Source organism: Silurus aristotelis (genome assembly GCF_946808225.1).
Source record: "Silurus aristotelis genome assembly, chromosome: 5".
NCBI lineage: Eukaryota > Metazoa > Chordata > Actinopteri > Siluriformes > Siluridae > Silurus > Silurus aristotelis.
In genome coordinates, this window is record NC_139578.1 from 23966726 (window position 1) to 24189841 (window position 223116).

At 39.0% G+C, this 223116-nt stretch overlaps 18 protein-coding genes, 5 long non-coding RNA genes and 1 pseudogene across 31 annotated transcripts; 13 read left to right on the forward strand and 11 right to left on the reverse strand.

The window, feature by feature from the left end:
• The first annotated feature begins 2721 nt into the window (after positions 1–2721).
• LOC310726193 (E3 ubiquitin-protein ligase TRIM39-like) lies at positions 2722–5317 on the forward strand. The gene is made up of 5 exons (XM_083541541.1): positions 2722–2837; positions 2972–3205; positions 3302–3464; positions 3574–3609; positions 4045–5317. Exons 1-5 carry the CDS (start codon positions 2778–2780, stop codon positions 4581–4583), a joined length of 1032 nt encoding a protein of 343 aa, XP_083397667.1. The 5' UTR covers positions 2722–2777; the 3' UTR covers positions 4584–5317.
• Positions 5318–8026: 2709 nt separating this feature from the next.
• On the reverse strand, positions 8027–9516 carry LOC310726225. The gene is made up of 4 exons (XR_014533653.1): positions 9410–9516; positions 9168–9273; positions 8252–8307; positions 8027–8143 (listed from the first exon to the last, which is right to left on the reverse strand). It is a non-coding gene; the product is annotated as an uncharacterized lncRNA (long non-coding RNA).
• Positions 9517–11925: 2409 nt separating this feature from the next.
• LOC310726231 lies at positions 11926–12939 on the reverse strand. Its single transcript, XR_014533660.1, has 3 exons — positions 12587–12939; positions 12301–12407; positions 11926–12106 (listed from the first exon to the last, which is right to left on the reverse strand). It is a non-coding gene; the product is annotated as an uncharacterized lncRNA (long non-coding RNA).
• An 11162-nt stretch (positions 12940–24101) lies between these two features.
• On the forward strand, positions 24102–36076 carry LOC310726639 (annotated as a pseudogene). Its single transcript, XR_014538357.1, has 12 exons — positions 24102–24245; positions 24669–25225; positions 25313–25408; positions 25543–25776; positions 25872–26034; positions 26460–27032; positions 32419–32987; positions 33875–33937; positions 34072–34305; positions 34404–34566; positions 34676–34711; positions 35141–36076. The product of XR_014538357.1 is annotated as an uncharacterized misc_RNA (transcript).
• A 1507-nt stretch (positions 36077–37583) lies between these two features.
• Positions 37584–38876, reverse strand: LOC310726640 (putative nuclease HARBI1; the record flags this gene model as incomplete). Its single annotated transcript, XM_083542384.1, has 3 exons — positions 37584–38017; positions 38070–38203; positions 38856–38876. Coding segments are annotated over 3 exons (525 nt in total), but the record flags the coding sequence as incomplete, so codon positions are not given.
• A 1035-nt stretch (positions 38877–39911) lies between these two features.
• On the reverse strand, positions 39912–41439 carry LOC310726229. The gene is made up of 3 exons (XR_014533658.1): positions 41351–41439; positions 40385–40440; positions 39912–40274 (listed from the first exon to the last, which is right to left on the reverse strand). It is a non-coding gene; the product is annotated as an uncharacterized lncRNA (long non-coding RNA).
• A 2442-nt stretch (positions 41440–43881) lies between these two features.
• LOC310726233 lies at positions 43882–44542 on the reverse strand. Its single transcript, XR_014533661.1, has 2 exons — positions 44447–44542; positions 43882–43954 (listed from the first exon to the last, which is right to left on the reverse strand). It is a non-coding gene; the product is annotated as an uncharacterized lncRNA (long non-coding RNA).
• A 264-nt stretch (positions 44543–44806) lies between these two features.
• On the reverse strand, positions 44807–45908 carry LOC310726226. 2 transcript variants are annotated; one of them, XR_014533654.1, is made up of 4 exons: positions 45821–45908; positions 45667–45737; positions 45269–45502; positions 44807–44876 (listed from the first exon to the last, which is right to left on the reverse strand). It is a non-coding gene; the product is annotated as an uncharacterized lncRNA (long non-coding RNA). The 2 variants fall into 2 exon arrangements; XR_014533655.1 differs by having other exon boundaries at positions 44807–44914.
• A 19390-nt stretch (positions 45909–65298) lies between these two features.
• LOC310726166 (E3 ubiquitin-protein ligase TRIM39-like) lies at positions 65299–69694 on the forward strand. The gene is made up of 7 exons (XM_083541485.1): positions 65299–65335; positions 65687–66243; positions 67487–67549; positions 67684–67917; positions 68014–68176; positions 68286–68321; positions 68757–69694. The coding sequence occupies exons 1-7, from the start codon at positions 65314–65316 to the stop codon at positions 69293–69295; spliced, it is 1614 nt and encodes a 537-aa protein (XP_083397611.1). The 5' UTR covers positions 65299–65313; the 3' UTR covers positions 69296–69694.
• Positions 69695–74084: 4390 nt separating this feature from the next.
• On the forward strand, positions 74085–77061 carry LOC310726641 (E3 ubiquitin-protein ligase TRIM39-like; the record flags this gene model as incomplete). The annotated part of the gene is made up of 4 exons (XM_083542385.1): positions 74085–74312; positions 75394–75556; positions 75666–75701; positions 76137–77061. 4 exons carry the CDS (start codon positions 74085–74087, stop codon positions 76673–76675), a joined length of 966 nt encoding a protein of 321 aa, XP_083398511.1. The 3' UTR covers positions 76676–77061.
• A 4421-nt stretch (positions 77062–81482) lies between these two features.
• LOC310726642 (pyrin-like) lies at positions 81483–84804 on the forward strand (the record flags this gene model as incomplete). Its single annotated transcript, XM_083542386.1, has 4 exons — positions 81483–81710; positions 82792–82954; positions 83064–83099; positions 83535–84804. The coding sequence occupies 4 exons, from the start codon at positions 81483–81485 to the stop codon at positions 84071–84073; spliced, it is 966 nt and encodes a 321-aa protein (XP_083398512.1). The 3' UTR covers positions 84074–84804.
• A 438-nt stretch (positions 84805–85242) lies between these two features.
• Positions 85243–89797, forward strand: homezb (homeobox and leucine zipper encoding b). Of its 4 annotated transcripts, none has more exons than XM_083541455.1 (3): positions 85243–85738; positions 86601–86876; positions 87110–89797. In XM_083541455.1, exons 2-3 carry the CDS (start codon positions 86607–86609, stop codon positions 88958–88960), a joined length of 2121 nt encoding a protein of 706 aa, XP_083397581.1. In that variant the 5' UTR covers positions 85243–85738; positions 86601–86606; the 3' UTR covers positions 88961–89797. The 4 variants fall into 4 exon arrangements, with proteins under 4 accessions (XP_083397581.1, XP_083397582.1, XP_083397579.1 ...); XM_083541456.1 differs by having other exon boundaries at positions 85244–85623; XM_083541453.1 differs by having other exon boundaries at positions 85655–86081.
• Positions 89781–92447, reverse strand: cideb (cell death inducing DFFA like effector b). The gene is made up of 5 exons (XM_083541555.1): positions 92264–92447; positions 91783–91897; positions 91377–91526; positions 90944–91140; positions 89781–90428 (listed from the first exon to the last, which is right to left on the reverse strand). The coding sequence occupies exons 1-5, from the start codon at positions 92287–92289 to the stop codon at positions 90281–90283; spliced, it is 636 nt and encodes a 211-aa protein (XP_083397681.1). The 5' UTR covers positions 92290–92447; the 3' UTR covers positions 89781–90280.
• Positions 92448–94453: 2006 nt separating this feature from the next.
• tinf2 (TERF1 (TRF1)-interacting nuclear factor 2) lies at positions 94454–102731 on the forward strand. 2 transcript variants are annotated; one of them, XM_083541478.1, is made up of 10 exons: positions 94454–94898; positions 95372–95574; positions 96619–96717; positions 97059–97160; positions 97343–97453; positions 98738–98861; positions 99004–99850; positions 100019–100077; positions 102103–102179; positions 102282–102731. In XM_083541478.1, exons 1-10 carry the CDS (start codon positions 94838–94840, stop codon positions 102399–102401), a joined length of 1803 nt encoding a protein of 600 aa, XP_083397604.1. In that variant the 5' UTR covers positions 94454–94837; the 3' UTR covers positions 102402–102731. The 2 variants fall into 2 exon arrangements, with proteins under 2 accessions (XP_083397604.1, XP_083397603.1); XM_083541477.1 differs by having other exon boundaries at positions 94535–94898; positions 95369–95574.
• A 147-nt stretch (positions 102732–102878) lies between these two features.
• dhrs4 (dehydrogenase/reductase (SDR family) member 4) lies at positions 102879–106732 on the reverse strand. Its single transcript, XM_083541548.1, has 9 exons — positions 106520–106732; positions 105508–105620; positions 105141–105318; positions 104960–105061; positions 104192–104262; positions 104055–104106; positions 103813–103947; positions 103622–103677; positions 102879–103039 (listed from the first exon to the last, which is right to left on the reverse strand). Exons 2-9 carry the CDS (start codon positions 105615–105617, stop codon positions 102925–102927), a joined length of 819 nt encoding a protein of 272 aa, XP_083397674.1. The 5' UTR covers positions 105618–105620; positions 106520–106732; the 3' UTR covers positions 102879–102924.
• LOC310726196 (butyrophilin-like protein 9) lies at positions 106660–113867 on the forward strand. The gene is made up of 9 exons (XM_083541545.1): positions 106660–106782; positions 109694–109741; positions 109830–109886; positions 109986–110084; positions 110290–110328; positions 111716–111754; positions 111877–111903; positions 112085–112111; positions 112450–113867. Exons 1-9 carry the CDS (start codon positions 106722–106724, stop codon positions 112968–112970), a joined length of 918 nt encoding a protein of 305 aa, XP_083397671.1. The 5' UTR covers positions 106660–106721; the 3' UTR covers positions 112971–113867.
• A 591-nt stretch (positions 113868–114458) lies between these two features.
• efs (embryonal Fyn-associated substrate) lies at positions 114459–127786 on the forward strand. 2 transcript variants are annotated; one of them, XM_083541440.1, is made up of 9 exons: positions 114459–114486; positions 114749–115003; positions 115721–116007; positions 117647–118921; positions 119924–120046; positions 120869–121789; positions 123366–123434; positions 123885–124100; positions 124966–127786. In XM_083541440.1, exons 3-9 carry the CDS (start codon positions 115996–115998, stop codon positions 125146–125148), a joined length of 2799 nt encoding a protein of 932 aa, XP_083397566.1. In that variant the 5' UTR covers positions 114459–114486; positions 114749–115003; positions 115721–115995; the 3' UTR covers positions 125149–127786. The 2 variants fall into 2 exon arrangements, with proteins under 2 accessions (XP_083397566.1, XP_083397565.1); XM_083541439.1 differs by lacking the exon at positions 114459–114486 and having other exon boundaries at positions 114794–115003; positions 123843–124100.
• Positions 127787–128256: 470 nt separating this feature from the next.
• On the forward strand, positions 128257–152920 carry acin1b (apoptotic chromatin condensation inducer 1b). Of its 2 annotated transcripts, none has more exons than XM_083541407.1 (17): positions 128257–128446; positions 130818–130883; positions 132825–132936; positions 134255–134331; positions 134943–137261; positions 137577–137638; positions 142898–143036; positions 146580–146625; positions 147034–147164; positions 147530–147676; positions 147794–147959; positions 148193–148338; positions 149048–149155; positions 149745–149852; positions 149976–150324; positions 151249–151346; positions 151503–152920. In XM_083541407.1, the coding sequence occupies exons 1-17, from the start codon at positions 128309–128311 to the stop codon at positions 151869–151871; spliced, it is 4581 nt and encodes a 1526-aa protein (XP_083397533.1). In that variant the 5' UTR covers positions 128257–128308; the 3' UTR covers positions 151872–152920. The 2 variants fall into 2 exon arrangements, with proteins under 2 accessions (XP_083397533.1, XP_083397534.1); XM_083541408.1 differs by having other exon boundaries at positions 149976–150318.
• Positions 152294–163471, reverse strand: ajuba (ajuba LIM protein). The gene is made up of 8 exons (XM_083541460.1): positions 159657–163471; positions 158485–158586; positions 158231–158298; positions 158048–158110; positions 157700–157830; positions 157512–157563; positions 157202–157270; positions 152294–154032 (listed from the first exon to the last, which is right to left on the reverse strand). The coding sequence occupies exons 1-8, from the start codon at positions 161158–161160 to the stop codon at positions 153901–153903; spliced, it is 2121 nt and encodes a 706-aa protein (XP_083397586.1). The 5' UTR covers positions 161161–163471; the 3' UTR covers positions 152294–153900.
• A 425-nt stretch (positions 163472–163896) lies between these two features.
• mrpl52 (mitochondrial ribosomal protein L52) lies at positions 163897–170218 on the forward strand. The gene is made up of 5 exons (XM_083541568.1): positions 163897–163986; positions 166281–166350; positions 166479–166546; positions 166975–167039; positions 170059–170218. Exons 1-5 carry the CDS (start codon positions 163953–163955, stop codon positions 170206–170208), a joined length of 387 nt encoding a protein of 128 aa, XP_083397694.1. The 5' UTR covers positions 163897–163952; the 3' UTR covers positions 170209–170218.
• An 8373-nt stretch (positions 170219–178591) lies between these two features.
• On the reverse strand, positions 178592–190174 carry mmp14a (matrix metallopeptidase 14a (membrane-inserted)). Its single transcript, XM_083541481.1, has 10 exons — positions 189691–190174; positions 183454–183602; positions 183152–183274; positions 182684–182991; positions 182419–182580; positions 181910–182049; positions 181586–181724; positions 181321–181471; positions 180993–181108; positions 178592–180407 (listed from the first exon to the last, which is right to left on the reverse strand). Exons 1-10 carry the CDS (start codon positions 189763–189765, stop codon positions 180082–180084), a joined length of 1689 nt encoding a protein of 562 aa, XP_083397607.1. The 5' UTR covers positions 189766–190174; the 3' UTR covers positions 178592–180081.
• Positions 190175–193755: 3581 nt separating this feature from the next.
• On the forward strand, positions 193756–202559 carry lrp10 (low density lipoprotein receptor-related protein 10). The gene is made up of 10 exons (XM_083541450.1): positions 193756–193865; positions 194428–194628; positions 195551–195583; positions 195962–196097; positions 196602–196792; positions 196875–197353; positions 198798–199222; positions 199581–199775; positions 199913–200042; positions 200485–202559. The coding sequence occupies exons 2-10, from the start codon at positions 194568–194570 to the stop codon at positions 201130–201132; spliced, it is 2298 nt and encodes a 765-aa protein (XP_083397576.1). The 5' UTR covers positions 193756–193865; positions 194428–194567; the 3' UTR covers positions 201133–202559.
• Positions 202560–203439: 880 nt separating this feature from the next.
• Positions 203440–209743, forward strand: cirop (ciliated left-right organizer metallopeptidase; the record flags this gene model as incomplete). Its single annotated transcript, XM_083542387.1, has 14 exons — positions 203440–203596; positions 204734–204827; positions 205106–205157; positions 205722–205871; positions 206336–206461; positions 206570–206654; positions 206793–206935; positions 207033–207216; positions 207465–207531; positions 207687–207783; positions 207902–208009; positions 208159–208287; positions 208472–208584; positions 208693–209743. 14 exons carry the CDS (start codon positions 203440–203442, stop codon positions 208892–208894), a joined length of 1707 nt encoding a protein of 568 aa, XP_083398513.1. The 3' UTR covers positions 208895–209743.
• On the reverse strand, positions 208619–221247 carry LOC310726162 (E3 ubiquitin-protein ligase TRIM39-like). Its single transcript, XM_083541479.1, has 8 exons — positions 221125–221247; positions 213971–214557; positions 213428–213523; positions 213095–213328; positions 212865–213015; positions 211338–211364; positions 211149–211256; positions 208619–211023 (listed from the first exon to the last, which is right to left on the reverse strand). Exons 2-8 carry the CDS (start codon positions 214553–214555, stop codon positions 210425–210427), a joined length of 1800 nt encoding a protein of 599 aa, XP_083397605.1. The 5' UTR covers positions 214556–214557; positions 221125–221247; the 3' UTR covers positions 208619–210424.
• Between the last annotated feature and the right edge of the window lie 1869 nt (positions 221248–223116).

A 223116-nucleotide genomic window follows, 5' to 3' on the forward strand; every position in this document is an offset into this window, starting at 1 on the left:
AAGAGTACACTGGCTTGTGCCCCCCTAATGGCTGGGTTGCCTGCTTGTTAACTCTAAAACTGTTTATTTCATTTAAGACTGTCATGCATAATCAATGATCTAATCAACCTAAAGTCCTGTTTGTCCCAGTGTCTGTCTAGTACAATAAAAGACCATCCACCTGACTCGCAGTGTCAATTAACCAACCATCACCAACACAGACACACATACACTATATTGCCAAAAGTATTGGGTCAGGTGGTTATACGTATGGTATGAGATTTCTGAGCATTGCAATCCACATTTAGTCCCAATCTGCTCTCATAATTCCATTCACTCTTCTGGGAAGCTATTCCACTAGATTTTGGAGTGATCTTATAAATATTTGTGTTCATCAGCCACAAGAATGTTACAAAAGGCAGGTACTAATGTAGGTGAGGAGACCTGGGGTGCAGTCAGCATTCAGGTTCATCCCATAAGTGTTCAGTACTGTTCAGATCAGAGCTCTATAGCAGGCCACTTAAGATCTTCCTCTCTAAAGCATGTAAAGCATGTCTTCAAGGAGCTCACTTTGTGCACAGGGGCATTGCCATAGTGGGACAGGTTTCCAAGTTTAAGTGAATGCAGAATTTTGTGCCTTGAGCTTTGTGGTAACAGCAATTACAATTCTGAATTTCCATATATTTAAAGGTATTTACTTTTATAGAAACTGAGTTTGACAAGGTGTGTAAGAAAGCATCCCCATTCAGCTGTAATTCCACGCTTCCCCACTAGAGGCAGACATACAGCTTACCAAGCATAAGTTACCTCTGACATCACAGTGCACCGTTCTTAATCAAGAGCATAAAAGGCTAAAACTCTGAGCAGCAGTCATCTTTTAGCAGTGGGCATTCGACATCACGTAACCTACCGAATAGCGGCTAGCAATTGACAGCAAGAACACACACAATCAATTCTAAACCCAGTAAAGCTTGAATTTTCTGAATCATGTACCGCGTTTTTACTTACACGATGGGGCGAGGACAATCTAAGTGTAAGTGAAAGTGTTATTTACGATTGTGTTGATCCAGTTAAATCAGATTGCTGAATAAATAATTGAGCACTTATGTGTAAAGAGTGTTAACAATGGCTAATACATTCTGAACTAAATTTGCCTGATAGACACAGTTTCTCCACAACTTTGACCATGAGAATTAATTTATTGCAGGATCAGTCCAGTGTTAACAACTTAAATATTTAATAGTAGTAGTTGTAGTAATAGTAGTGTGATGAAGATAAAGAAGGACAAAGAGCGGATTTCATAAAAGTGATCATTTGGATTTCAGTGCCACTAAATGTGTTAAAAAAAAAAAAAAGATATATTTGTTTTATCGTTTTATCAAATCTAGTTGCTCGTGACTCCAGAAGTCTTCTGTCTAAAGAGCAGCTACTTTGTCCGATCTGTCTGGATGTGTTCACTGATCCGTTCACCACTCCATGTGGACACAACTTCTGCAAAAGCTGCCTTACACAGTGCTGGGAGAAGAGTCAAGACGGTTACTGTCCATTATGTAAAGAGAAAATCACCAAGAAACCTGAACTGAAGATTAATACAACACTGAGAAAGGTTGCAGATCACTTCAAGAAGAAAAGTGTTCCAGACAAACCTGACGTTCTTTGTGATGTCTGTACTGGAGAGAAGGTGAAGGCCGTGAAATCCTGTCTGGATTGTGGACTGACTTTCTGTAAGTCTCATTTAGATCCTCATACTCGTGTTCTAAAACTTACTATACACAAACTAATAAATCCTGTGGAGAACCTGAAGGACTACATATGCCAGAAACATGAAAGACCTCTGGAGCTGTTCTGTAGAGATGATCAGACATGTGTGTGTCAGTTCTGCACTGAAGGAGACCACAAGAATCACAACACTGTTCCTATAGAGGAGGAGAGCAGAGAGAGGAAGGTGAGAAACATTGTTCGACTTCAACTTTGGGCATTCTTATGAATTATACAGTTTCATTTATCTGTCATTAATCTGTAGGTTATCTAAAATTGATTAGATAGATAGATAGATAGATAGATAGATAGATAGATAGATAGATAGATAGATAGATAGATAGATAGATAGATAGATAGATAGATACATACATACATACATACATACATACATACATAGATACATACATACATAGATACATACATACATACATACATACATAACTGACTCCCTCTGTCTCATCCACGTTAGCTTTACTTCTTCTTGCTTTCTGCCTCCTGATTCTTAGCTTCGTAAACTAGTCTACATGTGGTAAATGAGAGACAGGACTTTATACACCAGTGGATTGAAAAAGACACGCAATGACAGGAAATCGGCTCGCAGTGAAAAAAGAAAAATATTAACATTTCACCAAATCAATGGATTAATACTAAAGTAACGATCCGGTTTTGAAAATGTAAGAAGTAGAAAGTACAGATATTTGTTTAAAAATGTAAGGAGTAAAATTAAAAAGTTGTCTGAAAAATAAATAGTGGAGTAAAGCACTGATACCAAAAAAATTTACTTAAGTACAGTAACGAAGTATTTGTACCTCATTACTTCCACCTCTGCCCTTCTCTCCAGCATGTACCTCAACCTCTTCAGGCTCTTCTCAACCTGCTCTCTACTCTCACCACAAAAATAATTTATTCTTTGTATTTTTTATATGTATAAAACACATTTAAATGACTAATTTGAAACAAAAAGAAATGTATAACTTTATATTATATTTATATTATATTATATATTATATTATATTATTATTATATTATTACAGAAGATGATTCCGAGTCGACTGGAGAAGATCCAACAGATCAAACACTCAGTAGAGCTCAGCAAAGTGTGTAAAACATGACATGAAGTTTTATCTACAACATATCTGCATATTGTGATGTTCTTTGTATGTATATATCTGTATATAAATATTTCTATATCTGTATATAAATCTGTAGTTAAAATGTGTTCCTCTTTTAGAGAAACACAGAGAAAGAGAAAGCAGACAGTGTTGAAGTCTTCACTGCTCTGATTAGCTCCATTGAGAGAAGTCAGGCTGGGCTGATGGAGCTGATGGAGGAGAAGCAGAAAGCAGCAGTTATGCAGGCTGAAGGACTCATTAAAGAGCTGGAGCAGGAAGTCACTGTGCTACAGAGGAGAGACACTGAGCAGGAGAAGCTCTCACAAACTGAGGATCATCTCCACCGCCTACAGGTCAGTGTTCCTCTCTCTGCCTACTGACAATGCAGAACATCACAGAACAACACTCACCATGCTGAGGAATTTCTCCTCTCTCCTGATCTGCTGCAGGTTTACTCGTCCATGCTCAGCCTTCCATACACCAAGAACTGGACTGAGATCAGTATTAACACTGATCTGAATGAAGACACTGTGAGGACATCTCTGTCTCAGCTTCAGCAGAGTCTGAATGAGAAACTCACTAAAACAATCAATGACAAGTTAAAGGAAGCAGGTGAGAATATTTCATATTATATTGATAGTAATATGTTTTTACCTTTAATTGAGTCAAATATTGCATTAAATGTAAACAATAAAATTACAGTGATGTTTTTTGTGATTAGTTTCCACAGAACTGAAGAGAATGCAGCAGTATGCAGGTACAGATTTCAAAATCTACTTTACCCAGTAGACAAAATATATAACAGATTTAAATAAATATTTTAGCTAATAAAAATATTAATGTAATTACTGTAGTAAATTTAAATGATAATTTGGAAGTAAAACATCTTTTTTAGTGCATTTGTTTTTGCTTATAGACTTAACTGATGTTTAGCTGTCACTAGCTTCTTCAGTGAAATTGAGCTAGCTAGTTAGCAGCTTAGCTTGCCAACAACTTTTTGGCAACATATTTGGCTGCTGATGATTTTATTTTTTATAAAGAAAGACTGAGTTTAACAGATCAAACAGACAAATCATATATACAGTATAAAACATATAAAATGGAATAAACATTCAGGACTACTCTAATATGTCATAATGTATTTGATCAACTGAATGGTGATTTCACATCACACTCTGTGTGTTTCTCGCAGTGGATGTGATTCTGGATCCTGATACAGCTCATCCCAACCTCATTCTTTCTGCTGATGGAAAACAAGTGTCACATGGAAACAAACGACAAAATCTCCCTGATACACCAGAGAGGTTTAATCAGTGTGTCTGTGTTCTGGGGAAGCAGAGTTTCTCTTCAGGGAGATTTTATTATGAGGTGCAGGTCAGAGGGAAAACTGCCTGGGATTTAGGAGTTGTGAGAGAAAACATTAACAGGAAGGGGAAGATTACAGCAAACCCTCAAATTGGATTCTGGTCTGTGGTACTGAGGAATGAGAATCAGTATATAGCTGGTGCTAATCCCTCTGTCCCCCTCACACTGAGAGAGAAGGTGGAGAAGGTGGGTGTGTTTGTGGATTATGAGGAGGGTCTGGTCTCCTTTTATGATGTGAACTCCAGATCTCTTATCTACTCTTTTACTGGTCAGACTTTCACTGAGAAACTCTATCCATTCTTTAGTCCTTCTCCAAATCATGGAGGTAAAAAGTCTGCACCACTGATCATCTCTCCTCTACTTTAGACTAAAGGATTTATATATAAAAAAAAAAAAATTGGATGTTTAAAAAAGGATTAAAACCTTTTTTCTTTGTAATAAAATTATGAAACTCACAGAACAATGTGATACAATCAGAAATGTTTAAAAAATCTTATACTATTTTAAACTATTAGAAATGTTAAAATAAATAAAAAATCTGAACTTTACTTTTACTCTTTTTGCTTTAAAGATATATATACATAATCTTTAAATACGTAAATACATACATTTATGTGGCAAAGAACATTTGTATTTTCACTTTTTTTTACATTTTCAGATGTAAAAATGTGTACTTTAAACTCTGTATCCTTACAATACATACAAATATCTGATTATTGTCTTTGGATAATTTTTTTTGACTAAACATTAAGATTTTGGTTATATAAAAATGAAATTAACAACTTACTTTTTATCCAGCATTTATTATTGAACTCATTTGTGAAAATTATTCACACTTAGATTTAGAATATTCTTCACAGTATGATGTATTATTTTTTTTTTTTTTGAGTGCTGTAAACCTCCCGATACTACATTAAGTGAAGAGATTTTGTTGCGATCTTTGTTATTCTTGTCTAGTTAAAGGGCATTAAATCTGAAATTGTATGAGAGAAATTGATTCCTAAATGGGTAAAATACTTTCTGAAGCCCTTTCATACATTGTTCTTATTGTTTGTTTTCCATCTGCATGGTATTAAAATAAAGCCTTTTCATCATTATCACCTTTACATGCATCTTATTTTAATGCGGCTAAAAAAACTAAAGCCAGGTTTATTGGGATGCTTATCTTTGCTGCCACTGTTATATCTTTATTTCAAAGTTTATATATATTCATAACAGCTCTCTGCTAAAAACAGTACTCTGCTTAATTACAATTATTTTTGCCTCATTCTCTGTTTTTATGAGGTGGTTTAATCAGTAGCCTATTGTTCAGAATATGCTTATAAGCATGAGCCCCATCAGACTGGTCATGGGGGTGGTGTAGCTACCATTTATGGTGCCCTTCTTAATGTTAGTCAGAGATTAGGATTCAGGTTTAAATCAATCGAAGTGCTCGTTCTTAAAGTTGTACTTTCAGACATACATAGAAAACCCCTACTATCTCTCGCTCTGGCCACTGTGTACAGACCCCCAGGGTGATTTTCTTCAAGAGTTTGCTCATTATCTTTCAGACCTCTTGATCAATTTTGATAAAGTGCTGATGGTAGGAGATTTTAATATTCATGTAGATGATGTAAATGATGCTGAAGGACTATCATTTGTGTACTTATTGAACTCTTTTGAGGTAAAACAAAACATCACCACACATCACCATCGTTTTAATCACACACTAGATTTAATAATATCCCATGAAACAGATGTCACTGATATAGATATTTTACCTCAGTGTTATGAAATCACAGACCATTACCTCATATTGTACACACTACCGGTAGAGCAGATTAGCTGTGTTTCATCACGTTATTGACCTGGTAGGACTATTGTTCTGACCACTAAGGATAGATTCACAAATAACCTGCCTGATTTATCTCAATTTCTCACTAAACCCATAAATCCTAACAACCTTGATGAAATGGCTAACAACATAGACAATGTTGCCCCCATCTTGTTAAAAAAAAGGACAAAAAACACCTGCAGACAGGCGCTAAATGCTGCTAGAGCTGAGCACCTGAGCAATAGAAAACAACGAAAACAATCTCAGGATCCTTTTCAGTACAGTAACTAAATTACCAACAAATCAGGTATCCGAAAAACGTCTTCCATCACAGTTTAGTAGTGAGGACTTAATTTCCCCACATTACGATACCTAATTTGGATCCAAACACACTATCAAATTATGGAGGTAAAAAGTCTGCACCACTGATCATCTTTCCTTTACTTTAGACTAAAGGATTTATATATAAAAAAAAATTGGATGTTTAAAAAAGGATTAAAACCTTTTTTCTGTTTAATAAAATTATGAAACTCACAGAACAATGTGATACAATCAGAAATGTTTAAAAAATGTGATACTATTTTAAACTATTAGAAATGTTAAAATAAATAAAAAATTTGAACTTTACTTTTACTCTTTTTGCTTTAAAGATATATATACATAATCTTTAAACACGTAAATACATACATTTATGTGGCAAAAAACATTTGTATTTTCACTTTTTTTTACATTTTCAGATGTAAAAATGTGTACTTAACTCTGTATCCTTACAATACATACAAATATCTGATTATTGTCTTTGGATAACATTTTAGACTAAGTTTTAAGATTTTGACTTAATTTTATTCAGCATTTATTATTGCACTCACTTGTGAAAATTATTCACACTTAGATGTAGAATATTCTCCACAGTTTAACTTTTTTCTGTTTGTTTGTTTGTTTGTTTTTTAAGTGCTGTAAACCTCCTGATACTACATTACGTGCAGAGATTTTGTTGCGTCCTTTTTATTCTTGTCTAGTTAAACAGCACTCAAACTGAAATTGTATAAGAGAAATTGATGATCCCTTTCATACTGTCAGGGATCCACCTGCCACGCCCCCTTTGGTGGCTCTCTATGCCTCCGCTCTCCCTAGAGCACCAGGTTTAAACACGCACACCTGGAGCTCATCATCACTCATGCCTCCACTCTCTCTGGAGCTCCAGGCACCCCGCTTCCATAAAAGCGCCTCATTCACTCCCCGTTCGTTATTGTTTATGTTGGACTTTCCGTGCTGCATGTTTTGGTGTTCCGGGTTTTAGACAGGACTCCACAATCCCGTACCCGCTACGCTTCTCCTTAAAGCGCACCTCGGACTTACTCAATCAAAGGACTGTCGTGTGTGTGCGCGTGTGCGCGCGCGTATCTCTCTCCCTCACTCTCCCGAACGAGCTGTACTTCCGCCTCCTGTTTCGCTCGCACCCTGACCGAACAACGAACCTCCTGAAAAGGATGTAACAAAAAAAAAAAAATAAACCATTACACGAGACATGATCGGATTATCGCCGTGGTCCCGGTGCGAGCCGTCCTCAGAGGTGGGATTTGCTCTGCCGCGATGAAGCAGCAGCCAAGTTCCGCCTCCGGGAAAACCAGGTGTTGTGCCTAATTCAAACCCCCGGTCCGAAATCAACCCCCAACGCGTGCACGCGCACAGTACCGTCGTATTTCCTGTAGATGGCACTAAAAACACGGAAGATTGGGTCAAATGTTTTCCTGGTCCTAACGCCAAAAGATCAATTTGAAGAAAACGTATAAAGCTTCCTGTAGATGGCAGAATAAACTCAGGAATGTAATCATTTGCTTTTAAAACCACCTGCGTGAATTCTAACCGCGTATTTATTTTGCGTTAATACCTAGACTTACTTAAATTACGCCGATACACAATTAAAAAATATATAAATAGTTAATTTCCTTTTATTAACATGGACATACCCTAACACCCTAATACCATTAGTTGCATAAAAAGTGTTACTCATTTAATTCTACTTTTGACAGGCATGACACAAAAAGTGCACTTGTGATGTCGCCTGGATACATGATTGGTGGGACCACCGATTGCAGCAGTCACAGGCAATCTGAAATATAGAGAAGACATCATTTTCTTCAAGGCACTAGACAGACACTAAACAATTATTACATTGTGATAGATAGTGAATAATCTTGCCCATAGAAAACAGTAATACCCAGTTATTATCACCACTTTTCTTCCCACAGACATGGCACAGCTGGCTCAGGTCATCTAAAATAACCAATTCAAGTGAGAAGATTATATGATTTGCATTGAATGTACAGTCAGTGAATGTACATTTAAAATGTACATTGCAAAAGAAAATATATCCTATTTCAACGTTTGGTACAGGTCAATTTCTGCTAAACAAGCAGGTAGTCAAATGAGTTGGTGAGGATGGTGGCAGATAGGTGTGGTGATTAAGAAGGATGTGCAGTTAATGACTAGGGAGGAAAAATAGAGAAGAGGCAGGCATTCTTACTGCTGAATCGTGATCATGAACAGTTGTGCTCCTTTTATTTTTAGAGGCTGCTATGATTTGTTCAGGATTAATTTAAGAATGTAAAAAAAAAAACCAGCATTTATCTAAAATGGAAATCTTTTCTAAAATTATAAGCCTTCACAATCACTTTTTATTTATTTTACATGTCCTTGCTGAAAAAAAGTATTGTATATTTTCAAAACAAAAAAAGAAAAATTCAACACTGACCCAAACTTGTAGTGTATTTTCTTAAAAAATAAATAAATAAATAAATAAAATTATATGTATACATATATAATCAGCACTACTGTTTCCAGCATTAATAATAAATCAGAATATTAGAATGAATTCTAAATGCTTGTCTGACACTTCAATCTGCAGTAACAGCTGAAGAAAATTCAGCTTTGCATCATAGAAATAAATTATATTTTATAATATATTAAAATAGAAAACCATTATTTTACATTTGTATAGCATCTCACAACACATTATTTTTTTATATTTCAGTTTATTTTTTATCAAATAAATGCAGGCTTAATGAAAATAAGATTCTTCTTTTAACAATATTTAAAATAGTAATGTTACGACTGATACTGTACATTACACATACCACTGTTTTGGAGAAGAGTGACAGCTATTTCTTTTCTCAAGTCTTCCACTCCTTCTTTTGTGTTAATTAAAACAATTGGCTCCTCTCTAAGTACAAATTCAGCAAACTAAAAGAGGAAAATAATAAAAGAAGCAATTTCATTCTAAAGGGAAATAAAACACTATAATTACCAACTTAATTGTCTTTCTCCAAGATCATAAATTCAGGTTAATTAAATAATTTATCTATTTCAAATCACTTACTTTCAAAGCAAAGATGCCACATGATGTGCCATTTTGCTGTTTTGGGTGAGGCAGTGTATCGCAGGACCACCTTGAAAAATTGCATCTCTTTTGTCGCATAAAAGCCCTTAACATATCAAATCATCATGATTGTGATACTGGAATAAGTCATTTTCCTGTAGAGATTAATTTTGTACAGAAGCACATTTTTGGGATGAACAACTTCAATACCTCGTTACATCCTGGCATTGTCTCAGTTTTGCTGAACTTTTCCCCCAGAGGATCTAGGAACAAAGCCCTCCTTTGAGATGGCAGCATAACCTTTTAAGATTTTGAATAGTAATGAATTTAGATTTTAAATAATGAAGAGACTGACTTGCATTTAATATTAACAATTTATGTTTAAATGAAGTTTCTTGTAAGTAAAATGGCTTCATAAACATTATAATAAAAAGTTAAACAACCTCTTTTTAAAGGAATCTACTTTGTTTTGTATATTCTCCAGACACCTTGTTTTGCACTTGCTGGGACAGCTACATCCTTTACTTATCTGCCCCATTTACTCTGGTAATTTGTTGTTTCTTTTAATATTAATTGTTAATGTTATTTTGGTAAATCTACCTTAATAAAGAAGCTTAAAAGTTTACCACCTAACATTTAATCAAATGGCATACAGTATGCAGAACACAATATTGGAAGTTATTTACAAGGTTTAAAATATCATGTCTAAGAACACTTCATTTGTTTACCACAACTGTCCAGTGGTGGTGGTCATTCACAATGCCAATGAGATACTTGTACATTGTGGGATCAACCTGAAATTTAAAAAGAGGACTAAAATATGTTCAAATTTGATGTTTCATAATTGGTACATAAATAAACAAGAGCAAACCAACCTTTAATTTAGATTTGTTTCCATTTCAAATTTTCGTCATTTCATATGAGCCAATTTGGAATGCCTGCTCTGCATTGAAACGCCTCACAAGAAGAAATATGTATGCATTAATAACCTTAAACAAGGAAACAAAACAGTGTGGGGTTAGCAGTGGATGTCGACAGTTTCAACCACAAATCATTTTAAAATGCTAAAAAAAAATCTTACCTCACTTTCAAGCTCATTACTTGGAGCGGTTGTGTTAATGTCTGCAAAAAATATTTTAGACGGCCCAATTCTGGAGAGCAACACATAGGCATTTTTTCCTGCCCATGCCTCTTGAACAACTGTATTGATAAATGTCATAAGAAAATAATAGGTATGAGAAAACATGACTGTTCACTTTCATTAGTTTATAGCTCTTCTTCTGCTGACTTACTGCTGATGAGGTGGTGCTGTACTGCTTTTGCTCTAGTGGTAGGTGATGATGACACAGATACAGAGACAGGTGATGCAGCTCTTTTGGGGATTGCAGGTGATGGTGAAACCCTTGGGGAGACAGGTGATGCAGTTCTTTTGGGGATTGCAGGTGATGGTGAAACCCTTGGGGAGACAGGTGATGCAGTTCTTTTGGGGATTGCAGGTGATGGTGAAACCCTTGGGGAGACAGGTGATGCAGCTCTTTTGGAGATGACAGGTGATGGTGAAACCCTTGGTGAGACAGGTGATGCAGCTCTTTTGGAGATGACAGGTGATGGTGAAACCCTTGGTGAGACAGGTGATGGTGAAACCCTTGGTGAGACTCTGTCACTTTTGAGATTGCAGGTGATTCAGCAGTTGGACAGGTTTTTTGTGATAGATTTGCATCTGTTGATCTGGATACAATCTTGTGTGGAATGCGTGGCATCTTCAATATATAATCTTAAGTGGTCAATATTGATTTGTGGCAAAATAACCCCTCTCTCATCTATCAGATCAGCATTCTTGCCTTTAATGTCTTTAATTGTGTATGGACCTAAAAAAATTTGGATCTAATTTTCCACCTTTTCTCTGCTGGCTCCGAACATTACATCTCCACACCTTGTCAGCCACAGAGAATTTCACTTTCTTTGCTTTATATTCTTTATTTGTCTTTTTTTGTTGGACCTAAGCAGTGTGGGTAAGTGCAGTTTGAAAAACTTCATTGAGTTTCAGGACGTCCTCAGTCATTTGTTCAATTCCCACCACAGCTTTAACAGAGCTGTCACTCTGAAAATGGAACATTTGCTTCTAGTTAAAAATACCTGATCATCTCAAATTCATGCAGGCAAGTTCAAGTTCAAATTTTATTTGTCACATACACATATGACATAGTGAAATCCTTTATACCTCTGTCCAACATAGAAGTAAAAACATAATAAAATAAAAAGAAAGTATAAAAGGGTTTATTAAAGTATAACTATAAAATGTAATACACATATATATTAGAAAAAAATGTATACACATAAATTAGACAGAAGGGATGGAATTATTATCAGACAGACATTGATAGAATTACAGATAAAAATGACCCAGTGTGAACTGTCCATGTGCTGCTATTAAAGTATTTAAAGTGACTCTGTGCTGTGCTAGTCAAAGTTCATACTGAATGCGATACATACAATTAAAAATGAAACAAAACATAAAAGACAACCCACCTGATAATCTTCTGGGACCTGGGAAGGGTATCGAGCCTCACGACCAAACATCATATAAAAAGGAGATAACTTTGTTGTCATCTGTTTTTTGGTCCTTAGTCCAAACATAACAGCATCAAGGTGTTCATCCCACTGCTTCGGTTTTTAGAGACCAATTTGCTGAGAGCCCTTAAACAAATAATTAACATTAAAATAGTTTTAGCAGAAGATATATATAAATACCTGTGTATTCTTTACTTGGTTTCTAACAATCCTTACAAACGCCATTATAGTTCTGCAATAAACACATTACATTTTTATATAGGTGGATGTAAAAACAAATTAAAGATCTTTGTGTTAAAATTGATGTATAAATTTAGTACCTCTGTATGGTTCCATTCATCCTTTCGACTAGACCGTTGGTCTGGGTATGATAGGGTGAGCACAAACTCCTTTTGATGGCAAGAATTTTGGACATATTTTGGTTGATCTGATTATAAAACAAAATTATTATTTAATTATTGTTAATATAGGTAAATATTTTTCAAAGTACATTTGAGCACTGTAAGGTACAGTGAGGAAAATAAGTATTTGAGGGTCAGAATTCTAGCTGATAGACAGGTGTTCAAATACTTATTTTCCTCACTGTATGTTACAGCTTGGATTTACCTGATTAACAAACTCCCTCCCTTGGTCTGTGAGTATGCGTTTTGGTGCCACAAACTGATTAAAAAACTTGATAATACAGTTTGTGACCTCATCTGCAGACTTACTCCTGAGTGGATAAGCCTGTGGCCATTTGGTCAAGTAATCCATTATTACGCATATATATTGATTGCCACTGTCTGTGCAAGCGAGTTTCCCGTTCAGCTCCATCCCTAAAAGTTCGAAGAGTTGTGTGACCTTGCAAAAAATATGATAAAAATTACAATTTGATAAAAATATTTAGTAAATTATGTAAGTATTCTATTAAATACATGTGCAATTAAATATAACGTGTTCTGGGTGTCAGGGAGGGATGGATGAATGGATGAATAGATGGATAGACAGACAGATAGATAGATTACCTGCTTTAGTGGCCTGACATGCCACACATTCAGCCACTTGTTTATAAATAAATTATCAGTAAGCATCAAAAGAAAAGAAAGATTTTATTCAATTTGTTAACTTTGATCAGTGTCATTACCCATTTGTCAAGATCCTCGGACATCCCTGGCCAGTAAAACCTTTTGGATTTTGGGGTTTTTTGTCCACAATGTGCACCAATGCTGCTAGCTTGAAACTCTATAAAGCATTTATTTGCATCCTCTGCACCACAGACAACCTTTAATCCCAGTTCACGGGCAGTTCCTTTGTATCTTCTGTAGTAGAGCTGACTATCTAAATGATATAATAACAATACAATACCTATTAATTAAAGCATCAACAATTACAATTATACAGTACAAATAGAGAAAACTAGACATCTGTACATCGGGTCCGTTGTCAAACAATGCAAAACAAATTGTGTAAAAAATAAAGCTTAGCATAACATTAAATTATAAAAATAACAGGCCTCTCTTAAATGATCCTAATGGAATATAATAATAAATAGCTACATTTTACGTTGAAAAATTTTTTTACATCCAAATGTAACAAAAGTGTAACAATTAAATGTTTTCCCTCTTGATGTAGACTAACACAGAAAGGACCTTTAAACATTACAAACTAATAATGTGATTTATTCATTATTCATTATTCAACCCAGCCATTGCACTCTTAGTGCCGGTCCCAAGCCAGGGTAAACGGGAGGGTTGCGTTAGGAAGGGCATCCAGCATAAAAACATGTGCCAAATCAAATATGCGGATCACAAATGAGAATTTCATACCGGATCGGTCGAGGCCCGGGTTAACAACGACCGCCACAGGTATCGTTAGCCGACAGGGTACCGGTGGAAATTGGGCTAATGTTGGCCGAAGGAGGAGAAGGAGAGGAGGAAGACGTCTACAGAGACGGCAGGGAAAGGAGCAGTGTAGGAGAGTGGAGGTTGGTACTTTAAATGTTGGTACTATGACGGGTAAAGGGAGAGAGATAGTTGATATGATGGAGAGGAGAAAGGTAGATATGCTGTGTGTTCAGGAGACCAAGTGGAAAGGAATTAAGGCCAGGAACATTGGAGGTGGATTTAAACTGTTTTATCCTGGTGTGGATGGAAAGAGAAATGGTGTAGGGGTGATTTTGAAGGGAATTAAGGCCAGGAACATTGGAGGTGGATTTAAACTGTTTTTATCCTGGTGTGGATGGAAAGAGAAATGGTGTAGGGGTGATTCTGAAGGAAGAGTACAGTAAGAGTGTAGTGGAGGTGAAGAGAGTTTCTGATAGGGTGATGATTGTGAAGGTGGAAGTTGAAGAGATGATGATAAATGTCATTAGTGCCTATGCTCCACAAGTTGGCTGTGAGATGGAGGAGAAGGAAAAATTCTGGAGTGAGTTAGATGAAGTGGTAGATGGTGTACCTAGGAAAGAACGATTGGTGATTGGGGCAGACATATATATATATGTGTATATATATATATATGTGATATAGGTGAAGGGAACTTAGGTGATGAGGAGGTGATGGGTAGGTATGGTTTTAAGGAGAGGAATGTGGAAGGGCAGATGGTGGTAGATTTTGCTAAAAGGATGGAAATGGCAGTGGTGAACACTTGTTTTAAGAAGAAGGAGGACCATAGGGTGATGTATAAGAGTGGAGGAAGGTGCACAAAGGTGGACTATGTGCTATGCAGGAGATGCAACCTGAAGGAGATTGGAGACTGTAAGGTGTTGGCAGGGGACAGTGTAGCTAGACAGCATCGGATGGTGGTCTGTAGGATGGTTTTGGAGGCGAAGAAGAAGAGAAGGAGAGTGAGGACTGAAAGAAGAATAAGATGGTGGAAACTGAAGGAGGAAGAGTGTAGTGTGAGGTTCAGGGAAGAGGTCAGACAGAGCTTGTTGTGTTGTTGTTTGCTTTTATTTTGAGGTGGAAAGAGTAATGAAATATTCTACTCAGAGGTGTTTACTTTAACAGTGAGGGTATGGAGGGGGATTCTAGTGTAGTTTGAAAGTGAAACTTTGTTTATTTTTATTTGACAGAGATTTGTTTATGGAAGAAAAATAAATAGAACTGGGGGGTTGAAGAATTAAGGCAGGTGGATAACATTCGGCTTGCCTAAATAATACCCCCTTAAATAATACAGCTGTCCATGTTGTTAGATTTAATGTAGTATTTTAAACATACATTATTACTTGTGTAGGTGTATCACAGCAAGTTTGGCAACTCTTCATATGGGGAAAAAATAAATAGAAAGGGAGTAGAATTCAGGCAGGGGGTTTACATTCAGCTTGCCTAAATAATACCCCCCTAAATAATACAGCTGTCCATGTTGTTGGATTAAATGTAGTATTTTACACATACATTATTACTTGTGTAGGTGTATCACAGCAAGTTTGGCAACTCTTCATATGGGGGAAAAAGAAATAGAGGGGGGGGGGGTAGAATTCAGGCAAGGGGTTTACATTCAGCTTGCCTAAATAATACCCACCTAAATAATACAGCTGTTCATGTTGTTAGATTAAATGTAGTATTTTACACATACATTATTACTTGTGTAGGTGTATCACAGCAAGTGTCGGAACTCAGAGCCCGTCTCTGAGGCGACACATCGAGGGTGGATTCTTTGTTCAGAGGATTCCCAATAATGCTCAGCCAACTCTAGAAAAACTTAAATATAATAGACACAAACTGCCAATGAAGGATCCTCAGTCTCGGATGAGTAAAAGCAAACTTCTTTATTCCATACACGTTCCAATGAGCTCAATAGAAGATGGGTACCTCACATCAAAATGAACAGCACATCAAAAATGATAGCGCACGCCAAAGTGAGGAAGTACATCTACTGTCTGTTTCACGCTCGTATTTATACCCTGTAGCCACCGTATCTTTCTATTTTTTTTTTTCTAATTTCTTCACCTTGAGTAATTCCCCTTATTTTCCGATCTTGCCCTCTTTTTTCAATTCCCCTTATCTTTGGCCTTGGTGTTCATTCCTCCAAACAACACCATATTTGGAGTTTCTGTTTTTCCAATTCCCCTTATATTCTGCCTTTTTCTGATTTTATACTAAAAAAAATGAGTGAGTATAAAGCCCTTATTTTCTCTGGATCCAACCATACGTTGCTTCAGTCTTTCAAGTGTGAACACTATTTTTGCGGCCTATTTTGTCTTCCTGCTCCTGCAATACGTAAGTGTTATGCTTTACTCTTTTTTTTATAATGCTGTTTGCTATTCTTCTTTTATTGAATTGAGTTATATCAGTGTATTAGATTGCCTGTATACATGTGCTTGATTATATTACTTTATTCGATAGCTGCAAGTGCCCAGGTTATATTTTAATTGTGCATTCTGAACTGATTGTTACATAGTGTATAGAATCTTCTCTTGAATGTGTGTTATCTTTAGCCTGCGCCTAGCAGTCACCGTGATTTTACCCTGTTTAACATCTTATCTCTGTTGGTCTCTTTTGCTCAGGTCCACCACGCAAACGTTCTGGAATGTCTCCGATGGGTATTCTTCGCAGACAATACCGCCGGTTCCAGCTCTCCTCACTTGCTGCTGAGCTTGCTCATTTTCTTGAACAACTCTCTGGCCTAACTGTTCCACCGAATCCCTATCTGCCTCCTCGCATAGAGCAGAGCACCTCTACGCGTGACATGGGCACACAGACCTCTACTGATCTCTCTGCTGCTCGCCATCGACAGTCCCGAGCTTATGATGACAACTGCAGTGAAGGCTCCTGTCCCCCACCGTTTTCTCCCTATCCCTCACACAGGTCTCCCACTGATTATTCCCCTACAGCTCCTGCTCCAAGCCACCGTGCTCCTGCGCCTTCGCCTGGCCTTGGGCCTAGTTACTCCTTTATGTCTCCTGCTTCCATGAACCAACCTGCAGTAGCCCACCCGCCTTGCTATCCCAATAAAAATGCTTAAACTCCCTCAAGGTCGTTTTCTGTCCTTCTTTGTCTATTCCACACACTTATAACATTCAGTCAGACTCTATCCTACTCACACATTTAAATACCTTATTATTACTATTTTACTTATACTTGGTGTAAATAAAGGCTTGATTAACATATAGATTAAATAGGTTTTATCAAACTACTTCTATTGTATCTAATAAGTTCTATATTTAATTTAGGTAAATTTTTTTGTTGGATTAATGTTAGTTTGATTATAACACACGCTAGATAAGGTTGATTAAAATTATTTTCTCAACACAAGTTTGGTAACTCTGAGTATAAAGGAAAAAGAAATGGGGGGGGGGGGAATTCAGGCAGGGGGTTTACATTCAGCTTGCCTAAATAATACCCCCCTAAATAATACAGCTGTCCATGTTGTTAGATTAAATGTAGTATTTTACACATTCATTATTACTTGTGTATGTGTATCACAGCAAGTTTGGTAACTCTGAGTATGAAGGAAAAAGAAATAGGGGGGGGGGTATGTCCATGTTAATAAAAGGAAATTAACTATTTAAATATTTTTTTTTTACTTGTGTATCCGAGTAATTTAAGTAAGTCTAGGTATTAACGCAAAATAAATAGGCGGATAGAATTCACGCAGGTGGTTTTAAAAGCAAATGATTACATTCCTGAGTTTATTCTGCCATCTACAGGAAGCTGTATACGTGTTCTTCAAATTGATCTTTTGGCATTAGGACCAGGAAAACATTTGACCCAATCTTCCGTGTTTTTAGTGCCATCTACAGAAAATACGTCGGTACTGTGCACGTGCACGTGCACGCGTAGGGGGGTTGATTACAGACCGGGGATTTGAATTAGGCACAACACCGAAAACTCGCTGCCGTGTCGCGCGGATCGTGCTCGGCAGAGCCACGCTCCCCCGTTGACATCACGGATTTCCCCGCTCGCTTCTCCGGTGACAGGGCTGAGTGTTCCTAAGGAGCGTCGGCAGGTACGTGGAGGCGAATCCATTCCGGTTCCCCACGCAGAGACCTAAGATCGGATTCCACATCTCTCTCATGTCGGGTGATGCTCTTTTTCTCACCAGTAAGATGTGGAGCGTGGCGGAAAATGAATTCAGCACATGCACCAGTTAATGGAGCTTCTCACGGGGATGTTGGGGATGACTGTGGTGGGCTCCACACTGCAGCCACCTCGGTACTGATTCCGCTCCGTTCCTGGTTTCCCATGAGCGCGTGGCTCCGTTCCAGTGCTTCCAAAAGTGCGCATCTCCGTCACTAAGCTTCGACGAGCGCCACCCCAGGGGTCTACAAGCGCGCTGCTCTGTTACGGAGCTCCCGTGGGCGCACCACTCCATCTCAGAGCATCTACAAGCGCGCCACGCTGTCTGAGGATTCCTACAAGCAGGCCGCGCCATCTCAGAACATCTACAAGCATGGCACGTTCCGCACCAAAGTTTCCCGGAAGGTGCCGTTCCACACCAGGACCTCCGGGGGATCTCCACCCTGCTTCAGACCCTGCTCCAGGCCCTCTAAGACGGCTCCGCTCCACCCCAGGACCTCCAGAAAAGCGCAGCTCTGCCCCAGGACCTCCACGAGAGCTCCTTTCCACTCCAGGACCTCCAGAAGAGCTCCTTTCCGCTCCAGGACCTCCAGAAGAGCTCCTTTCCGCTCCAGGACCTCCAGAAGAGCTCCTTTCCGCTCCAGGACCTCCAGAAGAGCTCCTTTCCGCTCCAGGACCTCCAAAAGAGCTCCTTTCCGCTCCAGGACCTCCTGGAGAACTTCTTTCCGCTTGAGGACTTCCAGGAGTGCTCAGCTCTGCTTCAGGTCTCCACAGAAAGCTTCTTTCTGTCACAGAGCGTCCCCGAGAGCTCCTCTCAGCTCCAGCATGTCCCCGAGAGCTCCTCTCAGCTCCAGCATGTCCCCGAGAGCTCCTCTCAGCTCCAGCATGTCCCCGAGAGCTCCTCTCAGCTCCAGCATGCCCCCGAGAGCTCCTCTCAGCTCCAGCATGCCCCCGAGAGCTCCTCTCAGTTTCAAGGTCTCCAGGCGAGCTCAGTTCCGTTCCAGGACCTCCAGGACAACTCCGTTCCACCCCGGAGCTTCCCAGAACACTCAGCTCAGCCCCAAGGCTGCAAAGGGGACATCATGCCGCCGCCTGGCCGCAAAAGGGACATCGTGCAGCCGCCTGGCCGCGAAAGGGACGTCGTACTGCTGCCTGGCCGGGAAAGGGACGTCGTACCGCCGCCGGGCCGCAAAAGGGACGCCATACCGGCGCCGGGCCGCGAAAGGGACGCCGGACCGCCGCCGGGCCGCGAAAGGGACGCCGAACCGCCGCCTAGTCGAAAAAGGGTTGTCGCACCGCTGCCTGGCCGCAAGAAGGTCAAACCATCTCCAACCGCCTATGACTGTGACATGACAACCCACAGATCCTCTGGCAGCCCCAGGTTGCTTCCAGAGCCATCCGGCAGGGGTGTCGCGGTCCCAGACTCTTCTGAGGGCGACACCATAGCCCCAAGCTCCTCCAATGGCAACGTTTAGCCTCCGAGCTCCTCCGATGGCGACGTCACGCTTCCGAGCTATTTGCTTCAGGCCTCCACAGCCCACCCTGGTGCTTTATTTTGAATTTCATATTTTGTTGTTACTTCCAGTTCCACACCAGTTTTGTTTGACTCATTTGCAACATTCTTTAAACTTCTTGTTTTCTGTGTTAAGTAATTATCTCTTACATAACCAGTCCTTAAAGTACATATGTAACGGAGTTAAAATAATAATAGCTAAATTCAGAGAAATTGGGAGAACTTGCCATTGGTTGTTGCACAGCTTGCAGTTGCATTCATTATACTTGGGGCGATGCAACGTAATCGGCAACAGTCTCATATACAGTCTTAACATTTTCATTATATTTAATCCTTAGCTAAATATAAAACAAATGGGCATGAGCACATCAGTATACCGTAATTTTTGTCACACTTTATAATAATAGTAATGGTGAAATAGTGGAACGCTTATTTTGGTCATGTCATTACACTCAGGAATTTTGGTATGATATTGGTGTTTTTGTTAAATTGAAGATTTTGCCCGAATTTTCATTACAAATGAGAAATGTTATATTTGGGTATTTTGACTCAGACCCCACAAAAGAAAATTTGTTTTATTATAAATGTAATTATTTTCTTAAGCAAAGTTTACCTGTCTTTGTGGTCTTTTTAAGAGATATAGAACATTATATTAATTTGATTTCAATATCTACTGATAAAGCTATGGAGACTGTTAAAATGTCTACTGTACTAAAAGTTTTTGTGTAAGGAATTTTATGTAAAACAATGGCCCTTTTTTGATTTATATTATTTTTTTATTTATTTTGTATTTTTTTTTTTTTTTTTACTGTTGTATGTTTGTTGTTGTCTTTCAAGTATCACTACTGTTGATATTTTGTATTTTGTACTGATTTGTATGTTCTTTTCAGCAAAAAAAGAAAAGAAAATAAACTGTGAAGGGTTGGGGTAGGTGAAGACTTTCATAAAATAAAAAATAGGTCGATTTTTCTTTTATATAAGTTTTACCCAGCGTGCACCAATCATGATTTAAAAAACCTGGAAATGCGAAATTGGCCTATCAAAGCAAAGTTGGCCAAAAGGCGCAATTATAATTTGCGATGCTTCATGGGATTGTAGTTTTATTTACCCAGTTAGCCGTGACACACACACACACACACAGTCTCGTATTGCCTTTATGACAATTTTTTTAATATTTGTATTTCAGATTGAATATTTTACATATTGTAATTCAAGTTGTAGCTGGTTGTTATGATTCAAGGCTTATAACGCTTTAAGCAACAAATCTTCAACGAGGAAAAGTGAATGAAAATACTCCAGGAAGTGTCTGTTGAAAAAGTGGGCGGACGCGGTGTTGCTCGGAAACAGCCGCTCGCGCTGAACCCGGGAAAACCAGAAGAGTTGGTAAGTGAGAACATACATATACAGTGGAACCTCGGAGCTCGAGAGGGTTAGGGACCAAGACCGGTCGCGACCTTTTGATACGCCCCTTCCAACACAGTAAAAACCCAAAGAACACTATATGAAATCGATTTAAATGAGTAAATAACACTATTTCACTCCAAAACAATTATTAATTGTCTTAATTATTAGACAATTTTAATGAGATAAACCTTGATTAGAAATGTTAAAACTAGCGTTTTGGGCAGCTCGCGGTTGCTCACGAGCCGATCTGAATGAGAGTCTATTAAAACTTTTTAATAATCTGTATTTTTTTTTTTTAGGAGGAAGAACAAAAGGCTTCAGTAAAGACACAGTGTGGAAAAGGTTTGGAAGTACAATGATAGAAGCAATTCCAGAAGGAGCAGAAACATGGACATTTAAGCGTCATAGTTCAAATAAATCTTGTTCCTGACCAGAAACATGGACGTTCAAGTGTTATACATAGTGTGAAACTTGTTAATGACCAGAAACATGGATATTCAAGTGTTATAGGTACAGTAACTCTTGTTCCTGACCAGAAACAGGGATGATCAAGCATTACATTTAACTTCATGAACAAAAACATAGCGGAGAACTTCTACTTGTTTAATTTTTGCTTTTATTTTAATTGCTGAACTGACAGGGTGGTATTTTATTGAGTTGTTTGTACAAGTGTATGTCAGGTTTCAATGTTTTGATGTTAAATATAATAAAATATTTGTTCAGAATACTGTCGTTGTTGTGACTATTCATTTGGGAGGGGTGTGTATCAAGTGGCCTGGTTATGGTTTTGTTAAGGCTTACATGTGGAACCTATCTGGTCCAATGTATAGGACCACAATCGGGCCAGCTATGGTCATACAGGTGGGTGAGCTATGGATCTGTCATGTCCCTTTTATGGCCCATATTTTGGCTGCCAGGTTTAGTTAACCTATGGATTATGCTCAGGTGTGGCTAAGTTTTGGGCTTTCTGCTGTTGATATGGTTTAATTATGGTCATATTTTGACCTGGCCCAATTCAGGACCAGTTATGGGTATTTAACTTGGCTGAGACTTGGGCCAGTTATGGCCCATGTGTGGCCCTTGCCTGGAATACAGATCTGGTCCACACTAGTACCTTTATTCATTGCGGTATGTGGGCCAAGCAAAAGCTGGTTTTGTGGGACGGCGCTGGGCCAGAGAAAAATTGCTGTGTGGGTGCTACCTGTAAGCTGCATTGATGATTGCTTTGTCTTATTAACTGTGTTTGGATTGTTTTTGAGCGCAAAGCTAAACTTTTGTTATACACACACAAGTTTACTGTAGGCTCCTAGATGTGTTAGCAAATATGTGCTATGTGTGTATACGCCTTCTTGTAAACTCTTAAACTGTTTATTTTATTTAAGACTGTCATGGATAATCAATGATCTAATCAACCTATATTCCTGTTTGTCCCAGTGTCTGTCTAGTACAATAAAAGACCATACACCCGACTCGCAGTGTCAATTAACCAACCATCACCCACACAGACACACATACACTATATTGCCAAAAGTATTGGGTCAGGTGGTTATACGTATGGTATGAGATTTTTGAGCATTGCATTAAACATTTAGTCAAAATTTGCTCTTATAATTCCATCCACTCTTCTGGGAAGCTGTTCCACTAGATTTTAGAGTGAGCTTATAAATATTTGTGTTCATCAGCCACAAGAATGATACAAAAGCCAGGTACTGATGTAGGTGAGGAGACCTGGGGTGCAGTCAGCATTTAGATTCATCCCATAAGTGTTCAGTAGTGTTCAGATTAGAGCTCTATAGCAGGCCACTCAAGATCTTTCTCTCTAAAGCATGTAAATGTAGCGGCTGTTCCTCTGCGTTGTGTTAATTTTTGATGGTAAATAAATAAGGATCTTCCACACAAAAGCTGGTTTGACGGGAAGATTCATTTTCTGTGCCTCTCTCCTCTGTGTAGCAAAACATGTAACCAGACAGGCACTGTTATCCGCAATTCTCATTTAGTCTGCCTCTCTCCTCTAGTGCCATTGCGGGAAAGAGAGCGCAGAGTAACACAAACACTCACACTTTACAAAACACATTATATAAAAATAATTCACAACCTTATAATTATCATAAAGAAATATGCAACAGCATTATAATTATTATGTAGAAATATACAACAGTATTATTGTCTCATAAATACCAATTGACATACCTGTGTAGCAAAACATATAACCAGACAGGCACTGTTATCCGCAATTCTCATTTAGTCTGCCGGTTAACCACAAAATATATATTAAGTACACCAGATAATTACCAACAGAACTCAAAATAAATGCAGAGTATAATAAATATCAATAGACTAGGATTTATCGTTAGTGTGCCCTGAAAATACACGTAAACTGTACTTATTTGAGATGTTAGCCGCTTAGCTGCAACGCACACACCTCATTGCAATCTCACACAATGCTCCGTTCACTTGTTAACAATACTCAAATATACTACATTTACCACATTAATAACTTGAACTAATGGTCAAACATAGATATCACATAGAATATTCTCTCACATTTAATCATTTAAACATGACATGAACACTTATAACAATGTTTAACACCAGATAAACAAGGCTCATGAAATCGTACCTCTCTCTTCTCGTGCCATTGCGGGAAAGAGGACGAACTTCTAATTGCGCTGCAAGTTGAACCGCTCACTACGTATGACATGAGCTGGCGTACATACTATAATTAATAAAAGCCCGTAACGTTTTCAAAATAAAATACCCCAAAACAGATGGTAATAAAAACAAATAATATAATAACAAAAATAACAAAAAAAAATTATAATCTGGTGTAACAACATATCCATACTACATCAAGCATGTCTTCAAGGAGCTCACTTTGTGCACAGGGGCATTGCCATAGTGGGACAGGTTTCCAAGTTCAAGTGAATGCAGAATTTTGTGCCTTGATCTTTGTGGTAACAGCATTACCATATTCAATTCTGAATTTCCATATATTTAAAGGTATTTACTTTTATAGAAACTATTAAAGAAGTTTTGCAGGGTATGTAAGAAGGGATCCCCATTCAGCTGTAATTCCACGCTTACCCACTAGAGGCAGACATACAGTTTACCAAGCATATGTTACTTATGACGTCACAGTGCACCGTTCTCCATCAAGAGCATAAAAGGCTAGAACTCTGTGCAGCAGTCATCTTTCAGCAGTGGGCATTTGACATCACACAACTTACCGAACAGCAACTAGCAATTGACAGCAAGAACACACACACAATCAATTCTAAATCCAGTAAAGCTTGAGTTTTCTGAATCCTGTACCGCGTTTTTACTGAAACGATGGGGCGAGGACAATCTAAGTGTAAGTAAAAGTGAAAGTGTTATTTACGATGAAGTTGATCCAGTTAAAACAGATTGCTGAATAAATAATCGAGCACTTCAGTGTGAAGAGTGTTAACAATGGCTAATATATTCTGAACTAAATTTGCCTGATAGACACAGTTTCTCCACAACTTTGACCATGAGAATTAATTTATTGCAGGATCAGTCCAGTGTTAACAACTTAATTATTTAATAGTAGTAGTTGTAGTAATAGTAGTGTGATGAAGATAAAGAAGGACAAAGAGCAGATTTCATGAAAGTGATCATTTGGATTTCAGTGCCACTAAATGTGTGTAAAAAAAAATATATATATATATATATATATATATATATATATATATATATATATATATATATATATATATATATATATATATTTGTTTCATCATTTTATTAAATCTAGTTGCTCGTGACTCCAGCAGTCTCCTGTCTGAAGAGCAGCTGCTGTGTTCGATCTGTCTGGATGTGTTCACTGATCCAGTCACCACTCCATGTGGACACAACTTCTGCAAAACCTGCCTTACACGGTGCTGGGAGAAGAGTCAAGACAGTTACTGTCCATTATGTAAAGAGAAGTTCGTCAAGAAACCTGAACTGAAAATTAATACAACACTGAGAGAGGTTGCAGATCACTTTAAGAAGAAAAGTGTTCCAGACAAACCTGACGTTCTTTGTGATGTCTGTACTGAAGAGAAGGTGAAGGCCGTGAAATCCTGTTTGGATTGTGGACTGACTTTCTGTAAGTCTCATTTAAAACCTCATACTCATGTTCCAAAACTTACTAAACACAAACTAATAAACCCTGTGGAGAACCTGAAGGACTACATATGCCAGAAACATGAGAGACCTCTGGAGCTGTTCTGTAGAGATGATCAGACATGTGTGTGTCAGTTGTGCATTGAAGGAGACCACAAGAATCACAACACTGTTCCTATAGAGGAGGAGAGCAAAGAGTGGCAGGTAGGAGGGATTTTTGATAAGCTGATTAATTTGAAACAAAAAGAAATGTATAACTTTATAATATATTATCCGTTGTATTGTGTTTAGACTCAGCTGGGGAAAACTAAAACAGATGTACAGCAGATGATTCTGAGTCGACTGGAGAAGATCCAACAGATCAAACACTCAGTAGATCTCAGAAAAGTGTGTAAAACATTACATGAAGTTTTATCTACAACCTATCTGCATATTTTGATGTTCTTTGTATGTATATATCTGTATATAAATATTTCTATATCTGTATATAAATCTGTAGTTAAAATGTGTTCCTCTTTTAGAGAAACACAGAGAAAGAGAAAGCAGAGAGTATTGAAGTCTTCACTGCTCTGATTCGATCCATTGAGAGAAGTCAGGCTGAGCTGATGAAGCTGATGGAGGAGAAGCAGAAAGCAGCAAAGATGCAGACTGAAGAACTTATTAAAGAGCTGGAGCAGAAAATTACTGTGCTACAGAGGAGAGACACTGAGCAGGAGAAGCTGTCACACACTGAGGATCATCTCCACCTCCTACAGGTCAGTGTTCCTCTCTCTGCCTACTGACAATGCAGAACATCACAGAACAGAACTCACCATGCTGAGGATTTCTCCTCTCTCCTGATCTACTGTAGGTTAACTCGTCCATGTTCAGCCTTCCACACACCAAGAACTGGACTGAGATCAGTATTAACACTGATCTGAGTGGAGACACTGTGAGGACATCTCTGTCTCAGCTTCAGCAGAGTCTGAATGAGAAACTCACTAAAACAATTAATGACAAGTTAAAGGAGGCAGGTAAGAAGATTTCAAAATCTACTTTACCCAGTAGCCAAATCCATAACAGATTCAAATAAATATTATAGCTTATAAATGTGTTAATGTAATTAATACATTTAAATAATAATTTGCAAGAATAACATTATTTATTTTTTAGTGCATTTGTTTTGAACTGATGTTTAGCTGTCACTAGCTTCTTCGGTGAAATTGAGCTAGCTAGTTAGCAGCTTAGCTTGCCAACAATTCTTTGCCAACATATTTGGCTGCTGCTGATTTTATTTTTTTATGAAGAAAGACTGAGTTTAACAGATCAAACAGACAAATCATATATACAGTATAAAACATATAAAATGGAATAAACATTCAGGACTACTCTAATATGTCATAATGTATTTGATTAACTGAATGGTGATTTCACATCACACTCTGTGTGTTTCTCGCAGTGGATGTGATTCTGGATCCTGATACAGCTCATCCCAACCTCATTCTTTCTGCTGATGGAAAACAAGCGTCACTTGGAAACAAACGACAAAATCTCCCTGATACACCAGAGAGGTTTAATCAGTGTGTCTGTGTTCTGGGGAAGCAGAGTTTCTCTTCAGGGAGATTTTATTATGAGGTGCAGGTCAGAGGTAAAACTGCCTGGGATTTAGGAGTTGTGAGAGAAAACATTAACAGGAAGGGGAAGATTATAGCAAACCCTCAGAATGGATTCTGGTCTGTGATATTGAGGAATAAGAATCAGTATTGGGCTTGTGCTGGTCCCCCTGTCCCCCTCACACTGAGAGAGAAGGTGGAGAAGGTGGGTGTGTTTGTGGATTATGAGGAGGGTCTGGTCTCCTTTTATGATGTGAACTCCGGATCTCTTATCTACTCTTTTAGTGGTCAGACTTTCACTGAGAAACTCTATCCATACTTCTGCCCTTGATTAAATTATGGAGGTAAAAATTCAGCACCCCTGATCATCTCTCCTCCACTTTATACTAAAGGATTTTTATCTCATAAAATTGGATGTTAAAAAAGGAATTAAAACCTTTTTTCTTTTTAATGAAATTATGAAATTCACAGAACAATTTGATACAATCAGAAATGTTTAAAAAATCTGATAATATTTTAAACTATTCGAAATTTTGAAATAAATAAAAACTATGAACTTTACTTTTACTCTTTTTACTTTAACAATATATACATAATGTTTAAATACTTAAATACATACATTTATGTGGCAAAGAATATTTGATTTTTTTTTATACATTTTCGGAAGGAAAAAATTTATACTTTAAACTCTGTATCCTTACAATACATAAAATTATCTGATTATTGTCTTTGGATAACTTTTTTTGACTAAATATTAAGATTTTGATTATATAAAAATGAAATTAACGACTTAATTTTTATCCAGCATTTATTATTGACCTCATTTGTGAAAATTATTCACACTTAGATTTAGAATATTCTTCACAGTATGATGTATTTTATTTATTTTTATTTTTTTTTGAGTGCTGTAAACCTCCTGATACTACATTAAGTGAAGAGATTTTGTTGCGATCTTTGTTATTCTTGTCTAGTTAAAGGGCATTAAATCTGAAATTGTATAAGAGAAATATAAAATACTTTCTGAAGCCCTTTCATACATTGTTCTTATTGTTTGTTTTCCATCTGCATGGTATTAAAATAAAGCCTTTTCATCATTATCACCTTTACATGCATCTTATTTTAATGCGGCTAAAAAAAACTAAAGCCAGTTTTATTGGGATGCTTATCTTTGCTGCCACTGTTATATCTTTATTTCAAAGTTTATATATGTTCATAACAGCTCTCTGCTAAAAACAGTACTCTGCTTAATTACAATTATTTTTGCCTCATTCTCTGTTTTTATGAGGTGGTTTAATCAGTAGCCTATTGTTCAGAATATGCTTATAAGCATGAGCCCTGTCAGACTGGTCATGGGGGTGGTGTAGCTACCATTTATGGTGCCCTTCTGAATGTTAGTCAGAGATTAGGATTCAGGTTTAAATCATTTGAAGTGCTCGTTCTTAAAGTTGTACTTTCAGACATACATAGAAAACCCCTACTATCTCTCGCTCTGGCCACTGTGTACAGACCCCCAGGGTGATTTTCTTCAAGAGTTTGCTCATTATCTTTCAGACCTCTTGATCAATTTTGATAAAGTGCTGATGGTAGGAGATTTTAATATTCATGTAGATGATGTAAATGATGCTGAAGGACTATCATTTGTGTACTTATTGAACTCTTTTGAGGTAAAACAAAACATCACCACACATCACCATCGTTTTAATCACACACTAGATTTAATAATATCCCATGAAACAGATGTCACTGATATAGATATTTTACCTCAGTGTTATGAAATCACAGACCATTACCTCATATTGTACACACTACCGGTAGAGCAGATTAGCTGTGTTTCATCATGTTATCGACCTGGTAGGACTATTGTTCTGACCACTAAGGATAGATTCACAAATAACCTGCCTGATTTATCTCAATTTCTCACTAAACCCATAAATCCTAACAACCTTGATGAAATGGCTAACAACATAGGCAATGTTGCCCCCATCTTGTTAAAAAAAGGACAAAAAGCTGCTAGAGCTGAGCACCTGAGCAAACTCATAGAAAACAACAAAAACAATCTCAGGATCCTTTTCAGTACAGTAACTAAATTACCAACAAATCTGGTATCCGAAAAACGTCTTCCATCACAGTTTAGTAGTGAGGACTTAATTAATTTCTTCACTGAAAAGATTGATAGTATTAGAAAACAATTGTGGCGGTCCAACTTCTGACAGCATCTCCTGATCCAATCGTACCTAAAACTCCACAACTACACTGCTTTACACATATAGGACAGGAAGAACTGTATGATGTTATTACCAAAGCCTAATCAACAACATGTCTATTAGATCCCATTCCAACTATACAACTAAAAGAAGTGTTACATTTAGCTGGTGAGCCTTTTCTGAATATTATTAAATCCTCACTATCTTAAGGTCACATCCCTAAACCCCTCAAGTTAGCAGTTATTAAGCCCCACATTACGATACCTAATATGGATCCAAACACACTATCAAATTACAGACCAATTGCAGAATTTCCCATTTAGGTCTAACATTTTATAAAAGATTGTCTCTGCCCAGTTATGTTCCTACTTACAAGAGAACAATATCTTTAAAGAGTTTCAATCAGGTTATAGTAACCATCATAGCACAGAAACTGCTATAGGTAAAATCAGTAATGACCTGTTTTTAGCTTCAGACCAAGGCTACATCTCTCTGTTTGTTTTACTAGATCTTAGTGCTGCATTCGACACTATAGATCATGATCTTCTCCTAGATCGCTTACAAAATTACATCGGCATTCAGGGACAGGTATTAAGCTGGTTTAAATCCTGCCTGTCTGATCGTTACCATTTTGTAGACTTAAATGGAGAGCTATCCAGGTTAATGCAAGTAAATTAAGGGGTGCCATAATTAAATAAATATAAAATAAATCTTTATTTTGAATTTCATCTTTTGTTGTTACTTCCAGTTCCTGAGTTAATTTTGCACACCAGTCTTGTTTTATTCATTTGCGACATTCTTAATTTTTTTTTCTTGTTAATCAGAAACAGAATCAGACTCAGAATCAGGTTTATTGGCCAAGTGTGTTGACACACACAAGGAATTTGGTTCCAGCTGTTTGTTAAGTAATTATCTATATTACGTGAACATTTTTGGAGTGTGCTTATGGATATTTGTGTTCATCAGCCACAAGGGTGTTATGAAAGGCAGGTACTGATGTAGGTGAGAGACCTGGGGTGCAGTCACTGTTCCAATCTATCCCATAGTTGATTAATAGGGATCAGATCAGAGCTCTATAGCAGGCCCCTCAAGATCTTCCTCTCCAGAGCATGTAAACCAGATCTTTAAGGAGCTCACTTTGTGAATATAGGCATTGCCATAGTGGGACAGGTTTGGGTTTCCAAGTTCAAGTGAATACAAAATCTTATTAAAGACGTCCTGTTCAATTGAGTGCCTTGAGCTTTGTGGTAACAGTTTGGAAAAGAACCACATAAAGCAGGAAAGGTCAGGTGACCCAATACTTTTGGCAATATAGTGTATATGAACTAGCCAACTAGTAGGAGGTGAACAAAGAGTTAACACTTCAGTAAGAAAATGAAAGCAGATAGAACAAGAAAATGTCTTGTTTTGTCCAATAAAAGCAAAAAAACATAATAGTTATTAAAGTATCAATCAACTTAACTAAATGGAAAAAAAAAACAGATTTTGTTGAATCAGAAACAGTAGACAGTCAGGCCCAGTTGAGGTCACCCACTAAAAGAACTTCCTTAAGAATTTTTCTTGATAGTTGTTGAGTTATTGAAATTCAAGTTTTAGAAGAGACCAAAGGGGGTCTGTTACAACCAACAACGGTCAAATTTTGAGATTTAGATGTTCAAGGATAAGGATTTAAACTGTTTACTGAGTGATGGTGTAGCTATCAGTCTGGTATTAAATCTATTCCTTATATAAATTGCAATGCCACCTATCATCAGTATCTCAAATATTTTCCGTTTAGACCACCAGAGGGCACCCCTTGTGGTACCTGTCTCTGACTATTTACTTCAGGTCTCCACAGCCCACCCTGGTGCTTTATTTTGAATTTCATATTTTGTTGTTACTTCCAGTTCCACACCAGTTTTGTTTGACTCATTTGCAACATTCTTTAAACTTCTTGTTTTCTGTGTTAAGTAATTATCTATCTTACCTAACCAGTCCTTAAATACATATGTAACGGAGTAAAAATAATAATAGCTAAATTCAGAGAAATTGGGAGAACTCGCCAATGGTTGTTGCACAGCTTGCAGTTGCGTTCATTATAACGGGGGCAGTGCAACGTAATCGGCAACAGTCTCATGAAGCCGTGCTGCTTGTAAGCTGCATTGATGATCGCTATGTCTTATTAACTGTGTTTGGATTGTTTTTGAGCGCAAAGCTGAACTTTTGTTATACACACACGTTTACTGTAGGCTCCTAGATGTGTTAGCAAATATGTGCAATGTGTGTATACGCCTGCTTGTAAACTCTGAAACTGTTTATTTTATTTAAGACTGTCATGCATAACCAATGATCTAATCAACCTATATTCCTGTTTGTCCCAGTGTCTGTCTAGTACAATAAAAGACCATCCACCTGACTCGCAGTGTCAATTAACCAACCATCACCCACACAGACACACATACACTATATTGCCAAAAGTATTGGGTCAGGTGGTTATACGTATGGTATGAGATTTTTGAGCATTGCATTCCACATTTAGTCCCAATCTGCTCTCATAATTCCATTCACTCTTCTGGGAAGCTATTTCACTAGATTTTGGAGTGAGCTTATAAATATTTGTGTTCATCAGCCACAAGAATGTTACAAAAGGCAGGTACTGATGTAGGTGAGGAGACCTGGGGTGCAGTCAGCATTCAGGTTCATCCCATAAGTGTTCAGTACTGTTCAGATCAGAGCTCTATAGCAGGCCACTTAAGATCTTCCTCTCTAAAGCATGTAAAGCATGTCTTCAAGGAGCTCACTTTGTGCACAGGGGCATTGCCATAGTGGGACAGGTTTCCAAGTTTAAGTGAATGCAGAATTTTGTGCCTTGAGCTTTGTGGTAACAGCAATTACAATATTCAATTCTGAATTTCCATATATTTAAAGGTATTTACTTTTATAGAAACTGAGTTTGACAAGGTGTGTAAGAAAGCATCCCCATTCAGCTGTAATTCCACGCTTCCCCACTAGAGGCAGACATACAGCTTACCAAGCATAAGTTACCTCTGACATCACAGTGCACCGTTCTCCATCAAGAGCATAAAAGGCTAGAACTCTGAGCAGCAGTCATCTTTTAGCAGTGGGCATTCGACATCACGTAACCTACCGAACAGCGGCTAGCAATTGACAGCAAGAATCACACACAATCAAATCTAAACCCAGTAAGGCTTGAATTTTCTGAATCCTGTACCGCGTTTTTACTTACACGATGGGGCGAGGACAATCTAAGCGTAAGTGAAAGTGTTATTTACGATGGTGTTGATCCAGTTAAATCATATTGCTGAATAAATAATCGAGCACTTATGTGTAAAGAGTGTTAACAATGGCTAATACATTCTGAACTAAATTTGCCTGATAGACACAGTTTCTCCACAACTTTGACCATGAGAATTAATTTATTGCAGGATCAGTCCAGTGTTAACAACTAAATTATTTAATAGTAGTAGTTGTAGTAATAGTAGTGTGATGAAGATAAAGAAGGACAAAGAGTGGATTTCATGAAAGTGATCGTTTGGATTTCAGTGCCACTAAATGTGTTAAAAAAAAAGATATATTTGTTTTATCGTTTTATCAAATCTAGTTTCTCGTGACTCCAGAAGTCTCCTGTCTGAAAAACAGCTACTTTGTCCGATCTGTCTGGATGTGTTCACTGATCCATTCACCACTCCATGTGGACACAACTTCTGCAAAAGTTGCCTTACACAGTGCTGGGAGAAGAGTCAAGACGGTTACTGTCCATTATGTAAAGAGAAAATCACCAAGAAACCTGAACTGAAGATTAATACAACACTGAGAAAGGTTGCAGATCACTTCAAGAAGAAAAGTGTTCCAGACAAACCTGACGTTCTTTGTGATGTCTGTACTGGAGAGAAGGTGAAGGCCATGAAATCCTGTCTGGATTGTGGACTGACTTTCTGTAAGTCTCATTTAGATCCTCATACTCGTGTTCTAAAACTTACTAAACACAAACTAATAAATCCTGTGGAGAACCTGAAGGACTACATATGCCAGAAACATGAGAGACCTCTGGAGCTGTTCTGTAGAGATGATCAGACATGTGTGTGTCAGTTCTGCACTGAAGGAGACCACAAGAATCACAACACTGTTCCGATAGAGGAGGAGAGCAGAGAGAGGAAGGTGAGAAACATTGTTCGACTTCAACTTTGGGCATTCTTATGAATTATACAGTTTCATTTATCTGTCATTAATCTGTAGGTTATCAGTTTAAATTCTAAAATTGATTAGATAGATAGATAGATAGATAGATAGATAGATAGATAGATAGATAGATAGATAGATAGACAGACAGACAGACAGACAGACAGACAGACAGACAGACAGACAGACAGACAGACAGACAGACAGACAGACAGACAGACACACACACACACACACACACACACACACACATACATACATACATACATACATACATACATAACTGACTCCCTCTGTCTCATCCACGTTAGCTTTACTTCTTGTTGCTTTCTGCCTGCTGATTGTTAGCTTCGTAAACTAGTCTACATCTGTGGTGAGTGAGAGACAGGACTTTACAGACCAGTGGATTGAAAAAGACACGCAATGACAGGAAATCGGCTAGCAGTGAAAAAAGAAAAATATTAACATTTCACCAAATCAATGGATTAATACTAAAGTAACGAGCGGGTTTTGAAAATGTAAGAAGTAGAAAGTACAGATATTTGTTTAAAAATGTAATGAGTAAAATAAAAAGTTGTCTGAAAAATAAATAGTGGAGTAAAGCACTGATACCAAAAAAATCTACTTAAGTACAGTAACGAAGTATTTGTACCTCATTACTTCCACCTCTGCCCTTCTCTCCAGCATGTACCTCAACCTCTTCAGGCTCTTCTCAACCTGCTCTCTACTCTCACCAACAAAAATAATTTATTCTTTGTATTTTTTATATGTATAAAACACATTTGAATGACTAATTTGAAACAAAAAGAAATGTATAACTTTATATTATATTTATATTATATTATATATTATATTATATTATTATTATATTATTACAGCAGATGATTCCGAGTCGACTGGAGAAGATCCAACAGTTCAAACACTCAGTAGAGCTCAGCAAAGTGTGTAAAACATGACATGAAGTTTTATCTACAACATATCTGCATATTGTGATGTTCTTTGTATGTATATATCTGTATATAAATATTTCTATATCTGTATATAAATCTGTAGTTAAAATGTGTTCCTCTTTTAGAGAAACACAGAGAAAGAGAAAGCAGACAGTGTTGAAGTCTTCACTGCTCTGATTAGCTCCATTGAGAGAAGTCAGGCTGAGCTGATGGAGCTGATGGAGGAGAAGCAGAAAGCAGCAGTGATGCAGGCTGAAGGACTCATAAAAGAGCTGGAGCAGGAAGTCACTGTGCTACAGAGGAGAGACACTGAGCAGGAGAAGCTCTCACAAACTGAGGATCATCTCCACCTCCTACAGGTCAGTGTTCCTCTCTCTGCCTACTGACAATGCAGAACATCACAGAACAGAACTCACCATGCTGAGGGATTTCTCGACTCTCTCCTGATCTACTGCAGGTTTACTCGTCCATGCTCAGCCTTCCATACACCAAGAATTGGACTGAGATCAGTATTAACACTGATCTGAGTGGAGACACTGTGAGGACATCTCTGTCTCAGCTTCAGCAGAGTCTGAATGAGAAACTCACTAAAACAATAAATGACAAGTTAAAGGAAGCAGGTGAGAATATTTCATATTATATTGATAGTAATATGTTTTTACCTTTAATTGAGTCAAATATTGCATTAAATGTAAACAATAAAATTACAGTGATGTTTTTTGTGATTAGTTTCCACAGAACTGAAGAGAATGCAGCAGTATGCAGGTACAGATTTCAAAATCTACTTTACCCAGTAGACAAAATATATAACAGATTTAAATAAATATTTTAGCTAATAAAAATATTAATGTAATTACTGTAGTAAATTTAAATAATAATTTGGAAGTAAAACAATTTTTTTAGTGAATTTGTTTTTGCTTATAGACTTAACTGATGTTTAGCTGTCACTAGCTTCTTCAGTGAAATTGAGCTAGCTAGTTAGCAGCTTAGCTTGCCAACAACTTTTTGCCAACATATTTGGCTGCTGATGATTTTATTTTTTATGAAGAAAGACTGAGTTTAACAGATCAAACAGACAAATCATATATACAGTATAAAACATAAAAATGGAATAAACATTCAGGACTACTCTGTCATAATGAGTTTAATCAACTGAATGGTGATTTCACATCACACTCTGTGTGTTTCTCGCAGTGGATGTGATTCTGGATCCTGATACAGCTCATCCCAACCTCATTCTTTCTGCTGATGGAAAACAAGTGTCACATGGAAACAAACGACAAAATCTCCCTGATACACCAGAGAGGTTTAATCAGTGTGTCTGTGTTCTGGGGAAGCAGAGTTTCTCTTCAGGGAGATTTTATTATGAGGTGCAGGTCAGAGGGAAAACTGCCTGGGATTTAGGAGTTGTGAGAGAAAACATTAACAGGAAGGGGAAGATTATAGCAAACCCTCAGGATGGAGTCTGGTCTGTGGTACTGAGGAATGAGAATCAGTATATAGCTGGTGCTAATCCCTCTGTCCCCCTCACACTGAGAGAGAAGGTGGAGAAGGTGGGTGTGTTTGTGGATTATGAGGAGGGTCTGGTCTCCTTTTATGATGTGAACTCCAGATCTCTTATCTATTCTTTTAGTGGTCAGACTTTCACTGAGAAACTCTATCCATTCTTCAGTCCTTCTCCAAATTATGGAGGTAAAAAGTCTGCACCACTGATCATCTCTCCTCTACTTTAGACTAAAGGATTTATATATATAAAAAAAAAATTGGATGTTTAAAAAAGGATTAAAACCTTTTTTTCTTTGTAATAAAATTATGAAACTCACAGAACAATGTGATACAATCAGAAATCTTTAAAAAATGTGATACTATTTTAAACTATTAGAAATGTTAAAATGAATAAAAAATCTGAACTTTACTTTTACTCTTTTTGCTCTAAAGATACATATACATAATCTTTAAATACGAAAATACATACATTTATGTGGCAAAGAACATTTGTATTTTCACTTTCTTTTACATTTTCAGATGTAAAAATGTGTACTTTAAACTCTGTATCCTTACAATACATACAAATATCTGATTATTGTCTTTGGATAACATTTTAGACTAAGTTTTAAGATTTTGACTTAATTTTATTCAGCATTTATTATTGCACTCACTTGTGAAAATTAGAATTTAGAATATTCTCCACAGTTTAACTTTTTATTGTTTGTCTTTTTGTTTGTTTGTTTGTTTGTTTGTTTGTTTGTTTGTTTTTTAAGTGCTGTAAACCTCCTGATACTACATTACGTGCAGAGATTTTGTTGCGTCCTTTTTATTCTTGTCTAGTTAAACAGCACTCAAACTGAAATTGTATAAGAGAAATTGATGATCCCTTTCATACTGTCAGGGATCCACCTGCCACGCCCCCTTTGGTGGCTCTCTATGCCTCCGCTCTCCCTAGAGCACCAGGTTTAAACACGCACACCTGGGGGGTATTCCAGAAAGCTTGGTTAACTTACCATTTGATAAATCATAGCCTCTGGGTTGATTTACCCCAAACAGGCATACCATGAGTATGTCGGTTCCAAAACACCTGAGAAGAGTTAGTTTAATCAACCTCCAACTGGTTACCCAGAGGTAATGCGCGTGCACGGTGCATGTATAAAGACATTTTCAATGGATCGCCGATTTCACGAGTCACCATGGAAACTCAAAGCGGAAAAAAGAGAGTGGCGTAGTTCACAGAGGCGGAGTTGGAGGTTTTAATGCACTCTCATGAGGAGTTTAAGCCAATAATATTAAAAAGAAGCAATACAGCTGCATCGGCTAAAGCAAGAAAGTTGGCTTGGCAAAAAATAACGGACAGAGTAAATGCGTGAGTGTATTAAATTACAAATTTGGTATTGGCTCCCGTTTTATTATAATGCAAAATAATGAAGTATGACTTATACATACTTTTGATATCACTATGAAAGCGTTTACTTTTCCTGCCATTTATTTCTTTAGTTTAAAATAATGTATATTCCTTATTTAATAAGGTGTAATCCTTCTGGAGCCTATATATATATATATATATATATATATATATATATATATATATATATATATATATATATATATATATATATATATATAGATAGATAGATAGATAGATAGATAGATAGATAGATAGATAGATAGATAGATAGATAGATAGAGGGCAAACTACTTTGAAAATCATTTTTATCGTGCATGTAACATCTAATAAGAAACAATGTACTAAGTTTTATTAGGATCCGTACTGTTATTTCTAAGAGTTTACAATGCGTGAGAAATCGCGTTTTTCGCGAGTTAGCCGCGATCCAGGGATAATTTTTAAAAACCCTTTCTTATTGAGCACCTAAGACCCAAGAGGAAGGTATGTTCCAAATTTCATTGCAATCCGTTCAGTGATTTTTTAGATTTCGTGATGAGTGAGTCAGTCAGTGGTATTTGAGTTTTATATATATATATATATATATATATATATATATATATATATATATATATATATATATATATATATATATATATATATATATATATATATATTGTGTGTGTGTGTGTGTGTGTGTGTGTGTGTGTGTGTGTGTGTGTGTGTGTGTGTATAAAGCAATTTTAAAAACATTTTATTGAATTTTACTTTTATTGTTTTTCAGGAAATAAAGAAATAAACTGCCTGGCAGGCCAGTGCAAAAAAATTAATAAAAGTAATTTTGACAGATCCTGTCTCTCAAAAGTCTTCCGTCTCTGTTGGCCTCTAAAATCTGTAGGTGTTCCTCTGGGCCATCTTCCTCAATACAAGGAGGGTGGCTCTCTCCTCTTATAGTGGCAATATTGTGAAGCACAACACAAGCCACTATAATCTCGCATGCCCTCTCTGGACTAACCCGGAGCCCACGCAGACACTGAAACCGAGATTTGAGGATCCCTATAATCATCTCCACCTTGGCCCGTGTTCGGCTGTGAGCAAGGTTAAACCGTGTCTGTGGTCCAGGTTCAGGGTAGGGTGTCATTAAATAGGGCAGACAAGGGTATCCTCTGTCCCCCAGCAAGTAACCATTGTACTGTCTTGTAATGATTGAAGTGTACACACAAATATAGTAAAAAGGGGGAAAAAAACAATTGTATAAAGTAAAACATACCCTGCTGAAATGTCTGGCATAATGATGACTCGCGGAAAATTCTGGCATCATGCACAGATCCTGGCCATTTTGCCTCGACATTGGTAATGATTTGGGTTGCCTCACATATTACCTAGTTAGTGGAAAAAGTAATGACTTGAATGATTTTAAGAAGGGAAAAAATTAAGTTGTTACCTGCACATTGATACTATTAATTGATTTCCTATTAACATAGTCTCCCTCATTTATTGGTGGAGCTTTAATAGGAATGTGAGTGCCATCAATGCACCCAATTACATTTGGAAACCCTGAAACAGAAAGCTATGGAAGTATAAAGTGTGTGTGCGCGTAATGAATAAATGTATAGATATAAATAATGACTAAATATTATATATATATATATATATATATATATATATATATATATATATAATGTGTGTGTATGTGCCAGACATACTGTACGAACGGCTCTACACGGCTCTACACACAGTTGCCTTTCCCACATGCTCTGAATCGCCCACACGGTTTGTCACATTTGCGATATGCGGTTTTAAAAGACGTGATAAATAAACTAACGAATCTTTTGAAAAACGATAACGCTTTTTTAAATATTCATTAGGGTATGCAAACACATCAATACGCAGTCTTATAACCCTCTCCCGACGAACAAAACCTCGTATAATTTGTGCTTCTACGTCCACAGGATCCTCATCAAAAGGGCACGCCGAAGTTACACTGAAACATAACCTGCTCCCGAGCGTCAGTTGCTATGGTTACATACATACCCAGAAAGTTACCTCCGTTTTTGGAACCGAAAGTTGAGGTTATCCACGAACTTACCCTTAAACATACCCAGGTATGTCACATAACCTGCTTTCTGGAATACCCCCCTGGAGCTCATCATCACTCATGCCTCCACTCTCTCTGGAGCTCCAGGCACCCCGCTTCCATAAAAGCGCCTCATTCACTCCCCGTTCGTTATTGTTTATGTTGGACTTTCCGTGCTGCATGTTTTGGTGTTCCGGGTTTTAGACAGGACTCCACAATCCCGTACCCGCTACGCTTCTCCTCAAAGCGCACCTCGGACTTACTAAATCAAAGGACTGTCGTGTGTGTGCGCGTGTGCGCGCGCGTATCTCTCTCCCTCACTCTCCCGAACGAGCTGTACTTCCGCCTCCTGTTTCGCTCGCACCCTGACCGAACAACGAACCTGCTGAAAAGGATGTAACAAAAAAAAAAAAAACATTACAAGAGACATGATCGGATTATCGCCGTGGTCCCGGTGCGAGCCGTACCTCGGAGGTGGGATTTGCTCTGCCGCGATGAAGCAGCAGCCAAGTTCCGCCTCCGGGAAAACCAGGTGTTGTGCCTAATTCAAATCCCCGGTCCGAAATCAACCCCCAACGCGTGCACGCGCACAGTACCGTCGTATTTCCTGTAGATGGCACTAAAAACACGGAAGATTGGGTCAAATGTTTTTCTGGTCCTAACGCCAAAAGATCAATTTGAAGAAAACGTATAAAGCTTCCTGTAGATGGCAGAATAAACTCAGGAATGTAATCATTTGCTTTTAAAACCACCTGCGTAAATTCTAACCGCGTATTTATTTTGCGTTAATACCTAGACTTACTTAAATTACGCGGATACACAATTAAAAAAATATATTTTAATTTCCTTTTATTAACATGGACATACCCTAACACCCCCCCCCCCCCATTTCTTTTTCCTTCATACTTAGAGTTACCAAACTTGCTGTGATACACCTACACAAGTAATAATGTATGTTTAAAATACTACATTTTAATCTAACAACACGGACAGCTGTATTATTTAAGGGGGTATTATTTAGGCAAGCCGAATGTAAACCCCCTGCCTGAATACTACCCCCCCCCCATTTATTTTTCCCCCATATGAAGAGTTGCCAAACTTGCTGTGATACACTTACACAATTAATAATATTTAATGCACAAAGTTTTGTTCGATTTATACAGACAGCTCTATTTTTCAAAATGTACAAAAATCCCAAGCTCGTGCATGTAAAACTTACAAAACCATGCAAAATAAAAATCCACAAATAGAAGAGGTGTATAAAAAGTGTTACTCATTTAATTCTACTTTTGACAGGCATGACACAAAAAGAGCACTTGTGGTGTCGCCTGGATACATGATTGGTGGTACCACCGATTGAAGCAGTCACAGGCAATCTGAAATATAGAGAAGACATCATTTTCTTCAAGGCACTAGACAGACACTGTAACCAATTATTACATTGTGATAGATAGTGAATAATCTTGCCCATAGAAAACAGTAATACCCAGTTATTATCACCACTTTTCTTCCCACAGACATGGCACAGCTGGCTCAGGTCATCTAAAATAACCAATTCAAGTGAGAAGATTATATGATTTGCATTGAATGTACAGTCAGTGAATGTACATTTAAAATGTACATTGCAAAAGAAAATATATCCTATTTCAACGTTTGGTACAGGTCAATTTCTGCTAAACAAGCAGGTAGTCAAATGAGTTGGTGAGGATGGTGGCAGATAGGTGTGGTGATTAAGAAGGATGTGCAGTTAATGACTAGGGAGGAAATGTAGAGAAGAGGCAGGCATTCTTACTGCTGAATCGTGATCATGAACAGTTGTGCTCCTTTTTTTTTTAGAGGCTGCTATGATTTGTTCAGGATTAATTTAAGAATGTAAAAAAAAAACCCAGCATTTATCTAAAATGGAAATCTTTTCTAAAATTATAAGCCTTCACAATCACTTTTTATTTATTTTACATGTCCTTGCTGAAAAAAAGTATTGTATATTTTCAAAACAAAAAAAGAAAAATTCAACACTGACCCAAACTTGTAGTGTATTTTCTTAAAAAAAAATAAAAAAAAATAAATAATAAATGAAAATAAATAAATAAATAAATAAATAAATAAAATTATATATATATATATATATATATACATATATAATCAGCACTACTGTTTCCACCATTGATAATAAATCAGAATATTAGAATGAATTCTAAATGCTTGTCTGACACTTCAATCTGCAGTAACAGCTGAAGAAAATTCAGCTTTGCATCATAGAAATAAATTATATTTTATAATATATTAAAATAGAAAACCATTATTTTACATTTGTATAGCATCTCAACACATTATTTTTTTATATTTCAGTTTATTTTTGATCAGATAAATGCAGGCTTAATGAAAATAAGATTCTTCTTTTAACAATATTTAAAATAGTAATGTTACGACTGATACTGTACATTACACATACCACTGTTTTGGAGAAGAGTGACAGCTATTTCTTTTCTCAAGTCTTCCACTCCTTCTTTTGTGTTAATTAAAACAATTGGCTCCTCTCTAAGTACAAATTCAGCAAACTAAAAGAGGAAAATAATAAAATAAGCAAATTTTATTATAAAGGGAAATAAAACACTATAATTACCAACTTAATTGTCTTTCTCCAAGATCATAAATTCAGGTTAATTAAATAATTTATCTGTTTTAAATCACTTACTTTTAAAGCAAAGATGCCACATGATGTGCCATTTTGCTGTTTTGGGTGAGGCAGTGTATCGCAGGACCACCTTGAAAAATTGCATCTCTTTTGTCGCATAAAAGCCCTTAACATATCAAATCATCATGATTGTGATACTGGAATAAGTCATTTTCCTGTAGAGATGAATTTTGTACAGAAGCACATTTTTGGGATAAACAACTTCAATACCTCGTTACATCCTGGCATTGTCTCAGTTTTATTGAACTTTTCCCCCAGAGGATCTAGGAACAAAGCCCTCCTTTGAGATGGCAGCATAACCTTTTAAGATTTTAAACAGTAATGAATTTAGATTTTAAATAATGAAGAGACTGACTTGCATTTAATATTAACAATTTATGTTTAAATGAAGTTTCTTGTAGGTAAAATGGCTTCATAAACATTATAATAAAAAGTTAAACAACCTCTTTTTGAAGGAATTTACTTTGTTTTGTATATTCTCCAGATACCTTGTTTTGCACTTGCTGGGACAGCTACATCCTTTACTTATCTGCCCCATTTACTCTGGTAATTTGTTGTTTCTTTTAATATTAATTGTTAATGTTATTTTGGTAAATCTACCTTTAAAAAGAAGCTTAAAAGTTTACCACCTAACATTTAATCAAATGGCATACAGTATGCAGAACACAATATTGGAAGTTATTTACAAGGTTTAAAATATAATGTCTAAGAACACTTCATTTGTTTACCACAACTGTCCAGTGGTGGTGGTCATTCACAATGCCAATGAGATACTTGTACATTGTGGGATCAACCTGAAATTTAAAAAGAGGACTAAAATATGTTCAAATTTGATGTTTCATAATTGGTACATAAATAAACCAGAGCAAACCAACCTTTAATTTAGATTTGTTTCCATTTCAAATTTTCGTCATTTCATATGAGCCAATTTGGAATGCCTGCTCTGCATTGAAACGCCTCACAAGAAGAAATATGTATGCATTAATAACCTTAAACAAGGAAACAAAACAGTGTGGGGTTAGCAGTGGATGTTAACATTTGATATCTACAGTTTCAACCACAAAACATTTTAAAATGCTAAAAAAAAATCTTACCTCACTTTCAAGCTCATTACTTGGAGCGGTTTTGTTAATGTCTGCAAAAAATATTTTAGACGGCCCAATTCTGGAGAGCAACACATAGGCATTTTTTCCTGCCCATGCCTCTTGAACAACTGTATTGATAAATGTCATAAGAAAATGATAAGTATGAGAAAACATGACTGTTAGCTTTCATTAGTTTATAGCTCTTCTTCTGCTGACTTACTGCTGATGAGGTGGTGCTGTACTGCTTTTGCTTTAGTGGTAGGTGATGATGACACAGATACAGAGACAGGTGATGCAGCTCTTTTGGGGATTGCAGGTGATGGTGAAACCCTTGGGGAGACAGGTGATGCAGTTCCTTTGGGGATTGCAGGTGATGGTGAAACCCTTGGGGAGACAGGTGATGCAGTTCTTTTGGGGATTGCAGGTGATGGTGAAACCCTTGGGGAGACAGGTGATGCAGCTCTTTTGGAGATGGCAGGTGATGGTGAAACCTTTGGGGAGACAGGTGATGTAGCTGTTCTGGAGATGGCTGGTGATGGTGAAACCCTTGGTGAGACAGGTGATGCAGCTCTTTTGGACATGACAGTTGATGGTGAAACCCTTGGTGAGACAAGTGATGCAGCTCTTTTGGAGATAGCAGGTGATGGTGAAACCCTTGGTGAGACAGGTGATGCAGCTCTTTTGGAGATGGCAGGTGATGGTGAAACCCTTGGTGAGACAGGTGATGCAGCTCTTTTGGAGATGGCAGGTGATGGTGAAACCCTTGGGGAGACAGGTGATGTAGCTTTTCTGGAGATGGCTGGTGATGGTGGAACAGATACAGCGGTGGTGACATATGACTGTCACTTTTGAGATTGCAGGTGATTCAGCAGTTGGACAGGTTTTTTGTGATGGATTTGCATCTGTTGATCTGGATACAATCTTGTGTGGAATGCGTGGCATCTCCTTAATATATAATCTTAAGTGGTCAATATTGATTTGTGGCAAAATAACCCCTCTCAGATCAGCATTCTTGCCTTTAATGTCTTTAATTGTGTATGGACCTAAAAAAAATTGGATCTAATTTTCCACCTTTTCTCTGGTGGCTCCGAACATTACATCTCCACACCTTGTCACCCACAGAGAATTTCACTTTCTTTGCTTTATATTCTTTATTTGTATTTTTTTGTTGGACCTGAGCAGTGTGGGTAAGTGCAGTTTGAAGAACTTCATTGAGTTTCAGGACGTCCTCAGTCATTTGTTCAATTCCCACCACAGCTTCAACAGAGCTGTCGATCTGAAAATGGAACATTTGCTTTCAGTTAAAAATACCTGATAATCTCAAATTCATGCAGGCAAGTTTAAGTTCAAATTTTATTTGTCACATACACATATGACATAGTGAAATCCTTTATACCTCTGTCCAACATAGAAGTAAAAACATAATAAAATAAAAAGAAAGTATAAAAGGGTTTATTAAAGTATAACTATAAAATGTAATACATATATATATATATATATATATATATATATATATATATATATATATATATATATATATATATATATATATATACTAGAAAAAAATTTATACACATAAATTAGACAGAAGGGATGGAATTATTATCAGACAGACATTGATAGAATTACAGATAAAAATGACCCAGTGTGAACTGTCCATGTGCTGCTATTAAAGTATTTAAAGTGACTCTGTGCTGTGCTAGTCAAAGTTCATACTGAATGCGATACATACAATTAAAAATGAAACAAAACATAGAAGACAACCCACCTGATAATCTTCTGGGACCTGGGAAGGGTATCGAGCCTCACGACCAAACATCATATAAAAAGGAGATAACTTTGTTGTCATCTGTTTTTTGGTCCTTAGTCCAAGCATAACAGCATCAAGGTGTTCATCCCACTGCTTCGGTTTTTAGAGACCAATTTGCTGAGAGCCCTTAAACAAATAATTAACATTAAAATAGTTTTAGCAGAAGATATATATAAATACCTGTGTATTCTTTACTTGGTTTCTAACAATCCTTACAAACGCCATTATAGTTCTGCAATAAACACATTACATTATTATATAGGTGGATGTAAAACAAATTAAGGATCTTTGTGTTAAAATTGATGTATAAATTTAGTACCTCTGTATGGTTCCATTCATCCTTTCGACTAGACCGTTGGTCTGGGTATGATAGGGTGAGCACAAACTCCTTTTGATGGCAAGAATTTTGGACATATTTTGGTTGATCTGATTATAAAACAAAATTATTATTTAATTATTGTTAATATAGGTAAATATTTTTCAAAGTACATTTGAGCACTGTAAGGTACAGTGAGGAAAATAAGTATTTGAGGGTCAAAATTCTAGCTGATAGACAGGTGTTCAAATACTTATTTGCAGCTGTATCATACAAATAAATAGTTAAAAATCATATATTGTGATTTCTGGATTTTTTTTTTTAAGGATTATGTCTCTCACAGTGGACATGCACCTACGATGACAATTTCAGACCCCTCCATGATTTCTAAGTGGGAGAACTTGCAAAATAGCAGGGTGTTCAAATACTTATTTTCCTCACTGTATGTTACAGCTTGGATTTACCTGATTAACAAACTCCCTCCCTTGGTCTGTGAGTATGCGTTTTGGTGCCACAAACTGATTAAAAAACTTGATAATACAGTTTGTGACCTCGTCTGCAGACTTACTCCTGAGTGGATAAGCCTGTGGCCATTGGGTCAAGTAATCAATTATTACGCATATATATTGATTGCCAATGTCTGTGCAAGCGAGTTTCCCATTCAGATCCATCCCCAAAAGTTCAAAGGGTTGTGTGACCTTGCAAAAAATATGATAAAAATTACAATTTGATAAAAATATTTAGTAAATTATGTAAGTATTTTATTACATACATGTGCAATTAAATATAACGTGTTCTGGGTGTCAGGGAGGGATGGATGAATGGATGAATAGATGGATAGACAGACAGATAGATAGATTACCTGTATAGGTGTAATTTTGACCTCTTCTTTAATTGATGCTTTAGTGGCCTGACATGCCACACATTCAGCCACTTGTTTATAAATAAATTATCAGTAAGCATCAAAAGAAAAGAAAGATTTTATTCAATTTGTTAACTTTGATCAGTGTCATTACCCATTTGTCAAGATCCTCGGACATCCCTGACCAGTAAAACCTTTTGGATTTTGGGTTTTTTTGTCCACAATGTGCACCAATGCTGCTAGCTTCACTGGCAGTTCCTTTGTATCTTCTGTAGTAGAGCTGACTATCTAAATGATATAATAACAATACAATACCTATTAATTAAAGCATCAACAATTACAATTATACAGTACAAATAGAGAAAACTAGACATCTGTACATCGGGTCCGTTGTCAAACAATGCAAAACAAATTGTGTAAAAAATAAAGCTTAGCATAACATTAAATTATAAAAATAACAGGCCTCTCTTAAATGATCCTAATGGAATATAATAATAAATAGCTACATTTTACGTTGAAATTTTTTTTTACATCCAAATGTAACAAAAGTGTAACAATTAAATGTTTTCCCTCTTGATGTAGACTAACACAGAAAGGACCTTTAAACATTACAAACTAATAATGTGATTTATTCATTATTCATTATTCAACCCAGCCATTATGGATGCACAAGCCAGTGCACTCTTAGTGCCGGTCCCAAGCCAGGGTAAACGGGAGGGTTGCGTTAGGAAGGGCATCCAGCATAAAAACATGTGCCAAATCAAATATGCGGATCACAAATGAGAATTTCATACCGGATCGGTCGAGGCCCGGGTTAACAACGACCGCCACAGGTATCGTTAGCCGACAGGGTACCGGTGGAAATTGGGCTAATGTTGGCCGAAGGAGGAGAAGGAGAGGAGGAAGACGTCTACAGAGACGGCAGGGAAAGGAGCAGTGTAGGAGAGTGGAGGTTGGTACTTTAAATGTTGGTACTATGACGGGTAAAGGGAGAGAGATAGTTGATATGATGGAGAGGAGAAAGGTAGATATGCTGTGTGTTCAGGAGACCAAGTGGAAAGGAATTAAGGCCAGGAACATTGGAGGTGGATTTAAACTGTTTTATCCTGGTGTGGATGGAAAGAGAAATGGTGTAGGGGTGATTCTGAAGGGAATTAAGGCCAGGAACATTGGAGGTGGATTTAAACTGTTTTTATCCTGGTGTGGATGGAAAGAGAAATGGTGTAGGGGTGATTCTGAAGGAAGAGTACAGTAAGAGTGTAGTGGAGGTGAAGAGAGTTTCTGATAGGGTGATGATTGTGAAGGTGGAAGTTGAAGAGATGATGATAAATGTCATTAGTGCCTATGCTCCACAAGTTGGCTGTGAGATGGAGGAGAAGGAAAAATTCTGGAGTGAGTTAGATGAAGTGGTAGATGGTGTACCTAGGAAAGAACGATTGGTGATTGGGGCAGACTTTAATGGGCATATAGGTGAAGGGAACTTAGGTGATGAGGAGGTGATGGGTAGGTATGGTTTTAAGGAGAGGAATGTGGAAGGGCAGATGGTGGTAAATTTTGCTAAAAGGATGGAAATGGCAGTGGTGAACACTTGTTTTAAGAAGAAGGAGGACCATAGGGTGATGTATAAGAGTGGAGGAAGGTGCACACAGGTGGACTATGTGCTATGCAGGAGATGCAACCTGAAGGAGATTGGAGACTGTAAGGTGTTGGCAGGGGACACTGTAGCTAGACAGCATCGAATGGTGGTCTGTAGGATGGTTTTGGAGGCGAAGAAGAAGAGAAGGAGAGTGAGGACTGAAAGAAGAATAAAATGGTGAAAACTGAAGGAGGAAGAGTGTAGTGTGAGGTTCAGGGAAGAGGTCAGACAGGGGCTCGGTGGTGTTGAAGAGGTGTTGGATGATTGGGCAACTACTGTGGGATTGATGAGGGAGGCAGCTAGAAATGGACTTGGTGTGACATCTGGAAATAGAAAGCAAGACAAGGAGACATGGTGGTGGAATGAAGAAGTGCAGGAGAGCATAAGGAGAAAGAGGTTGGCAAAACAGAAGTGGGATAGACAGAGTGATGAGAAAAGTAGGCAGGAGTACAAGAAGATGCGGCAGCAGGTAAAGAGGGATGTGGCGAAAGCCAAGGAAAAGGCATATGAGGAGCTGTATGAGAAGTTGGACACTAGGAGAGGAGAAGAGCTGAAGAAGGTGGAGGATTTCAGGTACCTGTGGTCAACAGTGCAAAGTAATGGAGAGTGTGTTAGAGAAGTAAAGAAAAGAGTGCAGGCAGGGTGGAGTGGGTGAAGAAGAGTGACAGGAGTGATTTGTGATAGTAGGGTATCTGCAAGAATGAAAGGGAAAGTTTATAGGACTGTGGTGAGACCTGCCATGTTGTATGGTTTAGAGACAGTGGCATTGAGTAAAAGACAGGAGGTGGAGCTGGAGGTAGCAGAGCTGAAGATGTTATGGTTTTCGTTGGGAGTGACAAGGATGGACAAGATTAGAAATGAGTTTATTAGAGGGACAGCGCATGTAGGATGTCCCTGCCCTAAGGAAGGGCAGGGAGGCTAGATTGAGATGGTTTGGACATGTGCAAAGGAGGGACATGAATTTTATTGGTAGAAGAATGCTAAGGATGGAGCCACCAGGTAGGAGGAAAAGAGGAAGGCCAAGTAGGAGGTTCATGGAAGTGGTGAGGGAAGACTTGCAGGTAGTTGGTGTGAAAGAGGCAGATGTAGAGGACAGGGTGGTATAGAGACGGATGATCCGCTGTGGCGACCCCTAATGGGAGCAGCCGAAAGAAGAAGAAGAAGAGGAGGAAGAAGAAGAAGAAGAGGAAGAAGAAGAAGAAGAAGAAGAAGAAGAAGAAGAAGAAGAAGAAGAAGAGGAAGAAGAAGATTCATTATTCATTATTCAACTAAATTCAAGATAGGCAGACACATCTTAATATAAATAAATAAATATACAAATATACAAATAAATAAATAAATAAATAAATAAATAAATAAATAAATAAATAAATAAATAAATAAAATAATAAATAAAATAATGTAAATAATCGAAAAAAACGGAAATACTATCACTTTTGTTTTTTACGTAAGATTTGCAAAGCTGTGATAAGCTACCATAGATGACAAAACAAAAAATGCGAATAGTGTTTAGGAGCACAATACCGTCTAGCATACACAACACATACACAAATCTCTCAAAGTGATTCCTATACTTGTTGTGTTGTTGTTTGCTTTTATTTTGAGGTGGAAAGAGTAATGAAATATTGTACTCAGAGGTGTTTACTTTAACAGTGAGGGTATGGAGGGGGATTCTAGTGTAGTTTGAAAGTGAAACTTTGTTTATTTTTATTTGACAGAGATTTGTTTATGGAAGAAAAATAAATAGAACTGGGGGGTTGAAGAATTAAGGCAGGTGGTTAACATTCGGCTTGCCTAAATAATTGCCTTTTAAATAATACAGCTGTCCATGTTGTTAGATTTAATGCAGTATTTTAAACATACATTATTACTTGTGTAGGTGTATCACAGCAAGTTTGGCAACGCTTCATATGGGGGAAAAAGAAATAGAAAGGGAGTAGAATTCAGGCAGGGGGTTTACATTCAGCTTGCCTAAATAATACCCCCTTAAATAATACAGCTGTCCATGTTGTGAGATTAAATGTAATATTTTACACATATATTATTACTTGTGTATGTGTATCAAAGCAAGTTTTGTAACTCTTTATATGGGGGAAAAAGAAATAGGGGGGGGGGGTAGAATTCAGACAGAGGGTTTACATTCAGCTTGCCTAAATAATACCCCCCTAAATAATACAGCTGTCCATGTTGTTGGATTAAATGTAGTATTTTACACATACATTATTACTTGTGTAGGTGTATCACAGCAAGTTTGGCAACTCTTCATATGGGGGAAAAAGAAATAGAGGGGGGGGGTAGAATTCAGGCAAGGGGTTTACATTCAGCTTGCCTAAATAATACCCACCTAAATAATACAGCTGTCCATGTTGTTAGATTAAATGTAGTATTTTACACATACATTATTACTTGTGTAGGTGTATCACAACAAGTGTCGGAACTCAGAGCCCGTGTCTAAGTACATCTACTGTCTGTTGCACGCTCGTATTTATACCCTGTAGCCACCGTATCTTTCTATTTTTTTTTCTTTTCTAATTTCTTCACCTTGAGTAATTCCCCTTATTTTCCGATCTTGCCCTCTTTTTTCAATTCCCCTTATCTTTGTCCTTGGTGTTCATTCCTCCAAACACCATATTTGTAGTTCCAGTTTTTTCAATTCCCCTTATATTCTGCCTTTTTCTGATTTTATATAAAAAAAAAATGAGTGAGTATAAAGCCCTTATTTTCTCTGGATCCAACCATACGTTGCTTCAGTCTTTCAAGTGTGAACACTATTTTTGTGGCCTATTTTGTCTTCCTGCTCCTGCAATGCGTAAGTGTTATGCTTTACTCTTTTTTTTATAATGCTGTTTGCTATTCTTCTTTTATTGAATTGAGTTATATCAGTATATTAGATTGCCTGTATACATGTGCTTGATTATATTACTTTATTCGATAGCTGCAAGTGCCCAGGTTATATTTTAATTGTGCATTCTGAACTGATTGTTACATAGTGTATAGAATCTTCTCTTGAATGTGTGTTATCTTTAGCCTGCGCCTAGCAGTCACCGTGATTTTACCCTGTTTAACATCTTATCTCTGTTGGTCTCTTTTGCTCAGCTCCACCACGCAAACGTTCTGGAATTTCTCCGATGGGTATTCTTCGCAGACAATACCACCAGTTCCAGCTCTCCTCACTTGCTGCTGAGCTTGCTCATTTTCTTGAACAACTCTCTGGCCTAACTGTTCCACCGAATCCCTATCTGCCTCCTCGCATAGTGCAGAGCACCTCTACGCGTGACATGGGCACACAGACCTCTACTGATCTCTCTGCTGCTCGCCATCGACAGTCCCGAGCTTATGATGACAACTGCAGTAAAGGCTCCTGTCCCCCACCGTTTTCTCCCTATCCCTCACACAGGTCTCCCACTGATTATTCCCCTACATCTCCTGCTCCAAGCCACCGTGCTCCTGCGCCTTCGCCTGGCCTTGGGCCTAGCTACTCCTTCATGTCTCCTGCTTCCATGAACCAACCTGCAGTAGCCCACCCGCCTTGCTATCCCAATAAAAATGCTTAAACTCCCTTAAGGTCGTTTTCTGTCCTTCTTTGTCTATTTCACACACTTATAACATTCAGTCAGACTCTATCCTACTCACACATTTAAATACCTTATTATTACTATTTTACTTATACTTGGTGTAAATAAAGGCTTGATTAACATATAGATTAAATAGGTTTTATCAAACTACTTCAATTGTATCTAATAAGTTCTATATTTAATTATTGTTAGTTTGATTATAACACATGCTCGATAAGGTTGATTAAAATTATTTTCTCGAAACAAGTTTGGTAACTCTGAGTGTAAAGGAAAAAGAAATAGAGGGGGGGGTAGAATTCAGGCAGGGGGTTTACATTCAGCTTGCCTAAATAATACCCCCCTAAATAATACAGCTGTCCATGTTGTTGGATTAAATGTAGTATTTTACACATACATTATTACTTGTGTAGGTGTATCACAGCAAGTTTGGTAACTCTGAGTATGAAGGAAAAAGAAATAGGGGGGGGGGTGTTAGGGGTATGTCCATGTTAATAAAAGGAAATTAACTATTTAAATATATTTTTTTACTTGTGTATCCGAGTAATTTAAGTAAATCTAGGTCTTCTTCTTCTTCTTCTTTCGGCTGCTCCCATTAGGGGTCGCCACAGCGGATCATCCGTCTCCATACCACCCTGTCCTCTACATCTGCCTCTTTCACACCAACTACCTGCATGTCTTCCCTTTACCACATCCATGAACCTCCTCCTTGGCCATCCTCTTTTCCTCCTACCTGGTGGCTCCATCTTCAGCATTTTTCTACCAATATAATTCATGTCCCTTCTCTGCACATGTCCAAACCATCTCAATCTCGCCTCCCTCACCTTGTCACCAAAACATCCTACATGTGCTGTCCCTCTAATAAACTCATTTCTAATCTTGTCCATCCTCGTCACTCCCAACGAAAACCTTAACATTTTCAGCTCTGCTACCTCCAGCTCCACCTCCTGTCTTTTACTCAATGCCACTGTCTCTAATCCATACAACATCGCAGGTCTCACCACAGTTGTATAAACTTTCCCTTTCATTCTTGCAGATACCCTACTATCACAAATCACTCCTGTCACTCTTCTCCACCCACTCCACCCTGCCTGCACTCTTTTCTTTACTTCTCTAACACACTCTCCATTACTTTGCACTGTTGACCCCAGGTACCTGAACTCCTCCACCTTTTCCACCTCTTCTCCCTGCAACCGCATCACTCCACTGCCCTCCCTCTTATTCACACACATGTACTCTGTCTTACTCCTACTGACTTTCATTCCCCTTCTCTCAAGCGCATATCTCCACCTCTCCAGGCTCTTCTCAACCTGCTCTCTACTCTCACCACAAATCACAATATCATCTGCAAACATCATAGTCCAGGGAGACTCCTGTCTGACCTCGTCCGTCAACCTGTCCATCACCACTGCAAACAGGAAAGGGCTCAGGGCCGATCCTTGATGCAGTCCAACCTTCACCCTGAACCAGTCTGTCGTACCTACTGCACACTTCACTGCCGTCACACTGTCCTCATACATGTCCTGCACCACCCTCACATACTTCTCTGACACACCTGACTTCCTCATACAATACCACAACTCCTCTCTCGGCACCCTGTCGTATGCTTTCTCTAAATCCACAAATACACAATGCAGCTCCTTCTGTCCTTCTCTATACTTCTCCATCAACATCCTTAAAGCAAATAAGGCATCTGTGGTGCTCTTCCTCGGCATGAAACCATACTGTTGCTCACAGATGGTCACCTCTTCTCTTAGCCTGGCTTCCACTATTATTTCCCATAACTTCATGGTGTGACTGATCAACTTAATTCCCCTGTAGTTACTGCAGGTCTGCACATCTCCCTTATGCTTAAAGATCGGTACCAGAACACTCCTTCTCCATTCCTCAGGCATCCTCTCCCCTTCCAGAATCCTGTTAAACAATCTGGTTAAAAACTCCACTGCCATCTCTCCTAAACATCTCCACGCTTCTACCAGTATGTCATCTGGTCCAACCGACTTTCCATTCTTCATCCTCTTAATCGCTGCTCTCACTTCCTCCTTACTAATCCTATCTACATCCTGCTTCACCAACTCCACATCCTCCAATCTTCTCTCTCTCTGATTTTCCTCATTCATCAGCTGCTCAAAATACTCCCTCCATCTTCTCAACACACTCTCCTCATTAGTCAACACATTTCCCTCTCCATCCTTTATTGCTCTAACTTGCAGTACATCCTTCCCAGCTCGGTCCCTCTGCCTGGCCAATCGGTATAAATCCTTTTCTCCTTCCTTAGTGTCCAACCTCTTATACAGCTCCTCATATGCCTTTTCCTTGGCTTTTGCCACATCCCTTTTTACCTGCTGCCGCATCTCCTTGTACTCCTGCCTATTTTTCTCATCACTCTGTCGATCCCACTTCTGTTTTGCCAACCTCTTTCCCCTAATGCTCTCCTGCACTTCCTCATTCCACCACCACGTCTCCTTGTCTTGCTTTCTATTTCCAGATGTCACACTAAGTACTTTTCTAGCTGCCTCCCTCATCGCTCCTGCAGTAGTTGCCCAATCATCCGGCACCTCTTCACCACCACCAAGCCCCTGTCTGACCTCTTCCCTGAACCTCACACTACACTCTTCCTCCTTCAGTTTCCACCATCTTATTCTTCTTTCAATCCTTACTTTCCTCCTCTTCTTCTTCAGCTCCAAAACCATCCTACAGACCACCATCCGATGCTGTCTAGCTACACTGTCCCCCGCCAACACCTTACAGTCTCCAATCTCCTTCAGGTTGCATCTCCTACACAGAACATAATCCACCTGTGTGCACCTTCCTCCACTCTTATACGTCACCCTATGATCCTCCTTCTTCTTAAAATACGTGTTCACCACTGCCATTTCCATCCTTTTAGCAAAATCTACCACCATCTGCTCTTCCTCATTCCTCTCCTTAAAACCATACCTACCCATCACCTCCTCATCACCTCTGTTCCCTTCACCTACATGCCCATTAAAGTCTGCCCCAATCACCAATCGTTCTTTCCTAGGTACACTATCTACCACTTCATCTAATTCACTCCAGAATCTTTCCTTCTCCTCCATCTCACAGCCAACTTGTGGAGCATAGGCACTGATGACATTTATCATCATCCCTTCAACCTCCACCTTCACGATCATCACCCTTTTAGAAACTCTTTTCACCTCCACTACACTCTTACTGTACTCTTCCTTCAGAATCACCCCTACACCATTTCTCTTTCCATCCACACCATGATAAAACAGTTTAAACCCACCTCCAATGTTCCTGGCCTTACTCCCTTTCCACTTGGTCTCCTGAACACACAGCATATCTACCTTTCTCCTCTCCATCATATCAGCTACCTCTCTCCCTTTACCCGTCATAGTACCAACATTTAAAGTACCAACCCGAACCTCTACTCTCCTACACTGCTCCTTTCCCTGCCGTCTCTGTAGACGTCTTCCTCCTCTCCTTCTCCTCCTTCGGCCAACAGTAGCCCAATTTCCACCGGTACCCTGTCGGCTAACGATACCTGTGGCGGTCGTTGTTAACCCGGGCCTCGACCGATCCGGTATGAAATTCTCATTTGTGATCCGCATATTTGATTTGGCACATGTTTTACGCTGGATGCCCTTCCTAACGCAACCCTCCCCATTTACCCGGGCTTGGGACCGGCACTAAGAGTGCACTGGCTTGTGCCCCCCTAATGGCTGGGTTTAAGTAAGTCTAGGTATTAACGCAAAATAAATTGGCGGATAGAATTCACGCTGGTGGTTTTAAAAGCAAATGATTACATTCCTGAGTTTATTTTGCCATCTACAGGAAGCTGTATACGTTTTCTTCAAATTGATCTTTTGGCATTAGGACCAGGAAAACATTTGACCCAATCTTCCGTGTTTTTAGTGCCATCTACAGGAAACACGACGGTACTGTGCACGTGTAGGGGGGTTGATTACAGACCGGGGGTTTGAATTAGGCACAACACCGAAAACTCGCTGCAGTGTCGCGCGGATCGTGCTCGGCAGAGCCAGGCCCCCCCGTTAACATCACGGATTTACCCGCTTGCTTCTCCGGTGACAGGGCTGAGTGGGGCGTACTCCTAAGGAGCGTCGGCAGGTACGTGGAGGCGAATTCATTCTGGTTCCCCACGGAGAGAGCTAAGATCGGATTCCACATCTCTCTTGTCGGGTGATGCTCTTTTTCTCACCAGTAAGATGTGGAGCGTGGCAGAAAATGAATTCAGCACATGCACCAGCTTCATGGAGCTTCTCACGGGGATGTTGGGGATGACTGTGCCACACTGCAGCCACCTCGGTACTGATTCCGCTCCGTTCCCGGTTTTCCATGAGCACGTGGCTCCGTTCCAGTGCTTCCAAAAGTGCGCATCTCAGTCACTAAGCTTCGACAAGTGCGCGGCTCCACCCCAGGGGGTCTACAAGCGCGCTGCTCTGTTACGGAGCTCCAGTGGGCGCACCGCTCCATCTCAGAGCATCTGTTTCGTGGTTCCCACGGGCGCGCCGCACCGCCACAGAGTCGCCATGAGCACGCTGTTCTGCTCCAGGACCTCTACGAGAGCTCAGCTACGCTCCAGGACCTCCACGAGAGCTCAGTTCCGCACCAAAGTTTCCCGGAAGGTGCCGTTTCACACCAGGACCTCCGGGGGATCTCCACCCTGCTTCAGACCCTGCTCCAGGCCCTCTAAGACGGCTCCGCTCTGCCCCAGGACCTCCAGAAAAGTGCAGCTCTGCCCCAGGACCTCCACGAGAGCTCCTTTCCATTTCAGGACCTCCAGAAGAGCTCCTTTCCTCTCCAGGACCTCCGGGAGAGCTTCTTTCCGCTCGAGGACTTCCAGGAGTGCTCAACTCTGCTTCAGGTCTCCACAGAAAGCTTCTTTCTGTCACAGAGCATCCCCGAGAGCTCCTCTCAGCTCCAGCATGTCCCCGAGAGCTTCTCTCAGCTCCAGCATGCCCCCGAGAGCTCCTCTCAGCTCCAGCATGCCCCCGAGAGCTCCTCTCAGCTCCAGCATGCCCCCGAGAGCTCCTCTCAGCTACAGCATGCCCCGAAAGCTCCTCTCAGCTCCAGCATGTTCTCGAGAGCTCATCTCAGCGCCAAGGTCTCCAGGCGAGCTCAGTTCTATTCCAGGACCTCCAGGACAACTCCGTTCCGCCCCGGAGCTTTCCAGAACACTCAGCTCAGCCCCAAGGCCGCAAAGGGGACGTCTCCTCTCTCCTGATCTACTGTAGGTTAACTCGTCCAGGTTCAGCCTTCCACACACCAAGAACTAGACTGAGATCAGTATTAACACTGATCTGAGTGGAGACACTGTGAGGACATCTCTGTCTCGGCTTCAGCAAAAAATTCTGAATGAGAAACTCACTAAAACAATCAATGACAAGTTAAAGGAGGCAGGTAAGAAGATTTCAAAATCTACTTTACCCAGTAGCCAAATCCATAACAGATTCAAATAAATATTATAGCTTATAAATGTGTTAATGTAATTAATACATATAAATAATAATTTGGAAGAATAACATTATTTATTTTTTAGTGCATTTGTTTTGAACTGATGTTTAGCTGTCACTAGCTTCTTCAGTGAAATTGAGCTATCTAGTTAGCAGCTTAGCTTGCCAACAATTTTTTTCTCACACTGAGAGAGAAGGTGGAGAAGGTGGGTGTGTTTGTGGATCATGAGGAGGGTCTGGTCTCCTTTTATGATGTGAACTCCAGATCTCTTATCTACTCTTTTAGTGGTCAGACTTTCACTGAGAAACTCTATCCATACTTCTGCCCTTGATTAAATTATGGAGGTAAAAATTCAGCACCCTGATCATCTCTCCTCCACTTTATACTAAAGGATTTTTATCTCATAAAATTGGATGTTAAAAAAGGAATTAAAACCTTTTTTCTGTTAAAAAAGGAATTAAAACCTTTTTTCTTTTTAATTAAATTATGAAATTCACAGAACAATTTGATACAATCAGAAATGTTAAAAAAAATCTGATAATATTTTAAACTATTAGAAATATTAAAATAAAAACCCAGCCATTAGGGGGGCACAAGCCAGTGTACTCTTAGTGCCGGTCCCAAGCCCGGGTAAATGGGGAGGGTTGCGTTAGGAAGGGCATCCAGCGTAAAACATGTGCCAAATCAAATATGCGGATCACAAATGAGAATTTCATACCGGATCGGTCGAGGCCCGGGTTAACAACGACCGCCACAGGTATCGTTAGCCGACAGGGTACCGGTGGAAATTGGGCTACTGTTGGCCGAAGGAGGAGAAGGAGAGGAGGAAGACGTCTACAGAGACGGCAGGAAAAGGAGCAGTGTAGGAGAGTAGAGGTTCGGGTTGGTACTTTAAATGTTGGTACTATGACGGGTAAAGGGAGAGAGATAGCTGATATGATGGAGAGGAGAAAGGTAGATGTGTTGTGTGTTCAGGAGACCAAGTGGAACAGGAGTAAGGCCAGGAACATTGGAGGTGGGTTTAAACTGTTTTATCATGGTGTGGATGGGAAGAGAAATGGTGTAGGGGTGATTCTGAAGGAAGCGTACAGTAAGAGTGTAGTGGAGGTGAAGAGAGTTTCTGATAGGGTGATGATCGTGAAGGTGGAAGTTGAAGGGATGATGATAAATGTCATCAGTGCCTATGCTCCACAAGTTGGCTGTGAGATGGAGGAGAAAGAAAGATTCTGGAGTGAATTAGATGAAGTGGTAGATGGTGTACCTAGGAAAGAACGATTGGTGATTGGGGCAGACTTTAATGGGCATGTAGGTGAAGGGAACAGAGGTGATGAGGAGGTGATGGGTAGGTATGGTTTTAAGGAGAGGAATGTGGAAGGGCAGATGGTGGTAGATTTTGCTAAAAGGATGGAAATGGCAGTGGTGAACACGTATTTTAAGAAGAAGGAGGATCATAGGGTGACGTATAAGAGTGGAGGAAGGTGCACACAGGTGGATTATCTTCTGTGTAGGAGATGCAACCTGAAGGAGATTGGAGACTGTAAGGTGTTGGCGGGGGACAGTGTAGCTAGACAGCATCGGATGGTGGTCTGTAGGATGGTTTTGGAGGCGAAGAAGAAGAGGAGGAAAGTAAGGTTTGAAAGAAGAATAAGATGGTGGAAACTGAAGGAGGAAGAGTGTAGTGTGAGGTTCAGGGAAGAGGTCAGACAGGGGCTCGGTGGTGGTGAAGAGGTGCCGGAGGATTGGGCAACTACTGCAGGAGTGATGAGGGAGGCAGCTAGAAAAGTACTTGGTGTAACATCTGGAAATAGAAAGCAAGACAAGGAGACGTGGTGGTGGAATGAGGAAGTGCAGGAGAGCATTAGGGGAAAGAGGTTGGCAAAACAGAAGTGGGATCGACAGAGTGATGAGAAAAGTAGGCAGGAGTACAAGGAGATGCGGCAGCAGGTTAAAAGGGATGTGGCGAAAGCCAAGGAAAAGGCATATGAGGAACTGTATAAGAGGTTGGACACTAAGGAAGGAGAAAAGGATTTATACCGATTGGCCAAGCAGAGGGACCGAGCTGGGAAGGATGTACTGCAAGTTAGAGCAATAAAGGATGGAGAGGGAAATGTGTTGACTAGTGAGGAGAGTGTGTTGAGAAGATGGAGGGAGTATTTTGAGCAGCTGATGAATGAGGAAAATCAGAGAGAGAGAAGGTTGGAGGATGTGGAGTTGGTGAAGCAGGATGTAGATAGGATTAGTAAGGAGGAAGTGAGAGCAGCGATTAAGAGGATGAAGAATGGAAAGTCGGTTGGACCAGATGACATACCGGTAGAAGCGTTGAGATGTTTAGGAGAGATGGCAGTGGAGTTTTTAACCAGATTGTTTAACAGGATTCTGGAAGGGGAGAGGATGCCTGAGGAATGGAGAAGGAGTGTGCTGGTACCGATCTTTAAGCATAAGGGAGATGTGCAGACCTGCAGTAACTACAGGGGAATTAAGTTGATCAGTCACACCATGAAGTTATGGGAAAGAGTAGTGGAAGCCAGGTTGAGAGAAGAGGTGACCATCTGTGAGCAACAGTATGGTTTCATGCCGAGGAAGAGCACCACAGATGCCTTATTTGCTTTAAGGATGTTGATGGAGAAGTATAGAGAAGGACAGAAGGAGCTGCATTGTGTATTTGTGGATTTAGAGAAAGCGTACGACAGGGTGCCGAGAGAGGAGTTGTGGAATTGTATGAGGAAGTCAGGTGTGTCAGAGAAGTATGTGAGGGTGGTGCAGGACATGTATGAGGACAGTGTGACGGCAGTAAAGTGTGCAGTAGGTACGACAGACTGGTTCAGGGTGAAGGTTGGACTGCATCAAGGATCGGCCCTGAGCCCTTTCCTGTTTGCAGTGGTGATGGACAGGTTGACGGATGAGGTCAGACAGGAGTCTCCCTGGACTATGATGTTTGCAGATGATATTGTGATTTGTGGTGAGAGTAGAGAGCAGGTTGAGAAGAGCCTGGAGAGGTGGAGATATGCGCTGGAGAGAAGGGGAATGAAAGTCAGTAGGAGTAAGACAGAGTACATGTGTGTGAATGAGAGGGAGGGCAGTGGAGTGATGCGGTTGCAGGGTGAAGAGGTGAAGAAGGTGGAGGAGTTCAGGTACCTGGGGTCAACAGTGCAAAGTAATGGAGAGTGTGTTAGGGAAGTAAAGAAAAGAGTGCAGGCAGGGTGGAGTGGGTGGAGAAGAGTGACAGGAGTGATTTGTGATAGAAGAGTATCTGCAAGAATGAAAGGGAAAGTTTATAGGACTGTGGTGAGACCTGCGATGTTGTATGGATTAGAGACAGTGGCATTGAGTAAAAGACAGGAGGTGGAGCTGGAGGTAGCAGAGCTGAAGATGTTAAGGTTTTCATTGGGAGTGACGAGGATGGACAAGATTAGAAATGAGTTTATTAGAGGGACAGCACATGTAGGATGTTTTGGTGACAAGGTGAGGGAGGCGAGATTGAGATGGTTTGGACATGTGCAGAGAAGGGACATGAATTATATTGGTAGAAAAATGCTGAAGATGGAGCCACCAGGTAGGAGGAAAAGAGGAAGGCCAAGGAGGAGGTTCATGGATGTGGTGAGGGAAGACATGCAGGTAGTTGGTGTAAAAGAGGCAGATATAGAGGACAGGGTGGTATGGAGACGGATGATCCGCTGTGGCGACCCCTAATGGGAGCAGCCGAAAGAAGAAGAAGAAGAAATATTAAAATAAATAATAACTATGAACTTTACTTTTACTCTTTTTACTTTAACGATATATACATAATGTTTAAATACTTAAATACATACATTTATGTGGCAAAGAATATTTGAATTTTTTTACTTTTTTGTTCATTTTTGGAAGGAAAGAATTTATACTTTAAACTCTGTATCCTTACAATACATACAAATATCCGATTATTGTCTTTGGATAACTTTTTTTGACTAAATATTAAGATTTTGATTATATAAAAATGAAATTAACGACTTACTTTTTATCCAGCATTTATTATTGAACTCATTTGTAAAAATTATTCACACTTAGGTTTAGAATATTCTTCACAGTATGATGTATTTAATTTTTATTTTTTTTTTATTTTTTTTCTTGAGTGCTGTAAACCTCCTTTTACTACATTAGGTGAAGAGATTTTGTTGCGATCTTTGTTATTCTTGTCTAGTTAAAGGGCATTAAATCTGAAATTGTATAAGAGAAATTGATTCCTAAATGGGTAAAATACTTTCTGAAGCCCTTTCATACATTGTTCATATTGTTTGTTTTCCATCTGCATTATATTAAAATAAAGCCTTTTCATCATTATCACCTTTACATGCATCTTATTTTAATGCGGCTAAAAAAACTAAAGCCAGGTTTATTGGGATGCTTATCTTTGCTGCCACTGTTATATCTTTATTTCAAAGTTTATATATGTTCATAACAGCTCTTTGCTAAAAACAGTACTCTGCTTACTTACAATTATTTTTGCCTCATTCTCTGTTTTTATGAGGTGGTTTAATCAGTAGCCTATTGTTCAGAATATGCTTATAAGCATGAGCCCCATCAGACTGGTCATGGGGGTGGTGTAGCTACCATTTATGGTGCCCTTCTTAATGTTAGTCAGAGATTAGGATTCAGGTTTAAATCATTGGAAGTGCTCGTTCTTAAAGTTGTACTTTCAGACATACATAGAAAACCCCTACTATCTCTCGCTCTGGCCACTGTGTACAGACCCCCAGGGTGATTTTCTTCAAGAGTTTGCTCGTTATCTTTCAGATCTCTTGATCAATTTTGATAAAGTGCTGATGGTAGGAGATTTTAATATTCATGTAGATGATGTAAACGATGCTGAAGGACTATCATTTGTGTACTTATTGAACTCTTTTGAGGTAAAACAAAACATCACCACACATCACCATCGTTTTAATCACACACTAGATTTAATAATATCCCACAAAACAGATGTCACTGATATACAGTGAGGAAAATAAGTATTTGAACACCCTGCTATTTTGCAAGTTCTCCCACTTAGAAATCATGGCGGGGTCTGAAATTGTCATGGTAGGTGCATGTCCACTGTGAGAGACATGATCTAAAAAAAAAATAAATCCAGAAATCACAATGTATGATTTTTTAACTATTTATTTGTATGATACAGCTGCAAATAAGTATTTAAACACCTGAGAAAGTAAATGTAATATTTGGGACAGTAGCCTTTGTTTGCAATTACAGAGGTCAAACGTTTCCTGTAGTTTTTCACCAGGTTTGCACACACTGCACGTGGGATTTTGGCCCACTCCTCCACATAGATCTCAAGATCAGTCAGGTTTCTGGCCTGTCGCTGAGAAACACGGAGTTTGAGCTCTTTCCAAAGATTCTCTATTGGGTTTAGGTCTGGAGACTGGCTAGGCCACGCCAGAACCTTGATATGCTTCTTACAGAGCCACTCCTTGGTTATCCTGGATGTGTGATTCAGGTCATTGTCATGTTGGAAGACCCAGCCTCGACCCATCTTCAATGCTCTAACTGAGGGAAGGAGGTTGTTCCCCAAAATCTCGCAATACATGGCCCCGGTCATCCTCTCCTTAATACAGTGCAGTCGCCCTGTCCCATGTGCAGAAAAACACCCTCAAAGCATGATGCTACCACCCCCATGCTTCACAGTAGGGATGGTGTTCTTGGGATGGTACTCATCAATCTTCTTCCTCCAAACACATTTAGTGGAATTATGAACCAAAAGTTCTATTTTGGTCTTATCTGACCACATGACTTTCTCCCATGACTCCTCTGGATCATCCAAATGGTCATTGGCAAACTTAAGACGTGCCTGGACATGTGTTGGTTTAAGCAGGGGAACCTTCCGTGCCATGCATGATTTCAAACCATGACGTCTTAGTGTATTACCAACAGTAACCTTGGAGACGGTGGTCCCAGCTCTTTTCAGGTCATTGACCAGCTCCTCCCGTGTAGTTCTGGGCTGATTTCTCACCTTCCTTAGGATCATTGAGACCCCACAAGGTGAGATCTTGCATGGAGCCCCAGACCGAGGGAGATTGACAGTCATGTTTAGCTTCTTCCATTTTCTAATGATTGCTCCAACAGTGGACCTTTTTTCACCAAGCTGCTTGGCAATTTCCCCGTAGCCCTTTCCAGCCTTGTAGAGGTGTACAATTTTGTCTCTAGTGTCTTTGGACAGCTCTTTGGTCTTGGCCATGTTAGTAGTTGGATTCTTACTGATTGTATGGGGTGGACAGGTGTCTTTATGCAGCTAACGACCTCAAACAGGTGCATCTAATTTAGGATAATAAATGTAGTGGAGGTGGACATTTTAAAAGCAGACTAACAGGTCTTTGAGGGTCAGAATTCTAGCTGATAGACAGGTGTTCAAATACTTATTTGCAGCTGTATCATACAAATAAATAGTTTAAAAATCATACATTGTGATTTATGGATTTTTATTTTTTTTTAGATCATGTCTCTCACAGTGGACATGCACCTACAATGACAATTTCAGACCAAAGGATTTTTTTTTTCAAAATTAAATGCAGTAATGTTGACATTTCATAGAATTTTAAGTTTAAATGAGTAAAACTATCAATCAACTTAACTGAATGGAAAAAATCTCTTTTATAAAATCAGAAACAGTAGACAGTCAGGCCCAGTTGAGGTCACCCACTAAAAGAACTTCCTTAAGATTTAGTCTTAATAGTTGTTGACTTATTGAAATTAAAGTTTTAGAAGAGACCGAAGGGGGTCTGTTACAAGCAACCACGGTCACATTTCGAGATCTTGATGTTCAAGGATAAGAATTTGAACAGTTTAATGAGTGATGATGTATCTATCAATCTGGTATCAAATCTATTGCATATATAAATTGCAATGCCACCACCTATCATCAGTATCTTGAATCCACAAAGCACACAGCATTGTGGACGATCACACACACTTTTCACACTCCTACCATCAGGAAAACGGTTCCGAAGCATTCGGGCCGTCACAACAAGACTGTGCAACAGTTTCTTTCCACAAGCCATCAGGCTTCTCAATACCCAGAACTGAAACAGAACTCGCACACACTCACTCACTCACACACACTCACTCAAATGTGTGTTACCGAACTGTACAACCTGGACTATACACAATCATCACTCATCTCGATCCACTCCACCACCATTTATCTATTTATTATTATTTATACTCGCACCTTGTACTACAGTATAATGTTTACATGCTGTCTTTGCACCTTTGTATTCAGTATAATGTTTACATGCTGTCTTTGCACCTTTGTATTCAGTATAATGTTTACATGCTGTCTTTGCACCTACTTTGCTGCTGTTTTTTTTGCACTACATTGTTCTGTTCTGTTCTGTTTGTATTCTCTCCTGGGTATAGTTTGTTACATTTCTCCTTCACAGTACTGTATAATCAAGTATACAGTAGGTTTACTAGTCGGCGCTATATTTGGTTTTTTGTCTTGTCTTGTGTTGTCTGTCTGCACTGTCTGTCTGTACTGTTTTTTGTTTGCACTGTTTGCACCAGGTTGCACTCGATGCACTTTATGTTTGTGTTGTAGCTCTATGCTGTTCTTGTTTAATGTAGCACCAGGGTTCCGGATTAACGTTGTTTCGTTTTTACTGTGTACTGTGTACCACTGTGTATAGTAAAAATGACAATAAAAGCCTCTTGACTTGACTTGAATATTTTCCGTTTAGACCACCAGAGGGCACCCCTTGTTGTACCTGTCTCTGACTATTTGCTTCAGGCCTCCACAGAACACCCTGGTGCTTAATTATGAATTTCATATTTTGTTGCACAGCTTGCAGTTGCGTTCATTATACTGGGGGCAATGCAACGTAATCGGCAACAATCTCATGAAGCCGTGCTGCTTGTAAGCTGCATTGATGATTGCTTTGTCTTATTAACTGAGTTTGGATTGTTTTTGAGCGCAAAGCTGAACTTTGTTTTACACACAAGTTTACTGTAGGCTCCTAGATGTGTTAGCAAATATGTGCTATGTGTGTATATGCCTGCTTGTAAACTCTGAAACTGTTAATTTTATTTAAGACTGTCATGCATAACCAATGATCTAATCAACCTAAAGTCCTGTTTGTCCCAGTGTCTGTCTAGTACAATAAAAGACCATCCACCTGACTCGCAGTGTCAATTAACCAACCATCACCCACACAGCCACACATACACTATATTGCCAAAACTATTGGGTCAGGTGGTTATGCGTATGGTATGAGATTTTTGAGCATTGCATTCCACATTTAGTCCCAATCTGCTCTTATAATTCCATCCACTCTTCTGGAAAGCTGTTCCACTAGATTTTAGAGTGAGCTTATGAATATTTGTGTTCATCAGCCACAAGAATGTTACAAAAGGCAGGTACTGATGTAGGTGAGGAGACCTGGGGTGCAGTCAGCATTCAGATTCATCCCATAAGTGTTCAGTAGTGTTCAGATCAGAGCTCTATGGCAGGCCACTCAAGATCTTCCTCTCTAAAGCATGTAAAGCATGTCTTCAAGGAGCTCACTTTGTGCACAGGGGCATTGCCATAGTGGGACAGGTTTCCAAGTTCAAGTAAATGCAGAATTTTGTGCCTTGAGCTTTGCGGTAACAGCAATTACCATATTCAATTCTGAATTTCCATATATTTAAAGGTATTTACTTTTATAGAAACTGAGTTTGACAGGGTGTGTAAGAAAGCATCCCCATTCAGCTGTAATTCCACGCTTCCCCACTAGAGGCAGACATACAGTTTACCAAGCATAAGTTACCTATGACGTCACAGTGCACCGTTCTCCATCAAGAGCATAAAAGGCTAGAACTCTGAGCAGCAGTCATCTTTCAGCAGTGGGCATTCGACGTCACGTAACCTACCGAACAGCGGCTAGCAATTGACAGCAAGAATCACACACAATCAATTCTAAACCCAGTAAAGCTTGAGTTTTCTGAATCCGATACCGCGTTTTTACCTAAACGATGGGGCGAGGACAATCTAAGTGTAAGTGAAAGTGTTATTTACGATGGTGTTGATCCAGTTAAATCAGATTGCTGAATAAATAATCGAGCACTTCAGTGTAAAGAGTGTTAACAATGGCTAATATATTCTGAACTAAATTTGCCTGATAGACACATTTTCTCCACAACTATGACCATGAGAATTAATTTATTGCAGGATCAGTCCAGTGTTAACAACTAAATTATATAATAGTAGTAGTTGTAGTAATAGTATAGTGATGAAGATGAAGAAGGACAAAGAGCGGATTTCATGAAAGTGATCATTTGGATTTCAGTGCCACTAAATGTGTGTTAAAAAAAAGATATATTTGTTTCATCGTCTTATCACATTTAGTTGCTTGTGACTCCAGAAGTCTCCTGTCTGAAGAGCAGCTGCTTTGTCCGATCTGTCTGGATGTGTTCACTGATCCCGTCACCACTCCATGTGGACACAACTTCTGCAAAAGCTGCCTTACACGATGCTGGGAGAAGAGTCAAGACGGTTACTGTCCATTATGTAAAGAGAAATTCACCAAGAAACCTAAACTGAAGATTAATACAACACTGAGAGAGGTTGCAGATCACTTCAAGAAGAAAAGTGTTCCAGACAAACCTGAGGTTCTTTGTGATGTCTGTACTGGAGAGAAGGTGAAGGCCGTGAAATCCTGTCTGGATTGTGGACTAACTTTCTGTAAGTCTCATTTAGAACCTCATAACCATGTTCTAAAACTTACTAAACACAAACTAATTAACCCTGTGGAGAACCTGAAGGACTACATATGCCAGAAACATAATAGAGCTCTGGAGCTGTTCTGTAGAGATGATCAGACATGTGTGTGTCAGTTCTGCACTGAAGGAGACCACAAGAATCACAACACTGTTCCTATAGAGAAGGAGATCAGAGAGAGGAAGGTGAGAAACATTGTTTGACTTCAACTTTGGGCATTCTTATGGATTATACAGTTTCATTTATCTGTCATTAATCTGTAGGTTATCAGTTTAAATTCTAAAATAGATTAGGTTAAAGTTAATGTTCAATCAAACCCAATTAATTCTCTTCGTTTTCTTCTTCTTTTCACTGCCCTCCCTCTCATTCACACGCATGTACTGTGTCTTACTCCTACTGACTTTCATTTCCCTTCTCCAGAGGTGGCAAAAGTACACACATCCTTTACTTAAGTAAAAGTACAGATAGTCATGTTTTAAAATACTCAGGTTAAAGTTAAAGTACTGATTATACTTTTTAACTCAAGTGAAAGTAAAGAAGTCTTGGCTCTGACATGTACTTAAGTAAAAAGTAGTTATAACTTCTACCTGTTTTAGTGTCACACTGGTAACTGAACCTCACATCATATCAATGATGGATGGATGGATGGATGGATGGATGGATGGATGGATGGATGGATGGATGGATGGATGGATGGATGGATGGATGGATAGATAGATAGATAGATAGATAGATAGATAGATAGATAGATAGATAGATAGATAGATAGATAGATAGATAGATAGATAGATAGATAGATAGATAGATAGATAGATAGATAGATAGATAGATAGATAACTGACTCCCTCTGTCTCATCCACGTTAGCTTTACTTCTTGTTGCTTTCTGCCTGCTGATTGTTAGCTTCGTAAACTAGTCTACATCTGTGGTGAGTGAGAGACAGGACTTACAGACCAGTGGATTGAAAAAGACACGCAATGACAGGAAATCGGCTCGCAGTGAAAAAAGAAAAATATTAACATTTCACCAAATCAATGGATTAATACTAAAGTAACGAGCGGGTTTTGAAAATGTAAGAAGTAGAAAGTACAGATATTTGTTTAAATATGTAATGAGTAAAATAAAAAAGTTGTCTGAAAAATAAATAGTGGAGTAAAGCACTGATACCAAAAAAAATCTACTTAAGTACAGTAACGAAGTATTTGTACCTCATTACTTCCACCTCTGCCCTTCTCTCCAGCATGTACCTCAACCTCTTCAGGCTCTTCTCAACCTGCTCTCTACTCTCACCAACAAAAATAATTTATTCTTTGTATTTTTTATATGTATAAAACACATTTAAATGACTAATTTAAAACAAAAAGAAATGTATAACTTTATATTATATTTATATTATATATTATATTATATTATTATTATATTATTACAGAAGATGATTCCGAGTCGACTGGAGAAGATCCAACAGTTCAAACACTCAGTAGAGCTCAGCAAAGTGTGTAAAACATGACATGAAGTTTTATCTACAACATATCTGCATATTGTGATGTTCTTTGTATGTATATATCTGTATATAAATATTTCTATATCTGTATATAAATCTGTAGTTAAAATGTGTTCCTCTTTTAGAGAAACACAGAGAAAGAGAAAGCAGACAGTGTTGAAGTCTTCACTGCTCTGATTAGCTCCATTGAGAGAAGTCAGGCTGAGCTGATGGAGCTGATGGAGGAGAAGCAGAAAGCAGCAGTGATGCAGGCTGAAGGACTCATTAAAGAGCTGGAGCAGGAAGTCACTGTGCTACAGAGGAGAGACACTGAGCAGGAGAAGCTCTCACAAACTGAGGATCATCTCCACCTCCTACAGGTCAGTGTTCCTCTCTCTGCCTACTGACAATGCAGAACATCACAGAACAGAACTCACCATGCTGAGGGATTTCTCCTCTCTCCTGATCTACTGCAGGTTTACTCGTCCATGTTCAGCCTTCCATACACCAAGAACTGGACTGAGATCAGTATTAACACTGATCTGAGTGGAGACACTGTGAGGACATCTCTGTCTCAGCTTCAGCAGAGTCTGAATGAGAAACTCACTAAAACAATCAATGGCAAGTTAAAGGAAGCAGGTGAGAATATTTCATATTATATTGATAGTAATATGTTTTTACCTTTAATTGAGTCAAATATTGCATTAAATGTAAACAATAAAATTACAGTGATGTTTTTTGTGATTAGTTTCCACAGAACTGAAGAGAATGCAGCAGTATGCAGGTACAGATTTCAAAATCTACTTTACCCAGTAGACAAAATATATAACAGATTTAAATAAATATTATAGTTTATAAATATATTAATATAATTACTGTAGTCAATTTAGATAATAATTTGTAAGTATAACATTATTTTTTGGTGCATTTGTTTTGCTTATAGACTAAACTGATGTTTAGCTGTCACTAGCTTCTTCAGTGAAATTGAGCTAGCTAGTTAGCAGCTTAGCTTGCAAACAAATTTTTGGCAACATATTTGGCTGCTGATGATTTTATTTTTTATGAAGAAAGACTGAGTTTACCAGATCAAACAGACAAATCATATATACAGTATAAAACATATAAAATGGAATAAACATTCAGGACTACTCTAATATGTCATAATGAGTTTGATCAACTGAATGGTGATTTCACATCACACTCTGTGTGTTTCTCGCAGTGGATGTGATTCTGGATCCTGATACAGCTCATCCCAACCTCATTCTTTCTGCTGATGGAAAACAAGTGTCACTTGGAGACAAACGACAAAATCTCCCTGATACACCAGAGAGGTTTAATCAGTGTGTCTGTGTTCTGGGGAAGCAGAGTTTCTCTTCAGGGAGATTTTATTATGAGGTGCAGGTCAGAGGGAAAACTGCCTGGGATTTAGGAGTTGTGAGAGAAAACATTAACAGGAAGGGGAAGATTACAGCAAACCCTCAGGATGGAGTCTGGTCTGTGGTACTGAGGAATGAGAATCAGTATTGGGCTTGTGCTGGTCCCTCTGTCCCCCTCACACTGAGAGAGAAGGTGGAGAAGGTGGGTGTGTTTGTGGATTATGAGGAGGGTCTGGTCTCCTTTTATGATGTGAACTCCAGATCTCTTATCTACTCTTTCACTGGTCAGACTTTCACTGAGAAACTCTATCCATTCTTCAGTCCTTGTCCAAATTATGGACGTAAAAATTCTGCACCACTGATCATCTCTCCTCTACTTTAGACTAAAGGATTTATATATATAAAAAAAAAAATTGGATGTTTAAAAAAGGATTAAAACCTTTTTTTTCTTTTTAATAAAATTATGAAACTCACAGAACAATGTGATACAATCAGAAATGTTTAAAAAATGTGATACTATTTTAAACTATTAGAAATGTTAAAATAAATAAAAAATCTGAACTTTACTTTTACTCTTTTTGCTTTAAAGATATATATACATAATCTTTAAATACGTAAATACATACATTTATGTGGCAAAGAACATTTGTATTTTTACTTTTTTTTACATTTTCAGATGTAAAAATGTGTACTTTAAACTCTGTATCCTTACAATACATACAAATATCTGATTATTGTCTTTGGATAACATTTTAGACTAAGTTTTAAGATTTTGACTTAATTTTATCCAGCATTTATTATTGCACTCACTTGTGAAAATTATTCACACTTAGATTTAGAATATTCTCCACAGTTTAACTTTTTTCTGTTTGTTTGTTTGTTTTTTAAGTGCTGTAAACCTCCTGATACTACATTACGTGCAGAGATTTTGTTGCGTCCTTTTTATTCTTGTCTAGTTAAACAGCACTCAAACTGAAATTGTATAAGAGAAATTGATGATCCCTTTCATACTGTCAGGGATCCACCTGCCACGCCCCCTTTGGTGGCTCTCTATGCCTCCGCTCTCCCTAGAGCACCAGGTTTAAACACGCACACCTCCAGGAGCTCCAGGCACCCCGCTTCCATAAAAGCGCCTCATTCACTCCCCGTTCGTTATTGTTTATGTTGGACTTTCCGTGCTGCATGTTTTGGTGTTCCGGGTTTTAGACAGGACTCCACAATCCCGTACCCGCTACGCTTCTCCTCAAAGCGCACCTCGGACTTACTAAATCAAAGGACTGTCGTGTGTGTGCGCGTGTGCGCGCGCGTATCTCTGTCCCTCACTCTCGTTATTAAAACCCGAACGAGCTGTACTTCCGCCTCCTGTTTCGCTCGCACCCTGACCGAACAACGAACCTCCTGAAAAGGATGTAACAAAAAAAAAAAAATAAACCATTACACGAGACATGATCGGATTATCGCCGTGGTCCCGGTGCGAGCCGTACCTCGGAGGTGGGATTTGCTCTGCCGCGATGAAGCAGCAGCCAAGTTCCGCCTCCGGGAAAACCAGGTGTTGTGCCTAATTCAAACCCCCGGTCCGAAATCAACCCCCAACGCGTGCACGCGCACAGTACCGTCGTATTTCCTGTAGATGGCACTAAAAACACGGAAGATTGGGTCAAATGTTTTCCTGGTCCTAACGCCAAAAGATCAATTTGAAGAAAACGTATAAAGCTTCCTGTAGATGGCAGAATAAACTCAGGAATGTAATCATTTGCTTTTAAAACCACCTGCGTGAATTCTAACCGCGTATTTATTTTGCGTTAATACCTAGACTTACTTAAATTAAGCGGATACACAATTAAAAAAATATATTTAAATAGTTAATTTCCTTTTATTAACATGGACATACCCTAACACCCCCCCCCATTTCTTTTTCCTTCATACTCAGAGTTACCAAACTTGCTGTGATACACATACACAAGTAATAATGTATGTTTAAAATACTTCATTTAATCTAACAACACGACAGCTGTATTATTTAGGGGGGTATTATTTAGGCAAGCCGAATGTAAACCCCCTGCCTGAATTCTACCCCCCTTCTATTTCTTTTTCCCCCATATGAAGAGTTACCAAACTTGCTGTGATACACCTACACAAGTAATAATGTATGTGTAAAATACTACATTAAATCTAACAACATGGACAGCTGTATTATTTAGGGGGGAATTATTCACCTACATAATTAATAATATTTAATGCACAAAGTTTTGTTCGATTTATACAGACAGCTCTATTTTTGAAAATGTACAAAAATCCCAAGCTCGTGCATGTAAAACTTACAAAACCATGCAAAATAAAAATCCACTAATAGAAGAGGTGTATAAAAAGTGTTACTCCTTTAATTCTACTTTTGACAGACATGACACAAAAAGTGCACTTGTGATGTCGCCTGGATACATGATTGGTGGGACCACCGATTGAAGCAGTCACAGGCAATCTGAAATATAGAGAAGACATAATTTTCTTCAAGGCACTAGACAGACACTGCAACCAATTATTACATTGTGATAGATAGTGAATAATCTTGCCCATAGAAAACAGTAATACCCAGTTATTATCACCACTTTTCATCCCACAGACATGGCACAGCTGGCTCAGGTCATCTAAAATAACCAATTCAAGTGAGAAGATTATATGATTTGCATTGAATGTACAGTCAGTGAATGTACATTTAAAATGTACATTGAAAAAGAAAATATATCCTATTTCAACGTTTCGTACAGGTCAATTTCTGCTAAACAAGCAGGTAGTCAAATGAGTTGGTGAGGATGGTGGCAGATAGGTGTGGTGATTAAGAAGGATGTGCAGTTAATGACTAGGGAGGAAATGTAGAGAAGAGGCAGGCATTCTTACTGCTGAATCGTGATCATGAACAGTTGTGCTCCTTTTATTTTTAGAGGCTGCTATGATTTGTTCAGGATTAATTTAAGAATGTAAAAAAAAAAACCAGCATTTATCTAAAATGGAAATCTTTTCTAAAATTATAAGCCTTCACAATCACTTTTTATTTATTTTACATGTCCTTGCTGAAAAAAATATTGTATATTTTCAAAACAAAAAAAGAAAAATTCAACACTGACCCAAACTTGTAGTGTATTTTCTTAAAAAATAAATAAATAAATAAATAAATAAAATTATATATATATATATATATATATATATATATATATATATATATATATATATATATATACACATATATAATCAGCACTACTGTTTCCACTATTGATAATAAATCAGAATATTAGAATGAATTCTAAATGCTTGTGTGACACTTCAATCTGCAGTAACAGCTGAAGAAAATTCAGCTTTGCATCATAGAAATAAATTATATTTTATAATATATTAAAATAGAAAACCATTATTTTACATTTGTATAGCATCTCACAACACATATTATTATTTTTTTATATTTCAGTTTATTTTTGATCAAATAAATGCAGGCTTAATGAAAATAAGATTCTTCTTTTAACAATATTTAAAATAGTAATGTTACGACTGATACTGTACATTACACATACCACTGTTTTGGAGAAGAGTGACAGCTATTTCTTTTCTCAAGTCTTCCACTCCTTCTTTTGTGTTAATTAAAACAATTGGCTCCTCTCTAAGTACAAATTCAGCAAACTAAAAGAGGAAAATAATAAAAGAAGCAATTTCATTCTAAAGGGAAATAAAACACTATAATTACCAACTTAATTGTCTTTCTCCAAGATCATAAATTCAGGTTAATTAAATAATTTATCTATTTTAAATCACTTACTTTCAAAGCAAAGATGCCACATGATGTGCCATTTTGCTGTTTTGGGTGAGGCAGTGTATCGCAGGACCACCTTGAAAAATTGCATCTCTTTTGTCGCATAAAAGCCCTTAACATATCAAATCATCATGATTGTGATACTGGAATAAGTCATTTTCCTGTAGAGATGAATTTTGTACAGAAGCACATTTTTGGGATCAACAACTTCAATACCTCGTTACATCCTGGCATTGTCTCAGTTTTGCTGAACTTTTCCCGCAGAGGATCTAGGAACAAAGCCCCCCTTTGAGATGGCAGCATAACCTTTTAAGATTTTAAACAGTAATGAATTTAGATTTTAGATAATGAAGAGATTGACTTGCATTTAATATTAACAATTTATGTTTAAATTAAGTTTCTTGTAGGTAAAATGGCTTCATAAACATTATAATAAAAAGTTAAACAACCTCTTTTTGAAGGAATTTACTTTGTTTTGTATATTCTCCAGATACCTTGTTTTGCACTTGCTGGGACAGCTACATCCTTTACTTATCTGCCCCATTTACTCTGGTAATTTGTTGTTTCTTTTAATATTAATTGTTAATGTTATTTTGGTAAATCTACTTTTAAAAAGAAGCTTAAAAGTTTACCACCTAACATTTAATCAAATGGCATACAGTATGCAGAACACAATATTGGAAGTTATTTACAAGGTTTAAAATATAATGTCTAAGAACACTTCATTTGTTTACCACAACTGTCCAGTGGTGGTGGTCATTCACAATGCCAATGAGATACTTGTACATTGTGGGATCAACCTGAAATTTAAAAAGAGGACTAAAATATGTTCAAATTTGATGTTTCATAATTGGTACATAAATAAACCAGAGCAAACCAACCTTTAATTTAGATTTGTTTCCATTTAAAATTTTCGTCATTTCATATGAGCCAATTTGGAATGCCTGCTCTGCATTGAAACGCCTCACAAGAAGAAATATGTATGCATTAATAACCTTAAACAAGGAAACAAAACAGTGTGGGGTTAGCAGTGGATGTTAACATTTGATATCTACAGTTTCAACCACAAAACATTTTAAAATGCAAAAAAAAAATCTTACCTCACTTTCAAGCTCAATACTTGGAGCGGTTTTGTTAATGTCTGCAAAAAATATTTTATACGGCCCAATGCTGGAGAGCAACACATAGGCATTTTTTCCTGCCCATGCCTCTTGTTTCATGTATGTATACAACTGTATTGATAAATGTCATAAGAAAATGATAAGTATGAGAAAACATGACTGTTAGCTTTCATTAGTTTATAGCTCTTCTTCTGCTGACTTACTGCTGATGAGGTGGTGCTGTACTGCTTTTGCTTTAGTGGTAGGTGATGATGACACAGATACAGAGACAAGTGATGCAGCTCTTTTGGGGATTGCAGGTGATGGTGAAACCCTTGGGGAGACAGGTGATGCAGTTCTTTTGGGGATTGCAGGTGATGGTGAAACCCTTGGGGAGACAGGTGATGCAGTTCTTTTGGGGATTGCAGGTGATGGTGAAACCCTTGGGGAGACAGGTGATGCAGCTCTTTTGGAGATGGCAGGTGATGGTGAAACCCTTGGTGAGACAGGTGATGTAGCTGTTCTGGAGATGGCTGGTGATGGTGAAACCCTTGGTGAGACAGGTGATACAGCTCTTTTGGACAAGACAGTTGATGGTGAAACCCTTGGTGAGACAAGTGATGCAGCTCTTTTGGAGATGGCAGGTGATGGTGAAACCCTTGGTGAGACAAGTGATGCAGCTCTTTTGGAGATGGCAGGTGATGGTGAAACCCTTGGGGAGACAGGTGATGCAGTTCTTTTGGGGATTGCAGGTGATGGTGAAACCCTTGGGGAGACAGGTGATGCAGCTCTTTTGGAGATGGCAGGTAATGGTGAAACCCTTGGGGAGACAGGTGATGTAGCTGTTCTGGAGATGGCTGGTGATGGTGAAACCCTTGGTGAGACAGGTGATACAGCTCTTTTGGACAAGACAGTTGATGGTGAAACCTTTGGTGAGACAAGTGATGCAGCTCTTTTGGAGATGGCAGGTGATGGTGAAACCCTTGGTGAGACAGGTGATGCAGCTCTTTTGGAGATGGCAGGTGATGGTGAAACCCTTGGGGAGACAAGTGATGCAGCTCTTTTGGAGATGGCAGGTGATGGTGAAACCCTTGGTGAGACAGGTGATGCAGCTCTTTTGGAGATGGCAGGTGATGGTGAAACCCTTGGGGAGACAGGTGATGTAGCTTTTCTGGAGATGGCTGGTGATGGTGGAACAGATACAGCGGTGGTGACATATGACTGTCACTTTTGAGATTGCAGGTGATTCAGCAGTTGGACAGGTTTTTTGTGATGGATTTGCATCTGTTAATCTGGATACAATCTTGTGTGGAATGCGTGGCATCTCCTCAATATATAATCTTAAGTGGTCAATTTTGATTTGTGGCAAAAATAACCCCTCTCTCATCTATCAGATCAGCATTCTTGCCTTTAATGTCTTTAATTGTGTATGGATCTAAAAAAAATTGGATCTAATTTTCCACCTTTTCTCTGCTGGCTCCGAACATTACATCTCCACACCTTGCCTACTGACAATGCAGAACATCACAGAACAGAACTCACCATGCTGAGGGATTTCTCCTCTCTCCTGATTTGCTGTAGGTTAACTCGTCCATGCTTAGCCTTCCATACACCAAGAATTGGACTGAGATCAGTATTAACACTGATCTGAGTGGAGACACTGTGAGGACATCTCTGTCTCAGCTTCAGCAGAGTCTGAATGAGAAACTCACTAAAACAATCAATGAAAAGATAAAGGAAGCAGGTGAGAATATTTCATATTATATTGATAGTAATATGTTTTTACCTTTAATTGAGTCAAATATTGCATTAAATGTAAACAATAAAATTACAGTGATGTTTTTTGTGATTAGTTTTCACAGAACTGAAGAGAATGCAGCAGTATGCAGGTACAGATTTCAAAATCTACTTTACCCAGTAGCCAAAATATATAACAGATTTAAATAAATATTATAGTTTATAAATATATTAATATAATTACTGTAGTCAATTTAGATAATAATTTGTAAGTATAACATTATTTTTTGGTGCATTTGTTTTGCTTATAGACTAAACTGATGTTTAGCTGTCACTAGCTTCTTCAGTGAAATTGAGCTAGCTAGTTAGCAGCTTAGCTTGCAAACAAATTTTTGGCAACATATTTGGCTGCTGATGATTTTATTTTTTATGAAGAAAGACTGAGTTTACCAGATCAAACAGACAAATCATATATACAGTATAAAACATATAAAATGGAATAAACATTCAGGACTACTCTAATATGTCATAATGAGTTTGATCAACTGAATGGTGATTTCACATCACACTCTGTGTGTTTCTCGCAGTGGATGTGATTCTGGATCCTGATACAGCTCATCCCAACCTCATTCTTTCTGCTGATGGAAAACAAGTGTCACTTGGAGACAAACGACAAAATCTCCCTGATACACCAGAGAGGTTTAATCAGTGTGTCTGTGTTCTGGGGAAGCAGAGTTTCTCTTCAGGGAGATTTTATTATGAGGTGCAGGTCAGAGGGAAAACTGCCTGGGATTTAGGAGTTGTGAGAGAAAACATTAACAGGAAGGGGAAGATTACAGCAAACCCTCAGGATGGAGTCTGGTCTGTGGTACTGAGGAATGAGAATCAGTATTGGGCTTGTGCTGGTCCCTCTGTCCCCCTCACACTGAGAGAGAAGGTGGAGAAGGTGGGTGTGTTTGTGGATTATGAGGAGGGTCTGGTCTCCTTTTATGATGTGAACTCCAGATCTCTTATCTACTCTTTCACTGGTCAGACTTTCACTGAGAAACTCTATCCATTCTTCAGTCCTTGTCCAAATTATGGACGTAAAAATTCTGCACCACTGATCATCTCTCCTCTACTTTAGACTAAAGGATTTATATATATAAAAAAAAAAATTGGATGTTTAAAAAAGGATTAAAACCTTTTTTTTCTTTTTAATAAAATTATGAAACTCACAGAACAATGTGATACAATCAGAAATGTTTAAAAAATGTGATACTATTTTAAACTATTAGAAATGTTAAAATAAATAAAAAATCTGAACTTTACTTTTACTCTTTTTGCTTTAAAGATATATATACATAATCTTTAAATACGTAAATACATACATTTATGTGGCAAAGAACATTTGTATTTTTACTTTTTTTTACATTTTCAGATGTAAAAATGTGTACTTTAAACTCTGTATCCTTACAATACATACAAATATCTGATTATTGTCTTTGAATAACATTTTAGACTAAGTTTTAAGATTTTGACTTAATTTTATCCAGCATTTATTATTGCACTCACTTGTGAAAATTATTCACACTTAGATTTAGAATATTCTCCACAGTTTAACTTTTTTCTGTTTGTTTGTTTGTTTTTTAAGTGCTGTAAACCTCCTGATACTACATTACGTGCAGAGATTTTGTTGCGTCCTTTTTATTCTTGTCTAGTTAAACAGCACTCAAACTGAAATTGTATAAGAGAAATTGATGATCCCTTTCATACTGTCAGGGATCCACCTGCCACGCCCCCTTTGGTGGCTCTCTATGCCTCCGCTCTCCCTAGAGCACCAGGTTTAAACACGCACACCTCCAGGAGCTCCAGGCACCCCGCTTCCATAAAAGCGCCTCATTCACTCCCCGTTCGTTATTGTTTATGTTGGACTTTCCGTGCTGCATGTTTTGGTGTTCCGGGTTTTAGACAGGACTCCACAATCCCGTACCCGCTACGCTTCTCCTCAAAGCGCACCTCGGACTTACTAAATCAAAGGACTGTCGTGTGTGTGCGCGTGTGCGCGCGCGTATCTCTGTCCCTCACTCTCGTTATTAAAACCCGAACGAGCTGTACTTCCGCCTCCTGTTTCGCTCGCACCCTGACCGAACAACGAACCTCCTGAAAAGGATGTAACAAAAAAAAAAAAATAAACCATTACACGAGACATGATCGGATTATCGCCGTGGTCCCGGTGCGAGCCGTACCTCGGAGGTGGGATTTGCTCTGCCGCGATGAAGCAGCAGCCAAGTTCCGCCTCCGGGAAAACCAGGTGTTGTGCCTAATTCAAACCCCCGGTCCGAAATCAACCCCCAACGCGTGCACGCGCACAGTACCGTCGTATTTCCTGTAGATGGCACTAAAAACACGGAAGATTGGGTCAAATGTTTTCCTGGTCCTAACGCCAAAAGATCAATTTGAAGAAAACGTATAAAGCTTCCTGTAGATGGCAGAATAAACTCAGGAATGTAATCATTTGCTTTTAAAACCACCTGCGTGAATTCTAACCGCGTATTTATTTTGCGTTAATACCTAGACTTACTTAAATTAAGCGGATACACAATTAAAAAAATATATTTAAATAGTTAATTTCCTTTTATTAACATGGACATACCCTAACACCCCCCCCCCCCATTTCTTTTTCCTTCATACTTAGAGTTACCAAACTTGCTGTGATACACCTACACAAGTAATAATGTATGTTTAAAATACTTCATTTAATCTAACAACACGACAGCTGTATTATTTAGGGGGGTATTATTTAGGCAAGCCGAATGTAAACCCCCTGCCTGAATTCTACCCCCCTTCTATTTCTTTTTCCCCCATATGAAGAGTTACCAAACTTGCTGTGATACACTTACACAAGTAATAATGTATGTGTAAAATACTACATTTAATCTAACAACATGGACAGCTGTATTATTTAGGGGGGAATTATTCACCTACATAATTAATAATATTTAATGCACAAAGTTTTGTTCGATTTATACAGACAGCTCTATTTTTGAAAATGTACAAAAATCCCAAGCTCGTGCATGTAAAACTTACAAAACCATGCAAAATAAAAATCCACTAATAGAAGAGGTGTATAAAAAGTGTTACTCATTTAATTCTACTTTTGACAGACATGACACAAAAAGTGCACTTGTGATGTCGCCTGGATACATGATTGGTGGGACCACCGATTGAAGCAGTCACAGGCAATCTGAAATATAGAGAAGACATAATTTTCTTCAAGGCACTAGACAGACACTGCAACCAATTATTACATTGTGATAGATAGTGAATAATCTTGCCCATAGAAAACAGTAATACCCAGTTATTATCACCACTTTTCTTCCCACAGACATGGCACAGCTGGCTCAGGTCATCTAAAATAACCAATTCAAGTGAGAAGATTATATGATTTGCATTGAATGTACAGTCAGTGAATGTACATTTAAAATGTACATTGAAAAAGAAAATATATCCTATTTCAACGTTTCGTACAGGTCAATTTCTGCTAAACAAGCAGGTAGTCAAATGAGTTGGTGAGGATGGTGGCAGATAGGTGTGGTGATTAAGAAGGATGTGCAGTTAATGACTAGGGAGGAAATGTAGAGAAGAGGCAGGCATTCTTACTGCTGAATCGTGATCATGAACAGTTGTGCTCCTTTTATTTTTAGAGGCTGCTATGATTTGTTCAGGATTAATTTAAGAATGTAAAAAAAAAAACCAGCATTTATCTAAAATGGAAATCTTTTCTAAAATTATAAGCCTTCACAATCACTTTTTATTTATTTTACATGTCCTTGCTGAAAAAAAGTATTGTATATTTTCAAAACAAAAAAAAGAAAAATTCAACACTGACCCAAACTTGTAGTGTATTTTCTTAAAAAATAAATAAATAAATAAATAAAATTATATATATATATATATATATATATATATATATATATATATATATATATATATATATATATATATATATATATATATATACACATATATAATCAGCACTACTGTTTCCACTATTGATAATAAATCAGAATATTAGAATGAATTCTAAATGCTTGTCTGACACTTCAATCTGCAGTAACAGCTGAAGAAAATTCAGCTTTGCATCATAGAAATAAATTATATTTTATAATATATTAAAATAGAAAACCATTATTTTACATTTGTATAGCATCTCACAACACATATTATTATTTTTTTATATTTCAGTTTATTTTTGATCAAATAAATGCAGGCTTAATGAAAATAAGATTCTTCTTTTAACAATATTTAAAATAGTAATGTTACGACTGATACTGTACATTACACATACCACTGTTTTGGAGAAGAGTGACAGCTATTTCTTTTCTCAAGTCTTCCACTCCTTCTTTTGTGTTAATTAAAACAATTGGCTCCTCTCTAAGTACAAATTCAGCAAACTAAAAGAGGAAAATAATAAAAGAAGCAATTTCATTCTAAAGGGAAATAAAACACTATAATTACCAACTTAATTGTCTTTCTCCAAGATCATAAATTCAGGTTAATTAAATAATTTATCTATTTTAAATCACTTACTTTCAAAGCAAAGATGCCACATGATGTGCCATTTTGCTGTTTTGGGTGAGGCAGTGTATCGCAGGACCACCTTGAAAAATTGCATCTCTTTTGTCGCATAAAAGCCCTTAACATATCAAATCATCATGATTGTGATACTGGAATAAGTCATTTTCCTGTAGAGATGAATTTTGTACAGAAGCACATTTTTGGGATCAACAACTTCAATACCTCGTTACATCCTGGCATTGTCTCAGTTTTGCTGAACTTTTCCCGCAGAGGATCTAGGAACAAAGCCCCCCTTTGAGATGGCAGCATAACCTTTTAAGATTTTAAACAGTAATGAATTTAGATTTTAGATAATGAAGAGATTGACTTGCATTTAATATTAACAATTTATGTTTAAATTAAGTTTCTTGTAGGTAAAATGGCTTCATAAACATTATAATAAAAAGTTAAACAACCTCTTTTTGAAGGAATTTACTTTGTTTTGTATATTCTCCAGATACCTTGTTTTGCACTTGCTGGGACAGCTACATCCTTTACTTATCTGCCCCATTTACTCTGGTAATTTGTTGTTTCTTTTAATATTAATTGTTAATGTTATTTTGGTAAATCTACTTTTAAAAAGAAGCTTAAAAGTTTACCACCTAACATTTAATCAAATGGCATACAGTATGCAGAACACAATATTGGAAGTTATTTACAAGGTTTAAAATATAATGTCTAAGAACACTTCATTTGTTTACCACAACTGTCCAGTGGTGGTGGTCATTCACAATGCCAATGAGATACTTGTACATTGTGGGATCAACCTGAAATTTAAAAAGAGGACTAAAATATGTTCAAATTTGATGTTTCATAATTGGTACATAAATAAACCAGAGCAAACCAACCTTTAATTTAGATTTGTTTCCATTTCAAATTTTCGTCATTTCATATGAGCCAATTTGGAATGCCTGCTCTGCATTGAAACGCCTCACAAGAAGAAATATGTATGCATTAATAACCTTAAACAAGGAAACGAAACAGTGTGGGGTTAGCAGTGGATGTTAACATTTGATATCTACAGTTTCAACCACAAAACATTTTAAAATGCAAAAAAAAAATCTTACTTTCAAGCTCATTACTTGGAGCGGTTTTGTTAATGTCTGCAAAAAATATTTTATACGGCCCAATGCTGGAGAGCAACACATAGGCATTTTTTCCTGCCCATGCCTCTTGTTTCATGTATGTATACAACTGTATTGATAAATGTCATAAGAAAATGATAAGTATGAGAAAACATGACTGTTAGCTTTCATTAGTTTATAGCTCTTCTTCTGCTGACTTACTGCTGATGAGGTGGTGCTGTACTGCTTTTGCTTTAGTGGTAGGTGATGATGACACAGATACAGAGACAGGTGATGCAGCTCTTTTGGGGATTGCAGGTGATGGTGAAACCCTTGGGGAGACAGGTGATGCAGTTCTTTTGGGGATTGCAGGTGATGGTGAAACCCTTGGGGAGACAGGTGATGCAGTTCTTTTGGGGATTGCAGGTGATGGTGAAACCCTTGGGGAGACAGGTGATGCAGCTCTTTTGGAGATGGCAGGTGATGGTGAAACCCTTGGTGAGACAGGTGATGTAGCTGTTCTGGAGATGGCTGGTGATGGTGAAACCCTTGGTGAGACAGGTGATACAGCTCTTTTGGACAAGACAGTTGATGGTGAAACCCTTGGTGAGACAAGTGATGCAGCTCTTTTGGAGATGGCAGGTGATGGTGAAACCCTTGGTGAGACAAGTGATGCAGCTCTTTTGGAGATGGCAGGTGATGGTGAAACCCTTGGGGAGACAGGTGATGCAGTTCTTTTGGGGATTGCAGGTGATGGTGAAACCCTTGGGGAGACAGGTGATGCAGCTCTTTTGGAGATGGCAGGTAATGGTGAAACCCTTGGGGAGACAGGTGATGTAGCTGTTCTGGAGATGGCTGGTGATGGTGAAACCCTTGGTGAGACAGGTGATACAGCTCTTTTGGACAAGACAGTTGATGGTGAAACCTTTGGTGAGACAAGTGATGCAGCTCTTTTGGAGATGGCAGGTGATGGTGAAACCCTTGGTGAGACAGGTGATGCAGCTCTTTTGGAGATGGCAGGTGATGGTGAAACCCTTGGGGAGACAAGTGATGCAGCTCTTTTGGAGATGGCAGGTGATGGTGAAACCCTTGGTGAGACAGGTGATGCAGCTCTTTTGGAGATGGCAGGTGATGGTGAAACCCTTGGGGAGACAGGTGATGTAGCTTTTCTGGAGATGGCTGGTGATGGTGGAACAGATACAGCGGTGGTGACATATGACTGTCACTTTTGAGATTGCAGGTGATTCAGCAGTTGGACAGGTTTTTTGTGATGGATTTGCATCTGTTAATCTGGATACAATCTTGTGTGGAATGCGTGGCATCTCCTCAATATATAATCTTAAGTGGTCAATTTTGATTTGTGGCAAAAATAACCCCTCTCTCATCTATCAGATCAGCATTCTTGCCTTTAATGTCTTTAATTGTGTATGGATCTAAAAAAAATTGGATCTAATTTTCCACCTTTTCTCTGCTGGCTCCGAACATTACATCTCCACACCTTGCCTACTGACAATGCAGAACATCACAGAACAGAACTCACCATGCTGAGGGATTTCTCCTCTCTCCTGATTTGCTGTAGGTTAACTCGTCCATGCTCAGCCTTCCATACACCAAGAATTGGACTGAGATCAGTATTAACACTGATCTGAGTGGAGACACTGTGAGGACATCTCTGTCTCAGCTTCAGCAGAGTCTGAATGAGAAACTCACTAAAACAATCAATGAAAAGATAAAGGAAGCAGGTGAGAATATTTCATATTATATTGATAGTAATATGTTTTTACCTTTAATTGAGTCAAATATTGCATTAAATGTAAACAATAAAATTACAGTGATGTTTTTTGTGATTAGTTTTCACAGAACTGAAGAGAATGCAGCAGTATGCAGGTACAGATTTCAAAATCTACTTTACCCAGTAGCCAAAATATATAACAGATTTAAATAAATATTATAGTTTATAAATATATTAATATAATTACTGTAGTCAATTTAGATAATAATTTGTAAGTATAACATTATTTTTTGGTGCATTTGTTTTGCTTATAGACTAAACTGATGTTTAGCTGTCACTAGCTTCTTCAGTGAAATTGAGCTAGCTAGTTAGCAGCTTAGCTTGCAAACAAATTTTTGGCAACATATTTGGCTGCTGATGATTTTATTTTTTATGAAGAAAGACTGAGTTTACCAGATCAAACAGACAAATCATATATACAGTATAAAACATATAAAATGGAATAAACATTCAGGACTACTCTAATATGTCATAATGAGTTTGATCAACTGAATGGTGATTTCACATCACACTCTGTGTGTTTCTCGCAGTGGATGTGATTCTGGATCCTGATACAGCTCATCCCAACCTCATTCTTACTGCTGATGGAAAACAAGTGTCACTTGGAGACAAACGACAAAATCTCCCTGATACACCAGAGAGGTTTAATCAGTGTGTCTGTGTTCTGGGGAAGCAGAGTTTCTCTTCAGGGAGATTTTATTATGAGGTGCAGGTCAGAGGGAAAACTGCCTGGGATTTAGGAGTTGTGAGAGAAAACATTAACAGGAAGGGGAAGATTACAGCAAACCCTCAGGATGGAGTCTGGTCTGTGGTACTGAGGAATGAGAATCAGTATTGGGCTTGTGCTGGTCCCTCTGTCCCCCTCACACTGAGAGAGAAGGTGGAGAAGGTGGGTGTGTTTGTGGATTATGAGGAGGGTCTGGTCTCCTTTTATGATGTGAACTCCAGATCTCTTATCTACTCTTTCACTGGTCAGACATTTACTGAGAAACTCTATCCATACTTCAGTCCTTGTCCAAATTATGGAGGTAAAAAGTCTGCACCACTAATCATCTCTCCTCTACTTTAGACTAAAGGATTTATATATTTTTTAAAAATGTGGATGTTTAAAAAAGGATTAAAACCTTTTTTTCTTTTTAATAAAATTATGAAACTCACAGAACAATGTGATACAATCAGAAATCTTTAAAACATGTGATACTATTTTAAACTATTAGAAATGTTAACATAAAAAAAAAATTTGAACTTTACTTTTACTCTTTTTGCTTTAAAGATATATATACATAATCTTTAAATACGTAAATACATACATTTATGTGGCAAAGAATATTTGTATTTTCACCTTTTTTTTACATTTTCAGATGTAAAAATTTGTACTTTAAACTCTGTATCCTTACAATACATACAAATATCTGATTATTGTCTTTGGATAACATTTTAGACTAAGTTTTAAGATTTTGATTTGAAAAAAAATAGACTTATTTTATGCAGCATTTATTATTGCACACACTTGTGAAAATTATTCACACTTAGATTTAGAATATTCTCCACAGTTTAACTTTTTTTTGGTGTTTGTTTTTATAATTTTTGAGTGCTTTAAACCTCCCGATACTACATTAAGTGCAGAGATTTTCTTGGGGTACTTTTTATTCTTGTCTAGTTAAAGGGCACTTAAACTGAAATTGTATAAGAGAAATTGATTCTTAAATGGGTAAAATACTTTCTGAAGCCCTTTCAAACATTGTTCTTCTTGTTTGTTTTCCATCTGCATGGTATTAAAATAAAGCTTTTTCATCATTATCACCTTTACATGCATCTTATTTTAATGCAGCTAATAAAACTAAAGCCTTTTTAATCTTTGTTGTCACTGTTATATCTTTATTTCAAAGTTTATATATGTTTATAACAGCTCTCTGCTAAAAACAGTACTCTGCTAAGTGACAATTAGAAATGATCGTTCTATAACATATTAATGTAACAAAAGATTCGTAAGCACATGAAATATATCTGCCAGGAAAACTCTTTTATCAACAGAGAACCTACTGAAAGTGAAAAAGAACATGTTTTGTTCTGTTTTATCTGAGAAATTTTAAGGTGTAAATGCCAAAATATCACCTGGATAGTTGGATCAGTTTTTTTTTTTACAAACAATCATAATCCCAGACTCGTCAAGGCCAGGAAGACTGTGGTGGTAATAAGCATGAGTAGATTACTGATAATAATATTTAAATTGCATTTGTATTCATATTACTGATGGCATGGGTTTGCGTCGATACAAATGCCCCATGATGGGTAAAGCTTATTAACAAGCTATAAACACATGCAGTCACTGATCTTCGGTAATCACGTTATCTATATGGGGTTGTGGTGGAAGAAACGTGAGAACACCAGGTGTAAAGCAGGGGGAAGGAACCCTGGGTGGGATGGCAGTCCGTTACAGGGGGCAGGGGCAAATAAATGCTGGTTATTTCCAGTGACACTGGGAATTAAGACTTGAAATGGTGCTCCTGTGCAGCTCTGGAGGACAAGACAGCATTATTACTCGAGTGTAAAGCGTGCTTCTGGGTTCCCACTGACTCTGGATGCAGTTCCCTGTGGTCCAGATGGACTGAATGAAAGGTGAGCATGTCCTGGGGCTTTTATTTTGAACCGATAACACTCTCCAGCGTTTCTCTTTTCGCCCATTAAAGATGCGACAGAGCAAATTGTGACAGATTGACTACTACCATCAGAGGCAAGTGGACCGACATTGGCGGCTTGGTTGCGGCCTCGTTGACGCGGGTCGCCTTTGTTATCCCGGGACAGTGCAATGTTCTGCGGGAAACTGTCAGCCATCCAGGCTTCACGCGGCTCCATTCAGATGCCTAGCCATGTTGTTCCAGCGGGTTAGCTAGCCTCACTGCTAAAAAAGCCTTTGTTCCGACTAGCAGATGATCGATAATGTTAGCTTCGAGCCGGAGGAGGAATGAGAAGTGGAGCTGCTGTGTCCCGTCCGTGCATCAGCATCGCCATGACTCTCAGCACGTCCAGCTCCATAACTGTCATGGCGCTGCATTATGGACAAGAGCTTTCCACTTGTAAAGAATAGACGCTTGAAAGACATTTAGCTTTCCATACAAGTTTTGTGTATATCCTTTATTCGAGTTTGCATTGTGTTATTGTGTTTGGCCAAAATGAAAACCGTTAGGAAACTTGCTTGTATTGTGTTTCTTTCATGAACACGGGTTATTTCCTGTTCATTTAGTGAGCTACCATAGCGGTATTATTGTTTATTATCCAGTAATACACGTGTATTCATCTCTCAGATTCAGTAACTACCATAATACTCAATAGTCCAACAATCTTTCATTTTCAAATGCACTTTTTTTAGCTGCACTATAAATTTAACATCCCAATGATTGTCATTTAACAATAACTATAGGAATGTCTGTAGTGAGTTTTGCCTGGTGACTCTTCAATCACAAACTCCAAAGAGTTATTTATCAGTTGTTTTATTGTGATGATAAACGGCAGGTTTGCGTTTTATTCATGGGGGGGGTGTATGTGCATTTGCTTGTTTCTTTATCTATCTGTTTATTTTTCCTCTCCTTTTGCAGGTCGCCATGCAGCAGTGTGAACCCCCGCAGCAGCAGAGGCAGCAGAGCGAGGAAAACCGGAAGTTGGAGGCGGAAATAGGGGACAGCGTGTCAAGCGATGCTTATGAATGTCGTATCTGCAGCCACAAAGCAGCGGACGTCTGCTCTCTCAGTCAACATCTGCACTCTTTCCATCCTGTTACCGCTCTGCCCGGCTCTGGCACAGCGAGACATGAGGAGAGTAAAGGAGCACAAGACCAAACCTCAGAGGGACAAAAGAGCCCGCCTGCAGGAAATGTGAGTTATTGAACATATTATCTTGTTGTTATGGGAAAGTAATTTAGGGTGGTTGTTTTGTGATGCCTTTTTCCACTGTAAAAAAATGATTGTTTTACAATCCTCTTCGAGAATAAACGTTGATTACAGGGAGTTACACAGATATCGGTTCATGCGTGCGCCTAGTAGGGCTTCAGTGCTGCAAACAGAGATTTTCTAACTTGTATTCATGTTATTTCCCTTCTTCTCTACAGTCTGAATTTTCTGAAAGGTCCATGTCTTCCTCACCCATGGACTCGGAAGAGACCAGCATAAGTACATGCAACGCAGAGAACCAGGTACCAGCAGCGGAGCAAAAAGAGACTGTGAAAAACACACCTGCTGCCAAAGACAGCCAAAGCATTTCTCCTGCCTCCATTTTGCCTCAGAGGAAAGCCTCATCCTCTTCGGAGCCTACAAAAGGAAGCCAAAGTGAGGACGCTGCCTCTTCAGGCACGTCCGGCCTCAACCAGACGCACTTTGTGTGTCTTCCTCTGGTGTCTGAGGGACTAAAGTTGGTGTGGGTGCGCTCTGAGCAGACTAATGAGCTGGACGCTGTTTCTGAGCTGGTAGAAGCGTTTAATTCCTTTCCCTACCCCACAGAGCAGGAGGCCAGTGCTCTGGCACGCAGATGCTCCCTGTCCCCCGAGCGCGTCAAAGTGTGGTTTATGATGCAGCGCGTCCGATATGGAATCAGCTGGGCAGACGACGACATCCAGCAAACACGACTTAAGCTGCGGCGTCTGCTTGGAGAGGAGGGGGAGGAAGAAGAAGAGGATTATTTAGCACATGAAGAAAGGACACCAGAGACCCTGCAGCAGGGTGTTAAACAGGCGCCTGTGATAGACGTCTATACGGGTTATGCACACTACACACCACAACCAGTTTTCTCCCAGGATGATACCAATGACTACAACAGCAGGCAAAACAGCATCATTCCTCAGTATGGCAACGGTTTAGAACCGTTTGTTCGGCTGCAAACTGAAAATCAGTATGTAGGTTCCTCTGTGGACAAAAACAATTCTCAGTTACTCAAAGATCTGAATCATTTTCCTCCTCATGAGCCCAAGGACAATACTTCCAGAACTTATCAATCTCTAGCTAATTCCGCAGTCATTTGTGGCCCCCCCATAACCCAGCAGCGGAAGAAATCCAAAGCCCAGTTGATGGCGCTTCGCCGTAGTTTTGTTCAAAAGAATTGGCCGTCAGAGGCTGAGGTGCAGCGGCTACAGCGCGTCACCGGGCTCGGACGCCATGAGATCCGGAAGTGGTTCGCAGACAGTCGCTACCAACTTCGCAGGAGTGGCCGGTCCTGGCTGGCTGAACTGAGCAAGCCCATTCAATCACCAGAGCCCTTGGGTGGAGTTCCACAACAGTTGAACAATGATAACATCCAGGAGGATGGCGATGCCTCAGGTGCAGGGCTTGACTTTGAGCTCGATGTGGACATGGAGGACCACCAGTGCCCTGTCGAAGACGGAGACGGAGTCAGCGAATCAGACACGAGGAAAGAGGAACAAAGTGAGGAGTCTTCACAAAAAGACGGCCGGCCTTCTTTCAAGCAGGAGCGGCGGGAGATCGCTATCATCCCTTCCCCATCTCCTGCTTCGTCTTCTCCGTCTCCGTCACTCCTCCAAGGCTGGAACCCCAGTCTGGGTCCTGAACCCAACCTCCGGAAGAAGACATGGGAGCAGCTGCACACACTGAGACAGAGCTTCCTGCAGTGCCAGTGGCCCACCAGTGAAGACTACACACTTTTGCAGCAGAAGACAGGCCTGACACGGACTGAGATTGTTCAGTGGTACGGAGACACACGTTACCACATTAAACACTCCAACCTGCGCTGGATTCACCCGGACGACCGGGAGCGTGTACGCACAGGTGTCATGAAGCAGCAGAAGCGAGCGGGGAAGGGTCCCAGGAGCAGGAGATGGACAGAGGGCACAGATTCGAGCTTCAGGTTTAGGGAGCCGCAACCCAGTAACGGGACAGGGGGGAATGAGACGAAGTCATGGGACGAATTATTCAAGACAGCTTCCTCAGTACTGCCAGGGGGTGAACTTTGACCCTGGAGAATTTTTTTCATTAAATGTTAAAGAGTATTTAGAATAGCAGGAAAGTAGAGGCTGGACTCTACATTGCTGCCAAATGCTGTATTTCATGAAGAAGTGTTTCTTTTTTTGTTGTTTTTTTGGTCTTTGTCTCATGTCCTCATATCCAATGTTTCTCACCACTAATGGATTGTTGTATTGATATAATCCAGTGCCTCGTCAGGACCTTTAATACACCACATATTTATGGATTTAGTTTTGTCTCGATGAGCAGTTTCATTTAAGCTGAAATTATTTATAATAACACTAAAGAAACAGAAACAAGCTAAGGAAGATTTTCAGAGCGATTAACCGAACACAAGCACTGGGTGAAACTGCTGTTTTCATGTGTAGCATTTCAGTGTTCAACAGGATAAAATAGGTAGGTAGACATTAGTTTCAGGTCTTTTTTAATGCACATTTTCAAATGTTTATTTAAAAAAAAAAAATTTTTACTTTAATGTATTGATATGGTTCAGAGCTTCCCAACCATGAATCCTTCAAAGTGTTGCTTTTAAAAAAGATTCAACCAGTGTGAAAACAATTTTAAAATGGTTTTATGAAAGCTCTTTTACATCCTGTTCTTCTATAATAATTATTGCTTAATTTCAGTTATAATTTATTTAGACCCAGGACCATAATCCAACAGAAGAAGCTTGAACGATGCATTTGATATTCTATGCATTTAATTATTATTTAGTTGACTAGAATATTCCTTAACTGCTTTTGAAGATTTTTGTACCTATTTCTAGAAAATGTTTTCCCTTGGTTACAATGACATTTTAACTCAATAAAGTGAACTTCAGGATTTTATTTTCTTTTTTGTACATTTTAATTGAACAGATGCATATTTACAAGAGGGCTGTATAACGAGGGGAAAACGTGCATAGCTTGATTGCTTTATATTGTCATCACAATTCAAACCAATGAAGCTGTGAATTGTCAGTTACATACCGACCAAGAAATATTTTTTATAGATTACCCTTAAGCATCAATAAAAAATAAACTAAACTGTCAGAGACTCGTTTACAAACTGCGAGCTTCATTAAGATCAGTATTACACAGGTCAGTTATTATAGCAGTGATAAACACAGCAGTATGCTGTACAGACATATAATCATAAAAATGCTGTCATTTAAATGATTTGATTAAATAAATTCGCTCCTATTTACTGTTAATAATGCATTTCTCTATCATCATGACTGACAGTATTAACAAAGGATGATGTAATGGTTGTTAATTCGAATTGTATTTCACAAAGCAAGAGCATTTAGTTTTTCCTGATCACACCACAAGTCAGTTCCAGTATTCTGTCTGAATCTCCCGAGCACCATGAGCTTGCAGGAAGTCCGCTCCTTGTATGATTCGGCGAATCACTGTGGCGGACGTGATTAACATGTGACCCGCTGCTTGGAGTACAGTGGAGATCACTCTGAGTGCCTCTCTGTTAGAAAAATCGGGGAAAGAGCACAATATAAGATGTGACATTGTAGAAACACTAATGAATATTAGGCAGATTTATTTAGGCTCAATAATATTTGCCGCTTCTGGCCACTTGAGTACAGGTAAAAAAAAAATACAGGCAAAAAAAAATATATATATATATATGAGAAAATGTTATCTAACAATGTTAACTGCAGCTTGTAAAATTATATATATATATATATATATATATATATATATATATATATATATATTATATATCTACTTATGTAGATTACTTATCTACTCTACTTATGTACAAAACACAGCAATCTGTCCCCTCAATAGCCACCATGATGCAACCTGTTACCAAATCAAGTTTGGACATTTAACTGCCTGCTAACTTTAACTGCCAAATGTCAGGAAAAAACTGCATGCAAACAAACACACACACACACACACACACACACACACACACACACACACACACACACACAGATGCCCGAGATGTTCAGAGTTGAGTTCTGTCACTCTCACCTGATCACCTTCTTTGGCCCCAGACACTGGAAATCAGCACTGACTGAGTACAGACCCTGGAATGTTGCCTTCACGTTTAAAGAGCCAAAAATATCTTTGGGGTTCAGACGGTAAAGGTCAAAGGTCACTCGAGCGATGTCACGACCATTGCGGGGTTTCTGGTTAGCTGGATTGATGCTGCTGCCTCTCTTGCCTAACTGTCATTTAGAAGCTTGTTTAGAAATAACCAGCAGTATATACAGTGAGCATGTCAAATGTAGAGACAAACACATGCAAACTTAATTATCGGTGGCTCACAGAATATTCTGTAACTTTTTTCGTTCAGAAGTAACAATGAGAAATGTACTGTTAGGTGCTGAAAGGATTGATCAAACACATATTCAGACAGTCAGCAGTCAAATCAGCAGCAGATAGGACACTAACACACACATACAGGATGTGGTCTCCAGGTCTGTCCGGGCTCCAGCACCATGAGCACTGTGTTGTCTGGCAGGGCCATGAGAAACTCGTCTGAGTCCACTTCGGTACCGTCTTCCTCACACACCAGAGACAGCATGGTGGAAATGAGCAGAGTGTAGGCTGCCTAGAAAATATACATACCAAAAAAGAAAACCACAATATAAAGTTATTCTTCATAAATAATATGCAATCTTAGGGCAAATATAGCCACCTAGTGAAGCTACTATGTACAATTTATAGCAGAGGATTTCCATAATTGCTTAAATGAGATCCTCAAAAAACCCTAGATTATAACTTTTTCACATTATGTTCAATTTAAACTTTTCTATTTATAAAATTTTATGTTCATGTTTCCTGATCCTTCAGGCCTCTGGGTTCACCTTCTCCTTCAGCTCCTCTAAGTCTGATGCAGTGAGCCCCTTTCTGATCTCTCTGTTCCATGAACAAACTCTGAAAGGCCTCTGAGGTGCAGCCCACACACGCCGAGACACAGACCTAATACATTGGTGATGACATGATCAAAATGAGACAGAAAATGAATAATCGGTTAGACCATAAATACAAAACAATTGAATACAAGCTTCAGAATATAAACAGCATAAGCTTTCCTTAAAACACACAGTGCTTCTGTGTGACAGTGAGTCGCATGTATACTGTTCAGCTGTGTAAATGTAAACTGTTTAGCATACAATATTAAATCCAAATCATGGCATTGAGCAATGTGCAATGAAACAACAGGTGGATTTTGTTTATTAATTAGTTATAAAATTATTATTAAGGCAGTGTATAATTCACATTAGTTGTTATTTACATATCAATCTAAATACTGCTTTAAATAAAGAAACTCAGAAAAATGCTCACTTGATCAGAGAGGATGTTGTTTCCATCTTGAAGAGTTCAGTGCTACAGAGTTATTTTCCACTATACATATATATACATAAAGTTTAGTCCTCAGAATATACTTTTGTTTCTTATAGGGAAGCGCTGGTGTTGTGCTAGCTGTTCTGCCCTGAGGCCTGCTCTATCTCTGTGGACTTTGTCCTGAACTCAGTGATTCATACAAAGGTGTAATTGGACAAAGTCCTTTATCTCATAATGTGCTGGAGGTGGATGATTAAGGAACATAAACAAGCTTAAAACATTAAGTAAAGGGTTTAATTTTAATAATTAATTTATTTTTAGGATGCAACATTAGGATAAGTATTCAAGCCAAGGTCATTGTAGCCTTTGTAGTCTTTGTAGTCAAATGTGGCCTTGTGGTCTGTATTTTAATTTAAAGATCACAATCCCAAACATGCAGCCAATATCATTAAGAGCTATCTTCAGTGTAGAAAAGAACAAAGAGTTCTTGAAGTAATTGTAAAATCATTGAGTCTGTCTGGGACTACATGAAGAGACAGAAGGATTGGCCACAGCCTACATCCACAAAAGATCTGTGGGAAGTTCTCCAAGGTGTTTGGAACAACCTACCTGCCAATTTCCCTCAAAGACTGTGTGCAAGTGTACCTAGATGAATTGGTGGCCACACCAAATATTGATTTGATTTAGATTTAAATTCTGTTCATTTACTTTCTATTTTCATAAAATAAAATAATTAATTATTAACACTTTTATTTTGGAATTATCTTACTTCCTACTTCTTTACAGCATTTTTACACATGCTGTGTGTGTGTGTGTGTGTGTGTGTGTGTGTGTGTGTGTGTGTATATTTATACAGTATATCAGGGGTGGGCCAAGAGCTTCTCTGCTGGCGTAAACACTGTCAGAAGCATTGACCTACATTTACAACCTAAATTCTAATATATGTTTAATGAAATTGTATTAATTTATTCCCAACAGTTTATTCTCTTCATTTTGTAGCGTTTCTCTTGGCTTCACTGCTTCCAGTATGTGTATGTGTATGTAGATTTTTTTTTGTCCATTCAGATTTCAGACTCTATGTTCTGCCATGTCAATCTAATCTGCCCAGGGCCTTCAGAATCAGTACTGCTGGCCCTTTTACCCTAGACTATATTAGCATATATAGCATATATGGGTCTGTTTCTTTGACCAATCGGATTTCAAACTCCCCTCACAGGGCCAGCTAGCTAGCATCAGCATTTTTCCGTCCTGTGATTGGTTGGTCAGAGCAAAACTGAAGCCAAGTTCAACTGGCAAAACACGTCTGTAGCTCTACACACAATAATACATCTGAGTTAGACTTTTTTACGCCCCCCAATATCTGACGAGGAAGAGAAATTGATTTGGTCTCCGATATACTTAAAATACATTTTGAAGAAAAGACATCATGAGGAGAACACAACCCTGAAGCTAGCTAGTATGTCTCAGCCTGGGAAAGGGTTTGTTCCACACTTCCAGACCAGTGAATATGAGCAGTACCACTGACTTACAGCCTCTAAGGTGTGGTGCAAAATATAAGTCTGCATCTCTGGTAAATAGGTTGTATTTTTATTACATTCTTTTTGCATTTTTGTCATGTTATTAGACAGATATTGATTCTGAACTGCTCCAGATGATGTAGGGGTCACAGTTGCGAATGTAGTGTAGAGGTTTGGGGTCTCATCTGTTTTTCTTACTTTAGTAAAATGGTGTTTACCGTCCATATGTGAAATGCCTCTTTCTCTGTAATGCCACGCGCTGTTATATTGTGTTTTTGTATTGATGGTTTCTATAATCACAACGTGATAGTGGTGGTATTAAGAGGTGGATTAAGTTGGGATCATCCCCACTGAAGGCCCAGGTACCAAATGCACAAGTCTGCCACTGTATACTATAAACCTATATAGGATATTTTATATATAATGAATATACTGGGTATTACAGACTATATATAAATTATTGAGATTAGAATGTATTTTGATTCTTCGAGTGTCCCCTATAATATAGTTTGTTCTATAAAAGAAATAACGCATTTGTTTATTTGTTAACATCTTGTTATAATTTCAAGCTGTTTATTCATTTATTAATAAAAAAAAAAAGTGTCTCTTTTATCCTTTGCTTTTTTTGTTTTGTTTTTAAGAAGCCATTTGTAAGGGGAAGTCAACGAGGGAAACAAGAACAGGATTGAAACGGAAAACAGAGGTGTTTATAACAGTGTTCGCCTCCCTTTTTATCGAGCACACCGTGGATTTATTCATTCATAAAACACAGACCGGAAATGGAATCAATAGACTGAAACTCCTTTTTAAATCAGACACTACAGTTTCAGATTGAAACGCGACCGGACGCGTGACCTTTATAACCGGAAACAGTGCTCACAGCGCGAAAAGGAGCCGAGGAATAATACACCAGCCGTCTTTTTCTGCTTCAAATACATGTATAAAGAGACGTGTAGCGGTGGCGTGTGATCGGTTACCATACAGGATTATTGTTTGACGGATCAAATTAAAGCGACAGTCGTTACATTGACAGAGAGGGAGATCTGACAGCCTTGAAATGAGATCAGGAAAAGCACGTAACAAAAACAACAACAACAACAACTTTGAAGACAGCAGCGGTGGGACGTCTTTTAAACGAGTCATTGTTTTTATTTTTATATACTATAGTGCATAGCCTATATAGGATATTATATATAATGTTAGTATATGGCATTACTGCCTGTATACTGTAATTATTACCTTTGCTCTTGCTTTGAACTTTAATAACTCATGAGAATTATATAATCATCAGTTAAACAACAAAAACAGCAACCCAATGTCAGTATAACAGTGTTACATTGTGTGTTAGCTATAATAAGATTTTTAAGTCGAAGATAAAACGTGTATTTTTTTTATAAAACTTCCCTTTCACTGGTTCTCATAGCTTCCTTAGTGTCTTGACTGCAGGTGAAATTAGAAGGATGGTTTATAAAAAGGAGCATGGGAATGTGTATATAATGATCACTTGGTGATCAGATTAGATTAAATCAGAAACCCAATTTCTAGTCTATTTGCAGTCCAAATTACTAAAGACCTTTCTTCTTTCGAGCAGATGAACCTTTGCCCATTGCTTCTCTTCGGTTTTTGGCCCCTCCGCTGAGACTGGTTTCTGCGGCCATGTGGAAAGTGATGCAGCAGAGGGATGTGATGTTGTATGGAAAGCTGGAGGAGTTTGTGACGTCTGTTTCGGGGACCGTGCCTGGGTTGTTGATTTATAGACACCAGGCCAAGCTGACTGTGGGTCTGCGAGCACGGGTAAGTTTTAAGATAAACTGGAGTTGTAGGAAATAGAGCAGCGCTTTGCTCCTGGTAGGTCTGCTTCTAAAAGACATTCGACCTCTACAATAGATCCTAAATGCAGCTGCATGACTTGTTTTCAATCTTGATAAATTCTACAGCACCAGCCCATCACTATGTTTTCTTCACTGGCTTCACTGCCCACGATCGATTGAATACACTGTTGCTTACTTATAAAGCTAAAAACAGACTAACACTCCTCTACCCCACTCCCTTTCCATTTCAAACCACTGCTCAAATGGTCTTATTGTCTCTCTCGGTACAAGGAAGACATGCTTAAAAACTCCTATAGTCTGGCAACATGGTGGCATAATAAATATTTACTTTGTGTCCGAACAGCAGAGTCACTGGCTGTCTACAAACGCTGTCTAAAGACCCAGCTTTTCCTGCTTTTCCAATTATATTCTCTCCCAGCAGTGTTGTTCAACTGATGGGATTGTAGTCTGTGATCTAATGAACATGTATCAGTACAAAGTTAGAGTGGAGGGTAAAAATGTAAGAAGTATGAGAATAGATATGAATCTGGACTGTAATTAATATAAACAGTCTGCTTCAATGGCTTAGGACTACCATTGCCATGAAGAGTCTTACATGTAAGTGTCCATCAGTGAACATTTGTTAATCTCAGCAATTAGTAAACTACTAAGGAACAGACTTTCATTGTCACTCAGATGAGGATGGATTCCCTCTCAAGGTTTCTTCCTCATACCTGCTCAGGGATTTTTTTTTTTGTCACCACTGACTCACTCATTAGGAATAAACTGATAGGGACTGATGTATAAATGTTAAATTAATATTCCGAATCAATTTCTGTAAAAGTGCTGTTGTGAAAAGTGCTATACAAATACAAGTAAATAAGAATGTATTTATTGATGGAGATATCCAAGCACTTTTGTCAGTTGTTTTGGATAAAGGCAATTGGCAAAATGCCCCAAATCTAAACTTACTAAATACTTGCTGTATTTATATGAATTAAACCAGTGTTGTCTCTCCTTTCTGTAGCTGATCTTGGAGCAGCTCCGTGTGATCCAGTCTTCAGACACAGATCTCATTCTCCAACAGCTAGAGAGACTGCATGTTCCTGCCATCCCCAACAATAAAGTGAGTGACTTGTAATCTCTCTAACCTTGTCTTTTTACATTTACACATATTTACAGTTTTGTACACTTCATTACACCATGAATCTGAAATATGCTGCAGCTGGGCCTCTTAAATTCAGAGATTATGCTTTTTATTGTGAAACCTAAACATTCCACAAGATTATTTCACAACACATTTATGGTAATCTAAAGGCTGCTTAAGTTTTATATTACTTATATAAAGAGCATCTACCAGATTTGTCATATTTTGAAAAATATTTCAGTATAATTTAAAATACGATGAAGAAACTAGTAAATGCTGGATCACATCACAGTATTGAAAGCTGTATCTGTGTTTTGTAGAGAAAGAGAACTGATCAGAAAGTGGAGACGGCTGTGAAGAACTTCCACACGCTGGTGCGGACTCTGCTGGAGAATCCGGCAGAGAGAGAGCAGTTCTTTAAGGTAAGAATGAGAATAAATGGTTGCGTATTGTTGAAGGTTAAAGAATGGAGCATTAGCTGATCTATTCTCTCTTTGCATTGTTGTCTTTCTATGTAAAATCTTTCTCATTCTCTCGAGCACACATTTATACAGTTTTCACATAATTCTTTGTTTGTTTTTTTAAATACTTATCTGTACATCAGGAAGAGTTTGACTCTCAGTATGGGCCTCAGTATGACTCCGCCCTGGAGAAGCTGCTCTGGGAGTTTCTGACCAGACTGGACCAGCTGCTTCCAGTCCCAGATCTCACTCAGGTTTGGTTTTTTTGTAATGAATTTGAGTTGAAATTTGTACTGATTGTACCTAAATGTGCATATTTAAATAGTTGAGCTACCCTTAAGATATGAATGCACTCCTGCAGATTTTAAACACACACAAGTCTTAATTCCTGACCTTTTCATATATTTCAGCCAGCTCATTTACAAACAAACTAAATCATATTGGAAACAAAAAGATCTAAAATGAATGCAGCACACTGGACATCATATATATTATTGAAATACTTTATTGTTCCTGGTTACATTTCCAGTCCAGAAATATCCAGTCAATACTTGTCTACCATCGTAAAGAACAATACTAAATTTAGTTATTGATACTTTGATATTTGATACACACACATCTATCTGCCTCTCTGTCTGTCTGTACATACATACCCGTTTATAGCAGAAGTTTATAGCAGCGACAGTAGCAGTGACAAAATACATGAAGCACTTTGGGTTCAACGGAGTCAGAAAGAACCCAGAGCAAACTCTACCCAGATATTTGATGTTGTTCTTCCTTTGAAGTGTAGATAGTGTTTAGCTTTTAAATGTAAATTAAATGTAGGAAATGAGTAAAGGAACACATGGCTGGGTGAGCGAGCCGGAGGTCACTGTTGTTTACACCTTTGCTGGTGCCGGCCCCCGAGCAGGTCAGGTTAGGGTATTGTTTAAATCATAATCACGGTCTCAGACACCTTTTGGTTAGAGATGGTCCCTGATAGCTTGCTGCCTCTCCCAGACTGATTAAATTGAGACCATGATTAAGATTGATACAACTGAAATTCTACATCAAACTACATAAATACATTTGATTAAATTTAAGCCATTTTGCGGATGAGCTCAATTTGATATAGCCAGGAGTGGAATCTGGGTTGAGTCTGTAATTCTTACAACTATTTACTCTATATGGACTAAAGTATTGGGACACCTGACCATCCTGGACATGTGGTTCTTCTCCTAACTACATCTACTACCTTACTAACACCCTTGTGGCTGATGAACACAAATATCCATAAGCACACTCCAAAATCTAGTGGAACAGCTTCCAAGAAGAGTGAAAGGAAATATAAGAGCAAATTGGGACTAAATGTGGACTGCAATGCCCCAAAAAGCACATAACATACTTATGGATGAATGGATAGATATATGTGTGTATGGTATTTGATGAGCACTTAAAATTATATTATTAATAATTAATATAATTAATGATATACAGTAACTAAACACAGCTTGAGTATCTTGCACTTAAACCGACTGGTGATGTCTTGCATGTATCAGACTGTATCGTGGCTCACTGAAGCTCCAGCTGTTCTTGAGGAGTGTGTGCGCTCAGCATCACAGCCGCAACTCCTAAAGACTCTACTGCAGCATGAAAAATGTCTCGGACACCTGGACTCTGCTGGTAAAAAAGTAACAGTATATCAAATAGTCATGACAATATACAAAAAAAAAAAATGTATGTGCTTATTTTTGTAACACTGAGATTTCCTGCCTCCACCTCTTTTTTTTTTTTTTTTTGGCTTCATTCTATGAATCATTTCTAGCATCTGTACCCTCTTCCACTGGGGACTCCATCCTCTCATCACTTTCCCTCCCTCTCTCGGGCAAAGTGCGAGACAGCGACCTGTCAGGATCCACTTCCACACCGAACATAATTCCGAGTCCCACCTCATCGACACAAAAATCCGATAAGAAGCAAGCAAAGGGATCCGGGTCCCACATCAACCCAGTTATTGGCTCAACGTCAACGACAGGTATCCCACGTGAAGCTTCAACCAATCAGAATGTAGCATCCATTTCTGACAAGGACAGTGAGGAAGCTGTTTCAGAGGTTTCTAGTTACACATTGGTCAAATCAAAGTCGTGTGAAAAAAGTGAGCTCTTGGAGAACGTTCCAGATGAGGAACACTGCGTAGGAAAGGTGCTGATCACAGTGATCAGTCAAACACCTACACCTACGAGCAGTGAAGTTGAAGAGGAGGATGAATCTCAAATCAGACCAGTGAGAAAAAGTAGTCGGAAAAGTGACGTAAAACATAAACAAAGGACAAGGACTGGTGACAAAATGCCTGATATAGGAAGAAAGAGGAAAAGAACGAAGAGCAGTAAGACACCTCGCAGAAATTCCCAAGACACAAAGCAACAGGAGGTGGAAGGTCTGCATGCTGACCTTGATTCCCCTATGACCCGTCAGCTTAGAGTCATCATCCCGAGACTGGACCTGAAACAATATAGAACAGAGACCAATGAGGAACATCCTACAACATCTTCAAGACAACCCGTCGCTGATGGCGCGTCTCCAGTGAGAAACGTCGATGCCGCAAATCGAAAGAGAAAGCTCAGTTTCACAGCGACCCCTGAGAAGAACCTGAGCTGCAATCATGATAAGCAGTGAGAGAGGCTCCTTAAATATTAACACATTTATAAATAGATCTTGACAAAAAAAAATCCTAATGTATAAAGACTTGTGGACTAATACAAGTGTAGTGTTTTTATAGTGATTTTAAATAAACATTGACTGGTATATTTCATTAATATGTAAGTTTTCTTTTCATGTAGAGTAAGTGCTGGCTCTCCCTGCATCCCCACACTCACGCCTGTAAGGAAGGAATGTGCAGGTAATGTAAACATGTAGTTATGAGTTTAAATAGTTGGAATATGAAGTCATTAAAAAAAAAAAGACATTACGAACTACTGAATCGGTACAGAATATAAAGTCGAGCATACTCTTATAGGAAGAGTCCTGAAACACAATATTTGAGGGTTATTTATTCTGGTGCCAGTTTGTTGATTGGTTTAGTAGTTTGCCATCACGTTGCTAGCATAGAGTATAATGACCCTTTTCGATGGCTAATAGATAACAGGCAGGATTTATTACAATGCTCAATGGTGTAACTATGTGGCGTTAGAGCAGAGACTCTACTCAGCTAGTCTTATTACAAGCACAGTGGTTTGGGCTGTTTTCAATACGACAAGCTGATCTGTTTGAGCCTAGTTTACAGATGAGGAGATCAGAACGCTAAACAAACCCAAGGACGAAAGCACCTCTTCATCGTTTTCCATATGTAGAGATGAATTCGCACAGGCACCACTATCAAAATCCTGTTAGTGGTGGTGTGGGTGATGCAGAAAATCATTAGCAAGTGAAAAATAGGCCCAAATCCTGAAGTGAAATCCCTGAACTGACGCAGACCAAAACTATACCTCAATTTAATTATAAATAAATATTTCACACAGTTAAAGATATCATCATAATTAGGTTAATATGCGAGTTATTCAGGGCAGATATTTAGTTATTTTGTCTACTATTTTTTTCTAGTTGGCATTTTCTAGGTTATCAAATGTTCACTGGCAACTAACTGCAAAACTCTTCATGGCCATTGCATTCCTAACTATACGCTTACTCTGGTTGTTCTTGAGCCAGTGCTGTTTGAATTAACTTAATGCTGTTTCTTCTTCTTCTTCTCTTATCGGCTGCTTCTATTAGGGGTCGCCACAGCCTCTGCCTCTTTCAAACCAACTACCTGCATATCTTCCCTCACCACATCCATAAACCTCCTCCTTGGTCTTCCTCTTTTCGTCCTTCCTGGTGACTCCATCCTCAGCATTCTCCTACTGATATAACCCACATTCCTTCTCTGCACATGTCCAAACCATCTCAATCTCGCCTCTCTCACTTTGTCCCCAAAATGTCCTACATGCACTGTCCCTCTAATAAACTCATTTCTAATCCTGTCTATCCTCATCACTCCCAACGAAAACCTCAACATCTTCAGCTCTGCTACCTCCAGCTTCACCTCCTGTATTTTACTCAATGCCACTGTCTCTAATCCATACAACATCACAGGTCTCACCACAGTCCTATAAACTTTCCCCTTTACTCTTGCAGATACTCTTCTATCACAAATCACTCCTGTCACATTTCTCCTCCCACTCCACCCGGCCTGCACTCTTTTCTTTACTTCTCTAACACACTCTCAATTACTTTGCACTGTTGACCCCAGGTACCTGAACTCCTCCACCTTCTCCACCTCTTCTCCCTGCAACTGTACCACTCTACTGCCCTCCCTCTCATTTACACACATGTACTCTGTCTTACTCCTACTGACTTTCATTCACCTTCTCTCCAGTATGTACCTCCACCTCTCCAGGCTCTTCTCAACTTGCTCCCTACTCTCACCACAAATTACACAAATTATCATCTGCAAACATCATAGTCCAGGGAGACTCCTGTCTGACCTCGGCCGTCAACCCGTTCTTTACCACTGCAAACAGGAAAGGGCTCAGAGCCGATTCTTGCTGCAATCAAACCTCCGCCTTAAACCAGTCTGTCGTTCTTACTGCACACTTCACTGCTATCACACTTTCCTCATACATGTCCTGCACCACCCTCACATACTTCTCTGACACACCTGAGCCAGGGATGAGTGGAGTTCATTTGTGGGCCCGAGACTCATGAAACAAATAAATATACACTGCAAAATACAGTTTTTATTGAGATAAAGTTTAGCTAACTGTAAAGTATATTAGTGACTGCAGGTTAATAAGCACGGTTGAAGATGTCCTTTGTGGGAGGTTTTTCGCTTTTATTGGTACTCAGTATTCACTGTTTAATACACCTTTCTGTTTCTTTCAACACAAAGTATTTCCTGTAGCTGAATCAACTGATGACATTATTGTAGATTCAGAAGATGAAGCCACTGAGAAAGTAAAAGGCAGGGTGGGTATATATGTTGTATAAATGCATAAAATGGCTGATAAAATATAGGTATTAAAAAGAAAAGAAAATATATTAAAATGAGTGAAATTTGCTATTTTGCAGCTATTTACAAAACGATTTTGCAAGACAAAGAGTGACACGTACATTCCCACTTTACACGAGTTCTGGACTCCTGCCTTCTTCCGCCGTGATCTGCTCTCGCCAGGAAACGGGTGCAGATGAGGTTTGGTTTAATGACCATTTGACTGGATTATAAGCACCTGTTTTTATTGCCCCAATGCAGCTTTTTATTTGTAATTTTTTATGGTTTTCATACATGTAGGCATTTTCAATGTCACCTTGTACAGAATTGTTTTTATATTTATATAGTAGGTCAGAGTTAAAATGGACGCAGCCTGTTAATAAAGTACTTTTTAAAACTTTTTAAAAAATAAATAGCAATATTTATGCATGGTTTACTATAGTTTTTCTATGTATTTTATTCCAATTATCATGTTGGGTGCTACCTATGGAAATCCTTAATAAAAATATTTTATTTATTAAAACCAAAAAGTCTTGTTCATTATCGAAATTCTCCTCAAAAAGCTGAAGCTCAGGAAAAAAAAAGTGTTTATTTTTTTTTTCATTATTAAAAGATCATATTTAATACTAAATTACACCTTTGAATTATTTATAGAACAATTGTGTACAAAAAGTGTGTTGTTTTTTATTGTTATTATTATCGAGTCTTGTTAAACCAAAACCCCTACAGTCTGCAGTTAATGCCGCCCGTGACAGTAATGGTCTCTCCGGTGATGTATGAGGCATCGTCTGAACACAAGAAAGCAATCACACCTCCGATATCCTCTGGTTTTCCCAACCTACGAGCAAATTGTACACGTCACCATTTTAATATGCAATATCATAATCATTCATTATTTGTAAAGTTTTACAGTCTGTGACACTAATCTCACACTTCTTGTGAAATTTATTATACAGTAATCCACCCCTTTACCGCGGTTCAAATCTCGCGCCCATGGTTTATTGCGGAATTGCATTTGCCACATAACTAATTTGCCTCAGCCTCTTTTTTGAGGTCATAGGACACTTCAACCAATAAACGAGCAATGGTAATGGTATACTGTATAGTACATGTCCTCACTATAAATGTGATAGTGTACTGTTTTTCTACCAATTTACACAGAATTAATCTCGCTATATTCTTGCAAATGTTTTCTGTGTGTGTTTAAAGTGTGTGGGAGGATGATTTACAACTTTAACAATAATAATAAAAAAAAATATTTTGGGGTGGTGTCTGTTTATCGGTAAACAGGGGATTACTGTGTTTAAAAATTAAGCAGAAAGCCAAGCACATGTGCATTATGTCTTGTTTTTTTTTATTGCCACATGCTGTATAGTGACCTCAGCAGTATAAAACTGTTATTTTGGCAAAATTCTGATACCTTTTAATGCTCAGCATCTTTAGAAACTCGGAGGCCACTTCCTCACTCTGCCACAGCTGCAACAACATGGAGAGTTTAGCAAAGGCAAATGCGTGCTTTCTAATGTTTGAGATAAGTCAGGAAGAGAGGATCAAAGAAATTATTTTGTGGTATAAAAGTAGGAAAGGAAGCTTTAATATATAACTGCTCACAGCTGAACTGAAGCGTGTTTTAATGACTCCTGGAGCTACGCAGTTGACCCTGATGTTAGTCTGAGCGAGTTCAGGAGCAAGAGCTCGCGTTAGGCCCAACAGTGCTGTCTTACTCACGCTGTACGGACCCAGACCCTAATGCACAGGCAACAAAGTGGACTCAAAAAACACGATTCAGGCTGAAAATGAAATATGGTCATTTTACCAATTTAATGTCGCATCAATTTACATATAGCTCTCACCGGTATTGGCTGGTAGCCTGCTACAGAAGACACAAACACCACGGAGCCTCCTCTGAAAAGAAGAACGCTGAGTAATATTGCTTTCAGAACTAGATTTACTGAAACAACTCGAAGGATTTATTTTTTTATTCCCTCACCCTCTTTTCTCCATGTGAGGCACCACTAGTTTGGTCAGAAGAAAAGAAGACTTCACATTCACATCTAATATCTGAGGATCGAGATCACAAGATGCAAGTTAGTAATATATGCAGGTTTATGCTTCAGATCAACCATCGGAGGAGCAGCAGGTCTTTAGAATATGTAGAACATCCTGCCATGTTTTACAGGCAAATTTAAATGGGTTCCCTGTTTCCAATTGAAGTTTAATTAACCTTCTATTGTAAACAAATCATGAGAAGAAAGAGTACAATCGCAAATGACCACTAGTTACATCTGTGGTGAGCTGAAAAGCATCTCAGAATGCACAACAATCTAAACCTTGTGCTTGTCTTGACTTGACTTGTACAGATTCTATACCTCTCAGCCAAATTGACTACAATAACAATTTCATGAAGTCACGAATCACTTTTTTGTTTTTCATTCTGATTTCTAGTGTGTGCTTGACCGGTTTCTGCCTGATACATGGCACTGCTGCTACATGAATAGTCGGATGTAAGAACAGATGTTCCTATTTATTAGGTGATATAATAAAGGTGTATTATAATGTACATGTACATTACAGCACAGTGATGTTAGGTGCTGGGGTCAGAGCACAGGGTCAGCCATGTACAGCACTCAGGGTTAAGGGTCTTGGGTGAAGGGCTTGAAATCCGACCTTCCGATCAGTAACCCAGAGTCTTAACCACTGAGCTACCGCCTCCTTCAGGGTATATTCATAGAAAATCTATAAGATCTCTAAACCTCACCTTAGTCCAGACCGCATCTGTGGATTCTAAAATGTTTCCAAAGAATGGGTTCACGGCTGCATTAGAGACCAGTATGTCAATACCACCACACTGCTCCACAGTCTGCAAGGAAAACACCTGATAAATATCAGCTCCAAAAATAAGTTCCAGAGTGTCGTCGTTCCATGTTTAACACACTCACCATGTTAATCAGTTTTTCTCTGTCCTCTTTGTTTCCCACATTACAAATAGTGCCAGTGACTTGGATGTTTTCACCGCGTAACTGCGACACTGCATTGTCCACGTTGGCCTGTCGACGACTGCTCACTACAACATGAGCGCCGCTTCTCCCCAACGCCTGTGCAGCTGCCAGGCCAATCCTGGAAATGTCACCAGTGCATAGTTATTATCGACAGTGAATTATTAGCGTCTATAGTCTGCCTAGCCATGACTACCACTTATGTTGCTGAATCCAAATTCAGGTTTAGTGCGACAGGACAAAATTACAGTGTGCTCCAACATGATATTATCTGTGGGTGCAGTGACTATGGCAACATCAGTATGTTTACCCATCGGTGGAAGCAGTAACTATGGCAACTTTTCCACTAAGACTGCTGTACGACATCATTCTTCTACCAGCGACGGGATGAAGAAAGCACTTGGTCACAGCCCTCAACATTACCTATGAACAGTGACAAAAATTTTAGTGTTTTGTGCTATCGAAATACAGTTTCTTTTTCTTTATTTTTTTTAATCAAAATTGGTCATTGAAAATGCCCGGATCAAATTTCTAAACATTTAATGAGATGCTGACGGAATACAAAATGTTTCACGACCTTTCAAAATGTCTAGACACTATCATATTATTCGATTTTACTACCCCGGAAGTGTGTTGTTCTGGTGTATACGGAGGGCATTAAACACTGATTGGTGTCTTTATGACACAGTTGATTTACAGACAACAGCTTATTTTTGTGTGTTTATTATTATCCGGTACTTTCACAGTATTGGGCGCTTTTAGATGAGGATGGACAGTTTCTTAACCCAAGAGCTGACAATGAACTGAAAAAAAAGCTGTACCTGAATACAAAACCCACACTGAACTATCAATTTCCCAAATAACAGCATTCAAACTGAAAGCGTAGTGTTGCTGGGATGTTGTTCAGAGTAAAAGATGTAATTGTATACCTACAACCTTATAATTACATGATGAATCATTTAATGACCATTGAGAGCAGTACATAATAAAAGATTTGTTGTGGAATTGTGTACAATGGTTTCACTGGCATTTGAGGCTGATTATGATCTTCATGCAGTGCACAGTAAGTTAGACAGTGATCGACATTGTTTAGTGACTGGTGGATCATCCGGGTTACTGTAGATCTGCAAACACACTACAAATAAGTTACACAACTCACTGTATGGTTCTGTAAGAATACATTATTGCAGGTCAATCAGGACATTTTAGGTGTTTACTGCAACAATAAATAGCTTGTCGTTCGCTGTTTATTCAAACACTTCATTGTTTAACTAACAATACAATATTGTGTAAACAGTTTTAGACAGAAAATCGTATATTACCTCTATGGCAGCAGGGTCAAAGTTTTCTCACCAGTATTTGATCTGCTAGGTTTATTTAGCAGGAGGGCTCGATTCTAAATAGTAGCGTCTTTTGTATTTAGTGCACGTGAGCGTGCCGTTATTCTCTAACGTGTCCTTGTACACTTGTAAAAGGAGTTAGGGTGTATTTGGTATTCGTCCTAGTGCTTTCTATTGGGCGGCCATGTTTGCGGAAGAAATTGTGACTACAACTGGATCTGATTGGGTGCGCGTCACTTTAGAAGGTATTTAATAAATTTTAAATAAAAAACAATCGTAGACTTTTATGTTCAATATTTCTATTCATATCTATATTCAATATTATTTATATTCTAACAGAAAAAAATTGTTTATGTTCTTTCCAAACACATTTCCTTAATTAAAGAAACAAACACTAGCCTTGTATGCCTCTGGTAAAATAAAAAAAAAACCGTAAAAATATTGATTATAAAATATTTTTTGTGTTGTGTAATTTTAGATCTACACATTATTTTTTTTTTTTTTTTTTTTTTAAATATAATATTTTTAACTATGACTTCTGTCCATATATCAACCATGTATATTATTCTAATGTACAGTATAGGTTGATTGTGCATTTGTAGTCTTCTTCTTCTTCTTCTTCCTCTTCTTCTTTCGGCTCTCTTCCATTAGGGGTCGCCACAGCGGATCATTTGTCTCCATACCCTCCTGTCCTCTACATCTGCCTCTTTTAAACCAACTACCTGCATGTCTTCCCTCACCACATCCATAAACCTCCTCCTTGGTCTTCCTCTTTTCCTCCTTCCTGGTGGCTCCATCCTCAGCATTCTCCTACCAGTATAACTCATGTCCCTTCTCTGCACATGTCCAAACCACCTCAATCTCGCCTCCTTCACCTTGTCTCCAAAACGTCCTACATGCACTGTCCCTCTAATAAACTCATTTCTAATCTTGTCCATCCTCGTCACTCCCAACGAAAACCTCAACATCTTCAGCTCTGCTACCTCCAGCTCCACCTCCTGTCTTTTAATCAATGCCACTGTCTCTAAACCATACAACATCGCAGGTCGCACCACAGTCCTATATGAGAGGGGAATTGTATTTTCCGGATTTATTTTTTTACTTGTAAATAAATAAATAAATAAAAATTTTAATTAATTCCCGAAACAGTTTAGGTTAGGTCTAATAAATTACTGGTGATAAATAACCAAACATTTGTCTAGATTATTGGCAAAAAATAAAAAAAAATCTGATCAAGTCAAATGAAAGGGAATCAGTAAATTTGAAGTGTTAAATTAACATAAAGCACACAAGATAAAAAATATATATTTGTTGACCCTTTGCACCAATATACAACAAACATACAAATGCAATGCAACAAACAATCAAATTTTAAGGAGCTGATGAATGAGTAAAATGAGAGAGAGAGAAGGTTGTATGGTGTAGAGATGGTGAAGCCATCGGAGACTCCTGTCTGACCTTGACCGTCAACCTGTCCATCACCACTGCAAACAGGAAAGGGCTCAGAGCCGATCCTTGATGCAGTCCAACCTCCACCTTGAACCAGTTTGTCGTTCCTACTGCACACTTTACTGCTGTCGCACTGTCCTCATACATGTCCTGCACCACCCTCACATACTTCTCTGACACACCTGACTTCCTCATACAATACCACAACTTCTCTTTTGCCACCCTTTCGTACGCTTTCTCTAAATCCACAAACACACAATGCAACCCCTTCTGACCTTCTCTATACTTCTCCATCAACATTCTCAAAGCAAATAATGCGTCTGTGGTGCTCTTCCTCGGCATAAAACCATACTGTTGCTCACATATGGTCACCTCTTCTCTCAGCCTGGCTTCCACTACTCTTTTGCATAACTTCATGGTGTGACTGATCAACTTTATTCCCCTGTAGTTACTGCAGGTCTGCACATCTCCCTTATTCTTAAAGATACCAGCACACTCCTTCTCCATTCCTCAGGCATCTTCTCACCTTACAAAATCCTGTTAAACAATCTTGTTAAAAACTCAACTGCCATCTCTCCTAAACATCTCCATGCTTCTACTGGTATGTCATCTGGTCACCAGTAATTTATTAGACCTAACCTAAACTGTTTCGGGAATTAATAAAAAAAATTATTTATTTATTTATTTTTTACAAGTAAAAAAATAAATCCGGAAAATACATTTCCCCTCTCGTCCACTGGAGAGCGCTGCTGCAAACAGAGCGCGACAAAGTTGACGAAAAATATTATAATCACATATAACACTACATCATACTTTACATTTGTTTTAGCTTTTGGCATTTTTTTAGTATTTTGGTTTAACAATTACCTGAAAATGAAACTTATCTGTCAAACAAAAACAAATGAACATTTCAAAATTTAAATCTAATTATATTAGTCGTGAATCGAGCTGCATTAGGGTTGCCAAATTAGAGCATACTCACCCCGCAAAATGACGGAATTATTAATAAATAAACTAATCACTATATTTATAAATACGCAGGCAGGTTTGAATCAACTACATCCAATGTACGTATGCATGATTATGTACAAATGTTTAAACCTTTCACAGGTTACGTGTCTCAAAGGAACAGTAGTATATTTTCAGGATGTGAATGGAGGTATGTCTCAATCTGGCAACCCCGTACCGAGATAACTTTTGATCGTCCTCATTTCTTTTTTATCGATTTGTATTATTATTATTATTATTATTATTATTATTATTATTATTATTATTATTATTAAGTATAGTGTGTAACACAGTGTAGCATTTTCACACAAAGCTAATTTCATAAACGGGGAGTTATGCTGGTAAGAAGCAGTAACTCCCCTGACACGTGAGCAGCTGAGCTTCAACTGCTTCATCTGATTTGATCCAGCATTAAAAAACTCACAACCTTTAAAAGTCCAATTCTTTAACCACTAATCTACCCTACTCATAGTTATAGCTATTCAAACTTAAAATGTAATATAATAGCATAAATAATCATAACAATAATAACAATTTGTGATTTCTAGCAGTGTAACAAACATACCCCCCCCCCCCTCATTTCTATTCAAATGAAGATCTTTAACTTGAATGGATTGTTGAATCATTTAAATAAGAATTGTGTTCAATCTAAATCCCTGTCCAGAATATCTTTCACTTCAACTTCATCTGTTTTTCTAGACATGCTTGGTAGTTCCTCAGACAACAACCCTGAGGCTGAAGAAGAGGGTAGGAAATGATCTATTATAAATCATAACTGTTGTATCAGTAAAAATGTATATTTAATTAATTATATCTGTTGTTTGATTATGCCTAGCTGGCAACCAGCAAAATGACACATCTGCACAGGCTGCAACAACACACAATACAGAACGTAAAAGCTTTAATAAAATTATACAATTGAGTATATTTTCAGTAAACAGGTTTCACATTTAATATACTGTCTATGCTCTGTGTTTTCTGATTTCAACAGCTGTAGACAATGTCACTCTGTCGAGAAGGACTCTGAACATTTCAGCTACGATCATCGCCATCATTATTCTCGGTCTCTTTGGTGGAGTTGTTATCACTGGTGAGAGAAGATAAATTTTTTTCAGGATGTTTGTATGATAGATTTCATTGAACAAATTTAAACAATTTAAACAACAAGCTTCGGATGTGAAAATCTGATCAGGATTATTTTAGTATGTTTTTTTTTGTTTTTTGCATTTTAGATGATTTCACATTGCTTTGATTAACAACACTAAATGAACTGCAACACTTTCTCACTTTGACAGCTTATAGATTAAGGGAAGTGAGTGAGCAGCTTTACTCAGGTAAATGCTATTCTCCAATAATACTGATTGATGAACTTCCATAATGGTGTCTAATCACTTAAAGTGTCTCTAAAAATCTTTATTAAATAATTATACAGGTTTGCACTAAAGAAGCTTTACAGTTTTGTAAATCTGTTTCGTATACGACTTGGGTAATGACAGTAGTTACAAAGTCTACAAACCCTGTTAAAGTGCAAGTTTTTGATTTAATAGTCTATCAACACGTTTGATTTATTCTACTTTTATGGAAAATGCTGTAGATCTGACAAAATCAGTTTAATTTAATTTAGTAATATTTGTTATCACAGTGGTGGACGAATCACACAAACCATGTACTTGAGTTAAAGTATAGATACAGAAGGTAAAATATTACTCCAGTAAAAGTACAAAAGTATTTGCCTTTAAATGTACTTAAGTATCCAAAGTACTATGATTTATTACGGCTATAATCATTTTTCATATATCATTTTTGTCATGAGATTTTTACTTAATCAACTCAGTTCATGTGAACAGACTCTAATGTTACTCTTAGCACACCAGTCTCTACATAAAGTGATATTAATGAGTCAAACTTTAATTTGATATCTAATTAAAATAATCATGCGTCCCAATAAAAGAATTGTGCGAATAAGGTCACGGGTGCTGTAGCAAGATCGAGTCAGGAGTTTCTTCCAGCATTTATTCCTTTCTAAATATTCTGCTTGCTGTTAAACTGACGCTAAACTGTATGTTTAGGCTAATTAGATACCACCAAGTGGCAATCACAAGTTCAAAACCCGGATTGCTGACTTGCTGTGTGTTTGACCAGTTAAGTTTTTATCCACTCATATTATTTGACTTTAAAACGTAGTGAAGTTAAAGTCTCCCCAAATGAAAATACTTAAAAAAAATACTTTTTTAGTACTTTAGCACAATACTTCAGTACAAATATAAAAATGTTTAATATAGTGCATTTAACAATGGACATTGTCACTAAACAGCTTTAAAGAAATATATCAAATCAGGATATTAATTTAAAATATATTCATAATGAGAAAAAGGCAGAAGCAACAGTGGTAAGGACAAGCTCCCTAAGACAACACGAGCAATAAACCTTTTTGATCAACCAGACTCAAAAAAAGACTCCAATCTGGTTGATGTTTTATAGTAAATTATAAATATCTTCTTTAACTACCTTCTACCTTCTATAACTGTGTATTATATGGTCAAAATGCAGCTGTGTCACCAGAACATTAACAATTCTTTCTTTCTTTCTTTCTTTCTTTCTTTCTTTCTTTCTTTCTTTCTTTCTTTCTTTCTTTCTTTCTTTCTTTCTTTCTTTCTTTCTTTCTTTCTTTCTTTCTTCTCTCTCTCTCTCTCTCTCTCTCTCTCTCTCTCTCTCCTTCAGGAGTATCAGAGGTTTCTAAGGAGTTTCTAAGCTTGTCAAGTGAGTCCCGAATTTGCATTGTTGTAATAATCATTGGCATTTCAGCCACGTGAATATGCATGAGTGTAGTTCTTGTCTGACATGTCCAGAATAATGTTTTACCCTGTTTGTATTCCCACCAGGGAAAGAAGGCATTGTTCCAGAGGAAGGTGAGAAACATGTTTCCTTACACTTGCCTGCTCTGTCTTCAAATTCTTAAATGCTTAACTTAAATTGGTGCCGCTGCCAGTTTAATTATAGATTAGTTTTAATTTGTCTTTTTTTTTTTTCCAAAACCTTTTCGGTGTCAAGTTCTATTGAGGTGTAATGATTCTCTCTGCTTGTTTACAGTGTGGAGTTGGATTGTAGCAGCTAAAGGTACAGTAACATAAATTGTATAAATTGTACTGCCATGTCAATGAACGACACATTTGTGACGTATCTTCAGCTGAAATGCAGCTGTGCAGATTCATAGCATTATTGTGGCTCACACTGTTTCTGTAACATATGCATGCTGGATATCAGACAGAATAAACACACTCAGTCAGCCACCTATATGTTATTGTAATATCCAATAGATTTCCTGTAATTGTTTAATTTCCTGTAAAACACACAACCCAGTGTCAAGCAGCCTAACAACTAGTTGGGTGTATTTCTAATGAATGCTTCTCATTGTTGATGGAATATTTTTTTTTTTTTCTGCTATTTGTCAACAGCTGATATGACTCTTAACCCTCATTCGGCTCACTACCTCCTCAAAGTGAGCAATAATGGTAAAAGTCTCTACCAAGCGTCCTTTAGCAGTCCTCACCGTGTCCCGACGGACGAGACATACCTGGTGTGTATCTGTGTTTCGTCCAAGAACCTGTTGAACACCAGGTCTTATTATGAGCTGAAGGTGACGCAGAGTGTGCCGTGGACTCTGGGCCTGCGCGTGGAGTCTTTCGATGCAGATAGCACCCCTGATACACATCCTGCTGGTGGCATTTGGACCATCGCCTCAACAGGGGGTAAAATAATAATCAACGATAATAAAGTCACTCCGACACAACACGTCACTCCGGCTAGACTTGGTCTGTATTTGGACTACGCAAGAGGTCAAGTGTCCTTCTACGATTCAGTGGTTAAACGTCACCTACACACTTATCTTACCACCTTTAAAGAAAAACTTCGTTTCTATGCATCTGTTCAAGTTCAGATGCAGGAAACCCAAGAGTGGCTCTTTACATTTGTTTGAGTAGGTCAGTTTAATGAGCTATTAATGTGCCTTCATTTAAAGTCAAAGCAGCATTATTGCTTTTAATGTGTTTTCAACCTCATTTTGAACTTCTATTATTGGAAATAGCCCCAAAAAAATCTGTACATCAACCTGCAAAATACAACTCATAATCTATTAACGCGTAAAGGGCAGGAAATGATCAGTCTCTCTCTCTCTTTATGAGTGATTGTTTCCCTTGTGAAAAGTGACTATGATATGCCTCCCTGTTTGTATAAATATTGTAGGATGTTTTGAAGTTAGTGTGTATTATATCCTTTAAACAATATAAAAAGTTTGTGGGCACAGGCACATTCAACAATCATATCGTCTCATCTGTTCTGTTCTGAAAATATAATTGAAGATGAGATTTCAAATACTGTAAGAGGTTTAATTAATACTCCTACGCCGAAACAGGCGAGCAGCTGGGAGTAAACTGGGAAGTTCACATTGTTCCTTTTTATTCTAAAGAACTTAATGTGTTTTTTGAATGTTCAGTGCAGAACATTTGCAATAAAAAATATATTGTACTTTAATCCATCCCAGTTCCTGAGACCACACACTGCACAAATCTGTTTTTTTTTTCTTCCTGTCTCATTCAGTTAATGAGGTCATTATCATTCGCTGAGTCGGGTGAATCAGAGCAAGGAGAACATACAGCAGTGGACAAAAACTACTGATCTAATGTGTGCACATATGAGATAATGGACTGTTGATCTGTTGAAAAAAGTAAACATTTAGCAGTGGTGGTCCTTACGTGCCACATGAGTATAGCATGTGTATAGGGAACATATTTAGCTTTCTTTATTTTCAAAGCACTGTAATATTTGTTAAAATAATGAGAACATGTGGAGAAAATCAGACCAGAAAACCACTGCTCTAACACTTTTAACACTTCATCAGCTTGTGTATTACTGTAGTAAAATACTACTGCAATGCAGTCTGTCTAATTGTAACTAAAATGTGATTCATTGCTCTTTAGAAAAGCTAGTTGGAACTTTTCTGAAAATGCATTAATTTGGTTTGAAAAACAAAAACTCCCATTATTGACTGGCTAATAGCCAGGCAGACCCACAACTTCAAACCTGTCACAGTTTTGAATCATAGAACATTTGTTCCCTTCAAGAGTGATAAATACACATGTCCTCCCCCAACACACTCCCAATGTGTGTCTCTGCACTGACTTAATCAGTAATGCAGCTATTTTACCTCTTTTGCTTTTTATAAAAATAAAAAGGCTGTTATCATGGTGAGAACTACAAAAACTGTAAGATAGTACTGTCCTTCTGGGGACATATGGTCCTTAACAAGATATAAAAACCTACCCCTCTTCCCCTTTCTCCATTCCACACAACCACACACACACACACACACACACACACACACACACACACACACACACACACACACACACACACACACACACCACTTGCCAAAATTAAATTCAGTGTAACAGGTGTAGTCTGAGCTGAGGAAGCAAATCTAAGAGGACCAAAAGGTCTGTGTGCTCTATTCTTCACATACTATTCATTTTCAGTTTATGTAGAAGACTTTATTTTAGTTGAAGGCTTCATGAAGCAACTCATAAACGAACAAGAGTGGCAGTTATAACGCTGTATATAATACAATTATTTGTAACAAAAAAATTAAATACAAAAATAATAATAATTACTTCTTAGATTATGAAGTGTGAAACTACTGTATTGTATATATGATTAATTCACAGTGGTATTTGAGTTGCTGTTTTTTTTCTCCCGCAGTTGTCCAGCAGGGGGCAGAGCGCCTGGGGCTTCATTATTGTAAAGGGGGGAGCTCTAAACCTGTGTGTGTGTGTGTAATCCCAAACCCGAGTGGCCCGTGCAGAAGGCCGGGGGTAGGGCCGAGCAAATGGAGCAAGGCAAATGAAGCACGAAAAAACAGCGAAGAATCCAAAAAAAATCTACAGCGCGGTTTTCCAGGAGCGTCTTTTCCGCCTCGTCTTGCTTTTCCGTGATGTCTTGCTCGGCGGAGTGACGGTAAGACGTCGTTTATCCACGTATATATATTTTTCTATTCATTTATTTATTTAAAACGGATTTATTTCATGCCGATTTTCACTTAAGCTCCTTTGTTGAAAAACGAGTCCAGTTTTTCCTCTTTGCTCTTCCCAGACATCCATAATGGAAATCTGGGAATCGCATAATCTTCACTGAAAAAAACACATTTCAGCTGTACGTGGACGTCCTTTTGTTGTGAACGTGAGATGGTAGCGTTAGTAGTCTCTCTCTCTCTCTCTCTCTCTCTCTCTTTCTCTCTCTCTTTCTTTCTCTCTCTTTAATGGGGTTTATTGAGCTGGAAACGAAACGTGGTCGTTCAAAAAGCCAAAAAATCCACTAAATATTCATCACGTGCCTCCTATCTGTCTCAAACACTCTCCTGAATCGTAATGACACATGGGGCAGGTAACAAATGTAACTATAGTATAAAAAAGGTAAATGTATCAAAACCAAAATGGTGTTTAATTCACTATTATGCATCACAGGAACCGAATGAACCCATTTCCCATTTTATTATCCTGTGAACAAACTGTTTATTACTATCTTATTGACACCTAATAGGAGCTCATTAAATGTTTCGAGGCTGTAAATGCTGTGATTATGAGCACTTGACTACCACTTTTTTTTGTTGCACTGCTCATGAAATAGTTTCCTTGAAATAAAATATGAAAACATTTGTACATTTTGAATCTTCAGGTACAGATGAGGAGATGACGTTATGGAAGGCGATGTGACACAGCGAGGAAGACGACCTGCAGCGTGCGATCGACCCTCGTTGATGCTAAGAAACGTTTGTTTCTGATCAAACGCCGGTCTACGCCACATCTGGGTCAACACCTGGCTCGGATAGATGTACACATGGGTCACACACTACATAAGTAACGAGGAAATTTTTATTTAAAAACAAAAAACATTCGATCAGAACCGACGAACACCCGGGCCGAGCTTGGACGCAGACATCGGTTGCAGTCATGTCCCTCTCTGTAAGTGTGTGTCTTTTTTTTTTTATCGAAAGCCTATAAAAGACTGACATGCAAACTTTGGTATTTAACATTCACCACTGTTAAATCCACTGCTGTTGGGACCAATCGTTTGAAATCCCTCAGGGAAATGGGAGGAGAAGCGATCGGGGCTCAGCTTGTCTCATTCCCCCCCGAGGGAGAGAGAGAGAGACAGAGAAAGACAGAGAAAATGAGAGAGGTAAAGCCTGAGCGGAAGACAAAAGGACCCCTAAAACCAGGGGACAGATGTGGAACCCCCTCCCCCTCTCATTATCATCTGCTCCCTTTCTTTGGCTCTCATTTATTTATTGACTTTATTGTGCTTTAATAAAGGCGGCCAGTAAAGTCACACTTACCATATGTGTAGGGTTAGTAACCAGTTGTCAGTCAGTAGAGACAATGCTCATCTCTACCAAGTAGAACGATGACTCCTTTTGCGTGAGACTTTTCCGAATAGCCCCGATGCTGCACGTGTAATGGACACACACCTGGATTATTCGAATGCCAATTGGACAGATGTGAGGCCTCCTTAGAAAATGAGATTTAACATTACCCATCATCTCTTATTCAAAACTTGCTCAGGTTTATTAAACTGCTGCGAGAAAAAGAAATCATTTTTGTTTCTCATTTAAAAGAATCAGGCTGTTCGACTTGTACACACTTCTTATTGAGGTGATGCTACTTTCTGTATTGAGAGAAAAGCCGATGTAACCGTTGGTTTTAGAGACTTTTCTGACCTCCGTCAGTCTTTTCGCAGCTTCTGCCACTTTCTGTTTGTCAAGCAAGAAAAAAAAAACAAAAAAACAAGGTCATTTTATCTCATGGGTAGTTGTTTGTGTGATCTGCTTAACCGATGCAAACTGGAGAGTTATTCTGTGTAATTGGTCTTTATGTTTGGCTTGGCTTGCTGTTTGCCTGCTTGGTTTAATCCTGTTCTGCCAGTAATACTTGTGTAAGTCAAACCAGAGTAATATTCACTCGAGGTGGATCTCTGCAGAGTGACCCTGGAGAAATTGATTTAGGTCTTTAAATCTGAACTCAGTGGATTCTCTTAGCCAGATTGTGATATGAATGGCATTTCTGGTATGCTGGTGTGGTGTGATACGGCTGACTGTCCCCTCTATATGCACTGAATACCCACATGTAAAACGTGGTCTATTCCGCATTTCAATATTTAACGATTAAAACGCAAAGAAACCGTTTTTTTTTTTTTTTTTTTTTTTGACACGTTTGAATTTTTTTGCTCTTTCCCTTCTTTTTTACATGAATTGAAGTATTTTATCTCTTTAATTATTTCCAATAATCGCTTCTATTTCCATTAAGCCAAGCGGCTAGTCCTCTTACTGTAGCAATGTCAATCTAAATTTGAATTCTTATTTCATTCTGTATCTTTTCAACTTAATTTTTTTTATCCTTTTCTTTTTTTTTCTCAGACAGTGCTAGCAAATACTCTGTATAATAAACTTCTTATTTTTCCATGCCGAGATTGGGCCTTGATCTGTTTTCCCCTTTGACTATCTCTATCACTCTTATCTGTCTCTCTAAGCTATGACTGTCATGCTAATCTAAATCTCTCTTTCTTTTGTGATTTCTCTCTTTTTTCATTTTCATTTCTTACTAGACGGTGCTAGCTAAAGCGTTGTACGACAATGCAGCCGAGAGTCCGGAAGAGCTGGCTTTCCGGAAAGGTGACATCTTAATGGTGCTTGAGCAGGAGCAAGACGGATTGCCAGGCTGGTGGCTTTGCTCTCTACACGGACGCCAAGGCATCGCCCCAGCTAATCGTTTACGGCTGCTCCATACAGCACCGGAAGCTCGTCGTGCTCCCAGTGTGGACTCGGTTTATCTTTCTCCTGTCCATCAGGGACATGTTAACGGCCACCGCTTAGAAGATGGCGACGGAGTGTATCTCTCTCCTCCGAGTCTGGCTGAAGGGGTGTACCAGAGTCCTGGAGGGGCTTCGGGACCCAGCAGTCGCCCACGCTCCCACTCCAGTTCTGGTGCCAGGCCACGGCCTGAATGGGCAGATATTGGTGTTGAAGGACGTCCACGCTCACCTTCTCTCAGAGGACGGGCAGGAGAAGTGGGTTCATTGTATCAGACTCCTGCCACAATTGCACCACTAGGGGCACAGTACAGATCTCAGGGTGCTCCTGAGTCAGTGTACCTGTCACCCAGTGCTGTGCCCAGATCTTCAGCCGATTCAGGTGGCGAGGCTGCATATCTAAACGCGAGAGACTCGAGCATCCCAGGTCACTCAGATGCCTGCTATTTGGTTCCTCGGCCAACTGTGGCAACTTTACCCGGTGAGGATTTTTATCAAACTCCTGTGAACACTACTCCAGTTATAGGGCTTCAAGATGGTGTAATCAGCCAAGCTAAAGCCAGTCAGGAAGTTCCAGGAATGTACCAAAGTCCAACAACGCCAGGGACAGCGATGACAAGGACTCCACAAGCCGAGCGCAAACTATCTGCTGGATCTGTGGTGGTATCGACTGCCTCAGGACAGAACGTAAACACACCCCCTACAAGCAGGTCAGCTACCAGACCGCAGGGTCAGTGTGCCACTCCCCCGGTAGGTCGTGGAAAAACATCACAAGCTTCCGTGAAGGGATCTCCTCTGTTTGTCCGAACTGGGAAAACAGGTCTGCCAGGGTCTCCTAACTTTGGCCGGAAGCCTCCTCCACCAGCACCGCCAGTTAGGAGTGTGACTCGGAAGGATTTACCTCAGGGTCAGGCAGCATCACCGGTCCCAAAACCAACTATGCAGACACCCACAGAGAGTGTGACAGACGAAAAACAAAGACAGAAGTGTAAAGAGGGCGAGAAGAGAAAGGACCTGCAGATGATGCAGAAAGAGTGCATAGATTCTGATGATGGAATCCATGGTGACCAGGTAAAAACAAAGATGAATGTAGATAACCACATTTACCGTAAAACTACACTTTTATGTTTATACAGGTGGAGTTGTTTGTACTTGAAGTTAACAATGAACCTGGGCCTTGGCACGGTTGGTTGATATTTTTGAAACAGAATCACCATGTTGCACTTTTTAAATTAGAAATTTGAGTTTGGTTATGATTATATGGGTGAACTTGCAAATTTTGCAAAACATGACAATGTAACAAGATGCCGTGTTGTTATTTTTTGTATTCGGAAAGCAAAATGGTGGAACTGCTAAACAAAAAATATTTAGCTGCTAGTTAGCTAATGCTACCAATGTATTGTCAGCATCAAATCTGAGCAGTCTATAATTACTTGATTTTTTGGGAAATACAGTGGAACCTCGGACCTGGAATTTTCGTCCCTTCCAACCCAGTAAAAACCCAAAGAACACTATACGAAATCGATTTAAATGAGTAAATAACACTATTTCACTCCTTAACACTTAAAAATAACACTTAATTATTAGACTATTTTAACAATACTTTATGAAAATTAACAGCAATTACAATGCTTAATTAAAAAAAATAAAGTACAGGTACAGTAAAGTATGCAGTACAGTTTACAGTATACAGTATACAGAAGTACAGTATAATAATACATAATAAAAATAGTTTTAAAGCATTTTTTAGACAATTTTAATGAGATAAACCTTGATTAGAAATGTTAAAACTAGCGTTTTGAGCAGCTCGCGGTTGCTCACGAGCCGATCTGAATGAGAGTCGCCGGTCAGAATGAAAGTCGCGAGCATGCGAGGTCACGAGCGCTGAGGCCGCGAGCTCCGAGGTTCCACTGTATAGTGAATCTTGTGTGACTGTGTGCTTACGGTTTGATCTAAAGTTTAAATGACCAGAGTTGATTTGTGTGTTTACTTTGTTTGGCCGAATGAGTTGCCAGTTTTTACGCTTTAGCTCTTACATGTGATGGTTTTGTAATAGATTTGTCCTTTCTACAGGTGTATGATACGCCTCCTACAAACAGATGGCAGCAGCCAGTTTCCTCAGTATCTGTTGAAGAGAGCGAGAGCATCTATAACACCCCCCGTGCCGTCCCCTTACACACAGAGCAGGGTTTGGAGGTAAAAGAGCAACATGAAAAACGCTTTATGCAACCGGTTTTTTTATTTTTCAGCATGTCATTGTTCCTACAATCACTTCTCAATGGCAGTTTCATCTCTCTCACAAAAAAAAACTAATTCCTTCGTTTAAGGGCCACACCTGTTTTTCACTGCTGTGAGCTAAATCCTTCAGTCTGTGGCCTTCCTCTCGCTCAGCTGGTCACACCCGTCTGTCTTAGGACGACTAGCTGGTGTGACACTTTCTTTTAACGATAACAGTTACCACAGATACGCTTGTGGAGTTACCCCCTTTTTATCCACCTCTAACAGATGTATAATTATATCTATAAATATGTAATTACTGCTTACAGGGGTTTAATGACACACTTAATCCAGAGATTTTGCTTTTTTTCTCCCCCTTTAATAAGGCAGTGGAAAGTACAGCTTCCACGTCCGTGCTCTGATTCTAGGCCAACATTAAGCCACAAGAGCGCTCAACAAGGCCACTGAGAGCCTTGCAGGGAAAGGATAAAGAGCCAGCTCTCTGTTAAGAAATCACAATAGTGAAGAAATGGAGCACAGTTTACCCTTTATACACAGCACCCAGTGTTGGAAAGATGGAGAGAGTTCAGCTCTAAAAAGTGACTTGTCTTGTGAACAAGACTATTGTCTGTTTTAAATTCAGCTGTAGCTGCTATTGACAGATGCCTATGGGGGTCTAAAAAGAACATCTCTGTAGTCCATGTGAATAACATCCTCTTTCTCTCTCTCTCTCTCTCTCTCTCTCTCTCTTTCTATCTCTTTTTTTCTCTCACTCCTTCTTCCTTCTTTTCTGCGTGTCAGATTTACGACGTTCCCACCCATGCCTTGAATCCTCTCTCAGACCTCCAACAGCAGACCTACAATGTCCCGGCAACACTTCCCCTGAGCGAAGACATAGAAGAAGACGTGTACAGCGTTCCAAGTCTTCCAGGTCTGCCTTTAGACTCTGGTGAAATGCCTGGATCAGTGGGTGAAGCCAGAGGAAACGCTGAGGTTTTCTCCATCCCTAACTCTGGAAAGTCAGAATTAGTGTCTGAGGATGTCTCTGAAGTAGACGGTGGCATTTACGACATGCCCGCTCTCTCCTTGGACGTTCCCGCGTGCCGTCTTTCCGCATCCAGCACAGGGTCAGGTGACATCCAGTGGAAAAGCTCACTCTCTTCTCTCGTCCAAACAGCTCTGAGCTCAGTCTCGGTCGCCGGCACACCTTCCCGGGACCTGGCCGCATCGCTGGCTGAGATCTTGTCTGTTTGGAAAGCGGGACATTCTGGCGAAGGCCCGCCTTCTCTTCAACAGGCATGGTCTCGCCTCGCAGACCTCCTTCCTGCCCTCTCGGTGTGCGGTTCTTCCCCTCCAGCGGACGGTCTGCTCACGATGGTCCGCCGAGCTCTTGAAGACACCGCCACCTTTTTGCAGAGTCAAACAAGACCCCGTCTGCCCTCTCAAGAGTCTCTCTCAAGGAGGCCTCTCCCTGCTTTGCCGGTTGCCGAGGTAAAACCCATGGCAGGGGGAATGGGATCTCGCAAGGGCAGTTGGATCCAGGAGCGCCCGCTCCCCCCTCCTCCTGTTCCCGCGTTTCCGTTACCCCCAGCACCAGTATCTCTTCCCCTTGCTGGAGAGATGAGTGACGACGAGCAAGGGAATGAGTATGCAGGGATCGGGCTAACACCTCCCCCTCCATTGTACCCTGCAGGAGACAGTGTAGGATACGTCAAGCTGCAGGTCAGTATATGGCTTTATTGCATCACTCTCATGTCACATTCATGAATGCTGTGTCATTATAGCTTCAACTATTTTCTCAACCACTTATATCGTACCTGGTCTCCACCCTGAATAAGGATAGATGTTGTGTCATGATTTCACAATATCATGGTATTAATCTACCACATCCTTTTATCCATAGCAAAACAAACCGACAGAATCCAAATGCCTAATTGTTCTTCTTTCTTAAAATATTTATTTTTGCTGTAATCATTAATGCAATGTCTTCCTATTTGATTGCACCGGCAACTGTTTATTTAGTTTATTTATTTCGTTATATGTGCAGAGAAACCGAGCTTGCTGCGGTATGAGTTGCAGGAGTTCAGAGGGGTTGTGAAACTTTTCAGGAGTTGCAGCTGGAAAAACACAAAAACCACTGGAGTGAGGAACATGAAAATAAACAGGCAAACAGTGATAGATGGAAATGCATTGCATGTGTTTTTGGACAAAATTATCAGTGGTGTGGTAGCTTATTGTTATTCGACCTGGAGGTCATGTGAAGGTCATTTGTTTAAATCCCAGCCACACCATGTTGCCCCTTTTGGGCCCCTGAGCAACAGATAAAAAAATGTAAGTCACTCTGGATAAGGGAATGTAAATGAATGTAAGTCAGCAGTGAGGAAACTATAAAGTCAGACTTCTTGGATAAGTGTGACTCCACAATATATCTGAAACTGACTACAATTAACTGGTTCACTGAAATCTGCCTTTTTTAGTCTTCTGTTCTCAAAGAATTTATGCAACCCATACAATTTTCGATAAAACGTGTGCTGGTGATTTGGTTGTCAAACTGTGTGATTTCTATAAATGTATAGCTCCTAAGATAAACTTCGAACTGCTTAGGTGGAGTTCTGTGTCCATTTCCTATAATGTAAAAGCATCTGTGAAAGCAGGGGAAATGATTTGAGAATGCGGGATGGTGACATCATTTCCCATATGACATTTGTGTGAGGCAATACTGTTTTAGAGTTTTAAGTCCAGATTTATCTTTTGCAGTGTTTTCCGTTGGACTTGACTGTTACTGGAATGTCTTACCATTTGAAAGCCATTTTAGATAGACAGCACTTTTTTTTTTCCCCCCAACTCGAAATGGCAGTTGTCTGATTCGAGTCAGTGATGACACATGACGAAGCTGTAAGGATTGCATTTCACCAAGCAATGACCTTCGCTATTTCTAGCTCCATCTATATGATAGCTGTTCCGTACTCACAGTGCACTGATAAAAATGCTTTTAACATTTAGTTCAGGAACTTGCAGTACGGAAATAATGACTAAATGCGGGTTTATGAAGTTGTTAGCGTTTCACACTATGGGTTGAAGAAGGTTTTTTGCATGTTCCTTCCCATAAATGTTGTTTATGTTAATAATAACTAGGAAAAAAAAGATATAGTGAGGAATCCAAAATGTGTATTACAGTCTTCTGAATTCTACGATTGATGATTGGTGTTAACGAGACGTACATTTTGCTAACCAGGGAATAGAACAGCTCTGTTGTCATGCTTTGTTAACTAAGATTTGATTGTGTGTCCTAATTCAGGGAAAGCCTGAGCCACCCCCTGACTCTCAGGTTGAAACTTCGCAAGTCATCTCTACAAATGATACCAGAGTGAGCAAATACACACACATCCATAGTGGAACATTTGTGTTTGCAGAACTCAGTTCTGATGTCAATGATTTACAATGACTCGCTCTTAGTTTTCATTAATTCTCTCAGTTTTTTCTAAATTGTTCTGACAAATTAGAAAAGATTCCCTGAAGATTAATGATCTTACACATAATTATAATTAGCCATTCAATCGCCTGCATTTGTAATGTCACTTTAATCATTCAATTAAAAATTTCAAATCGGCACATATGCCATCAGTGAACGTGACCGCTATTAATCATAAACGTCATGTTTACACACTTCTTACAATTATACTTCAACAAATGATGGTGGAATGTGCCAATTATAGTTCCCTCAGCTGGTCGTGATTAGGTGATTATATAGTAATTGCTCCCTTTTTTTATGTAGTTGAGTCCCTCTCCTCCTCTCCCCGTCTCTTTGTCTCTTGAGGACTCGGAGCTTCTCTCCTTCTACTCATCCCAAAGCCTGTCTCATCTCTCCTGCCTGGCCGATGCTATCGACTCACTGTTCAGCAGCGTCCAGGGGAACCAGCCGCCGCGGATCTTTGTTTCCAGAGGAAAGAGTCTCATTGTGACGGCACACAAGCTTGTTTTTATCGGAGATACGCTCGCTCGACTCCTCAGCTCCACTGACCTCAGGGCAAAGGTGAGCCTGCATGTAGAGATACGGTGCGCCGTAATGCCAGAAGCGTTGAATGAACGAATAACCGTTGTAAAAACATTAAGTATCTGCTGCTGACTTGTAGTTTGGTTCTGAATAGTCATTGTGATAACTATTACTGCAAGGTGGGGCAGATTTACTTGATGGATTACGGCCAAAGCATGACTGACTTTAACCATCTGTGAATAGTTCTGTGTGTGTGTGTGTGTGTGTGTGTGTGTGTGTGTGTGTGCATGTGTCCACAAAAATTCAGTACGAAGCTCAATGCTTTTCTTACACGAGTGGTTCAGCCAATAATAAACCTTGAACTATTTTTCTTCCTCCAGTTCTAAACAGTCAGCAAATTTGCTTCTATGGTTTAGTGTTGTTTTTTTAATTTTTTTTTAAACATGAGCTTATTCAGTGATTTTAGGGATTTTTAAACTGTGTATGTGAAAGACTTTACTGACTGGTGATCAGTCTTGTTCGAGGCATGTGTGGTTCTCCAGCCAATTCGTTTCAACAACTCTGAAGTGGTGGCTATAATTTGGTGGTCTGTAAGTGCAAAACAGATTAACAAACCAAAAAGAAGTGCTACAGCGAATAAGAAACCGCAGCAACAAACACATGTCGAATTTTTAAAACACATGAACATGCACTCAAAATGGACAAAAAGTACTTATTGGTTATATTTTTATTTACTTATCGAATATCGCATTCTCATTGAGAAAGCATTTTGCCCAAGCATTTTAAGATGTGTATAATATTTTGCAGGCCACTGTACTATGAGCTTACATGCAAACCTCAAACACCACCCATGTCATGGGGGGTCTACAAAACAACTCTCACGCCCTGTCCACTGTGTCTCCAGGTCACCACCTCCAGTGGACGTCTCTGTCAAGCCCTGAAGTCTGTTGTCGTTGCCACCAAAGATGCAGCTCAGAATTACCCATCCGTCCAAGCTACACAGGAAATGGTGGACAGAGTGGCTGAGCTATCCCAGCATGCCGCTGGGTTCTCTGGGCTCCTTCAGCGACTAGCAGAAATATCTTGATGTTTTCTGTCTTTTTTTTTTTCATGACAATGCCTTTTTTCATGACAATGCCTTATTTGTAGTGTATTTTTCTTACATTTTTTTGTGTTTGTAGGCAAAAAGGTATCATGATTGTGTCATCACACCGGTACTCAGTGATTTAATGGTGAAGTGTTGAACTGTGCCTCGAGATGGTTTATATACGATTGTGTGTGTGTGTGTGTGTGTGTGTGTGTGTGTGTGTGTGTGTGTGTGTGTGTGTGTGTGTGTGTGTAAGTGGGACTGTACCGGTTTGTGATTTGTTTATCTTTATTTGTGCCTAGCACACGTCTGTGTGTCTTAACTTATTGGTGGGTATTTGTTTTGGTGTGAGGACACGCGTTGCACGTTTCGTCGTGGTTTCTTTTTTTTTGTATTGGTTCGGTTTACGGCAACTGCTGGGATGGTAACTCTTGTTTACGTCAGGTGCAGTTATTTTCCTGTTCATGTGTACAAAACAAAAGGCTACTGGGTATTTTTTTTTTTTTTTTTTTACGTAGCCTTCTTTTCACCTCCCTTTGCCCTTAAATCTCATGTGACACATTTGCTTTTTATAAGCAATTCATATTTAGTATCGGCTTCAATGTGTGTTTGTGCAGAAATTCAAAAAGGTTTTTATTTCTGAGGGAATTGGTTGGGCCACCTGAAGCAGGGATCTTTTTTTTTTTTTTTTTCTTTTTTTCCTGCGATCATTTGTAATTTTGTCTTTTCCCACGATGGTGAATATGTGTGAAACCTGTCAAGCAGGTTTCACTCCTTCTTTTCTGTCTATTTCTCACAGCCGTCCGTTTCTCTCTTTTTTTTGTCCCCATTTTTTCTCGCGTCACCGCCGGTTCTGCATGTACAGACAAAAGCATGACCATGGGAATGCAGTTCTGGGAAAATACTCTCCACTATATTAATCAATAAACCATCATTTAAAAATAAACAAAAACAAAAAAAACAGAAGCAGATATACTCTATGTGGAAAGTTGTAATCTTTTCGCACTTCAACTGGAATCCAGACAATATATAATCAATCAGCTTTTAGTAAGAATCGCTGGAAATACTGTATAATAATGTAGGCAGGAACAATTCATGAGTATGGGCTGTTCTTAACTTTCTGTGGTGCATCCACAAGTCCAGACACGAGCCTGTTGCCTGTCTGTCCTGCGTCCTCATGGTTACACTTTCCGGTATACAGAGTCAAGACACAACACTGGGACATCGTTACGAATATTCCATATGTTTCATTGTCTTAATCCTCGTCTTTAAGATGCGCTTTTCCCAGCAACGTGATTGAAAACGCCCTGTATATTGTTTCATCACCTTTTCAGTGTTCGCTTTAAGGTCATGTACAGACATGTCGGATGAGTCGAAAGATGCCAACAAACTTCTTATTGCCATTACATTTATTGCCATATTATTCTAGAATAATGCAGCTTTAGGCATATGAATAAATGCAATATTAATATTTCTACACACGATTATAACGGCTCGAAGAAACTTGCGGTCAATTTCCAGGTCAAAAAACAGGACGGCAAAGCGAAGAGCAGAAATCAATAGCGATTTACTTAAAAAGTTCATTTCCTTTGACCTCTGTACAGGCACAGGAGTTCTGTCATGTCCAGATGGCAATGTATAACCCAATTGAAAAAATGAAAATCACATGTTATATTTAAAACAAATTATTTTGTTTACACCTGCCTACAAATGTAAACATAGTGTTTAAAAAAAAGTTCAGATCTCATCTCAAACAGGGATGTTTTGCTCCTTTCACCCAGCAAGTGCATATTTGGATTTGTTTCTGGTTATAAAATGCTGCATTTGGCTATGAGGTGATGGTTGAAGCTGTGTAAATGTTGCCCTACTGGCTTCACTCAACAAACAGCAATGTGAATTAAGTGGATTAATTCAGTTCTTTCTGGATATGTTTTGAACACAAATAAGTTTGTGTGGTACGAGTACATATTTATAACAAACTTGGTGCACTGTGTGATGAGTAAATTGTGATGTTACAAATGTGGAAAAGGTCTAGCAAGGGAAAATGGCGGAAAGTTGACAAGTGATTGCTACAGGGAGCATTGTAAAGCAAGGGTATTTGAAAACACACAAAGGCGTACAAAGCTCAGCTTTATTTCTTTCGCCACATTCTACCCTGCCTTACACCGCCACCAAGTGGACCAGTTCAGTATTACACTCATAGTTGGCATTTTCTAGTTTGATTACACTCTTCTACAGCTCTTTTCACTAATCTCAGATTCAGAGGCTTCTATGACAATTTTTGAATACTCACTGTTCAACTGTTAAAAGTAAGTTGTGTTGTGCTTTGTTGGTTTTACTGAAATCATTTTACTCGTATTTATTGTTTTTATTTTAGTAAATGTATGCATGATTCCCCCCCTCCCATAAAATATATATGCACATGTTACCAGGGATTTCTCCATGCAACAAGTCAAAACGTTACTTTAATGTAATGTGGAGATGTTTTTCCTTCCTTTTTGTACCAGAATGTATTTTTTACACTCATTTCCTTATCATTGTTTTACAACTTTCTGGGTGCTTATTGGAGCTCGACCTACTCCGGTACTTGTCATTAATGCAATTTAATTTCAAATACAGTTTTTTTTGTTAAAATGAATTTGTCTAGAAGTATTTATTGCTCTGCGCTTGGCTTTTTGTGAATAATTGTGAGTGATTTGATATGTATTATAGGAATGATAAAGGTGTTATTTTGATATCCTATAGGTATACAAGGAATTATATCCTATAGATATTATAGAAATTATATCCTATAGGTATAATAGGGATGATATGATGTGTTTAATATTTGATCGCCTGATATAGACCCGAAAAAATATCACATGAAGGATTCATTAATAATTTTCATTATGTATACATTTTAAACTAAATATAAAATAAGACATTTATTTTCGACAGATTGCTGTTTAACATGCGATTTTATTCGGTTTCTAAATAATAATAATTTGTAAAACGATTAAACGGAAGAGACGAACGCACAGGACGCACTCGGCCGCGCTGTTCTGCTGTTTGCGCGCCGTTCGGCTCTTTTCGGAAACGTCCGTCGGCGTGACGTCAGCACGTTACCAGCGTCGCGGCGACAGCCCGAAGTTTGAGCGACCGAGCCAAAGGGGGAAGCAAAATGGCGGAACTCGAAGATGTTACGCTAGACGGGAAACCGCTTCATTCGCTTCGTGTGGCGGATTTAAAAGCGGCCTTGGAGCAACGAGGGCTGGCCAAAAGTGGGCAGAAAACCGCGCTCATTAAGCGACTAAAAGGGGTGAGTTTGGACGAGCGGTTCGGGTAAAAAAACGGAAAAGGAAAATGTCTGCTACTATCAAGTTCACTCGGAGACGAGAGCTGAGTGGCAGGCCAAGTATCGCTCCTTCGGGAGCGGGAATGCGCATTTAGTCTCTGCACGCTGTTTAAAAGCGTCAGCGGCATCGCTGCGATAATTAGTACATGCTTGTTTTGCGTTAGGTGCGTTTTTTGGCCCGGCTTTTGTGTTTATGGGAGGGAAAAGGCGGCCGGTTGGTCGTGTGATCCTAAGGTTTGTGAGTTGACTTCGTGCCCGCGCCCTCGCGCTCGCTCGCTTGCTCGCTCTCTGTAGTGGGGGGAGGCGCGCCGATCGGGTGCGCGCACAAACACACATATACACATCCAGAGAGCAGTGTGCTGATGGATGAGCGGCTGACATTTGCTCCTCGGGTAAACACCGATCGACCGAGCATAAAAGTAATCAGGTTAACTTTGTGGTTTCAAAACAAAATGGCCAGCCAAGCGAATTCATTCAGAGGCGCACTCGGGACTTGTCTCGCTGGAGATTAGATCTAGTTGGTTCTCACTAATCCGTTCAGGCTTTATGAGATCGGATCCGAGCTTCGAACTCGTACTAGTCTTTTTACAGGTGCAAATTGTAGACTTTTTGCTCCAATAGTAGATCATTGGTGTGGTTTTTATTTATTTTTTATTAAAATGGAGATTCTGTATTTAGACCACAGGCCTATAAATCATTAAAATACTGTAACACGATGCGTCGATTTTTATTCACTTTGCATTTCTTTTGCAGTTGGAAATGGTGTTTACTCTGTGTGTGTGTGTGTGTGTGTGGAGGAGGAGGAGGAAGGGGGGGGGGGTGTTTTGCAAAAAGCGGACTTCTTTTGTCCTCGGTATCGCCAGCGCAGTTTTTTTGTTAACGACCGGTGAATTGTTCACTTCACACCAGTCCCTGTACCGAGTAGGTGAAAACTGCATGAATAAACACATGGACTGACGACACACACACACACGCACACACACGCACACACACGCGCACGCACATGCTGTATTTATAAAGCCTTTAGAAGATGCACATTATTACTGCTACTGTAAGAGACAGAAGTTGGACAGAACCATGCCGTGTCCAGTACATAGGATTCCCTAACCGGTATGTAAGTAATAAACACTAGTCAGCAGTAATGTTCTCAATGTAGGCGCTGAACACAATAATGTTTGATTTGTAGCATGAAAGTCGTTTATCTACATTTTTAATCAGTGTTGCTATGGATGTAAATGTCCTCTATAAAGGAAATGGTTTTTGGTGGTAAAATGCTTTATGAGTGTGTGCGCTTTCAAGCCTTGATCGTATTCATTAAGGGAAAGCATAAAAAATATGATGGATTTTGCAACTTTTTTGCTTTCATTTCACACACTTTTTCATTGCAGATAAAATGTTCAAACTATACAGCCATTTAAATTACTCTTTGGTGATATTCTGGATTTTTGTGGATGCTTTGTTTAATCCCAGAGTTTCCTACTTGGGCAAAAAAAAAAAAAGGAATTAGGTACAAGTTCTTTATACGTGGCTTGTTTGAGTTATTGGGGTATGAACTACGCCGATCTTACTCAAGTGCAATCTAGGAAAGGTTTTTATCGGACTACTTAAATTCGATGAAAATTTCACTACTTTATTTCGCTCTACTCCACCGTCAATATTGCAGAAAAGCGTGCTGTTCCTTGCTACATTGAAATTGATACATAATTTGCGTTAAATAAACCTGTTGCAGGACAATGGCTGTAAAGTTTTGATTAAAATAAGGTTTTACTGTGTGCATGCAACAATAGAAAAAAACCTCTCTATGATGTGCCAGACAATGGCACACTGCATAAAAATGTTGCATACGTGTTTTTGTAGATCAGCCTTTTTATTTTTAATACTAAAGTACATTTCAAATTAAAGTACCTTTGTACCTTTACTCAATTAGACATTTAGGAAAAAAAGAGAGGAAATTGGGCCAATGTTTAAGCAGAGGATTTGTATTTATACAGGTGCACATCATACTTCTGTTTTGCTATCCGATTTTGTGACTTTTTCTTTTTAGATTACAAACCCATTGACTTTACTTTTAAAACGACTATGTAAAGGCGTAGGGGTCCTGAACCCTGTTCTGTTTCTCTTTGTTTATCGTGTTTCCTATGATGAGTTCGCCATGCTAATACCGATGCACCAGACTGACTGGGTGTAAATGAGTTCAACTCGAATTCTCACACTCGCAGTGTGCTCTGATGGAAACAGATCAACAAACTCTGCGTTTCTCTAATTTAAAAGTGTGATTTTTCTTTGTCAAAATCTAATCTAACAAGTGGCATATGATTTGATGTTTTTATTCTAGGCACTCATGTTGGAGAGCCTGCAGCGAACATCCACCTCTCACCCCGGCCTGCAGCCCAACTCGCAGGTCAGCATAAAAACTACACTTCACACTAGCAAATCATTACATTTACATTTGCAGCATTTAGCAGACGCCCTTATCTAGAGCGACGTACAATAGTAAAAGTAGACCATTTACTATTGCATTTTGTTCGGGGCTGCAAATAACGATTATTTTGAAATCAATCAATTGTTTCTCTCTCGCACTCTCTCTTAATTAATCTATTAATCTGATTTGTTTTTTTAAGCTGTTTTGCTTACTATACAACTATATAGAACTCTAATTCAGGGTATTTATGTATAAAAATGTACTTAAAAAAAAGCAAAAGCCACATATTGGGTTTAACCATCTAAACAAATTCACTCACGCGGAGTTGTTTTTTTCTGTAAAAAAACAACAACAAGTTGTGAAGATGTAAGCATCTAGAATATAATTAATAGCATTTTGAATAATAATGAGATGATATATGCATACATTAAATATACAAACATTGAAAACAAACGTGAACGTAGAAGTCGCAGTAAATCATGCTTGAAAATAGATAATGTAAGAGGATTCCCATTCAGTTGTATTTCCACACTTCACCACTAGAGGCAGACATAGTTTACCAAGCACGACAAGTTACCCATGACATCACAGTGCACTGTTCTCCATCAAGAGTATAAAAGGCCAGAACATTCGCAGTCTCGCAATCTACCGAACCGCAGCTAGCAATTGATAGAAAGAATCGCAAATGATAAATTCTATACCCAGTAAAATTTGAGTTGTCTAAATCCAGTGTGCTTACCGCAGAAGTAAAATGTTAGAGCAACCTTCACGCAAGTATCTGCGCCCACGACGCAGAACTCGGCCCCCATCCCACCTTAAAGACTATGAGGTGCAATACCCTGCACAGCGTTCACGTGAACAAGAAGGGGAGATGCAGAAAAACACAATGAGCGATGAATCTAGTGTGTTACCCCCCGATTATGGTCAATCCATTTCTTTAAGTTCACATGCTGATGACATCGACACAATTGCTGGAGCTACTAGCGCTCTGCATTTAGACGTTAACATACAATCAGATAGACCGTGGCTCACCAAACAGCTTTTCGAAAGTGCTGGAGAGGAGGAGCCTTTGTTACAAGAGGACGAGGCTGCACTTAAACCCGTTAAGCATAAGTCCAAACTTCAAGACCTGGAGAAGGAAAATACGCAACTGCATGAAGATAAGGCGGCTATTCATGAGGAATCCCAACAATTTAAGGTGCTTTATAAGGATATGCAGAATTTAACCGTAAAGCTGTAGACAACTTTGCTGGCTCCTCGTCCACAGCGGGTCAAAGGGACTCCATTCCCATTGCCCCGAACTATCAATAAACCTTGTTTGTTGATTACTTGTTGTATCAGACAACTGCTATAAAAAGAGAATGCTAACAAGCTTTAAAAAAGGAAAAATAATGCGTTAGTGTACGAATGCATAATTATTCGCTGAAAACCACAACAGTGACTAAAAAAAATTTAATTGTTTACTGCTGCTGTTATTTGCTGCTTTTAGATTTTGTTTGTTCGCAGCAGTTTAATTGAATTTATCACTGTCACGAGCTGATTCAGATCCAGTGCGACTGTCCTGAAGTTACAATTTATATACAATAGCATTTTCACATGAGGATATACAGTTTCTACTTACCGTGATGTTTTACTTTCATCTGTGACACCAGTGTTTTTTCTTTTTCCCGTTCACAAGCAGCTGTGCTATCTTGTAAATTCAGCAGCCCAACTAATTGATATCAGCATCCGTTGACAACTAATGCAATTATCGATTAGTAAACAAAATGCAGCCCTTATTTTGTTTGGTTTGCCCTACAGTAACTACAAAAAAGTCATGATCTAGTGGTTTTAAGTATTTGTTTGCAAAGAACTGTTGGCGTTGCAGACTGTAGTTGCATTGCATGCAATTGATGTTTTTTTTGTGTGTGTGTGGTTCAGATAGGGGAAGAGATGAGCCAGAACAGTTTTATTAAACAGTACCTGGCCAAACAACAAGAGCTCCTGCGCCAGAGAATGGAGAGAGAGGCACGCGAGGCAGCTGAGGCAGATGGTAAGACACAAATAATCAAACAGTTAAAAAGATCCCGACTGCAAACCCAGTAGAGATGACTTCTGTAATGCCAAAGCAATGAGCGTATCTGCATTTGTAGATTGCATAGGTAGCACTTTTCAGGTGCAGCTCCTATTTTGTTGGGATGTGTTTTGGCTTTGAACGTGGTTTGTGCTTATATTCTGCAGAGGCAGAACAAAAAAGTGAGTTATTTACACGTCAATTTATTATTTTTTTTCCCTTTTTCAAGAATGATGCTGAAGTAAATGAAATTAGTCTGTTGACCACCAAAAATTGTTTCTTTTGCAATCTGTATAATGTTTAGTTACATTTTCCTTGTTATAATGTTATACGTAGTCATTTTAATGTAAGGATGTGACTATTTTATCTTTGGTTTTGTGTAGTAATCAAATAATTATCCGATACTTATTATTATTTTATTTTGTAACCATTAAATACTGCTAGTTATACTTTATGGCAGTATACTGTTTTAAGCATATGTTCTGTATGACATAATATCACTGAGATCTGAATAGGGCTGTAAAAATGTCTTGAGTAACTCATTATTTTGCCTCAATGCTTCGTTTTAGTTTGTTTACTAACACGGAGCACTACATTTCCCACGGACCATTATTACTCACGGATCATTTTAAACTAAAGCATAAAGAAAACATCGTACAGTGAGTTAACCCTGGGATAGTTTTCACACATGTTCTTGTATGCGAATGTTACTTTTTCTAAAAAAGAAACAAATTAATTGTTTATTTTTAAGAGACCCATCTTATTTTCTCTTGAATATTTAGTATTGCTCTTTAATAAAGAAACTGTACTTCTTATCCAATTAATCGATGGAATAATCAGTAGAATAATTGATTACTAAAAAATCGATAGCAACAGCTCTACATCTAAGCAAAGTGAAGCCCTGTGACTGGCTCATTCACATGGAAAAGTAATTTGTCTTTTTGGTCATATTTGCCCCTTTATGTTTCCTATGATGAGTTCGCCATGCTAATACCGATGCACCAAACTGACTGGGTGTAAATGAGTTCAACTCAAATTCTCACACTCACAGTGTGCTCTGAGGAAACCTGAGATGCCTGTTTGCTTTGTTTTTCAAAAAAAAATATTTTATACCCCTGTTTTTTTTTTTTTTTTTTTTTTTTTTTTATCGAGTCCCTCCTCAACAACTACTGGTCACAGCTTTTGTGTGGCTTATTGTTTATTTTGTATCTATTAGGTTTGTCTGGTAGACAGACATCAAGGTCAGTAAAAAGGCCATTTTTGACTTGTCATGACCTTTGTGTTGTGTGTTTTTTAGATACAGACAGCCCTGCAGGCCCCGAGGAAGATGATCACACAGCTGCCAACGACAGCACCTCCTACCCGCCAGACAAGGTTTGCAAATGCATTTTCTAAACAAACACACCTGCAGTGAAAATGTACACGCACATGCTGGAACTAGCATCCTTATTGTGTGCATTTTTCTGTTGTAAGGACCCCAGCAGAGCATATTCTAGTATTCAGACTTTACCTGTTTTCACTATGTAAATTTCAAATAAACTTTTCATCACAAAAAAGCAAATGTAACAAATGTAACCATGTTGCATCAGAAACTGAGAATAATATAAAGAGAATTAACATGAATATTTGTTAGAGAAATACGATGGGGTCAAGTTTGAAAAGTTAGATTGTAACTTTTTTTCCCCATTTTTATTTTTAAACCATACAATCGCTTTTGCTGAATTACAATGTGTAACAGTATAGTTTCATTTTATTTATTTATTTATTTTATTGGCATCATGTGGCTTTAATGGAAAGGATTGTCAAGATCAAAAGCAGTCATAGCTTTAGATGTCTGGGGTGTATAATCGCAGTCTAAACTTAATATATTTTCTTAACTGTTTGTCTCAAAGCAGCTATACAGAATCTAATAGTTATAGAACAAAAATCAAAATAAGTAAACTATGTGTGTCTGTATAACTATTTATTCGTCGTTTCCTTTTTAGCATCACGTTGTGGCATCTCGGCCCTCTGTGCCAGAGGATGGCGGAGGTGATAAGCTGAGTCCACAAGATCCAGTTGCTCTGGGAGGCCACAGGCTGGACTCTGGTGCTGCCTCGGTTTCACACGATTCCACTGATGTCCCCACAACCAAGATCTGGCGTCCCTCTTTCTCCCAGGAAGAGGTTGCCACTCCCTCCCCTCCCCGTGCTGTTGCCTCTCTTTCAGTGCGTGTGGTTGGTCAGCCAGAACGACAGGGTGTACCTTTAATTGTGCCACGACCACAACAAAGAGAAGGAACTGCCCCTGTAGAAGCAGGCCCTGCCCATCCGATGCCCCAGCTCAGCCAGTCTGCTCGCACTCAAGATGACAGTGACGAAGACGATGATGACGATGACGATGACAGCGACGAGGATGATGACTGGGGTCCTTCGTCTCGCGGAAGAAAAAACATCCACACACCACCAGCACAGCGCTCACGGCGCAAGCTTCAGCCTCCTCAGCACATTCCACCCCATCATTCTTCACTGCAGCTCCGACAGCCTACTCCTCCTCCCTCTCCACCCCCAGAACTCTCCTTCCCCCTGCCAGACACCCCCAAACAAAGTCCCCCAGAGCAGGACGAACCCGAAGCCCCAGAAGGGGCTGCTGTCTCTTCTCCGGGTTTTTTGCAGAGACAGGAATCCAGTTCCAGTTCCAGATCCAGTAGCCCTGAGCCTCCATCCCAACGCAGGCCTGGACCACTCAGTCTGCTGGTGCGCAAGATGGAATCAGAGGGGGCTTTTGATGGTGGACAGAAGAAGGATGAGGAAGAAGAGGGAGATGCTGCTGCCACAATCCGAGAACAGGCTGCCCCTGGGGTGCTTGTGTTCTCTAGGGGAGCAAATGATGTTCACACCAGCTGTGATTCAGAGGTCGGTCCTGATCATCAAGATTCACCCCAAGAGCAGCTGCATGAGGAGGAGTCTCAACCAGCTATGCCCTCTATCTCTGAAAGCAGCCTTCAGGAATCGCTGGGGATGAAAAAAGACGAGGGGGTACAAGAAGAATGTCTTCCGGTGGAAGAAGAAGAGAAGCACGATGACCAGGAGGGCTGTAATGAGGAGAAAGAAAAGGAGGTTGAGGCTAAGGAAAACGTTAGTGTATCGTCATGGAAACGCGAGCGAGAGGCATCGCCGTCTCTGGATTCTCCAGACTTCCGTCATACATCACCTCCCTCATCTCCACCTGCACCTACGAAACGAGCACGCATGTTCTCTGAAGTTCCCCCACCTGAATGCCTTATGTCTCCTTCTAAACCAGAGCAGCTGCCAGTCCTTGTGTCGGGACAGCAGCATGCAGATGTTGAAATGGAGACCGAACCCCCTGCTGCACCTCCCAAGTCATTACCTGAAGAACAGCATAATGAGGAGATGAAGGAGGTGGAAGAAGAGACCCAGAAACCTGCAGAGTCTGATGAATCAAGAGAGGACATTGACAAGCCTTCTTCATCGCTTCCTCCATCTCCACCACCAGAAAAAGCGGAGAGAGAAGGAAAGAGTTCTGCAGAGCGAGCAAGGGAGAGTTCTGAGGAGAGAGAGGGAGATAGCTCTGAGGAGAGACCTAGAGAGAGATCTCAGGAGAGAAGAGAAAGTTCTGAAGAGAAAGGAATAGAGGGAGCTGCAGAAAAAGAGGGAGATAGCTCCGAGGAGAGACCTAAAGAGAAATCTGAGGAAAGAGAAATAGATAGATCTGCAGAGAGAGATGCAGCTGCAGAAAGAGTGAGAGAGGGGTCTGAGGAGAGAGCTAAATCTGCAGAACGAGTGAGGGAGAGATCTGCTGAAAGAGCGAGGGAACGATCTGAGGAGAGAGAGAGATCTGCTGAAAGAGCGAGGGAGCGATCTGAGGAGAGAGCGAGATCTGCAAAAAGGGCAAGGGACAGATCTGAGGAGCGAGATAGATCTGCAGATAGAGAGAGGGAGAGATCTGAGGATAGAGAGAGATCTGCGGAAAGAGCGAGGGAGAGATCTGCGGAACGAGCGAGGGTCAGATCTGAGGAGAGAGAGAGATCTGCAGAAAGAGCGAGAGAGAGATCTGAGGAACGAGCTAGAGAAAGATCTAAGGAACGAGCTAGAGAAAGATCTGAGGGAGCTAGTGAGATACCTGCTGAGAGAGAAAGGGAGCGATCTGCAGACAAAGAAAAAAAGAGATCCTCAGAGAGGAAACGATCACCTGAACCTCACTCATCCCCCTCCAGCCAGTCTTCATCCTCTGACTCGGATTCAGAATCCTCTTCCTCCAGTTCCTCAGGCTTCTCTCCAACAGACAAACCCAGCCATGATAAGGTATCTGTTTGGCTTGTGCAAGTTGCTGTTTTAATATTTTCCATTTGCTTTTGATGGTGTTTCCTGTGATGAGTTCGCCATGCTAATACCGATGCGCCAGACTGACTGGGCGTAACTGAGTTCAACTCAACTTCTCACACTCAGTGTGCTCTGAAGGAATACACAGATGAGATGTTTGTATTTGGTTATAGAATTGCCTCAAGATTAGTGGACATTTGTATTTGTTTTCATAGATACCTTTCAAATTCTAAACCAAGTTTAGTTGTTTTCAGGTTTTGCTCTGCTAGTGTTTTTTTTTGTTTTATTTTGACACAGGACGAAGAGAAGAAAGCATGCAGCTCAGATGGTATGACTGAGAAGAAAGAAGATTCTTTGAGGTTAGTTAGTCAAACACAAGACACACACACACACACACACACACACTATATATATATATATATATATATATATATATATATATATATATATATATATATATATATATATATATATATATATACAGGACAGTAAGGCATTGCAGCTGTTAGCAAAGTCTCTCAAAATATTACAGCAATTTATTATTGAGTTTGAGGATTGTTTATACTCTTAGCATTTAGAATATTCCACTTTGTCTCAGTGGCTCAACCGGTGTCCTCTGTGACCTTTTTTTATTGACTGACTGAGAGAAAGACTGCCTCAGAGTTTTCCACAGATATAAAAAAATACCTAGGTGGAAGGAAACTACATATTATTTCATTCTTATAAATGATAGGATTTTTACATTTGATTGATCTGGATAGCTTCAAAAACATATAGTATATTTAGCATATAAACCCCGTTTTCAATTGTTGGCTTGGATCATTTCATTTGCACTAATTACAATCAGAGGCAACGCTGCCTTTGTAGACTGGAACTTAAATAACGCGAACATAATGTAGCCAAGAAGAAACTATAAACGTGTGTGTGTGTTAATAAAACCCCCATACCCAGTAAAAGACCCAGTTAAGTGTTTTTGACTGTGTGCTGCTGTTAAAAACGGTCAGTTGAACGGCTGCATTGAAGCAGTTTATTGTGAGTGGTTGGGCAGGATGTGCTCTGAAAATGCAAATTAGTGAGGGGAAAATAGTCAGTTACTGTTCCATCATGCATCATTTCGGTGAGGATGTACTGGTGGATGTCCATGTTCACGTTTTTCTAAGCTACTTTACTATCCAGTTATAGGCATGTTCATGTTTTATAAGGGACAACTGTCCTCATTTGTTGGTCAGTCTTATGCTCATTTGCAGCCTTGATGTGCACAGCATATAAAAAACTGATGAGTGTTTATACATGCATACATATTTACATGGTCAGTATTCCTTTTAACCTATATGTGGGGAAACCCTGCATGCTTCCTTTGAGACATGTGAATCCACCATTTCATTTGGAAATGCTGCTTGTGTAACATCGCTGGGCACACGTCCTTTTCTATGTACAGGAGCTAACACATGCTCGAAATTGGCTACTTGAGAGGGGAGACAGTAATTCTAACCTTCTGATCGAGACAACAACCTTAAAGCACAGAGCTGCCCGTCTCTTGTTGAAACCCGAATTTCTAAAATATCCAAGCCTAACAATTACTGTAAGCAATTTCATTATGTCCTTAAGGGACAATTCTATATAAAATGGACCTGGGATATATTTTAGACATTGACTACTCTAAAATATATCCAAGTTTGATTTATATAGTAATGTCCCTTGAGAACATTCCACATTTCGGCAACCATTTTATATATATATATATATATATATACATATATATATATACACTGCTTACGCTTTACAGTGACTTGCGCACCAAACTTTGTATTTAATTTGATGAATGAGCCGTTATTGTCTAACCTGCAGTGTTACAGTGAGTCAGAATTTCATTCAGGAATTTTAGCAGCTCGTCATGTGTCTTGTGTTTTTATTCTCTGCTACATTACTCAAGCTGGAAAAAATTTACCGGGATTCAAAGTGGTCACAAACATTGTGTCCACTGCATATGCTCTTTGTAATCATTCACACCACTTATTTGGTCAAACAATCCCCTAAGGCTGGCTGCATTGTAATCAGGGAAACCTAAACACTGCAAAACAATAGACCTCCAGCAGTGAATTCCTTTTTATTGGCAGTACATTTAATTTTTTTGATTGTCGACGGTAGTACCTAAACCGTCTCTATAGTCATAAGTAACTTGAAGACGTCGAAATTTTATTTAACCGCCTTATCTGTCTCGATCTCTGGCCTCCAACCTTTGTATTTAACATTGTCAGACATCACATTTTTTTTTTTTGTAAATACAGATGCTTCTTGGCATGTTTAATCATGCATTAAAGTACACAAATTATTATAATAAGCGTATAAAAAAAAAAAAGAATATTTAAGCGTTAATGAGCAAGCCCATGGTGTCAGTGTACAATATAACTCATTAAGACAAAGCTTGGTGGAACTAGCACTCGGCGTGGGGGTCCATCCTATGAATCACGAGTTATTTTTACATCAGATAGGCTCAGAATTATAGTTTATGTAACTTAAGGGTTGGTGATGAGAATAGATACACTTGTATATCCAATTCGTTATGACTGAATTCAGTTTTCACTGAAAGTAAAAGTAATAAAATGTACTTTACGTTATTGCCATAGTGGCAACCGTGTGTTTTGAACATTTTAATGCGTATCATTCACTGAAAATATTGTACCATCAAAGAATAACACCCAAAAGCATGATAAAATTTGAAAGTAAACCTTTCTAAAAGATTGTGTGATCCTTTGTGATTTAGTTTGTCATTCCAGCTATATATATATATATATATATATATATATATATATATATAAAAAAACATTAATCATTGCAACATTAGAGAAGTCAAATGCAGCCATGTACAGTCTATACTGTACTATACAATGAAGAGGAATGTCATATTAAACCTCTGTATATAATAAAACACAGTGGTGTGGTGAGTGGAGCTTTACATTATCACATGCATGGTGACTTTCCTGAAGAAACGGTATACATTTCAGGGCAAAAGTGAGAGCTACAGTTTAGTACCCTTGTGTATGACCGTGTAGGTGATAAGCAAATTGATCGCAGTCTGTAAGACAGTCGGTGAGGCATCATGAGGTGAGGAGCGAGAACCGGAAGTGACTTGCATGTTAATCGAACGCCTGATTTTTTTTGATCAGGCATGATGTACGTATTTAATGATTTATGTAAAAAAAATTGCGTTTTAAAACCGAATGCGTTATTCTAGTTAAAAAGAAAAGAAATCATGTGTAAATTAAAAAAAAATAAATGTGGCAGATTATTATTTTTTTTGATCAGGAGTTTAGCGCGGCCACCCCACGATCCGGCCTGCGTGGCCGTGTCGCAAGCGTAGCCCCGCCCTCTCACTGGCTCCTCCCACTCCCCTGAGCTCTGTTCAACATGGCCGCCAAGTGAGGGCTGCTGCGCGTAGACCGACGCATTGCACAAAAAAAAAAAAAGAAAAAGAAAACGGCGACCGTCTCTCGGCGTTCCCACGGTCTCAGGTCGTACGCGGCGCAATACAGACGCAAGGCCGTAGCGCATCGAGTCGTAGCCCGTCGACATGCTGTCCGACGGAAATAAAGGAGGGTAAGGGAGAGGAGACTGCGAGCAGAGAGACGGGAGAAGGCTGAAATGTCCTAGCGCGGATAGGCTACACGGTAGCAATGGAAGCGTATATATGGCGCTTTCCCCCTACACACTTAATCCGAGTTCAGTTTGAACGTCTAGGGGGGGGGGGAACCGTGACAGACCCACGAGTGACCGAGTAAATCGTCGCGTTTTTAAATCGGGGTTTATATGTATATCGATGCATGTATATATCGCGTTATAGGTGCGGGTGCGAAGGAAAGAGCGTGGCCTTGGTGATGGGGGAAGGGGGATTTCTCAGCCATTAGTGTCCGGATGATAATGTGAACATCTCTGATCGAGTGGTGTGAAGCCATGACTCGGTAATAAAGATAGGCTTGTTCATGTCGCCTCGATCTCGTCGTGCTGATAGTGTCGCAGCTTTTCTAATAAACCACCGCCTGATCTCCGCGTGGCTTCCCGGCTTTGTTACTTATCAACTTACGAAGGAAATCGCGAGAATGTATTTATTTTTTATTCTCCTTGGTGCCAAAGATGACCTGCTCTTTCTCTCTTTTTTTTTACACGTGTGAGACAGTGACCGAATACACAACAAAATTTAGCGATCTAATTGGTAGTATGATGTAGGTGACCTTTATATATGTATATGTATAATATTAGATTTAATGGTCTTTGTTGGTTTTGTCCCTTTTTTTTCCCCTGAGAAGGAGCAGTTCCCTTCCCCAGCCTCTTGGTTGTTAAGGAGACTGCGTGGGGGAGTTTGGGGTGCAGCCCCCCAGGGAGTGAAGATTAGTTGCTTGTCGTTGAGAGCAAATCCCACAAATGCATGTTCAGAGAGAAAATATACAGCCCCTGTGCTTTCTAGGGAACTGTCCCTCTGTGGGACTGGTTATTATAACGTTTACAAATTAGTCTCTGTGTTACAGGAACCATAGTTTCAGATTTACTTCAGTGCCATGAGTGGACTGATTAATGACTATGCATTGATGTGGTAATTTTCTTTACTGTGTCTGATTTACTTGTCTTTGTCTTCTGCAGCCACAAGCACATTTTTTTTATTACATTTTTTATCCAAAGATGTGAACCTGTAACTGTCTTCTTGAGAGTCCGTGCTTTTGGGTCTCGAAGGGCCGGCACTGACGTGCACACCTGTTCATGGTATTGAGATGATCAGCAGGAGATTGTGTGTGTGTGTGTGTGTGTGTGTGTGTGTGTGTGTGTGTGTGTGTGTTAGAAAGAGTTTGAGAAACGTGTGAGGCAGAGGCTACTTAAAGGTTTGATAAATGTGATTACCTCGACCAGGAGATCTCCAGCTGATAGTGACATAATGGCTAAATGAGGTTTGATGTTCTTGCTCTAATGGTCTATGCTACTGTTTATTGATTTGTTCTATTGTCCCTGGCATCCATTTCTCTCCAACATCTGTTGGCGCTGGATGCTTTTCTGCTCTCATCTGTTTTAGATGCTACACTGGAATTGGTTGTGTTTGTTTGTTTGTGAGGTTGGTTGATTTTTTTTCTTTTCCTTCACAGAAGGATGAATATTTGGTGTTCTGTGACATGTCTGTATGAAGCGTGTGTGTGTGTGTGTGTGTGTGATCTTGCCTTTATAGATGTGTATGTGTGTTTGACCCTGACATGCCTGGGTGTCATTTAGCTGCTGAGTTATTTATAGTTATAGTAACCCAGATCACTATCCTCAGTCACTTTACCGCTCTCTCTCTCTCACTCTTCATGTTTTTTCTCTTTTAAATCTTTTGCTTCTCAACTGGTACACGAGGCTAACCGAATCGCAGTGTTTCATTTAGCCATTTAGCTTAGCTTCTGTTAAACTACTGGTCTAGTGAGCGTATACTCACTTTGTATTTCATGTCTAGGTCTTTTTTTTTTTTCCTTTCTGTCCTCTTCTACCTCCCACTTGTTTTCCCATTTTTCTTTCTTCACCCCCTCTGATATAACACTCGATGCAGTCATTGTCACATTTCTCTCTCCCTCTTTGCATCTGTCTTTCTTTTTCTCTAGGGAAGTAAAACAGGCCACGGTTGCTGAACCCACAGGTCCCGTCTCTATGGAGCTCCAGGAACAGCCCGAGTCTGAGAGTGCACTGGCTCATCCTGCCTCACAGGAGGCGCCTGAGACCAGCGAGTCCCGTCCTGATGAGGTAATGAGTCTCTCTGGAAAGATGCCAAGGAGCAGGGGCAGGGTGTATGGCTACATTATTAAATGCATTCAAATTGGCATTTGAAAGTGCTTACTGTTTTTTAAGAGATGTAGTGCTTCGTAAACATAAATGTAAACTTTATTAGCTGGAGAGTTATGGGGGAAATGAAATAAGGCAAAATGAGGCAAAATATATTTATATATATATATTATAAAAAACTAAGTATGTCTCTCAAAACAAGCTTTCCTCCCTCGCTCTCGCTCTCTCTGTCTTTCTGTAGCTGTTATTATATTGTCAGGGGGTTGAGGCTGGCTAACTGTGTGTGAAATTAGATACAGCGTACATCTTGTTGAGTAGGTGCTGAGTGTGTGTGTGTGAGAGAGGGAGACCAAGATTAAGAAAGATGTGTCTCAACAGCAGAGCTTGATGTTTTCTTGCAGGGGGTCTGTCCATCTGCGTACAGTGTGCGCTATATTTGTAGACACGCAGGCGTATGTGTGGAATGTCTTTTAAACAGACTGAACTCATTTCTTTCACAATTGTAAAAAGAAAGTGTGTATTCCTTTGGTGGTTGTTATCCAATATTCTTTAATTTCTTCTGATAGGATCACATTCACACATTACGTTACACATTACATTTAATTTTCTAGTGTGATTTGTTTGTCTGAGGAAATGTTGGGGTCAATTACCGATTCGAACTTAGCAGTCACCTGATCATTTTAGTTAAGTCCAAGCAATGTTTCACATATTAGTGATCTCTTTGCCTTATATAAAACACTTCCCTAATCCCACAATAAAGAAAAAAATAGTTTTCAAGTTGCTACAGGAACTTCAAGTAATTCTTAAAGCATCTCTTGTCTACTTGTGCTGGTTAGACCTATTTGACATGGATGCCCTGTTTCAAATTGAGATTAACCACATGATGCTGAGCAGGCGTGTAAAAATTTCATTTTTGATGTCCAATATATAGAAACACCTGAAATTTTAATAAAGCTTTAGATCAGGGGTCTCCAATCTTTTCCAGAAAGGGCCAGTGTGGGTGCAGGTTTTCATTACAACCAATCAATGGTCACACCTGATAGTCATTGAAAATGAAGATCATTAGGTTTGAACAGGTAGAATTTGGTGTGGACTTGCTTGGTTGGAATAAAAACCTGCAACCACACTGGCCCTTTCTGGAAAAGATTGGAGACCCAAAAGATTGGTTTTAGAAATGCAGCAGGCCTAGAGTCAGACGATAAGATGGAAAGGGATTAAAGCAGGTGTTGTGTTGGTGTTTGTTTCAGAATAGGGTCATCTTTAACAGCTCGTGTGTGTGGGTGAGAGAGAGAGAGAGAGAGAGAGAGAGAGAGAGAGTGTGCTTTAATTGTTAACAATAAAAAGGCCTGATATAGTGAGAGATAGCCAGACTCTCCTCTACCTCCTTCCTTTTTCTAAATTTTCTTTTTTTTTATCTCACTGGCTCTCTCCATCGTTTCTTCTCCTTTATTTTTCTTCGTGTTTTTTATTTATTTATTTTTTTCTTGTTATACTGCCTCTCTGTCTTCTTCTTTCTGCTGCTCCTCTGTCTAAATCTAGTGGTATAAACTGTTGTGCTTTTTAAAAACCCACTGATTGCTTTGTTATGAAGGTGCCCTCCCTTCTTCCATTGCTCATACTGGTACCTGCGTTACTACCTCCACCTCTCCTCCTCTACCTCCATCACGTGCCGAGCTATGAGCTAGCCCCCTCAGGCAGAGTCACCACCGCACACTTAGCCTTCACCTGATGGAATCCTGGCGGATGATTGGCCACGCTGCTCACCACAAAAGCTGATGTGGCCGACTGATAGGACTGCTGGGAGAAGGCTAGAGAGTCGATTGGGTGGGTCGAGGTGGCAGCCATTTTGACAAGACTCCTCCTCTAGTCCCACCTTCTTTCGACTAGCTCCTGATCCAGAGGTCATACAAAGTATGGACTATTCTACGCAGCTTGATGGGCACACTGTGGTTTAAGCACAATGACCACCTGTGTGTTTGTCTTGCTCATTGAACAGCACAGTCTCAGCTATTGACTTTAGTGAACTTGGACACTTTGTGAGCATCAGCTCTGATCTGCCCTCTGACACCGCATACAGAACGATCTGCACATGACCTTGTTCTGCTAGAACACATGAAACAGGGCTCCAGGGCTAAGCATTAACCATGGACTCATTCGTTGTTTCCTGAGAGTGATATCCCAGCATCTGTGATTTACACGAGAACAGTTATGCCATATGGCGCTGATGTTTTCTGAGGAATTATACCAAATGAACTTTCTGGAATACTGGCATACATCATGAGATCAAGGTTAATCAAGGTGATATCTGGATTTGACCTGTTTTTTTTTTGTTTTTTTTTATTAAAGCCCAAGCTTGCATATTTTTAGGAAGTATGTGGACAGTCTGTGGCCAGTCCACTCATCAGCCTGTGACGCAAAACAGTCTCAGTGGATTAGTGTCTGCCTGAAGGGAAATAACCAAGGACTTTAATCAGCATCAGCATGGAGCTTAAAATGCCCTTCCACCACATGCAACTGTTGTTCTCTAACTGCCAAATGGATTATGGACTAGTTTTGCTTTATTAAAGCAATGCGTTTCGACTGTAACGTTACACTGATTGCTCTCGCATGCCGTGTTTAATGAGATGGGAGAGCTGTTCTTTCTGCACGCCAAAGATCACAGAGACTGTATTTACAAGATGTCTGCCTAAATGATCGCCCAGTGAGATCATCAAAGACTGTTTCTGATTCAGAAGAAATCACCATCACATCAAAGACTTTGTGTCTAGACTCAGAAAACACACACCCAAAAAAAAAAAAAAGCCACACATCAAAAATCACTCCCACCAAAAGTCCAAACGCAGTTCAAATCAGCCGGCCAATCAGCACATTGGGTTTGTGAGCATTTCGCGTCCTCACTCCTCGGCCTCTTCTGGTTGGACCTTTGTTGCCTAGATACAGTGCATACTGCCGTGCGGTTGGGCCATAGCCAAGCCAGAGAGGAATCAGGTGTCAATGGTACCAGGAAATACCCTTTTCTTTTAAACCCAAGATGTATTTTTCTTTATAAACATAAATCATAGTGCCTTTTTGGTTAAAATTGAGCTTATTTATGTACTTTAATTTTGTGTATGAAGAACAGTAGATTAAGTTGGGGATGTTAAGGTTTTTTAGCTTTAACATTCAGGTATTGGATTAGAATATATGGGTGAAGCATGAATTTCATAGCCTATAAGTTCCTTTACTGTCAGGAACAGTGTTAATTTGACAGACTTTGCCATCCTTTTATTGGACAGTCTGTCACTTCAATCATAAATGATTCACAGTATCATGCATTTATCTAATGTTGGTTTATTGATAGCTTTATGTCTGTTCTTCTTTTCTTCTTTTCTATCACCCTTCCCCTTTTCCCCACTGTTCGTCCCACCCGGTGTTTGTGTGTGTGTGTGTCCCTCTTTTTTTGTCTCATCCCTCCCTGAACCCGCTTGGGTCTTTTTTTTTGTTTGTCATCCTCTGTCTTTTCAGAGCACCATTCCAAAAGTGTTTGCTGCACGCAAGATTTCACTCACAAGTAAGTAAAGATTTAGATTTTCTGTGATTGGTGGGGTTCTGTTTTAATTTGAATATGTGGTCAATCCAGCAACCTGTTGGAGATCATGTAGTGTACATAGAGGTGCTAAAATAATCCAGGAAAACGGGGAGAAAAACAACTGCCAGAAAACATTTGAGAGACTGTTGCGAAGAGTACACATGAGTTGTTTAATGTGTGAATGTGTGGCTTATTCTATTTGCTGTAGAATTTTTTTTCTTTTTTTTTAATATTGCAATTTTTTTTTTTTTTTTTTTTTTTTTTTTTTAAATCATATGAATATTGTATTAACTTTAATGTAGCATTAAGAGAAGCCTTTAGTACATACTATATGTATGGGGCCCCAAATAAAAGGTTGCATACATGTAAAATATCGCTGTTTTACACTAGCTGCTAAACCAGAGGGAGCTACCGTGGAGGCGGAGTCTGGGGGCGTAGCTGGTAGGAAGAGGAGGTGGGGCTCCAGTACAGCAGTCACTGCCAAAAAGCCATCAATCAGCATCACCACCGAATCACTGAAGGTACAGGATTTTTTTTTTCCCTTTGCCATAACTACAGAAATATCTCTAATATTTGGTCATTGCTAAAATTCTAGTTTTGGACAAACAATACCAATCACTCAGTGGATATAAATAATTTGCCAAAACCAATATGAATGTCTGGTTAAAGCCTGTAGATTGCTGTTGCTGTGGGTTAAGTGTGCAGCATGCCGCACAGTGGGATGATTATAAGGGGTTTCCCAAAAGTGACATTCATCCAGTCGTCTCAAATTGGCAGCAAAATGGTCTTTAAATACCATTAACGTGGTCTGAATCAGTGATATCTGTAGATTAACATTAAGTGTAGCGCTATGACAGTGTGATATGTAGTTTTGTGTGTGTTTCAGTCTTTAATCCCAGACCTTAAGCCTCTGCAAGAAGCTGTTGTGGACTTGCACCCAGATGAGGGTCGTTTCTCTGGGGATGAGGACTCAGGTCAGCAGCCTGAGCGCGAAGAGGACCAGGGGATTCAGATCAGACGTACTGTAACACAGGTACACCATTAGTCCTACGATTCTCACGCAGACACAGTCATGAAAAAATACAGGCCCTGTGTTCCTAAATTTGGAATATAGAATCTGTTAGGTCTTCAGCTCTTCTTCTATATGTAGGTTGTTCCATCTGAAAGTCAAGAAAATGGGCAGAAAGAAAAGGAGGAGGATGAAGACCCGGATGATGAGCAGACAGAAGGAGAGAAGGAGAACCCCCCCAAGAAACAGAGGCGGGAGAGCTCATCAGAGGTTGCCATGGAAACATTGGAGGGTGACGCTAAGAAGGGTGACTTGTTTTTGTTTGTTATTAATGGCTGCGTCCCAACTTTTTTGCTTGTACCATTAATGGCATATAAATAGGTTTTTCAATCTTATTGGCATATTGTTTTAATCATTGTGTCGTTCAGTCTTTAACTGGAGGACGACTGCACCATCTGTCGAATAGCCTTTTGCTTCTGACAAATGATTTGGTTTAATCTTTTTCTTGTTTTTACCCTTCCTCTTTTTTTTTTCCTCCAGTGACCCCTAATGATTCAGTGGTGCGGCGCTCCATCAGTCAGCAGAAAGTGGCGGTGTCCATCACCATTGATGATCCAGTGCGCACAGGCCGCCAGCTCTCACCTCCACGCGGCAAAGCATCCAACATCATCCACGTCTGCAATTTGGTGGGTGCTGTTTGTTAGAAATACAGATTTGGGTTCATAATTTAAAAAACTAGACCCTGTAGATTTATTACTACCCACATGCATTCTTTGTGAGTAGAGGGAATTTGATGAAGCTGAGAAACGTTATCTACCTTGCCTAAATTCTCATGCAGATAGAGATGGTACAGTTGTTATATAAACTATGAGTAGGTTTGTGGACACCTACATGCTTTTAAACATTTCTTTGGTTTTTGTCCCATTTTATAATAACCTCAACTCTACTGGGAAGATGTTCCACTAGGTTTTGAAGTGTGCTTGTGGAGATTTGTGCTCAATCAGCCATGAAGGGTGTTTTAGTAAAATCAGTTACTGATGTAGGATTAGGAGACCCGGTGTGCAGTCAGTGTTCTAAATTCAGTAGGGTTGAGGTCAGAGCAGGCCACTGAAGAGCTTCCACTCCAAACCATGTTTAGTGTAAAAATTTCAGCAAATAGCATTAAAATGTTATGAATCATCGTAAACAAGGATTTCTAAACACAGTACGTTGTGTAAGCAAGATTTAACTTTGTATAGTAAATAAAAAAATAAGACGACCAAATATTGTGAAAAATCAGGAGGATTTTGCCAAATCAATAAATTGCATATCAGTGCATTGGAATGTCTTTATGAAATCGCTGTAAAGGTTTTAAAATGCCCATGTCTGACTCCACATCTGTCTATATATTTGTAGGTTCGTCCCTTTACTTTAGGCCAGCTGAAGGAGCTGTTGAATCGGACCGGTACAGTGGTTGAGGACGGCTTCTGGATCGATAAGATCAAATCTCACTGCTATGTCACTGTAAGTCTGATCTCTCTAATCTACTTTACAGTTTGGGTTTTAGCATGTAGAGTTGGGAACGGAAGTAATTTCAGCGAGTTGCCGATGCTACTGTTTTTACACCCGTGTTCAATATTCACCTACATTTTCAGGATAGCTTTTATGTGATTTTCTTATTTTTCTGGTTTATTCTGTGATGTTTATTTTGTATGAATTTTATATATATACTGTATATATAATTGTTTTTCCTCATCTTTTTTCTAATATCTAATTTTTCCTTTTCTGCTTGGAAAGCGCTTTGAGATGCTACTTTTAAAGGCGTTAAAAAAATAAATAAATAAAGATTATTATTGTTACAAATCTCATTAAGAAATAAATGAATAGTAATAAGCAGCAGTCCCTAATGATGCAGGGAGTTTGATTAGTCACATACTTGTGATCATATGTAATTGGTTAGTAGAAGACTTCATGCACCAGGTGTGACTCTCAAACTAGTTTGACGTCATGTAGTAAATTAAATAACAATTCTTTTGTGTTCTATAAAATTGCTTTTTAATTAATTACATTGTTCGAATCTGCCTCATGTATTGTTCTGATCTCTGTGAATTAGTACGCCACTACAGAGGAGTCTGTTGCCACACGTGAAGCTCTCCATGGTGTCAAATGGCCCTCTAGCAACCCCAAAGTGCTCCGGGTGGACTTCTGTGAACAAAAGGAGGTACATGCAGCTCTTTTTGCAATACAGAGGCAAAACTCTCTTCTATTTATTAAACAGGCAGATTGATTGTTCTTTCGTTTCTTCCTCTTGCTGTTCTTTTCATATGTCCCACGCACCCTCCAGCTGGATTTCCATAAAGGGCTGCTGACCGGTGAAGACCCACGAGCTGTTGCAGCACCTCCGACTCGGCCTGTAGCCCCACCTCCGCTCCTGCCCCCCACTCGGGAAAAGGAGCGCGAGCGAGAGAAAGACGGGGCGACGACAAATGTTCGGGACCAGTGGGCCGAGAGAGAGCGAGAGATGGAGCGAAGAGAAAGGACGCGCTCAGAGAGGGAGTGGGACAGGGACAAAGTGCGCGACTTCAACAGAGATGAACGGGAAGCAGCCAGGAGGTCACGATCACGTGACCGGGACAGGAGACGCAAAGAGCGAGGAAAGAGCAAAGAGAAGAAGTCTGAGAAAAAAGGTGCGGGTGAGTTAATTTCCTTTTGGATGTTTGTTGTAGCTGTAAGTAACTGGGTTTTCCCCTCCCTGATTAAAGCTTGATTAATCAGTGTATATTAAATTATTAGTAGTAGTATTTAATACAGTGGTTGTCAGAAGGTTCTCCTTTTGCAGACTTACAGCTGTTTAAAAATCAGTGTAACGAAAAAAATTTTCAGACCCCTTTAATATTGCAGCACAGGCTCTATTCATAACCAGGCACATTTTGCAAATATGTACCATTTATCAGTGGTTAAATTCGTATTTATTTTTAATTGTACTGTAGTTGTACTAATAAAATGTAGGGTCAAAACTTAAAATCGGGGCTGCAACGAGCGAGTATTTTTGATATTTGGTTAAATGTGATTTTTTTTTTTTTTTTTTTATATAATCAGATTAAAGAAAACATAGATTAAATGTTTTTCTTATTATAACTGTATAAAACCCTAATTAAAAGTATTTATGTATAAAAGTGTACTTTAAAAAATGCAAAAGCCACATATTGAGTTTAAACATCTTTAATGTTTACATCTTAAAGTTTATGCATGCATTTAAGGTGTAAATTGTAAAAATCAACATTTGTATTGTTTTTAAACAATTATTGCTATAAATATTCCCTGAAAACCACAACAGTGACTAAAAATGTAATCGTTCACTGCTGCAGTTATTTGCTGCTTTTAGATTTAGTGTTTGTTCACACTGTTTTAATTGAAGTGATATGACGGTTGACCCTGCACTCGCCATCATTTCCCAAGCGGCTCTGTTCTCTTAGACACGCTAAACCGTAACTTCAGAAGCCCAACTAATCCATAATGGCACCAAATTTCTTTATCGATTATTTGTTACATGTTTTTACTTTAGCTGGTGGTGTTTTATTTTGATAATTTATGAACTTTTCTCCTATTTGCTGTAGAAAAACCAGAGGAGCCTCCTGCCAAACTTCTGGATGATCTGTTCCGCAAAACCAAAGCAGCTCCATGTATATACTGGCTGCCTCTTACTGAAGAACAGGTTAGACACACTTACTCTATGCATGCCACACACACACACACACACACACACACACACACACACACACACACACACACACACACACACACACACACACCTACCTGTACATGCTTTTGCACACCCTTGAAGCTCTTCCTCGCTCCTCTCTTTTCACAGGCGACTCAGAAGAACCTGGAACGAGCAGAGAGGATGAAGGAGAGGGAGAAGAGAAGGAAGGAGCTGCAGGAGGAGGAGGAAAAGAAGCGTGAGGAGGAGAGGAAGGAAAGAGTGCGAGGCAGAGAGCGAGAGGGAGGCAACACGGCAAGCAGCGGAGGAGGCTCGAGCCGTCCAGCCGAAGTGGAGAAGGACAAAGAGAGGGAGAGGGAAAGAGAGAGGGAGCGGGAACGGGAGCGGGAACGAGGTAGAGAGAAGGAGGTAGAGAAAAGGAGAGATGGCATCAGAGGCAGAGGCAGCGACTCCAAACCAGTAGGGGGCAGCAGACGCTCACGTAGCCACAGCAACCCCTCCAGGGACAGACGGCGTTGAGTGTGTGTGTCGTGTGTGCGTGTAAGAGAGCAAATGCACGCATGTGTGTGTGTGGTACCTGGAGGAAGATGATGCCCCTTGTTTTTTTGACTGAGGTCCTATTATGAAGCAAAAGTTCCACCTCTATAAAAAACACAAAAATATCTTACTTTGTTTCATGCATATAATTTGGTAGCATCTCACACACATTCAGTCACATCTGCTGTATGTCCTTCTACCAGGACTTTCAGGACTTTTTTTTTTTAGCTCCAGTTTTGTTGTAGAAATCTCTCTTTTTGTGATTTTTGCAGTTGATTATTGTTCCTATGGTCTTAAACAGAGTTGCATCAAGGGCTTGTGCAGATTCATTTCCTCGTAATCACACACTCACACGTAGACGAGGCTTCACCATCAGCAGGGTGTTTTCATTTTTAATGCATCACTTTCTCCTTTTTTTTTTTTTTTTTTTTAAAGAAGCCCTTGATCATTTCTATTTATAGATTCTAATTGGAGTTCTCTATGGCTTATCTTGCCATGTACTTATTTTCAAATTAAATTGTTTTATTAATTCTCAGACTTTTAATTCACTTCAGTTGACCAAAAAGATCCCTCAAAGCGAAACGTCTTGGCCTTTGACTCTGGCGAACGGTGGTGTGTTGTGGGTCACGGCCGCACCCTTCCAGACCCTGCACTGAACGGGTGACTACTGCGTATCTGTCTGATGTTAATTCTAGAAAGGTGCTGTTATGAAGGATAACAGGTGTTTAACACGTCTCGTCTCTCCCCGTCCTGCTGCTGCCTCCATCGTCGCGTCGCGTCTCCCCGCCCCCCCGTGTCCTGTTGGCAGTCTGTAGTCCTCTCAGTTCTTTAGTGTTGTACTCCGAGTTTCAGATAAGGGAGAAAACTAACAGTTATAGACAGGAGAGGAACAATACATGTTTTAATGATGTTTTAACTTTTTTCTTTTTTAGTTTGAGAAAAAAAAAGAGAAATTCCTATTTGCTTTTTGATTATTTTTTTTCTTTCGAGTATGCCGAATGTACAAAGAATAAAAAAGTGACTAAAGGAAAGGTTGTTGGCAAATATTTCTTCTTTTTTTTTTATATAATTTTAAGGCACTTTTAAACAAGTTCGTTATGCAGATTTGAGCTCGTGTGTAGAAGTGGACAGAAGGTGTTAAAACTGCTCTGGTGTGGACTTAATTTGCCTGCATATCTAAGTGATGTTGCAGCTGAGGTCAGAGTGGTGCATCAGCCATGTTCTAGCGCCCCTGGAGTACAAAAGGCTAAGGGCCTTGCTCACGGGCCACAAGAGTTCCGATCAGTAACCCAGAGATGATCACCCATGATATGGTGACTGACTTATGGGTTTGTGTAATAAAAAAAACAAAACAATTTGTAATTAGAGAAATTATGCAAGAATCTAATGTTCATTGTGCTGCACCTAAAAGCTAATATGTAAAAAAAAAAAAAGGCAATGCAAAAGTGAGATAGAAAGAAGTTTATTAATAAAGACAGATACAGGAATGTTTTTACTTTTTTGCAGAAACATTTCTTTTTAAAAAAAAATCTCTTAAAAGGTAAACATGTTCATTTAAGTGCAAAATCTTTGCTAGTGATATTAAATATTTTTAAAAAGTTAAGAATAATCCCTTAATTTTTTTTCCTACAGCAGATATGAGAATATAAACAGTAGCTCAACATGACGTTTCATTCTCCCTAATAACTTAGTACGGTTGATAACAGTGAGAGATCCTGCCACTGAAAATGTAATCAGCAGAATTCTGTCTGTGAATTTACTGGCCACTAGAGGGACACACCCGTCCAGTTCCAATCTTGAAATGTAGGACCTCAAGTTTGAGAAGTCAGTCAAACATCACACCACCTGTTTTCAGTGTTGCAGTGTGTGTGCAGGTGGTGCAAAAAGGAAAAAAAACAAACAGAAAAAGCAAATACTTTAACAGACAGTTGCAAATAATCTTGGTCACAAATACGCGTACATATTACAAAGCAGTGTATGTTGGTCCAACGGAAAGATCTCCACCCCCTGTTCAGTGTGAGTTGTGTGGGGGCAGGTTGTGAGAGGGGCACACCCTGCTCATGTGACAGGGGTGGCATAGGAGGTGGGAGTCCAGGGGGAAGCACTGAGAGCCCAGTTTATCTGAGAGCTGCTTACCGCACTCCTGCACAAAGAAACCAGTTTCAGAAATAATACACAGTAATACAATGATGCATCAGTAACAGAATAAATTAATTACAAATAAACAGTGAGAAGTCGTAAAGTCAATGAGAGGTATTTTGTTTGTAGTAGAAAACAAACAAGAATAAAACAAACATTTTATTTCTTGATTTAGAATCAACTATTGGAACATATTTTTATAGAATTATATATGAACCATTAAAAATCAATAAATAGAGACGTGACTATTGAACAAACAAGACCTCAATAAAACTTTAATTATTCCTTATTTATACCAACATTGCTTTAGTCACTATTTGGAGTGCGGCGTAATGAAAGAACTAATGACGTGAAAATGAACACGTCTGTGACAAACAGGAAAACAGAAGCAACAGTGAGTCAGAAATTCAGGAACAACGCTTTGTGAGCAACGTGCTAAACGAGTTGAAGAGAAAAAAAAAAAAACACGAAAGAAAAATAAATCCTAAGCGCACTACTTCACCTGGGAGTTTGTGCATGCACGATTGCTTTTAGGAAACACTTCACTAGGCTTTAATGATAATCGTTTCAGAATCATCCTGCATATGGAACCATAACGTTAATGAGAGAGCAGTATTTGAGCCCGTCTCTTTACCCATGTCCATTTTGTCTGAAATTTCACAAGTTAAAGAGAACAAACAACTAATGAGAAGTTCAAAGAAAGACATCATGGTCATGTCAGTAGGTCACAAGCTTCAGGCAGGTCCTTCATGTCACAGAGCCCTAACCAAACAATGTCTACTGTTTTCATTGGCTTTAAATATTTCCCCTACTGCTTTGAAGGGGATGATTAATGACAAATAGCTCAGCTTAGATTGTACAGAAAAATATTTCTCAAGGATAAAAACTGTACTTTGGCCTTATATTATATTAACCCTTCTGTTTATTTTCAGGAGAGAGAAAAAAAAAAGTACTCCCACAAAATTTGTACTGCTTGGATTGGAGTTACACCTTCTGATACAGAACCATGTGTTTCCTGTGGAATTTGGCTTCAAATAGAAATTTTATTCAACTTTAGCATTGCCACAATCAAGAACATAATCAGAGGCAACATTTGTGGGCTTTAGTTAAAGTAGGATAATTAGCCAATTTTATTACCTCTGGTGCATTTAAATCATATTTCCAGTTTGTGTTAGATACTCATGCAATTAATGATAGTCATGTTTTATTATATACAATTATTTATATATTTATATATAAAATATTAATATAAGAGCTGTCAAAAATAACACACTAAAGCAAATAAATTGTAACTGCAATAATTGTATTAATGCGTGATCACTGCAGTGCTCATTTCTGTTCGACAATTTGTATTAAAAATATAAACAATGCGAAATTTAAACCTTCAGCGCAACACACATTTCATGACGTCCTTTCTTTACTTGGATACTAAAAACTTTCGTTTTACTGCTGCACCAAAATGGTGCAAACATCCGCCAATTACAACCGTTTGTGTGAAAACAAAGTCCCACCAAGAGTGGTGTCCTGATGATTTCCGTAATTTAAACACCACAATGACTTTAAAACATTTACGAGAGTATTATTTACGAGCTGCCCTGACATCTGAACATGTAAAAGTGATGTAAAACTTCATGTCTGTTTGACTAAAAAAGAGCAGTAATGCAGAACCTTTGGTTTCTCTGTTTTTCTTCTTTGTTTGGTAGTAAAAGAAAAAAAAAAAAAAAAAAGAGTTATTTGATTAACATGTCTACCCATGATTAGAGTGGTCTCAGAAAAAATAAACAGACATACAGATAACGCATCCATATTTGTATAAGTCAATGTTGATTAGAGTATTAAAAATCGTGCCATTCATCGCAATACATTTTTTTTTAAATTGATTGACAGCTATATATATATATATATATATATGCGAATAAAATTCTTCTCGGTAAATATATTTCTAAAGGTGCTACTAACATGAAATTTTTACCAGGTGTTGCAATCATATGCAAAGAATTCAGACCACACATGCCCATCCCATAAATGAAGTAATGTGGAATGACACAGGGAAAAGGTATTGAACACAAAGAAAAGGTGAAAAAAAGGCATGGAAAGCCAAGACACCCGCTGAAATCTATCAGTAATTACAAAGCAATCCTGCCCCTTTGACAGTGCAAATTAATATTAGCAGGTTCTGTACCAACTAATGGCCTGTATAAAGGTGTTTTATTACCAAGGTGTCACACAAGAAACATCTCATGATGGGTAAAAGCAGAGCTTCAGAAAGACCTGCAATTAGCAGGTACAACTGATTAAAAGAAAACAATAAGTAATGCACGTAAGCGCCATGGCTTGTGTGCACGCTCACCATGTAAGACTCCAGTTCTGAAGAAAAAGCATGTTGAAGCACGTTTAAAGTTTCCTGCACAACATTTGGACAAACCTGTGAAATACTGGGAGAATAAAGTCTGGCCAGATGAGACCAAAATATTACTCTTTGGATGCCATAATACACACCATGTTTGGAGGACAAATGGCACTGCACATCAAAAACACCATACCAACAGTAAGGTTTGGAGGTGGGAACATCATGGTGTGGGGCTGCTTTTCAGCATACGGTACTGGCAAACTTCATATAATTGAAGGAAGTATGAATGGAAAAATGGACTGAGACATTATTGATAAATATCTGCTGCCATCTACCCGGATGATGAAGATGAAACGAGGGTGGACATTTCAGCAAGACAATGATCCCAAACACACAGCCAAGGAAACTCGATTGGTTTCAGAGAAAAGAAATAAAGCTGCTAGAATGGTCCAGCCAATCACCTGACTTGAATCCCATTAAGAATCTATGGAAAGATCAGAGCTCATAGAAGAAACACACAGAACCTTCAAGATTTGATGACTGTGTGTGTAAGAATGGGCCAAAATCACACCTGAGCAATGCGTGCAAATAGTTTCTTCATACAGGAGGCGTATTTAAGCCGTTATTACCAACAGCGGCTTTTGTCAATAGCACCTTTAGAAATATATTTACTGAGATAAATGGTGATGTGTTCAATACTTATTTGACCCGCTGTATAATATATATATATATATATATATATAAAAAGAAAAATAATGTAATTGAATTTTGGGTTAGTGCTCCAGACAGGAGATTACATTAAAAAGCATAATGTACCACTTACCTCACAGTGATAGCACTCAAAGTGATAGTCTTTGTTCATGGATACCACCCTGAGAATCTCCTCACTGCCCTGAAACACAAGACCAACACGATCAAAACAGTTCGATGGTGATGTATAATCCCATATGCCTCTGTACAGTATCACAACATGCCCGATTCTACTGATGAGTCAAAGCACGAAACAAATACAGCTGTGCAGGGCAGTGGGAATTTAACCTCGACCTTGGGATAATTTCTCTAAAATACTCAAATACACCAGCATGAGCCAGGGGTAAAAGCAAAGTGTTTGTGGCCAAGGAGCCATGACTTACCTCAGCAGGTAAAATAGGTTGTAAACAGGCAGCACATTTAGGAGCGAAAGTCCTGGAACACAAACGAATGACCTAAATGAGTGCATATGTTAATTCCACCTCAATATGCATTACAGTGTTGTGGTGTATATATTCATTTATTTCCTGATGTATAATAATTAACTCATTCTCATGACTCCTGCACTCACTTGTTGTAGTCTGCAACGCAGTAGACGTTATTGAGGTAGTCCACTGTAAAAGGAACCCCGTCCAGAGTCTTGGAACAGACTATACAGCGGAAACAGCCCGGGTGATATGAGTTCCCCAGGGCTTGCAGAATCTAACACGCACAAGTAAATTTGTCTTATTATCTTTGTGATGACAGATATTTGCAAATGAACCACATATAAAGATGCCATCAATAGCATTTTGCCATTTGACATTTTGTTAGAACATCTGCGAGACACCATCATTCGTTTTACCTCCGCTGTCTATTTAATTCTCCCAAAGTTAATAAAAGAAGCTTGTCTTGTTCACCAACACACACACACACGTACCTGCTCAAGGATCAGGTGGCCACACACACAGCATTTTTCTGCTGCTGCCTGAAAGCCAGAAAACTGAAAGAAAAGGGGAAATTGTAGAAAAAGTAGCTGGAAAACTTGGTGCAATCTACATTAAATGAGAAATCACACTAAGGTGGTGCAATTGAATAAGTCTCCATTCCTTATTTTCCTTACCATGTAATCCTCCTTACAGTACACTGAACCACCAACATTGTAGAAATCTTTGTTTCGAAGGGTGCGACCTGGGAGAGAGAGAGACACACACACACAACCACGTCAACATGGACAGGTGGATTTGATCCCCTCGCTGTCTTTGACTCAGATTTACATCTTCATGACTACTTGTAAAACATATAATTAAGCTGGTGTTAATGACTAGAGTCAGAGCCGATCAAGTCAGTGGGAGTGAGGGCTGGTGGCTGACTCACCGCAAGACACACAGGTGAAGCAGCGAGTGTGATAGAGACTGTCCAGAGCCTGGCAGGCATTATCTGCACCATACACACCTTTCCCACACTTCACACACGTTCCTGAAACAGACCGACAACGAGTTAGCACATTCTTTTATTTCAAGTTATTTCACACATAATTGCTGCCCTTTGAAGTCAGTTCATCAAAGACAGAGAAGTGTTTTATACTTAAAAGTGCCACAACACACACACACATCTCTAAAATGGAACATTAGGGCATCAGCCAAACAATGGCCTCCTCATATAACACAACTCAAAATCCTGTCTGGATTCTATTGCATTTCTGTGGCATGTGAGTCATGCATTCTTCAGGCTGAGTAAATGACCAGCATGTTTGTTTAGCGTTTAAACACAACCCAAAAAAAGGAGCTAAAATCTGGGCTAATAATGCCCTTCTGTTAGGTAACCTTCTATTAGGATCCAAATAATTGAAAATGAATTCAGAGCACAAACACAGTCACACTTTAACATGGATTCTTTAACAACTTCAAGGGGGATTATTTCTCACAACAATGGAATCAAACACACACACACACCCCATCCTGTTGATATAGAGTGAGAGAGCCTTCCCTCAGGACTCAAATACCTGAACTGCAGCAACACACGTCTGTGCATGCTATTACATGCAGCCAACACACGTTCGCACTCACTTCCCAACCCCAAACTAACGTGCCTCTCCAAGCTCTTTGCTATGACCCAATGAACATGCAGCCTGTAATTAGGCCCATGCATAGTCATTATATGTGGTCGTAGGAGATATTTTTGACTGTGTGTAGTCTATTCAGAAATGCCTGTGTGTAGCTTTGGGCAAAGGAGCGGTATATTCGCTCATGGGCATATGAGTGAGGTATGTAGGCTGGTTAGAGGCCTGGGTGGAGGGCACAGCCTTAATATATGTTTGTTCTTTTCTGGGCTGCTCTAAACTGTGATCTTTGTTGGATTGACTCAGTTCCGTGGTTAGACTTGCCTTGACACTGGCGGTAATTTTTCTGCACCCAGTCACTTTGTAGAGGCTTGTACAAGTCACTGCAAGCCTGATAATCATTTTCATCCACTAAACTGCTGCAACACAAACACTAAACCTTCACTAGACTGAACAGCAGAAGTGGGAAAAGTTTAAAAATGCTCACCAAAAAATTCTTGTCGGTCCAGGGCTGATGGTGGTTCCCTCAGAGACGCATGTTCTTCCTGAGGTTTCGAAGTCCCAGATACATTGACTGCAGAGGTGGACAGAGGTTGCTCCCTCAAAGCTAGTCCTCCAAGCTGCTCCTCACCATCCAGTGTCATGTCCCTCAGTAGGAGGCGTGTCAGCTCCTGCTGGTAGTGGGTACCTGGCAGGTCCGAGTGCCTCATCCGCTCTCCCGTGCTCTCTGTCCGCGGTCCCCGTTGCTCTGCGCAACTCCACCACTCTGTTGCAGCTGGTGAACTACCCGCTGGTGGGTATGAATGTCTTCCATCTTGGAAACCTCCTCCAATCCCTGATGTTCTTTCTAAATAGTCCCTCCACACCTCTATTGGGGGTGCTCCTGCTTTCCCAGGGCCAGAAATTGGGAACACAAGCCCAGGGACAGCACCACCTAACTGTGTGGAGGAGAAATGCAGCGGCTGGGCAAGGCTCGACACGTGGCGACTGTCGTAGCCGAGGCTTATGCCGCTGGTGCGGTTGCTGCTGCACGGGCTTCCAATAGGACTTCCGCTGGTGCCCCCTCCTCCAACACCACCACCACCTCCACTAGCTGTGCTGCTAGCAAAGCTTGAGCGTGGGCTTGCTAACACTGACTCCTGCAGGCTGAAGGAGGAGCAGGGGCTCAGTGCTGGTCCAGCAGGAAAGAAACAGGTAGCCCCAGCACCATCTTGACTTCTCATTGGAGGATGTGAAAGTGATGCTGGCCTCCCGCTGTCCCATGGTTCCCCCCCAGAGCTCCAGCGCTTGCAGAAAAGCGCCTCCTGCAGGGAGAAGCGTTTGTGGCGTTCTGGTTCAGTCAGAAAGCTTGGCTCGGCAGAGCCCGCGCGAGTAACCGGGCCAGGCGTTGGGTACGGAGGCGGCATGGAAGACAGTGGAGCCTGGGCAAGGAGCTGCTGCCTTCTCACAAGCTGCTGAAGCTCCAGAGAATATCTGCGCTGATTTAGGGCGACTCGTGAATTCGGGCTGTAAGCGCCTTGTGGGTCGACATGCTCACCTTGTGCCAAATCAGTACGCCTTGATGGATCACAGGCACCCCGGCCCTCCACGGAATCAGGCAGGTAACAGGATACGCGTTGCTGAGGTGAGCGGCGTCGCAGAGGAGCGAGTGTCACTGGATGGTGTTCGAGGGAAGGCCCAGATTCTTCTGGTACAGGTGCTGAGGTGGTAGAGACAACACAGGAAGACACCCTCTGAGAGTTGACCACCTTTGCTGACCTGGCACTTGAAGTTGACTCGATGGTGGGAGAGCAAGTGAGACTAAACTGGGCTGTACTCGCAGGTGACGAGCTCGTTCCTGGGTTTAAGTGGGTCGCAACCGGCACTGCACTATTCACACTGTTACCGTTGTTGTTTGAGTTGGAGAGTTCATTTTTCTTTTTACTAAACTTCACACTGCCCGAATCGGCCAGTTTAAACTTCTGCTTAAGTTTCGTCCCGATTCTCTCCATGACGCACTACGTCTAATAAATATCCTGATACAATGTGAACGAGCACTTTTCCGAAACGTTTTTTTTGAAAGATTACAGCTTAAATACAGTATCATAAATACAGTGTAAACACAATACAACGTTCAAGTCTTTCTCCACAGCAGGTGAAATGACAAGGGACAGGACAATATATATATATATATATATATATATATATATATATATATATATATATATATATATATATATATATATAAAAAATAAACAAAGAATATAAACAGTTGTGTTCAAAGAAACAGGTCTTGTGTTCAAATTAAACAATAAATAGGTCACATATAAAATAAGATAAGTTAATTAAAAAAAATACGTTATGGCATGTATGGGCTACATTTCGGACTTAATCAGACTTGAGGAGATGTTTGATGTGGCCTGAAAGTTTCCACGTCGCGGATGTGACGGTGCTGCATGAGAGAAGAGGAACATGAACATCCATTTGGTAGCGGTGATGCCTTTCTACTCTGCTCACACTTTCAGCTGGCAGATAATAAAACGATGGGGTTTTCCTCCAAAGCCTGATTTCTGGGATTTGATTTAGAAAGAAGGAAAGAACATTTGTAATTGTGGACTGAAGGTTTCCAGCTGAAGACCGTTGAATGTAGCGGTCACATTCAGATGCGGTTCTTCTGCATGCAGCTGAATAAAGTCTCGTAATAACTGCTACTTAGTCCCAAGTTTCAGTCTTGATGAAAGGTTATAACACCTATAAGACAAGTCAGAGTTTTTTTTTCTTTCTGGTGTGGTTTTTACTAAGAGTTTCCAAAAGCTCTAGTTTGGCTAAATGACTCCAAACACGGAGAAGGCAGGGGAAAAAATTTCGTTTTCTTTTCAGCTTTCAGAAAGAAAAGGCTTCGTCTTCATTCTTCACCAATGAAACAGATACACGTTTTACTTAAAAAAGAAAAAAAGAAACAATGTGTGTACCTGTAGACCGACACCGCGCAGCTTTCCCACTATTTTCCCCCCAATCCTGCTGGAGAGAAAAACCAAGTCCGAGGGGGAAAAATAAAAGAGGAGAAAGACAAAAAGAAATGTGTGAAGAAGTCGCAGAAGCGGCGGAGCACTTCTCCAAACCTTCTGCTGCTGCTGGTGGGGGTGAGGCAAGCGTGGAAAACACCTTTACAAGAAAATAAATATAGATCTGAAAATGAAACAACGCCGAAGAACTTTCTTTCCTACTTCCTTTCTTTGCTGCAATTGTCTCTCGTCCTCCCCCTTCTTTCTTCTTTAGCGTTTCTCCTCTTTTTTTTTCGTCTTCTTTTTTTTTTTTTTTTTTTTTTTTTTTTTTTTTTTTTTTTTTAGGAGACCGGAACATCTTTCTTCTGGGCAGCGCGGAAGGATTTCAGCATCCCACAATTTCGTCACACGTCCAAACTTCTCAGATTGATGTCGCCTATTAGTGCGGATTTCAGTCATCATTATTATTATTATTAATGTTATGATAATTTATAACACAAATACAACAGTGTGATCTAAACAGAGCACGTGCTTATTGGACATCTTTAAACAGGGACAAAAGTCCAAATGCGGATTCATTGTTTTTTTTTTTTTAAGTAATTGGGTACAAATAAGTGCGTTTACATAACTTTTGAAATCAGGTGGAGATCTTATTATTTTATGTATTGTGGTGTTAAGGTTTCACGAATAAGTGTAGAGGAGACTAGTTGTTGTCTTGTTATTCCGACCCCTGAGGCCTAGTTAATCGTGCCTTTCGTCTGTGGAATGTGCGGAGGGATATCATTGAGTTGCCTGGAACGTTGTGATACGGCCGCTTGTGTGTGTGTGTGTGTGTGTGTGTGTGTGTTTTGCGAGCTCGTAACAATGTAACTGTGTGTGTGTGGTTTCTAAAAATGCCAGTCTCTGCGCCATAGTTACCAGTGGCATAAATTCCGATGGCAGTGAACCGGTTACCAGACGGACACCTTTATTCAGCTTCTCAAACATAAACTACACCAGTGTTCTTTTTATAGAGGGACACTTTTCCCTACCCCGAAGCCCACTTCTGCTCGTGTGTGTGTGTGTGTGTGTGTGTGTGTGTGTGTGTGTCTGCTTTTTTCCTCCGGCTAGCAGAAGTGTGTGTGTGTGTGTGTGTGTGTGTGCTCTCCCTCGCTGGGCGCGTTATCAGCGAGTGGGGACTTGTTGGAGAGGACACACACACACACACACACACACACACACACACACACACACACACACACACACACACACACACACACACACACACACACACACACACACACACACACACAGGGGATGTTTCAGTCAGCACTGCACGGCTAGATACACAGCAAGAATGCGAGCGGGAGATTACAAGCTGTCGGCAGAAAACAAGTCTCTGCTTTCTCCTGTGTGTGTAAAACATTTAACATTTGTGAACAATAGATATGAATGAATATATATATATATATATATATATATATATATATATATATATATATATATATATATATATATATATAATATGATTTAAAGGAAACAGCTTTATAACAAGACCACAGCAAGGATTGTGAACCTTTTTTTTAATTTGCAGAACAATTAATTAGTTATAATAAATGTATTTATTATTGTACAAATCTACTACTATTACAGACCAGCCAGTTGTAATACTGCGTTAATATATTCGTGACTCTAGTGCCATCTAGTGGTAAACTAGTAATACAATTTTCGCCACCTTAACAAGACTTAACTCTTCTCAACAAGTTTGTCGTTTCTGGCTTGCCGTACTCGTTGTCAGGGGGCCTAAAGAACAGAAAAAAATGGCGGCGCCCTTGAAGCAGCTCTGTTTTGCAGGTGAGAGAGCTGTTATTAGCCATAGATTTTAGACTGGGTAAGATGTAGGCCACACGTTGATGTAGGTGATGATATGTTATAGATGTGAGAAAAAAGTTTATTTTTATTAGAATGTGATGTTTTTACGTGTTAATACTGTAAGGGTGGTTCACATGTTGGTAAACTGGGTATCACTCAGCATCAGGGTACATGTTTTATAGTATTAGTTGGAAATTTCTCTGAGATAGGATTTAAGGTTAGAACTCAGAGATTGCAGTGACACAGTCCTGTATGTGTGCTTGAGTAGTCAGATTTGCTGGATTGTAGCTTCTGTTTAACTCGTTAAGAAAGTCAAGTTTATTTGTATAGCGCTTTTCACAACTGACATTGTTTCAAAGCAGCTTTACAGAATTTAACAGTTAAGGTGAATGGTGTGTATTCATTCCTGATGAGCAAGCCGTGGCGACTGTGGAAAGGAAAAACTCCCTTAGATGTTATGAGGAAGAAACCTTGAGAGGAACCAGACTCAAAAGGGGAACCCATCCTCATTTGGGTGACATCAAGAGTGTGATCATAAAGAAGAAAACAGATGATGGCTGGTTTTTAGTGAGATTAATTGTGAATCTAATTAGGATTACAATTCACCCAGAAGTGTGTTGGTCTGATCCTTTGGAGATTTACTAGGAGTGTTTCTCATGGAGAGCATCAACCTCTATTTACATTACACCAGATACATTGCATCCAGATTTCTATAAAGCTGCTTTTTACATTGTCTTCTCTTAAAATGAAATTATAGTGGAATACACCTTTATAGGTTTCCATGCTAACGTTGTGAAAACCATAGAAGGCTAAGCCTGTTTTTGCTTTTTGTCTGGTGTAGTTGAACATACCTGCCTCATGTATGAACTTTTCCCTTCTTGGGATACAAATTTGTCCAGATCTGTTTTTTTACAGATTATATTTCTTTTTTATTTTCCTGCTCAGTAACTCCATTATTCTTTTATTTAGTGCTTTTTGTTTTGTGTTGCTGCTGCAAAAACAAACAAAAAGAATTCCCAATAAAATCAACAAAGTATCTCTAAAACTAGTTTTTTTGGTGACTAGCGAGCAAGTCAAGTCAAGTTTATTTCTATAGCGCTTTTCACAACAGACATTGTTTTGAAGCAGCTTTACACAAATCAACAGTTAAGGTGAATGGTGTGCATTTATCCCTGATGAGCAGCCATGGCGACTGTGGCAAGGAAAAACTCCCTTAGATGTTATGAGGAAGAAACCTTGAGAGGAACCAGACTCAAAAGCGGAACCCATCCTTATTTGGGTGACATCAAGAGTTTGATCATAAATCTTTCAACACTACAGAACACTGGAGAGTGAGAACTAACATGAGCACTGGAGTATAAGATTATAAGTAAATGTTCTTTCTACAGTCTTTGGTATAAAAGTAGGAGCTACTGAGCTCAGCATTTGTGATCATCACAGATCCAGCATCAGCTTCTCCATGCCAGAGCCTTTAAACACTTCAGGAGGTCCAATGTCAAACTCCACACATGTAGTGGGATCCAAATGGCACTGGTACGTCTCTAGATGGTTCGGGATGTTTGCGAGTTCGGCATTTACTTCTTCAAAGGTCCATAATCATCACGAGGTGGGAGGTGACTGGAGCTGGCCAAACCTCAGGAAGCCTCTGGATGGGGAGAGAAAGAGAAGCAGTGTTAGCGTAGCTGCTGCTCATGATATTAACAGCACAAGTTGATAATGTGCATGTGATCAGATGTTCTGGAGCACAAGGTTATGATGTGATGTGTGTTATGTGTAGGCTTTGCTAAAAAGATATGTTTTTAATCTGCACTTAAACTGGGTGAGCAAGATAAGTTGACATTGCAGAGCATCATATTTTCAAGCTTTACACGAGAAATATATTAATATATTATAAATATGAAGCTTTATATTAATTTTAAATATTAGATTTAGTTTTTAGAGCTATTAGAGCTTTTAATTTCTGACCCCCCCCCCCCATTTACTTTTTTAGATAAAAATAAACCTATCTATTAATCTATTTATCTATTTAATAGATTTAAAGTATTTAATAGCAGTTCAATGGCATTTTTTTACTCGGACCGTGAGTTGTATTGCTGTGTAAATTTAAATTAAAATGAATTTAGATTATTCAAATGTTATTTAGTACAGTGATGCAGATGCAGTACTGGACTTTCAAAACTTTCAAAAACTTAAAAAAAAAATCATTTTGTGACTGTAAACATTGATTTCCCTTTCTACATTTATTGACTCAAGGTTTCTTTTCTCTTCTGTTTAAGTCTTAAGACCGACTGTACGCCCATTTTCATCTACGTGTGCAGTTCAGGCAGGGAGGAAATGGAGACTAGAGTAAGTAATCAAGAGCCTGTTGCAATCAGTTTCTTTCTGCTTTCTTATCTGATGCATTCATTTTAAGAGTAAGAGTAGATTATAGACTAAGATTGCAGTGAATGACTTTACCCGTGTTATTTATTCAGGAACGGCTTGGCCTGGACAGGATCTGAGTACGGGCCATTAACAGATCTGCCTGACTGGTCATTTGCAGGTGAGAAATAGTGAATTGGCACAGATCTGTAATTGAGAGCAAATTGTTTAGTCATCATTGCTGTAATAGATTTAACGCCTGGGGAGATTTAATCTCATCTGCACCAGGTGGCCTCTCCTGGGCCCCTAAACAAGGCCCTTAACCCCATAGCTGCTCAGATGTATGTATAAGATAAACGTAAGTTGCTTTTGAAAAGTGGTCTGCCGATTGCCATAAATGCAAATGTAATGTAAACCTTTGCTGATTGATATTGTAAAAGGTATTGTCAGCACATATTTGTAAGCTTTTTGAAAATGGTGTGGGTTTTTGCTAAATGCTTTGTAAGCATTTGATGTGTATGTTTTTGTTGAGCTGTTTCGAGGAAAATACGATGGAGGCAGTATGTTGGCCCTTGTGTGACTGTGTTGTGTATCTGTCTTTCCCGGTAGACGGCAGACCTGCACCTCCACTGAAAGGACAACTCAGGAGGCAGAAGCAGAGAGAGGACTTTGCAGTAAGTTTTCTGAGAGTGTGATCTTGATCGATTTTAAAATAGCACTTTGCTGTAGGCAGTGTTGTGCTCGTTACTATTTTTTAGATGAATGAATGAATGAATGAATAGTTACAGTTACTCGTTATTTCATTCAAAAAGTAACTCAATTACTTTGTTGATTACTTACACCAAAAAGTAATGCGTTACTGTTAAAAGTAACTTATTCGTTAATTTTTTAAAGAATGTTCTTTAATGTTCTTATTAATGCCCTTTTATGTGTTATGGTCTATACAAACACAAAGTCATTTTTAAACACTATTTTATTAAAGTCAGACCTGCACAAACTGAATATATCACAAGGATTTCTGAAATAAATAACAAAACAAGCTGAATAATATATTCACAATCAAAAACTGAAGTGGCTTCTGCATCATAAAAGCTGTTGTGTTGAGCCCTTAAAAATTTTCCTTTCACAGCTTGAGTATGAAATCTATCAACTAACTTCTAGCTTCTAGCATGGGGTTCCTGGAGGAGCCTCGACAGATTGGAGTTGCTGTTTATCGCAGTAGATACGACCTTCGAACCAGAAAGACACAGCTTACATTTGACTAAAAGTTTTTGTCTTTATACTCAACTAAAGTGAAAGAATGAGCATATTTCCACTTTGAGAAACTCGTCTTGCTCTCGCCTCGACTCGCCATTACTGCCGCACAGACCTGAATAAACGGAGACATGCCCACAGTGCGTCTTCTTCCTGTTTACAGTGGTTTATCCACCAATCCTACAATGCGTCTCTGCTGTAAACAGGCTAGACTGTAGGCTACAAAAATGAATTAACGGTCAACGCACCATACGGTAACGGAGTTACTTAATTTAAAAAGTAACGCGTTACAGTATTAGTTACTGTCAAAAGTAACTGCATTACAGTAACATGTTACTAGTAAACATCGTTACTGCCCAACACTGGCTGTAGGTATTCATTATTACAGCTTTGAGCATATACGTTTATACTTTGAATAATTTCAGAATGTTTGTCAGTGAAGGATCGTTTCAGTTACTGTGAAGATCACTAGTGGACAGAAAGGCAGTATTTTTGCCTGTCAGAAGCTTTTGTTGTTTTTGAGAGACACATACTGGTTTCTTTTGTTTAGATTTTGTTTTACTGAAGAATCCTTCCTTAGCAGGAATAAAAGCTTTACACACTTCCAAACATTCAGCTAAAATACTTTCCTCTTGAAAAACTTGCCAAAGAAGTTCTTCACAAGTTGGATCTTTCATTCTGATTTCGTGATCCAGTTCATCCCAGAGCAGTTCAATATGATTTAGGTGCAGTCAAGTCAAGTTTTTTTCTATAGCGCTTTTGACAACAGACATTGTCTCAAAGCAGCTTTACAGAAATCAACAGTTAAGGTGAATGGTGTGTATTTATCCCTGATGAGCAGCCGTGGCGACTGTGGCAAGGAAAATCTCCCTTAGATGTTCTGAGGAAGAAACCTTGAGAGGAACCAGACTCAAAAGGGGAACCCATCCTCATTTGGGTGACAGTGACTGGGCAGGCCATTCCGTGATAGAGAACGCTCCAGCTGACTGTTTGCTCTCTAAATAACGTTTACAGAGATTGGACGTATGGTGAAGTTGGTTCCAGTTTCCTGCTCCAAAACAACCCCAAACCATTAGGCTTCACTCTCCATGTTTGACTGTGGTTATGATGCAGTCTTCTACATCTTCTCCTTCCTACATAAGTTCTTCTGTTGGAGCCAAAAATGTCCAATTTGGACTCTATAAAACTATACAAGTGCCAAACGTTTGACAGACACTATAAGTCTGGTCTTTCAGTGTTTTCATTTTGGGACATTTTTATTTCCTACTACATTTTAATGAATATTATGTAACTATTTTTTGCAAGACCATGACTGTAACTCACTTTGTATCTGTAACAATGTTCAGGAGATCGGAACACTGAACTGCATCCGTTTTTTTAATTGTAGTTCTCATACATCAGTACCTTCACTGTTGATACACACACACATACACACACACACACACACACACACACACACACACACACACACACACACATATATATATATATATATATATATTTTTTTTTTTTTTTTTTTTAAATTGGATCAACTTCAATAGGATCAACAGTCAATTAGATTTTTCCCCCCATAAGGCTTTTTAATCTGGTTAAAAAAATATTTAAAATAATTCCTGCTTTGTAGCAGGAAGGTGAATCACATCACATTAAAGCATTAGACATGCAAAAGCATGACTTTATTGACTTTTCCTTTAGTGTTTTGAAAACGTGTCATGGCTTCTTTGATTTAAACTTTTAAGAAGAGGAAGGAACAGGAAGAAGGGAGAATTATTTCTATTTGCTAAATGAACTAGTATGTAAATACTGAACTCAAGCCAGCAACATTATTAGTCACGTAATGCGACAGATCAGCTGTGCTGTGTATCACTGTATCACTGCACTGTTGAATTCTCCAGTTTTCTAAAACAGAAACCGTTGCTGACTGCATGCCAATGCGCAGTTATTGTTTCTATAGCTCATTCACAGAGATTCGTCTGGCAGACGCACACCTTGATCTAAGGCAAATGATTGAAAATGTGTTGTTAAACATAAAGTATAGTTGTTTTTAATCATTAATATGGCGAGGGCTTTTCTGGAAGGGTGTGTTTAATGAGTATTAATGGCTGGAGTCAGTGCTTTGTAAAAAAAAAAAAATAAATAAAAAAAAGATATTAAACACTGGAAGTTCTCCAGGATAGGAGTGTACTGTTTCTTGGTAATGTGAGAAGCTGCTTTTTAAAAAAAATACTAGATAATACTAAATGATAGTCTGTTTATAGCTACTGTAATGAGTTATTTATTTATTGCGTATTCATTTATTTCTTTATTTGTGTATTTTGTTCACGTTCCACATCATTAAATGTAACTAAAACTGATTCAATTCTATGACATTTATTGATGAGTGGGAAAAAAATACAAATAATTTCAGTGTGATTATAGATATTGTTTTTCACTTTACAGAGGAGAGCAGTGAACCTGAATGCTGAGGTGGACCAGGGAATGAGGACATGGAGGGCAAATAAGGAGGAGCATGAAAGAGCAAGAGAGCAGATAAAATCTTCTATGCTTAAACCAAAAGGAAAACTCTTATTAAAGAATAAAACCAAGTAAACAACGAAAACCGATAGCAGCTTGTCTATTATTTGTTAGTCAATTTTTTTGTATTTATATGATTTCAATATGTAACACTTCTTACAAACTTGGGACTTTTTCCAACTGTCACGTGCGGTCTGAGATTTCAGTTTGACTTCTGTCCAGCAGGCGGCAGTGTTTCACCACTCTGCAGCAAATCACCCCCCCCCCCCCTCCATTGCCGCCATTTTAGTCTCCTGCCTTCTCCATTGCTGAGGAGCAAAAAATGCAAGCAGTAACACGAAAGAAAAAACATATCCCCATCTGTTTGAGTAACATTTCGTGTGATTTTCTTAAGGAACTGCTGCTGGTTTTTGTGTATATTCTATTTGGAATGCACTCTCGAGTTACATGTGTCTACCCTGCAAAATACAAACACCTCAATCACAGTCTAAAAGTCACTTTTAAGGTTTCAGGATGTTTGTATTTTCTATCATAAATAATTCATTTCCTGGATCCAGATGCCTTTGGTTTATTTGTGATGGAAAGACGTCAGCAACACGTGCCTGGTTTGATTCAAACACGGTTTCACAAACAACAGATGTGAAAAAATCGAATATTTCTTAAATGCTGATCCTAAACTACTCGTTTAAAGTTAATTGTCATTTTTTTAGATGCATTTGTTGATTGCAATGTGAACTTCATGAACTGCATTCTCTCCAGTGTCTCTATTCCAGGTCGGTTTATCTTCTAAGCCTGAGAAATTGAAGGAATTAGGCAGATCTGCTGTATAGGTGTATTGCAAATCTCATTTTTATTGACTGCCCTTTTGTTATTTGGAAATAGACAAGTTTAAAAACACATAAAAAATGTCTTTTCTTTTTTATGATAAAAACACCTTATTGAGCACTCGTTCTTGCTTTGCCAATAGGGTTCTAAGAACATCTCCCCAGGATGCTGACATTTATTGCTTTATTATGCTGCACTGGGTAAAAAAAAAATGTTTGCAACCAACTTGAGATATATATCTCATGTGCTCTCCAAGGAAAGGAATGTTTTCAGAGTCTGCCATATTGACTCTCGCCTGAGAAAGTCATTAAGATGTTTCTGTGGTGACAGGATTTTTATCATCTGTAGACACATTCGGAACCGAGGCCCAAGTGGAGTGTCTTTTTACACCAAATCTGAAAAAGTGTTACAGTATAATAATGTAATACAGCAGGATCATTCATTATTAAAGCACTCACTCTTTTATAAATTAGAACTTTTAAGATTAGTTTCCTGCAAAAGTTTTTAAATGGATTAAGCAGCACAGAATGGGGAAATGGGTCTTCTGTAGTTTCTGGGTTTATTTTTGGAGAAGGCTATGAGTTATCATAGACAGCACAGTGAGTAAACTTCTCAGACATAGAGTTTTGTCTATGAGCATTGTCTGTCTCGTGTCTCTCTCTCTCTCTCTCTCTCTCTCTCTCTCTCTCTCTCTCTCTCTCTCTCTCTCTCTCTCTCTCTCTCTCTCTCTCTCTCTCTCTCTCTCAAAACCTTCGACATCCTCCTGCTGATTTCAGCAGCCTCTCTCCATAATTATAGCCTTGGTCGCTGAATTGCAAATTTTTTTTCTCTGTTTTACTGGACTCAGGATCTGGCTTCACCACTTTGTGTCAGCACTATGGGACTGTTTACTTTTAGAGGGTGGGACTGACACAAAAGGACCCCCCCCCCCACCCCTTAAAAAAAAAAAAAAAAAAAGCTGACATGTAACTCATTCTCAACTCACCTACATGCAATCATTCTTCCTCTATTCACACAGACCTACAAAAAATGTTTTCACACCTGCTCATATGTCCTCTGCATAAAAGCTAAATTGACCACCAAAACCCACTCGAGCCTTTATAATGTAACCCCACACTCACTCAGCATTCAGTATCTGGTTGGTCTGTGACCCAGACACGAAAACATGAGATCTTTGATGCGGTAGCTTTGAATTTATATTTATCTTCTTTATGTTTCCTACACTGAAACGTTTTGGCTACTCTAGTCATCCCCCTCACCAACCCCCCTTTGCATTGCCCCCCTGTTGTTTTGGTCTGTTCACAACGAGACCCAGATGTTGCTTATTGTGCAGAAGGGAAAAGGGGAGGGGGGGTTGCAAAGAGGGAGAGGAAAAAGAGCAGTCCATTAAGACACACATGGTAGAGGGACAGGAAAAAAGGAGGGAGTAAAACCAGAGTGCAGTGTTGAACCTTAGTGTGTGTCTGTGCTTGAGAGAGCGAGAACCATGTGCCTCTTATGTGGTATTGTAACTTTTTACAGCAACTTTAAGGCTTGTAATGCCCCCTGCTCACCCCCCTGCTCACCCCCTGCCTCGTACCCTTGCATCAAGTGCACGGAGAGGATATGACTCAAGTCAAGGTTATGGTGTCATGGTTTTGGCTAAAAGTTCTGATTCAGCAAAGTGCTTCCTGCCACTGTGTGTGTGTGTGTGTGTGTGTGTGTGTGTAGGTGTGGGTGTTCAGGAGTGCCAATCAAAACAAGTTAGTCAGACACTCACTGTGGAGGTTCCACAATTAAATGTAAAACTCGTAAGCTGACTCTAAGTGATGAGAAGTGAAAAATTCTGTTTTATAGTTAGTTTCCTGCTTACTTTCGCCATAACTTAGCCAATACTTAAAATAAGTAATTAAAAACAAAAAAGTTTGCTGAATAACACCATTAGACCTACTTTCTATTTAATGTCAGCTACAGAGGAAACATTAAATTCAAAATACTTGTAAAATAATTCGATTATTAAATAAATATATAACACTTTTGTATTATCAGTGTATTATCACAACTCTTCTTCTTCTTCTTTCGGCTGCTCCCATTAGGGGTCGCCACAGCGGATCATCCGTCTCCATACCACCCTGTCCTCTATATCTGCCTCTTTTACACCAACTACCTGCATGTCTTCCCTCACCACATCCATGAACCTCCTCCTTGGCCTTCCTCTTTTCCTCCTACCTGGTGGCTCCATCTTCAGCATTTTTCTACCAATATAATTCATGTCCCTCCTCTGCACATGTCCAAACCATCTCAATCTCGCCTCCCTCACCTTGTCACCAAAACATCCTACATGTGCTGTCCCTCTAATAAACTCATTTCTAATCTTGTCCATCCTCGTCACTCCCAACGAAAACCTCAACATCTTCAGCTCTGCTACCTCCAGCTCCACCTCCTGTTTTTTACTCAATGCCACTGTCTCTAATCCATACAACATCGCAGGTCTCACCACAGTCCTATAAACTTTCCCTTTCATTCTTGCAGATACTCTTCTATCACAAATCACTCCTGTCACTCTTCTCCACCCACTCCACCCTGCCTGCACTCTTTTCTTTACTTCCCTAACACACTCTCCATTACTTTGCACTGTTGACCCCAGGTACCTGAACTCCTCCACCTTCTCCACCTCTTCTCCCTGCAACCGCATCACTCCACTGCCCTCCCTCTCATTCACACACATGTACTCTGTCTTACTCCTACTGACTTTCATTCCCCTTCTCTCCAGCGCATATCTCCACCTCTCCAGGCTCTTCTCAACCTGCTCTCTACTCTCACCACAAATCACAATATCATCTGCAAACATCATAGTCCAGGGAGACTCCTGTCTGACCTCGTCCGTCAACCTGTCCATCACCACTGCAAACAGGAAAGGGCTCAGGGCCGATCCTTGATGCAGTCCAACCTTCACCCTGAACCAGTCTGTCGTACCTACTGCACACTTTACTGCCATCACACTGTCCTCATACATGTCCTGCACCACCCTCACATACTTCTCTGACACACCTGACTTCCTCATACAATACCACAACTCCTCTCTCGGCACCCTGTCGTACGCTTTCTCTAAATCCACAAATACACAATGCAGCTCCTTCTGTCCTTCTCTATACTTCTCCATCAACATCCTCAAAGCAAATAAGGCATCTGTGGTGCTCTTCCTCGGCATGAAACCATACTGTTGCTCACAGATGGTCACCTCTTCTCTCAGCCTGGCTTCCACTACTCTTTCCCATAACTTCATGGTGTGACTGATCAACTTAATTCCAGTGTAGTTACTGCAGGTCTGCACATCTCCCTTATGCTTAAAGATCGGTACCAGCACACTCCTTCTCCATTCCTCAGGCATCCTCTCCCCTTCCAGAATCCTGTTAAACAATCTGGTTAAAAACTCCACTGCCATCTCTCCTAAACATCTAAACGCTTCTACCGGTATGTCATCTGGTCCAACCGACTTTCCATTCTTCATCCTCTTAATCGCTGCTCTCACTTCCTCCTTACTAATCCTATCTACATCCTGCTTCACCAACTCCACATCCTCCAACCTTCTCTCTCTCTGATTTTCCTCATTCATCAGCTGCTCAAAATACTCCCTCCATCTTCTCAACACACTCTCCTCACTAGTCAACACATTTCCCTCTCCATCCTTTATTGCTCTAACTTGCAGTACATCCTTCCCAGCTCGGTATAAATCCTTTTCTCCTTCCTTAGTGTCCAACCTCTTATACAGCTCCTCATATGCCTTTTCCTTGGCTTTCGCCACATCCCTTTTAACCTGCTGCCGCATCTCCTTGTACTCCTGCCTACTCTTCTCATCACTCTGTCGATCCCACTTCTGTTTTGCCAATCTCTTTCCCCTAATGCTCTCCTGCACTTCCTCATTCCACCACCACGTCTCCTTGTCTTGCTTTCTATTTCCAGATGTCACACCAAGTACTTTTCTAGCTGCCTCCCTCATCACTCCTGCAGTAGTTGCCCAATCATCCGGCACCTCTTCACCACCACCAAGCCCCTGTCTGACCTCTTCCCTGAACCTCACACTACACTCTTCCTCCTTCAGTTTCCACCATCTTATTCTTCTTTCAAACCTTACTTTCCTCCTCTTCTTCTTCGCCTCCAAAACCATCCTACAGACCACCATCCGATGCTGTCTAGCTACACTGTCCCCTGCCAACACCTTACAGTCTCCAATCTCCTTCAGGTTGCATCTCCTACACAGAAGATAATCCACCTGTGTGCTCCTTCCTCCACTCTTATACGTCACCCTATGATCCTCCTTCTTCTTAAAATACGTGTTCACCACTGCCATTTCCATCCTTTTAGCAAAATCTACCACCATCTGCCCTTCCACATTCCTCTCCTTAAAACCATACCTACCCATCACCTCCTCATCACCTCTGTTCCCTTCACCTACATGCCCATTAAAGTCTGCCCCAATCACCAATCGTTCTTTCCTAGGTACACCATCTACCACTTCATCTAATTCACTCCAGAATCTTTCTTTCTCCTCCATCTCACAGCCAACTTGTGGAGCATAGGCACTGATGACATTTATCATCATCCCTTCAACTTCCACCTTCACGATCATCACCCTATCAGAAACTCTCTTCACCTCCACTACACTCTTACTGTATGCTTCTTTCAGAATCACCCCTACACCATTTCTCTTCCCATCCACACCATGATAAAACAGTTTAAACCCACCTCCAATGTTCCTGGCCTTACTCCCTTTCCACTTGGTCTCCTGAACACACAACACATCTACCTTTCTCCTCTCCATCATATCAGCTATCTCTCTCCCTTTACCCGTCATAGTACCAACATTTAAAGTACCAACCCGAACCTCTACTCTCCTACACTGCTCCTTTTCCTGCCGTCTCTGTAGACGCCTTCCTCCTCTCCTTCTCCTCCTTCGGCCAACAGTAGCCCAATTTCCACCGGTACCCTGTCGGCTAACGATACCTGTGGCGGTCGTTGTTAACCCGGGCCTCGACCGATCCGGTATGAAATTCTCATTTGTGATCCGCATATTTGATTTGGCACATGTTTTACGCTGGATGCCCTCCCTAACGCAACCCTCCCCATTTACCCGGGCTTGGGACCGGCACTAAGAGTACACTGGCATTTTCAGCACATTCGAGTAATTCTCTGAACAACTCTGTTTAACTGTAGCATAGCAAAATGTTTTAAATCAGTTTGTTGTGTTTTAATGTAAAGTTTAACACGTGTTGCAAACGAATAATTCGATTTCACTTAATAATGTTAATTAATTTGTATTTGTGCTTGTTAGTGGAGTGGGTGGAGAAGAGTGGGGTGGAGTGGGTGGAGAAGAGTGACAGGAGTGATTTGTGATAGAAGAGTATCTGCAAGAATGAAAGGGAAAGTTTATAGGACTGTGGTGAGACCTGCGATGTTGTATGGATTAGAGACAGTGGCATTGAGTAAAAGACAGGAGGTGAAGCTGGAGGTAGCAGAGCTGAAGATGTTAAGGTTTTCGTTGGGAGTGACGAGGATGGACAAGATTAGAAATGAGTTTATTAGAGGGACAGCACATGTAGGATGTTTTGGTGACAAGGTAAGGGGGGTGAAATTGAGATGGTTTGGACATGTGCAGAGAAGGGACATGAATTATATTGGTAGAAAAATGCTGAAGATGGAGCCACCAGGTAGGAGGAAAAGAGGAAGGCCAAGGAGGAGGTTTATGGATGTGGTGAGGGAAGACATGCAGGTAGTTGGTGTAAAAGAGGCAGATGTAGAGGACAGGGTGGTATGGAGACGGATGATCCGCTGTGGCGACCCCTAATGGGAGCAGCCGAAACAAGAAGAAGTAACAATCCGAAGGTCTAAGAAAACTAATGCTTCTATTTTGCTTTTTTTATTTTTTATTAAAACGTGACAAATTCTATTACTAACATCCCCTTGAAAGATCAATTATTTTCAGTTACTTTTGATTAGCTCATCATTTTAGATTAAATTCATCAGAATGTCATCTAAACACACAACACAAGGTACATGACACATTTGCTTACACTTGAATAAGGTTTTAGAAATAATTTTTAAACATTAAAAGTTTCAGATATTGAACAATTAATTAGTTCTAAATATTACAACAAAATCAACCTACAGTCTTCTGTTTATTTCCTATTTTAAATTAACAAAATAAATAAATCCTGATTATCAGGGTGGACCCCACTGTAGATACCTTTTTTTCTGTGAACAATTTTTGGAACCCCTGATTTGGGGATATTTCTTTTGATTATTTGGGAATTGACCCTTATCGAGATCCATCACAGGGCACCATGCACATATTTTAGACAGTGAACTAAACCTTAAGAGAAAATCTGTACAGACACTGTGAGAGCATTAAAAACTCCACCCTTGATGCCAGAATACATTTATTACAGCTACAAAAAAATTAGAAGTCCACTTTCACTTGCAATCCTGTAACACTGTAAGAGCTGCTCATGTATCATGGACTGCTTGATATTCAACTTGCATTTTATTGACAGATGTGACAACAAAGCTATGTGTACACACACACACACACACACACACACACACACACACACACACACACACGCACACAATTCTGCAGGAGCATGTGATGAGATTCAGGATAGCAAAGTTTAAAACTGCAAACAGCTGTTTAGGTCTCTTTTTCCGCTCTCCAGCTGTATGACAGAGAGAGGGGGGGGAGAGAGAGAGAGAGAGAGAGAGAAGTATGAGTATGGAGGTTTTCTGGTTTGGAGAGACTAAAGAGCCAAACAGAGCCTTCCCACCATCTGTACCAGCAAACCCTCCAGCACACGTCAGATTCATCTCTCCACTGGAGCAATGTGAATGTGATGAAACTAACGAGTGTATATAAGTTTTTCTAATGTATTAGTCAGTATTAAACTTCAGTGAAGGAATGTGCTACAGAAAATGAAGGACAGATACAGACTGTAAGCAGTGAAGGTTTTATCAATATAATCTCACCAGAGAAGGCAGAAACAGAAAAGAAAGTAAACGAACAGATGGTGTGTGTGCAAGAATTAGAAAGAGATCCTTAAGGAATGGCAGGAAGGAAAATGAGAGGAAAAACAGATAGAGAGATATTTGTGGTGAGGGGAGGACTGGTTTCAGTTAAGAGCCTCATAAAAGAGAACAATTTTGCAGCAAGAGGAGAAATTGGAGAGTCTGATTCGCAGAAAGAAGGCGGGGGAAAAGACAAGCAGGCAGAAAGGAAATGAAATAGCAGAGAAGTTTGAAAAAGTAGTTTTGGTAATCTTTAGAAGAACCTACAAGCAAACTCTTGCTTCCTTTAGTTTTCAACAAATAGTTCAGCAAAAGTACACTTGTAGCTTTGCTACGATTGAAAAGCAAAACACAGGCACATTTTCATATACGCAAGATCCATGAAACACTCCCCATTCCTGGCAAACAACAAACGGGCTTCTTCTGGTTCTGTTCAGTCCAGGAACATGAGAAAACAACATGAGACAGGCACACAGAGAGTTGTTTTAGCGTAATCAGCATTCCTGGTTATTCTTTGAAACTTAGACTAGTATAATTATTTTTATAAATAGGATTATGTGGGAGAAAAAAAAAAAAAACAAGGAATAGGCAAAAGAACACTTTACAAAATACTTTTTATTTCATTGTTCATTTCTGCAATACAAAAAATGAAACAAGCGGGAAAAAAAATCACATTTCCTTTCATTTACAATAAAATGATCATTATAAATATCATTATTATTATCATTGTTAAGACTGCAGAAACATTTTGATGTGGATGTGTGCATTCAAGAAAATACATAGCACCAACGTATTTTTTTTTCCATAATCAGGTTTATTCCTCTCTGAAAACTTTTGCTCCACCCAAACATACAAGGTTTTCTCCAAAGAACCATCCAAATACAATAAATCCAGTGAGGTGATGTATATATTTTTTTTGTTTATTTGTTTTTTTTTCATGAACATTAATGCTAAAATAACACACAGCAAACTTTGGCCTGTCAACAGGGCTGGTGTTTGTAAGTATTTTTCTGATCTTTTCTCTAACAAATTGTATAAATCCTCAACATTTTTTCCATTCATTTCATAAAAGTATGTTTATTTCCTGTGGATTAACCTTGGGAGTCGTGTTAATATCAGTCACATTATGCCTCTGTCCAGCAGGACTTGAAATGACTACTACAAAAAAAAGGACTAAATATTGAGAACAATAATAACAATAACCATAGTTATAATAATAACAATCATTAATAACATTAATAACAATACATGGTAAAACACTTTATAAAAATTAATATTTGGAGATGTACCTGCAAGACAGCTCGTCTTTCTGGGTGTAAATAAAGACCGGGCTCATTTTAGGAGCCTGAGCCACACTTCCTCCCTGAACTTTGTCCTTTTACCTTCACCTTTACAGCAGTCTCTACTTTTTGAGATGTACTGTATGATCTAAAGACATCCTTCACTAGGGGTTAATATTTATTCATTTCAAAACAAGCCTGTCTGTGGAAATATTGATTTTAATTGGGTTATCTTCCCTGAAGGCACTGAAGGGTTATTAAGGATTGAAGGGTATTGAGGAAAATATGTGGCTAAAAGCTTACAAGCTAAAACCAGAGGTAAGATGGAAATTTATTAAAGCAGAAACAAAGGCATTAATCATACAGCACTGTGGCTGGAGTCGTTGGATTTTGGGAGAGACAGACTACAAGAGAAGAAGAGGGAGGGCCGGTATAATAAAAAAAAAAGTGCTTTATTTTCTTTCAATGTATTCAAAAAGATTTATTTTATTTATATTATTTTTTTTTTATTTTAATGAGCTCCCTCTTTTTATTTTGCTCTCTCTCCTTCGTGGGTCTAATCATTGTGGCAGAGATGTACAAATAACTACCAAAACAATATGCATTGTTCCTTTTTCTGTCACTTCACTTCTTTTTCCTTCCTTCCATCCTTTTCGCTGTCCTGTAAACAATGTCAAAGTTCTTATCATCTCCATCCAAGCAGAGCCTTTCTTTTCTTCCATTATCCCCCTCCCCACACCCTTTGTCTGCGCCCCTTCTATTGCCCCTAAAAAATCCCTATCTCTTGAATTCTGTTCGTTCATCTTTAAACCTTGTCCAGTAGCGAGCGGTGGCAGTAGAGAAGGCGTCGAGGGGTACCGTAGCGCCGGAAGAACAGCAACGCTCCCAAAACCACGAGCACACAAGCCAACAGGAAGAGAGGGATCACTATGACTGCAGCACCTCCTGCAAATCCATCGGACTTGTTCACTTCAATGATGATGACTTCTTCATCGGTTCCTTCCGGCTTTGTAGACTCATGCTTGCAGCCCATCCAATCGATCAGAACAGACTTTGGGTAGCCGGGCTCCACCCTCACCTGTTTGTTGTTGAATTTCCAATATTTGTTGGCTTTGTAGAAGTAGGTGTAGGCTGAAGAGAGCAGGACAAGAACTTCGAATTAGATTTTCTAATTCAAACTTGAAAATATTGTTTGTTTACTCACAACCGCATTCAACAAAATCTTCTCACTTTGTTTAGCTTGCTTTATAGTTCTCAACCTCCAGAAGCCAATGATACCAATATGTCAAACTCACTTGCCACTCATTTTTTTCATTCCAAACAACTGAACATACGTTAAAATCAATACCAGTCATCATTCATATTTAGCAGCACAATGCTGAATGTGATATGTGGTTATTTACACTTCTTATTATGGTTAGTTGCTTATTAGGCTGTCAGTCGTGTTCAGGACTGGGAGAAACAATTTTCACCTAATCTACTGTAGACATGCCCTGATACAAACAATTAATGCACACTTCCCAACCAGGGTAAAAAATAAATAAATAAAAGGTTTCCTGTGCTAATGATATGAGGTGCAGACAACAAAGGAACCACTTTGCAGCAGTTTGTAGCCTAGTCATATCCGCCTCATGAAATGCAGCTACAGCTGGGAAAGCACCTGCTCTTATCATCCCCCTCCCCCAACCTCACATGTAAATATGTATACTCATGTACCTCTATTGTCGTTTATAAAAGCTCCTTTGATATCATCAGGCACTCCGTTCCACATATTTATGGGTTTGGGGTACTCTGGGTCCACAAAGCGTCTGCTCTCGTTGAAACGGTAATATCTAAAAACAGAAATGAAAAAGGATTAAAAGGGGAAGATAAACATGTTTTCAGAAGGGAAAAAAAAGCGTTGACAAAATTAGAAGCGGAAACAGTATTATGTGGAAATTATGACAAATCACATCACGCTACAATTACTAAAAAAAGTTCAGGCTTTTTTAGGAGTTTGATTACAATGGCATTTTCTCAATCTTTTAGAATAACAGACACTCACTTGCTTCCTCTGAAAAAGTATGTGTGTCCATTTGGGGTGTAGAAGAGAGCAGCATCTATTCTGTCTTTAGGAAGGCCTGTGCCCAGCTCCTTAAAGGTTTTAGGATATCCTGCATCCATAGTTGCCTCACTAAATTCCCAGAACTTATCACCTATACAATGAGAGAAGAAAGAAAGAAAGAATCAGGGAAAGAAAGAAAGAACTGCATCCACTGATATAAAAATGAAATGAATAATACACAAACCAACCAACCAAACAAACAAACCTTTAAAGAAGACAAATTTCCCATCAGCTCGCTCGTAAGCCGCATTGATAGAATCCGGCAAGCCTTTCCAAAAGTGCGAGATGAGCATGGGGTATCCCTGTAAAGGTTTACCATCCCGCATTCTCCAAAACCACTTGTCCTTTAGGAGCAAAGAAAAAACAACACAGAAACCGACTGATTATTAGTTGCATTTTTTTGTTACACGCCCAGTAAACTGTGTCATTATTACAATAAGCATATGAAATGTACAACAATGCTACAGCAATTACACACATTCTTTTCTGCATAGCATCTGCTATCCCCTCAACTGATGCCAGTACCTACCTTAAAGACAAACATTTCTCCCCGCAGGATGGTGATGGTGTCAAAATGGCCTTTGCAGATATCAGGCCTCACTGAGGGCCTGTCAGATTTGCGTGTGGGTTTTGGGGCAGGAGGGTTTGGCACATGTCCTGACCGAGAACCTGCAAATATTTATTTAAAATCATTTATATATATATATGTACATTTTGTGTATTATTTTTCAAAAGCTACTCAAACAGAGCTTATACATAAAATATAATGGTCTATAATGGTTTTGTCTTTCTTATTTGTTCATGATGTTGCACTTTCCTCAGTGAAGGCATTACATAAGGAGTCATTAAGCTATGCCTGTAAGTGGGCTTCTAACCAAAATGGTAAAAATATAACATAGAACAATTTACCATGAGATTACTGAACCTAGAAAGTGAGCCTTCTTGTTTATTTTATACTTAGTGGAAGAATAAGTTAAAGTGTACCAGCCCTATATAAAAATAAATAAATAAATAAAAAAAATTAAAAAAAAGACCAACCATATATCTGCTGAATTCCACGTCTGTCATCCTCAGGAAGCACATAATTTTCAGTCTCCATCCACTGGTAGAACGGGGCCATGATGGCAGAAGGATCCCCAGAGTGCTCCAAACCCAGAGCATGACCCAGCTCATGCAATGCAACCAGGAAAACATCATTTCCTGCGAAAGGGAAGGAAATAAGAATCAATGACAATGTGGAGGAACAGTGACAAATCTCATGAGGTAATCCATCCTCTTCTTTTTTAAATCTCTAATGATTTACCTCCTTGGTCACCATTGCCAGTTGTCCAAGGCTCTGATGCATCAAAGTGAGTGTCGCCTCCGATTCCTGGACCAGGGAAGAATGCATGGGCCAGAAAGCCTCCTTCTCCATCAAATGGAGTGCTATCATCATGATAGCCATCAGCAAAGAAAAGCATTATGTCAGCATACTTGTCAGGTCTGTCTCTGATCTGATAGTATGGAATTTCCCGGAACTTCAATGGCGTGACTGACTCCCAAACCTTAAAAGCCTTCCGGATGGCCTCGTAAGTAGCGTACTCGCCAACTTTAGGAGTGTAGTTCTGGATGCTGTTAAATAAATATAGCAAAATATGGTTTATACCCAAAAATCATTTAACATATTAAAACATTTAAATTAATGTTTGCATGGATTTCCTTTAATAAATTATTTGTTTTCTAGTTTGGAGTTTAACGTATTTTAAATGCTTTGCTAATGGCTGCATTCTACCTGAAGGTGACCTCAGACTTCTGCCACTTCTGACCCTGAATGACATAACGTTTCCTCCTCAGGTTGCTCTTTTGCTCAGTCCCAAATTTATCTGGAACCCCACAACGTGGTCGCTGCATTGCACTAAAAACCGAAAACAAGAAAAACATACCATTTGCCTTCTTCAAACTGCATCCTGGTTGTCATAGTTATGAAACATGTTTGTGTGTAGAAATTAAATTTTCTTATTAGTTGTTGCTCAGTTTACTTTTTACCCACCAGTTGCCTGTTTTGTTATGGGCTGATATAAGACTAAGACTTACTTTAATGTTTCAGTGTCCATGGTTCCTGTGATGGTGAGGCCATAGAACTTCTGCATGGCGGAGATGGCAGAGGCAATGGCCTTAGGGGATCGGATAGCCTGAGCACGCACATCACCAGGGGGAAGATATCCATACTGCTGTAGCCATACCTGAGAGAGGGATACATTCATTTTTATATACATTTTACATTCATCAAATATAAGTTATTAAATAGAATGCATCATCTACAGCTACTTCTTTTTTTTAGTATCAACATCCGATCCGCATTACACAATTGATATAATTATACATTGTGAAAGTTTACTCAGACGGACAAAATTAGCATGAAAAGTCAACAGCTCTTGACCATATATGAGCTTGAGTAGCAATATTTTTTACTTCTTTTGAACATAGAGGAACCAGGGTGTGTAGGTGTCAATTCTTTCACGTGTGTGTGGCCTTCACTGAACTTTAGAACGATGCCAAGCTGACTTTGTTCCAGAAACAGCATGTGCTAGCTAGAAACAAATTACAAAAATAAACATTCCAGTAAAATAGAGACCAAGAGAAAAGAGGATCAAAGCAAATCAAACAAAATAAAACACATAAAAAATAATTACTACTCATACTCAGTATATACTCACTGAACTGAGTCTGCTCATAGAGCTTCAAAGGATCACAACCTCATAAACATCCCTTCTTTTTGTGTGTGACGAAAGAAAAGCTAAACAAGTCTTTTAGCTCAAATACACACTCCTTTGAAACTTCTATCAGACACACATACATCTGTTTCTGCCCATTCAGCTTGAAGAAATCCATAATCTTGCTATCTCTACTACTGCCCCAAACACCAATGTTTAGTAAATGTTTCAGTAAAATAAAAGAGAAATGTCACAAAAATAGGGGGTCTGTTTAAAATCAGCAGCCTGAGAAACACTACACCCTTAACACACAGAGAGCATTCACCGATTCAGCTGTAAAGACCCTTAAGTCCATTCAGGGTGTGGGCAAAAAAAAACCCCGTGCCTATAAAAGTCGTCTAGGGTCGTATCTAGGTCAAGAGATACGAAGTTTACACTAAAAACAGACCAATGAGCAAATTTTCGTTTGTATTTACAATAGGATGCAGAAGGAAGTGAGACTGCAGGTTATATGCATGAGTAGGAGATTTGGTTTAATGCTTCAGACGTCATCTGTCTCCACTCTGACCACAAACTCACTCAGAAAAAGTACAAAGAATTCTTCACTAATCCTTCAGATTCAAAACCTCAAAAATGCTCCCTCCCTTCCACTTTATTTCTCTCCTGTATCTTTCATAAAATGGTAGCATTTTATCCCACCTCCACAATTTTTAAAAGTTTATTACGATACGTAGGGGACACACTTGTGCTACTGGTGTGTTGCTAAAACCTATTTTCTCTTGCTTTTCTTATTTCTTACATGGCTCACCTATAGACTAGCTATACACATACATACACAGATCTGTCTTAACATTAAACCCCGAGTGATTAACAGTGATGATCTCATTAACGTGTACCTGTCCTCAAAGTTGAGGTGTTGAAAGCCGGAAAAATGGGCAAGAGTAAGGGTCTGAAGAACAGAGCCAAAATTGTTATGTTAGATGACTGGGTCGGAGCATCTTTAATATAGCAGATCTTATGATGGATTGTTGGTAAGCGTTGTTTAGTTCAAAGCTAAAATCGTCCAAAGTAGTCCAAGGAAAGACATCCGATTAACCACATGGTGAGCAAATGCTCAAGTGGTCAGAAAGTGGCCCTTGGAAGACCTACGCAGTGTTAGACAGGCGGATTTACTCGGATTGCTTATCAGTTATGTCTGTATCAGTTTTACATGCTAGAAGAATATTTGTATGGCGTGCTGTACACACTCAGCAAAAGGGAGTCAGGGTGAGGTGCATGGGATACAGTAATATAGGAGGAGACTAGAGATTTCCAAGAGCTTAAGACAGTTTTAACATGTATGAGCTCAATGCGAAGTCACTCCAAGCACATAATTAGTCGAACAGTTAGGCTCAAAAATTGCATATATCCAAATCTTACGTACCAGACTTGCTGAAGTAATTTCACCTTTTTTAGAATGGCTTGCACAATCAAATTAACTCACATACGACAGATTAACCGCTTCCTGGTGTCTGGAAATAAACTCTTGTTAAGGCTTTTAGTGAACGATTTCATCACTCTGTCCCACAAAAGTACCGTAAAGAAGTGACATTTTTGGTCTACTTTAAAAGGCTAGACGTCACTACACACACTACTTCTGAAACCTTTATAGGAAGGAATATTTTATGGTTTAATGTTGCATAAGTGAATACAGAGTGCTGCACTATATTCTCGCCTTAATATGGTCAGTATGCTTCGTTTTTCTTCCTCTCTCTTGCTCCATTCCTTCCACTCTCTGACTGCTCCCTGTGTGTTGCCGCTACGCTGTGGTCTATTTTCCCGATGCTGGGAAAAACACACTCCAGCTCAGAGGGATGAAAAAGCCACCCCCCTCCCCCTCCTTTCCTCTTCTTTCCTCGTCTCATTTAGCTAGCTACCCCTTCCTCTCCTTCTCTTTGTCTTTCTTCCTTCTTTGTTCTTTGTGTATCCTTTCATCCCTTTTTTCCCCAAACAATTTTTTCTCTTCCCATTCCCATAGTCGTTTTTTTTCCTCTTTCTCTGTCAGAAGACCTCTCTCACTTTTGACTTAGGTCTCTTCTTACTGCTGCCAGAAATCCCAGCATGCCCCAGGCCTCTGGAACACCCAGCAGTGAGCGTCAAAGGTTCTATTTAGAAGCTCTCCCTGACTCCTCTGACTGGGGAAGAGTCACCGTGTTGGCCTCTATGACACAGACAGGTAGCCTTTATTAAGTCTCCCGCACTCCAGTCAGTCTGGCGAGGTTTTATTTATGACATAAACGTCACTCACAGGATAAGAGCATTGCTCCGACATGAGAGTTAAGTTATTCATACTTAACTGACCACACAAAAAATAGTAAACTGGGGAAATTGAAAGAGCTTAGCAAAGCAGATGTTACTCTGAAGAACAAAATTATAGAAACATGACAGTTTACAAAAATTACATTGAATACAAATACAAGAAAGAAAGATGTTAAATGATCTAAAATCTGTGTTGAACGTTCACTTTTAACTATATTTTCTGTTCATTAAATTGCAAACTTAATGATTTGCCCTATAAATATAAAGATGACTCCCCGTCAAGAGGAGCAGAGCTGGTTCTAATTGAAGGGGCAAACTTACAGTAAATGCCACCTCTGATGCTAAGCACAACCATATGCTATGACCTCACCTGCAGACATGCCAGGGTGGTAAACATATGCCTTCTCTTAAGCTGAAACTGACCTCCTCCTGTGTTCTGCCACTCTCTGATTACTTACTGAATGCAGTAAAATTAGCCAATTGTGCATTTAATTTACATTTACATTTCACTGACACTGATTTTAATAAAAGAAACACACGCTGTTTTTTCCAAGAGTTTTGAGAACTTTCTTCTCCTGGAAAACAGTCTTGCAGTGTTGCAACATCTTGGAATTGTCATCACTAATGTCATGATACGGAATTGAGCAATCCGAATGCCTTGTTTAATAGAACAAACTGCTGACAGAGGGTTCTGAAGGAAGAAAACATTACAGCTGGAGTTTACAGCCTGAAACTCAGCAACTGTTGTTTTTAATAGTTAATATAATATTTAATAGTATGTAAACTTGGACTTAAGAGAGAGAGAGAGAGAGAGAGAGAGAGAGAGAGAGAGAGAGAGAGAGAGAGAGAGAGAGAGAGAGAACAAACACAGATGGAGGAAAGTTGCACAAGCAATTATAAATGTTAAGAGGCTCATTTTTTAAGTTAGAGAAAAAGAAAGTTGGGGGGGTGAATGGAGGCAATCGGATGCAAATAAACAAATATAAAAGTTTAAAAGCTTCCAGACTGCTGAAAACGAAGCAGAACCTACGAAGAAATGAGCAAAAGAGGCAGCGGGGGCAGAAGTTTGCTGAATTTGACTTGGAAGGAGACAGACCGACTCAGTTGTTCCCCTCAGACTTCAGCCAGTGGAAAAAGCAGGGAATTGTGGTCATCAGTGCCTAAGTTTTGGTCTCATGCAGCCAAATGGTGGTTCAGATCCCTGACCTATTTAATGTAATACTCACCTGATCACTGGCACAAACCACAGCAACAGTTTTAACCCAGTTTCACAAGCTATTACATTCAGAAAGCAACTAGTGTCTAGGAAATGATCTTGAATGAAGTGCATGCTTTGTACACACTCCAATCTATAAGTGGTCATAGATGCAAACCTAAGAATGGCTTCATTATCATTAATGATATTTATTTTTAGCATGTTAAATATAGTAGATTGCAGATTTTAGATTTGTCTATTTATTATCTTGACACCAGGGTTTGGGTGTTAAACTGCACAATAATACACATGTACCTTTTCACTACTTATATGAAATGCAATGATTGTTGGTGAGTAATTGATTGCATTTGCATTACATGTGCAATGCTATATGTTGAAATTACCAGTGAAATCCTCTCTTTGTGAGCTAAAAGAAAGAAAGAAAGAAAGAAAGAAAGAAAGAAAGTTTTCCAAGTACCTGTAACACCACTATTGTACCATTGTACTCTAAAAGTTTTAAATAGCGATTTACTATACATTTGGTTGAACATGATTAAAAATTATGCTCAATATATTATATGAAAAAGAGGATAAGGTGTATTTACAATGTAGCCAGTAAAAAAAAAAATTAAAGATTGGCTGACTTACCAAAATTACACCAACTTTTCCTTAAAACCACATTATACGAATAAATACCTGGTAATCATTTTCAACAGAACTGTTTACAGACTGTTGTACTACAGCCAACACTAGTTCAGCAAATTCCTTTTATCCTATATAAATTTAAAGCCAGAAGGGCTGCAGATGTGGTTTTACCATATGGGATTTAACCTCCACTGTGACCGTTGATTTGGATCACATGACTCCCTCGTGACTCCAGGCAGAGAGACTGTTATCTGTGGAAACCTGGAACAGCCTTGTTTCAGTCGACTAGGTTTATTTTCCACTGCTAGCCTTGGCTGACTATTGCAATGTGGAGAATGGAAAGAGGAGGGAGGATAAAGGGATGCTCAGAGATTCAGATCCTTATGCAATCCTTCTGATCTGTTTAATGTTTAATTTACCCTGATTAAGGCTCTGGCTTGCATTTGAGTCAGATGTTTCTCTCTATCTTGATCCCCTTTCCTTCATTTTTTTTACCTGCTCATTCAAACTCTGTGTATATACCAGACAGTCATCTCTACAGCAGACATTATCAGGCCAATCACAGGTTGTGTGTATCTCAAAAACACACAAATGATGTCAACTTCAGACACCCTGTTCCTCTGAAGGCTCATTTCTCAAGTGCAGACTAGTTATGAGCTGAAAAGGATCGTCTGAATCCATCTGGATCATTTAGCTGCAGTGCTGGCTCAGCAGTTAAGGTTATGCACTGTTTACCAAAAGCTTTCAACCTTTCTAGAGGGTATATTTGGAAATATTTTCTGGAAAGGAAAAACCTGCTGGATCCTTAACTGTCCAGCCCTCTGTTATACAGTGCATTCAACAGATATTGACCTGCAGAGTGCAGCACATGGTCGTTTCCAACATTAATTACTCAATACCCCTTTATATAACTCAGATCTATAGTTTTTGAGATACCCAACAAACCTGACATTCAAGCATAACCTCTTTCGGACTGACTGCCCAACCCATATTCAACTACAAAGTGTGTGCTTTTAATCCTGAAAAAGCAACACATCCAAAATATAAACCTAATCTTTAAACATAACCTTTTTTTTTTTTTTTTTAGAGTATATAACACAGATTGCATAGACTACAATATGACACTATAAAATATGAAATATAATCAGTAAGTTTGAAAGGATATATAGTATATTCATCTACAGCCTACAAAGTTTTTGTACAGGTTTGTGTCTGTGCAAAATTATAACAAACACGTGTATTCTCCTCTGGCAGAGCTGTTTGCAATGAAGTGTTCAACTCACTGTTGTAAAAGTGTGTGTGTGTGTGTGTGTGTGTGTGTGTGTGTGTGTGTGTGTCTGTGTGTGTGTTAGATAGATAGATAGATAGATAGATAGATAGATAGATAGATAGATAGATAGATAGATAGATAGATAGATAGATAGATAGATAGATAAAGAGATAGAGAGATGGAGAGAAAGAAAGAGAGATAATCCTCACCTCTGGTCGGATTTCTGTGTCGCTGCTCACCCCCAGGGCAGTGAGCGCCAGCACAAGCACTGACCAAGTGACCATCCTGAGATGCCAAAAATACTCAATACATAAAACTCTAACTTACACCCTGAGCCTAAATCACCCTTTCCTCTTTTAACTTCCTAACCTTCCTGATTTAGATCATCCCAAATCTTGAAACTAAAAGTTAAAAATCCTTGTTTCTCCAAATAGAAAAAAAAAATCTGGAAAAATGCCCCAAGGCTGCAAATGCTTTATAAAGCCGTGTGTACAAAAACACTTTCAGGAAAAAAGCACCATATCAATAGAGCAGATTTGCAAAAACATTTTGAGGTGTAGTCTAAAGACGAGCTTGTCTCATCTTGTCTCTCTTTTGTCCTCCGGCACTGATCGCTCGCTCTTCTGTATGAGGAGCTGCAGACGTGGGTCCCTGTAAGCCATCGCGAGTCATTTTACTGATCCGAGTCATTCCAGAGTGAATCAAATATTTGACTCACCAGTGAAATGCACATCCGGATGACTGGAACAGGCTGCTCTGTGCTTTTGTATAAAACTGCGTGGATACAAGATCCTGCGTCACGCCAGGTCTTCATTCATGACTAGTGCCTTCGCCTTTTCTTGCAATGGGGTGCATTTTTTTTTTATTGTTGTGCATAACAAATATGTGTTTTCCATAAATTAATGAATTATGGACTTCAATAACCAGTGCAGATCACAGTGCATACTGCATTCTAGCACAGAACAAGAGTGCAAATTATTATTTTTTTATAAAAAAAAAACAAAAAAAAGGATCAAATGTAATAAAACGATAATCAAATGGGACAAAACCACGTGATATTATATTTGCTGCTTTAAAATCTGCTACAATTTTAAATTTTTTAGGAAAAAAATACTAATGACTAATATCTCTGTAATTGCACTGCAATTCCACGGTTGGTTTTATGATGTAATGTTAGATCAGGACTTTTCTACCTCTTGTATCATACATCACTAAATGTTCTGATAATGCTGTGTTGGGTGGGTGGAAATGGCACAGGAACACAGCCTTCTTAGAAATGTTTATTTTGTTCTTGAGAATCGACTGAAGAATCTTTTGAAAGTCAGCCCTCGCTGATGTTTCTTTCATGTGTGGCATCCTAAAGGAAGTCTTGCCCTCCCTGTGTACAATTTTGATAGCCCCTTTTCTATTTTTCTATTGTTTTTTTGCAGAGAGCAGTAGATAAGCTTAAAGACATTGAGGATTTAATATCAACCCCTTACAAAGCAAATCTAGGTCAAAGAATATTGTTCCAGGTCTCAAACCATTTGATCTCTTAGATTTGTTTATGGGAAAGCAGGAACTGCTATTTTACTAAGTTCTACCAAGTTAATTATAACATTTTAAAGCCATAAGTTGTATTGGTTTTGATTATCTTAAGTAAAATTTGATAACGTATAAACTACAGGTTTATATGAGTTAACCAGGTTGAGTACAGACAAAATACATCAGAGTATTCTCCATAAGCTTTCTCTGAACTCTGAGTTTATCTGTTAGTGTCTATAAGTTTATCTCTAATGGGAATGCCATTGGTGACCGTGGCAAGAAAAACTCCCTGAGATAGAATGAGGAGAAAACATTCAGAGGAACCAGACTTAAAAATAGATCCCATCCTCATCTGGGTGGCACAGAATATCCATTGATTATAGTTTCATCATTGCTAAGGTGTTCTGTTCAGTGATGAGCACTTGCAACACTGTGCATGCAAATTCAATCCTAAGCCATTGTAGTAGACTGTTTATATTAATAAAAGTGCACATTCATCCTCAGAGTTCTTGAGTTGCTCAGTAACTTCAGGGATTTTTAAGATGTTCATGTGAAACATTCTCAGCTACTCTGAGTGGTCTCCAAATGAGGAGAACTCCATCTAGAGGTAGGGTGTCTGGATGAATCAGGTGGATTGGAAAAGAAGAAATGGACATGAACACTGTAGCTCAATAGAGAGAGATACGTAGAGAGAGAGAGAGAAAGTAGTGGGGTGATAATGAGAAAGAAAAACATGGATGATCAAGTATTAATACTGTTACATAAATGTTTAAGGACACTATACAGGGTGATCAGGGTGTAAGTAGGGACTCGGGTAGCTATTGCAGTATAACTAAAAGAGAGAGCCAGAAGTTAACGCAGACATGAAGGATCACTGGAATAAAAGATGACATTCTCTGCTGGCCCCAGAATCAGAATCAATGACTTATATTTTCACATTTTTGTCCATAAATATGTATTAAATTATTTCCAAAAGTCTATCCTCATCATTTCTCTATATTTTACATTGTAGTTTGTATCTAATCAGATTTAAGGCATCACATCATGTAGTGCTGTATGGCCTGCAACAATAAACAGTGTGGGCTCTTGTTAACTTCAAATCCATGCTGCTTGTAGCTTTTGCTTTAATTAATCAGTTGCTTGCTAGAAGGGAAAGAATCACGTCGGCATTTTCACATGCTTTGATTGTATGGCCAGAGAGCACACTAATCAGAACACACATCTGTAGCAAACTGCATAAGCTCAGATATATTCATGTGGATTTAATAACAGTGTTTTTTTATTCCACAATGGCTGACATGGGAGAGGAAGTTGTTTTTGTCACAGATATACTTACAAGGACATTTACAAGATGGGATTTTCAAGAAAAGCTGGACATTGTGAGAAATGTTCAGCAAATGCAGTTCAAAATGGTTGTTGAGCCTTTTCATGAACTATTTATACTTTTATAATTTTCTTTCCTGTAGAATTTCCCCAGAAAAACCACAATGCATGAAAATGTTCAAAAATGCACAAAAATCCTTTGTGGTCATGTTAATACTGATGCTTCTGCTAGAGGTGATGTATGCAGGCAGTACAGCTGTGGCTTGTTGAATTGTGCCAATTGGGTTTCTTGCTTTGGTAATGAACTTCATACTCGCTGCATGAGATACCTGTCTGTGGTGCAGAGTTCTGTTATACTGAGTTTCTGTATAATATTGATGGTTTCTACAGCCATGGCGTCATAATGATGTATTAAGACATGGTTGGTTTACTACACCTGAGGGCAAGGTAAATACACATTCATAGAATCGTTTACAACAATTTATTATAATTTTTTTTAAAACAGTATAAGAAAAATGACAGTATTGGTTTTTGCCTAACAATTACATGGTCGGTAAATTTGTAATAGCTATGAATATGTCGTTTGTATTATAGTGTAATGTTACATCAGAAGCTTTTTACATCCTGTATCATACTTTACTGGATGACCTAATAAAGATGAGTTTCCTGGCTGGGCATGGTACAGGAACACAGCCTTCTCAGAAGTATTTTTGTTCCGCCTGTGCTTCTGAATCGGTTCTCCGGATTCAAATGAGCAAATCAAGTCAATTCAATGCAATTCAGCTTTATTTATACAGCTCTTTTGACAGAAGACAGGAGAAAGGTTATATATGAATTTATAAGTTTACTGCTCATAAGATTAATAGTTTACAAATCAGGGGGTCACCGAGTCGTGGCTCATTTGATCCCTGGCTGCACAAAAAACATAATTGTGATCTTATTTCTATTTTATTGACTTTCTGCAGTCTGCAGGTTGTTTTATATATATATATATATATATATATATATATATATATATATATATATATATATATATATATATATATATATATAATAAAAATCACAGTAATTGTTTCTGGTGGGTTGAGTTACTTTTTCATGTGTGTGCAATAACTGCATTAATAATTCGATCATATAATATGTGATAATAGTGGTGTGCACGTGACATCCAGCCAACCCTCCTTGCACTGGTCAAGACTTCTAGGTCAAATTATATTCTTTTGGATCTCAATCTGTTGGGTTTTATTTTATGGAGAAGCAGGAAGTGCTGCTGTAATACGTTTATAATACAATTTTCCTGGTTTGAAGAACAGCAGACTTTTAACTAGTCTCTAGTGAACCGGTGTAATGTGAAGACGCTCTAGGCAGGTGCTGCCCCCTACCGACGGAGAGTTAGAAGCACACTCGCGGCGCACCGAGCGCGTCATTTACGTGATTGCGTCACTGCGGTGGGCGTGGGCAGCCACAGAGCTGTGATCGGGACCAACACGGAAGTAGCGGAGGGCGAATGTCAACAAAAAGAAAAGACGGAAAAAAGGTATTGTAACCGTGTTGTCTTGCTGGACGGTGTTCATAAACATAATGAGCTCTGTATAAAGTATATTATAACGCTGTAGTGTGTTCGTTTTTTTTAATAATAGCCGGCTAAAGAAAGGCAAAAGTAAAGCGTGTGGGCAGCTGGCGTTTAGCATTAGCTTCTCTGGCGAACAAAGTGAAGGGAGTGTGATGGACAGCTGTGTGTCCGTGTTTGTTAGGTCAAAAACGTGACGCGGACTGTCTGTTCGTCGGACTGTCTGTTCGTCGGACTGTAATTGTATCTGACGGATTAATAAGTAAAAAATATATTTGTTAACGTACTTCCGGTTTGTGTCGCTTTTAGTGTTTGCGTCGGAACGAAAAAATACGTTACGCGTTACGTCACCGGCTGAAAAAGGAAGCAACACGGAAAATGGTTCGGGGTTTTGTGGTTTTGTATAAGCGTTGATTTTCAGCTTCTGTTCTTTATAGAGTAAAAGCGACATATTTGATATCAGGGGAGGAAGCAGAACTTTTGGTTCCACCTGAGTGATTATTTATGTTTATATTCTTTTTTTCCACAGATTTAATCACCTCACACTTAAGACTGACTCTGATGTCCTGTGCTATGGGGAAGCTCATTGAACCATGAAGGATTTCTGCCATGGAGAGTGATTTATTTTTACATGTAAGATAAAAACATTTTAGCTCTCCGTAGGAGTAAATGAGGATCAACATGGATGCCCCCTACAGCCTGTGGATTTTTAGCTTCTTATTTGTAACAGGTGAGGATTCACAGTTACGTATCACACTATTACTTTAACTCGTTAGGACAAAAAACAAAACAAAAAAACACACACACCATGCTGACTCAGGAAGGGTGTGAAAGTGTATACCTCCATCTCCACAATAATTTTTTTTAAATAGATGTATTTGTGATGAGTTTGGTGATCCTTGTACTGTTGCAGTGGAAAATATTCAACGAACACGATCAATAACAGTCAGGATTTGCTGTTAGTTCACACACTCAGCATTATCCAGTAAAGTTTGGTGTCATTAAATAAAAATCCGGGGTAGTAGTAATAAAGACAGAAAATATTACAGAATGCAGTTCACTGATAGGAAGTAATTGTTCCAACAGACTGAGACTCGGCTTGACTAGTAAAACTATTTACAAAAAGACTTGCATAATGATGTTGACAGGGATATTATGATGATATTTGAAGCTTTGGGAGCTGGTGTTGTTTAAAGCGAGTGTATTAATGTGGATCCAAGTGAGCCAGACAAACTATAGGATTAAGCTCTGCTGCATTGCTCTTTTTAGGTTGAGATGAAGCAAGAGATAAATCCCCTGACCCCAATATTGGCAGGAAAGAATGAACTGAAGTGAAAATAGGCCAATATGTCAGTGAAAGAAGTTACTATATACACAAGATGCTGCATTGCACACTTAAGACTTGCACATACTTTCTTACTAAATGGTGAAAACCCATCAACATGTGATCTCTGTACAGCAAATATGACCATTAATATATTATATAAATGTTGTTCTAAAGGAGGCTTTCAACCTTCTCAATGTATAAAGTTACCCATTTTCATTTGCTGTTTATTGTACACATCTAAAAAAGCAAATTTTATTGACAATAATCTCAAGAACTATGTTTTAATGCTTAATCTAACATTTAAATCCATTTTCTTTCCTACTAGTCCACTGCAATCTGGAGCAGGCCTCCAGTTCAGGTGAGTGAAAAGATGTTATTGCTAAAAGTTGTACTCCTTAGACAAAATGTACAAGGCTCGATTGGGTTAAGAACGTTCTTGATGGATGACCTGTATTGTTTTATTCTCCCGTGCGTGTTTATGATAGGACAATATCTGTTATCTATAATCTGGTTATTTGCTTTGGGGAAGTTCCAACCCTAAATGATCATCACATGGACTTCCTTCTTAATTAAAAAATAAAAATGAAATTACTGAATGTGATCCAGTGCAATTTGCAGTTGTGTGGACTGATTAATATCAGAGACAGAAAGTCTGCTTTGTTGTTGTTAAATTCATTAGATAGATGTGGAATAAATGCTTATCTATTCAAACTATTTAAATTATGTTTTCTTTCAGCACAATGTGCCAAATCAACAAAAATACTACACGCAAGACAAGGAGAAATTCGTGGTTCCACCCGCCATGGCCCTCCCGGCCCTGCTAACTGCAGCTGGGTAATCACATCCCCTGTGGGAGAGCGTGTGATTATCAGGTACAGTGAGATATAGACATTTCGTATTTAAATGAAAACTGATGGAACTTGGTTTACAAAACAGTGAAGTAAATTGCGATTATCAAACTGTGACGTTTGATAACACAACAAACAAAAACAAAAACAATAGCTGGTGATAATGTTCAGTTTATGAACTAGTCAGTTAACACCTGATTCTTTCATCCATCTCAGGATTATATTCAAAAAAAGATTTTACTTCAACCAGTAACCAATTTTTAAAGCAAGTTGTATTAAAAAATTATGCAATTTGATTACAATCTTTCAACCTCAGTTCCTGCTGTATCCTGTCTGATCTTGATCTTGAAATGCTGAGAACAAACCCCTAGATAGGATTCCAGTTTATCGCAGAGCACCATGTTCTATGCAGTAGCCAATTCATCTACTAACCTGTTGTGACTTTTTTTTTCTTTTGTTCTTAAATATGTCTGACGCTGTAATCCTAATTGTTCTCTCTCTATCTTTCTCTTTTTTTTTCCCTTGAAGTTTCTCTGAGTTTTTCTTTAGATGTGACTCGAGCTGGCTAAGCCTGACAACTGTTACAGGTCGGCCCGTGTCGCTTTGTGGATACCAGCTGCCTAAGCCAATGGAGTTCTACGAGGGAAATATTACAGTGACTCAGCACTTTGTCTCACAATTCCACTCAGTTTCAGGGTTCCTCCTGTCCTACATTAAAGGTAGCACAGATACCATCATATATTATAGTATTATTCTTTCCAACATGCAGGTGATATCAACATGTTATATTTCTCTGTTCAGACACTGGTCCGTGTTACCCTGGTGAGTTCGAGTGTTACAGTGAGCGCTGTCTACCCATGTCCTGGCGCTGCAATGGTCAGGTTGAGTGCCTTGGGGACGCTGACGAACTCGGCTCAGACGAGGAGGAATGTGACCCTGGTGAACATCAACCTCAGTTGGACAATGAGCCGTCACCAATCCCGACTGAAATTTCAGCAAGCTCAGCTGTTAACCCTAACATGGAGATGGGACCGCTGTCGCCTGTTGAACCTGTTCTTTCCTCTTCAGTCCCTGGTGGACCCTGTGGGGGGTATCTTCAGGCCTTTTATGGCTCTTTTGTGCCCCCTTTGCTGATGGGGGAAGCAATGGAGTGTGTGTGGACAGTAGACCCACAGGACTCCCGGACTCTTAAGTTGGAGCTTCAGCAGTTGGCACTTGGCCATAGAGATGTCCTTATCATCACTGACCAGCCTGCTGGGGGTGGCAATGTTATAAAAAATGTGAGTATATAAATCCATAAGTATATGTGAATGAAAAATATAGAAAATATATATATATATATATATATATTACACACACTTATGACCAGGTGACACATTACCTTTGGAAACATAATGTGTGTGTATATACATCTGCCTACTTGGTCTTCCTCTTTTCCTCCTTCCTGGTGGCTTCATCCTCAACATTCTTCTACCGATATAACTCATGTCCCTCCTCTGCACATGTCCAAACCATCTCAATCTCACCTCCCTCACTTTGTCTCCAAAACGTCCTACATGCGCTGTCCCTCTAATAAACTCATTTCTAATCTTGTCCATCGTCATCACTCCCAACGAAACCTCAACATCTTCAGCTCTGCTACCTCCAGCTCCACCTCCTGTCTTTTAGTCAATGCCACTGACTCTAATTCATACAACATCGCAGGTCTCACCACAGACCTATAAACTTTCCCTTTCACTCTTGCAGATACTCTTCTATCACAAATCACTCCTGTCACTCTTCTCCACCCACTCCACCCTGCCTGCACTCATTTCTTCACTTCTCTAATACACTCTCCATTACTTTGCACTGTTGACCCCAGGTACCTGAACTCCTCCACCTTCTCCACCTCTTCTCCCTGCAACTGCACCAATCCACTGCTCTCCCTGCCCTAACTCTTAAAATTCTGTAAAGCTGCTTTGAGACAATGTCTGTTGTGAAAAGCGCTATAGAAATAAACTTGACTTGACTTGTCTCTCATTCACACACTCTGTTTTACTCCTACTGACTTTCATTCCCCTTCTCTCCAGCACATACCTCGACCTCTCCATGCTTGTCTCAAATTGCTCCCTACTTTAGCCATAAATAATAGTTTGTATAAAGCACAATATTCAGACAATCCTTATTAGAGTGTTCTTTATACAAATTATTGAAACTTTTGAGGGAATTTATTTGGCAACCCAGAATTACATTTACAGAAATAGATTACATTAAATACATAAATTAGAAGTATCTGCTGGTTGTAGTGGGTTTAAAGCTGCTCTAGTATCCATACTGACATGCACATAATGAGCTGAATGAATTTGCTACGCATTGTGGCAGTGCAGTCTAATCCATCACTTGGCCCCTGGTTTTAAGGTGCGCAATTTGTTGTTGGTTGTCCAAGAAGTGTAGAATCATCAGCTGAGAATAAATGCGTAGCATGTAAGTGTGAGCATGCAGACCGTCTGTTGTAAAGAATAGATTAAGTACATGCGGTTGTACTCTCATTGGTTTCTCTTAAAGGGCACCTTTTCTAGTTAAGAACAAATAAATTGTCTTCTCTCTCAGTGACACTGATATCAGCCGGCTGTTCTCATCGCTCACATATATGCTCTTAGCGTTTCCTCCAGTTATGGATTTTTGTTGTATGATATAGGGGAGATCATTAACTTTTTTACATAACATTTTTTTTTTTTATTACAGGTCACATCTACATCCAATTACAAAACAGTAAAAGTGGAGTCTCCTACTGGTCTACTGTCATTAACCTATCGTGCACAGGAGGCCTCTGAGGGGCGGGGTTTCAATGCCACATACCGCATTGCTGATTACTGTCTGCCCTGGGAAGGTCTTTGTAAGGGCTCAGAGGGGGGCTGCTACACACCAAAGCAGCACTGTGATGGTCACTGGGACTGTGCAGAGACAGGACTGGATGAGGATGGCTGTGGGGGATGCCCGGCTGGCTACTTTCCCTGTGGGACACTGCAGAAGATGGGCCACCTTGTCGGCAGGCCTTCCTGCTATTCCTTTAAAGACAGGTGCAACTACCAGCTGAACTGTGCTGATGGGAGTGACGAGAGAGAGTGCAAAGTGTGTCAGCCTGGTACCTTTCATTGCGACAGTGAGAGGTAGGTGTGTGTGTGTGTGTGTGTGTGTGTGTGTGTGTGTGTGTGAGAGATAGAGAGAAAACAATTGCTTTAGTCCGGTTCTTGATCTATTTATGGCTCGAGATTATACACATAACAATGCGAAAGTAAAAGCAGATTCGGAGGTGCTTTTGATTTCAAGTATAAGTGATTGTGGTTTAAGTCTTATAAAATGCAAAAAAATAAATGGTGTCTATGTTGATTATGGTGCATGAGCATGTTAGTTAATTAGTTATTGTTGCAGATTTGTAGGTTACTAGATGGTTTGCACACAACATCCTGTTATTATTTCATTAGTGGTGTGTTCTGAGACTAATATTCCAGCCTTGTGTGGCTGCAGGTGCGTGTTCGAGAGCTGGCGCTGTGACGGACAGGTCGATTGTAAGGATGGCACTGATGAACTAAACTGCACCATGACTCTGCCTCGAAAAGTCATTACTGCGGCTACTGTGGGCAGCCTAGTGTGTGGTCTGCTGCTGGTCATTGCAATGGGGTGTACCTGCAAACTGTACTCACTTCGCACTCGAGAATACAGGTGAAGCCCCCTATTTCGTTTATTTATTGAATTTTGAATTCTAAAACTTTGTAGGCAATAATTTAAATTTAAGTCATTAAGACAAACTGCTTAGGTAAAAATGACTCATTTGTAACATGTACGATTTTCTGCTTTAGTTTGTTTGCCCCAATCAGCCGCCAGGAGGCGGAGTTTATCCAGCAACAAGCGCCACCTTCCTATGGCCAGCTAATTGCTCAGGGAATTATTCCTCCTGTAGAGGATTTTCCTACTGAAAACCCCAATGAGGTAAGAATGAAGACAGCAAGCAAAGGAGAGAGAGAAATCATAAATCATGTTGCATAAAATGTTTGACAGTTTAATAAGAATTCATTATTCAATAATCCATAATCCAATATATTTATCTATGCTTCTTTATATTCTTGTCCAATGACTTTATCAAAGGTTTCTTAGCCACTGAATATTACACAGTAGATTAGTTTCCTGATGCTTAAGAACATATTTTTATGATGTACCTCACACATGCCACTTTTAATTTCTTTACAATAAATGTATACTGCTACAGCTGTGTTATGAAGTTATGAGAGGGTCACTCCAATCTTCTGAACTGCATTTCTTGTTCATTCCTAATTGACTTAAATTATAGTATGTACTCAGTTGCTTCTGGTTGGTGTTTATTTTTTTGGGTTTGCTTATCTAATAAATTGTGTATCTTATCCCTCTCCCGCAGCCCACCTCCCTTTCTCTGAGAGGACTGCTTCAGCTTATCAGGCAGGACAACATCTCCTCCCCTCGGCGAAGACGCCGGCCGCGGTTTGTTCGCCGAGCAATCCGCCGCTTGCGTAGGTGGGGTCTAATTTCCAGACCAACCTCTAGGTCTACCCAGACCACGAGCTCCACCTCTCAACAAACAGAAGCAGCTTCAACAGACCAGGAGTCCAGACAGTCTGGGCCTCCAGGCTCAGCAGTGGCCAGAGAAACCACTGATCAGCCTTTGCCACAAAAATTGAGGCTGTCCCAACAAACAGAGCAAGAACAACAAGCAGATGCACCTCCTTCTCTTTCTTCACCCACTCCACTTTCTCCTCCAGTACCTTCTGTTTCACTTCCCACAACTCCACCGTCCCTTCAGCCAGCAGATGCCCCAGAAACACGTCAGACCCCACCAGTCGCTGTTGCCCCCAGCAGCCCCTCCCTTGCCTCTCTCTTCCATTCTCTGGGGCTCAGTATCTCTCGTTTCAGACATTCGCCTTCCCCTACGGCACTTACTCTCTCATCTTCCCCATCTTTCTCCACCTCTTCCTCAGAAGACGAAGTGCTACTGATCCCACTTTCTGATGACACGACCTCTGAGGATGATGTGCCCATGCTGACCTAAAACGAACCACACTCTCTTTCACTTTTTTTTTTGTCTTTCACAATTTCCCCTCTGATTTTTCACCTCTAAATTATGGTCTCAGCATGTAAGCGGCATCGTGTCTGCAGTCTGTGCTGGCAAGGTGCCTTATTTCACACGAATAGGTTCATTCTCCTGACTTAAATGTTTCAAGTATTGGACAAATGCGTTAAAAGGTTTAGTCTCTGTGCTTTGCTCGATGTGCACTTACTCAGAGATTGTGTGTGGTGGAACAAAAATGTTGCACAGAAAACTTTCCTTGGCCTCTCGTTAATGAGTGTGTTCACATGCATAAACTAATGTCAGGTTATTGCAGCATTGTTTTGGTTTCTTGTTCATCTATTTTTTGAATCATATAGATTAAATAAGTTATTTTTTTACATTTTAACCCATAACGCTGTTATATAGAGTATACTTTTAATTAATGAAATAAGGCCTGTTAACTAAACATGAAGACAGTACATGGAGTATTATGTGAAATTTGCAACAATATGAACTTCCAGCTAATAACATATCGACTCGTAATTAGTGACTTTTGCAGGCCCGGTGCTCATTTTCAGATTACACACATCATAAACGCAGATGTTCTCCTTCTCAATGATCAGATTATTTTAAACATGTAAACAGACTCATTAAAATGGTATCCTGTGTATTACCCCTGGCAAAATATACAGCACCGTGCTACAAATATCCAGGCTATTGTTTTATTCCTTTTTCACAGTTAGTCAGCACCTGTAGGTATGTATATATGTGCGTGTATGTGTGTCATACTGCTATACACATGGCTGTGTGTATCCTTTAGAAGTGCCTTTGATAGAGCTTCCTATAGATCACTAGACACAATGTGACTGTAAGCACTTGGACATGAAGGCCAAACACACACATGCAAAACTTTACGCCTCAGCTTGATTTCCAATTCACTTAGTCATGCGCAGTTTGTTGCATGGCAAGGACGTGTGTGTGTGTGTGTATGTGTGTGTGTGTGTGTGTAATCACTCAGTTGAGACAATCCTCCTTGTGCCTAAGGCAGTTGTTCGCACCACCAAACCTGAATTACTTCACGTTATTTAACGACAGTTTTAAACATTTCCTCTTCTAATTTTTGCTTTTGCTGAGTAAAAAGTAAAAGAAACACGAGTGCCATAACTATAATCATCTTTTGCACTTGCTTTTATGAATCTTTTTTTTCCTTCCCTTTTTTCTTTGCCATGTGGATATTTTTATTACTGAATGTATTGAAGCGGCTAGCTGTGTAACGTTTCTCGCCAGTGGTGATTGCAATAGAAACTTGTGGTTCGGAATGAAAAACAAAAAAAAAAAAAACAATTTTCTTAGGATGTGTGTCACTATACTGTTCATATGCTGAAAGATTTAGAAAAACCACCATGAATAAATCATTTGCACTTTTATGAGTGTGTTGTCATCATTATGTGCTCCGTGCTTTTATACTTTCTTTTAACATAATTAAAGGCGTTTCAGTTTCGGGAGCACTGAAAGTTCAATACTACTGAAACTAGTGAAAAGCTGTTAGTGTTATTAACACATCAAAGCCTGTATTGTCCTGGTGCTCTCTGTCTGATATTTGTTTCTCACACCTTGGTGGAGAACAGTAGTCCTCCTGACGAAGTCATACTACATTAAACAGAGAGGATCCAGGATTAAAAACATGGAGTTTGGGGTTAAGCAACAACATCTGATTGAGGTCAGCTTTATAGTTTTTTTCGTAAATTGCTTATCAAGGAATTTCTTTTAAGTACCATCATGTTATGTTCAATATTTTAGAATATTAGGCAGTATTTGTGTCAGAAAACCACTGCTGAAAGGAAACCGTGCTAAGCTCCAGTCTTACAGTTTGGGGCAAAGGTAAGTCATAGTATGGCAGGTATTCCAAATCATAATAATACTGTTATTAAGCTTTACCTTAAGTTTGTTGTCATTTCAAAAATGATGAAAATGTGCATGTAATTGTAGTTTATTTAAGTCATATGTTGAGTCGAATATAAACATTTCAATCACATTTTTTTTTTACAGTTTAATTTTTTGGACTTGCAAGGCTTCCAGATGATAACCTTTTCAAACTCAGTTTGTTTTCTTCTGTTGGTGCCATGTGTGTGGGGAAAGTGCATCTTTGATAAGGTGCAAAGTTCAGTTCAGGTGCTGTTTCCTCCAGACAGTCAGCCAAGTTCATCTGATTTGGCCTTCAGTGAAGTCGATGAACAAAAAAAAAATTGGCTGACACATGTTCAGATGCAGAACCACCAATATTCTCCATCCCAAAGATCTAAAAGAATGGCCAGGGAAAAGTTTAAAGTCAGTGAAAAACCACAGCCGATTCGGATTAAGACGTGGACTCCTAGAGAAAGCCCTGTCCTCTCACAGCAGGAAGCAGAGAGACTGGATGCAGCCATTAGTGATGCAATCAGCACTATGTCCAACTTACTTGCAGGTACTGTTTCTGTGAAATAACTCAAATGTAGCCAATCTCATGTTTTTTTATATTGAACTGGAAATATAACAGTAATGTTGCTTACAAGTAATAGAAGCATATGTGCCCAACTTTAGTTTCAAATCATCATACATTCATGTTTGTTCTTACATAGTGGGAATACAGCTTAATGTGAGTATTATAAATGTGTATGTTCGCTATATTGACTATATTGAGTGGCGTTGACTAGCAGTGCTGAAGATGTTGAGGTTTTCGTTGGGAGTGATGAGGATGGACAGGATTAGAAATTAGTTTATTAGAGGGACAGCAGATGTAGGACATTTTTGGGACAAAGTGAGGGAAGCTGATTGAGATGGCTTTGACACGTGCAGAGGAGGGACATGGGGTATATCACATAGGGTAATGCTGAGAATGGAGCTACCAGGAAGGATGAAAAGAGGAAGACAAAGGAAGAGGTTTATGGATGTGGTGAAGGAAGACATGCAGGTAGTTGGTGTGAAAGAGGAAGATGTAGAGGACGGGGGGGGGGGGGGGGTATGGAGACAGACGATCCGCTCTGGCGACCTCTACTGGGAGAAGCCGGAAGAAGAAGAAGAAGAAAAGCAGAAGAAGAAGGAAAAAAAAACTCTTAAAATAAATCTGAATTATTTTAGTATTAAAATGTCTTGTTTAAGTCTGCTATATATTTCTGTGTATCCGTATAAGTTAGAGAGTATTAAAAATTAGTTTTTTGAGGAGAGTTTGTAATACATTGTTCATACTTTAATGTAAAATCAGCTAATGATGCATGAAGAAAATGAACTAAATAGACATGAAACATGGTTTGGATTAACATTTAACTCCATCTCAGGGTGTTTTTCCATTTTAAGAAATAAACATTATTTATTATACATTATTTCATTGCCACTTTATTTGTGTAAAGCTGCTTTGAGACAATGCACATTATTAAAAGTGGTATACAAAGAAATTTGTATTGAAATGAATGGAATAAACGGAATGTTTGACTATTGCTTATTTCCAAGTATGTTGTACTTGTTGAAAATAAGAAGGAATGTTGTGTTTGGAATTTAAACAATACATTTGCAATTACATGCCTTTTAATTAATATTTACATTGATGTTATTGATTTGTCTTTAGTACGGAGAGTCAGTAGGAAGCTGTTGCTGAACAGAGATATCAATAAGTACTGCCGCTTCATCTGGAAGAACAGCAGCTGTGCCAACTATAACAAGTCAGTTTCTTTTCCCTTCTCTGTCTCTCGATGAATATCAGTTCTTTGGTTTTGTTTTAGGAGAAATTGTTTACTCCAAAGGACCTCTATTGTAAATTATCTTTCTCTGTTTTAGCATTTCAATATACAATTTAAATGTTTGATCTATTCTCTGAGTTACATATTTTTTTTTTATAGTTATACCACAGCACAACATTTCATCTTATATTCCATATTTAAAGCACATCCTAATTTTTCTTTAATGATAATCACCCAATGTATTGTATCCCACTTCTCAGGTGTGGCAGAGCCAATGATAACTTCCGGACTGAGAGCTGTCTGGGTGTGACTGTATGTTATAAGATTAAGATAAGACAAGATATACCTTTATTCATCCCACAGTGGGGAAATTTCTCTGGTACAGCAGGAAAGAAAAAAATAAATGCAAATATATAAAAGAGTAGACTATAGTATATAGTATATACACAACACAATGTATAAATACAAAAAAGAAAAAAAGAGGCCGCTAGTAATTAGTTATGCACCTATTGCAGGTTATATTGCACACAAGTAATATTGCACAGTTTTTAAAATTTATGTTATTGCACGTGTTGTTAAAGATACTTTGTTATTGTTATTATTGCACAGTTAAACATTAATATCAGTGTGTATTATGATGACTGGTTCACTGGGAGCAGCTTTGATTGTAAAGTCTAATAGTAGCAGCAGTATATGTTTTATATGTGCATGTACATATATATATATATATATATATATATATATATATATATATATATATATATATATATATATATATATATATATATATATATATAGACACACACACACACACACACACAAATATTTTGTTCATACAAGCTATGTGCTCAGGCCTTACTCTGTGCTGACTGACAGATCCCAGATGATCACCTGAGTGGCTGTGTTGTTTACCCTCATCCTGACCAGCCAGATGTGAGGGTGATTAAACCAGATGGGGAAGGAATTCCTGACACAGATGTCCTACTTTACATGAAAGCTCAAAGCACTGATAAATGCAGAGGTGATGTAAGTAGTGATGGCTTTTATTCTGGTCAGATATCAGGTTAACATTACTTTATTTAATGATTGATGTGTATTTTTCATGATGCCATTTTTTTTGATGCCTTGAAACCCTGTAGTGTATACCAAACACTTATTAAGGCAGGCCTTCTAACGATTATGACTTCATAGTTTGGTGAAGATATTTTTCTTCATATTGCCCAAATAATCTGTATTGTTCGCTGTAAAGAGATTAGGAAACTAAAGTCATTATCATTCCAATTAGAATTATGAAATTATTTCATGTATGTGGTATTTTACACTTCCTGTAAAGCCCTGGCGTGATTTGACCCGAAAGAGAACCCCAATGGAAGCAAAAAGTGAGGGCTAAGAATTATTGATAAATTATTTTAAAAAGTCGATTTTTCACAAGAAAATGAGTTACATCTATACATTACATTCTGATAGCATTAACATGTTATTTGTTTTAGTCTAGCGTGCTGGCTTATTCAGCTCACTGTCAGAGCGACTCAGATGGGCGACCAGTGGCTGGAGTTATGGTCATCTGCAGGGAGCCACTGAGCATCGAGGGATTCAGTCATGATCACCTGGTGCAGGTATTTGTATATGCTATAGATGTGAGCTTGTGCTTGACTGAAATGAGATTAGCTGATAAACAAAATGAGCAATATATGTTTAATGTTTTACTCTGCATTGTTTAACAGACTATGATCCATGAGTTGCTGCATGTGCTGGGGTTCAGTAAAGAATTCTTTAGCAAGTGGACGGGCCGGTCTCTCTCCTCCCAGAGTAGGTTTTTGACAATATTGCTTATTACATAAATATAAACAGTGAATATGATTTAGCAAATGTATTTTAGGGCTCACTGTTACTACTGTGTACAGTACAGTGAATGCTATGCATGTAATACTGTGTTGGCATTGTTAGTGGCCGTGGATATCTCCCATGGTCAGATGATTTATATGGATGAGTCTGGACAGATGAGGCTCTACACACCTAATGTGATTAAGGCTCTACACACACACCTGAACACCACTCACATGGACCTGGGAGCTCCACTGGAAAATCAGGTATACATACCCACATAAAATTAAAGCTATAATATTGAATCAGGCAAAGTTTTTATGATTTTTTTTTCCTGTTTCTCTCTCTTTCTTGCAATCTAAGGATGCTGATTCTCGTGGTTTCTCCTCACACTGGGAGGCTCGTTTTCTGCAGGGTTCAATTATGGCAGCCATGTTGGCAGAACCGTCTCTGGTCCGGATCGACATGATCACTCTGTCTGCCCTCCAGGACACCGGCTGGTACTCAGTCAACCTCAGCCAAGCACAGAACTTGCTTTGGGGAGAGAGTAAGTCAGGCTCAGTATGTACTATGAGGATAGGGAAGAACCCACAGATAATGCCATCTGTAAGCAACTGGACAGTTTTGTCTCTTGCTTTGCCACTTTGATGATATCAATGGTATTTGGGAAGCCTGCAGGAACCACGACAGTCACTATTTAGTTTAAGAAATTAGGAAATTGGAATTAGGCAGAATTTATTAACTTCATTGTATTAACGGAAATTTTATATAAATATAAATTTTCTTGGTTTTTAGATGAAGGTGTCTCCTTTGGGTCTGTTTCTACCTGTATGAAGTCCTCATCCTTCTTCTGCACTGGCAGGTACTTTAAAATTTTTTATTGCTAATTTACTGTATCTGTTCATGTATACATTTCTGATGGGATTCTACTATAACTGGGCTGAACTGAAATTATTCAGTTACAAATACATTTTGACAGAATTTAATGCATGGATATTAAATGGCTTGTATTTTCAGTGGATTTGGTTGCCATTATCTTCACTTCCATAAGGGGGTGTGCCAGAGTGACCAGTATCTGGAAGGCTGTCGAATTTACAAACCGTTAGCCAATAGTGTAAGTTTACTAAACCGATCTGTCTTATACCTTTAAAACTCTTATTGTGTTTTACCCCTGACTTCTGCTCTGATTTCCTTTTTCTCATCAATGCTTCCCTTTTGTTCCTCTGCAACAGAGTGAATGTTGGAAAGAAGAGAATGAGACAGGGAATGGACCAGATGTCTGGAGTGGGGAAATGTTTCGCTCAGACAGCCGTTGTTTTCTCTCAAACATTATAAGAGAGGTACAAAGGCATAAGGCCCTTTGTGTAAATTAGTTCATGCATGACTAAGAATATGGTTATTTTGATTTATTTTATTTATCTTTTCCTAATTAAATTGTCTTTAACAATGAAAATGTATGTTTTACATTGTTATTCAATTCATTTTATAGGATTATTTTTCCTTCAATGCCTCTGTATCAGGGCGCTGTTACAGGCACAGGTGCACTGGAACAAACATGTACCAGATCCAGGTAATGGGCTCTGATTGGCTGGACTGCCCGCCGGGAAGGAGCATCCAGGTATATTAAATTAAGGCTTATAAAATTACAGACACTCCTTTTGGATTTCTGAGTGAAAATGTTCTGAAACTGTAAATACCTAATTTAGTAGCCCCATGGCAGGTATCATACACAGAAAACCTTGCTGACATTTTCAGTCAAGTTACATAAAATGTGTATTTCTTTATTATTTTAATGTCTTTAGGTGTTCGGATATCGGGGTGAAATTTTTTGCCCTGACAAACGATTATGTCGTTATCGTACAGTAGCTTCAACACACAAGCCCCTCACCTCAGGTCCCACTGGACCTCCATCCAGGTCAGTGTTTTGCATATCACAAAAAAACAGTATCTTCAAAAGTCCTAAATTTATTGTCTCTACACAAAGCCACATACATGTATATGTATATTCATTTCTCATTCTCAGGGATCATCTTCTGACACAAAAACCCATAACTGACATGAAGATTGACACTGCTCTTCCCTCCTCAGAGATGTGTGTAATGACAGTGGTGGGTGTCAGTATCGGGCTCTTTTTTTTCGGGTCTCTCATGATAATCCACAGGAAGTGCTGCCCATCCAGGCTCCAAGTGCATGTTCTCATACAGCCTTATGCACTACAGGTGTAGCACATTGTTTAAACATTTACATAAAATAAAGAAGACATTAGCAAGACAGTAAAACATTGCTGAAGTTTGCACAGAAGCATAATATCAACTTCCTAACTGTTAACATATTTATATACATATGTATTTCTTTTTTCTACCACAACAGAAATAAGAAAAAAAAAAAACTAGTACAAAATTATTACAACCTTTAGAAAATATAGTCAATTTGAATCAACACATAAATAGTAATGCATCTCCTAATCTCTTTTTCCTTCCCAGTCCTACTTCCTCTAAGTAAATCATTTCTCAACTTATAAAAACAATGTCTTACAGTCATACATAAAATATACAAAAAGACTTTTTTGCAGTGAACACAAACAGAACAATGTAGAAGTGTGGAACTGCAATTCTAAAGCATTTTAGTAACATAAAGAAAATATGTAGGGAATTACACAAGACTGATTATGCTATTATATAAACTGAACACACTGTGCGATGTGGCATGATTAATGTAATATTAGATATAATGCTGTAATATAACTTACTGTAACAGACTCCTGTTCTCCTGACCTATTTAGTATAAGTAAATGTGTAACATTTTAGTTATCGCCTTATAGCGAACCGGACCACACTGTGACCTTTAAATATGACTTTTCAGTGTTTGCAGTAGCAATGACTGATAGCATTGGCAGTCTGCTATGTACTCATGCATGCGTAGAATTAAAAAGGCAAAAGGTTCCTTTTTTTTTTTTTTAACTAACAGGACACCGTCAGAATTTGTGAGACCACTGCAATGAAGGAATTTTAAATTAACTGCAGTATGCAAGTCTCTCCAGTTTATCAGTGTGTGATTGACTATATAGAGCATTGTTCAATTCAGTTGAATTTTATTGTGAAGTTTTTCATGCTTTGTACTTTTTGACCTGTAAGAATTGTATATTGAGAGTATACAGTTGCTGTAACATCGTATGCAAAATTTTCACTACTGTTATGAGTAAAGTTTTTTCTCTTCTCAGTTTTTCACATTTGTAAAATAAACGTTCAGAAGGCCGTAAAAAAATAAAATGTAAAGTTATACTATCCTGCTTTGACTCTCAGGCAAAGCAACATGGTTACTATGTGCTCCAAAATAAGTAAATAAGCTGAATTGCTTATAGGCACTTATCTCTGTGAAGTGGTTATAAAGCTTCTGAAACAATATCCATTGTTAAAAGCACTATACAAATAAAAATGGATGAAGCCACTTTCTGCAAAAACACAATACTGCTGTATGCAGAAAATTTTGTTTTCAACATTTGTTCTTGACTTTCATGTAAAAAAAAAAAAAAAGTGTTGTCTTCTCTGTTGTAGGAGTTTAAATCACTGAATGTGTTATTTACATTGTATGGAACAGCAGTCAATCATTAATTATTCCACGTGCTTCTGATCAGGCAGATACATGTAGTTTTGTAGCTTTTAGTTATGATAAATTGTAGTTAGAGATAAGATACTTCATTTTATATGGCCTGGTCCTTATTTAGTTTAAAATATGAAATCAATCGAACATTGGCTTTAAAACCATCGTTGTATTGTTACCCTGGAGAAAAACTGTTTTAGTGTAATCAGGTATTTATAGCCATCATAGATGATCAATGGTGGTGTGTTTACATCTTCATATGCAAAACCTGGACTGAAGAATGGATAGAGTTTTTCAGTAAAAGACTGACCAGTTAAAGAGCAGATATGAGACCTGGCCTCAGCATCATAAAATGAGACCAGACCCTCTTCATAATCCACAAACACCCCCACTCTCTCCAGCGTCTCTTTCACAGTGACCCTGACGCAGGAACCAGCACAAGCCCTGTAGTCATTGCCAGGCCTTCGAATCAAAGACCAAGTCCCATCATTATAATTGGGATAAACCTCATTATACCTATTAATAGTCTCTCTGGCCACACCTAAATCCCACTCAGTTTTCCCCCTGACCTGTACCTCATAATAAAATCTACCTGAGGAAAAACTCTCCTTTGCTAAGACATAAGGATCATTAATAAATCTTTTTGGGTTGTATGGGGCAGTCATTATTTCGTACTCATCATTCCTCACTTGTTTCCCGTCTTCCGACAAAATGAGAAAATTACTTGCTGTATCAGGATCCAGTGTCACATCAACTATAAATGAAAGACACTGGTTACAAATTTGCATATGGATTAAAAATTATTCACAGGGTGTTTGAAGTAATTTAGTAATGTGCATACAACCCTGTTTATGGAATTCAAAACTAATGACACCATACCTGCATAAATCTGTATCCATATTGCTTTTGACATTGGTATGAACACGGCCACTGGCAGGAGCAGTAGCAGCAGCAGTTGAGTCCAATTCACGTTGAAGTAATTAAAGGCTGCAATAATCACAAAAGTGGCAAAAATCTGTACATTTTCACTAAACTGATACTTTCAATTAAAAATAATGACCACAGTACCTTCTGCCTTCTGTCGACTTCTCTGCTCTATAAACACACAAAAGGTAATCTTTAATTTTCATTAATAAAACAGTCCTGCTTTACAGTATGTATAAATGCTATAGGTGCTATATATAAATAATTAAATGCCCTCTTATTAAAATGAGCACATTCAAATAGTATTTATGATCTACAGCAACCCTAAAATTGGTAACAATGTGATAAACCATTGATTCTTTTGTTCTTTATGTTTTGTACTTCTATGTTAAAAGTTAATTCTGTTGTACAAACACCATCCACTTTATAAGAAACACTTGTACATCAATTCAGTTTTCCAATCCGATAATTACGTCGATGCTGTTCAAGAGCTTCAGGTATTTTTTTCACAAAAACATCAGAATTTAGAAAAAGTTGATGAGATGAAAATGAGATGTTCATTTTGAAATGGTTGTTGGTACCAGATGGGTTGGTTTAAGTATTTTATAGGCTGCTGAATTATCAGAAAAAGTTTACGGAGAAAATAAAAATAAGATTTAGATGGTCAGAGAAAACTTTCTAGTTTACTAATCGCTATTTACAACCATGGTGAGTAGAAAAGCATCTCAGCATGACAAAACATTCAATCTTGAGGTGGATATGCAGAACATCACATTTTCTTTCACTCCTGCAAGCCACATAGGCACAGAATCCTCCATATTGGACATTAGACACTTTTATTTACTCTTCAACTTTCTTATTTTTTTAGTTGCTATAGACTTCTATTAAGTTTCTGGTCATTCTACTTTCACCTCTCTCTCTCATCAACAAGCTATTTCAGTCTGCAGACCCTCTGTTCACAGGATGTTTTTCTGCACCATGTTTTGTAATCTCTACAAATAGATAACTAAACAAAAAGTAAATTATAATATGTAATTTCAATATCTCACATTAATCGATGAACTAATTAGGCCACTTACTTTACTATACTTGCAAATCTTGTAACACTATATTTCCTGCACTTTACTACCACTTGCAAATCTTGTAACACTATATCCTGCACTTGCTGATATTGCACTCTGGTTAGACCCAAACTGCATTTCGTTGCCTTGTACTTGTACATGTGTAATTACAATAAAGTTGAATCTAATCTAATCTAATCTAATCTAATCTAATCTAATCTAATATAATCTATACTAAACTTTGCTAATGAATTTATGTATTTGGATTTTGGTCATTGTTTTTCTGGAGCTGTCTGACACACATTAATTATAATAATAGCTTTTTTCTTTTTTTTTTTTTATTGGGAATATGTTGCATACTGAATAATCAGCACATATAGTTCAGAAATTGTGCATTTATATTTGTGGATCTATATCTATATCTGAATTTCTAAAAAGTTGCATTGTAAGAATGTCTACTGTTAAAGGTATCATTTGTAGACATAAAACTTGAATTTAATAAAATAAATTGTGTAAAACGTGTGTGATCATACAATAACACACAATACGAGTGCAATGTTTGGTATATTCCCAGAGCCCCAAAGATCCTACACTGTTCATGTTAACGTACTTAATATTTGCATTTCGTTTTGCATTTCATTGTTGAGTTGTTTGTGAAGATGAGACAGAGATGTTCTTAGAGTCTCCCCACTACGGTCCGGGTTAATGCTGACCTCAGTCCAGTTCTTGGTATGTGGAGGGCTCCACATGGAGGAGTAAATCTACAGTAAAGCAGAAGAGCAGAGAAATCCATCAGCATTATTGCTGTAATTGCCATTTAATAAAACAAAAAATACTGACCTGAATTTTTTGGAGATAGTTTTCAGCATTTGAGAGTTGGTCCAAATGTAAATCTTTCCTTTTCAGCACAGTGACTTCCTGCTCCAGCTCTTGAATGAGTCCTTCAGCCTGCCTCTCTACTACTTCTTGCTTCTCCTCCATCAGCTCCAGCAGCTCAGCCTGACTTCTTTCAATGGAGCGAATCAGAGCAGTGAAAACTTCAACACCTTCTGAGATCTCTTCCTCTGTGCTTTTCTACTGGAAGAGAAAGTTGCATAGCTATAATCTCTAAAAGTGACTCTCAGTAAAATGACTACGTTCTAAAAAAAAAAAAAAAAAGGTTGTAAGACCCACTTTGCTGAGCTCCAGTGAATGTTTAATCTCTTCAGTCTTTTCTAGCCTTTCCTGGATCAAATGCTGCACTTCTGCCTGTGTTTTCTTCAAGCAAGCCTTTAAACAAAAATTATTGCATAGACATTTGAGTGCTTAGACAGAAAGAATACGGAGAAATTAACTGTACCATCAAGGGAAAAAGAAAGTAACCCTCTTTCAGTTTTATGTTAAATAATCTTGGTGCATTTCTTCTATAAACTTCTATAAAAAAAACAAATGGCCTTTAGTGACAAAATGTAGTAATTAATACAATATGTAGTCATTTTTTGGTTAAAAAAGTAAACCAACATCAGGTGTGGACATTTTTTTTTTTTTTACCACCTTTTAGGTTTTGGAAAATTAACTACATATTAAATTATAAATTTTATTTATTTATTATTTGTTGAAGACATTAGTGCAGAATTATTATAACTAAAATCTCAGAAATGAAGGAGGAAATATGTAACCCCTGTCTATAGGTTACAAATATCTTACAGCAAAGTACAAAGCATTTGAAAATATCACCTTCAATTCTTCATTTGCCTCTTCTATAGGAACAGTGTTGTGATTCTTGTGGTCTCCTTCAATGCAGAACTGACACACACATATCTGATCATCTCTACAGAACAGCTCCAGAGGTCTCTCATGTTTCTTGCATATGTAGTCCTCCAGGTTCTCCACAGGGTTGATTAATTTGTGTTTCTTCAGGTTTTGGATATTCTTGTGAGGCTCTAGGTGAATCAGGCAGTAGGATGCTCCACAATTCAGGCATGACTTCATGGCGATCTCTTTGACCCCAGTGCAAGCATCACACAACAACTTAGTGTCTGCGCATGCATTTCTCTCTGTAGTGTTAGAAGTATGTGCTTGAACTGACTGCTTAAACTGAGCAGCCGTTTCAGATATCAAAGTGTTAATAGACAGATCAGGTCTCATCTCAAAACTCTTGTTACACATCGGGCACTGGCAGTGGTCACTGCTATCCCAATAACCTGCAAGGCACTTTTTGCAGAAGTTGTGTCCACATGGAGTGGTGACTGGATCGGTGAACACGTCCAGACAGATTGAACACAGCAGCTGCTCTTCAGACAGGAGACTAGAGGAAGCCATGCCTGGAACGATAGAAAGCGAGAAAGAATAATTGTCTGGATACGTGTGGTGCATTTTCAGGAAGGATTGTTATAATTAATTAAGTTGTCTGAATGCACAAGTTTTGTTTTCCTTTGCCTTCACCTTAATTCTTTTCAAAGGTAGTGTTAGTGTTAAAACTGTTTCACACACATTCCTTGTTCGTTCAGTGTCTATAGGATATTTACGATGTTAGTCTTTAAGGTAAACAGAGAGTCTTATCTGGGCTCATAAATCTCTGACTGGTATATCCTCTTGTCTAAACAGCTTTCTACCCAATGTGTGTGTGTGTGGACTGTATCATCCTGTGTGTATAAAAACGTGTCTGCCACCTGCAATAAACGAAGAGAAACATTTTGCCACATTCTGTGTGCTTTGTGATTCTTCCCTGATCAGAAAAGGCATTACGGGTCTCGCAGGTCGTTTGGAAAACTTCTCCAGTCATTTCGTTTTGGGCATGATAAAAATCTAACAGTTTTGGTGTCAGAAGCGAGATACTTTCCGACAATATCCAGAGGGAGATCACGCATCAAGGTGAGTTTAATGTATTCCCTTGTTTGCGGGGATTGTCCCGTTTGCCAGCTATTAAGGCTGCATGTGTGTTCGTGTCTTGGTTATGCATTAATTGTAGAATTAATGATAATTTCCGTTGGTGGGATGATTTCGTCGTGACATGGTTTTCCTCACCTTAGATGTAAGATGCAAGATTAGAAGACGTTTTTTACGGTCTGTCTAATATAGTTGATATTGTCTGAAGTATCCAAAAGAATCCACGATAATTTTTATATGCCCGAAAAAATTAAATAAAATAAAATAAAATAAAGTCAGAGAATAGAGAAAAGAAACTAAAGAAAAACTGACATTTTGAAAAGACTGAAATTTTTTTCAAAAGACTTCAATCTTGTTTTGGCTTTAAAGTCTATTTTTTTCTCCTAACTTACAAAATTTGTGATTCAATTGGAGAGACTAGATTGCTCATTTTGTTTGAAGACTGCGATTCCCCTGGTGTCTTGTGTTGTGTGTATTGTCTGAGTGTTAAGTGTTGTGTGTCTGTTCTTTGTTCTATGTTAAGAAGATGGGTCATAACATTTCTCGCCCATTGCCGGAAGAAAACCCCAAAGATTGGATGTATAGGAATGGTGCCGGTTACTGGACTAATCCTTATTTAGATAATTTAGCAGGATGAAGTGAATGCATGTCGCAGGTAGATAATTTTCCTAGACATGGGTCATTCAAGACCCGCGATATGGAAAATGCGTATTCTATGGTGAACGGTGGATGGGGCGATCCGAATTGGGACTACACTTATATGCGTGAGTCCTATGATAAATGGGTAAATATGAAGAAGTACTGGGTCAAAGGTCCAGAAAGAGTCAATGCTTCTAAATGCTGTTTGAATAAGAAACAATCGCCTCCACCATACAATTCGACACCGTCTACTAGTCCTGGTCTTTATCCTGCGCTGCCTGTTGATACATCTTTACAGCCCGCTTTTGCATTTGTACTCGAGCGAAATGAAGTACATGTTAAACCAGCGAAAGCTAGTGATATTGATGCTATATGTAGAGTGCAAAATATGTACAGATCTTAAAAAGCCACACTCGGTATGCACAGTTAACGGGCCCTGATTTTAGAACTATTCTTTTGCGTACATTGGGAGATGATGTTACAGAGGAGTTGATCATAGAAAAATGTCCTTAATGATGCCATTACAGGTGAGGGCATGGCCGCGAACCGTCACCAGATTTTTTGGGAAAAAGATGCCAATGTAATGCAAATGTATAATGAGTTAAAGGATTTTCTGGATAACAGAATAGCATCCAAGCGTGACATTTCACATGCAGCTAACACTAGGCAGGGTTTTAAAGAAACGCCGTCTGCCTTTGTGGTGCGTTTTAAAGCAGCATGGGAGAATGATTCTAAACTGCCAACTGATAATACACACAATGTGTTGTTTATAAATACTTGTTTGAATAACATGAAAGCTTCTCAGGCTCAAATGATTCGCATCACGACGATTACTCGAGAAGTCGGTAGATCAGTTCTGTGCTAGAATTAGAGATTTAGATGCTGCTGGAGGTTTTCAGTCCGCTTCTGGTTCAGTTAAGTCTGAACCCACTATGTTCTTTGCTGCAACAGGAAGTGGTGCATTCCAGCCACAGTACAAAACTCAAGGAGGAGGTTGCAATTATTGTGGGAAGCTTGGTCATTGGTTTAGAACTTGTAGAAAGAGAATGGGAGATGAGAAAAGGGGCGTAGCCACTCAGCGAGTAGAGAACGCAGATCAGCATGCAGTTGTGCAGAGGCCCACACAGCTGCAATATCCTACTCAATGGACCTCTGCATAGGGCAGCCTACGGAGCGATGAACCCCATGATTTTTCGATGATAACTTTATCCTACAGTAATCACCCTTCAACTTTGCCTAATATCACGTTGCGCATAGACAATAAAGACTATTGTTTTCTTGTTGATACTGGCGCTACATGTTCTTCAATTGCTGGGGGTGAATATTCTGGTCCCATTTCAGGAAAAAGTATCCGCTCCGTGGGAATAGATGGGGTTCCAATTTCATGTCCTGTAACTCACCTTTTGCCTGTGGTGACACCAACTGGTACAAATTTTTATCATAGCTTTACAATAATTCCGAACTCGCCTTTAAACCTTTTAGGAAGAGATATGATGCATAAAATGGGAATGGAAATTCTGTTTTTTGAAACCAATGTCTCACTGTCTTTTCCTTCTGTCCTCATGCTCTCAACTGAGCCACAGCCACATCCGGAAGATTTCTTCCATGGTAGTACAGAAGTCCTGCCTGATGAACCAAATTTAGGTGAAGTTAACCCTAAATTATGGGCCTCTCACAAAGATGAGGCAGGTTTAATCCAGGTAAAACCGTATCATGCACTCATGAAAACACACCATCCGATTTTTGTTAAACAATATCCATTGTCGAAAGAGAAGAATGTTGGCATTGCTCCAGCTCTAGGTCTTCCGAATTATGCTAAGCCTTTTCACCTCTATGTGCACGAACGTGGTGGTACGGCTGCGGGGATCCTAGCCCAGGAACACGGTGACAGATATCGCCCTGTTGCGTATCTTTCCAAATCTTTAGACAATATAGCACAAGGGTTGCCTTCGTGCTTGCGTGCAGTGGCTGCTGCTGCTCTGATGGTCCGGGATGCTGAGAAAACGGTGCTGTCACATCCTTTGATACTGTACACCTCACATCAGGTAACAGCTATTTTACACAACCTCAACACACAACATATGACAGCACAACGTAGATCTGGTTATAAAACTACACTCTTGGCAACGGAAAACTTAACTATTAAGCCTTTTTCTCAGCCGCATTCAGCTGTAGTAGCTCTGCGTGATCTGCTAGACGATATTGACGTAGATGGTTTTGACGTGGCACATGATTGCCTTGAACACATTGAACGAGAGACCTCTTGTAGGCCCGATCTCTTAGATACGGCCCTGGAAGAGGGGGATTGCTTATATGTAGATGGTTCATGTTCAAAACCCTCTGATGGTGTGTATTTATGTGGATATGCGGTTGTAAGATTACCTGATGTAACAGTTGAAGCTAAATCATTACCATGCACATCAGCACAAGCTGCAGAATTGGTCACACTTACAAGAGCATGTCAGTTGTCTGAAGGTAAAGTAGTGACTATATACACTGATTCTAAGTATGCTTATGGTGTTGTGCATGATTTTGCCAAAACATGGAATCAAAGAGACTTTAAAACAGCTGATGGAAAGCCCAGAGCACATTTTAATCTCATAGGCAACCTTTTAAAAGCTGTTCAACTCCCTGCCAAAGTGGCCATAGTGAAGGTTAAAGGACATGCCGTAGGTGATTCAGAGGAAATTCAGGGAAACACATTAGCGGATGAAGTAGCTAAGTAGGCAGCTAAACAACCAGTAGATTTGGACACAGTACATACAAATCCTGAGATCTCGATGATGTTACATATCTCCAATATACCAGACATTGACCTAAAAATACTTCAGAGTCAGCCTACTGAGGAGGACATAAAGTATTGGGCTTCCAAACAATGTAAATCAGATTCTGCTGGTATCATTAGAGATGTAGATGGTAAAATTGCTCTGCCTAAACTAGCTTTAATAGTGTTGGTGAAGCATTACCATGGGATGTCACACATTAGCATAGCTAAAGTCATACAGGCTATAAATGCATTATACTGTATTGCTGATGTAGCTAAAACAACCAAGCTAGTGTTGGATTCATGTTTGACTTGCTCCAAAACTGACGTACATCGACCTGTACAACATACTGCGCTTACTTTTCCTGAAGCCCCTTTCCAACACCTACAGATAGATTTTACACATATGCCAAATTTAAGATACCTGTTGGTTATAGTTGACAGATTCAGTAAGTGGCCAGAAGCATTTGCATGTGCAACAGAGAACGCTAAAACAGTTGTCAAAATATTAACGAAAGAGATCATCTCTAGGTTTGGTATTCCTAGTGTGATTGAAAGTGATAACGGCACACCTTTTGCTTTGAAGGTAACACAGCTTTTGGCTAAAAGCTTAGCAATTGACTGGCATTTTAATATTCCCTATCACCCACAGTCAGCTGGAGTGTTAGAGAGAACGAACAGAACCATTAAGGAGCGTGTTACTAAAGCCTGCATTGAAACAGGCCAAAATTGGACTGTTGTTCTCCCGGCAGTACTCACAGAAATGAGAATGACTCCATCTTCGACTACTAAACTGTCACCTTTTGAAATGCTAATGGGCCGGCCTTTCCCGACCCCATGGGTCAGGGGACGCACTGGCATTTCTTCCTTAGGTAACCTGGAAGTGCTGGTGGACGACTACGTTTCTGCCCTGGTTGAGAAATTGAATTCTATCAGTGCTGATGTTTCACTAACTCTTCCTCTGCCCACAGATAAGCCAACACACCCTTTTGTGCCTAATCAGCAGGTCCTGATAAGAAGTCTGAAGCCTACCAAGGTCGGTGAACCGAAGTATCTGGGTCCAGCGACTGTTCTAGCTGTAACCAGAACTGGAGTTCTGACTGATTATCAGCCACAGTGGATACACGCAAGCAGGATCAAAACAGCACCCATTTAATCTGTGCACTAATTGATCTGTTGGCCTAAGAAGCCTGCCTACGTGAGTGTTCAGGGCTGAAACAGTTGAGAGCCCACGGAAAGATCCTTTCTTTATAGCAGAAAGGGGGCCACCTCCGGGGTGAAGATCTGACTCACTTGACTGTTTGTTTAGCTTACCCTAAAACACCCGCTCTAGGTCTAAATTCTATAACAATATGTGCATAGTTGTATTTACACTCCTAATGTTGTTTAACCCCTTTGAATACTTTATTCAGGGAGCCCCACGTCTGCAAGGAGAAGAGACTTGGCTAGAGCATCCGGATCCACCTCATGCATATGCAACTAACGTGGTAGAGACTAGCTAATCGCACTGCTATACAAGGTGGAGTATGTGCTGTTGTAGGTTCTACCTGTTGTACCTATATACCTGATAATGATGCTGATGGTCATATCATTGAACAAGCACTGAAAAACATCACTGAAGGCTCTCAACGTCTTGAAGAACGTGAAACAACTGCTGAACAAAGTTTTTTTGAAAAGATTAAGAATTTGTTTACGAGTGTTGAACACTATTTTGTTTTAGGAATGATTCTTGTAATTGTACTATGTATGTTGCCATGTTTGATGACGATGGTAAGACAGGCCATAAAGGCCTCGATTGGGGTGGTGATGATGAAGGATTATTTGTTGGGAATGAATGAAATGGAATCTGTATGTTGTTGTTTTTCTTTATCTCTTAATTTGAAGTTAATGTCAAAGGTTCTGTTCCCAGGATGAACATCCTATGTTTTGGTGTGTGATGCTAAATCATAAATGATTTAAAGTGGCCATTGTTAGTGTTAAAACTGTTTCACACACATTCCTTGTTCGTTCAGTGTCTATAGGATATTTACGATGTTAGTCTTTAAGGTAAACAGAGAGTCTTATCTGGGCTAATAAATCTCTGACTGGTATATCCTCTTGTCTAAACAGCTTTCTACCCAATGTGTGTGTGTGGACTGTATCATCCTGTGTGTATAAAAACGTGTCTGCCACCTGCAATAAACGAAGAGAAACATTTTGCCACATTCTGTGTGCTTTGTGATTCTTCCCTGATCAGAAAAGGCATTACGGGTGTCGCAGGTCGTTTGGAAAACTTCTCCAGTCATTTCGTTTTGGGCATGATAAAAATCTAACAGGTAGTTTTATTTTTCTCACAGAGATGTATATATGAATAATCATACTTGCTGAAGTAAAAGTATGAAGTCAATATGATTACTGAAATATATACAATTACTGCAACTACACTTCTCTAGGTAAACATTATGCCGATTTGTCTATGCAAAGTGTTTTCCCACATTAAAGATTCATTCGGTATATGCCACACAGCTGACTTGAAATGGCAACATAAAAGGGTGATATTTAATATACAGCATTGAACGAAGCCTACAAAAGCAACTCTACTTTAATTACATTTACTAACCTCTGTGTTTTCTGCCTGCCTTCCCAGAATGCACCGCAAACACCACGTCGTAAAGCCTTTAAACCAATAGACGGATAGAGGTGTCCTCATCAGGTTCACTTTCATTTCTCTTAAAAATGGAACAACCGCGCCCCCTATTGATGTCACTAATAAAGAAACGACTAATGTTAATAACTTTCTTTTCGGCTTCTCCCGTTAGGGGTCGCCACAGCGGATCCTCCGCACGTTTGATTTGGCACATGTTTTACGCTGGATGCCCTTCCTAACGCAACCCTCCCCAATTTAACTCGCATTACTTAAAAAAAAAAAGATCTCAGATATTAGTGTGTACATTTATAAAGTAACACGCTACATTACTCGTTACTCCAGAAAAGTAATATTATTATGTAACGCACTTTACTTGTAACGCGTTACCCCCAACACTGCCCAGGACACATGGGCTATAATTAAACCATTGTGTGGTATCAGGAAGATCCTGAATGTTGTTTCTATGAGTGACTTCTTTTCCATCATCAGAGACAGTTTGGGACTTGCTGTATCAGGATCCAAAGTCACATCCACTGAAAAAAAAGAAAAAAAAAGAGTTTGAGGGTCAATTATAATTAACAGGATACTTTTCAATGCAGACAAACAGCCTTATTGTGAGCCATCTAATATCCTTCTAAATCAACTCATAGAAAAAATCAGAGTTTTTCAATGTACAGTTCAGCCTCATGTTTTGCATGAAACTAAAAATCTATGTTTGGAAGATTCTGGTGGTGTGGATTAAGACTTTCTACTTGATAGTGTTTCCAAGATAAGCAAACACACAATGTAGATGTAACAAATTATAAACGGTGAGAATGTACTCATTTTCTTAAGTAAGTTAATTGTATTTAATATTTATGGAGTTTGCTGTAAATCCTGTCCAAACATAGAAACCTGACTTATCAGTATCAGTATGATTTACTTTCATTAAATTATCCTAAAGGTGAGTTCCTAGGAAATTGTGGAAAGGAAATTTAAGCATGCAAAGATAAGCCTGGACTCTAGACCTAAGCCAAATAAATAAAAATATAATTATTTAATATAAATATACTTTAGTCAAAAGTGAGACTAATCTCTAGTATGAACACATTCTTGTCTCAGATCTGCAATATTAAAATGTTTATAAAAAACTTTAAAGCTGTTTGTGTGTGTGTGTGTGTGTGTGTGTGTGTGTGTGTGTGTGTGTGTGTGTGTGTGTGTGTGTGTGTGAGACTTTTTAATACACCACTTAATAATTTGTAAAATTAAACCCATTTTTTTAAAAAAACACTTAACATCTGCTACTTGTTTCCTCTGAATCTCTGAATGCAGAAAATGTATAATATCAAATTCACTTAAATGTATGTGTCTACAGTGTATTAGAGTAAAGCATGATAAAATATCTCTGTGGAGAAAATGTTACATTTCTTTCATGACCTTATTGCATCATAGATTTTGCCTTTCAGTATGATTCAGACATGCACAAAACACCATGCACAATTCTATTATCAGTTGCGCTATGGGTTGCTGGATCTTGCCACAATCTGGCTTAATTTTAGAAATTAGATGTTGTTTAATGTACACTGTAAAAAATTTACTGTAGAATTTACAGGATTTTACTGTCAAAAAAGTTGCCATTAAAGTTCTGTAAAAATTTTATTAATTGCTGTAAAATGGGCTGCAGCATTATACTGTAAAGCAATTTACAGTTAATTGTTGTTTGTAAAATATAGTACTTTGTTGTTTATTTTACAGTAATATAGAATTAAACTTGTATTATGAGTTACAGTGTTTTTTTTGTAAAATACATTACAGTATTTAGTTGGCAACGTCTCTAGGTTACGACCGTAACCCTAGTTCCCCGAGGGAATGAGACGCTGTGTCGAAATGCTATGGGAACGCCCCTGCGTGACCGCACTCTGAACCACGTGTGTAATCTGACCAATAGGTGTTTGGGATGTGACATCATCAGCAGGCGACGTTGCG

Coding starts and splice junctions, on each gene's coding strand:
- LOC310726162 (XM_083541479.1), bottom strand. CDS start 214,555: ATGGCTTCCTCTAGTCTCCTGTCTGAAGAGCAGCTGCTGTGTTCAATC. Junction 211,257..211,337: donor AAGTCGACAGAAGGCAGAAG/GTACTGTGGTCA, acceptor TGATTATTGCAG/CCTTTAATTACTTCAACGTG. Junction 211,024..211,148: donor ATGGATACAGATTTATGCAG/GTATGGTGTCAT, acceptor TTTCATTTATAG/TTGATGTGACACTGGATCCT.
- efs (XM_083541439.1), top strand. Junction 118,922..119,923: donor ATGGAATCCATGGTGACCAG/GTAAAAACAAAG, acceptor TCCTTTCTACAG/GTGTATGATACGCCTCCTAC. Junction 121,790..123,365: donor TAGGATACGTCAAGCTGCAG/GTCAGTATATGG, acceptor GTCCTAATTCAG/GGAAAGCCTGAGCCACCCCC.
- ajuba (XM_083541460.1), bottom strand. CDS start 161,160: ATGGAGAGAATCGGGACGAAACTTAAGCAGAAGTTTAAACTGGCCGAT. Junction 158,111..158,230: donor ACTGTAAGGAGGATTACATG/GTAAGGAAAATA, acceptor CTTTTCTTTCAG/TTTTCTGGCTTTCAGGCAGC. Junction 157,831..158,047: donor GCCACCTGATCCTTGAGCAG/GTACGTGTGTGT, acceptor TGTGCGTGTTAG/ATTCTGCAAGCCCTGGGGAA.
- lrp10 (XM_083541450.1), top strand. CDS start 194,568: ATGAGGATCAACATGGATGCCCCCTACAGCCTGTGGATTTTTAGCTTC. Junction 199,223..199,580: donor TTTCATTGCGACAGTGAGAG/GTAGGTGTGTGT, acceptor GTGTGGCTGCAG/GTGCGTGTTCGAGAGCTGGC. Junction 200,043..200,484: donor CTACTGAAAACCCCAATGAG/GTAAGAATGAAG, acceptor CCTCTCCCGCAG/CCCACCTCCCTTTCTCTGAG.
- mrpl52 (XM_083541568.1), top strand. CDS start 163,953: ATGGCGGCGCCCTTGAAGCAGCTCTGTTTTGCAG. Junction 163,987..166,280: donor GAAGCAGCTCTGTTTTGCAG/GTGAGAGAGCTG, acceptor CTTCTGTTTAAG/TCTTAAGACCGACTGTACGC. Junction 166,351..166,478: donor GGGAGGAAATGGAGACTAGA/GTAAGTAATCAA, acceptor TTATTTATTCAG/GAACGGCTTGGCCTGGACAG.
- cideb (XM_083541555.1), bottom strand. CDS start 92,289: ATGGAAACAACATCCTCTCTGATCAA. Junction 91,898..92,263: donor ACAACATCCTCTCTGATCAA/GTGAGCATTTTT, acceptor CCAATGTATTAG/GTCTGTGTCTCGGCGTGTGT. Junction 90,429..90,943: donor GGGCCAAAGAAGGTGATCAG/GTGAGAGTGACA, acceptor TTTTTCTAACAG/AGAGGCACTCAGAGTGATCT.
- acin1b (XM_083541407.1), top strand. CDS start 128,309: ATGGCGGAACTCGAAGATGTTACGCTAGACGGGAAACCGCTTCATTCG. Junction 130,884..132,824: donor GCCTGCAGCCCAACTCGCAG/GTCAGCATAAAA, acceptor TGTGTGGTTCAG/ATAGGGGAAGAGATGAGCCA. Junction 146,626..147,033: donor ACGCAAGATTTCACTCACAA/GTAAGTAAAGAT, acceptor GTTTTACACTAG/CTGCTAAACCAGAGGGAGCT.
- LOC310726196 (XM_083541545.1), top strand. CDS start 106,722: ATGTTTGCGGAAGAAATTGTGACTACAACTGGATCTGATTGGGTGCGC. Junction 106,783..109,693: donor GGTGCGCGTCACTTTAGAAG/GTATTTAATAAA, acceptor CTGTTTTTCTAG/ACATGCTTGGTAGTTCCTCA. Junction 111,755..111,876: donor GGAGTTTCTAAGCTTGTCAA/GTGAGTCCCGAA, acceptor TATTCCCACCAG/GGAAAGAAGGCATTGTTCCA.
- LOC310726193 (XM_083541541.1), top strand. CDS start 2,778: ATGATTCCGAGTCGACTGGAGAAGATCCAACAGATCAAACACTCAGTA. Junction 2,838..2,971: donor ACTCAGTAGAGCTCAGCAAA/GTGTGTAAAACA, acceptor TTCCTCTTTTAG/AGAAACACAGAGAAAGAGAA. Junction 3,465..3,573: donor TGACAAGTTAAAGGAAGCAG/GTGAGAATATTT, acceptor TTTTGTGATTAG/TTTCCACAGAACTGAAGAGA.
- LOC310726166 (XM_083541485.1), top strand. CDS start 65,314: ATGGGGCGAGGACAATCTAAGT. Junction 67,550..67,683: donor ACTCAGTAGAGCTCAGCAAA/GTGTGTAAAACA, acceptor TTCCTCTTTTAG/AGAAACACAGAGAAAGAGAA. Junction 68,322..68,756: donor GAGAATGCAGCAGTATGCAG/GTACAGATTTCA, acceptor TGTTTCTCGCAG/TGGATGTGATTCTGGATCCT.
- homezb (XM_083541453.1), top strand. CDS start 86,061: ATGGACAAGAGCTTTCCACTT. Junction 86,082..86,600: donor TGGACAAGAGCTTTCCACTT/GTAAAGAATAGA, acceptor CTCCTTTTGCAG/GTCGCCATGCAGCAGTGTGA. Junction 86,877..87,109: donor AGAGCCCGCCTGCAGGAAAT/GTGAGTTATTGA, acceptor TCTTCTCTACAG/TCTGAATTTTCTGAAAGGTC.
- mmp14a (XM_083541481.1), bottom strand. CDS start 189,765: ATGGTCACTTGGTCAGTGCTTGTGCTGGCGCTCACTGCCCTGGGGGTG. Junction 183,603..189,690: donor ACACAGAAATCCGACCAGAG/GTGAGGATTATC, acceptor TCCCTCTCTCAG/GTATGGCTACAGCAGTATGG. Junction 183,275..183,453: donor ATGGACACTGAAACATTAAA/GTAAGTCTTAGT, acceptor TTCGGTTTTTAG/TGCAATGCAGCGACCACGTT.
- dhrs4 (XM_083541548.1), bottom strand. CDS start 105,617: ATGTTGAGGGCTGTGACCAAGTGCTTTCTTCATCCCGTCGCTGGTAGA. Junction 105,319..105,507: donor GTTACTGCTTCCACCGATGG/GTAAACATACTG, acceptor TGACATTTCCAG/GATTGGCCTGGCAGCTGCAC. Junction 104,263..104,959: donor CAGATGCGGTCTGGACTAAG/GTGAGGTTTAGA, acceptor CTCGATCCTCAG/ATATTAGATGTGAATGTGAA.
- tinf2 (XM_083541477.1), top strand. CDS start 94,838: ATGAGATCAGGAAAAGCACGTAACAAAAACAACAACAACAACAACTTT. Junction 97,454..98,737: donor CAGTCCCAGATCTCACTCAG/GTTTGGTTTTTT, acceptor TGCATGTATCAG/ACTGTATCGTGGCTCACTGA. Junction 100,078..102,102: donor TGTAAGGAAGGAATGTGCAG/GTAATGTAAACA, acceptor TTCAACACAAAG/TATTTCCTGTAGCTGAATCA.